Raw genomic sequence first — 288,358 nt, forward strand, 5'->3', positions numbered from 1 at the left:
TTTATTTTTTGTGCAAAAAAAGTCAACCACCGATGAGTCCTACATGTCATATGAGAACATTTACGGTGGTGGACATCGGCTCGTGCCACGCTGGCGACTATGGATGCGTACAATGAGAGTGACTGTATTTGAACGGCATCACAAGTTTAGTGACAACAAACACGTATTTTACTACTTTGTACCAAAGTGACCGTCACATGCAAGTTCTGAGACCTCTCGTGTATTTAGCTCCAAGTATAATTAGTACTTCTAATGACACTTGAAAAACTTCTAACCGGACTACATGACCTGCTATCCAAACTAGCTTGCACTCCTACGACCACCTTCTTATATGCCAAATTCACGATTAATGCTAACATACACTTATCACATGATGGGTAAAAGAGTCTTTTGAAGTGCCATTTAGATTTCAAATGGACAAAAGTGTTACAAAGGGCATAAAATTTAGACTCATTCTTAGATAGGGAAGAAAATGTTTCTGGTGTCAAATAACGAAACTAAATTTAAAACAGTGTTAAACAAGAAATTGTTTTAACTCTCAAACCATACAGCCCCAAAAAATTAGAACTCTCAAACCATAAATGTATTGAATTGTTTCATCCCTAGTTTCGGAATTATACGAGTCATACAGATCCTACAACATCGAGTGAAAAGAACCTCCATATTCATCGTGTGTCTTGTCCTCACCTCATTGGGATGTATGGAAGTCACATGCTGTCACATCCCTGATCCCTATTAGAGTTTAGCAAGTTGTGCTCACATTTTCTTTCTTTGCATTCAAGAAATGGAAATGAACTCAAAGGAAGTGGTGAAATCAAAGCAAAACCCTAGCCACTCCTTATTCAGAAAACAATTCAACTAGTGCTAAATAAATGAACCCAAAATCGCCATTAGAAAAGTTCATCTTTTCTCATAAATGTTGAAAACAAGATATCAGGGATGAAACATATTTTCAAAATGCTTTTGGCATTTTCTTTTAAATTTGAAAGTCACTGAAATCAATTATATATTTGATTTCAAATAATTCAAAATTTCCAAAAATGTTGAAAACTGTATGTGTGGTTGGAAATATTCCAAATAACACTCTAGTATTTTTCAAACTATTTTTGAAATAGTTCTGAGTCAAAATTAAAATAGAAACAAATGTCAGAAGAATAAACAGAAACTGGAAAGAAAGAGAAATGGAAAAAACCCTATCTACTGCTCACCTAAGGCCCAGCCCACCTCTTCTCCTGTCGTCTACCTCGTGGCAGCGAGCAACAGGAGGTGGCCGCCGCTCGTTCCGGCGCGGCCACACACCTGTGCGCCTGCCTGGACCTCCCTGATGCGCTGGAGAGGAGGGATAAGTCCTCCGGGATCCATTCCCGACCTCATCCTCTCCCCATTCGGCCTCTCTCCCCTCTTCCTCTCGGCCGCCATTAGAGCCCGAGCCGAGCTCGAGCTCGCCGTCGCTCCAGCACCTCTCCCTCTCTTCTGAGCCTCGCAAAAGAACCACCAAGGACTCCTGAAGCTCTCCAGCAAGTCACGCAAGCTCTCGGGCCCTGCATCACCTCAACGCCGTCATCTTCTTCCTCGGATCGTCGATGTTCACCACCGCCGTTCTCCCTCCTCAGGCCATCCCCGAGCACGCTTTCGACGTCACTGCACTCCCTGTGAGCTCAGGGTGCTTGCCCCCTTGTTTCCCCTCTCGATTCTGAGCTCTAGGCCTAGTTTCACCGGAGCCCGACGACGACCGCCGCGGTAGCTCATCGCCGGTGACCCTATGATGACTGGTTGGTCCACCCGAGGCCTGCAATGGCTCCAGCTCGTCGCGTAGATGCTCTAGGAGCCCAGCCCCGCGCGAAATGCCCTCTGTTTCGATGACCTCGACGATGGCCGAGCTCCGACAGCACGAAGCTCGTCGCCGGCGTCGATTCCGGTCATCTCAGCCCCTGTGGCTTGTTCATTTATGCTCGCGATCGAGTGGCCGATCGAATGAGCCCTTCTGCCATGCGTTTGGTCGCCGGAATAGGAAACACGAGCCCCTCCGCCGTCTCTGTTGTCGTCGGAGCTCACCGCCGGCGAGTTCCACCTCACCGTCGGTGGATCTGAACCCCTCAGAGTCACTGACATGTGGGGCCACCTTCAAACTAATTAAGTGTAATAAAAATAAAAAATAAAATCATTCATAAACTTAATAAGACACTGATAGGTGGGTCCTACCCTGCTAATTAGCTGATTAAATTAAAACTTAACTAAAAACTGGCCAGATTCACTGACTAGTCGGTCCCACTGGTCACGTTTGACTTTCAACGGCCAGCTGACCTGCTCATGTCATGCTGATGCAATAAATCTAATTCTGCATTTAATATAATTCCAGAGTAATTGCAAAACTTTGGTAATTCATAGAAAATTGAATATAACTCCAAATCACACAAATAATATATGAAAATTGATTATAAAAATTCAATGAACACAATGGTGCTACTTTCATGCATGAAAAATAAAGTTATAAAACAACATCAGGTCAAATCAATTAAATGATTAAGATTAATATGCCATTTCAAATAATATTTGAATTTGGATTTCAAACCAGATGAAAACTAAGGTTTCACTAACCACATTGAAACATATCACCCTTCATTTCATGCCATGTTCATGCATCATTACTGTTGCATATGATTGTTATTGATTGTATGTTGTTATTCGATAGGCCCCACCGCTTCGGATACGACTGATTATCCGACTGACGGATATCACCCCTCTGCTGAGCAACAAGGCAAGCAACCATTTTGATCATCCCGATAAATCCCATGTGCTCGCTCGTGCTCTTACTCATTGCATTAGGTCAAAATGCTTTCAATGCTTTTACCACGTTAGTTGAACCCATTCCTTTGCATGACCTGTCTTTGTCATAGTAAATAGCTAAACCTTGCAACCTAGCATACCTGGTCGATGCTTGAGCCATGATGTGTCTTATCCTTTTATGCATGCTATGCATAGAGTTGTGTAAGGTCTGTCATCTAGGTGATGAACAGGATCGTGAGAATGTGTTTAGTTAATAAAGGTTGTGTGTTGAACCTGATTTGGTAAAGGTACCGGTGAAAGGCTATGTAGGAGTACATGGCGGTTTGTTTCATTGGAACCGTCCTTAGGAACTGAGTTACGTGTATGTAATCCCAGTCTAGATACTACCACACGTTGGGATACTTAATTGACCCTCTCGACTTATTAATCGCCTAGTACTCGGTCCAAGAGTTGCAAGTAGTTTCTGGTGTTTATAGTCATGCTGGAGGCCGTGCATAGTGTTGACCTTAGAGGTGGACTATGATGCGGTAGGCAGTGGCACGGTGTACCAAGTGGCACCCGGATAGTGGGCTTGGGAACCCCGCACACATCGTTTGGGGCCGTGGCAGAAACCTCGGCCGGACTTCCGTGCGGGTTACCCTCAAATAGGTGATAAACCTGGACTAGGTATTAGCGTGGTTAACGGTCGTGGCCGACTCCCTCGCTGGGCTTCCGCTTGAAGGTTGCCAAGGTGCATGACGTGCACATGGCGATAAGTGGCGAGAGCGTGTGTGAAGAAGTACACCCCTGCAGGGTTATGATCTATTCGAATAGCTACGTCCGCGGATATGGACTACTTGGAAACATATGTTGTTCATAGACAACTATAATGGCTACTCATTAAATTGTCAAGATAAGTGTGAGTGTCGAGGATGGCATTTCCGTAGGGAGACGAAATGATTCCATGATGGAGTATTGTTTTGGTGTTAGTGGACTCGTGTGCAAGAAAACAAAGTGGTCAAAGCTATTTGAAAATGTAAGTTTGTCTAGCCAAGAGTCAAATGCTGGCTTTCTGCATGAAACCCCACAACTCCTTGTTGATACATTGCATGAGTAGATAGAATATCCTAAAGTCTTGCTGAGTACCTTTGTACTCACATTTGCTTAATAACTAGTTGCAGAGGTTGTTAATGACCCTAATGGTGGGTTCTCTCTAGACGTTGACGACGATGAGTAGCTGGTGTCCCAGCTACGATCTGGCCCTAGGTTGGGTCTGTAGATAGTCACGTGATTCGTCCATTTTGCGTCATGCTTTCATGTTGATATTTATTGCTTCTTGGGCTGTTATATTACTTGTGGTACCATATTTATTCCTTTTCTCCCTTATTTTGCAAGGTTTATTTGAAGAGGGAGAATTGAGGCAGCTGGAATTCTGCACTGGAAAAGGAGCAAATCCTAGTCCGCTATTCTGCACATCTCCAAATGCCCTGAAAATTTACGTGGATTTTTTCTGGAATATATTAAAAATACTGGGTGAAAGAACTACCGGAGAGGGTCCACCAGGGCCCCACAAGCCCCCACTCCCCCACCACCCCCTGGTGGCGGTGGGCAAGCTTGTGGGCTGCCTGAAGCCCCACTAGCCCCCCTCTTTTGCTATATGAAGCGTCCTGACCTTGAAAAAATCATAAGGGAGCTTTTTCGTGGTTTCTCCGCCGCCACGAGGCGGATCTTGAGTAGATCCAATCTAGAGCTCCGGCAGGACGATCCTGCCGGGGAAATTTCCCTCCCGGAGGGGGGAATCATATTAGCCAAAACTCCCGCACCAAGTAGAGATACTACTTGTGCATCCATAAACCTCCAACCCAGTTTTGCCATCAGAGTCCACCATACCTGCCTATGGATTGAATAAGATCCTTCAAGTAAGTTTTCTCGGTGCAAGCAACAAAAATTGCTCTCTAATATGTATGATCTATTGTGTGTGGAAAATAAGGTTTGTACGAACCTATGATGAGGAAGACATAAAAGCGACAGACTGCATAATAAAGTTCTTTGTCACAGGAGGAAATATAAAATGACGTTCCTCCGTACTAAGAGGACACGCATTCAAACCTGAAAAGCGCATGACAACCTCTGCTTCCCTGTACGAAGGGCCTATCTTGTACCTTTACTTTTTACCCTTGTAAGAGTCATGGTGATCATCATCAATTACCTTTTTGCCTTTGTCTTGGCCACCGTCACATGCCTGGGAAAGATCTATATTCATATATCAACTTGGAGTTGAGTACTCATGCTTTATTCTTGTTGACTTTACCATGAGGTAAACCGTTGGGAGGCAAAACTATAAGCCCCTATCTTCCTCTATGTCCAGCTGAAACTTTGACACCATGAGTACCACGTGAGTTGTAACAATTGTGGAAAACGAAAAATATTATTGAGTATGTGGGTTTGCCTTACAAGCTCTTATTTGACTCTTTCAGATGTTGTGATAAATTGCAATTGCTTCAATGACTATGGAATATTGTTGGTTACTTCTCGGTAAGGTTTTTGCTTCATGCTTTGCTTTGTGAAGGAATTGTTACTTTCCCACAAGAATCTTTATGATATATTGTTGTTCTATGTGTGATCATGATGCCCTCATGTCCGTATTATGTTTTATCGACACCTTCGTCCCCAAACATGTGGACATGGTTATGGAACTTGGTTTTCGCTTGAGGATAAGCGAGGTCTAAGCTTGGGGGAGTTGATACGTCCATTTTGCATCATGATTTAATGTTGATATTTATTGCTTCTTGGGCTGTTATATTACTTGTGGTACCATATTTTTGCCGTTTCTCTCTTATTTTGCAAGGTTTATTTGAAGAGGGAGAATTCAGGTAGCTGGAATTCTGGACTACAAAAGGAGAAAATCCTAGTCCACTATTCTGCACATCTCCAAATGCCCTGAAAATTTACGTGGATTTTTTCTGGAATATATTAAAAATACTGGGCGAAAGAACTACCGGAGGGGGGCCACCAGGGCCCCACAAGCCCCCACTCCGCCACCACCCCCTGGTGGCGGTGGGCAAGCTTGTGGGCTGCCTGAAGGCCCACTAGCCCCCCTCTTTTGCTATATGAAGCATCCTGACCTGGAAAAAATCATAAGGGAGCTTTTCGTGGTTTCGCCGCCGCCACGAGGCGGAACTTGAGCATATCCAATCTAGAGCTCCGGCAGGACGATCTTGCCGAGGAAATTTCCCTACCGGAGGGGGGGGGAATCGTCGCTGTTGGGGATATTGCTTATTAAGTGACCCGCCCAATATGGGCCGGGTTACTAGTAAGGCGGTTCATCCTTTGACTCATTTGGGCCTCATCCTGGGCGGTTTAAGGCCGCAAGATGGTTGTGATTTGTGGAAGGTCTTTGCGTTTTGCAAGACGGCGACTCAGAGGCCGCGGTGGTCACGATTTGTAAAGAGGAAGGGACTCTTGTAAACCCTAAAGCCTCGACCTCTATATAAAGGCGAGTTTGAAGGGGGATAGGCAGGTTAGAAATCATCGAGTGCTAGGTAAGGCGAGTTACGCCTTTCTTGTAATCGAATCCACATCAATACACGCCAAGCAGGACGTAGGCTATTACCTCCACGCGTGGGGCCGAACCTGGGTAACCCGCCGCGTTCCTCCTGTTCAACCCCTTTGAGTCGCCACCAAAGTGCGATGGTTCCCATACTAAGTCCTTTCACGAGGACATCTGCCGTGACAAAACCACGACAGTTGGTGCCCACCGTGGGGCCTGCGCACGGTGGAGTTTAGTTCTCAAAGGGAGCCCTACCAGGGTTTGGGAGTTATGCAACGGCGCTCATGACTTGGAGCCGACACGGCATAGCCTACATCAACAACCAGCGATGGGGACCTGAAGCGAATTCTCTCGAATCAGGCTACAGGGTCCCCTTCGGCAAGATCAACGTCTTCATCGGCATGATCGGGTCATCTGTTCCTGAGCCGGACATCTCCTCTAACATCGTCGAGCCGGCCAGGTACGTTCATCCAGTCCTAACACGGAATCTGACCCACCCTGTCTTTGTGGGTTTCACGCAGGGGTCGGAGGAGCCAGAGCACGCGGCGGCTCAGGAGGTTACCCCCATCAACTCTGACGACGAATCATCCATGGGCGATTCAGATTCCATCCAGTCCCTCCACGGAGACTGTCTCGGAGGCTTGTCATTGGCCATGGATCCGGAAATCCTCGATCGAACCCGCCACCAGATCGCCATCTACATGGCCGGGGCGACTAAACCCGCACAGAACCCCGCTGGAGGCGATGGGACCTGCGGGACATCCAGAAGTGCGTCAGCAGTCCTGGTGGATTTAGCGGCGGAAATCACAAGACTAATGTCAACCCCCCTCATGCCAGAGAACCAAGAAGAGATAAACGCGGAGTTAGCAAAGCTGAGGGAGGCGGTGGCAAAGGCCCATCAGGATGCTGAGACAGAGTCCGCCAGGATGGAAACTCGACAAGCCCAGATTGCGGCCGAAAGGATGCGATTGAACACCGACAGCAGCGCGCGTCCGACACCGTCCATCAGCGGAGACACCAGGGTCGCCTGCCCCATGATCTCAATCCGACTCGCCTGTTCGACACTCCCCAAACACCCGGGATGGGAGCCGCCCCAGCAGGAGGGCTGGGCCGCCCTCCTAACCCGCCGATTCAGCCGACTGAGGGTCAAATTCCTCATTTCTGTACCCCTCGAGGCCACTTCTCTAACCCGGTGGATAACGTGCTTGCCGCAACTCGCCATCTGGAGTCTCTTCCGATCCACGGCAACACCCCAGCTGAGATAGAAGCAAGGAACGCCATCGAGATGTTGAAAACGGCGGTGGTCCAAAACGCGCAGTTCTCACACAGCCTCGAGCGATTGCACTCCACCCCCCAGGCGAGCTATACCAGGAGTAGGCCGGAGGATCAGACAGCCGTAAACAGTGCCCCGCGACACTTCCCGCAGGACAAGCCGCCCGAGCGGAACCCGTCGGGCAGAGGTCCACCCAACATTCAAGAGGCTCAGACTCCTCCCGCGGGGACCGGAGGGCGAGTTGGGGTGCCCTGCTTGTCCCTGGACTTTCGAAACGAAAGAATGCCCAAGGATTTCGAAGGACCAAGAAAGGTGCCTAATTACACACCAGATCTCGAACCAACATCTTGGATCGAGGGCTATGAGATCGCCATGGACATGCTCGACGTAAACGAGGCGGTTTGCGCCAGATATTTCACCATGATGCTCGAGGGATCGGCGCGCACTTGGTTGAAAAACTTACCCCCCAATTCTATCCAGTCCTGGGCCGAGCTGAAGGAGCGTTTCATCAAAAACTTCCGGGGAACCTGTAAACGGCCGATGACGATCGTCGACTTGCAACACTGCGTACAACGCCTGGATGAGTCGGCGCACCATTGGTCGCGGCGAGTCGGATGGCATCACGTTTATCCATTCATCGGATGGCATCACGGCAGCGCAAGCTGTGCTTATCCTCGAGCACAACTGTCACAATGAACCGCTGGTCCAGAAACTGGGGCGACTCAAACGGAAAGTTCAGGATATGGGCGAGCTGATGGATACCCTCACTAGGTACGCCGAGGCCGATGATACCAAGGATCCCGGCGAGGATGGTAAGGGTAACTCGCCCAAGAAGGGCGATTCAACCAAAAACCACACCCGCCTCCAAGGCCGCAATCGTCACAACCAGGGGACCAACGGCAAGCGTAGGCCACAGGAGGAGCCCTCGGATCTGGTTGCCAACACCAACGCCAATGACGGCAAAAAGAAGAATCGAGGCTTCAGTGGGAAAAGGCCGCGTAATTACGAAGAGCTACTCAAAGGCCCTTGCCCGCACCACGCCACGGCCGACGGCCCGGCGGGCCACTCTTGGGAGAACTGTTTCGTGATGCGAGAATTTCGGGCCGAGGCAATCAAGAAGAGCCAAAGCGAAGATCCGAACCGTCGCCAGGACCAACTCGCCGCGCCCAATCAAAGGCACAACCACTTCGGCGGTTTTCCCGAACAAGAGGCACAGGGGGGCCCACAGCCAGGCGGCGGCCAGTACCCGGTGCACCACCAACGGCGGTACAAGCCGCCGGGAGTTTTCCAGCAGCCGCCCCCACAGGGGGCTCCGCAAGACCAGGATGACCATGGGGGCTTCCGCAACAATCCTAAACAGCTAAGTAATGGGCAGTACCATGTTTTCACCACTAATGCTTCTAGGCGTGATAAAAAGGTAAATCACCGGGCGTACAGCGTAATTGAGCCGGCAGTTCCCAGATATCTCCACTGGTCCGAATAGACCATAACATGGAGCAGAGAGGATCACCCGCCGAGAATAGATAACCCGGGCGACCTGGCATTAGTCGTGGCTCCCCAAGTGGGGGGCTACACTCTATCGAAAGTACTAATGGATGGCGGCAGCAGCATTAATATCCTATACTTCGACACCTTCCGGAGGATGAATCTATTAGAGAAAGACTTGATGCCTTCAACCACGGTCTTCCACGGCATCGTCCCGGGCAAATCGGCTTATCCCATAGGCCGGGTCAGGCTCTCAGTAGCGTTTGGAACTGCGCAGAATTACAGGTCGGAGTCTCTGGTCTTTGAGGTGGTCAATTAAAAGCCCGTACCATGCGCTGTTCGGGCGACCGGCTTACGCTCGCTTCATGGCCCGCCCGTGCTACGTCTACCTCAAGCTCAAAATGCCTGGTCCTAAAGGGCCCATCATGATTGACGGAGATAGAAGAATTGCAATGGAGTGTGAGGAAGGAGACGCGGCCTATGCGGAAGTCGCCTGCGCGGCCGAAGAGCTCAAAAACCATCGGGCCAATGTTGACCCGGCAGACATGTCACCGCTCAAGAAGCCGACTACAGATTCCGAGTCGCCCCTCAAGTTCAAACCAACGGATGACACGAAGACAGTCGACTTCGTCCCTGGCGATTCATCCAAGCAGTTTACCATTGGAACGGGTCTGGACCCCAAATAGGAAAGCGCGCTCATCGAATTCATCCGTGAGAATCGGGACATCTTCGCATGGAAGCCCTCTGACATGCCGGGTGTACCGAGAGAATTCGCTGAGCACCATCTTAATATTGACCCAAAATGCAAACTCGTCCAACAATACCTTCGCAGGTTTAACGAGGAGCGACGGAAGGCGATTGGAGAGGAAGTCGCCCGCCTTTTAGCCGCCGGGTTCATCGTGGAAGTCTTTCACCACCGGGTTCATCGCTGATCACCGTGGTCAGTTCCGCGCCCCTCGGTGACGTCATCCAAAACCGCGAGGCAACAGGGCGAATCGCCAAATGGGCAATAGAACTTGGGTCGAATCACATACAATATACCCCCCGCACGGCAACCAAGTCCCAGGCACTAGTTGATTTCGTCAACGATTGGACGGAGCTTCAGGCTCTGGAAGATCGGCCTGACTTTACCTATTGGACTATTTATTTTGATGGATCCAGGCAGTTGGAGGGCTTGGGGGCGGGTGCGGTGTTGATATCCCCTCAAGGAGATAAGTTCTGCTACGTTCTCCGGCTCATGTTCCCTTGCACAAATAATGCGGCAGAATATGAAGCTCTGCTTCACGGTTTGCGCCTGGCAAAAGAGATGAACCTAACCCGAGTCAGATGCTTTGGGGATTCAGATTTGGTGGCGCAACAGGTTTCGGGCACCTGGGACTCTCGAGATCCTATGATGGCGGCTTACAGGCGAGCTGTATCTGACGTGTCGGCCTATTTTCATGGGTACCAGGTTGATCATGTTGATCGGCGACTCAACGAAGCAGCTGATGCCCTCTCGCGACTCGGCTCACAGAGAAAACCGGTCCCCCCTAATGTTTTCTTGGATGTCTTGCATAAACCGTCTGTGACTGTACCCACGGAGGAGGAATTGGCGATACCAGATCCCGAGTCTCAGCTTGTGGCGGCTCTCCATGTCACTCCGGATTGGGCTCTTCCTTATCTGGCTTATCTCGCTCGAGGCGAGTTACCCACTGATGAAGTTTTGGCTCGCCAGATTGTTCGGCGTAGCAAGTCCATGGTCATCATTAATGGCGAGCTATATAAACGAAGTGCTTCAGGGGTCTTTCAGCGGTGCGTCTCTTCCGAGGAAGGATGCATAATCCTAAATGACATCCATTCTGGAGATTGCGGGCATCACGCCGGGTCACGTTCTTTGGTATCAAAAGCCTTTCGACATGGTTTGTTGTGGTTGACGGCTCACGCAGATGCAGAAGATATAGTACGGCGGTGTGAGGGGTGGCAACGATATGGGAGACAGGCTCATGTGCCGGCTCAAGAATTGAGGATGATTCCCATCACTTGGCCTTTCGCGGTCTGGGGGCTGGACATGGTCGGTCCCTTTAAGATGTCCTTCAACAAGAAAACTCACTTTTTGGTGGCGGTTGATAAGTTCACTAAATGGATTGAGGCGGAACCTGTTGGGGCTTGCGATGCGGAGACTGCGGTCAAATTTCTGAAAAAGATGATTTTCCGTTTTGGATATCCACACAGTATTATCACGGACAATGGTACTAACTTGTCCCAAGGAGCGATGCTGGATTTTTGTCGCCGTGAACATATCCGGCTTGATATTTCTGCATTTGCTCACCCGCAGTCAAACGGGCAAGCAGAGCGGGCGAATCAGGAAGTCCTACGAGGGATTAAACCTCGCCTCATGGTTCCCCTGGAAAGAACTCCAGGGTGTTGGGTTGAGGAACTACCTTCGGTATTATGGAGCATCCGGACCACCCCGAATCGATCCACGGGGCTCACGCCTTTCTTTTTGGTCTATGGAGCAGAAGCTGTCCTTCCTACCGACATAAGACATGATTCTCTTAGAGTCGCCGCATATGTGGAGCAAGATAATGAGTTGGCGCGTTAGGATTCCTTGGATGCCTTGGAAGAGGCGCGTGACTTAGCGGCGGCTCGTTCAGCTATCTATCAGCAAGATCTGCGGCGTTATCATAGTCGCCGGGTTAAGAGTTGGGCTTTCCAGGAGGGCGACTTGGTACTTCGTCTGATACAAGATCGGGCAGGCATGCACAAGCTCTCGCCCCCTTGGGAAGGGCCTTTCGTCGTCAGCAAGAACCTCCGCAATGGCTCTTACTACTTGATGGATCTTCGGCCTGATCGACCGACTATGGAGGCTGAGTCAACTCGCCCTTGGAATATTGCCCATTTGCGGCCTTACTACACTTGAGTTCTTAAAAACTCCATGCTTTGTAAGTTTTTCAGTTTCATTATGAAGTAATAAAATGTTCCCCGACTTGGGGGCTTCTTCCTTAAAAAAGAGCAATTTGTGTCATCCTGTTGCGACCTTATGAGCCGATAGAACATGCATTTAGGGTGGGTGCACGAGCTTTTTGACTCGCCTCCCCCTGTCGCGACCGTATGAGCCGACGAAACCTGCATTAAGGGTGGGTGCACGAGCTTTCTGACTCGCCTCCCCCTGTCGCGACCGTATGAGCCGACGAAACCTGCATTAAGGGTGGGTGCACGAGCTTTCTGACTCGCCTCCCCCTGTCGCGACCGTATGAGACGACGAAACCTGTATTAGGGGTGGGTGCACGAGCTTTCTGACTCGCCTCCCCCTGTCGCGACCGTATGAGCCGACGAAACCTGCATTACTGGTGTTAAGGTTTGAACTTGGAGGTTTTTTCTATCATCTGCATGTTTTTTGAAACTACTTGCAGTGTCTTTTATGTTCCCAGATGATATGTTCAGAGGACTGTCCTTGGCGGATTAAGCATTGAAGAAGATTTTTATAAAGGCGGATCAAATATTTCAAACCGCTTCAAAAGCGGTATGAGGTTGTCTTTTTTGGCAGAAGAGGTCATCAAAAGATAGTATTAACTATTACATGGTTCATAGGCCAAATTCGAGAAAGGTCTACTTCCCTAAATCCTGGCGCGAGCTTTGACCGGCTTCGATTTGTAAATCGCCCAAGACCCAATTGCACTTAGACAAAGAAGCAAAATCATCTTCATCGGTCAAGACGGATGCCAGGTCTGTTTCCCAGTCGAAGGGGTTCTTGGGTCGCCGAGGGATTAGGTTGGTCACCACGAAGGTTGGCGGGCTGATTTTCTTATTCTTACCATCGTAAGCCGCCTGATATTTTGTTAAGTCAAGGCTGGCGGCGAGTTGAGTTGCGGCCAGCCGAGAATCTTTGACAACCTTCTCGTAGTCTTCTTCCACGAACTCCGAGCCGTCATCTTTAAGCTGAGGGAAGCCGGCAGCTACTTCTTCCAAATTAATTTCCGGAGCGTACGCCAAGCAGCGACTCAGAGCCGTCAGGACACCCTTCCGGGCGGCTGACCGGGTTAACTCGCCGATCTGGGGAGGAAGTGTGGATAGATATCCAAGCACCTTCTTGATGGAAGTGATGGGCTCTTTTGCACCTATTACGGTTTTGACGGTCAGCACACTGCCTGTGTACAGCTGTTCCGTCAGCGTATAGATCGCCTTCAGCATCAACACGCAGTCGTCTTGCAGATTGGCGACTCTCGACCCTGAGATTTGATAACCGGTAAGTTAACATTAAGGAATTTGCCCAAGGAAGAGGATAAGGTTGGAGAGTTAGGTAAAGCTTACCAAAGATGGCTTGTGTCATGTTGGAGATATGGCGCTTTAAGCCGGATAGCTCCTGTTGGACAGTCGCCAGCTTTGCTTCTGCTTTTTCGGCTCTCTTCAAAGCCGCGCTTTGGTCAGCCTGAGTTCTTTCTAACTCGGCTTTGAGCTTTTCCAGTTCAACCAGAGCCAACTTATATTTGTCTTCCGACTGAGTTCGGGCATCTTGTTGATCAGACAAGTTTCTCCTTAAGTCGCCCAGGGCCAGTTCGGTCTGGGCAAGGCTTTCCTGTTCAAAATTTAAAACAAAGACAAGTCTCATCAATATTGCAAGGCAATACCCCTGACACTTGGGGGCTAATGTATAATTCTCAAGAAAGATTATACAGAAATCAAGACCCGACTCATCCTTTTACTGATGAGTCGGCCCATTGGGGGTTAATGGAGATAGTATAGAGTATAAAAGTTTACCTCATGCTTGTTATTTAACATCTTTAGCAGATTCTTTTCCATCTCATAACTCGCTTCCAGGCGACTTGCGAAGCCAGAACAGAGTTCTTTAAACTCCAGACCTGCATAGTCAGAAAGTTTCGCCTTGGAAGGCCCAGACTCGGGAATTGATGGAGAAGGGGATGCTATATGTTTGGAGAGGATTGTCGCTGCCGGCTTGGAGAAACCGGAACCGGTAATGACTACAGCATCTGGGTCATCAACTGTCGCCATTACGATCGGTGATCTAGGGACATCCGTTGATCCTTTGGGCGACTCCGGAAGGTCCGCTTGAATTGTCGGCTCGTCTTGACTCGGATCTTCTTGAGTCGGAGTAGCTTTCCTTGGAAGCTCAGAAGTCGCGTCAGGGATTGATCCACTGGTCTTCCTCTTTTTGGCTTGTGCCCTAATGAAAGAGATAGGTGTGTTAAAAAATTAAAAAGAGTGCTATTCTCAAGGATCAGGGCAAGAAACTTACCCCGGGACTCGGATCATTGGTGGAAGGGTCGACATCACTGAGTCGCCAGAAGTAGGGGGAGAATCCTGCAGAATTTATACATCGATAATACAGGCGGGTTATGACTGTGACCCAAAAGCAGCACGAACAATGGTTGCTCAAATAAAAAAAGGAGGTACCTCGCTTGGTTTTCTTTTGTTCGTTGTTGGCAAGCCAGGTATTAGATCGCCGGAGTGACTTCGCGTTTTCTGGTTTGAGGCGTGCTGTGTTCTCTTCAATACGAAATTTGGGTCCAAATGGGCATCTGGATGTGAGAAGGGGACTTTCCCACATATTCGTCGGGCCGGCTTAGGCGAGGAAGGAGATGAATCGGAGGAGACAGAAATTACCTCGACGGAGTCCTCTTGGCTTCCGTTATCTTCATTCTGTTACAAGAGGAGTGAGAGATATAAATAAAAGTTAAAAGGTGATAGTAGGCGAGTGAAAAAGAGGACGGATTGGTACCTCTGAGAGTGCGTCGCCAGCTTGAGATTCGTCGACTTCAGATGGCTCGGCCGCAGTAGATTTACCTTTGCCCTTGTTTTTCTTGGAAGGCGGCTTAGCACTCTTCATGGCTTGTTTCTTAGGTCTCCTAGACCAGAACTTGTCGCCTTTCTGGAAAGGAATATGGCATGAAGTCATGATGGCAGTAAAACAGATGGAATAAAAAGTTGAGGGCGAGTTAGCTTTGGTTACCTTGGGTGCCGGGTTAATCTTGCAGAAGGGCTTAAGGCCGATTTGGCCGCATTTTGCTGCAGGTTCGCCGGTCAGCTTCCTGATGATGGCGACGATGTCTTTTTCCGTTAATGCTGTGTGGAAGTAGCATTGGGGATGATCCAGAGTGCCATCAAATTCGCACATCAGACCATCTCGGCGGCTTAGAGGAAGGATCCGCCATTCGACCCAGCAGCGGATCAGGTCAACCCCGGTGAGACCGTTGTTCGTCAAGGATCTCAGTTCGGACAGAATTGGGATGAAGTCCGACTCTTCTTCCTCGGCGAGCTTGTCAGGGAGCTTAAAATTGACCGGAAGGCGGGTTGGCCTGTAGCCCAGAAGTTTGTTCTCGCCGGCAGGGGATGTTTCTTTGCAATAAAACCAAGATTCACCCCAGCCTTTGGGGTGGCTAGGCATAGTGAGTGAAGGAAACGGACTGTCCCTGCGACGCTGGACGTTGACCCCGCCAAGTTCCAAACTGGGGCCATTGTGGAATTCCGTCTTGCGATTCAAGTGGAAAAAGTACCAAAACAGAGGGACGAAAGGCTCGATCCGCAAATAAGCTTCGCAAAGGTCTTGGAATTGACCTAGGTTGCTTATGGAATTGGGTCCCAAATCCTGGAGTCGGACATTCATGAAGTTCAGAGCGTCCCTAAGGAATTTAGATCCGGGCGGCTTAAAACCCCGTTCCAAGTGTTCCACAAAAACTACTATCTCCCCTTCCTTGGGGTTGGGGAGGTCTTCTCCTAACCCGGTGCGCCATCCAATGACGTCTTGAGGATCCAAGCAGCCCGCTTTCACGTAATTCGCCAAAACAGCATCATCGACTTTGGTAGGAAGCCAATCGCTCTTGAAAACGGCACCCATGCTACAAATAGGTAAGAATATGGTATTACATGTCTCGAACATTTACTATGTGAATCGGGATCAGCTCTTGCTTAACCCGCCGGACTAGGAGGCCGGGTTGGGCTGATGTGGCGACTTATCGGAGCAGGGCTATTCTCAGAAGCGATGTTACTGTGGGTGGTGAAATTTATTCTTTCCGAAACACTAAGGGAAGGACGAAGTTTCCAAACAGCTTTTTACAAACAGTGAATGAGGAATGGATCTGTTGAATAGATATAAAAACTTCCGGACATGGCTAAAACATGAACGATGTGTGATCAGGGTGGTGCCTCATGTTTGAAGAAACTAGTGTATTTAGAAAATTTGCAAGAGCACAGATGGATAAGACTATTCAAGGCACTAGGTGCCCTAATGGCGCTCGGACTAATCAGTTCGAGGGTAATAGATGGTTGCGAGCGGAGGGCTTCGGAACTATGGCAATGGCGGAAGCATGAACAAGAAATAAATCTACCCTTAAAGAAGGGGAAACAGTGGCCTAACCTGAAGATCTTGGTCGAAGAAAATCGGCGGTGATGGAGGCTGTTGGAGAAGCGCAGGGGTCCCGGAGAATGAAGGGACCCTCGGCGGCGGCGGAGCCTGGCAACGGCGACGACTTGCGGGCGGCGCCGGAGCTCCTCGAACGGCGACGGCTTGCGGGCAGCACTGGAGTTCTTCAGACGGGGGCGGAGTTTGCGGCCGGCGGCGAGACCCTCGGGAAGCGGTGCGGTTTTCTGTTGCGATAATGGGGGGGGGGACTAACGAGACTGGTAGGTGGCCAGTGTCAGCCCTGTCCCTCCCGCCTATTTATCAGGACGGGCGCTGGAATCGAGGCGCCGTGAGCGGGAACCGCTTGGGAATAAAAGATTCGCCATGATGACGTCCGAAAATTTTGGGATAATGATGCACTAAAAGATCCGTTGGGATTGTGTTAAATTTCCCGAAAATCGAGGGCTAAGGAAAGTGCTGACGGGAAATGCATTGGCGGCTCAAAGAATTTTTCCGGTACCAGTTGGCGAGTTAAAATTTCTGGCGTATGGAGGAACACAAAGGAGTGAATCACCTTCAACTAAAACAGAAGCATTGGCATGAAGATTCAAGTCAATTTGGGGCCTAAGGTTGGGGATATTGCTTATTAAGTGACCCGCCCAATATGGGCCGGGTTACTAGTAAGGCGGTTCATCCTTTGACTCATTTGGGCCTCAGCCTGGGCGGTTTAAGGCCGCAAGATGGTTGTGATTTGTGGAAGGTCTCTGGGATTTGCAAGATGGCGACTCAGAGGCCGCGGTGGTCACGATTTGTAAAGAGGAAGGGACTCTTGTAAACCCTAAAGCCTCGACCTCTATATAAAGGCGAGTTTGAAGGGGGATAGGGAGGTTAGAAATCATCGAGTGCTAGGTAAGGCGAGTTACGCCTTTCTTGTAATCGAATCCACATCAATACACGCCAAGAAGGACATAGGCTATTACCTCCACGCGAGGGGCCGAACCTGGGTAACCCGCCGCGTTCCTCCTGTTCAACCCCTTTGAGTCGCCACCAAAGTGCGATGGTTCCCATACTAAGTCCTTTCACGAGGACATCTGCCGTGACAAAACCACGACAGTCGCCATCGTCATCACCAACACTCCTCTCATCGGAGGGGAGGCATATTCATCAACATCTTCATCAGCACCATCTCCTCTCCAATCCCTAGTTCATCTCTTGAAATCAATCTTCGTCTTGCGACTCCGATTGGTACTTGTAAGGTTGCTAGTAGTGTTGATTACTCTTTGTAGTTGATGCTTGTTGGATTACTTGGTGGAAGAGTTTATGTTCAGATCCTTGATGCTACTCATTACACCTCTGGTCATGATTATGATTATGTCTTGTGAGTAGTTACTTTTGTTCCTGAGGACATGGGATAAGTCATGCTGATAATAGTCATGTGAATTTGATATTCGTTCGGTATTTTGATATGATGTATGTTGTTTTTCCTCTAGTGGTGTTATGTCAACGTCGAGTACATAACACTTCACCATATTTGGGCCTAGAGGAAGGCGTTGGAAGTAGTAAGTAGACGATGGGTTGCTGGAGTGACAGAAGCTTAAACCCCAGTTTATGCGCTGCTTTTTGAGGGGCTGATTTGGATCCACTAGTTTAATGCTATGGTTAGACTTTGTCTTAATTCTTCTTTTGTAGTTGCGGATTCTTGCAAGAGAGGTTAGTCATAATTGGGATGCTTGTCCAAGAAAGGGCAGTACCCAAGCACCGGTCCACCCACATATCAAACTATCAAAGTAACGAACGCGAATCATATGAACATGATGAAACTAGCATGACAGAAATTCCCGTGTGTCCTCGGGTGCGTTTTTCCTCCTATAAGACTTTGTTCAGGCATGTCCCTTGCTACAAAAGGGATTGGTACACTTGCTGCACCGTTGCTACTACTTGTTACTTGTTACTCTTTGCTTGCTACATTTCAGCTCGCTACACAATCACCTGTCACCGCTACTTTCAGTGCTTGCAGTTATTACCTTGGTGAAATCCGTTTATCAGAGCCTTTTGATCCTCGTTGGGTTCGACACTCTTACTTATCGAAAGGACTACGATTGATCCCCTATACTTGTGGGTCATCAAGACTCTTTTCTGGTGCCTTTTCCGGGGAGTGAAGCGCCTTTGCTAAGTGGAAATTGGTAAGGAAACATTTTTATACTGTGCTGAAATTTATTGTCACTTGTCACTATGGAAACTCTTACTTTGAGGAGTTTTTTCGGGGTATCTTCACCATGAACGGAAGCACGAGGAGTTTCTCCTCAACCTGAGGTACCTACTGAAAATATCTTTTATGAAATTCCTTTGGGTATGCTTGAGAAACTGCTTGCTAATCCTTTTACAGGAGATGGATCTTCACATCCAGACTTTCATATAATCTATGTAGATGAAGTTTGTGGTTTATTTAAGCTTGCAGGTTTGCCCGAGGATGAGTTAAAGAAGAAAGTCTTTCCTTTATATTTGAAGGATAAGGTGTTGACATGGTATAGGCTATGTGATGATGCTGGATCATGGGGCTACAATCGGTTGAAATTGGAATTTCATCAAAAGTTCTATCCTATGCATTTAGTACATCGTGATCGGAACTTTATTTATAACTTTTGGCCTCGTGACAAGGAAAGCATAGCTCAATCTTGGGGGGGGGGGGGCTTAAATCAATGCTATATTCATGCCCCAATCATGAGCTCTCGAGAGAAATCATCACTCAAAACTTTTATGCTCGGCTTCCTCATGAAGATCGTACCATGCTTGACACTTCTTGTGCCGGTTCTTTTATGAAGAAGGATATTGATCACAAGTGGAATTTATTTGAGAGAATCAAACGCAACTCTGAAGATTGGGAGCTGGAGGAAGGTAAGGACTCAGGTATGAATTTCTAGTTTGATTGCATTAAATCTTTTGTTGAGACAAACACTTCTAGAGATTTTAGCGCTAAGTATGGACTTGACTCTGAGATAGTAGCTTCTCTATGTGAATCTTTTGCTACTCATGTTGATCTTCCCAAAGAGAAGTGGTTTAAATATCATCCTCCTGTAGAAAGCAACATAGCCAAAACCAATCTAGTTGAGGAGAAAATCATAGCTTTTAGTGATCCTGTTGTTCCTTGTGCTTACACTAAGAAACCACCATACCCTGCTAGAATGAAGGATTATTCTAAAGCTCCAACTGTGATACGTAGGGGGTTACATTAGACCACTTGCACCCCCTGAGGAGATTAGAGTTGAACCTAGTGTTGCTATTATCAAAGATCTCTTAGCCGAAGACATAGACGGGCATGTTATTATATTCTATGAGGACTTTGCTAGAATTGCTAAACCTCACGCAAAAGACAAGCACGGACCTGTAGTTGGCATGCCCATTATTTCTGTTAAGATTGGAGATCACTGTTACCATGGTTTATGTGATATGGGAGCTAGTGTTAGTGCAATACCCTGTTCTCTCTATGATGATATCAAAGATGATATTACACTTGCTGAGATAGAACCCATTGATGTCACTATCACGCTAGGTAATAGAGACACTATATGCCCTCTGGGAATTGGGAGAGACGTAGAAGTCCTGTGTGGTAAGACGAAGGATCCTACTGATTTCCTCGTCCTTGGTACTACACAAGATAGCTTTTGTCCCATCATATTTGGTAGACCCTTTCTCAACACTGTCAATGCTCACATTGATTGCATGAAGCAGACTGTCACAGTAAGTTTCGAGGGTGTGTCTCATGAATTTAACTTCTCCAAGTTTGGGAGACAACCCCATGAAAGAGAGTTGTCTGGTAGGGATGAAATCATCGCTCTTGCCTCTATTGCCGTACCTCCTACGGATCCTTTAGAGCAATATCTGCTTGAGCACGAAAATGATATGCATATGGAGGAGAGAAATGAGATAGATAGAATTGTCTTAGAACAACATCCTATTCTCAAGAATAATCTGCCTGTTGAACTGCTTGGGGATCCTCCCCCACCAAAGGGTGATCCTGTGTTCGAGCTTAAAGAGTTGCCTAATACTCTTAAGTATGCCTATCTTGATGAGAAGGAGATATATCATGTCATTATTATTGCTCTCCTCTCAGAGCGCGAAGAGAAGAAGTTACTAAAAACTCTGAGGAACCACCGCGCTGCTATTGGATATACTCTTGATGATCTTAAGGGTATTAGTCCTACTCTATGTCAGCACAAGATTAAAACCGATCCTGACTTTAAACCAGTTGCTGATCATCAAAGGAGATTAAATCCTAAGATGAAAGAGGTCGTTAGAAAAGAAATATTAAAGCTTCTAGAAGCAGGAATCATTTATCGTGTTGGTCATAGTGATTGGGTAAGTCCAGTACATTGCGTACCCAAGAAGGGAGGTATCACCGTCGTTCCTAATGATAAGGATGAACTAATCCCACAAAGGATTATTACCGGCTATAGAATGGTGATAGACTTCCGGAAAATGAACAAGGCAACGAGGAAAGATCATTATCCTTTGTCGTTCATCCACCAAATGCTAGAAAGGCTATCAAAGCACACACACTTCTGCTTTCTAGACGGATATTCATGTTTCTCGCAGATACCTGTTGCACAATCTGATCAAGAGAAAACCACTTTCACCTGCCCTTTCGGTACCTTTGCCTATAGACGTATGCCTTTTGGCTTATGTAATGCACCTGCCACCTTCCAAAGATGTATGATGGCTATATTCTCTGACTTTTGTGAAAAGATTGTCGAGGTTTTCATGGATGACTTCTCTGTTTATGGGTCTTCCTTTGATGACTGCCTCAGCAACCTTGATCGAGTCTTAGAAAGATGCGAAGAAACCAACCTCGTCTTGAATTGGGAGAAGTGCCACTTTATGGTTAATGAAGGTATCGTCTTAGGACACAAAATCTCTGAAAGAGGCACTGAAGTTGATAAGGCTAAGGTTGATGCAATTGAGAAAATGCCTTGCCCCACAGATATGAGAGGTATACAAAGTTTCTTAGGTCATGCTGGTTTCTATAGAAGGTTCATTAAAGACTTCTCTAAGATTTCCAGGCCTCTTACCAACCTCTTGCAAAAGGATGTTCCTTTTGTTTTTGATGAGGATTGTGAGGAAGCCTTTGAAATACTTAAGAAGGCTTTGATAACCGCACCTATCGTTCAACCACCTGACTGGAACTTGCCCTTTGAAATCATGTGTGATGCTAGTGATTATGCTGTTGGTGCTGTTCTAGGACAAAGAGTTGACAATAAGTTGAATGCCATTCACTACGCTAGTAAAACTCTAGACAGTGCTCAAAGAAACTATGCCACTACAGAGATGGAATTTTTAGCAGTCGTGTTTACATGTGAAAAGTTCATATCTTACATAGTTCATACCAAAGGCACTATTCACTCTGATCATGCTGCTATTAAGTACCTTATCCAGAAGAAGGACACTAAGCCTAGGCTGATCAGATGGGTTCTCCTGCTACAGGAATTTGATTTGCACGTTGTTGACCGAAAGGGTGCTGATAACCCTGTAGCAGATAACTTTTCTAGGCTAGAGAATGTCCTTGATGACCCACTACCAATTGATGACAGCTTTCCTGATAAGCAATTAAATGTCATCCGCACTTCACTTAGTGCACCGTGGTATGCCGATTATGCAAACTATATTGTAGCCAAATACATACCACCCAGTTTCACCTATCAGCAAAAGAGGAGATTCTTCGTTGATTTGAGACACTACTTCTGGGATGATCCTCACCTTTATAAGGAAGGAGTAGATGGTGTTATTAGACGTTGTGTTCCTGAACATGAACAGGGACATATCCTGCAGAAGTGTCATTCCGAAGCCTACGAAGGACACCATGCTGGAGATAGAACTGCCCAAAAGGTATTGCAATCAGGTTTCTATTGGCCCGCTCTCTTCAAGGATGCGTGTAAGTTTGTCTTGTCTTGTGACGAATGCCAAAGGATAGGGAACATCAGTAAACGTCAAGAGATGCCTATGAACTATTCACTTGTCATTGAACCATTTGATGTCTGGGCTTTGATTATATGGGACCCTTCCCGAGTTCCAATGGGTACACTCACATCTTAGTTGCTGTGGATTACGTTACTAAGTGGCTAGAAGCTATCCCTACTAAAAATGCTAATCACCACACCTCTATTAAGATGCTTAAAGAAGTCATATTCCCAAGATTTGGAGTCCCTAGATACTTGATGACTGATGGCGGTTCACACTTCATTCATGGTGTTTTTCACAAGATGCTAGCTAAGTATGATGTGAACCATAGAGTTGCATCTCCTTATCATCCTTAGTCCAGTGGTCAAGTTGAGTTGAGTAATAGGGAGATCAAGTTAATCCTACAAAAGACCGTCAATAAATCTCGAAAGAACTTGTCTAGCAAACTTGATGATGCACTATGGGCTTATAGGACTGCTTATAAGAATCCCATGGGCATGTCACCGTATAAAATGGTTAACGGTAAGGCCTGTCATTTACCTCTTGAGCTGGAACACAAAGCTTATTAGGCAATCAAAGAGCTCAACTTTGATTCAAACCTGCCGGTGAGAAGCGGTTGTTTGATATCAGCTCGTTTGATGAATGGAGCGCCCAGGCATACAAGAATGCCAAGTTGTTCAAGGAAAAGGTTAAGAGATGAGAGTTCAATGTAGGTGATTATGTCTTGCTATCCAATTCTCGTTTGAGATTCTTTGCAGGCAAGCTTCTCTCTAAATGGGAAGGTCCCTATGTTGTCGAGGAAGTATATCATTTTGGTGCCATCAAAATCAATAACACAGAAGGAAATTTTCCTAGAGTGATAAATGGGCAAAGAATCAAGCATTACATCTCTGGTACTCCCATAAATGTTGAGACCAATATCATGAATGTCATAACTCCAGAGGAGTACATTAGGGATGTTTATCAGCCTGTTTCAGACCTTGAAAACGAAGATGTATCTGTTTCGGCAAGAAACTAGACTCCGATACTTTACCAATAGGAATTTTCCTCAGTTTTGGAATTTTTGGAAAATGAGAAAAATAAAAAGCAGTCCGGAGAGCAAACAAGGAAGCCACAAGGGCTCACTCCGCCACCACCCCCTGGTGGCGGTGGGCAAGCTTGTGGGCACCTCGTGTGCCTCCCAGTCTCCGTTTTCTTGCGGAGGACTCCTTCTGGCCCAGAAAAAATCAATATATAGTCGCCCGAAGGTTTTGATCTCCGTATCGTGCAGTTTTCCTCTGTTTTCGTTTCGAGCTTGTTTCTGACGCAGATCTAGGTCAAGATGTCTTCTCAAGATTCAGAGGGAGAGAGCTATGTGGCTGACTACCTTGCTAACCCCAAGGTCTATGGGGACTTGGAACCATATGGCTGGACCACTCATGAGGAAGAGGACTATGAGCCCAAAGGGAAGGAGCAAACAAGTTCCGATGAAGAGGAGGCTCCTCTACCTCAACCTGCAAACACCCATGTGGAGTTCAAGAAGTCAAGCCTCCCTGACCACAGGAAGAAGCCTAAGACTTTGATTATCGCTTCTCGTTTCTTGCAGGAGAGTAAGCAGGAGCTTTGCCATAGAGTTTTGAAACTTGAGGAGGAAAATGAAGATCTACGGGAGCAAAACTTTTTGCTCAAGTGGAAATTAGACAAGCTCAAGACTGCTCCAACAACACCACCATAACCACCAAAGGAAGACAACTAAGCATTGGTATGGGCAATCCCCTTGGCTTCTGCCAAGCTTGGGGGAGTTGCCCTGGTATCGTATCACCTTTATATCTCTGGCTTTTACCTTTGTTTTAGTTCTTTCCTTTTAAGTTTTTATTTCTTCTTTTAGAGGAATAAGTCTTTAGTTTTTAGTTTGAGTCTTTTGCTTTTGTCTCTCCCCTGTTGTATTCGAGCTTACGAGGTATATAATAAAGAGTGTCTTAGTCAAGGGCTTTGCTTTGTGCCATGATCAAAAGTATGAAATGAAAGATAGCATGAAAGATCATGAGATGATCTTATGGAAAGTGATAACTTCACATATGACAGGTATGATGATTGAAACTTGTTGAGAATAAATTAACATAGACCTCAGTCATTGTTGCAATTAATAAGAAGTAATAAGGAAAGAGAGGTTCACATATAAATATATCATCTTAGACACTTTTTACAATTTTGAGCACTCACCAAACTATTACATGCCTAGGAGTAGATGTTGGACAAGGAAGACAACATAATGATTTGTGTTTGCTTGGTTCCAAACAATGTTATATGATTAGAGATCCCTTAGCATGTGACGATTTCTTCCACCTCATATTAGCCAAAACTCCCGCACCAAGTAGAGATACTACTTGTGCATCCATAACCCTCCAACCCAGTTTTGCCATGAGAGTCCACCATACCTACCTATGGATTGAATAAGATCCTTCAAGTAAGTTGTCATCGGTGCAAGCAATAAAAATTGCTCTCTAGTATGTATGATCTATTAGTGTGTGGAAAATAAGCTTTGTACGAACCTGTGATGAGGAAGACATAAAAGCGACAGACTGCATAATAAAGTTCTTTGTCACAGGAGGCAATATAAAGTGACGTTCCTCCGCACTAAGAGGACACGCATTCAAACCTCAAAAGCGCATGACAACCTCTGCTTCCCTCTACGAAGGGCCTATCTTGTACCTTTACTTTTTACCCTTGTAAGAGTCATGGTGATCATCACCAATTACCTTTTTGCCATTGTCTTGGCTACCGTCACATGCTTGGGAAAGATCTATATTCATATATCAACTTGGAGTTGAGTACTCATGCTTTATTGTTGTTGACTTTACCCTTGAGGTAAACTGTTGGGAGGCAAAACTAAAAGCCCCTATCTTCCTCTGTGTCCAGCTGAAATTTGACACCATGAGTACCATGTAAGTTGTCACAATTGTGGAAAACGAAAAAGATGATTGAGTATGTGGGTTTGCCTTACAAGCTCTTATTTGACTCTTTCTGATGTTGTGATAAATTGCAATTGCTTCAATAACTATGGACTATTGTTGGTAACTTCTCGGTAAGGTTTTCTTCATGCTTTGCTTTGTGAAGGAATTGTTACTTTCCCATAAGAATCTTTATGATATATTGCTGTTCTATTTGTGATCATGATGCCCTCATGTCCGTATTATGTTTTATCGACACCTTCGTCCCCAAACATGTGGACATGTTTATGGAACTTGGTTTTCGCTTGAGGACAAGCGAGGTCTAAGCTTGGGGGAGTTGATATGTCCATTTTGCATCATACTTTCATGTTGATATTTATTGCTTCTTGGGCTGTTATATTACTTGTGGTACCATAGTTATGCCTTTTCTCTCTTATTTTGCAAGGTTTATTTGAAGAGGGAGAATTCAGGCAGCTGGAATTCTGGACTTGAAAAGGAGCAAATCCTAGTCCACTATTCTGCACATCTCCAACTGCCGTGAAAATTTACGTGGATTTTTCTGGAATATATTAAAAATACTGTGCGAAAGAACTACCGGTGGGGGGCCACCAGGGCCCCACAAGCCCCCACTCCGCCACCCCCTGGTGGCGGTGGGCAAGCTTGTGGGCTTCCTAAAGGCCCACTAGCCCCCCTCTTTTGCTATATGAAGCGTCCTGACCTGGAAAAAAATCATAAGGGAGCTTTTTCGGGGTTTCGCCGCCGCCACGAGGCGGAACTTGAGCAGATCCAATCTAGAGTTCCGGCAGGACGATCCTGCCGAGGAAATTTCCCTCCCGGAGGGGGGGGGGGAATCATCACCATCGTCATCACAAACACTCCTCTCGTCGGAGCGGAGGCATCTTCATCGACATCTTCATCAGCACCATCTCCTCTCCAATCCTTAGTTCATCTCTTGTAATCAATCTTCGTCTCGCGACTCCGATTGGTACTTGTAAGGTTGCTAGTAGTGTTGATTACTCTTTGTAGTTGATGCTTGTTGGATTACTTGGTGGAAGAGTTTATGTTCAGATCCTTGATGCTATTCATTACACCTCTGGTCATGATTATGATTATGTCTTGTGAGTAGTTACTTTTGTTCCTCAGGACATGGGATAAGTCATGCTGATAATAGTCATGTGAATTTGATATTCGTTCGGTATTTTGATATGATGTATGTTGTTTTTCCTCTAGTGGTGTTATGTGAATGTCGACTACATAACACTTCACCATATTTGGGACTAGAGGAAGGCATTGGGAAGTAGTAAGTAGATGATGGGTTGCTGGAGTGACAGAAGTTTAAACCCCAGTTTATGCGCTGCTTCGTGAGGGGCTGATTTGGATCCACTAGTTTAATGCTATGGTTAGACTTTGTCTTAATTCTTCTTTTGTAGTTGCGGTTGCTTGCGAGAGAGGTTAATCATAACTGGGATGCTTGTCCAAGTAAGGGCAGGACCCAAGCGTCGGTCCACCCACATATCAAACTATCAAAGTAACGAACGCGAATCATATGAACATGATGAAACTAGCATGACAGAAATTCCCGTGTGCCCTCGGGAGCGTTTTTCCTCCTATAAGACTTTGTTCACGCTTGTCCCTTGCTACAAAATGGATTGGGCCACTTGCTGCACCTTTGCTACTAATTGTTACTTGTTACTATTTGCTTGCTACGTTTCACCTTGCTACATAATCACCTGTCACCGCTACTTCCAGTGCTTGCAGTTATTACCTTGCTGAAACCGTTTATCAGAGCCTTCTGCTCCTCGTTGGGTTCGACACTCTTACTTATCGAAAGGACTACGATTGATCCCCTATACTTGTGGGTCATCATGAGGCCATGTGCCTTTATCTTTCCATCTGTCTGTACCTAGACAGTTTTAATATTCCGCTGGCTTGTAAGACTTGTTTGAATGACTTGTGATGATGGGTCGTGAGACCCCTATATGTGTAATATTATGTGTGAGGCTCTTCCGAGCCTCTAAATAAAGTTGTATGATTATGGTTATGTTGTGATGCCATCGATGTATCTATGCATATCGGTATGCCATGCGTACGTGTGTTGTACTTGATATGTATGGGGTTCGAATACCTAGTCGTATGCCTTACTAGCACTCCTTACGGGGAAATGCCCCTTTGTGATTCCACCGAGCCATGGTAGTTCGTTACTGCTCCGGACACATTGGTTGACCGGCACGTGTCCTTCTTAGCTGCTTTGTCTGTCCCTTTGGGGAAATTTCACGCGATGTAATGGATACCTTGTAGCTTGCTACGACTCATCTACACTCGTTGTTGACCGACACCTGCTTTGTTGGGTCATGTATGTATGTCCCTGTACGGAACTGTCACTTGGGTTTATAACTAGACATGTCGATCTGGGTTCTTTGACATCAGAATGCTAGCGACACAATTGCATACGCGAGTCAAAAGGCGCAAACGGTCCCAGCTAAGGTAAGGCTGCAGCCGTGGGGATAACCGTGCGCGAGACCGCAAAGAGATGTGATGTGTTACACGCTGGATTCCTATGGCTTAGGATCGGGGTCCCAACACATGCATTATCGATAAGCATGAGGTAAAAGTTCTGTCTCATCGATTAATTAAAAAGAAGATAATTGTCTAGTTAATTAATGGAAAACCAGACGTAAACGGATACATATCGACCACATGCGGGCTACTTGCTAAGAAAGAAAATCAAAGCACTACAGGAATCAACTTCTTTGCCGTCTGCCATACTAGACGACAAAGGACTAGGTCACGGACAGCAAAGGCCTTTGCCATATGCTGCTGACGGCCCACTTTCGGCACTGAAAGTCACGCTAAAGACATTCTTTGTCGTCTGCTAGGACGCAACGTACGGCAAAGATCTTTGCCGTCGGTCTTCCTACACCAGCAGACGGCAAAGGGCCTAGGAAGCAAAGCATAGTTGTCAGTCCCCTTAGGTGGCTAACGACAACCATTGCCGTCAGCTGCCACGTGTCTACCTTTTTCGTGTACCTACCCTGGTCTTTGTCGTCTGCCATCGGGCCTGCCAACACCAACCCCTTTGCCGTCAACTGCCACGTGCTACCTTTGTCGTCTGCCTGCCCTAGTCTTTGTCGTGTGCCAGACGGCCTACCAAATCCAGCCCCTCTGCCGTCTTCCTGCCCTGGCCTTTCCCGGCTGCCAGCGGATGGCAAAATGACCAAATGGGGCAAACGTGGTGCTCCCAGGTTGCACAGGTTGCAGCTACGTGTCAGGTTTGCCATTAGCTCACAGATGATAAAGGGCTTTGTCATCGAGTGGCACATGGCAAAGTGCCTATATTAAACTGTTCATCCATATATACATACATATATATAGTTCCACATTGTTCATCAACACAAATCAAAACCAAAACTAAAGCACTCCAGCAATGCCAGCTTCCTTGTAGTATACCAAGTCTAGAAAATGGGAATAAGAAAGTTACAAGAAGAAGAAGAAGTAAACTAAAGAAGAAGAAGAACAGTGTATGCATTTTTGAGTTTATTATGTCGACATTTATGAGCTAACAAATGTTATTATGCAATTCTTGACATAACTAAGCTAATTATGTCATTTTGAAGGAAAAAAAGCGAAGTATATGACATTTATGAGGTAACCAAGTTAATTATGCCATTTTTGACCTAACTAAGCTAATTATGTCATTTTGGAGGAAAATAAACTAAGTATATACCCCCCGTCCTGGAATATAAGAGCGTTTTTAACACTATACAAGTGTAAAAATGCTCTTATATTATGGGATGGAGGGAGTAACATTTATGAGCTAACCAAGGTTATTATGCCATTTCTCACCTAACTAAGCTAATTATGTCATAAATGAACTACATAAGCTAGTTATGTCATTTTGGAGTATAATTAGCTAAGAAGAAGAAGAAGAAGATGATGATGATGAAGAAGAAGAAGAATATGACGAGTAGTAGTAGTAGAAGAAGAAGAATAACAACAACAACAACAAGAAGACTAGAAGAACAAGAAAACTAAAATAAAAAGAAAAACAACAAGAAGAACAAGAATAACAACAAGAAGAAGAATAAGACTAGAAGAAGAAGAAAAAAAAAGAAAGAGAAGGAAAGTAATAAGAACTAAGAAAGAAGAAGCATTTTCTTGTCTTCCTTTTTCTTTTCTTTCCTTCTATATTCTTTCTTTTTATTTGTACGCCATTTCGAGCTTATTATGTCATTTGGGTGGAAAATAAGCTAAGTATATGACATGTATGAGCTCAACAAGGTTATTATGCCATTTTTGAGCTAACTAAGCTAATTATGTCATTTTAGAGGAAAACAAGCTAATTATATAACATTTATGAGCTAACCAAGGTTATTATGCCATTTTTGACCTAACTAAGCTAACTATTTCATAAATGAACTAAATAAGCTAATTATGTCATTTTGGATGATAATTAGCTAAGAATAATAAGAAGAAGAAGAAGACTAGAAGAAGAAGAAGAAGTCTAGAAGAAGAAGAAGAAGAAGAGGAAGACTAGAAGAATAAGAAGAATAAGAAGAAGACAAAAGAAGAAGGAAGAGAAGGAAAATAATAATAATAAGAAAGAAGAAGATGATTCTTCTTCTTTTATTCTTTCTTTTTCTTCTCTTTCCTCTTCTATTCTTTCCTTTTCTTTTTATGCCATTTTTAGCTTATTATGTCATTTCGGAGGAAAATAAGCTAAGTATATGCCATTTATGAGCTAACCAAACTTATTATGCCATTTTGACCTAACTAAACTATTATGTCATTGTAGAGGAAAACAAGCTAAGTATATAAGATTAATGAGCTAACCAAGGTTATTATCCCATTTCTGACCTAACTAAGCTAATTACTTCATAAATGAACTAAATAAGCTAATTATGTCATTTTGGAGGATAATTAGAAAAGAAGAAGAAGAGGAGGAAGAAGAAGATGACGATGAAGAAAATGAAGAAGAACAAGAAGAAGACTAGAAGAAGAATAAGACTAGAAGAACAACAACAAGAAGAAGACTAGAAGAAGAAGAACAAGAAGAAAAAAAGATGAAAGAGAAGGAAAATATAATAAGAAAGAAAGAAGAAGCTCATTCTTCTTCTTTTATTCTTTCCTTTTCTTATCTTTCCTTTTATATTCTTTTGTTTTCTTTTATACCATTTTGAGCTTATTATGTCATTTTGGAGGAAAATAAGTAAGTATATGACATTTATCATGTAACCAAGGTTATTATGCCATGTTTGACCTAACTAAGATAATTATGTCATTTTAGAGGAAAACAAGCTAATGATATGCCATTTATGAGATAACCAAGGTTATTATGCCATTTCTGATCTAACTAAGCTAATTATGTCATTTTGGAGGAAAATAATCCATGTATATGACATTTATGAGCTAACCAAGGTTATTATGTCATTTTAACCTAACTAAGCTAATTATGTCATTTTAGAGGAAAACAAGCTAAGTATATAATATTTACGAGCTAACCAAGGTTATTATACCATTTTTGACGTGACTAAGCTAATTATGTCATAAATGAACTAAATAAGCTAATTATGTCAATTTGGAGGATAATGAGCTAAGAAGAAGAAGAAGAAGAAGATGATGATGAAGAAGAAGAATATGAAGAAGTAGTAGTAGTAGTAGTAGTAGTAGTAGAAGAATAAGAAGAAGAAGAAGACTAGAAGAAGAAGAAGAAGAAAAATAAGAACAAAGAGAAGGAAAATAACAGTAGTAAAGAAAGAAGAAGCTCGTTCTTCTTCCTTTCTTCTTTCCTCTTCTTTCCTCTTCTATTCTTTCTTTTTCTTTTTATGTCATTTGTGAGCTTATTATGTCATTTTGGAGGAAAATAATCTAAGTATATGACATTTATGAGCTAACCAAGGTTATTATACCATTTCTGCGCTAACTAAGCTAATTGTGTCATTTTAGAGAAAAAAGCTAAGTATATGCCATTTATGAGCTAGCTCAGGTTAATATGCCATTTTTGACCTAACTAAGCTTATTATGTCATAAATGAACAAAATAAGCTAATTATGTCAGTTTGGAGGATAATTAGCTAAGCATGTCTTTCTGGGGGAAAATAAGCTAAATATGTGGCATAATAGGGCTAACTAGCATGTACGAAGCTAATTATGCATTTTTAAGCACAACACTAGAGAAAACTTAGTATCGTCGTCATAATGGATGCGAATCACCGGGGTTGCTCGGGTTGGTTTCACGTGGAGAAGTGTTCTGTGATGCAGCTCGGGAGTTATTCTGCACGAACGATCATATGCAATGTCTTGTTAGCATGATGACACCCAATTTTTTAGACTAGTAACTAATGATCATTCAAAGGAAACTCGCTATTCCAATCACAGAAATGACTCGCATCTGCGGAGGGGTCTGACCGGTCTTCTTGCACATAGACTGCACATTTGGTTTTGACGAGTTAGTCATATAGTTAGTTATGAAACGGACATTACATGCATGATTTCGCTAATATTAAGAAGAAACTTACCATAAGGAGATCGTACATGGCCCGGTGAGCCACCTCATTACGTGCCCTCTCCTCTGCCAACAACCGAGCCATCTTCTACTCCACGGCCCGAGCCGTCTCCATCGCCACCCGGTCCCTCTCCTGCAAAAGTGCCTCGATTGTCGCTCTCTCTCTCTCTCACTCAGGAGCATCCTCCAATACCACTCGTCGTTGGCATTGTAATCATCGATGGCCACACACACAATATAATGAAGGAAAGTTAATTGAGTTTGTATAACTAACCTCAATGGCGAGATCGACTGGTCGTGGACGAGTCCTTAGCTCTGGAGAGGAGCTCGTTTGGCATGCCTTGATCTCTGGGAGAGTAAGAGGACAACGTATCAGCCCATCTGAAATGGTATCAAGCCATGGGGCCTCCTGCCACCAGGTATCATCACCAGCTCTGGACCCAAAGGTTGTTGGCTCAGATTAAAGTCCTCCCCTTTCCTTGCCTCCCCCTTCTCGTTGTACCTCACGAGCTTGTGGTGGTAGGAGATGTTGATTAACTTCTCTGGATAATCGAGGTCAGACTCAGAGAATGCTTTACCCTTCTTGTACGAGGTAGTATGGTCCATGGCATAGATGGCGTACACCTCTGGCACCTCCGTGTTCTTGAGATGCGCTTAAAAGAGAGGAACACAGTATTAGTAAAGGGCTCCAGATAGATTGAAGAATGAATTGCATGAATCATGAAGAAAACCACATACCCAGTTCCACCCGAACTAAAATAAGTTGGCACTGCCTTGATGGTGTGGCACACCAACCATTTGGGCATATGTCGGTCCTTCGCATTGTCGTGGACGGCTCGCCATTGGCCTCTGCTCCACTCATCCACCAACGCCTCCCAAAAATCCATCTTATCCGACCACCATCTCGGGGGCACCTATAAGTTAGTAAAGAGAAATTTGAGTGCTACGCCTACGAATCAAATCAAGGAAACTAAGGACAATGCCTTAAGAATAGGTAATTACTTTCATCTACTAATCCTTCCTCATAAACGTTTTGTGACACGACGACTTGTCCTTCTTAATATGACGTGTGGTGTAGTAGTCTCAAACAACATGCGACCGAGCCTCGTGGCGTAAGTTTTGTGATAGGCGCTTGCAATCGGTATCAATAACCTTGGTCGCCTCCTCCTCGTATCCCTCATCACACGTGTAGAAGGTATCCTCGTATCCCTCATCCCTGATTAGTACAATAACTAGCTATTGTTAATTCTAGATTGCATAAAAGGAGAAATTACACAAAAGTTGTTGATCATCATCTCCGCCCTAATGTGGCACAATACACCATCGATCATCTTCTCCGGCGGGGCCTCGGCAGCCTTGTAGTGCTCCCAGCTCAATCTATTTGAGGAAGCTAACCCTCACCGGGCAACGTGATAAACCCCGGGAAATTTAGCCAGCAAAGCACACCAAGGACGGTGTTCGGCTTGCTGACTCCACGGGGGTGATGCCAACCCCTACATTATGACAAGGTCAACGCGTTAGATATTTGAAGAAACATGAATAAAAAAGGTACACAAATAGTAAATGCACTTACTTCTCCCCATCAAGCCTAATCACTGGCCTGTGCTCATGGGTTGCCGGGACAAGCAGGATCCATATACCACCACGCTAGTACATAGGGACCCCCTCAACCACCTCACCCTCACTATCAGTATACTAATCCCCACCACCATAAGCATGGCCACCCGACCCCTCGATCGAATCCGGCGAGGTACCCCATCTGAACGTCTCCTAGAACGTAGCCCCTGGATCCCAAGTCTCGTGGGCCAAACCTCTGTGGCCGGAGTCTCCTCGGATGTAGCCCCTTGGATCGAAGTCTCATGGCCCAAAGCTTCTGGAACTGGAGTCTAATTGACAGAAGGCTCGTCGACCCGAGGCTCATGGTCCGGAGTCCCTGTAGACTCCCCACCTCAAGCGGGTCCACCCTAGTAGTCATGTGCTCGGGTCAATGAGCTAGGGTAGGCGACGAGGAAGGCATAGCAGTCTGCCTACCTCTCCTACGGTCATGTCCTGTACCTCTCTGCTTCTTCCGTCCATAACGTCCTCTCCCGGTGGGCAACGACACTGATGAAGAAGCACCCGCGGGTGTCCCTAGACTGTGTACCAACGCTCTCTAGAGGGAAACAGGTGGGATGGAAGTAATCTCCATGCGGGCCGCAGATGAAGAAGTACCCATGGAGCCATCTGCACCCACGCCCACCATCTTTCAACATCCACCATGACAAAGAGTAAAATAAATTAGTACAACATAAATAATTGAATACCTAACAGGAATAATAATATGTACATAATTTAAGTTGGGATGCATACAAACTAATAATAGTCTCGATGGTCTATATATGATCCAGGATCAATAAATGCATCGTCATCATCACTATCACGTGTGACATCATGAATCACGTACTCATCGGGTTCAACGACATCAACATGTGGAAGGCCTTTGTGTAATCCGTCAAGCATTGATAGATCATCTGCACCAGTAACCTCTTATAGTTCCAGCTCAGCTTGTTCTGGCTCAAGGATGAAGTTGGATTCACTGTCGCTGTCTACTACCATGTTCTAGGGTGAAGTGGAGCGATTCTTGAAATGTTTCTTTGAAATGCGTATTTCTTCGAAGAATTCTCCTTCATATGTGTCTGGGTTAATGTGAGGTTCATAATCCTATTCATTAGGGGGAGGTGGTCTAACACGTGGTAACAGTTCATAAACAACGTCCCAACCATTCAGATTCTCATCAGTTTGGCAGTCCCACGGTAGATAGAAAACTTGGGTTGCATTTTGAGGCGTAATATAGACATGGGGAACATCTAAATGGGTGCTTTCTTTGATTTTGATTAGACCTATGTTCATGAGTTCTTCTAGTGTCCTTCGACTAGAACCAATAACATTTGAAGACTACGACATTCGGTCGGTTGTCACCATAGAATTGAAGTTTATAAATTTCTTTAACCCTTCCATAATACTCGATACCTCCTTCGCCGATAGCAGAGACAACACAATTTGGAGATTTTCGGTTGGCCATAGATAGCTCTTTGCCAAAGGTACAAAAGCGATACCCCTTGATGTTGTATTTCTCAAATGAACAAACCATATAGTCTAAACCATTAGCGGCTTGTCTCCATTCGACATGCATAGACTCTGAATTATCCTAGAAGTTTAATATGACAGTATTGTTGCATTAGCCGCAAATTAGACCAAGAAATAAATGGTTAATTAATAATAATTACCGTTTGTTTGAACCAAGAAATGAAACCGAAATAGCCACCTCCATGCTTTGACGGAAGCTCATACTCTTCGACGGAGTCCTTTTGTATCACTGCTCCATCTAAGAATTTGGCGACATATCGACTCTATCAAATATCTGGGAATAATAGCAGTTCCAAGGAATTGGAAGTTCGGAAAAATGTACCGAGAACTTACTTGATGTACGGCCACACTTCTGTTAGGTTGTTGAAGATATACAACGAAATGGTCCGCCATTCTTCGACATCCAACGCTATTGGTTTCGAAGCACCGGCTAGTGTGAGATTCCCTTTAAATAGGCTGAGGTTTGTGTTCGGGAACATTGCATGGCAAGCAAAAAATTTCCTACGCTCACCAAGATCAATATATGGAGATCAACAACTACGAGAGGGAGAGAGCATCTACATATCCTTGTAGATCGCTAGGTGGAAGAGTTGACAAACGCGGTTGATGTAGTCAAACATCTGCACTATCCAATCACGATCCATCCGGTGATCCAATCACGAATGCCCTGATAAAGTGCCGAACGGACGACACCTCCGTGTTCAGCACACCTGCAGCTCGATGTCGCCTTCACCACCTCGATATAGCGAGCGTGGGTGAAGTAGTAGCTAAGTTCTTCGGAGACATGATGGCGTGGTGGCGGTGGTGCTATTCCGGTAGGGCTATGCCGAGCCCTATCGAAATCGCAAACTGAGGAGAAAACTATCTATGGAGAGAGAGAGGGGTGCCAAGGGATTCGTGAGTCCTCTTGGGGCGCCCCTCCCCTCCATATATAGGTGGAGGGGTGTGGGGGAACATACCCTCCAAGCCCTAGGGCACATGCTAGGTGGGAGGACGTGGAATCCTGGTCCTCCTCCTTCCCTTCCATACAAAGGTGGACTTTCGACCTTTCCCAACTGCATGGGCCTTGAGGGAGTTGTGCGCATGGCCCAATATAACTAGGATGCCTCACCTCAGTCCACAAAAACCCTTGGGATGTGATAGAACCCTCGGTAGACTTCTGGGCTCCTCAGGAAGTTTCCGGAAGCTTCTAGAAGCTTCTCGATACAATACCAAAAAAAACTTGAACTTTTCCGCTAACCAAAATATGACTTCCCATTTATAAATTTTACCTCTGGACCATTCCAGACCTCCTAGTGACGTCCGAGATCTCATCCGGGACTTCAAACAATATTATGTCACCAACACAATAACTCAACTATGTCTATATCGTCACGTTAATTGTGCAAACCTATCGGTTTGAGAACTATGCACACATGACCGAGACACCTCTACGGTAAATAAGCAATAATGGGACCTAGATGCCCATATTGGTTTCCAAACATTCTATGAAGATCTATATCGGTCGAACCAACGATGTCAAGGATTCATTTAATCTCGTATGCGGTTCCCTTTGTCCATTGGTATATTACTTGCCCAAGATTTGATCGTCGGTATCTCCATACCGAGTTCAATCTCGTTACTGGCAAGTCTCTTTACTTGTTGTGTAGTACGAGATGCTCTCACTAACTCCTTAGCCACATTGCTTGCAAGATTCTTGTGATGTTGTATTACCGAGTGGGCCTTGAGATAACTCTCCATCGTACGGAGTGACAAATCCTGGTCTTGATCCATGCCAACTCCACAGACACCCTCGGAGATACCCATAGAGCATCTTTATAGTCACTCCGTTACATTGTGACGTTTCATACACACCAGGCATTCCTCCGGTGTTAGTGAGTTTCATGATCTCATGGTCATAGGAACAGATGCATTGACATGCCGAAAGAAATAGCAGTAAAGTGGATACGTTCAAACACTATGCTTAAGGTTTGGGTCTTGTCCATCACATCATTCTCCTAATGATGTGGTCCAGTTTTCCAATGACAAGTCATATCTATTGCTTGGAAACCTTAACCATCTTTGATCAACGAGCTAGTCCAGTTGAGGCTCGCTAGGGACATAGTGTTATCTATGTATCTACACATGTACTTGAGTTTCCAATCGATACAGTTATAACATGGATAATAAACGATTATCATGAACAAGGAAATATGAAAATAACTAATTTATTATTGCCTCTAGGGAATATTTCCAATAGTCTCCCACTTACACTAGAGTCAATAATCTATTTCACATCACCATGTGATTAACACCCAATTAGTTTTGGGGTTTGATTATGTTTTGCGTGTGAGAGATGTTTTAGTCAACGAGTATGCAACATTAAGATCCGTGTGTACTTTACAAATATCTATGTCATACTGTAGATGCTCCTACCATGCTCCACTTGGAACTATTCCAAATGATTTCTCCACTATACAAATCTAGTTTGCTACTCAGAGTCATTTGGATAGGTGTCCAAGCTTGCATCGATGTAACCCTTTACGACAAACTCTTTTATCATCTCCATAATTGAGAATCATTTCCTTAGTCCTCTAGTTACTAAGGATAATTTTGGCCGCTATCCATTCATCCACTCCTGGATCACTCTTGTACCCCTTGACAGACTCATGGCAAGGCACACATCAGGTGCGGTACACAACATGGCATACTATAGAGCATATGGCTAAGGCATAGGGGACGACCTTCGTCCTTTATTTTTCTTCTGTCGTGGTCAGGCTTTGAGGCTTACTCAAACTCACACCTTACAATACTGTCAAAAACTCCTTCTTTGACTCATCCATTTTGAAATCCTTCAAAATCTTGTCAAGCTATGTATTTATTGAAAGTTTTATCAAGTGTCCTGATCTATCTCCATAGATCTTGATGCCCAATATTTTCAATAGCTTTAGCCAGGTTTTCCTTTGAAAAACTCCTTTCAAAAAACCCTTTATGATTTCCACAAATTCTACATCATTTCTGATCAACAATATGTCAACCACATATACTTATTAAAAATTCTATAGTGTTGCCACTCAATTTCTTGTAAATACAAGTTTCTTCATAAACTTTGTATAAATCAAAAGCTTTAATCACTCATCAAAGCACTTATTCCAACTCCGAGCTTGCACTATTCCATAAATGGATCGCTGGAGCTCGCATTCCTTTTAGCATCCTTTGAATCGACACAACCTTATAGTTGTATCACAACCAATCTTTCCTCAAGGAAACCGTTAAGGAAGGAATGTTTTGACATCCATCTGCCAGATTTCATAATAAAAAAATGCAGTAAGTGCTAACATAATTCCAACGGAATTTAGTATCGCTATCGGTGAGAAAGTGTCATCTTACTCAACTCCTTGACCTTGTGGGAAACCTCTTTGGGATAAGTCGATCTTTCTAAATGGTCACTTTGTTTTAATAGCCTTACGACCATCAAGCAGTACTTCCAAAGTCCACACTTCGTTTTAATACCCGGATCATATCTCGGATTTCGTGGCCTCCTGCCATTTGTCACAATCCAGGCCCACCATCGCTTCTCCATAGCTTGTAGGTTCATTTTTGTCCAACAACATGACCTCCAAGACATGACTACCATATCACTGTGGTGTGGTACGTATCCTTGTCGATCCACAAAGTTTGGTAGTATGTTGATCTAAAGATTCATGATCACCATCATTAGCTTCCTCTTCAAATGGTGTAGGCATCATAGGAACATCTTCCTGCGCCCTGTTACTCTCTTGTTGAAGTGACGATTAAAAAGCCTCATCAAGTTCCACCATCCTCCCACTCAATTCTTTCAAGAGAAACTCTTACTCGAGAAATGACCCATTCTTAGCAACAAACACTTTTCCTTCGGATCTGAGATAGGAGGTATAGCCTACTTTTCCTTTGGGTATCCTATGAAGATGCATCTATCCGCTTTGGGTTCGAGCTTATCAGGCTAAAGCATTCTGACATAAGAATCGCGGCCCCAAACTTTATGAAACAAAACTTAGGTTTCTTGCCAAACCATAGTTCAAGCGGTGTCATCTCAACGGAATTATATGGTGCCCTATTTAAAGTGAATGTGGTTGTGTCTAATGCATAAATCCAAACGATAGTGGCAAATAGAAAGAGACATCATAGTACACACCATATCTAATAGAGCATAGCTACGACGTACACGCACACCATCACTCTATGGTGTTCCAAGCGACATGAGTTGTGAATTTTTTTCCACATTGTCTTAAATTCATACCAAACTCGTCACCAAGATATTCACTTGTACGATCAAATCATAGACATTTTATCCTCTTGTCACGATGATCTTCAACTTCACTCTAAAATTGCTTGAACTTTTCAACATTTCACACTTGTGATTCATCAAGTAAATATACTCATATGTACTCAAATCATGTGTGAAGTAAGAAAATAACAATATCAAATGCGTGCTTCAACACTCATTAGACCATATACATCAAAATGTATTATTTCTAGTAAGTCACTTGCCCATTCCATCTTACTGGACCAAGAGGTCTTCAGTCATCTTGTCCATGAGGGATGTGTTGGGTAACGTAGCAAATTCAAAATTTTCCTACGCTATACATGGATCTATCTATGGAGATACCAACAACTAGAGAGGTTGTAGATCATCTTCATACCTTTGAAGATCGCTAAGTGGAAGCATTACTATGAACGCGGTCGATGGAGTCATACTCGCAGCGATTCAGATTGTGGTCGGTTCCGATCTATGTGCCGAATCACGTCACCTCCGCGTTCAACACACGTACAGCCCGGTGACGTCTCCCACACCTTTATCCAGCAAGGAGGAGGGAGAGGTTGAGGGAGAGCTCCTGCATCATGACGGCGTGGTGGCGGTGGAGCTAGGAGGTCTATCGGCAGGGCTTCGCCAAGCACCGTGGGAGAGGAGAAATAGGAGAAGCAGGGCTGCGCCGAGAGATAGATTTTGTGTCTCTCAAATCAGCCAGAAGCTCCACTATATATAGGAGGATAGGGAGGGGGCGCCCCCTTTAGTGTTCCCACCCCCAAAGGGTGCGCCAGCCCCATCTAGGGCTGGTGGTGGCGGCCAGGGCAAGGGAGAGGGGGGTGGCACACCCTAGATGGGCCTTAGGCCCATCTACACTAGGGTTTCCCCCCTCCCCTCTCTTGTGGCGCCTTGGGCGTAGGTGGGAGGCGCACCAGCCCACTCTGGGCTGGTTCCCTTCCACATTTTGGCCCATGCTAGCCTTTGGGGCTGGTGGCCCCTCCCGGTGGATCTCCGAAACCCTTTCGGTGGTCCCGGTACATTACCGGTGTCGCCTGAAACAATTCCGGCGGCCAAATCCTCACTTCCTATATTTAATTCTTTACCTCCGGACTATTCCGGAGCTCCTCGTGATGTCTGGGATCTCATCCGGGACTCCGAACAACCTTTGATAACCTCGTATAACTATTCCCTATAACCCTAGCGTCATCGAACCTTAAGTGTGTAGACCCTACGGGTTCGGGAGGCCTGCAGACATGGCCGAGACACCTCTCCGGCCAATAACAATCAGCGGGGTCTGGATACCCATGGTGGCTCCCGCATGTTCCACGATGATCTCATCGGATGAACCACGATGTCAAGGATTCAATCAATCCCGTATACAATTCCCTTTGTCTATCGTTATAGAACTTGCCCGAGATTCGATCGTCGGTATCCCCATACCTTGTTCAATCTCGTGGCCAGCAAGTCTCTTTACTCGTTCTGTAGCACGTCATCCGGTGACTAACTCCTTAGTCACATTGAGCTCATTATGATGATGTTCTACTGAGTGGGACCAGAGATACCTCTCCGTCACACGGAGTGACAAATCCCGACCTCGATTCGTGCCAACCCAACAGACACTTTCGGAGATACCCGTAGTGCACCTTTATAGTCACCCAGTTACATTGTGACGTTTGATACACCCAAAGCACTCCTACGGTATCCGGGAGTTGCACAATCTCACGGTCGAAGGAAAAGACACTTGACATTAGGAAAGCTTTTGTATACGAACAACACGATCTAGTGTTATGGTTAGGATTGGGTCTTGTCCGTCACATCATTTTCCTAATGATGTGATCCCATTGTAAATGACATCCAATGTCCATGATCAGGAAACCATGATCATCTATTGATCAACGAGCTAGCCAACTAGAGGCTTGCTAGGGACACATTGTGATCTATTTATCCACACATGTATTACCATTTCCTGTTAATACAATTATAGCATGAACAATAGACGATTATCATGAACAAGGAAATATGATAATAACCATTTTATTATTGCCTCTAGGGCATATTTCCAACAGGATGGTCCGCATGTCTCAAGCGATTCAAAATCGAGCCAGTCCAAAGATCCATGAGCATGGAGTTTCTTCATGCATTTTACATGAATAGGCATGGTACGCATGTCTCAAGAGATTCAAAATTGAGTAAGTCAAAGGTCCATGAGCATGGAGTTTCTTCATGCATTTTTACACCAATATGACCTAAGCGGCAGTGCCACAACTAAGTGGTACTATCGTTACTAACTTTACATCTTTTTTCATCAATACTATGAACAAGTGGATCACTACGATCAATATTCAATAAACCATTCATATTGGGTGCATGATCATATAAGAAATTATTCATCTAAACAGAATAACCCATTATTCTCTAACTTACATAAATAATCGTCTCGCAATAAATAAAAGCAATATAATCTTCATGCTCAATGCAGACACCAAATAACAATTATTTAGGTTTATTACTAATCCCAAAGATAGATGGAGCGTTTGATGGTGATCACATAAACCTTGAAAACACTTCCAACACACATCTACACCTCACCCTTAGCTAGTCTCTGTTTTATTCTGCAACTACTGTTTTGAGTTACTTAATATTAGCAACTGAACTGGTACCAAATACCCAGGGCCACAACGAGCACTAGTAAGGCACACGTTAAAAATATGTATATCACATATACTTTTGTTGACATTGCGAGCCTTCTAATCTACCAAGTATCTGGGGCAGTTCCGCTTCGAGTGACCACTCCCCTCATAAGAGAAGCACTCAATCTCGGGTTTGATTTCAAGCTTGGGTTTGTTCACTAGAGCGACAACTCGCTTGTCATCCTTGAATTTTGCCTTCTTGCACCCTTATTGAAACTAGTGGTATTACTAACCATCAACACTTGATGCTCCTTCTTGATTTATACCTTCGCGGTGTCAAACATCGTGAATAGCTTAGGGATCATCTTATCCATCCTTGGTATGCTATAATTCATCACGAAGCTCCAGTAGCTTGGTGGCAGTGACTTTGGAGAACTATGTGAATCACTATGTTATCTAGAAGATCAAATCCCACTTGATTAAAGCCATTGTAGAACCTAGACAATCTGAGCACATTCTAACCGATTGAGACATTCTCGTTCATCTTGTAGGCAAAGAACTCATTGGAGGTCGCATTCCTCTCAAGACGGGCACGAGCATGAAATCCCGATTTTATCTCTTGGAACATCTCATATGGTCCGTGACATTCAAAATGTCTTTGGAGCCTCAATTCTAAGCCTTAAAGATGACACACTAAACTATCAAGTAGTAATCAAAAACGTCTGTCTCACATGTTCACAACACCCTCATACCACACTTGAGGGGTGGCACAACAAGTGGTGCATCAAGGAATAAGCCTTCTATGTAGTAACGAGGACAATCCTCAGTTTACATACTCAGTCCACATAATTGCTACTATGAATGTCAGGAATATGTTCTTTCTTTGCATAATATATCTGGGGGGTATTGATTAGAATGCCAAATAAAGGCTAGCTATTGTATTGGGTTGTTGTTGTACCAAAGGGGTTAAACCCATCCATGGTGACGCAGACTCAAGGATGCCTTAGATCTTTCTATTTATCTCGATGTAATGCATCGAAGTGCTTCCACGCAAAAGCATGTGGTATGTGTACTAACATCTTATTCCCATCTGCTTCTAGTTTCGTTCTTTTGCCCAATTTGTGCCATGTCATCTATCTAGCCATCTTTTTGACCATGAAAATACGTTGAAGTCCTGGTATGATTGGCATATACCAAGAACATTAACGGGGATTTTGGTCTGCCTCTTCTCACCCATACCATTGTATACCACAACATACCTGGAAGACTTGAAAATGGGACAATAGTTCAAGTCTGCATACTAAAGCCTAAATAAGTCACATCCTTTCTCACTGGCATCTATCTACTCATAGGGCTTCTTAAGTACACGGAGTATTTTGTCCAACTGGTACAGGTTTGCACGCATCACATGGCCTTTGGGTAGAAAGCGTCCAAATAGTGCCATCATCGCGTCGTAACATCCTCTTCCCAAGTTGAAATGAGCTTTAAGAGCCATTACTTGTGTGATGGCATCCAACAGACAAAGCTCAGTTTGCTCGTGGAGAGGACGTTTTGAAGACTCCAACATTTCGTCGAAGGCCGTTGAAGATTCGTCCATCTCATTGTCCGAAGACCGAGCATCATCAAAGTCTTGCACCATGTCTTTGATCCCAGTACCATGCTCGTCGGTGCAAGGGCGAACTACCTTAGCTCTGGTACGTTGGGCATAATCACCATGAAATGTCTACACCGTATAATCAGGTGTATAACCCCTCTTCTATAGGTGTTTACCCATTTCATCTTGTGTCATCTTTTTAAAGTTGTCGCACCTAGGACAAGGGCATCAAGTTTCTCTCTCGCCATTTGAAAATGCGGCTTTCAAAAACCCCTTGGTTTTTGCTAACTATTCTTTGGTCATCTCTTTCTGACTAGTGTGACACGTGTACATCCACGCACGATCAGCCATGATAGTACTTGCACTGATAGTAGGTTTTCACCTCCTTGATGCAGATTTCAACAATATTAGAGGACATCATTATCGACACCCTTAAGAAGATTACAATCAACAGCAAGAATAATAAGATTACAAGAAGAAGAGGAAGAAGAAGAAGAAGAAGAAGAAGAAGAAGAAGACTAGAACAAGAAGAAGAACAACAACAACAAGAGGAAGAATATGAACAAAAGGAAGACGAAGACTAGAAGAAGAAGGAAGAAGAAGAACAAGAAGAATAGAAGAAGAATAAGAAAGAGAAGAAAGAGAAGGAAAATAATAAGAAGAAAGAAATAAGAAGCTCATTCTTCTTCTTTTATTCTTTCTTTTCTTCTCTATCCTCTTATATTCTTTCCTTTTCTTTTTATGCCATTTTTGAGCTAATTATGTCATTTTGGAGGAAAATAAGCTAGGTATATGACATTTATCAGCTAGCCAAGGTTATTATGCCATGTTTGACCTAACTAAGCTAATTATGTCATTTTAGAGGAACACAAGCTAAGTGTATGACATTTATGAGCTAACCAAGGTTATTATGCCATTTCTGACAATAATAAGCTAATTATGTCATAAATGAACTAAAAGAAAATCTAATTATGTCATTTTGGAGGATAATTAACTAAGAAGAAGAAGATGAAGAATAAGTAGTAGTAGTAGTAGTAGAAGAAGAAGAAGAAGACTAGAGGAATAAGTAGAAAAAGAAGAAGAAGATTATTTTTGACCTAACTAAGATAATTGTGTGAGTCTAGAACAAGATTCGCTTGAAGGGATGGTATTTGCATATGTTTTTTGCTTATGGTTTCTTGAGAACAGCATGATATTTTTCATGATAGGAAGTATTTTTCTTTCCAAAACTCTCGACTTTGTATAAAATTGAGTCATTTATTTTAAGATTGATGGAGTACTAGAGTAGAACAAGGTAGCAGTAAAACAGTGTCATGCATGTACTCTTTACAAAATAGAGTAAAAATAACCAAACATAGGTTGCATTTACTTGATAGTACTACAAGTGTCACTACGGCGCAGAGCTATAGCACAGCCAAATCATTTAATAATGGATGAATTCATTCAGCGATTGGTCCTCCTCCTGCCTAATTTCATCAATTTGATTGAATGGGCACTGCCCTACTGAGATGTGATTTTGGGTTTGGTATCGTTGGATCGATCATGGGTAATGGTAGGATGGTCACTCACCTCAAGCACTAAAGATGGGGAATTCCCTTAATCGGAAGGATGATATGCTAGCTCTGGTGCTATTCCGATCCTTACTAGGCTGGGCCTGGGGTATAATGTACGAGTTGGGAGCTTAATTAGCATGACATCTTGGTGTGATTTTTGAGCGATGAGCGTGCATCACCATCAGTTAGTACCACACTAGCTAAGCCATCTTATTTTGATTCTTTCTTTGCACGGATGAGGCATGTGCACTAATTGCTACTACTACTCACCTCAACTTAACTCAACTTCCATGCGTGTGCCTGTGTGGGTCATACCATTCCAAGACATACCATACAAAGAGGAAATTCAAACCAAGAACAAGGTTATTATGCCACATGACAACCACTAACTACCAAAACTGCCAAAACTAAAGCTAAAAAAATCTGCCAAAACTAAAAAAATGGACAACCTTGGAGGGTACGTGGCGCCTCAGTGGTGGAGGAGCACTACAAGAAATATGCTAACTTGCGACCTTCAATATTGGTCACCAAATGGTCGTTGGTTTCCATTTGCGACCTTTTTACGACCAAAAACAAACGTTCAAGAGCTGAGGGTCTCTAATGAACTATAACGACCTTTTTGCTGGAATGGTGGAAGTATTTTACGACCAAACAAAAGGTCTTAGGTTTAACGACCAACTAATTTGGTCACTAGTACTCCGCCCACACCACGTCAGATCCATCGTGGTAGGCTGACGTGGCGGAATTACGACCAAATGAAAAGGTCGTAAATTAGATTCAGCCCGGTCCATTCCGGTCGTCTACATGGGCCGGGCCCAATAATTTGGCCTCTTATTTTGTGGGATAGAATCTTTTACTACGCAAGTTTTCTATTAGTCCACTTTTGTTTTGGGCCACATCCTTTTTAGTCCAATTCTTGTATGGGCCTTGGCCTACTCTTTTTTTAGGCAGAAGCCTTTTTAGTCTAATTCTTATTTGAACCTTGGCCTACTCTTTTTTAGGCCCAAGCCTTTTTAATCTAATTCTTGTTTGGGTCTCGGCCTTTTTGCAGTCCAAACTAACTTTAGAGCCTAAACAAAATGGTCCAAACAAAACTCAAATAATTCACAACTTCACACGTGCACAGCTTCACAAAATACTTCACAGGTTCACACGTTCAAAATACTTCACAGGTTCACAGGTTCAAAATACTTCACAGGTTCAACATTACCAGAATGACCCATCAAGTGGGCTAACTTCTCATCCTGTTCTTCAGAACTTAGCCCACTTCACAGGTTCTACGACAGGTTATATGACAGTTTCAACTTCACAGGTTCAAATAGAGCAAGACAAACCAAAAAGAGCCATCACATAAAGCTTCTATGATGCTTTAGCTCCAAAGAGAGCCATAAAGTGGGCTAACTTCTCTTCCTATTCTTGAGACTTCTTGCGCAACAGCTCAAGTTCCTTATTGCGTGCAGCTTCATATTCTTCCACCTGCATCTTGATTGCTGCCATTTCTTCTTGCAACACTTCAGCTTGAAGCTCCGACCTCTCCAACTTCTGCTCAAGATCACGAACGTGAGCACCCATAGTACTCGTTCCTTTGCCATAGTTGTAACTAGATGACTTGAGCCCTATATTCCTGAGGAATGTGCTTTGCTTGACTTCGGTCTTGAGCACTTCTTCAACAATTTCAGCATCAGACTTTGGTTCTTCACCTTGTGGTACCGGCGCATCCTTCCTTTTTTCCATCTCAAGCTAGCATATGGATGAAAATGATAGACATTAGTGACAGATCTATTTCACATTTTGCAAAAGAAACGAAACCAGAATGCAACCAAACCAAACCAGACCACAAAATGGATTATTTGAAGTAACCAAACCAGCACACAATATCTATAGTAGATATTTTACTCAAACAAGCTTTTATGCACAAACAAGCTTTTATGCACAAAAATCCAATTTATATGCAGGTGAATATGTGCCATTAATTATGAACCTTTATTTAGTTTTCACTGCCAAGACCTTTTTTGCCGTGACATGCATTGTATGAACCCAAGTTTTTATTATTGAAATGTCAACTGTATTTTATTAGTCAGTGCAGCTAGGATATCAAATAAAAATAAAATAGCTAAACTGTAAACTGACGTTATCAGCATTGTTTTTCTACTGCTGACACCACTATAACCATTTTATGAGATATAGAGGAGAAAGAAAGCTCAATATTCACCATGTACTGATTGTTACATAACAATCTTGGCATTGACAATGCAATGAAAAGAAGTAATAAAATCCTTTTGCACCTAATGCTTCAGCACAAGCTAGTACGCATAAAAAGATAACAGGTACAAGATACAACAAATAGCAATTGAACAAATACTTCAGCAAATTGTGATATCTGTTTTCATCCTATCATTAAAAATGCAACAAATAGCTACACCAAATTATGGTATCTTTGTTGAGAATTATATAATAAATGCTCTAGTAAACGACATCAAACTGGCTGGAACTTACTATAGCAATCTTGACTGGCTCCGAAAACCCGTGGTTCTTGCTGTTGTGGGTGGCCTTGAACAAGTCAATCGCGGACAGCTCCTCACCCTTACGCTCTTCTTTCTGATTTTTTGTCAACACAAATCAAAATGTTATTCAGGAAGAATAAGAAATGTTGTTCAACGAGGATCAAACGGTAAGGTCTCTAGACAAAAGTACTCACAATGGCAAAAATGTGTGTTGTCTAGTGCCTGAAACCAGTTCTCTGTTGGTACACGACATTTTCTCGATTAATCATGTTCGACACACATGTTTCCTACAAAAAAGCATAATGTTATTTGCGAAGTTGAAAGAAAGTGGCATAGGCAGTAGTATAGTAGGACAATACGAGTCTGAGCATATATGATTTGGGAATATTTCAGTTATCCTGCACTACCACAAGTACATGCACAACTAGTATTATATAAGAGTCAGTGTATTACATATGATGTTGATTTTGAAAGTTGATGCTCTCTATTTTTCTACTCTGATGAGAAACATGGAAGAGGAAGAAGGGGACCATTGCCCACTCCCATCCTGATGTGCAAAACATAAATCAGCAAACAAACCATATACAAACCTTGTGTCTTGGGGTAGACCACATCTCCACCCGAGCTTGCCATTCACCGTCCGTAAGATCTCGCACCGGAGACTTCGTGCTGACTTTGTTTGCTACTACGGTATCAAAATACTTCTTCTTGATCTTATGGCGTCTGTTCTTTGAATTTTTCTGCGGAATATCTTTGCACGCATACTTGATGGTCTCCGAGACCGTGTTCATCTCAAAATTTTCCTACCATGACAACAAACAAGGTAGGAACAACATTAGTGATCATTAACTACAAAACAGAAAATAGAGTAGCACATTAACTACAAAACAAGTAGCTTACATCAACTTTCCCAATGTAGTCCTCCAATAGAGTAGCATTATTTTTGTATTCCTTGAAGTGAGGAAGAACCGATAGATGGCTTCTTGCAATGAGTCCACACTCAGAAGCAAACTTTGCTTCCTGTAAAGGCTTCTCTGGATGCTTCATCCCTTCGGCAATTTGGATAGCCACCTTTGTGCCAAGCGACTTTGTGATTCTCTCTAGCCCTTTGCCCTTTCTAAGTCTATGCTTGTTAGTCATTGCATCTGAAACTGAAATTGAACTCGTAAATTAGAAGAGAAATCGAGAAATGCAAGAATGGTTCTGCTAAACAGGTAAGCATACATGATCACTTCCATTTGCAAAATGCACTAGTAAAAGAGAGCATTGCAAAGGTGAACTTGCCTGGTTGAAGCACAAGCTGTTGTTCTTCTTCACTGATCACAACATTCCTGTCAATAGAAGGTGCAGCGCGCTTGAGGCGTAAGCAGATAGTGCCACTTTCATCCATGCAGAGAGTGGTTTCTACGTCCATGGGTGGAAACTCATCACGCATTTCCACCGAGCTCTCAAAGTCTATGCCGAGCGGACTTTCCTAATGGTCCGCCGCAGCTGCCATAGTTGCTATCTGCCTTGTGAATCTATCAGGGGCAGGTTCATCAGGTTCCAGGATCCTCTTTGTTTGTCCTGGAGGTGGGGCCATCACCCTTCCTGGAGGCATTGCAACAGATGCTTCTGAGCTCTTCCTCTTCTTGCTGGCTGTCTTCTTAACACCAGGCCTCTTCATTCTAGATTCCTTCAGTGCCTCGTGTAAATAGCACAAAAAACATTAGATCACAAGATAAATATGTGAGCACAAGGAAACAGAGAGCATACAAGGAGTCGAACCCTTCAAGCAAGACAGAGTTTCCATCTTAACAGTCTTGTGTACTACAACTTCATCCTCCTTAGAATTGTACTCTGGGTCATCATTGATCACTCCACTACCTTCTTGAACCTCATTAGTTCAACTTTCTTGTACATCATTTGTTTTCCTAATAATTGACGCTATTGCACCAATGCCAAGGGATTGGAACATACGATTTTTCCACATCATATTTCTAGCCCTAACCTTCTCGTACTCGCTGAGAGGAGGCTCATCTTTGCAATGCAAAGGAAACATAATTATTAGGTTAATGGTTGGAATGCATGGACAGACAACCCAAAATATCTTATGATATTTTGTTATCATTTAATCCTACTTATTCAGCTAACGAAGAGTAACAACACACAAGCACAAGTAAGCCAGCTTATTCAAATTACAGCAATACATTTGCATAATAAAATCTGGCAGTATTTTACATCACCAGCCTCCAAGATATAATGAGTGCACAATACATTTCAATTAGCATATTAAGACACATATTTTATAAATGTGACGGTATATCCACAAGGAGCAAGTTGCATACCAATAGTTGGCCTCGGGTTTGATCTTGTCATCCTTGCCATGGATGATCTTGAGGTGGTGCTTGCAAAATAGAATAAACAACAATCAGATACAACAGGGATAAAGTAAAATGATGCACTTATATCAATAAAGGAAATCATTTAGACAAGCATGCACATACATGTAATATTGTATTCCCTAATGGAGGCAAACATATGCATTCATAGAAACTGGTTGCCCAATGTTTGGTAAATAAAGAAGCAAAAGAGCAAGAGAGAGGGTGATAATTATTAGCAACTTTGTTAGAAGGTCCCTGACCTCATTTATCAAGATATGGAATGAATGGATATCAATAGAGAGATACATTTTTTTTATTACTAATCAATATAGTCACAAGAGGGCAGCGGTCTTGAGTGAGATTTGCCGAGAGAAAAGCAAGGCATTCAATGGACGCATAGAGCAATCAATGATGATACCTTTCTCAAAATTCAGTACAAAAAGGGACATGCTTGGTGGCAAAGAAGTTAGGTAGTCGTTAAGCAAACAAAGTGCTTGTATGTCACCATCTTATTAATAACATATATATATATATATATAATATACACTATTTGTTGGAGAAACAAATATTATAAAAAACACTCAAGAGAAAATAGAAAATAAGATAAAATGCGTCATCCATTATCTGTGAGCGTCATACACTTGAACCATAATTTATTGTGTCAGCATGAATTTCATTTTGTATCACATAATGTCCTACCTACCAGCGTTATTTTGTTGACCAAACAGTGGACAAAAACCCTAGATAGAAACCAAACAAGATTGTGGTTGTTTCGTGGACCAAAACAACTGTAACTACAGCAAAAGAAAAGGTACATCTGAATCTGATTACTCCTCAAAAAAAAGTTTGTAAAGAGATCAAGACATCTTCCAAGGGTGAAAGCATTGCATAGACAAGAAACACGTGAAGTGATAACATAAACTACAAGTACACACTGAAAACATTGAATGTTTACTCTACAGGGCATAAAGGAATCATTATGGAAGAACAAACCGAGTCAATACTGACATGGATTGCTGATGCGTCTCTCATTTCAGGCCAACTCTAGGACACATTTAGTTCAACATTAGCTATTTCCAATAGAGCTGGTTCAGTATCACTAACACCCGTAAATTTGCAGCAAGAATTATTTGGACGGGAAATTTTATGCCCCTGATAAGTATAACACAAGTTTGCTGCTTAGTGTATATTCTTTTCCTCTATTGTTAGATACAAAGTGCAAAATCTCTTTGATATACCAAACAAGACTATGCCATGAAAATTCTTTCAGAACATGCAAGTTTAGCTATATACTCCGGATTGAGGGTAATAAGAAGATTGATTAATAGTACGAAAATTTGAAGAGATGAGATAAGAAAATAAATGGAGGTGGATCCCCTTCTCAGGTGACCAATTCCAATTCCAGAACTAAATGTGAATTACGTGTGGCCTTATCAAGCATAATCAAGAACACATAACAACATTCGCAGCAGAGGGAGAGGTAGATGGAGATGGACGTGGTACCTTCTTGTGTCGTGGTGCGTCGAGGCCTCCTCCGAATGCTGCTCAATAACGTGCTGCACAAACAAGGCCATAGGTGAGCTGCCACGCAAAACTTCAAGAACCCATCCCCCATCCATATCCCCATGAGCAACGTGAACCCCATGAATCCATCCCCATTCCCATCGATATATCCCCATGAAGAAGAACCCTAACCACCAGGAGATCCTAACCCTAACCATCAGGAGATCCTAACCCTAGAAGTTGCTAACCCAAGAGATCCACCTATCGACCAGAAGATCCTAACCAGAGGGGGATCTACCGTGGAGATCAAGGGGAGATCGGCCAGTCCTAACCATAACCCTGGAACATCAAGGGGAGATGGACATCAAGGGGAGTACCTGTCATCGTGTTGTAGATGATGGAGTGGGTCGCAGAGGAGGGATTTGTTGCAGTCTCAGTCGTTGCTCGCGCCTACCCTCCCGTTGTTGTCGTCGATGATGGAGCTGTCGGAGAGGAGGGATTCGTCGTCGCGGAGAGGGGAGAGGGGAGAGGGGTGGCGGGGCAGCGTGGAGCAGGGAAGGGGATGCGGGGCGGCATGGAGCAGGGGAGGGGCGGTGGGTTGGGGAGTCGTTGTAGATGGGGCGGCGTGCAGCTAGGGTTAGGAGGGGCGGAGTGGGGAGTGGAATGGAGAGGGGACTGGGATCCCGTGTGATAGTGGGAGAGGGAGTGGTGGGTCCCACGTGGTAGTGGGAGAGGGAGTGGAGGGTCCCGCATGGTAGTGGGAGTGGGAGTGGAGGGAAATTTTGGTGGGGTGAGAGGAAAATTTTGGTGGGGTGGGAGGGACATTTTTATTTTGAGGTTTTTTAGGGTTTAGAGGTAGACTTTTTATTTTTTATTTTTTATAAACATTGTAGAAATAATGGTTAAAATCATACCGAATAGTTCAAGAAGACATCGGTACTCCATTTTAAATATTGTTGCAAGTTGGTAGGTCACATGTGATGACACAATGCAACGGTTTTCCAATTTTCTGATTTTTTTTTAATTTTTCATGCCCGTTTGAAAATGCGGTCAAAACGACGGGTATGACCGTTCCTAGCTGGTGGTTGAATTTTGGAAAACTTTTGGTGTTTTTATGATGAAATAGATACTTTTGTATCTAGAAATGATTTTTGGAAAAATAAAGAACAAACTATAAGGCAGTCGGAGTTCAAATTTGACCCGCTTCCAACTGATTCGACATAGATTTGTCTTTTTCACGAGAGATGGATAAAATCTTTTGACACCCAACCATTTTGTCAATTGTACATTAAATATGGCCTAGTATGTGAGAAAAATGATTTGGTCCAGTTTTGAAACAAATATATGGTAGGCCCTTCATAGAAAAACTAATTTTGGCACTTGAAAAATGAAAAATGAATTTTTCATACAAGGAAGATGAAAACTTCCTTAATCAACATTGTTTGTCATTCGAACATGCACCCTTCTGCAAAATATGAGATCCTTTCAACAAACTATGCCATGAATGTGGCCATGAGATTGAACATTTGGCTTGAAAGCCATGAATCTTCACACATGACAGCTCATTTCTGCGGACATTTTTTAAAAATAATTGTCGTATTACAAGGTTATTATTTTTCCACGTAACTTTATCACATATAATGACACAATGCGAAGGTTTTCCAATTTTTTGATTTTTTTTTGAATTTTTCATGCCATTTGAAAATGCGTGAGAACGACGAGTATGACCGTTCCTAGCTAGTGGTTGAATCTTGGGAAACTTTTGGTGTTTCTATGATGAAATAGATACTTTTGTATCTAGAAATGGTTTTTGGAAAAAATAAAGAGCAAACTATAAGGCAACCACAATTCAAATTTGACCCGCTTCCAACTGATTCGACATAGATTTGTCTTTTTCACGAGAGATGGATAAAAGCTTTTGACACCCAACCATTTTGTCGATTGTACATTAAATATGGCCTAGTATGGTAGAAAAATGATTTGGTCCAATTTTGAAACAAATATATGGTAGGTCCTTCACAAAAAAACTCATTTTGGGCACTTGAAAAATGATAAATGAATTTTTCATACAAGGAAGGTGAAAACTTCCTTAATCAACATTGTTTGTCATTCTAACATGCACCCTTCTGCCAAATATGAGATCATTTCAACAAAATATGCCATGAATGTGGCCATGAGATTGATCATTTGGCTTGAAAGCCATGAATCTTCACACATGACAACTTGTTTGTGTGAACATTTTTTGAAAATAATTGTCGTATTACAAGGTTATTATTTTTCCTGGTAACATTATCACATATAATGACACAATGCGAAGGTTTTCCATTTTTTTTGATTTTTTTTTGAATTTTTCATGCCCATTTGAAAATGCAGTCAAAACTATGGGTATGACCGTTCCTAGCTAGTGGTTGAATCTTGGGAAACTTTTGGTGTTTCTATGATGAAATAGATACGTCTGTACCTATAAATGATTTTTGGAAAAAATAAAGAGCAAACTGTAAGGCAGTCGCAGTTCAAATTTGACCTGCTTCTACCCGATTCGACATAGATTTTTCTTTTTCACGAGAGATGTGGCCATATTTATCATTATTATTTCAAAAAACTATGCCATGAATGTGGCCATAAAGATTGTTATTATTTTACGTGGTAACTTTGTCACATATAAAGACACAATGCGAAGGTTTTCCATTTTTTTTGAATTTTTCATGCCCACTTCAAAATGTGGTCGAAACGGCGGGCATGAGCCCAAAAACATCCATCAGCACAAAAACATCCATGAACAGAAAAACATCCATAAGCACGAAAACTATTCAACCAAGGAGCATCCATGAGCAAGCACAAAAACAAATAATTGTATCTTTCATCCATGAGCATCCATGAGCATGCACAAAATTTCTTCAGGCACACCACCATCATACTTAAAAGTGTAGTAGCAGTTCAACACTATCGTACTTAAAAGGTTTACACTAAAAAGATTAAAGCTCCATCAGGTTCTTAAGATCTTCACTCCTGCTTCTTCCCCTTCTTCTTCATCATCCTAATGCGCTTAGGGTCGCGAATCCCCACGCCAGGCTGTGGGATGTACTCCTCTACCACAATTGGCATGGTCCAATCGCCCAGCTGTGGGATCACCATCGCGAGGGCATCGTTAGGCACCACCACCATCACGAGGTCATCGTCAGGCACCACCACCATCGCAAGGTCATAGTTAGGAACCACCACCATCGCGAGGCCATGTTCATCCCAACCTCATCATCCCTGCTCTGCTCCACTTCTTCCCCACTCCGTTCCTCCTCATCCTCGCTGCTGCTTTTGCTGTAGCCAGAGTCGCTGCTGCTTTTGCTATAGCCAGGGTCGATGCTGCTTTTCCTATAGCACATGTTGCAGTACTCGCTGCTCCTGCTCCCATTGCCTTGCCAAATGCAAAAAAGTTATTTTAACAATGGGTGTGAGACATAGAGTAATGGAGAGGAAGAAGAGACAGAGCGTACTGGAATCGTCATCGTCGTGGTAGCACCTGCGACACATAGTCGTGTCGAACACCTTCACGGTGAACATGGCCTTGTCGTCGTACCTGAAGAGAAGGAAGTACCCGTGCCACAGGTCGTAGGCACGGACGAACTGCTTCCAGCCAGAATCTAGGTACATGCTTCCATCGGTGTCGAACAACACCTCCACGTCCCACAGCCTGTGAAGCCCGTTGCCGGCCTGCCACAACTTCACGTTCTGTGGCCGATGGCCGTCCAGCATCTTCACAAAATTGTCAGGCAGCACCTGCCTGCTGGAGGATTTCTCAAGTATAATCCTGAAGAACTCGATACCTTCCAAGTCAGCCATCTCACATGGCATGGCACAACGCAGCCGGCGGCGTCGGCCTCCCCCCATCTCTGAAAAGTACCAGAAGAGATAAATTACTACCCTTTACAATATTGTCATACAACATTTACAGCAACAGATGTTTTGAGCAAAATAATAATGTATAGCTCAAGCAGTACACAATTTAAACAATTGATCACTGTTTATTAAACCTTAGGTGCTCTGAAAACAATAGCTCTCTGAAAACTTGTGGCAAAACTGAGAATGGACATAGTTGGAACAGAGCCAAGTTGTCAGGTAGCACCTGCCTGCTGGAGCACCCTTGTGGCAAAACTGAGAATGGACATAGTTGGAAAAGATCCAAGTTGATGATGGCAAAACTGACCAAAAAAGCAATGCACTTGTGGACATTTATGATCCCTCAGTTTGGAATACTACTATAAATGGCAATGACCTCAATTTGCTACAACTCTATCTTGGCAAAGGGGCAATGAGTAGAAGAATCCTAACCAAAAACATCAACAACACTCTGTTTTATTCTTCTACTCATTCCATATTTTGGTACTACCAAATCTATCTACATCAAGAGGGCCTCCACAGTAGATAAGGAACCTAATCTATCTACATTACCAAAGCTAACCCTAATTTCCAAACAGCGGCAGCATAAACCCTAACCTCATCTAATCTAATCCAATCCTAATCTATCTACATCACCAATCCTAATCTATCTACATCACCAATCCTAATAAAACCCTAATCTAATCCAATACAGGCGGCGGCAAGAACCCTAATATAAACACTAGAAGAAAACTAAGTTGTAGGAAGGAGTTGGCGGATTCATACCTCAGGAGAGCAGAAGGAGTAGCCGACAGAGAGAGAGGAAGGAGTCGACGGTGGTGGGAGAGGAAGGAGCCGGTGGCGGAGCGGAGGAGTGGGTCGACTGGGGAGGAGGAGCAGGTCAAGTGGAGAGGTGGAGTGGGGAACAGAGTGGGTCGACTTGTCAGCGAGTTATTTGTTTGATACGTGAGTGGTTTGATATATTGAAAAGGGTGGGCATAGAGTAGAAAACCAACAACATGTTCCTAGCCGAGTGGTTGAAACCTAGTGAAATAAGCGTTAGCTCGTAGGTTCGAGCCCCCGCCCGCACATTATTTTTGGCCGAAAACAACGTCTGGAGCTCTGAAAACAACAGCTCTGTGAAAACTTTAGGAACATTAACAGTTCTGGAAACAACATCAGGAGCTCTGAATATAGTTCAGTTCTGAAAACAGCAGTTCTGAAAATAGCTGTGAAAACAACATGTCAATTCAGTTCTGAATACAACATCTCAATTCAGTTGAAAAAAACTTCAGGAACATCATTTTGCAATCTTTTGCATTGCAAGAGAACAGTTTGCCTCCCAGCCATTTCTGAATACAACATTTTTCCTCTCCAACCATCATGATCACCAAAACTACATCATTTTGCCTCTCCAGCCATCATGATATTGACCATCTGCCTCTCCATCACTACAACCATCAGTCTCATGCATTTTGCTACCTGGAGAGAATTGTAGTACAAAAACTACATCAGGATCACAACAACTAAAACTATAGAGAAGGTTGATCACCAATCAAAACAAGGAATATGCTGTAATAGTTTTAGTTCACCAAGGAGACAAAATTTACCTTCATGTCTATTCGCTACTCATCGTCGCCGATACCAAAACCAGGAACTCTATGCCGACTCCTGTTTTCCTCATCGTCACTACAATATTGCAGCATAGTATGATCAATCTTGTTTTCCTCATCCTCGCTCTCATGTCCATCCGCTACCACCTTTGTTGTTTTCGTGATTCCTTCAACTATTGCAGCATCAATGAGCACATGTTCCCCGTCCCTTCACACTCTGCTTTGCACTGGAATTTTCATAGAGTCATCACCAGCTTGCACCGGAACTTCCATAGAGTCATCATCCTGATATGTTAGGCCACTACCACCGGGGCCCTTTTCCACTTTAGTTTCTATTTCAGTCACACTCCACAAGTGTCTGTGCTCAAAGTTTTGCACAACTCGCCATTTACCGTGCAAAAGAGTGTGTGGCAGGTCAACCACCATTGTTGCTTGTGCTGTTACAATAAAGGGATCACTCTTATACCAGCACCTTGAAGTGTTGATGCTTTTGAAGTGGCCATCATATTTGACACAAGTGCGTCTCTTCTTCTTGCTACCAAGATCAAACCAGTCACAGCGAAATAAGTCAACCCAGCGATGGATGCCTCCACTAGAGTTGTACTGCAACTCTATGATGCTTCTCAGCTGACCATAGAAGTCAATGTTCTCACGATCATGTGACCCCTCAATGACGATTCCTCTATTATGTGTCTTCCTTTTTTCCTCACGATCAACGGTTTGGTACCGGACACCATCAGCAATGCATGCTGAATACACTCTCACTCGCTTATCCGGTAAGCATGCCAAAGCAAATAGATCATCAATGACCTTCTTCTCCTCATGCAACTTTCCAATCTGCACAAATAAATCATTTAGAAGCAATGGTATTAAATAATTGGTGAATAACACAGAAAATATAAAACATGTCGCTAAATATCTCACATGATTCTTAAACCATTTAGCAAATCCCTTGGCAACCCTTGTATCATCATTGATCTGGCTTTCTTCCTGATTTAACTCTTCCTTGCATTTCCTCCAATACCAACAAAACATGTGAATTAAAACATTAGGCTGCTGCCAACCCAAGCAAAAATAAAGAAATAATGAGTGCACAAGATATAACGTACTCGATATATGGTAGAACCTCGGCGCAATTGTTGAGCACGTACCAAACCATCTTGTCATACTCATCACCAGCCTCCAAGTATCGCGAGGCTCCATGACAGTTCACACCATGGTTGAAAACCGAGACATCACCACTATGCGAATCGGACCGCTCTCTATTTCTGCCCGGCCGGTTCCATCTTCTTTCCACATCGCCAAAGTATCTAGAGCAAAAAGTCAAGCACTCGTCAACGACATATGCTTCAAGAATCGAACCTTCAGGTCTTGCCGTGTTTTGCACATAACGCTTACAAGTAAGCAGCCTTCTTTCGATTGGGTACATCCAACCGTATTGCACAGGGCCTCTAAGCATTGCCTCTTTTGGTAAGTGCACCAACAAATGGACCATCACGGTGAAGAAAGCTGGAGGGAAAATATTCGTAAGCTTGCAAAGAATAATTGGGATTTATTATTCAAGTTTTTCCAGAACAGTTAACTTGAGTGTTTTGCAGCACAGTTCTCTACAGAAATTTCCCAACTCAGCAACCACTTCATATATATCATTGTCCATGATTCCACGGAAGCCAGCTGGTAAAATCCTTTGGAGGAGGATGTGACAATCATGGGTTTTCAGTACTGAAATCTTGAATCCATCAGAAGTAACACACTTTTCTAGGTTAGAAGCATAACCATCTGGAAATCTCACCGCTCTTATGAATTCACACAATGCTAGCTTTTGTTCTTTACTCATTGTATACCATGCTCGTGGCATTTCAAATGTATCTTCAGCTTCATCATGTTGTAGATGCAAATCTTCTCTTATGCCCATGTTCTCCAAATCAAGCCTAGAACTAACCGTGTCCTTTGTCTTCCCTTCAATGTTCAAAAACGTCCCGGGCAGATTCTCACATATTTTTTCTCAATGTGCATTACATCGAGATTATGCCTTAATTTCATACCAGCCCAGTATGGCAGGTCCCACAAACAAGACCTTCGGTCCCAACATTGACCTTCCGCACGCTTTCTTTTCTTTGCAAGCTTTCCTGGTCTCACATCCTTCACCTTTTTCAAGTTCCTGCTCAAGATCTTCCATAGTGAATTTAGCTCGCTTGTCACGAGTTTCATTCTCACCATTAAATTCTTTGCTTTTTCGCCAGCGATGGTTTCGTGGAAGAAAGCGGCGGTGCCCAATATAGAAGATCTTGCTCCGTATTATCTTTGGGCAAGGGTCTTTGTCACAATGGACACATGCTTGATAACCCACTGTGATCCTCCCAGACAGAGTGCGCCGTGCCGGGAAATCATGGATGGACCATATGACTGCAGCACGTGGATTGAAATTTTCTTCCGGACTAGAGGCATCCTATGTAGGTACACCAGTCCAGAGCTACGAGGGGCTCCATAAAGACATCAAAATACTTTCCTGGAGACTCTGGACCCGGGATTAGCAGTGACATCAGGAAGTTGGACTGATCCATGCATGCCAATGGTGGCAGGTTGTACAGCACCACAAAAACGGGCCACATGCTATAAGACGTGTTCATGTTCCCAAACGAATTAAAGCCATCTGTGGCGATGCCCGGTTTTATATTCCTTGGATCTGTAGCAAAATCTACAAGTTCACTGTCAAATTCATTCCATGCCTCTCCGTCGACTGGATGACTCAGCATCTTTCCATCAGTACCTTCTCTGGTATTGACTTCTTCCCATCAGCATCTTTCCACCTAGAGGCATTGCATTTTGGACAGTTGTCATGCTTCGCAAAATCCTTCCGAAAGAACACAAAGTTATTTGGGCACACATGTATTGAAACATAACCTAGCCCCAGCCTACGGATTATGCTCAATGCTTCATCATAAGACCTAGGAACCCAACTATCAGGGAATTGCATGGTCAAAAGGCGGAGTATTGCATTGAATGCAACATTGCTAATCCGGTAGAAAGACTTGATGTGGAGTAACTTCCCGGTGAAGGTAAATCTTGAAAAATTACCCTCTTCATGAGCTGCGCGCTTAGCCTCCTCCAACACCTCAGCAAACATCGACTTCTGCCCATCAGCACGATCTTCAGCATCATACGGATCCTTCAATAGGTCAGGAATCCTATCATATTCATGCCCATCCTCTTCATCTAAACCAGCATCCTCTCGCAAATTATTTTCAATACAATTAATGCCAGCATCACCACCACCCATCATATGAGGGGCATGTGTATCATCTTCAATATGTTGAGGTTGTCCGGTTAAAGGTTCTCCATGATATATCCATCTATCATGTGTGCTCGCCATCCCATTAAAAAGCAGATGATCTTCCACTACTCCTTGAGCTTTTCTTGAACGGTTGAGGCAATTACAACATGTGCAAACAATGACAACATCCTTGGAAAAATTTGCCAGAACAAATTGCATGAATTCGTCAACTCCTTTCATATGTTCTTTCGAAAACCTTCTAGCTCCTTTTCTAATCCAACTTCTGTCCATCTGCCAAAGAAAGCAATGGTTGCAAGTTAGCAAATCTATCTAAGTGCATCAACATTAATTAATGAGAATGGATGGCAGTAATGGCAGTTAAAAATCCATAAAATAAGGTAGGCACCCAACTTTATATGCTAACTCCCTAACCAAAACATTCAACTATTTCCAATTTCTCACTACTTTAGTCCACTTCATATGGTTTACTTATTTCACATTGGGTGCAATAAAAAGCAGTTCAAATGGGAATACAGATTTCACATGGGAGAAAAGAAAAGCTAACAAAAACATGCCGCTTCAAAAAGATAGAGGTGTCTTACAAACAACTACTATGGTTAAACCACAAACAATAACAGCACGACAAATTTACATGAATGACATTTCCAAGAATGCATCAATGCAGTTTCATCTATGAAGTTTCTACCAAATACAATGCAAGTATTCTGTTCTTGAGCTCTATTCTATTGACTGCTACATTACTTAACCCCTAACAATTGACTGAATTCCAAAACAACTGTTGACAATTTCATCAACAACAATTATCCTAACAATTTCAACTGTGTAGTTTCTACCTAATTCAACAAATCTACATCAGTGAGATTTTTCCAAGTTTCCAAGTTTGCAACAGCGTGGGTCTGCTTGCTTTGGCATGTGTCTGCTTGCGGAGGTGAGAGGAGAGGGGGAAGAGGAGATGGGTGCATACCGACAGTGGCGATGAGTCCCACATTCTTGGCGGCGACGAGTCTCCCATGTATGGGTCGTCGTGGCTGAGGCGAGCGGCACCACCATCGCTACCTCCACTCGGCGAGGTCTAGGCGAGCTTGTCATGGCCTAGGCGAGCGGCACCACCACCGCTACCTCCACTGGTCGGGCGAGGTCGTCGTGGACGAGGCGTGGGTAAGGTGGCCGTGGCATCGGCACCACCACCACTGCCAATGGGTGAGGTGGTCGTGGCGTCACCACCACCACCGCTGGTCACCGCCCCCGTCCCCGCCGGTCGCCGCGCCGCCAGATCTGATTTGTCGGAAGCTCGCCCCGTCCCCATCGGTCCCACTTGTCAATGATACGAGAGAACTGCGATTTTATATAATATACAAAATCATTCTAGTACACAACCAATAGCTTGTCTCTAGCCCAATGGTAGCGAACAAGCGCGCTATCCCAGTGGTTGTGGGTTCGAGTCCCCCATGCGCATCTTTTTGCCTGTGGGTGTGAATTAAGCAGGCTATGGTTCCCGCCGGTCAGTGTGGGTCCCGCCGGTGAGTGTGTGTGCTATAAGGCATGAGAAGTGAATAAAAATGCCAGGTAAGCTAAGGTTACTGAGGTGGCTGTGTAACCATTCATATTGCATTCGAACTAATTAGTAATGACCATTCATATTGGTCATTACCAGCTAGAAATAAGGAAGTGGCCGGTATTGTCAGCTTTACGGCCATTCCAAATAAGGAAGTTGTGACCTTTCCGACGAAATTGGTCATTAGTTTTTGGGGCTAGGACCCCTTCAGACAGCTTACGACCATTTGGGCTCAAATGGTCATTTATGAGAGTGTCGCTGCCATAAAGTCATTAGTTGACATATTTCTTGTAGTGGAGGGCCACGGGGACGGGGCACCATGGGCCTGGCTTCGGCGAGGGGGGGGGGGGGTGGCGACGTGTTGGTGGAGGAGGGCCGCAGGAGGGGGCGCCATGACTTGGCACCGATGATGGGGCATGGGAGGAGGGGGGCGCCGCGGCCTGCTCCACGGAGGTGATCGGGCCGGGAGGGTGGCGCCGACGGTGGGGGAGGGAGGGGTGGCATCACGGTGGTGGATGAGGTGGTGCTTCCAGTGGCAAGGTGGGGGGAGAGAGACACAGGTGGTCGGGGCCGGGGGTGGCGCCGAATGTGGGGGAGAAGGGGGGAGGCACGGCGGTGGTGGAGGACGTGGCGCCGACGGTTGCAGGGTGGGGAGAGGGACAGAGGGGGAGAGATAGGAGGTTGGGGCAAACAGCCTTTAGATAGTGAAGGGGTTTGCCGTCAGCCAGCAAGTGGCAAAGAGCCTAGAGGCAGACGACAAAGCACATGTGGACAACATATGTTGACCTCGCCATCCCCACGGTCCTGTGGGTCCCAACTGGGCTCTTTGCTTCTTCCTTTAGACTCTTTTGTCATATGCTCACAGATGATACATCTCCAACGTATCTATAATTTTTGATTGTTCTATGCTGCTATAGTATCATTCTTGAATGTTTTATGATCATTTTGTAGCAGTTTTATATCATTTTTTGGGACTAACCTATTGACATGGTGCCTAGTGCGAGTTGTTGTTTTTTTGCTGTTTTTTTATTCGCATGAAATCCATATAAAATCATGTCCAATTGGCATGAAACTTGACAGAGATTTTGTTTTGGACCAGAAGGAAACTTGGGAGCCAAGATTGAGCAGCAGCCATGGCCCACGGGTCCCATTAAACACCACAGCGCGCTAGAGGCCTCTAGCGCGCCCTGATATTTAGTGGGGCCCTCTTGAAGATTATCCACCTCATCTGAGCTCTATAAATACCCCAGTATTCCAGAAACCTTAGAGGAGTAGACGATAAATTGTTTCAGCATCCTAAAGTTCTAGAGCCAAGACAACCAATCTACAACCTTTTCCACAGAAGAACACGATCTTGGAGGGGTTCACCATCTCCATTGGTGTTCCTCCCATGATGCGTGAGTAATTCATATCGGACCTGTGGGTCCATAGGCAGTAGCTAGATGTCTTTCTCTCTTGTTTTGTTTCTCAATACAATGGTCTCTTGGAGATCCATATGATGTAACTCTTTCTTTTGCGGTGTGTTTGTTGGGATATGATGAATTTTGAGTTTATGATCAGATCTATGAAAACATACTCATGCTTCATTATTATAGCCTCGTATTTCTTTCCATATATTTTGTTTTTGTCTAGCGAACTTGATCTTTTATCTTGCAATGGGAAGAGGTGCTTTGTGACGGGTTCGATCTTGCGGTGCTCAATCTCAGTGACAAACAGAGACATGACACGCATGTATCGTTGCCATTAAGGATAAAAAGATGGGATCTATTCGTACATGAATATATCTTGTCTACATCATGTCATCGTTCTTAAGGCATTACTCTGTTTCTCCATGAAGTGAATAGACTACATGCATGTTGGATAGTGGTCCATGTGTGGAGCAATAGAAATAGATGTAGGCAGAAGTCGGTCTACTTATTTTGGACGTGATGCCTATATACATGATCATTGTCATGAATATCGTCATAACTATTTGCTTTTATAACAATTTCCCAATAGTAATTTTTCTACCCACCACTTGCTATGTTCTCAAGAGAAGCCACTAGTAACACCTACGGCCCCCGGGTCTACTTCACATCATCTATTTGCAATCTCTACTTTACACTTTGCTTTTCTAATTTGTTTGTGCTTTCATTTTCAGATCTATTTTATAAAAAAATCCAAAAATACCTTGTTGCATTCTATTTTCTATCACTCTTATTTGCATCTATCAATTTATCCTTACTTTACCCACGAGCGATTAACAACCCCTCTACGCGTTGGGTTGCGAGGATTTGTTATTTGTGTGCAGGGGCTGCTTACGTAGTCTTATGGATCTTCCTATTGGATTGATACTTTGGTTTCTTAACTAAGGGAAATACTTGTCATTGTTGTGCTACATCACCCTTTAAGCTTGGAGGGAGACCAACGCACCCGTGAGGTACGTCAAGATTTCTCGCACTGTTGTGGGGGAAGATCAAGTCAAGATCTATCACGTTCCTACATACAAATCTCATGTCCTTACAATTATATTATTTTCTATTTGCCTCTCATTTTCCTCTCCCCAATTTCAAAAAATATTGCCTTTTTATTTTCCATCTTTCCTTTGTCTTTTTCTTGTCAGATCCCTTGTGTGCTCGTTTACTATGTCTTGCATTACTAGTCCTCCGTTGTCACCAGATTTTGAATTCTTCTACTTCAAACAGGAACAAGCAGAAAATCTGAAAGATGCTTGGTATAGGCTGATGGAATCTTAGCATGTTTGCAATTTAAAAGGAGGTGCAAAAAATTTTCTCCATAATTTTTATATAGGATTCAACATGCATCACATAACACTTCTAGATTTTGTCAATAAAGGAATTTTTGTTGAGATTGATATTAATGTTGCTAATGAAATAATAGAGGGGGTATTGGGGGTTCCACCATTCAAAAAGGGTTTTACTTTTACACAAGAATAATCTCAAATATTAGACAAATTGAGAGATCTACAAGAACATTTTGTTGAATTGCAAAAATCTTATGAACCTCTCAACCATATTAGTGGAAATATCAATCGCATGAATACTTTGATTACCTTGTTCTATAACCGTTTGCATATTTTGGATCTTAAAATGGCTTCTTTCCGTGAGAATATTGGAAAACATAAGGTGCCACATGGTTTTGACAAAGCCCTTATGCAAGTACAATCATACCTTTAATTATGTTTTCATGTTGTTGACAACATACACATTGGGAACTAATCTCCTATGTCAAGTGCGTTTCAGGTTTAGTTCTCATGAGATTATCGGTGTGGATCATAACTGGCATATTCATGATATTCAAGTATGGAGAAACAAGACAAAATTGCTCTATATCTTTTTGTTTACTCTTGAGTATAGGGATCCCACACTATTAAGAGGGGATCACTAGTTCTCGCGATAGACTTGCTCAAAAATCAAAAACCCATGGTTGAATTCCTATATTGATTAGACTTCCTTGAGCTGTGATGGCTCCGGCGGCTGACGTCTCCGGACGACTGACGCTTCACAGCTCTCGGCTGTCCGACGCCTCAGGAGGTCCGGAGCTACCTCACCCACATCAAATCGTCGGATTTCTGGTCGTTCCGGTCGACCGGCCTTCGGACGTCCGTGTGTGGTCTAAATTATGACAAAGTCTCAATCGAACGAAACTGACGAGGCATCCGACCCTTCCGGACAACCGTGCGCCGGACGGCCGATGATCTTTGGGCGTCCGAACCCTGTTCAAATCTTCCCTCTACTAAGCTGGGTTGATGTCCTCAGTTCCGACCCCTGTCAAATGTTTGGCCCTTCCCTTGTGTTCGGACGACCGTAACTTGTCGGACGTCTCGCAAGTACACAGCATAACTGGCCTCCAATGGTTATTTTCCAACACTACTATATATACCTCCTTCCCTGATCGGGTGGGGTCTATCAGACACACCACAAAAGATTTCGAGAACACTTCTCTCTCCCACTCACTTCACTCCTCACCAAATCCTAGAACCCAAGAGCATTTGCGTGGATTCTTGAATGTTGTTCCAATCAAAAGATAGATCGTCCCTCCCTCCTCATCTCAACCAAAGCAATTCGTGATTTGAGCAAGTTTTGAGCGGTTCCCTTGATATTGTTGCTATTGGAGGTTGAATGCTCTTAGGGGGTAGGAGTTCTTCGGAGAGGAATCAAACCTTTGTGAGTTCCCCCAGAAAGTTTGTGATGGTTTGGAGGCCACCTAAAGGCCTACCAATAGTGGTGGAGAAACGCCTTTGTGGTGTTGTCTCAAGGAGAGAATAGGGTGAGCCTTCGTGGCATTGGTGTGCCTTCGTGGTAATGTCCACCTCCTTAAACGGTGATGTAGCTTCCCTCCAAGAAAGTGAACATCAGGATACATCCTCGTCTCTCCGAGTTGCGGTTATTCCTAACCCTAGCTCCTTACTTGTAGTTACTTGTCTCCTTACGTGTATAATCTGTTTTCATATTAAGGTTGTTCATATACTTAAGTGCTTAAGTTGTGTATCATTCTTGCCACATTATCTCCGGTGCAATTATTAGGCTAAAGTTCATATTCCACATTATTGCCTAAAATTGCTAAGTAACAATTAAAAAATTATAATTGTACCTATTCACCCCCCTCTAGGTCCAAATCAATCCTTCTCCATTAGTATGAGAGCCTCGTGCTCTAATCGTGTGGCTTAACCACCATAGAGCGAGATGGATAAGAATGGGAACCCTCTGACTACTCCTCCCCTTGAGGGAGGAGCTTCATCCACGGATGAAAGGAGATCCTTCACTTCTGAGGATCTTGAACATCCCCTTTCTAAGAAGAAAGAGGAGCATGATGCTTCCACTCAGGCTTTGGTCGAAATGAGGTTGGATGCATTAGGTGCAAAAATTACACCACCAGATAACCCAATTGGTGTGATAAAACAATCAAATGCACCTCTCCCTAATTTGGGCCAACAACCTCAAACTGGTAACAACACCGGTGTTCCATGGCCATATGCAATACCTAGAGTGGAGAAACCTAAGTATAATGCTGGTGGAAACCCTCCTTTACTTGATGGCACTCCGATTTTTCTTTGTGGACAGTTGGTATGTAGGATCAAGTTAGGTTTGCCAATTATGAGATGCTGGAGATATTGGAGAAAGGTTACAACCCCGTGAACCCCAACAATCTCACACCGGGTGAAGCATATGATAAACACCTCAATGACACCGTGATCATGCTCATACAAAAGGGCATGTCTGACAAGCAGAAAAGGCCTTACATTCACCTATCAAATGCAAAAAAAACTTTGGGATAGCATTGTGATGACCAAGACGGGAACGTCCTCTCTTCGTGTTCCAAAATATGAGATTGCAAAAGGGCATTATAATATTTTTGCATGGAGAAAGGAGAGAACCCTAAGCATCTACTTGAGAGATTGATGACACTTGGTGCTGACATAGAATCATATGATTGTGACAACAGTCAAGATGGATTCAACTTGACCAAATGGTTTCTTGTGGATAAACTCCTAAATGCTCTTGCTCCATACCACCATCAAATGGTATGGGACATAAGGAGAGAACATGGGTTTAAGGACATGTCTCCTGATGATGTCATCTCAACCTTCCAATTATTCGAGGAATAAAAGGACAATGCTACAAGGCCTCTTTCCATGCATGGCTCCTCATCACCCAAGACAAATCTTGCCTTGAACACTAAACATGTGAAGGATCATGATGTTAGTGAAGAGGAAGAGGAAGATGAATAAGAAGGATATGAAGATGAATTAGATGATGGGCTCTCATATGAAGACATGGCTCCCTTTGTCAAGAAGTTTAGTGCAGGAAAATTCGAGGGAAGATTCCAAAAGAAGAAATAAGGACTTGCTAGAATTGTTGTTGGGGAACGTCGCATGGGAAACAAAAAATTTCCTACGCGCACGAAGACCTATCATGGTGATGTCCATCTATGAGAGGGGGTATTCGATCTACGTACCCTTGTAGACCGCACAGCAGAAGCGTTAGTGAACGCGGTTGATGTAGTGGAACGTCCTCACATCCCTCGATCCGCCCCGCGAACCATCCCGCGATCAGTCCCCCGATCTAGTGCCGAACGGACGACACCTCCGCGTTCAGCACACGTACAGCTCGATGATGATCTCAGCCTTCTTGATCCAGCAAGAGAGACGGAGAGGTAGATGAGTTCTCCGGCAGCGTGATGGCGCTCCGGAGGTTGGTGGTGATCTAATCTCAGCAGGGCTCCGCCCGAGCTCCGCAGAAACACGATCTAGAGGTAAAACCGTGGAGATATGTGGTCGGGCTGCCGTGGCAAAGTTGTCTCAAATCAGCCCTAAAACCTCCGTATATATAGGGGGAAGAGGGGGATCCTTGCCTTGGGGTCCAAGGACCCCCAAGGGGTTCGGCCGAGCCATGGGGGGCAACCCTCCCCTTCCAAACCGAGTCCAACTAGGTTTGGAAGGAGGAGTCCTTCCCCCTTTTCCCACCTCCTCCTTTTTTTTCTCTTTGATTTTCTTCCTGTGGTGCGTAGGGCCTTCTTGGGCTGTCCCACCATCCCACTAAGGGCTGGTGCGCCACCCCCAAGGCCTATGGGCTTCCCCGGGGTGGGTTGCCCCCCCCCCCCCCGGTGAACACCCGGAACCCATTCGTCATTCCCGGTACATTCCCGGTAACTCCGAAAACCTTCCGGTAATCAAATGAGGTCATCCTATATATCAATCTTCGTTTCCGGACCATTCCGGAAACACTCGTGACGTCCGTGATCTCATCCGGGACTCCGAACAACATTCGGTAACCAACCATATAACTCAAATACGCATAAAACAACGTCGAACCTTAAGTGTGCAGACCCTGCGGGTTCGAGAACTATGTAGACATGACCCGAGAGACTCCTCGGTCAATATCCAATAGCGGGACCTGGATGCCCATATTGGATCCTACATATTCTACGAAGATCTTATCGTTTGAACCTCAGTGCCAAGGATTCATATAATCCCGTATGTCATTCCCTTTGTCCTTCGGTATGTTACTTGCCCGAGATTCGATCGTCAGTATCCGCATACCTATTTCAATCTCGTTTACCGGCAAGTCTATTTACTCGTTCCGTAATAAAAGATCCCGCGACTTACAGTAAGTCACATTGCTTGCAAGGCTTGTGTGTGATGTTGTATTACCGAGTGGGCCCCGAGATACCTCTCCGTCACATGGAGTGACAAATCCCAGTCTTGATCCATACTAACTCAACGAACACCTTTGGAGATACCTGTAGAGCATCTTTATAGTCACCGAGTTACGTTGCGACGTTTGATACACACAAAGCATTCCTCCTGTGTCAGTGAGTTATATGATCTCATGGTCATAGGAACAAATACTTGACACGCAGAAAACAGTAGCAACAAAATGACACGATCAACATGCTACGTCTATTAGTTTGGGTCTAGCCCATCACGTGATTCTCCTAATGACGTGATCCAGTTATCAAGCAACAACACCTTGTTCATAATCAGAAGACCCTGACTATCTTTGATCAACTGGCTAGCCAACTAGAGGCTTGCTAGGGACAGTGTTTTGTCTATGTATCCACACATGTATACAAGTCTTTATTCAATACAATTAGAGCATGGATAATAAACGATTATCTTGATACAGGAATTATAATAATAACTATATTTATTATTGCCTCTAGGGCATAATTCCAACAGTCTCCCACTTGCACTAGAGTCAATAATCTAGCCTTCACATCATCATGCGAATTACATTGTAATAAATCTAACACCCATACAGCTCTGGTGTTGATCATGCTTTGCCCGTGGAAGAGGTTTAGTCAGTGGGTCTGCTACATTCAGATCCGTGTGCACTTTGCATATATTTACGTCCTCCCCTTCGACGTAGTCGCGGATGAGGTTGAAGCGTCGTTTGATGTGTCTGGACTTCTTCTGAAACCGTGGTTCCTTTGCTAGGGCAATGGCACCCGTGTTGTCACAGAACAAGGTTATTGGATTCAGTGTGCTTGGCACTACTCCAAGATCCGTCATGAACTGCTTCATCCAGACACCCTCCTTAGCCGCCTCCGAGGCAGCCATGTACTCCGCTTCACATGTAGAATCTGCTACGATGCTTTGCTTGGAACTGCACCAGCTTACCGCACCCCCATTAAGAATAAATACGTATCCGGTCTGCGACTTAGAGTCGTCCGGATCTGTGTCAAAGCTTGCATCGACGTAACCCTTTACGGCGAGCTCTTCGTCACCTCCATACACAAGAAACATCTCCTTAGTCCTTTTCAGGTACTTCAGGATATTCTTGACCGCCGTCCAGTGATCCACTCGTGGATTACTCTGGAACCTGCCTGCCATACTTATGGCCAAGCTAACGTTCGGTCTAGTGCACAACATTGCATACATGATAGAACCTATGGCTGAAGCATAGGGGACGGTGCTCATATGCTCTCTATCCTCATCAGTTGCTGGGCACTGAGTCTTACTCAATCTCGTACCTTGTAAAACTGGCAAGAACCCTTTCTTGGACTGTTCCATTTTGAACCTCTTCAAAACTTTATCAAGGTATGTGCTTTGTGAAAGTCCTATCAGGCGTTTTGATCTATCCCTGTAGATCTTAATGCCTAGAATGTAAGCAGCTTCTCCTAGGTCCTTCATAGAGAAACTTTTATTCAAGTAATCCTTTATGCTCTCCAAAAACTGTACGTTGTTTCCAATCAGCAATATGTCATCCACATATAATATTAGAAACGCCACAGAGCTCCCACTCACTTTCTTGTAAATACAAGATTCTCCAACCACTTGTATAAACCCAAATGCTTTGATCACCTCATCAAAGCGTTTGTTCCAACTCCGAGATGCTTGCACCAGTCCATAAATGGATCGCTGGAGCTTGCACACCTTGTTAGCATTCTTAGGATCGGCAAAACCTTCGTGCTGCATCATATACAACTCTTCCTTAAGGAAACCGTTCATCCATCTGCCAGATTTCATAATCGAAAAATGCAGCTATTGCTAACATGATTCTGACGGACTTAAGCATCGCTACGGGTGAGAATGTCTCATCATAGTCAACTCCTTGAACTTGTGAAAAACCCTTTGCCACAAGTCGAGCTTTATAAACGGTCACATTGCCGTCAGCGTCTGTCTTCCTCTTAGAGCTCCATTTGTTCTGAATAGCCTTGCGGCCCTCAGGTAGTACTCCCAAAGTCCATACTTTGTTCTCATACATGGATCCTATCTCGGACTTCATGGCTTCTAGCCATTTGTTGGAATCTGGGCCCACCATTGCTTCTTCATAACTTGCAGGTTCATTGTTGTCTAACAACATGATTGACAAAACGGGATTACCGTACCACTCTGGAGCAGCACGTGGTCTCGTCGACCTGCGTGGTTCGACAGGAACTTGAACCGGAGTTTCATGATCATCATCATTAACTTCTTCCTCAACCGGCGTTGCAATGACAGAGGTTTCCCCTTGCCCTGCGCCACCATCTAGAGGGATGAGAGGTTCAACAACCTCATCAAGTTCTATCTTCCTCCCACTCAATTCTCTCGAGAGAAACTCCTTCTCGGGAAAAGCTCCGTTTTTAGCAACAAACACTTTGCGCTCGGATTTGAGATAGAAGGTGTACCCAACTGTCTCTTTTGGGTAACCTATGAAGATGCACTTTTCCTCTTTGGGTTCCAGCTTTTCAGGCTGAAGCTTTTTGACATAAGCATCACATCCCCAAACTTTAAGAAACGACAACTTTGGCCTTTTGCCATACCACAGTTCGTATGGTGTCGTCTCAACGGATTTTGATGGTGCCCTATTTAAAGTGAATGCAGCTCTTTCTAATGCATAACCCGAAAACGATAACGGCAAGTCGGTAAGAGACATCATAGATCGCACCATCTCTAATAAAGTACGATTACAACGTTAGGACACACCATTACGCTGTGGTGTTCCAGGCGGTGTCAACTGTGAAACAATTCCACATTGTCTTAAGTGAGCACCAAACTCGAAACTCAGATATTCACCCCCACGATCAGACCGTAGGAACTTGATCTTCTTGTTACGATGATTTTCAACTTCATTGTGAAATTGCTTGAACTTTTCAAATGTTTTAGACTTGTGCTTCATTAAATATACATAACCATATCTACTCAAATCATGAGTGAAGGTGAGAAAATAACGATATCCGCCGCGTGCCTCTACGCTCATCGGACCGCACACATCGGTATGTATGATTTCCAACAAGTCACTTGCACGCTCCATTGTTCCGGAGAACGGAGTTTTAGTCATCTTCCCCATGAGGCATGGTTCGCACGTGTCAAGTGAATCAAAGTCAAGTCACTCGAAAAGTCCATCGGCATGGAGTTTCTTTATGCGCTTTACACCAATATGACCTAAGCGGCAGTGCCATAAAAATATGGCGCTATCATTGTTAACTCTAACTCTTTTGGTATCAATGTTATGTATGTGTGTATCACTATCAAGATTCAATATGAACAATCCTCTCACATTGGGTGCATGACCATAAAAGATGTTACTCATAGAAATAGAACAACCATTATTCTCTGACTTAAAAGAGTAACCGTCTCGCAATAAACAAGATCCAGATATAATGTTCATGCTCAACGCAGGCACTAAATAACAATAATTCAAGTTCATAACTAATCCTGATGGTAACTGAAGTGAAACTGTGCCGACGGTGATTGCATCAACCTTGGAACCATTTCCTACGCGCATCGTCACTTCATCTTTCGCCAGCCTTCGTCTATTCCGCAGTTCCTGTTTCGAGTTGCAAATATGAGCAACAGAACCGGTATCGAATACCCAGGCACTACTACGAGAGCCGGTTAAGTACACATCAATAACATGTATATCAAATATACCTGATTTTTCTTTGGCCGCCTTCTTATCAGCCAGATACTTGGGGCAGTTGCGCTTCTAGTGACCCATACCCTTGCAATAGTAACACTTTGTTTCAGGCTTAGGTCCAGCTTTGGGTTTCTTCGTTGGATTGGCAACAGGCTTGCCGCTCTTCTTTGAATTACCCTTCTTGCCTTTGTCGTTTCTCTTGAAACTAGTGGTCTAATTCACCATCAACACTTGATGCTCTTTACGGAGTTTAGACTCTGCGACTTTCAGCATCGCAAACAACTCGCTGGGTGACTTGTTCATCCCTTGCATGTTGTAGTTCAACACAAAGCCTTTATAGCTTGGCTGCACTGATTAGAGGATTCTGTCAGTGATAGCCTCTTGCGGAAGTTCAATCCCCAGCTCAGGAAGACGGTTTGAGTACCCAGACATTTTGAGCATATGTTCACTGACAGACGAGTTCTCCTCCATCTTGCAAGCATAGAATTTATCGGAGGTCTCATACCTCTCGATCCATGCATTCTTCTGAAAGATGAACTTCAACTCCTAGAACATCTCAAATGCTCCATGACGCTCAAAGCGACGTTGAAGTCCCGGTTCTAAGCCATACAAGGCTGCACATTGAACTACTGAGTAGTCCTCCTTACGTGTTAACCAAGCGTTCTTAACATCCTCGTCAGCCGTAGCGGGTGGTTCATCTCCTAGCGCAGCATTAAGGACATAATCCTTCTTCCCAGCTTGTAAGATTAGCTTAAGATTACGAGCCTAGTCTACAAAGTTGCTTCCATCATCTTTCAACTTAGCTTTCCCTAGGAACGTATTAAAATTCAGGGTGACTGTCGCGTGAGCCATGATCTACAACACAAATATATTCAAAGTGGACTTAGACTATGTTCAAGATAATTAGAGTTTAACTTAATCAAATTACTCGCTAAACTCCCACTCAAAAAGTACATCTCTCTAGTCATTTGAGTGGTTCATGATCCACTTACACTAGCTCAAGTCCGATCATCACATGAGTTGAGTATAGTTTCAGTGGTAAGCATCCCTATGCTAATCATATCATCTATATGATTCATGATCGACCTTTCGGTCTCATGTGTTCCGAGGCCATGTCTGCACATGCTAGGCTCGTCAAGCTTAACCCGAGTGTTCCGCGTGTGCAACTGTTTTGCACCCGTTGTATGTGAACGTTGAGTCTATCACACCCGATCATCACGTGGTGTCTCGAAACGACGAACTGTAGCAATGGTGCACAGTCGGGGAGAACACAATTTCGTCTGGAAATTTTAGTGAGAGATCACCTTATAATGCTACCGTCATTCTCAGCAAAATAAGGTGCATAAAAGGATTAACATCACATGCAATTCATAAGTGACATGATATGGCCATATTCACGTGCTCCTTGATCTCCATCACCAAAGCACCGGCACGATCTTCTTGTCACCGGCGCCACACCCTGATCTCCATCAACGTGTCGCGATCGGGGTTGTTGTGCTACTCATTCTATTACTACTAAATCTACATCCTAGCAAAATAGTAAACGCATCTGCAAGCACAAACGTTAGTTTAAAGACAACCCTATGGCTCCTGCCGGTTGCCGTACCATCGACGTGCAAGTCGATATTATCTATTACAACATGATCATCTCATACATCCAATACATCACATCACATCATTGGCCATATCACATCACAAGCATACCCTGCAAAAACAAGTTAGACGTCCTCTAATTTTGTTGTTGCATGTTTTACGTGGTGACCATGGGTATCTAGTAGGATCGCATCTTACTTACGCAAACACCACAACGGAGATATATGAATTGCTATTTAACATTATACAAGGACCTCCTCGGTAAAATCCGATTCAACTAAAGTTGGAGAAACTGACACTTGCCAGTCATCTTTGAGCAACGGGGTTACTCGTAGCGATGAAACCAGTCTCTCGTAAGCGTACGAGTAATGTCGGTCCAAGCCGCTTCAATCCAACAATACCGCGGAATCAAGAAAAGACTAAGGAGGGCAGCAAAACGCACATCACCGCCCACAAAAACTTTTGTGTTCTACTCGAGAAGACATCTACGCATGAACGTAGCTCATGATGCCATTGTTGGGGAACGTCGCATGGGAAACAAAAAAATTCCTACGCGCACGAAGACCTATCATGGTGATGTCCATCTACGAGAGGGGGTATTCGATCTACGTACCCTAGTAGACCGCACAGCAGAAGAGTTAGTGAACGCGGTTGATGTAGTGGAACGTCCTCACGTCCCTCGATCCGCCCCTCGAACCGTCCCGCGATCAGTCCCACGATCTAGTGCCGAACGAACGGCACCTCCGCGTTCAGCACACGTACAGCTCAACGATGATCTCGGCCTTCTTGATCCAGCAAGAGAGACGGAGAGGTAGATGAGTTCTCCGGCAGCGTGACGGCGCTCCGGAGGTTGGTGGTGATCTAATCTCAGCAGGGCTCCGCCCGAACTCCGCAGAAACGCGATCTAGAGGTAAAACCGTGGAGATATCTGGTCGGGCTGCCGTGGCAAAGTTGTCTCAAATCAGCCCTAAAACCTCCGTATATATAGGGGGAAGAGGGGGAGCCTTGCCTTGGGGTCCAAGGACCCCCAAGGGGTTCGGCCGAGCCAAGGGAGGCAACCCTCCCCTTCCAAACCGAGTCCAACTAGGTTTGGAAGGAGGAGTCCTTCCCCCTTTTCCCACCTCCTCTTTTTTTTCTTTTTTCTTTTATTTTCTTCCTATGGCGCATAGGGCCTTCTTGGGCTGTACCACCAGCCCACTAAGGGCTCGTGCGCCACCCCCAAGGCATATGATCTTCCCGGGGGTGGGTTGCCCCCCCCCGGTGAACACCCGTAACCCATTCGTCATTCCCGGTACATTCCCGGTAACTCCGAAAACCTTCCGGTAATCAAATGAGGTCATCCTATATATCAATCTTCGTATCTGGACCATTCCGGAAACCCTCGTGATATCCGTGATCTCATCCGGGACTCCGAACAACATTCGGTAACCAACCATATAACTCAAATACGCATAAAACAACGTCGAACCTTAAGTGTGCAGACCCTGCGGGTTCGAGAACTATGTAGACATGACCCGAGAGACTCCTCGGTCAATATCCAATAGCGGGACCTGGATGCCCATAATGGAACCTACATATTCTACGAAGATCTTATCGTTTGAACCTCAGTGCCAAGGATTCATATAATCCCGTATGTCATTCCCTTTGTCCTTCGGTATGTTACTTGCCCGAGATTCAATCGTCAGTATCCCATACCTATTTCAATCTCGTTTACCAGCAAGTCTCTTTACTCGTTCCGTAATACAAGATCCTGCAACTTACACTAAGTCACATTGCTTGCAAGGCTTGTGTGTGATGTTGTATTACCGAGTGGGCCCCGAGATACCTCTCCGTCACACGGAGTGACAAATCCCAGTCTCAATCCGTACTAACTCAACGAACACCTTTGGAGATACCTGTAGAGCATCTTTATAGTCACCCAGTTACGTTGCGTCGCTTGATACACACAAAGCATTCCTCTGGTGTCAGTGAGTTATATGATCTCATGGTCATAGGAACAAATACTTGACACGCAGAAAACAGTAGCAACAAAATGACACGATCAACATGCTACGTCTATTAGTTTGGGTCTAGCGCATCACGTGATTCTCCTAATGACGTAATCCAGTTATCAAGCAACAACACCTTGTTCATAATCAGAAGACCCTGACTATCTTTGATCAACTGGCTAGCCAACTAGAGGCTTGCTAGGGACAATGTTTTGTCTATGTATCCACACATGTATACAAGTCTTTATTCAATACAATTATAGCATGGATAATAAACGATTATCTTGATACCGGAATTATAATAATAACTATATTTATTATTTCCTCTAGGGAGTAATTCCAACAATTGTGACAAAACCAACCACTTATAAAATGAGTGTCCCTATGAGACGAGAGAAGACAAACCAAGATTTCCGAAGACTTCAGTAAAGAAGAAGTTGGCCAGCCCATTAAATTCCGAGTCCAAGAAGAGAGATGGGAAGGCAATGGTTGCTCAAGATTAATCAGACCCCGATGATGTTGGGGGTGTCGCAGGCATAGCCCAAGATACACAAACCACATGAAGACTGGTCAACAAAGGTTGGGATGTTGTCACATACAAAAAAATGAAAGACTACAAGGGTAATGCACACAAATGCTCATGGCAAAAGGTGTGGTGGAAGATGATGAGGCATAGACATCTTGAGACAAAGTAAAGGTAACTCCACGACCTAACCCTCCTCTATTTTCATCTACCAAATCTAGTGGTGAATATCTTCAAGCTGAGGATCATGCTCATGAATCTAAAATAAGTGATGCTATATTTTCTAAAATGAAGAAAGTCATGTGCTCTCTCAAAGGAAAGAAACTCATTATGTTTCGAACGCTTATGGAGATGGTGAGTAAGAACACCACCTCCATTAAGGAACACAAAACCCTCATTACCAAGGAAAAGGAGAAATGTCAAATCCTTGAGCAGAAAGTCCTATATGAGGAAGCACACAATGACGAACTGTGCTTAAAAATAGGTGCAAACATTGATAAGCACACTAAAGAACTTGTCTCTTTGACAGAGGCTGGAAACACTTATGAAGTGTTAAAAAGTGACAAGTGTAAGCTTGATGAGTCTCATTCCACTCTTTCTAAGGATTGTGAGCTCTTACATTTGTCTCTCAAGACAAAGAAAGAGGATCTCGACACTCATGCAAAGAAGTTTGACGAACTCAAGCTTACATATATTTACATTCAAGGACAATTTTACTCCTCTCCTATTATAAATATTGATGCTTGTGCTACTAACCCGAGTGGTGACCTAGCTAGTGTTCTTGAGGAGAACCGGTTCCTAAAGGCTCAAACTGAAAAGGGGCTCATGTGATGTGCCCAAGGACAACAAAACCTCAATGAGGTGTTGAGTCAACACAAGGAGGTAGTGGCTAAGGAAGGGCTTGGATTTAATACAAGCATAAGCAGGAATAGAATAACGACACATAAGTCAACAACTCCTCTCAAGGGGATAATTGTGCAACAAGGGCACATGGAAAACAGATTGGGAGATGTTGGGAAGGTTGAGAGTAGGAAGGCCACAAGGGGCCAACCTACTCTCAACAAACCATAAAAATGTATGCCTCCATAATATGTCCTCTGTAAGGAAAAAGATGGAGATGTCTATGCTCAATTTATTGGTCCGCGAAATGCTTTTTGGTTCTATGCAATTTGGGCGCCTAAGACTCTTGTTACTAAAATGAGAGGTCCCATTGTAAAATGGGTTCCTCTAACCAAGGCTTCAAATGTGTGAAGGTTCCCTTCTCCGGTGGAGTTAAATCGGTGATTGATAGAGGATGCACCAATCATATGAGCAAAGATGGCACATTGCTCATGCACTTCATGGAAGCAATTCGACCATTTATGAGCATTGCAATTGACGGTGGGTCTAAAGGACAGGTACTTGGTTTGGGCAAGATAGCCATCACAAATGAAATGTCACTTGCAAATGACATGCTTGTCCAATCCCTTAAATATCACTTACTCTTTGTTCGTCAACTGGCATCTATTGGCTATGATACACTTTTTGGACTAACGGATGTGAAAGTCTTTATGAGAGATACTCTTGAAGTTACCATTGTGGGGGAGTTGGATGGCAACCTTTACACAGTTGATTTCTCAAAAGAGAGCACATTCCCTGCAACTTTCCTCATGGCCAAGGCCGACAAGGGATGGCTATGGAATTGCCGGCTAGCCCATGTCGGATGAGAAATGTTCAAGATCTCTTAAAGGTTGAACACATCCTTGGACTAACCAATGTATCGTTTGGGAAAGATCGTGCGTGCAGTACATGCATCGCCGGGAAGCAACATCAATCAAAGCACCCCCCAACAATATTGTATCAACCTCAAGACCTTTGGAGCTCCTTCATGTGGATCTCTTTGGGCCTCCTTCATGGGATAGTCTTGGTGGGAAGAAGTATGGGTTCATCATTGTTGATGATTACTCGAGATATACATGGGTGTTATTTCTTAAATCAAAGGAGGGGAAAAAGATCAGCTTCGTTGATTTTTCCAAGCAAGCTCAACGCAAGTTTGACAAAGAAATCTTGGCAATAAGAACTAACAATGGATCTGAATTCTAGAACTACACCCTGTTAGAGTTTCTCAGTGATGAAGGAATTGAGCATCAAAACTCCGCACCATATACCCCAAAATAAAAAGGAGTAGCTAAAAGGAAGAACCGACTCTTGTGGAGATGGCAAGATCCATGTTGGATGAGTACAAGTCTCCCCACAACTATTGGGCTGAAGTCGTGAACAACGCATGCCATGATTCAAATCGTCTCTTCCTCCGCAAGATCTTCGAGAAGATCCCATATTACCTCATTACAGGAAACAAGCCAAATGTCAAGTATTTATGTGTATTTTGCTGCAAATGTTTCATTCTCAACAAGAGAGAGCGGTTAGGAAAATTTCAATCTAAAAAAACTGATGGAATATTTGCTGGACATGGATCAAACTGTCATGTGTACAGGATCTACAACAAATCCACCGGATGCATTGTGGACACTTGTGACGTGGTGTTTGATGAATTTAATGGATCCCATGGGGACCAAGTTGATGTAAGTGATGCAGGTGAAGAAGATCCTTCGCAAGACATTTTGACCATGGGTGTAGGTGCTCTCCTTCCAATGGAACATGTTCCTTATGCAAGTGAAGATGAGGGCACAAGCACCACTCATACCCAACCAACTAATACGCCTTTGCCACGACAAGATCTCATCCCTCAAGAGGATCCCATAATTCAAGAACAAGAAGATATTGACCGTCAAGTAGAAAAACAAGAAAAAGTCCATCATCACGTACAAGACCAAGAACATGCACATGTCGATGTTGAAGAAACTGTTGATGATGATGAACATCAAAAAATGATGCATGAAGATATTCCTCCACACATTTTACATCCTTATGTTGAGGATGCTGATGATGGGAACAAAGTTGAACCTCGTGAAACCATAACCTACATCATGCCTCGTGTGGCTGGTCCTGTTGATATTGACCAAATTCTCCCCAAGATATCGGAAGGTAGAGTCACTCGTTTACAATTGACAAACTTTTGTGCTCACTTATATTTTCTATATATTGTTTTGCCTCTCAAGGTACAAGATGCGTTGATGGACCATGACTGTTGGTGCACTAGCAATGGGGTACCCAGTTCCCGTGACTTATGCATATGCGTTAAGAGCATAACCCCTCGAAGGAAACTGCCAACCCAAGCAAGTATCCATAACCAGATGCCAGCAAGACTTACACAACAGCCCAGGACGGGCCGAAGACGCACCAAGAACCACCGACATCTACCGGGGACCAAGGAATAGGCATCCTCATGAAGACCCAGCAAGTCACGCCTCCGGCAAGCGCGAGCCAACTTACCACCGCTCCACATCATCGGCACACTAGTCACTTATCGATGAGGTGTCGAGCTCCCAGATGGCTAAGTGTCTCTTTTTGAGCATGTGTTGACATGCTGGAAGACATATTATACCCCCTTGACACCCGTCCATAGGCGTGTCAAGCCATGATGTAATAGTTAGCTACATCGGTGGAAGGAGCTTGCCGGGGACGCACCCCCACATGCCACCTAAGTCCTCTTTTATGGTATTTTTTCTTGAGTGCCAGAGTTAGGTATGGTAACACTGTAGCTATCTAATCATGTCTATTTTCCACTGTGTATGCCCCTTGAGCTATAAAAGGAGGCCCAAGGCAACCTAGCATAGGATTTGGACCCTAAAACATTTGTACGCACATAGTATCTCTCCACGACAACCCTTGTCGGGGCAGAACATTGTGCGAGCTTCGTCTTCCCCAAATCAATCCACAAAAGCAGTAGTAGGGTTTTATGATTCTCCATGGCCCAAACCTGGGTGAATGCCTCGAGTCCCATCGTCATGCTATCTCGTGGTTTCTGCTCTTTTTGCAACGCAGTCTCCGGCCGAACAACGAAGGGGCCAATGGCCCCATAGGTGATCGAGTGCAACCTGCCCCGGCATCTTTGGCGCGCCAGGCAGGGGCAATCGTTCGTGCAAACCTGAGATTAGGAGCAGTGTGCTTTGTTTCTCATTATTCTTTTTCCTCAGGGCTCCTAAGAAGAAGACTGGCGCAGCCGCCCATCCTTCTACTTCGAAGGCCATGATGCTTGCAGTTGCGGACAGTGCTGGCACCGCGGCGGCGTCACACAATGCGGGCACCGTGGGCGACGCGATCGGCGCATGAGGTGTCACCATCGTTACTCCCACGACCGAAGCCGGAACAAAGAGTGCCCGAGGCGAGCATCATCAACATCCTGGGGAGCTTGGCCCTGGTGTTGCGGGCAGAAGGGACATCCAGACTCCACCCTTCCGCCGCACCAGTGGTCACAGTGACAACAGTGACGCCCAATTCGAACATTGTCATGATCCATTGGTTGCGCCTTTCACGGGCGCGGCTACTGGGCACGTGCCTCGTCCAGTGCAAGATAGAGTGCTGAGCAGAGCCGCAGATCCACGAGCTCGTCCTCTCCCACATCAAACCAAAATGGTGACTGGTGCACGATGACAAGGACATGAAGACACTCCTCTTGATTCAACCAGGAGTCGAGCAACGTCGCGGTCCGCCTATGTTCCCATGCCGAACACAGCCGCGAAAGCAATGTCGCGAGCTCAGCTACACATAATTTATCCACCAGCGGCTGACAAAATGGACGAATTGAAGGCAACCATCGAGTGTTTGGTTGGCTTCGCTGAAGCCAGCAAATCATAAAATGCAGGGCCGTCCCGTCATCCACAGACGACGACGGTGACCTAGACTAATGGTCGTGTTGAGGGGGCTTCACCAACGGTGCAGTATCCTCCTCGACAGCAAACCCAAGGGCAGCCGCAACAAGCTCGACGCCCTTGTGAACCCGACAAGGCATGCATGGCCTTGTCCAGCCCACGCAACCAGGAAGACCAGCGGCATGTCCTGGAAGACCAGCGGAAGGAGGACTCGTATATCACCATTGAACGATGCAGGATAGCACACCGTCAATCTGACAGGCGCAGTGGCATAGAAACTGACAATCCCGCGCCCAATGCTAGCAGATACCTGCCTTACGAGTTCGCATGTCCCCCCTTCACTCGCGAGCCGCGACAGGTCCGCGAGCCCTCGAGCCGAGCTTTCAAGCCTGAACAAATGGAAAAGTATGACTGGAAGCTCAACCCGGCATAATTCCTGGGCATCTGGACGATAGCCGTCCAAGCTGCCACAAGAAGAGATGCGAAGGTGCTCGCCAACTATTTCCCTTTGGCACTCAAGCCAAATCTGAGGTCGTGGGCGATGCACCTGCCGGAGAATTCCATTTCGTCATGGGTAGGCTTGTGGAATGAGTTTGTTGGCGCCTTCACATGTGGCCACCAGGAGCCAGGACAACCCAGCAACTTGCAGGACCTGCAGAAGGAAGGGGGAAGCCCTGCGGAAATACATCCACATGTTAAGTAGAGTGCACTACAACATTCCTGAGGTACACCCCGTAGCCATGATTGTTGTGTTCCATTCAAACATGCGCAACGGAAGGATGCGGGCCAAAATGAATGCCAAACTCCCCAAGACCATCAACAAGCTATACACGTTGGCAGACAAGTGTGCTCGAGATGATGAAGGAAGGCGGCTCCCACAAGAGGAGGCGGGTGTTGAAGTAGACTCTAATGATAACACTTTGACGGATTGCAAATAGAACATGTGCGACATGTACAGAACAGCGTTGTCGACCACCTATCAAAATGTGCCGCAAAGAAACTTCCGGTGGAACCAGGAAATTTTGTCCTTCACCTCACCCAACCATCTGTATCCCCTTCAACGATGACCATGAAGAGAAGAAAGCTGAACACCGGTAAACATTTCCCGATAGAGCTTCCTGAAACCTCCCGTAGAGAAGTTGTCGGAGGTAGTTCCATTTCGCCTCGTGAGCCGCTCCCTCTCATGGAACCTCTGGTTCTCCGGTAGAGGTAAGCGGTACCACGAACTAGGAGATGCCTTTAGTGCTCGCTGTCGAGCGACATGCTCCAGCTTGGGTACATCATGCTGTCTGATTCCTTCAGAGAGGAGAAATTCCCGAGGAGCAAGAAGAGGCCGAAAAAGTAGCCCGCCGGTCTAGTGTGTACCGGTTTGTTGATGACACTCTGTACAAAAGGAGACCTAGTGGCGTGAAATTAAGGTGCATCTGCAGGGAGGAAGGACTAAAGTTGTTGGCAGAAATTCATGGAGGCGTATGTGGGTCACATATAGGATCAAGGGCCCTTGCCGAAAAAGCCTTCCAGCAGGGTTTATATTGGCCCACAACCCTGCAAGATGCAACTGATCTAGTCAACAAGTGTGAGGCCTGCCAGTACCATTCCACGAATATTCATCAACCAACAGAAGCCCTCCAGACGATCCCTTTATCCTGACCATTTTCGGTCTGTGGGCTCGATATTTTGAGCCCCTTTCCCGGCACTGCTGGGGGTTTCAAGTTCTTGTACGCAGCAATCAACAAGTTCTTGAAATGGCCTGAGGTGGAACCAATGAGAAAGGTGACCACAAAGTCAGCTATCAAGTTCATGAAAGGACTGGTGTGCCACTTTTGAGTAACCAACAGAATAATCACTGATAACGAGACACAGTTCACGAGCCGCATATTCATGCAATACATCCAAAACCTTGGAAGCAAGGTCTCGTTCGCCTCTGTTGCCCACCCACGAAGCAATGGGCAAGTCAAGACGATAAATGCTGAAGTGTTGGGAGTACTGAGAACAAGAACTTCCGATAGACTACAAAGATGCGGCAAGCGATGGGTTGATGAGTTGCCGGTGGTTCTTTGGTCCCTCGGAATGACACCAAATCGAGCTACCGGTCTAACAACCTTCTCCCTAGTATATGCAGCGGAAGCAATTCTCCCTGGAACTCATATATGGGTCACCTCAAGTTCATGCCTACAATGAAGTAGAGCAATAGCAGCTACGGCATGACGAAGGTATCCTCCTCAAGTAAGATCATATCTAGGCCGTTGAGTGTGTCGCATGCTATGAAGAGGCTTTGCGCCGCTATCATACCCGTAAGGTCCATGCCCGGAGCTTTGAGAAAAGGCGACCTTGTCCTTAGGAACGTTCAACCCGCCAAAGATTCTAACAAGTTGATGTTGAAGTGGGAAGACCCTTACCGGGTAGTACAAGTGACCAAACCTAGCGCAGTCCGTCTGGAGACCGAAGATGGCATCAAAATGTTTAACTGGTGGAACATTGAGCATCTTCGTAAGTTCTACCCGTAAGGCGCGGTCAGCGGGCCTAGTCCCCGGCAACCACCTTCTCTACAAACTTTGTCGTAGTGCATGTAACCCTTTGTACAAAGCCAGGCGTAGACCCTATGCATAAATAAAGCTAGGCATTGCATCATATCATCATTTGCATGTTCATTATACATTTACTTTTGTTATGATGTCACTACTGCCCTAGTTTATAAGTTATAAAGAGTGCTTGATGGACTTATGATCCTTGTTATCGCATCTTCCCTCTCTCCAGAGAACGGAGCCTCTTTTTGCTCTGTATGTCTGATATCTAGGTAAATAAGAGGTAGCGGAGAAGCAAGGACGATGGACCATCACACCTTCAAGGGTACCTCCCCTAAAGAGATAAGTTTAAACCACCTTATCTTAAGATCGGTTATGTTCCTTTCCTTAAGGAAATCCATGCCGCTCCTTTCTGGTTGTGTACAATGGAATTCGTTGCACGGCAGGAACCCTTGTCGGGATGATCCTTCCTTCATCTCTTGTCACTTATTATCCTTGGGAGGGACCGCGCCGATACCTACAAGGGCCTTGCCGGGGGACGGTGCCCGTCTGGTGTCAGGGGGCTCGCTCCCCCTTCGACACTCACGTCCTGCACCAACCCGGCTAGGGTCCTGTACCGCAAGAACGTAGATACAACACAATACGAGTAGAAGGACAAAAGGACAGTACTCAAGAGATATGAATGGCACTTACTTTATCCATTCTTCTATACAAAGTTGATAAAGATTACCCGCGGGGACATGTCTTAAACAACCCTTTATTGGACTTCCTCCCTTAGGAACAAGTTACTAAAGGGAGGAAGAAAAGGAGGGAGGCCCAAACAGAAGACGAGCCTGGGCCCGTCAGGACCAGAAGGATGCAGCTGGAAAATGAGTCAGCGTGTGGGCCAAGGACCCATGGCAAGATCGCCTTGCCGAGACGGGGAGGGGCGTTAGATGATGGTGATGATGCCACTCGCGGTCAGCTGGAGCGCGAGCCGCCGTACTCCAACTTGATGGCTGGGGGCTCGCGGTCACCCTCTTCGTCAACACTGTCCTCCTCGTCGCTGTCACTTGAGGAGGAACTTTCGGCGTCACTCGAGCTTTCTTCGCAACAACCAAGACGAGCTCCCGAATGCCCGTAGATCTTCACAGAGAGCCTGGAGGCCTCCACCAACTTGAAGAGGAGAACGTGCCCCTCCATGAAGTTGTGTCCATGCGTAAAGGTCTTCCACCCACGCCTCAAGAAAACAACACGAGGCATTGGATACTCAACGTCAGCATGCATGGCGCCATTACAACAATCGTGCACACACAACCACATTACCTGCGGTTTGTGAACCTCCATCACCCTAGCAAAAGGGCGAGGGAGGCGCAAAGGACTGCGGGGAGGACCGCACAACCTGACGATAAACTCCAGTGTCGTACCTTCGGTATGGCCCGACGATGGCAAAGGGGGCATCACCGGATAAGGGTCAGGCACGACAACCCGTCTCCTTCAACCACAAGCTCATCGGTGACCCCGGGCCCTTCCGGCAACCCCACATCGAGTACTGGTACTTGTAAGTGCATCTAGTGCCCCTTAGTGATTTTGGTGATTTCAAGAGATATAGGTTAAGTATCTAATGTGTTCATGAGTGTACACAGGATCTATAAGTCGCTGAGGAGTTTGAAATATTCAATGAACATCGACCCCTAAAAATGTATATCTTCGGCTGAAGAAATTAGTGTGAAGCTGAAGAATTGAATCGCGAAGAAATTACGATGAAAGTGATATTCCTCATGAAGATATTGAAGATGAGGAATTCGGTGTGCTCTGAAGAAAATCAATCTGAAGACTTTGAAGCATGAAGATTTATTCTGTTTGTTTTATTTTCTTCACTTTTGAGTCATAGGAACACCGTACTGTTAAAGGGGGTCAAAGTAACACATCGGAATGAATTTCCTCATGATGCTCAACCCAATCCTAATCCTACCAAAAGCGTCAAGTGAGGAATATGAGAGACATGTGGACTCTCACAGTTGTGGGTCCCGACCGTTATCGCAATTCACGCCACATCATTGATCTTATCCACACCAACGGTCATATTATTTAAGGGCATTAATGTCAAATCATGTCGGGATGCTCCCAGGCTATAAATAGCTGCCCCCACAACCATTTATCGGTTGGCTGCTCCGTTAGAAACTGACACTTGTCATAAGAGCAACCCAAATTCCTCAAAGTCTTCGAGAGTAATTCATCAGTGAGGAACTACCCATAACACCATACCACAAACCAAAACCAAGTGATTGAGCATCACTGGAGAAGTTGTTCCTGTGTGGGACTGAAGCCTTTTACCTTTGAGGACTGTGCATCCTCCAGACAGTTAGGCGTCATGGTCTAGGGCAATCCAGCAGTCGATTGTGGATCGCCAGGTGACCAAGTTTGTGAGGGTTTGGAAGTATGCCCTAAAGACTTACCACGAGTGTTGGGCAAGGACTGTGTGTTCTTAACCCAAGGAGAATACTGCAGGGACTGTGTGTCCCGGGACTGTGTGTCTTTTGGTTTCAATACCAAGTCGCTCCAAACTAGATGTACAACTGTCACAGCAGTTGGAATTGGGTCATCAACAATTGTCTTCACTGTGAAACGAGTTCTATTTCTTCAACTCTTTCAATTCCTCATATTGAATGTTGAAGATTTTCATTGTCACTGTTTGAAGAATTTGCTGAAGACTTTCTCTGAAATTCCTCAACCCCAAATTCTTCATGTGAGTTATTCTTCACCTCTTTTCTCTGTGCCTGCATATTGTGCAAACTACTTTTCATATTCGTCACCTTGAAAACTGTTGTAGTGAAACTTTGCACTCCTGATCCTTTGCTGTTTCCGCTGCAAGTTAGTCATCAGTGAGGAATTTCCTCAAAATGAATTTCCTCAGTGATGAAATTCTAAAAATCTCCTATTCACCCCCCTCTAGTCGATATAACGCACTTTCAATTGGTATCAGAGCAAGGTACTCCCTTGTTCTATGTGATTTTGGTTTAACCACCTGGAGTTTTAGTTATGTCGACTACAAGCATGATCATGGTTACTGTAGGATGTACTACTTTCGAAGGAAAGGACTTTCCCTTCTGGAAGACAAGATGTAGATGCATCTACAAGCTATTGACAATGATCTATGGTATATTGTGGAACATGGTGTCCCTATCTTCACTGCTACTGTCTTTGCCGCTGATGTGAAGAAATTCAAGCAACTTGATTCTCAAGCGAAGAATGTCATCTGGGTCCATCTGAGCAAAGGTTAGTATGGCAGAGTGAGTGAGTTGGGTTCAACAAAACTTATCTGGGAAAGGCTGTCCAAAGTTAATGAAGGAGTATCAACCCAGCGTGTTTCTCGTGTTGATGTTGTTCACAATCTCTTCAATCGCTTCAAGAGGCTTGACAATGAAAGCTGCCAAGAGACTTTTGATCGCCTCACTCACATATCAAATGAACTGGAAGCACTGGGAGCTCGAGACATTACTGATCATGAAGTTGTGAAGAAACTGCTAAGATCTTTGGATTCTTCATTTGATACTTTAGTTCTGATGATTCAAGAAAGACCAGACTACAAGATGCTTGATTCTGCTGATATACTCGAAAGACTCAATACTCATGAATTCCGACAAGAAGAAAAGAGAGATCTATATGGTCCAAGCCATTCTAGACCTCGTGCACTGAAGGCCAAAGAAACTTCCTCATTCGAAGAAGAAGAATCGAATGGAAGCATTGGTGATCCTGAAGAATTTGGTCAGGAGCTTGCAATGCTCGTGAGGAAATTCCAGAAGTTTACGAGACTTGGCCAGTTTGGTAAATCTTCAAGAAGAGATATGAGGAAATTAGAATCTTCATCTGAGGACTACAAGAAAAGAACCTGCCAGAAATGTAAGAAATCTGGCCACTACATTGCTGATTGTCCTCGTTGGGGAATGGAATCAAAGAAGAATAAATACAAGGATTAAAGTTCTGATGACTCGAAGAAAAATAAGAAATCTTCAAAATCCTCATCCTCAAAGTCCTCATCACACAAAAAGACTAGTTTCAGAAAGGCTCGGACACTTATTGGCAAGGAAATGGATTCTGAGGCAGAATCCGAGGAATGTAATGAAGAGGAGGGTTCTGATGAAGACTAGAATCTGGATAGGCTAGCCTTGCACTTGCAACCACATTCCTCAGCAAGTCAATCTTCAACCTTGAAGAAAATGACAACACCATCCACACAAATAACCATGCTGATGACTTCGCTCCAACCTATTGCTTCATGGCAAAAGGTTCAAAGGATGACAAAACCAAGAGTACTGAGTGGGTTCTTGATAGTGGCTGGACACATCACATGAATGGTGACAAAATCTTGCTGATGAATATGCCACTAACTCCATCACCCCTAAAGCAAATCACATATGTTGACAAAGGTAAAAGCAAGGTATTGGGACTTGGCAAAGTGGCTATTTCCAAGGATAGGCACATGGACAAAGTGATGCTTGTTGAATCCCTTGGGTTTAACCTCATGCCAGTCTCAATGCTTTGTGATCTTGATATGATTGTTATGTTTGGAAGATATAGATGTGTTTTCATCATGGAACCTGACAGATCCAAAGTCTTCGAAGGTGTTAGAAGAGGGGATTTGTACATTGTTGATTTCTCTACAGGTCCTCAACCAACCACTTGCTTACTAGCAAAGACCTCAGAAGGGTGGATGTGCCATCGAAGACTTGGTCATGCAGGCATGAGGAATTGGCACACGCTCGCGAAGAAGAAGCATGTCATCGGCATCGAATCAGTCAAATTCCTCAAGGACCACCTCTGCGGTGCTTGTGAGTCTGGAAAAATGACCAGACCCAAGCACCCCTCGAAGACTATCATGACCACTACTCGTCGATTTGAATTGCTTCACATGGATTTATTTGGACCTACTCATTATGCCACTCTAACAAATGCAGCATCTTTATATGGCTTTGTCATAGTTGATGATTATTCCAGATACACTTGGGTGCATACAATTTTGTATAAAACTGAAGTGCAGGAAGTCTTCAAACGATTTTCCTCAAGGGCCTCGACAAACTTCGATGTCAAGATCAAACACATCAAGAGTGATAATGGAACAGAGTTCAAAAACACTAGTATTAATAATTATCTTGATGAACTTGGTATTACTCACGAATTTTTTGATCCTTATACTCCTCAACAGAATGGTGTCGTCGAAAGAAAGAACGGGACTCTAGTTGAGATGGCATGAACCATGCTTGAAGAATATCAGACTCCTCGTCGCTTCTGGCCTGAAGCAATCAACACTACCTGCCATATCATCAACATGGTATATCTTCACAAATTCCTCAAGAAAACCTCATATGAACTCCTCACTGACAAGAAACCCAATGTAAGTTATTTCAAAGTCTTCGGTGCAAGATGCTGGATTAGAGATCCTCACCATAGCTCAAAGTTTGCACCTAAGGCACATGAGGGTTTTATGCTCGGTTATGGAAAGGACTCGCACACCTACAGAGTCTTCAACACCTATCACAACAAGGTTGTTGGAACTGTAGATGTGCGGTTCGATGAAACTAATGGCTCGCAAAGAGAGCAATTGCCTCCTAATCCAGATAAGCTCTCTCCTGAGGAAGCAATAAAGCTGAAAGCAACTGAAGACATTGTTCCCACTGAGGAAATTGATGAAGAAATCATTCCCAACACTGATGAAAATCAAGAAGATGCTCCTAAGGAAATTGCACCAGAACAAATTCCTCAGCCCAGACGAGATCCTCAACCAGCTCATCCGAGGATTGCAAATGAAGTAGAACTTGACAAAATCCTCGATGACATCAATGCGCTAGGTCCTCTCACTCGCTTAAAAGCTTCACACTTAGTTAACTTTTGTGGGCATTTCTCCTTTGTGTCTATCACAGAACCTTCAAAAGTTGCTGAGGCTTTCATGGAACCGGAGTGGATCCAAGCCATGCAAGACGAACCTCTTCAATTCAAGCTGAATGATGTATGAGAGCTCGTCAAACGACCAGATCCTTGCAAACACAATATCATCGGCACCAAGTGGATTTTCCAAAACAAGCAAGACGAGGATGGTCAAGTGGTGAGGAATAAGGCACGACTTGTAGCCCAAGGCTACACACAAGTTGAAGGAATTGATTTCGATGAAACTTTTGCACCTATAGATAGACTTGAAGCCATTCGAATACTACTTGCTTATGCCAATCATCATAACATTATCTTATATCAAATGGATGTGAAAAGTGCATTCCTCAATGGTAAGCTTGACGAAGAAGTATATGTTGCTCAGCCCCCCGGTTACGAGGATCCAAAGAATCCAGACAAACTCTTCAGACTCAAAAAGGAGCTTTATGGTCTCAAGCATGCCCCTCGGGCGTGGTACGATACTTTGAAGGAATTCCTCATGAAGAAAGGCTTCAAACCTGCTTCACTCGATCCAACTCTTTTCATAAAATCCTATGATAATGAACTATTTGTGTGCTAGATATATGTCGATGACATCATATTTGGCTGTACTGACAAACGTTACAGTGATGAATTTGCTTACATGATGAGTGAAGAATATCAGATGTCTATGATGGAGGAGCTGAAATTTTTCTTAGGTCTTCAAATTCGTCAACAACGCAATGGGATCTTCATATCACAGGAGAAATACCTCAAGGATGTTCTGAGGAAATTTGACATGCATGAATGCAAAGGTGCCAAGACTCCAATGCCTACCAACAGCCACTTCTGCAGTGAAAAAAATGGTAAAGAATTCGATCAGCAGGTATATCGTTCCATGATTGGCTCTTTACTGTACTTATGTGCATCTAGGCCAGATATAATGCTTAGTGTTTGCATGTGTGCACGTTTTCAAGCAAAACCAAAGGAATCACTCCATAAGGCTGTGAAGCATATTCTTCAATACTTAGCTCACACACCAACACTAGGATTATGGTACCCCAAGGGCTCAAATCTTCATCTTTTTGGATATTCTAGTTATGTCGTGGTTTTTTCACGGCAGATGTCCTCGTGAAAGGACTTACTACTCGAGCCATTGCACCTTGGTGGTGACTCAAAGGGGTTTAAGCGGGAGAGACACGGCGATTTACCCAGGTTCGGCCCCTCTGAGGAGGTAATAGCCTACGTCCTGCTTTGGCGTGTATTGATATGGATTCGATTACAAGGAAGGCGTAACTCGCCTAACCCTAGCACTCGGTGATTTCTAACCTACCCTCTGTCCCCCAGGACTCGCCTTTATATACAGGTCGATCCCCTAGGGTTTACAAGGACTCTTTTCTCTCTACAACTCGTGACCCCTGTGGTTTCTAAGTCGCCATCTTCCGAAGCTTGGAGACCTTCCAAGAGCCACAACCGTCATACGACCTTGATTCGGCCACAACGAGGCCCAACTAAATGTTTGGATGAATCGCCCAATGGATGACCCGGCCCAACTAGGGCGGGTCATCCACAGGTAATATCCCCAACATTAGGCCCCAAATTGACTTGAACTTTTTCTTTTTCATGCCAACACCTATGCTCCATTGAAGGCGATTCATCCCTCATTTTTCTTCATATGTCAAAAATCGTATACCCGCCATTGGGCACTGAAAATCCCTTAAGTCGCCAAACCATTACTAATTGGCCTCTTCTTACTCCTCGACTTTCGGAAAGATAGCCACAACTCCAACGGATCTTTTAGCGCATCATTTATCCCGAAATTTTCGGCGCACATTTATAGCGAATCTTTTATCTCCCAGCGGTTCCCGCTCATGGCGCCTCGATTCTTGCACCTGCCTCGATAAATAGGCCGAGGGGGGGGGGACAGAACTGTTGCTTCTCACCTACCAGTCCCGTCACCTTCCTCCCCACCGGCACAGCGAGAAAACCGCATCGCCCCGAGGAATCCGCCGCCGACCGTGCCTTCGGCCTTCGCACGAGGAGCTCCGGTGCCGCCTGTGAGCTTTCGCCGTCGTCCAGCCTCGCGCCACAATCAACATATCCGCCATCGGCATCGTCCACTACATCGCCGTCGGCCACCTCGCCGTTCACTTCGAACCTTGCCGCCGCCGGAAACTTCTCTGCCCGACGGGACGCCCGCGCTTCTCCAGCGGACCCCATCTCCGTCGACTCTTCTTTCCCGACAACATCAGGTTAGGCTTCCGCATATCTTTAAGAGTAGATTTACTTTCTGTTCGAGCTTCTGCCATTGCCGTGTTCTTGAAGCTCGTTGCATACAGATGCTATCTGCTTCGAATCAATTAACACGAGTGTCGGTAGAATAGCTTAATACCCCGAATACCTTCACTTATCCGCTGTACTTGTGAATCCTTGAAAACAACATCTTCACCAAGCGATGGGCATCATCTGATAATAAACTGTCGCGACCAGACATTTTCTCTAGGTTTTCGCGTCTGTCTGATAGATCCACTCCTTTTTTACCGTTCGCAAAAAGTTTTTTATAGTCTTCATCTCCTGGTACTTCAAACGAATTCCTTCACCATCCCCAGAATGCAACCCTTGGGGATAGCCACCCTTCCATAAGTCGCCATAGTGATCCAACCCGCCCCTTTGATCTGGCGGGTCAAAAACCCTTTTTTAACCAAAGCACCCGGCGGGTTAAATGAGCTGATTTTATCCCATACAATAAGCGTCCAAGACATGTAATATCATACTTTACTTATTTGTAGCATGGGCGTCGTCTTCAAGACTGACTGGCTTCCTACCAAGGTTGACGACTCCATTTTAGCTGATTATGTGAAAACGGGCAGCTTGGATCCTCATGACGTTATTGGCTGGCGCACCGGGTTCGGAGAAGACCTCCCTAACCCCAAGGAAGGGGAGATAGTCGTTTTTGTTGAACACCTGGAGCGAGGTTTTAAGCCGCCCGGATCAAAGTTTCTTAGAGACGCGTTATCTTTCATGAACGTCTGCCTCCAGGATCTGGGACCCAACTCTATAAGTAATTTGTGTCAATTCCAAGTTCTCTGTGAGGCTTATCTGCGGATCGAGCCTTCTGTCCCCTTATTCTGGCATTTTTTCCATCTGAATCGCCAAACGGAATTCCACAACGGCCCCAGCTTGGAACTTGGTGGTATCAACGTCCAGTGCCGCAGGGATAGCCCATTCCCCTCACTTATCATGCCTAGCCATCCCAAAGGCTGGGGCGAGACTTGGTTTTACTGTCAAGAGACATCTCCTGCTGGTGAGAACAATCTTCTGGGCTACAGGCCAACTCGCCTTCCAAGCAATTTCAAACTCCCAGACAAGCTCACCGAGGGGAAAGAATCGGAGTTCATCCCAATATTGTCCGAGTTAAGATCCTTGACGAACAACGGGCTTACCGGGATCGACCTATTCCGCTGTTGGGTCGAATGGCGCATCCTTCCTCTGAGCCATCGGGACGGGCTGATGTGTGAATTTGATGGTACCCTGGATCATCCTCAATGGTACTTCCATACGTCTTTAACGGAGAACGACATTGTTACCATTATCAAAAAGCTGACTCGCGAGCCTGCGGGAAAATGTGGCCAAATCGGCCTCAAGCCTTTCTGCAAAACTAACCCGGCACCCAAGGTAAACAAACCTAAACCGCCCTTGGTTTTTATGCTTTATGCTTCATTTGTGTTTGTAGTTTTGTAACATATGACATTTTAGAAAGGTGATAAGTTCTGGTCCAGGAAGCCCAAAAAACAAGCCATGAAAAGTGCTAAGCCGCCCTCAAAGAAAACCAAGGGTAAGGGCAAATCTGCCGCAGCTGAGCCATCCGAAGTTGACGAATCTCAAGTCGGCGATGCACTTTCAGAGGTAAAAATTCATCCTCCTTTCACTCGCCATTCATTGCTATAAACCTTCGTATTTATATCTCTCCCTCTCCATGTAATAGAATGAAGATGACGAAAGCCAAGAAGACTCTGTTGAGGTAATTTCTGTTTCCTCCGATTCATCTCCTTCTCCACCTAAGCCGGCCCGGCGAATATGTGGGAAAGTTCCCTTCTCACATCCAAATGCTTATTTGGACCCAAATTTCCTACTGAAGAAAGCACAGCACGCCTCCAACCGGAAAACACGAAGTCACTCTAGCGATCTGGTATCTGGCTTAGCAGCAACAAACAAAAGAAAGCCAAGCGAGGTACTTTTATGAGTAACCATTATTCACGCTTCTTTGGATCACATTTGTTACCCACCTGTATTATTGATGTATAACTCTTGCAGAACTCTCCTCCCACTTCAGGTGACTCAGTGATGTCAACACTTCCACCAATGATTCGAGTTCCGGGGTATGTCTTTTGATAACCTTGCCTCGACTTTTGAGAATAACGATCTTTTCAATTCCTTAACGTGCTTATTCCCTTTTGTCAGGGAACAAGCCAAGAAAAGAAAAACCAGTGGATCAACTCCTGATGCAACTTCAGAACCTCCGAAGAAATCAACTCCGACTCAAGACAATCCGGATCAGGCTGAGCCTGCGATTCAAGTGGATCTTCCTGAGTCGCCGAAGGAAACAATGGATGCCTTTAAATCGCCGAACCCATTGATGACAACAGAAGACCCAGATGCTATAGTTATTACTGGCTCTGGCTTTTCTAAGCCGGCGGCGACAGTTTTATCCAAACATGTAGCATCCTCCTCTCAGGCCATTCCCGAGTCTGGGCTCTCCAAGGCGAAACTTTCCGACTATGCAAATTTGGAGTTTAAGGAACTCTGTTCTGGCTTTGCAACTCGCCTGGAGGCGAGCTATGAGATGGAGAAAAACCTGCTGAAGATGTTAAACAACAAACATGAGGTAAATTTTGTTATACTTATATTATTCCCATTAACCCCCAAGGTCCGGGTCATCAGTAAAAAGATGAGCCGGGTCTTCGAAAATTTAGAAAAACCTTCGTGACCAGTAACCCCCAAGGGCCGGGTCATCAGTAAAAAGATGAGCCGGGCTTTGAAAATTTAGGAAAAGCTTCGCGACCAGTAACCCCCAAGGGCCGGGTCATCAGTAAAAAGATGAGCCGGGTCTTGATTTTTGTATAATTTCACCTGAAAAAATTATACATTAGCCCCCAAGTGTCAGGGATATTGCTTTGTAGTAATTCTGAGACTTGCCCTTATTTTAAACTTTCAATAGGAACACCTTGCTCAGACCGAATCGGCGCTGGGCGATTTAAGGAAAAACTTAGCTGTACAACAAGACGCCCGAGCTAAGTCGGAGGAAAAATGCCAATTGGCCTTGACCGAACTGCTAAAACTCAAGGCCGAGTTGAAAGAAGCTCAGGCTGAACAAAATGCCGCCTTGAAGAGGGCAGAGAAGGCTGAAGCTAGGCTGGCCACCGTACAACAAGAATTGTCCGGCTTAAAGCGTCATATCTCCAACATGAAGCAAGCCGTCTTTGGTAAGCTTTACCTAAACCTTTGCTCTCCTCCTTTCTTTTTTGTTTTACTTATGATAAGTCGCTAATCATCATGATTGAGGTCCAAGAGACGCAAACCTTCAAGAAGACCGTGTGTTGATGCTGAAGGTGATTTACACGCTGACAGAACAATTATACACAGGCTTTGTCTTGACAGTTAAAGCTGTGATGGGTGCCAAAGAACCTATCACTTCCATCAAGAAGGTGCTTGGCTGCTTGTCCACACTTCCCCCTCAGATTGGCGAATTAACTCGGTCAGCCGCCCGGAGAGGTATTCTGACTGCCCTAAGTCGCTGTTTGGCATATGCCCCAGAAATCAACGTAGAAGAAGTAGCCGCAGGCTTTCCTCAGCTCAAGGACGATGGGTCCGAATTTGTTGAAGAGGACTATCAGCGAGTCGTCAAGAACTCTCGGCTGGCCGCGACTCAACTTGCCGCAAGCCTTGACTTAACAAAATACCAGGCGGCTTATGATAGCAGAAACAAGAAGGTCAGCCCGCCAACCTTCGTGACGACCAGCCTAACTCCTCGGCGACCCAAGAATCCTTTCGACTTGGAGGCAGACCTGGCATCAATTCTTACTGATGAAGATGACTTTGCTGCTTTGGCCAAGTACAATTGGGTACTGGGCGAATTGCAAATCGAAGTTGGCAGAGCTCACATCAGGATGATCCCGAGGCGCCAGCAAAGTAAATTTTATTGAGTCTGGCCTGAGAGCCATGTAACAGGTCCCTTTTCCATAAGTCAGTACTGTTTTTGATGATACCTCTTGCAAGAACCTTTATATCGCCCTTAAGGCGACTTGAAATATTTGACCCGCCTTTTTATAAGAGTCTTTTATAGCGCTTAATTCACCATGGATGAAACAATTCTTATCACCCTCCTGTCTTAAGCTTTGAGAATAGCATACGTGAAAACAAACAAACTATAGATATTTTCAACAAGCATCAGAAAGAAAAAGCTTAAAATCATCAGGGCTATGGCACAACGAAAAATAGCAATAGTAATTTCGTCGGCTCATAAGGTCGCGACAGGGGGAGGCGAGTCAGAAAGCTCGTGCACCCACCCCTAAATACAGGTTTCGTCGGCTCATAAGGTCGCGACAGGGGGAGGCGAGTCAGAAAGCTCGTGCACCCACCCTAAATGCAGGTTTCGTCGGCTCGTAAGGTCGCGACAGGGGGAGGCGAGTCAGAAAGCTCGTGCACCCACCCTAAATGCAGGTTTCGTCGGCTCATAAGGTCGCGACAGGGGGAGGCGAGTCAGAAAGCTTGTGCACCCCACCCTAAATGCAGGTTTCTTCGGCTCATAAGGTCGCGACAGGGGGAGGCGAGTCAGAAAGCTCCTGCACCCACCCTAAATGCAGGTTTCGTCGGCTCATAAGGTCGCGACAGAGGGAGGCGAGTCAGAAAGCTCGTGCACCCACCCTAAATGCAGGTTTCGTCGGCTCATAAGGTCGCGACAGGGGGAGGCGAGTCAGAAAGCTCGTGCACCCACCCTAAATGCAGGTTTCGTCGGCTCATAAGGTCGCGACAGGGGGAGGCGAGTCAGAAAGCTCGTGCACCCACCCTAAATGCAGGTTTCGTCGGCTCATAAGGTCGCGACAGGGGGGAGGCGAGTCAAAAAGCTCGTGCACCCACCCTTAATGCCGGTCTTCTTCGGCTCATAAGGTCGCGACAGGGGGAGGCGAGTCAGAAAGCTCGTGCACCCACCCTAAATGCAGGTTTCGTCGGCTCATAAGGTCGCGACAGGGGGAGGCGAGTCAGAAAGCTCGTGCACCCACCCTAAATGCAGGTTTCGTCGGCTCATAAGGTCGCGACAGGGGGAGGCGAGTCAGAAAGCTCGTGCACCCACCCTAAATGCAGGTTTCGTCGGCTCATAAGGTCGCGACAGGGGGAGGCGAGTCAGAAAGCTCGTGCACCCACCCTAAATGCAGGTTTCGTCGGCTCATAAGGTCGCGACAGAGGGAGGCGAGTCAGAAAGCTCGTGCACCCACCCTAAATGCAGGTTTCGTCGGCTCATAAGGTCGCGACAGGGGGAGGCGAGTCAGAAAGCTCGTGCACCCACCCTAAATGCAGGTTTCGTAGGCTCATAAGGTCGCGACAGGGGGAGGCGAGTCAGAAAGCTCGTGGACCCACCCTAAATGCAGGTTTCGTCGGCTCATAAGGTCGCGACAGGGGGAGGCGAGTCAGAAAGCTCGTGCACCCACCCTAAATGCAGGTTTCGTCGGCTCATAAGGTCGCGACAGGGGGAGGCGAGTCACAAAGCTCGTGCACCCACCCTAAATGCAGATTCTGTCGACTCATATGGTCGCAACAGGATGACACAATTTGCTTTTTAATAGAAGAAGCCCCCAAGTCGGGGAAAAATTTATTACTTCATAATGAAACTGAAAAACTTACAAAGTGTCAAGCTTAAGAGCTTAAGTGTAGTAAGGCCGCAAATGGGCAATATTCCACGGGCGAGTTGACTCAGCCTCCGTGGTCGGTCGATTAGGCCGAAGATCCACCAAATAGTAAGAGCCATTGCGGAGGTTCTTGCTGACGATGAACGGCCCTTCCCAAGGGGCTGACAACTTGTGCATGCCCGCTCGATCTTGTATTAGACGAAGCACTAAGTCGCCTTCCTGAAAGGTGCAACTCTTAACCCGGCGACTATGATAACGCCGCAGATCTTGCTGGTAGATAGCCAAACGGGCCGCAGCCAGGTCACGTGCCTCCTCCAAGGCATCCAAAGAATCTTGACGCGCGAGCTCATTATCTTGCTCCACATATGCGGCGACTCTAAGGGAGTCAAGCCTTATGTCCGTAGGAAGAACAACCTCTGCTCCATAGACCAAAAAGAAAGGGGTGAATCCCGTGGACCGGTTCGGGGTAGACCGAATACTCCACAGTACCGAAGGTAACTCTTCAACCCAACACCGTGGAGTCCTTTCAAGGGGAATCATGAGTCGGGGCTTGATGCCTCGCAAGACCTCCTGATTCGCCCGTTCTGCTTGCCCGTTAGATTGCGGGTGAGCAACCGCAGAAATATCAAGTTGGATATGTTCTCGACGACAAAAATCCTGCATCGCCCCTTGGGACAAGTTAGTACCATTATCAGTAATAATACTCTGCGGATATCCAAACCGGAAAACCAGCTTCTTCAAAAATTTGACCGCTGTCTCCACATCGCAAGCTCCAACAGGTTCCGCCTCAACCCACTTGGTGAATTTATCAACCGCCACCAATAGGTGGGTCTTCTTGTTGGAGGACATTTTAAAGGGACAGACCATGTCCACCCCCAGACTGCGAAAGGCCAAGTAATGGGAATCATTCTCAATTCTTGAGCCGGCACATGAGCCTGCCTCCCATAACGTTGGCACCCTTCGCACCGACGAACTATGTCTTCTGCATCTGCGTGAGCCGTCAGCCAAAAGAAACCATGACGAAAAGCCTTTGATAGCAAAGAACCTGACCCGTCGTGATGTCCACAGTCTCCGGAATGAATGTCATTTAGGATCGCGCAACCTTCTTCGGGGGAGACACATCGCTGAAAAACCCCAGAAGCGCTCCGTTTATACAACTCGCCATTAATGATGACCATGGATTTGCTGCGCCGAACGATCTGGCGAGCCAAAACTTCGTCGGTGGGTAACCCGCCACGAGTGAGATAAGCCAGATAAGGGAGAACCCAATCCGGAATGACATGGAGAGCTGCCACGAGCTGAGACTCGGGATCGGGTATCGCCAATTCCACCTCTGAGGGTAAGACCACTGATGGCTTATGCAAGATATCCAGAAAAACATTAGGGGGAACCAGTTTTCTCTGCGAGCCGAGTCGCGAGAGGGCGTCAGCTGCCTCATTGAGTCGCCGGTCAATATGGTCCACCTGATAGCCAAGAAAATAACCCGCTACGTCAGACACAGCTCGTCTGTAAGCCGCCATCATGGGATCCCGAGAGTCCGAGGTACCCGAAACTTGTTGCGCCACCAAATCGGAATCGCCAAAACACCTGACTCGTGTTAGGTTCATCTCTTTCGCGAGTCGCAAGCCATGAAGCAAAGCTTCATATTCCACCGCATTATTAGTGCAGGGAAACATGAGTCGGAGAACGTAACAGAACTTATCTCCTTCAGGGGATACTAACACCACACCAGCCCCCGAGCCTTCCAACTGCCTAGATCCATCAAAGTAAATTGTCCAGTAGGTAAGGTTAGGTCGGCCTTCCGGAACCTGTAGCTCGGTCCAGTCGTTCACGAAATCAACCAGTGCCTGGGATTTGATAGCTGTGCGGGGAGTATACTGTATGTGATGAGACCCAAGCTCTATCGCCCATTTGGCGATTCGCCCTGTTGCCTCCCGATTCTGGATAATGTCACCAAGGGGAGCAGAACTTACCACTGTGATCGGGTGCTCCTGGAAGTAATGCTTAAGTTTTCGACTCGCCATAAACACCCCATAGACCAGTTTTTGCCAATGCGGGTATCGCTGTTTGGAAAGGGTTAACACCTCCCTGATAAAATATACTGGGCGTTGTACTAGGTATTCCTTCCCTTCTTCCTTTCTTTCAACGACCACAGCCACACTTACTCCCTTGGAATTCGCCGCGATATACAGAAGCATAGGCTCCTTTTCAGTCGGGGCTGCCAGGATTGGCGGGTTAACCAATTGGCGTTTTAGGGCCTCAAGCGTCTCGTCTGCCTCATTTGTCCACACGAATCGATCAGACTTCCTTAATAATTGATAAAGAGGAATCGCCTTTTCCCCTAGGCGACTCACAAAACGACTTAAAGCCGCAATGCGACCTGCCAGCCGTTGAACTTGATTAACATTCGCCGGCTTTCCGAGAGAGGTAACTGCTTCGATGTTGTCTGGGTTAGCCTCGATACCACGCTCCGATACCAAGAAACCCAGCAATTTTCCTCCAGTTACACCAAAAACACACTTGGTAGGATTTAACTTCATCTGATATACCCGTAAATTATCAAAAGTCTCCTTAAGGTCTTCCAATAGTGTCTCCCCCTCGCGGGTCTTGATCACAATATCGTCGACATAGGCATGGACGTTGCGACCAATTTGGTTACGAAGACAATTCTGGATACAACGTTGATAAGTCGCCCCCGCGCTTTTGAGTCCGAAAGGCATGGACACATAGCAAAAGGCCCCGAAGGGGGTTATGAAGGACGTCTTCTCCTGATCTTCCACGGCCATCTTGATCTGGTGATATCCTGAATAGGCGTCCGGAAAACACAATCGTTCGCATCCCACCACCGACTCAATGATTTGATCGATGCGGGGAAGAGCGAAAGGATCTTTGGGACAAGCCCTGTTGAGGTCTGTATAGTCAATGCACATACGGAAAGTGCCATTCTTCTTGAGTACCAACACCGGGTTAGCCAGCCATTTGGGGTGAAAAACTTCCACGATGAACCCAGCGGCTAAAAGGCGGGCGACTTCTTCTCCAATCACCTTGTGTCGTTCCTCGTTGAATCTGTGAAGGTACTGCTAGATAGGTTTGCATTTTGGGTCAACGTTAAGATGGTGCTCAGCGAATTCTCTCGGTACACCAGGCATGTCAGAAGGTTTCCATAAGAAGATGTCCCGATTCTCACAGATTAATTCGATGAGCGCGCTTTCCTATTTGGGGTCCAGACCCGTCCCAATGGTGAACTGCTTGGATGAATCGCTAGGCACGAAATCGATTGTCTTGGTGTTATCCGTCGATTTGAACTTGAGGGACGATTCAGAATCTGTAGTCGGCTTCTTGAGTGGTGGCATGTCAGCCGGGTCAACATTGGCCCGATGGTGCTTGAGCGCTTCCGCCGCACAGGCGACTTCCGCATAAGCCGCATCCCCTTCTTCACATTCCTTTGCGATCCTTCTATCTCCATCAACCGTGATGGGTCCTTTAGGACCAGGCATTTTGAGCTTGAGGTAGACGTAGCACGGGTGGGCCATGAAGCGGGCGTAAGCCGGTTGCCCGAACAGCGCATGGTATGGGCTTTGCAGCTTGACCACCTGGAAGATTAGAGACTCCAACCTGTAATTCTGCGCAGTTCCAAACGCTACTGAGAGCCTGACCCGGCCTATGGGATAAGCCGATTTGCCCGGGACAATTCCGTGGAAAACCGTGGTCGAAGGCATCCTCCGGAAGGTGTCGAAGTATAGGATATTGATGCTGCTGCCACCATCCATTAATACCTTTGATAGGGTGTAACCCCCCACTTGGGGAGCCACGACTAATGCCAGGTCGCCCGGGTTATCTATTCTTGGCGGGTGATCCTCCCTGCTCCATGTTATGGTCTGCTCGGACCAGTGGAGATATCTGGGAATCGCTGGCTCAGTTACACTGTACGCCCGGTGATTTACCTTTTTATCACGCCTGGAAGCATTAGTGGTGAAAACGTGGTACTGCCCATTACTTAGCTGTTTAGGATTGCTGCGGAAGCCCCCATTGTCATCCTGGTCCTATGGAGCCCCCTGCGGGGGCGGCTGTTGGAAAACTCCTGGCGGGTTGTACCGCCGCTGGTGGTGCACCGGGTATTGGCCGCCGCCTGGTTGCGGGCCTCCCTGAGCCCCCTGTTCGGGAAAGCCGCCGAAGGGGTTCTGCCTTTGGTTGGACGCGGCGAGTTGGTCCTGGCGCCGGTTTGGATCTTTGTTTTGGCTCTTCTTGATTGCCTCCGCCCGAAATTCTCGCATCACGAAACAGTTTTCCCAAAACTGACTCGCCGGGCCGTCAGCCGTGGCGTGGTGCGGGCAAGGGCCCTTGAGTAACTCTTCATAGTTACGCGGCCTTTTCCCACTGAAGCCTCGTTTCTTCTTTTTGCCATCATTAGCATTGGTGTTGGCGACCAAGTCCGAGGGCTCCTCCTGCGGTCTACGCTTGCCATTGGTCCCTTGATTGTGACGGTTGCGCCCCTGGAAACGGGTATGATTTTTGGACGACTCGCCCTTTTTGGGCGAGTTAACCTTGCCATCCTCGCCAGGATCCTTAGTATCATCGGCCTCGGCATACCTAGTGAGGGTGTCCATTAGTTCGCCCATGTCTTGGACCTTCCGTTTGAGTCGCCCCAACTTCTGTACTAAGGGCTCGTAATGACAATTGTGCTCGAGGATGAGCACAGCTTGAGCCGCCGTAATACCATCTGAAGAATGAATAATTTCTGCCACCCGCCGCGACCAATGGTGGGCCGATTCGTCCGGGCGCTGAACACAGTGTTGTAGACCGACAATCATCATTGGACGTTTGCAGGTTCCCCGGAAGTTTTTGATGAAACGCTCTTTTAACTCGGCCCAGGACTGGATGGAATTGGGAGGCAAATTTTTCAACCAGGTGCGCGCCGACCCCTCGAGCATCATCGTGAAGTATTGGGCGCAAACCGCCTCGTTTTCGTCGAGCATGTCCATGGCAATCTCGTAACCCTCAATCCATGACGTTGGTTCGAGGTCTGGTGTATAATTAGGCACTTTCCTTGGTCCCTTAAAGTCTTTGGGCATCCTTTTGTTCCGAAGGGTCGGGTATAAGCATGGTACCCCAACTCGCCCTCCGCCCCCTACGAGGGTGCACGGGGCGTCTTGGATATTTGGGAGATCTCGTCCCGGCGGGTTCCGCTTAGGCGGGTTTTCCTGTGGGAAGTGTTGCGGCCCGCTGTTTACGGCAGGCTGGTCCTCCGGCCTGCTCCTGGTATTGCTTGCCTGAGGGGTGGCGTGCAACCTCTCGAGGCTATGCGAGAACTGGGCATTTTGAACCACTTCTGTTTTCAACATCTCGATGGCGTTCCTCGCTTCAATCTCAGCTGGGGTGTTGCCGTGAATCGGAAGGGACTCCAGGTGGCGAGTTGCGGCAAGCACGTTATCCACCGGGTTGGAGAAGTGGCCTTGAGGGGTCCGGAAACGAGGAATTTGACCCTCAATCGGCTGAACCGGCGGGTTAGGTGGGCGGCCCGGTCCTCCTGCCGGGACGGCTTGCATCCCGGGGGTTCGGGGAGTGTCAAACAGACGGGTCAGGTTGAGGTCATGGGGCAGGCGACCCTGGTGTCTCCGCTGATGGACGGCGTCGGACGCGCGCTGCTGTCTTTCGAGCCGCCAGTTGTCAGTGTTTAATCGCATCCTTTCGGCTGTGATTTGGGCTTGTCGAGTCTCGATCCTGGCGGACTCCATCTCAGCATCCTGGTGGGCCTTTGCCACCGCCTCTATGAGTTTTACTAACTCTGCGTTTATCTCCTCTTGGTTCTCTGGCGTGAGGGGAGTCTCCATTAGTCTCGTGATTTCCGCCGCTAAATCCACCAGGACTACGGATGCGCTTCTAGATGTCCCGCCGGTCCCATCACCTCCGGTAGGGTTTTGTGCGGGTTGAGATGCCCCAGCCATGTAGATGGCAATCTGGCGGCGGGTTCGATCAAGGATTTCCGGATCCATGGCAAGCGACAAGCCTCCGAGACCGTCCCCATGGAGAGACCGGATGGAATCTGAATCGCCCATGGATGACTCGTCGTCAGAGTTGACCGGGGTAACTTCCTGAGTCGCCAAGTGTTCTGGTTCCTCCGATCCCTGCGTGAACTCCACAAAGACCGGGCGAGTTAAATTCTGTGTTATGACTGGGCGGACGTACCTGGCCGGCTCGACGATGTCGGTGGAGATGTCCGGCTCAGGAACGGATGATCCGATCATGCCGATGAAGATGTTGATCTTGCCGAAGGGGACCCTGTAGCCGGATTCGATCGAACTCGCTTCAGGTCCCCATCGCTGGTTGTCGATGTAGGTTATCCCGCGGCGGCTCCGAGTCATGAGCGCCGTCGCGAAACTCCCAAACCCTGGTAGGGCTCCCTTTGAGAACTCAACTCCACCGTGCGTAGGCCCCACGGTGGGCGCCAACTGTCGTGGTTTTTTCACGGCTGATGTCCTCGTGAAAAGAATTAGTATTGGAGCCATTGCACCTTGGTGGCGACTCAAAGGGGTTTAAGTGGGAGAGACACGGCGATTTACCCAGTTTCGGCCCCTCTGAGGAGGTAATAGCCTACGTCCTACTTTGGCGTGTATTGATATGGATTCGATTACAAGGAAGGCGTAACTCGCCTAACCCTAGCACTCGATGATTTCTAACCTACCCTCTGTCCCCCGAGACTCGCCTTTATATACAGGTCGATCCCCTACGGTTTACAAGGATTCTTTTCTCTCAACAACTCGTGACCCCTGTGGTTTCTAAGTTGCCATCTTCCGAAGCTTGGAGACCTTCCAAGAGCCACAACCGTCATACGACCTTGATTCGGCCACAACGAGGCCCAACTAAATGTTTGGGTGAATCGCCCAATGGATGACCCGGCCCAACTTGGGCGGGTCATCCACAGGTAATATCCCCAACAAGTTCTGACTATGTTGGTGACCGTGTGGATCGCAAGTCAACTTCTAGCACATGTCATTTCCTCGGAAGATCACTACTCTCCTAGTCCTCAAAGAAGCAGAAATGTGTTTCACTCTCCACTGCCGAAGCTGAGTACATTGCTGCTGGTTCATGCTGTGCTCAATTACCATCGATGAAGCAAACCATCAACGACTATGGCATCAACATGAAGAATGTGCATCTCTACGGCGACCATGAGAGTGCAATCAAAATTGCGTACAACCCATTACAACACTCGAAGACTAAGCACATCCAGATTCGTCATCATTTTCTTCAGGACCATGTCCTCAAGGGAAATATCCTCATCGATCATGTGAAGACTGACGATCAACTAGAAGATATCTTCACTGAGCCCTTGGCTGAGAAAAGGTTTTGCAAGTTGCGGTGTGAGCTAAATATCTTAGAATCTTCAAATGTTTTGTAAAAACATGCACACATCCTAACACTTATGCAAAATTGATGACTTCGATGTGCAACACACGAAGAATCGATTTTCTTCAACCAATGAAGAATCTCACTCTTAGTGTGAGGAAATCAACGAGGAAATTGATTCTCATGGCCCTACGACAATTGTACGCGGCGTTTGAAATCAACATTCTTATATGGTGGGTCACGCAACCACCCAACTTGAAATTCCTGAAGTTGAATTACTTCAAAGCTGAATTTCTTCAAAGTTGTTGTTCTTCAAACTTGTTTTTCTTCAAAGCTGAAATTCATCAACATGATGCTTTGTCACAAAATCCTCAAGTTAATCAAAATCTTCAAAAACACTTGGTGTTTTTAATTTGCCTAGATATATATATATATATATATATATATAGACTGTGATTTGAAAGTCCTCAACAACATTCACTTATAGCTATTTCTTCAATTTGATATTTCATCTAAGTGAATGTGATCAGAACCTACTTCCCATCTATGCTATACTCACCCAGTCTATTCATTTCTTCATATGCGTTCTACTTGAAACTTTGTTCAAAATATTCACTTCATCCTTGTCAGCTGATGATTTTGTAACAAAATCCTCAAATACTCAAAAATGTTTTTTATATTGTTACACAGTAACTGACCCAGTTCCCACGATTAGATAAGCATGATCTCCACCGTTTTAAACGATTGCTACATGTGTCCTACGGAGACGAAAGGGCAGGGGTAGTTCAGTCCGAAAGAATCAGCCGGTAGTTTTCACCTGGACTATAAATATGTCCTTTCCCCCTCCGGTCAAAACTCTTCATTCTCACTCGATGTCCTCTCCGCTATAGCAAAGGCCTAGCGCCATCGCTATAAGTTTCGTCGCCGGCGAGGAAAAGCTTTACTGCCTCGACCTCTCCGTCGTGGAAATCACGTCGGAACCGGAACGTCTTCATCCGCCACCGCCGTAGCTGTCCTGTGTTGCCAAGTTAGGGCGCAGTGGACTCGCACCGCAGAGCATCTACTACTCCTTCTTCCTCTGTTCTTTGTGCGCGCTATATAGGGTAAATAAAACCCTATTTTTACAGTCCCTTTCAATGTACTATCTTACCTTAGATTCGTGAAATCTGTTTTTCCTCAAGTGTCTATCAGTCTCTATTCCTGAAACACTTCTTATTCCTCAATTGTTGATGAATTTCATTAAGCATCTAAAAGTCTTCACGAGATTCCTCAATTGTGCAGATTTTTGAATCTGTACAACTCTGGAACCCAAGATCAGAGTGCTTAGATAAATTCCTCAACCCACTGGTCAAATTCCTCAACTTTAAAATTTTCAATTTCTTCAAATCTGAGAACGCATATGACCTCTCCAAATTCCTCGCAACTGTACTCTGTTCACAGGTACAAAATGTTAGTTGATGAATCTCTAGGTTCTCATCAACTAAACTCATTTGCAGCGTTTCTTGAAGAAAATCTGCAAGTGTCATCAGAATCCTCAAGAGTTCAATTTCCTCAACAAAAGCGTCAGCTGAAGAAAATGGAAGATGAAAGGAAGCAAAAGGGTGGCAAGAAGCTCGAACAGAACACTGCCATTTATATCCCTGATGATATATACCAGGCATACTGCACACCAGATGAGCAAGAAACAATGCCCAAGAGGAAGATAAGGCTTCAAAAGATAGAATGCCGGTGGGCTAAGGAGTGGAAAGAATATAGATTTCTCACTCCAAAGTACGCGAAGAAATTCGCTCTTAAGCCACCTGACAAACGGCCTCCTCTCAAGGATTATCAGGATGCCCATCCTTCAAGCCTCAAGACGATTGATGACTATCCTGAGGAAAAGACAAAACACTTGTCAAAGCTTCTGAAGCAAGCAGAAGCTGTTGTGAGGAAATTTAATGAAGAATCTGCTGCTGCTGGTACCGCAGCCACCTCCTCTGCCGGTGAAACTTCTGGCACGACCATTCCTCAAGTGAAGCATGTGCCACAGAAACCAAAGTCTTCAAAGCCTCAGGAGAAATTGCTTCAGAAGGCTGCACCTCCATCTGCACCAAAACCCTCATCAACACCAAAGGCTTCAAAGCCAGAACCCAAGTAGATTGTGAAGCAACTGCCTACTGTCTCTAGTTCCTCTGTTCCTTCTACAACAAGCTAAGGGACAAAGTCTTCATCAACACCAATGAAGACTAAGGTGACTGCTGGAAGAGAAACCAGACCAAGCCCAGGCAAAATCATCAAAGTCCTTTCTGCATCAGAAGGCAGTGATGAATATGATGATGAGACTCTACAGGCAATCATCAGAAATAAGAAGGAGAGGGTTGGTCAAGCTTCAGGCAGTGCCATTCCTCTGACCATGGACCCAAAAGTCCTTTTGGACTACATCAATGTTTGGTATGATGACCCCAACACACCTATTGATGACTTGAAGCTTCCCCCAGGCATCAGCCACATGGTGGCCACATTCATCAACGAGGCCAAGTGGAAGGAGACGCAAGCCAAAGAAACAAAGGCTGTGAAGCTGAAAAGGAGAAATTCCTCAGACAAAATCTCCTCAGCCTGACGCCTTATGCTCTTGTGTCAACCTAGGCAGAATTGAAGACTTTGACAGACAAGTACACCAAGTTATCTGATCGTCAAAGTCTCAAGAACAATTTCATCAAGTTTGCTACCAATGCAGTTGATGATTACAACAAGAAGGCTGCCCCTCCAGCAACAACACAACAACCTGAGATAGAGGAAGAACAACCCACCCCTGCTGAGGAAATGCCTCAAGAAAGCCGTGCTGATGCACTGGCTACTGAGGAAATAGCCAAGGAAATTCCAGCTGATGCATCTATGCCAGCTGATGAATCTGCTCCAGTTGATGCATCTGAGCCAGCTGATGAATCTGCTCTAGCTGATGCGTCTAAGCGAGCTGATGAATCTGCACCAGCTGAAGAAAATGCTTCAGCTGAGGAAACTGTCAGGACGGATACGACTGCGACTCCTAAAGAGAAAATACCTTCACCAAAATATTCAAAGGTGAAGGAAATGACTCCGTCTGCATCAGACATGAGGAAGACTAGGGTTGCAGAAAAGGAAGCTAAGAAAAGAAAAGCTTGCTCAACAGAAGAATCAACTGAGGCCAAGCGCCTCAAATCTCTTGACGGAAATGCTCCATTGGATCCTGTGCCTCTCAAGATTTCTCCATCCTATGAAATGATTCCCTTCGAAAGCGAAGAAAAGGAGCCTATGACCGATGAGGAAATGAAGAATGCTGAGTCTGAGGAACACACTGATGAAGAAATTCGAATTGATGACAATCCTCAGACATTCATTCCTCCTGAAGAACTTGCTCAAGGATCAGCTGCACCAGCTGAAGAATTTGTCTCCTCCACCAAGCAAGAATTTGTCTCCTCCACCAAGCAAACTCCTCAAGCTGAGGAAACCCAAGGAGAAGATCCTGAGCCTGAAGAAAATCCAAGTCCAGAGCAAAACCCTCAACCTGAGGCTCAGGATGAAGAGATTCCTCCTCGTGAGCAAAACCCTCAACCAGAGGCTCAGGCTGAAGAAAATCCTCACCAAGAGCAAGATCCTCAACTTGAGGCACAGGCAGATGAAATTCCTCATCCCGAGGAACATGCTGAAGATAATGCCCCTGCGCCAAATACAGAGATTTCTCTTGTAGTTGTCAATCCGGAGACTGCAATGATTGTCTCTCCTCAAGGGAAGAAGCAAATCCTTTAGCCCATGCAACGTCAGCCCTTCTCCATGCGGCCAAAGTTTCAGAAGGAAGTGTTCTATGAAGAACCCATGTATTTCTTCGGAGAAAATCCTTATGACAAGCCTCGCATCAGTCACATGAAGTTTTGGACCAAGATTCAGCTCAACTATTATGCATCTGTGCTTTGTGGAAGAAACAAAAAAATTCAGCACAGCCATATTCCTCATGTTGAGCTTGAATAAATTCCTTGCTTTGCCCCAGTCATCAACGTCCTTCATGCAGCAGGACTGCTCCCCCTATGCTCTGATATCTGCGATTAGAACAGTGACATTGTTCTTCAATTCTATGTCACTCTGCATATCTTAGGAGACCAACAGATATCAACACTTGGGTGCTGGATTGGATGATGCAACACACACACTTCAAGGCCCATGCAAATGGGCTGCTGCGGGAACTTCCTGTGTCAATTCCTTCAGAATAGGCCGTGAAGATGTATGATGAACATGAGCTTCCCAATAAGCTGATGGAAGTCCTCATGAAGCCTTTGGTCAATGACCAACCACCAAGAACAACTTTTCTGGTCCATGAACTGAAGTATGAACGCAGGACTGTTTACAGAATCCTCTGAACTGTTCTTGCGCCAATCAAGGGACATGATGATGAAGAAGATGGTGTAGGCATCATGAAGAATATCCTCTTCAACATCATCCATGGTGTTCCCATAAACATTCACGATTTCTTCTTGAGGACTCTAGAGGAAAATGCTATGTCACCTTTTGACCTAAAGATTTACGCTCCATGGATCATGAGATTCATCACACGCAGGTCTGGCATCAACTATCATGCTGATTTCAATAATCACATTGGATATATGCCACCGATCAGGGTCAACAAGAAGAATTTCGAGCCAGTTGAAGGAAAAGGCAAGTCGGTGATCGATGAAGGCAGTCGGCCCCTTGATGGCCAGTTTCATGAGCCATATGCATATTCTTCGTGGGATGATACTGAAACCCATCCACCAAGTCCTGTTGCTCCAAGGGTGATGAATACCAGAGAGCTTCTCCTCAGTCTTCATCAAAAGGTAGATCGAAATCACAAGTGGGTCAAACGCCAGTTCGGCGCCATTGTAAAAACCCTCAATGAGACTCAGAATGCAGTGAAGCTTAATCATCATTATCTTAATGATGTTTTTGATCGCACCTGGGCCACACTGGCTCATTTGAAGACTCTAGCAGAACTTGGAGAATTGGAGTTTACACAGGACTTCGACTGGTCATGGCCACCAAAGAAGAAATTCAGGCCAATTCCAGTTCCAGACCTTGAGGACAGTCCTTTTTCTTCATTCCGCACTACAGAATCAGATGAAGCCAACAAGACATTGCCACTGGTCCAAGGAGGAAGCCTGCTCCCAAGAATCCTCACGCATCTTCATCAACTGCCAAGAAGTGAAAGTCTTCACGGGGGCGTTAGTCCTCAGTTTTGTCCCGTTTCGTCACTTGATGAAAAAGGGGGAGAAATCTGAGAGTTAGTCTTCACGCGGGATATATTTTGGGGCTTATGAACTTTATTTAAGTTACAAACTCTTGGCTCTTCTGAAGTGTTTTATGTAATGAGTTGTAACTGAAGTCCGATGGTACTCTAACGCTTTTGAACGTTTTTCTTCGCATGCTTATTCCTCAAAATATTAATGCACGCATGCTGGAATTCGTCAAATACCATTTCTCATCATGCATTCTCAATTTCTTCATATTTATATGTTATATGTATGTATGATTTACAAGACTCAAGGGGAGATCTCCATGATATAAATCATCAATGTGCATTTGGTGTGAAAAGCAAAATCCTCAAGATATGCACATCTTCAGGGGGAGTCTCTCTGAATCTTGATTTCAAATTCCTCAAATGAGTATTTACACTTCATATTTTTATCCCCGTTGAAGACTTAACCTAATTGTCATCAACCACCAAAAAGGGCGAGATTATAAGTGCATCTAGTGCCCCTTAGTGATTTTGGTGGTTTGAAGACTTATAGGTTAAGTATCTAATGTGTTCATGAGTGTACACAGGATCTATAAGTAGCTGAGGAGTTTGAAATATTCGATGAATATCAAACCCTAAAAATGTATATCTTCGGCTGAAGAAATTCTTCTGAAGATGAAGAATTGAATCGCGCAGAAATTGCGATGAAAGTGATATTCCTCATGAAGATATTGAATATGAGGAATTTGGTGTGTTCTGAAGAAAATCAATCTGAATACTTTGAAGCATGAAGATTTATTCTGTTTGTTTTATCTTCTTCACTTTTGAGTCATAGGAACACCGTACTGTTAAAGGGGGTCAAAGTAACAGGTCAGAATGAATTTCCTCATGATGCTCAGCCCAACCCTAATCCTACCAAAAGCCTCAAGTGAAGAATATGAGAGACATGAGGACTCTCACAGTTGAGGGTCCCGGCAGTTACCGCAATTCGCGCCACATCATTGATCTTATCCACACCAATGGTCATATTATTTAAGGGCATTAATGTCAAATTATTTCGGGATGCTCCCAGGCTATAAATAGCCGCCCAAAATCATTTGCCGGTTGGCTGCTCTGTTAGAAACTAACACTTGTCATAAGAGCAACCCAAATTCCTCAGAGTCTTCTAGAATAATTCATAAGTGAGGAAATACCCATAACACCAAACCACAAACCAAAACCAAGTGATTGAGCATCACTGAAGAAGTTGTTGCTGTGTGGGACTGAAGCCTTTTACCTTTGAGGACTGTGCATCCTCCAGACGGTTAGGCGTCATTGTCTAGAGCAATCCAGCAGTCGATTGTGGATCACCATGTGACCAAGTTTGTGAGGGTTTGGAAGTCTGCCCTGAAGAGTTACAACGAGTGTTGGGCGAGGAATGTGTGTTCTTAACCCAAGTATAATACGGCAGGGACTGTGTGTCCCGGGACTGTGTGTCTTTTGGTTTCAATACCAAGCCGCTCCAAACCAGATGTAAACCTGTCACAGCAGTTGGAATTGGGTCATCAACCACTGTCTTCACTGTGAAACGAGTTCTATTTCTTTAACTCTTTCAAATCCTCATATTCTATGTTCAAGATTTTCATAGTCACTGTTTGAAGAATTTGCCGAAGACTTTCTCTGAAATTCCTCGACCCTAAATTCTTCACGCGAGTTATTCTTCACCTGTTTTCTCAGTGCCTGCATACTCTGCAAACTGCTTTTCATATTCCTCACCTTGAAAACTGTTTTCTGAAACTTTGCACTTCTGATCCTTTGCTGTTTCCGCTGCAAGTTAGTCATAAGTGAGGAATTTTCTCAAGAGGAATTTCCTCAAAAGGAATTTCCTCAGTGATGAAACTCTAAAAATCTCCTGTTCACCCCCCCCCCCTCTAGTCGATTTAACACACTTTCAGTACTGCCCTCCACCGCCATGACTGAAGCGGCTGCATGATCTCGAGGGAGGCTCTCACTGCCTCCATAGGAGATGAAGGACGTCCTCGCCCCCTCGTCATATCAAAAACCGAAGCGACCTCAAGGGACAAGAAGAGAAGAGCAAGTCGGGCAACCCTAGGTTGGAGGAGAGGAGAAGGATGGATGAGGATCTCCTATCGCACCCATCCCCATTTTATGGGGAGGATGCGGGGGGCTAGCTCTCCTATGCTCCAAGGGTCACCGCCCATCTCTACCTATGCCATTGTCCACCATCACGGGCGAACTGGTAACCGCTCCATCAATCCAATCCATGGCGATGCGGCTCCTACCACGACCAGGCCATCAAGTCACGCACACTCACCACAAGATTCTTTCAACACATGCTGCGCGCATGGCGGGAAAGGCCTGAAGTGGTGGGATAGTGCAGAATGGCGGGTTGGCAATTACCCCTTTACAATTTCACGCTTGTGCATGAACTTTGGGCCTGACCCAACAGCGTTGGGCAAGCGCATATGGGCCATGTCCGGGGGCTCCTGTCAATGCACTAGTAATGGGGTACCCAGTGCCCCTGACTTATGCTCACGCGTTAGGAGCATAACCCCTCAAAGGCAACCGCAAACCCAAGAAAGTATCCAGAAACAAACGTGGGCAAGACTTACACAGTAGCACAGGACAGGCCCACAATGTGCCAAGAACCCCCAACACCTGCCGGGGACCAAGGCACATGCATCCTCAAGAAGACCCAACAAGTCACACCTCCGGCAAGCACGAGCCAATCTACCACCGCTCCACCTCATCGCCACACTAGTCACTTATCGATGAGGTTTCGAGCTCCCAGATAGCTAGGTGCCTCTCGCTGAGCATGTGTTGACATGCAGGAAGACAGATTGTACCCCCTTGACACCCTTCCATAGGCATGTCAAGATGTGGTGCAATAGTTAGCTAGAGCGGTGGAAGGACCTTGCAGGGGACGCACCCCCGCACGCCACCTAAGGAGGCATTTATGGCATTTTGTCTTCCGTGCTACAGTTAGGTATGATAGCATTGTTAGCTATCTAATCATGTATGTTGGCCATTCTGGAAGTCCCTTGAGCTATAAAAGGATGCCCAAGGCAAACTAGCACATGATTCGGACCCTAGAGCATTTGTACACACATAGTAGCTCTCCACGGAAACCCTTCACTACAGGAATCAGCTTCTTTGCCGTCTGCCATCACAGACGGCAAAGACGAAATCCCAGACGGCAAGGAGAATACCACAAACGGCAAAGAATCTCACGGCCGGCAAAATTTCTGCGTCAGCGTACGACGACATCGTACCTTCTTTGTCGTCTGTCCCCACAAAGCGGACGGCAAAGCTCTTTGCCGTCAGTTTTCCATAGGAGCAGTCGGCAAAGTGCTCGAGACGGCAGCCGACATGCGTTGCCTCCGTTAGGGGTTAACGGAGGCTTTGTCGTCTGCCTCCCCCTTATTCTTTGTCGTCTGCCTCCCCCTTATTCTTTGCCGTCTACGTCCTCCTTATTCTTTGCCGTCTGCCTCCTCCTCCACCCCCCTCCACTCTTTGTCGTCTGCCTCCTCCTCCCCCCTCCTCTGTGCCCTCTTCTTTGTCGTCTGCCCACCCTGGAGGCAGACGGCAAAGAGCCTATATAGACACCCGAGGATGCACAGCTGGGTGCCATGTGGCACCTTTGCCAAGTGCCAGCTGATGGCACAGGTCTTTGCCATCAGCTCGCAGACGGCAAAGAGCCCATATAGTACCTTTTTTGTTTTATATTATTTCACAGCACACATATATATATATATTTGGCAGCACATTTATATAATTCACCACACATATATGATATATAGTTCACCACACATATACTTGCCAACACATATATATAATTCACCACACATATATGATATACATATAAATCAATGTGCATCCCCATATATCGAAAGAACCAACATACAAAGTATTGCACTGTTTATCCATATATACATATACATATAGTTCGACATTGTTCATCAACTCAAATGAAAACTTGATGATATACATATAAAGTTCATCCATCGACATTGTTCAACTCCATGAATGCCAGCTTCCATGCATGTAGTATATCCAATGTGCAAAAAAGTGAATAAGAAAGTCAGAAGAAGAACAAAATATGATGTTCTTGAGCTAATTATGTCATTTTACCAGAAAACAAGCTAAGAATATAATATTCATGAGCTAACCAAGGTTCTTATGGCATTTTTAGCTTATTATGGCATTTTGGAGCTAAATGGGTTAATTATGTCATTGTTGGGGAAATTAAAGCAAGGATAATATGAAAGAGGAGAACAAAGAGGAGGAGGAGGATAAGAAGAAGAAATCAAGAAGGAGGAGAAGGAGGAGAAGGAGGAGAAGGAGGAGGAGGAGAAGGACTAGAAGGTCCTTGGCCTTCTCCTCCTCCTCCTCCTCCTTCTCCTTCTTCTCTTCTTCTTCTTCTTCTTCTTTCTTTTCATTTTTCCTATTTATTCTCCCCTTCTCCTCTTGTTGGAGCTAAATTACCTAATTATGTCTTTTTGGAGCTATATGGGCTAATTATCCCGTTGAAAACAAGCTAAGAGTATATATTCATGAGCTAACCAAGGTTCTTATGCCATTTTGAGCTTATTATGACATTTTGGAGCTAAATGGGCTAATTATGTCATTGTTGGGGAAATTAAAGCAAGGATAATATGAAAGAGGAGAAGAAAGGGGAGGAGGATGAGGAGAAGAAGAAGAAATCAAGAAGAAGGAGGAGAAGGAGGTGAAGGAGGAGGAGGAGAAGGACTAGAAGGTCCTTGGCCTTCTCCTCCTCCTCCTCCTCCTCCTCCTTCTCCTTCTTCTCTTCTTCTTCTTCTTCTTCTTTCTTTTCATTTTTCCTATTTCTTCTCCTCATCTCCTCTTGTTGGAGCTAAATTACCTAATTATCTCTTTTCGGAGCTAAATGGGCTAATTATCCCATTTATAGAAAAACAAGTTAAGTATATAATATTCACGAGCTAACCAAGGTTCTTATGACATTTTGAGGTTATTATGGCATTTTGGAGCTAAATGGGCTAATTATGTCATTGTTGGGGAAATTAAAGCAAGAATAATATGAAAGAGGAGAAGAAAGAGGAGGAGGAGGAGAAGAAGAAGAAATCAAGAAGAAGGAGGAGAAGGAGGAGAAGGAGGAGGAGGAGAAGGACTAGAAGGTCCTTGGCCTTCTACTCCTCCTCGTTCTCCTTCTTCTCTTCTTCTTCTTCTTCTTCTTCTTTCTTTTCATTTTTAATATTTCTTCTCCTCTTCTCCTCTTGTTGGAGCTAAATTACCTAATTAGGTGTTTTTGGAGCTAAATGGGCTAATTATCCCATTTAGAGGAAAACAAGCTAAGTATATAATATTCATGAGCTAACCAAGGTTCTTATGCCATTTTGAGCTTATTATGGCATTTTGGAGCTAAATGGGCTAATTATGTCATTGTTGGGGAAATTAAACCAAGGATAATATGAAATAGGAGAACAAAGAGGAGGAGGAGGAGAAGAAGAAGAAATCAAGAAGAAGGAGGAGAAGGAGGAGGAGGAGGAGGAGGAGAAGGACTAGAAGGTCCTTGGCCTTCTCCACCTCCTCCTCCTTCTCCTTCTTCTCTTCTTCTTCTTCTTCTTCTTGTTTCTTTTCATTTTTCCTATTTCTTCTCCTGTTCTCCTCTTGTTGGAGCTAAATTACCTCATTATGTCTTTTTGGAGCTAAATGGGCTAATTATCCCATTTTAGAGGAAAACAAGCTAGGTATATAATAGTCATGAGCTAACCAAGGTTCTTATGCCATTTTGAGCTTATTATAGCATTTTGGAGCTAAATGGGCTAATTATGTCATTGTTGGGGAAATTAAATCAAGGATAATATGAAAGAGGAGAAGAAAGAGGAGGAGGAGGAGGAGAAGAAGAAATCAAGAAGAAGGAGGAGAAGGAGGAGAAGGAGGAGGAGGAGAAGGACTAGAAGTTCCTTGGCCTTCTCCTCCTCCTCCTTCTCCTTCTTCTCTTCTTCTTCTTCTTCTTCTTCTTTCTTTTTATTTTTCCTATTTCTTCTCCTCTTCTCCTTTTGTTGGAGATAAATTACCTAATTATGTCTTTTTGGAGCTAAATGGGCTAATTATCCCGTTGAAAACAAGCTAAGAGTATATATTCATGAGCTAACCAAGGTTCTTATGCCATTTTGAGCTTATTATGACATTTTGGAGCTAAATGGGCTAATTATGTCATTGTTGGGGAAATTAAAGCAAGGATAATATGAAAGAGGACAATAAAGAGGAGGAGGATGAGGAGAAGAAGAAGAAATCAAGAAGAAGGAGGAGAAGGAGGTGAAGGAGGAGGAGGAGAAGGACTAGAAGGTCCTTGGCCTTCTCCTCCTCCTCCTCCTCCTCCTCCTTCTCCTTCTTCTCTTCTTCTTCTTCTTCTTCTTTCTTTTCATTTTTCCTATTTCTTCTCCTCATCTCCTCTTGTTGGAGCTAAATTACCTAATTATGTCTTTTCGGAGCTAAATGGGCTAATTATCCCATTTTAGAGAAAAACAAGTTAAGTATATAATATTCACGAGCTAACCAAGGTTCTTATGACATTTTCAGGTTATTATGGCATTTTGGAGCTAAATGGGCTAATTATGTCATTGTTGGGGAAATTAAAGCAAGAATAATATGAAAGAGGAGAAGAAAGAGGAGGAGGAGGAGAAGAAGAAGAAATCAAGAAGAAGGAGGAGAAGGAGGAGGAGGAGAAGGACTAGAAGGTCCTTGGCCTTCTCCTCCTCCTCGTTCTCCTTCTTCTCTTCTTCTTCTTCTTCTTCTTTCTTTTCATTTTTAATATTTCTTCTCCTCTTCTCCTCTTGTTGGAGATAAATTACCTAATTAGGTCTTTTTGGAGCTAAATGGGCTAATTATCCCATTTAGAGGAAAACAAGCTAAGTATATAATATTCATGAGCTAACCAAGGTTCTTATGCCATTTTGAGCTTATTATGGCATTTTGGAGCTAAATGGGCTAATTATGTCATTGTTGGGGAAATTAAACCAAGGATAATATGAAATAGGAGAACAAAGAGGAGGAGGAGGAGAAGAAGAAGAAATCAAGAATAAGGAGGAGAAGGAGGAGGAGGAGGAGGAGGAGAAGGACTAGAAGGTCCTCTGCCTTCTCCACCTCCTCCTCCTTCTCCTTCTTCTCTTCTTCTTCTTCTTCTTCTTCTTGTTTCTTTTCATTTTTCTTATTTCTTCTCCTGTTCTCCTCTTGTTGGAGCTAAATTACCTAATTATGTCTTTTTGGAGCTAAATGGGCTAATTATCCCATTTTAGAGGAAAACAAGCTAAGTATATAATAGTCATGAGCTAACCAAGGTTCTTATGCCATTTTGAGCTTATTATGGCATTTTGGAGCTAAATGGGCTAATTATGTCATTGTTGGGGAAATTAAATCAAGGATAATATGAAAGAGGAGAAGAAAGAGGAGGAGGAGGATAAGAAGAAGAAATCAAGAAGAAGGAGGAGAAGGAGGAGAAGGAGGAGGAGGAGAAGGACTAGAAGGTCCTTGGCCTTCTCCTCCTCCTCCTTCTCCTTCTTCTCTTCTTCTTCTTCTTCTTCTTCTTCTTCTTTCTTTTTATTTTTCCTATTTCTTCTCCTCTTCTCCTTTTGTTGGAGATAAATTACCTAATTATGTCTTTTGGGAGCTAAATGGGCTAATTATCCCATTTTAGAGGAAAACAAGCTAAGTATATAATATTCATGAGCTAACCAAGGTTCTTATGCCATTTTAAGCTTATTATGGCATTTCGGAGCTAAATGGGCTAATTATGTCATTGTTGGGGAAATTAAAGCAAGGATAATACGAAAGAGGAGAAGAAAGAGGAGTAGGAGGAGAAGAAGAAGAAATCAAGAATAAGGAGGAGAAGGAGGAGGAGGAGAAGGACTAGAAGATCCTTGGCCTTCTCCTCCTTCTCCTCCTCCTCCTCCCCCTTCTCCTTCTTCTCTTCTTCTTCTACTTCTTCTTTCTTTTCATTTTTCCTATTTCTTCTCCTCTTTTTGGAGCTAACTTACCTAATTATGTCTTTCTGGAGCTAAATGGGCTAATTATCCCATTTTAGAGGAAAACAAGCTAAGTATGTAATATTCATGAGCTAACCAAGGTTCTTATGCCATTTGAGCTTATTATGGCATTTTGGAGCTAAACGGGCTAATTATGTCATTATTGGGGAAATTAAAGCAAGGACAATATGAAAGAGGAGAAGAAATAGGAGGAGGAGGAGAAGAAGAAGAAATAAAGAAGAAGGAGGAGAAGGAGGAGAAGTAGGAGGAGGAGAAGGACTAGAAGGTCCTTGGCCTTCTCCTCCATCTCATCCTCTTGCTCCTGCTCCTCCTCCTTCTCCGTCTTCTCTTCTTCTTCTTCTTATTTCTTTTCATTTTTCCTATTTCTTCTCCTCTTCTCGGAGCTAAATTACCTAATTATGTCTTTTTGGAGCTAAATGGGCTAATTATCTCATTTTAGAGGAAAACAAGCTAATTATATAATATTCATGAGCTAACCAATGTTCTTATGCCATTTTGAGGTTATTATGGCATTTTGGAGCTAAATGGGCTAATTATGTCTTTTTGGAGAAATTAAAGCAAGGATAATATGAAAGAGGAGAAGAAAGAGGAGGAGGAGGATAAGAAGAAGAAATCAAAAAGAAGGACGAGAAGGAGGAGGAGGAGAAGGACTAGAAGGTCCTTGGCCTTCTCCTCCTCCTCCTCCTCCTCCTTCTCCTTCTTCTCTTCTTCTTCTTCTTCTTTCTTTTCATTTGCCTATTTCTTCTCGTCTTCTTGGAGCTAAATTAGCTAAGTATGTCTTTTTGGAGCTAAATGGGCTAATTATCTCATTTTAGAGGAAAACAAGCTAAGTATATAATATTCATGAGATAACCAAGGTTCTTATGACATTTTGAGGTTATTATGGCATTTTGGAGCTAAATGGGCTAATTATGTCTTTTTGGGGAAAATAAAGCAAGGATAATATGAAAGAGAAGAAAAATAGGAGGAGGAGGAGAAGAAGAAGAAATCAAGAATAAGGAGGAGAAGGAGGAGAAGGAGGAGGAGGAGAAGGACTAGAAGGTCCTTGGCCGTCTCCTCCTCCTCCTCATCCTTCTCCTTCTTCTCTTCTTCTTCTTCTTCTTTCTTTTCATTTTTCCTATTTCCTCTCCTCTTCTTGGAGCTAAATTAGCTAACTATGTGTTTTTGGAGCTAAATGGGCTAATTATCTCATTTTAGAGGAAAACAAGCTAAGTATATAATATTAATGAGCTAACCAAGGTTCTTATGCCATTTTGAAGTTATTATGGCATTTTGACCTAAATGGGCTAATTATGTATTTTTGGAGCTAAATGGGCTAACTATGTCATTGTTAGGGAAATTAAGGCAAGGAGAATATGAAAGAGGAGAAGAGAAACTTACCGTAGTGATCATCAAGGAGGAGAAACACCTGGAGAAGGGTCGTGCGATGCCGCTCGGGAGTTATTCTGCAGAATAGATATTTTGCAGTGTCTCAGTTAGCATGATGACACTCAATTATCAATACTAGTTTATAATGAAACTCACCCTGCCAATCGAAGAGAAGACGGGCATCGGGGGAGGGACTTGTCCGCTCTTCTCGCACAGACCATGAAGAGTGGGTCGTGTTAGTTAGTAATGAAACAAACATTACACTCATGATTTGGCTAATGTGAAAAAAAACTTACCACAAAAAGCTCATATAGGGCTCGTTGACCCGCCTCATTCCGAGACCTCCCCTCCTCAATCAATCATGCCGTGGTCTCGTCCCTCTCATCAAGAGCAGCCTGACTTGCCAATCTCTCTTTCTCAAGAGAAGCCTGGCTGTCGGGACCCCGATCGTAAGCCATACAACTCCAGCATGTACACATCATATCAATTTGTGGCCTCACGCACGGTAATCACCCCGGTTGCCACCTTACCTTGGCCGGGACCGTTTGCGTCTTTAGGCTCACGTATATGACTATGTTGCCAGCAATCATATGTCAAAGAACCTGGGTCGACATGGCTAGTTATGAACCCAAGTGGCACATCCATACAGGGACAGGCATACATAACCCAGCAAGGCAGGTGTCGGTCATCAGTGAGTGTAGACGAGTCGTAGCAAGCTACAGGGACTCCATTACACCGCGTGACATTTCCCCGTGGGGACAGACACAGAAACCAATAAGGATACATGCCGGTCAATCAATGTGTCCGGAGCAGTAGCAAGCTACCAAGGCTCGGTGGAAGCACAAAGAGGCATTTCCCAGTATGGAGTACTACTCAAGGCACACAACTAGGTGTCGAATCCCACACATACAATTGCATTGCAAACCTACACACAATATGCACGATATGTGTAGATACAACATGGCATCACAACATAACTCTACAACACATCATTTATTTAATAGACTCCGAAGAGCCAACATAGTTTAATGTTACAAACCAAAGGGGTCACATGACCCAACATTCAGAGCATACAAGCATCAAGCGGAAGTTACGTGTCTGGGTACAGACATCTACTAAAAGCGGCTGGAAGAGCCTAAAAGCTACAACGACCCTACCATAGGAGCTAGATCACTGTCTGGGTTCCCAAACTAAACCATCGATGTTAACGTCAAGAGATAACGTAGAGAGAGCGGCATGTATTCTGCAAAAATGTGAATAAGCAACAGTGAGTACGAAGGTACTCAGCAAGTCTTACATCAGTGCTAACTACATATGCATCAAGTATCAATGAACGGACTTTGTGGGGTTTATTGCAGAGGAGCCAGCTTTGACCTTTGGCTAACCTATTCTACAACAAAGTTTTATTATCTCTCTCATCTCCTTACGAGAGAGCGCACATGAGTCCACATAACCACCACATCAGTACACCACCATGAATCCTCTCTCGTCGTCCTACGAGAAAGCCATCCATAGCACTCACACTTATCTGGACCATTTTAGAGTAACCATTAAAGTTATCTATGAACCATGTAAGTATCCAAGCAGTCCATAACTGAGGACGCGACTATTCGAATAGATAGATACCCTGCAGGGGTGTACTTCGTCACACATGCTTCCGCCACTTATCGCCAAGTGCACATAAAAACCAGCAGCTCGGCAACCTTCAAGCGGAAGCCCAGCGAGGGAGTTGGCCACGGATGTTAACCTACTAAGACTCACGCCCAAGACAGTCGCCTATCTGAGTGGGAACCAATAATGGAAGTCCGGTCGAGGTTTCCAACATGGCCTCAAATGATGTGAGCAGGGCCCCAAGCCGGTCCCGACTGGGCCGTTCATCCACTTAGCAGGCCGTGCCACAACCTATGAACGTTTCGAACTACTACGACTTCTGGACTGAGAACAGAGTAGTTAATAGGCCGAGAGGGGTCAAGTTACCGGAACCCAATGTGCGGTAGTAGCTAGTCTTGGAACACCAACACAAGATCTCGGGTCCTAAATGCGGGGGTAATGAGACAACCCACCATGTACTCCTACATGGCCTCTCATCGCTACCTTTACCAGAACAGTTTCACATCTTTAACTCTCATCAATACGACATGATCATTCCATTACATCATTCTGATGCTCGGACCAAACTCAACCTAAGCATAGCAAGCGTAACAGGGTAAAGCACATATGGCTCAAGCATCTACCAGATATGCTAGGTTGCATTGGTTTAGCTATTTACAGTGATCAAAATCAGGTCATGCAAAGGAATAGGTAAAGCTATCATAATACAACTATCAATTGAATCATTTTGTCCTAATGCATAGAAATGAGAGCAGGAGCGAGAGAATATGATTTTGTCGGAATGTTCAAAGGGGTTTTGCTTGCCTGTTGATCGGAAGCTCAGCTATTCTTCGATGCCGGTGATAACTACATATCGCAAGGTCTATGGACAAATCAAACCAAAGAAATTAATCACGGCAAATGCTTCACAATGATGCATGAGCATGGCAAGTTATCATGATGCTGATTTCATCTAATGCAAGTGATCATAGGTTGAAAGAAGTTTATTTGATCTATATAAGTCATTTTCAAAATCCAATTATATCATTTATAAGCCTATTGTGAATTTGTCATATTCAGCAAGGTTAAGATGTGTATAAATGCCACCAATGGATTCCTTGCATTTTTTGATACTTTTTCATATATAAATTATTTCCATTAGAGTTATATTTTAATTTCTATGATTTTTACAAGTTTCAGCAATTTTCTGGAATTAAATTAAATCAGAAACTATTACTGCGTCAGGCTGATGTCATCCCTGCGTCAGTAGGTCAACCAGCCGGGTCCAGGTCAACCTGACCAGTGGGGTCCACTCGTCAGTGACCTAGAGGCTAACCCCGGGCTGACCCAAACTAAGTGAGGTTTGACTCACTAGTGGGGCCCTCTGTCAGCGTCTGTGGGGGGTTAATTAGCGTGTTAATGGTCAGCCACGTTGACGCCCACCGGAGGGTGGTCGCCGGCGACCAGACCCGCGGCGAAGGCTCGCCAGAGATGGCCTAACCGAGGCTACAGGGCCCTATTTGGCATGCGGTTTGCGGCTACGGGACGCTGGTGAAACGGCCGATCGAGCAGGGGTAGCAGGAGGGGCTGGAATCGCCGGAGAAAGAGCCGGCGACAAGCTCTAGCGGCGGCCCGAAGTGGAGCTCGACGGGGAGGTAGATCTGGAGGTTCATTCGCGCACGAGAAAGAGGGGAAAGACTCGAGGGCTCACAGTGATTCCGTTTCCGGCATCGGCGGCGAAAAAGGGGCGACGGTCCGATCGAATCGACGGCGGCGGCTTCCGGTTGCCGGAGAAGGAGGAAGACGTCGATGCGAGGCTACAGGGGCTCTGGTGCTCGGGCTTGTTGACGGTGAGGAGCTTCTTGCCGAGGCGGAGCTAACGAGATGGTCGGGGTGGCGAGAGGTGGCCGGAGACGAGCTAGAGACGAGCTTGAGCAGATCGGCAATGGCGGCGCGAGAGAGAGATAGAGAGTGAGAGGAGAGAAAGAGAGCAGGGTAAGGAGAAGATAAAGGAGAGACGGCCTCGTGCTAGCGCGGTGGAGGCAGGAGGAGACTCCACGCGAGCAGGAGGTGGCGAGGGCGTCGTGCCTTCCTTTTCCTCTGCCTCCTGGCACGAGGAGGAAGACGACAGGGAGACCCCCCCCTCTGGTGGGCTGGGCCAGGAGGGTGGCAACAGGTAAGTTTTTCTGTTTTTTTTCATTTCTCTTTTATTTCTTTCTGGCATTTACTTATAGGATTTCAAATATATAGTTTGACCAAGTATAAAACCCAAAAATGTTATTAGGTGACAGAGACAATAATGTCTAATGCCACATAAAAGTTTCAACATTTTTGAAACTTTAAAATAGAAGGAACTAAAATAATTCCATTCCAAATAGCTACTTAGTCAACTCAGAAATCCTTTTTAAAAAGTTCCTGTGACCTAGAATTTTGGTTTAACAATTTTACCTTATGTCACAATTTTGCCAAGTTTTTGGAACATTTTTCTGGTTCCATTTAAGGTATTAAATTTTATTGCCTTCTTGTCAATTGATCAAAACATTTGTGGCTTTGATCACTTCCTATTTAAACATCAAAGTTTTTATAATGCATGCATGAATGCTTGGAAAACAAATGAAAGCTAGGGCTGTGACAACTCACCCCCACTAAACAAGAATCTCGTCCCGAGATTTAGGCGTTTTCGGGAAGAGTTCGGGGTAGTCAAGCCGAAGGCGATCTTCGAGCTCCCAGGTTGCTTCATTCTCGGAATGATGAGACCACTGAATCTTGAGAAACTTGATGTTGCGATGTGGGGTGCTGCGCTCGGTTTTGTCAAGAATACGAACAGGATATTCTCAATATGATAGGTCATCTTGGAGATCAAGCGTTTCGTGGTCTACTTCACAGACAGGGTCCTTGAAGCAGCGCCTGAGTTGAGAAATGTGGAACACATCATGAACTTTGGAAAGCTGAGGAGGCAGCTCTAACTGGCAGGCAACCTCTCCTCGTTTAGCGAGAATACGGAAAGGACTAATGTAACGAGGAGCCAATTTGCCTTTGATACCGAAACGATGGGTACCTTTGAGAGGTGAAACCCGAAGGTAAGCCTTCTCGTCAACTTCATAACTTACTTCCTTATGACGGCGGTCATATTGACTCTTTTGACGAGATTGGGCAGTTTTTAAATTCTCACGAATAATGCGAACTTGCTCTTCTGCATCCTGGATCATATCCTGTCCAAAGAACTGTCTTTCACCTGTTTCTGACCAGTTTAATGGTGTTCGACATCTTCGTCCATACAGAACTTCGAAAGGAGCTTTGCCCAGACTATACTAGAAACTATTGTTATAAGTGAATTCGGCGAATGGAAGACACTTCTCCCAATTCATTCCGAATGAGATAACAGAGGCTCTGAGCATATCTTCATGAATTTGGTTGACTCTTTCTACTTGACCACTTGACTGAGGGTGATAAGCAGTGCTAAACGAAAGATGAGTTCCCATAGCCTTTTGGAAACTTTCCCAAAATCGAGAAGTAAAAATACTTCCACGATCTGAATTGATTTCTAGAGGAACACCATGAAGAGAAACTATTCGAGAAATATATAGGTTTGCTAGCTGGCTAGCAGTTATACTTTCTCGGACTGGAAGGAAGTGAGCAACTTTCGAAAGGCGATCAATGACGACAAAGATGGCATCATTCCCTTTCTTGGTCTTTGGAAAACCAGTGATAAAATCAATAGTAACCTTGTCCCACTTCCACTCGGGAATAGCCAGGGGTTGAAGGGTGCCAGCAGGCCTTTGATGCTCTGCCTTAACGCGACGACAAACGTCATAGTTTGCAATGAATTGAGCGATTTCTCTCTTCTTCCGGGTCCACCAGAACCTCTGGCGTAGGTCCTGATACATTTTAGTGCTACCGGGATGAATCATGAGAGGCGATTCATGAGCTTCCTTAAGAATCAAATCACTAAGTTGTTGCTTCTTAGGAACCACCAAACGATTATCAAAGAATACAACACCTTTTTCATTTACCAAGAAACAACCAGCAACTCCTTTGGCGATGTTGCTCTTGATCCGGGAAATTCCTGTATCATGTTTCTGGGCTGCTATGATCTGATCCTCAAGAGTCGGTTTCGACACCAAGGTAGAAAGGAATCCTTGAGGAACAAGGTGAAGATTAATCTTACGAAATTCCTCATGGAGAAGTGGTTGATTTTGTAGCAACATGAGGTCATGACATTGGCTTTGCCTGGGGTGTAAGAGATTCCTAAATCGTAATCCGTAATCAACTCAACCCACCGTCTTTGCGTGAGATTCAAATCCGGTTGGGTCAATATATACTTGAGACTCTGGTGATCAGTGTATATTTCGCAACGATTACCCAGGAGGTAATGTCGCCAGGTTAACAGTGCATAGACTACAGCGGCAAGTTCCAGATCATGTGTTGGATAATTCTCCTCATGTGTACGCAACTGTCGAGATGCGTATGCAATCACATGACGATCGTGCATAATAATGCATCCAAGTCCTTGTCGTGAGGCATCACATTAGATAATAAAGTCCTTTGAGAAATCTGGGGGCACAAGTACCGGGGCAGTAGTCAGTAACCTTTTCAACTCCTAAAAACTTTCCTGCCACCGTGGGGTCCATTCGAACTTCTTATCTTTCTTGAGAAGTTCAGTTAGAGGTTTGGCAATTTTGGAGAAATTCTCGACGAAGCAACAACAATAGCTTGCTAAGCCAAGGAAACTCCTAACTTGCTTCACCGATTGAGGTGGAGTCCAATCAAGAACGGCCTGAACTCTCTCGGGATTGACAGCAATACCTTTTGTCGAGATTACGTGACCTAGATAGGTCACTTCTGGTAACCAGAATTCACACTTGGAGAATTTGGCGTAAAGGTGGTGCTCTCGAAGTTTCATCAATACCAGCCTAAGATGCTCAACATGTTCTTCTTCGTTCTTCGAGTAAATCAGAACATCATCGAGGTAAACCACGACGAATTTATCCAAGTACTCCATGAAGATCGAATTCATTAAGCGCGAGAAAGTGGCTGGGGCATTGGTTAGACCGAAGGACATGACGGTGTACTCGTATTGGCCATAACGAGTGACAAAGGCCGTCTTAGGAATGTCCCCGTTCCTAATTTTGATTTGATGATAACCTAATCTCAAATCCATCTTTGAAAAGACTGCAGATCCAGCGAGCTGATCATACAGATCGTTAATCCTGGGGAGCGGATATTTGTTCTTTATCGTGACCAGATTAACCGGTCGGTAATCTACAACCATCCGTTCTGTACCATCCTTCTTCTTGACGAAGAGGACAGGGCAAGCCCAAGGGGAAGAGCTAGGACGGATGAAACCTTTCTTCAAGGATTCATCAAGTTGGGTTTCAAGCTCAGCTAATTCTTGAGGAGACATCTTATAGGGTCTTCTAGCAATTGGAGTAGTTCCTGGGACAAGTTCTATGACAAACTCTACTTCTCTGTCAGGTGGGACACCTGGCAGTTCCTCTGGAAAGACATCCGGAAAATCACGGACTACTGGGATGTTTTCAAGGTCTGGAAGAGGATTAGCATTGAGGGCATATATCTGGCGTTTTGTAACCCCATATGAGACATTTACTAACTGGCCAGAGGTATGGGTGAGCTGAACAGATCTAGAGAAACAATCAATTTTGGCATGATGAGTTGTCAACCAGTCCATCCCCAAAATGATATTGATGTCTGAAGTCTTGAGAGGTATCAAGGAAGCAAGGAATACAAGACCATCAATAAGGATTTGGTTCCCATGACTTACTGCATTAGTTTGCCATTTGGAACCTGGAGCCTGAATTACTAATGGGGTGGGCATATCTACGAAAGCAATGTTATGCAAGGAGGAATAACGTTCGGAGATGAAGGAATGAGATGCTCCAGAGTCAAAAAGATCTAAAGCTGGATGAGAATTAACAAGGAGCGTCTTAAGCACGACATCATCATCATCTTGAGCTTCTTCTGCAGATACATGGTGCACACATACACCAGTCAGAGCAACTGACCTTTCCTTGAACTTCTTGGTTGGTGGCTTGCAACGAACAACACCCATTCCTGAAGGAGGTGGAACAAAACCACGCAGAGGACAATCCCTTGAATTGTGTCCTGGCTTCCTACACTTGAAGCACGATCCAAAAATAGGACGGGGGTCTAGGTTGAACGCTTGATTGATGAGATTATCCTGGGGGACACTTGGCATCGGCAGACGAGGCACCACATAGGTTGACATTGGTACATATCTCGGAGTGATAACAACATTCGGGATCCATATCCTACGCTTCTGGGAAATAGAAGTTGAAGATGATCCAACATCACGGTTGTGCTTGCGAGATTCCTCGTAGGTCATTCTGCTTGTTTCTCCTTGGATCGCTTTGTTCACAAGGACCTCAAAACTGATGAACTGATGCAAACTGAGATCATGACGAAGCTTTGGGTCAAGACCTTTCCTAAACCTAGCTTGCTTCTTGGCATCCGTGGATACCTTTTTTGGTGCATAACGCGCAAGGCGTCCAAACTCACGACTATAAGCATTTACATCGAACTTGTCTTGAGTCAAACTACAAAACTCTTCTTCCTTACGATCTATCAGGGCTTGCGGAATATGATGTTCACGAAAAGCTTCACAGAACTCCTGCCATGAAGTAACTTGGCCCGAAGGACGCATAGCCTCAAAATTCTCCCACCATAGACTAGCAGATCCTTCGAGGTGATACGTGGCATAGGTAACCTTGTCTCCTTCAGCCACGTTTGCATAACGCAGCTTGTTATTGATACTTCAGAGCCAATCATCTGCATCTAGTGGCTCAATGGAATGATGGAAGGTTGGTGGGTTCAATTTGATGAAGTCTCTGATGGATACTAGCTCATTGCACGGATAGGCTGTATTCCGCTCTATGTGCCCCAATAGACGGTTAGTGGCATGCTTATTCCTCTCAATTTCTAGGATAACCTCTGTCAACAAAGGCGGATTAAGAGAATCTTCTCCATCTGTACCATCTCCATGGTTCTGATCATAGCCAGCAGAACTCCGTGTTACTCGCGACATCCTGTTGAAACAATCCAGGGTTCAGAGACAAATAACACTAAACACCACAATCCTAGAGAACATCGGACATCATAACGGCTGTATAGGCATGAAATATGAGGCATCCTTCAAGAGATCTGGGAAACATAACTACTCAACATTATGGATTCGAGGTGCAGCAAGAACACAGAAACCATCCTATAAGTCCATGGTTTAGTAACTCGTCCTCCTAGTAGACAGATAAGAAAACCTAGTCCTTAATCCCCGTAGAAAAGAAAAGGTGACTCAGAATAGAGTGACTCGAGGAAAAGAGTAAAAAGAGCCTTATGTTCCCTTCCACAATCAATTCCCTTATATAACTATAGATTTTCTAGACTCAACATCGACCATTTTGGCTTCGTAATCCTACAGGCACTCAGGCTCGGAAACCAACGCTGTCGGGACACCAATCCTAAGCCATACAACTCCAACATGTACACATCATATCACTTCGTGGCCTCACGTACGGTAATCACCCCGGTTGCCACCTTACCTTGGCCGGGACCGTTTGCGTCTTTTGGCTCACGTATATGACTCTTTTGCCAGCAATCATATGTCAAAGAACCTGGGTCGACATGGCTAGTTATGAACCCAAGTGGCACATCCGTACATGGACAGGCATCCATAACCCACCAAGGCAGGTGTCGGTCATCAGCGAGTGTAGACGAGTCGTAGCAAGCTACAGGGACTCCATTACACCGTGTGACATTTCCCCGTCGGGACAGACACAGCAACCAAGAAGGATACATGCCGGTCAATCAATGTGTCCGGAGCAGTAGCAAGCTACCAAGGCTCGGTGGAAGCACAAAGAGGCATTTCCCGATATGGAGTACTACTCAAGGCACACAACTATGTGTCGAATCCCACACATACCAATGCATTGCAAACATACACACAATATGCACGATATGTGTAGATACAACATGGCATCACAACATAACTCTACAACACATCATTTATTTAATAGACTCCGAGGAGCCAACATAGTTTAATGTTACAAACCAAAGGGGTCACATGACCCAACATTCAGAGGATACAAGCATCAAGAGGAAGTTACATGTCTGGGTAAAGACATCTACTAAAAGCGGCTGGAAGATCCTAAAAGCTACAACGAGCCTACCATAGGAGCCAGATCACTGTCTGGGTTCCCAAACTAAACCATCGATGTTAACGTCAAGAGATAACGTAGAGAGAGCGGCGTCTATTCTGCAAAAATGTGAATAAGCAACAGTGAATACGAAGGTACTTAGCAAGTCTTACATCAGTGCTAACTACATATGCATCAAGTATCAATGAACGGAATTTGTTGGGTTTATTGCAGAGAAGCCAGCTTTGACCTTTGGCTAACCTATTCTACAACAAAGTTTTATTATCTCTCTCGTCTCCTTACGAGAGAGTGCACACGAGTCCACATAACCACCACATCAATACACCACCATGAATCCTCTCACGTCATCCTACGAGAAAGCCATCCATAGCACTCACACTTATCTGGACCATTTTAGAGTAACCATTAAAGTTATCTATGAACCATGTAAGTATCCAAGAAGTCCACAACCGAGGACGCGGCTATTCGAATAGATAGATACCCTGCAGGGGTGTACTTCGTCACACATGCTTCCGCCACTTATCGCCAAGTGCACATAAAAACCAGCACCTCGGCAACCTTCAAGTGGAAGCCCAGCGAGGGAGTTGGCCACGGACGTTAACCTACTAAGACTCACGCCCAAGACAGTCGCCTATCTGAGTTGGAACCCATAAGGGAAGTCCGGCCGAGGTTTCCAACATGGCCTCAAACGATGTGAGCAGGGCCCCAAGCCGGTCCCGACTGGGCCGTTCATCCACTTAGCAGGCCGTGCCACAACCTATGAACGTTTCGAACTACTGCAACTTCTGGACTGAGAACAGAGTAGTTAATAGGCCGAGAGGGGTCGAGTTACCGGAACCCAATGTGCGGTAGAAGCTAGTCTTGGAACACCAACACAAGATCTCAGGTCCTAAATGCGGCGGTAATGAGACAACCCACCATGTACGCCTACATGGCCTCTCATCGCTACCTTTACCAGAACAGTTTCACATCTTTAACTCTCATCAATAGGACATGATCATTCCATTACATCATTGCGATGCTCGGACCAAACTCAACCTAAGCATATCAAGCGTAACTGGGTAAAGCACATATGGCTCAAGCATCTACCACATATCCTAGGTTGCATTGGTTTAGCTATATACTGTGATCATAATCAGGTCATGCAAAGGAATAGGTGCAGCTATCGTAATACAACTATCAATTGAATCATTTTGTCCTAATGCATAGAAATGAGAGCAGGAGCGAGGGAATAGGATTTTGTCGGAATGTTCAAAGGGGTTTTGCTTGCCTGTTTATCGGAAGAACTCAGCTATTCTTCGATGCCGGTGATAACTACATCTCGCAAGGTCTATGGACAGATCAAACCCAAGAAATTAATCACGGCAAATGCTTCACAATGATGCATGAGCATGGCAAGTTATCATGATGCTGATTTCATCTAATGCAAGTGATCATAGGTTGAAAGAAGTTTATTTGATCTATATAAGTCATTTTCAAAATCCAATTATATCATTTATCAGCCTATTGTGCATTTGTCATATTCAGCAAGGTTAAGATGTCCAAACATGTGTATAAATGCCACCAATGGATTCCTTGCATTTTTCTGATACTTTTTCATATATAAATTATTTCCATCAGAGTTATATTTTGATTTCTATGATTTTTACAAGTTTCATCAATTTTCTGGAATTAAATTAAATCAGAAACTATTACTGCGTCAGGCTGATGTGATCCCTGCATCAGTAGGTCAACCAGCCGGGTCCAGGTCAACCTAACTAGTGGGGTCCACTGGTCAGTGACCTAGAGGTTAACCCTGCGATGACCCGCACTAAGTGAGGTTTGACTCACTAGTGGGGCCCTCTGTCAGCGTCTGTGGGGGTTTAATTAGCGTTTTAATGGTCGGCCACGTTGACGCCCACCGGAGGGTGGTCGCCGGCGACCAGACCCGCGGCGGAGGCTTGCCGGAGATGGTCTAACCGAGGCTACAGGGCCCTATTTGGCATGCGGTTTGCGGCTACGGGACGCTGGTGAAACGGCCGGTCGAGTAGGGGTAGCAGGAGGGCTGGAATCGCCGGAGAAAGAGCCGACGACGAGCTCTAGCGGCGGCTGGAAGTGGAGCTCGACGGGGAGGTAGCTCTGGAGGTTCATTCGCGCGCGAGAAAGACGGGAAAGACTCGAGGGCTCACAGTGATTCTGTTTCTAGCATCGGCGGCGAAGAAGGGGCGACGGTCCAGCCGAATCGATGGCGGCGGCTTCCGGTTGTTGGAGAAGGAGGAAGACGTCGATGCGAGGCTACAGGGGCTCTGGTGCTCGGGCTTGTTGACGGTGAGGAGCTTCTTGCCGAGGCGGAGCTAACGAGACGGTCGGGGTGGCGAGAGGTGGCCAGAGACGAGCTAGAGACGAGCTTGAGCAGATCGGCAATGGCGGCGCGAGAGAGAGACAGAGAGCGAGAGGAGAGAAAGAGAGCAGGGTAAGGAGAAGATAAAGGAGAGACGGCCTCGTGCTAGCGCGGTGGAGGCAGGAGGAGACTCCACGCGAGCAGGAGGTGGCGAGGGCGCCGTGCCTTCCTTCTCCTCTGCCTTCTGGCACGAGGAGGAAGACGACACGGAGACCCCCCCCCCTCTGGTGGGCTGGGCCAGGAGGGTGGCGACAGGTAAGTTTTTTTTTTCATTTCTCTTTTATTTCTTTCTGGCATTTACTTTTAGGATTTAAAATATATAGTTTGACCAAATATAAAACCCAAAAATGTTATTAGGTGACAGAGACAATAATGTCCAATGCCACATAAAAGTTTCAACATTTTTGAAACTTTAAAATAGAAGGAACCAAAATAATTCCATTCCAAATAGCTATTTAGTCAACTCCGAAATCCTTTTTAAAAAGTTCCTGTGACCTAGAATTTTGGTTTGACAATGTTACCTTATGTTAGAATTTTGCCAAGTTTTTGGAACATTTTTCTGGTTCCATTTAAGGTATTAAATTTTATTGCCTTCTTGTCAATTGATCAAAACATTTGGGGCTTTGATCACTTCCTCTTTAAACATCAAAGTTTTTATAATGCATGCATGAATGCTTGGCAAACAAATGAAAGCTAGGGCTGTGACACTGGCTTTCCAATCTCTCTTGCTCAAGAGCTGCCTGGTTTGCCAATCTCTGTTTCTGAAGAGCAGCCTGAAACACCATTCCTCGTTACCACAGTAATGATCTATGGTGACACACATAATGAAATGGATAAAAGTGTTCTTAGTCCGTACAACTAACCTTGATGGGAAGTTCGACTGGCCGTGGACGACGCATTATCTCAGGATAGTTGCTCGACTGGCGCGCCTTGATCTCCGGCCGATCCTTCACATTCTCGTGGACGGCTCGCCAGCTGCGTGTGCACCACTCATCAACCAACGCATCCCAACAATCCATCTTATCCGCACACCATCTCGGTGGCACCTGTAAGTTATTAGAAAGAATTTTCAGCGCTACGCCTATGAATGAAATCAAGAAAACTACGTAGAAGGACTTAAGAATAGGTAATTACCTTCATGTATTGCTCCTTCTTCAGAAACTTTCCGCGGCAATCCTTCTTCTGCTTCTTAATACGACGCGTGGCGTAGTAATCTCGAATGGCCTACGGCCGAGCCTCATGGCGCAAGTTCTGTAATAACCGCCTACACTCGGCCTCGAGAACCGTGGCCGCCTCCTCCTCATATCCACCCTCACACCTATAGAAGGTCTGCAATCAAACGTGAAAACACCGATTAGTACAATAATTAGCAATATTGTTAATTTTAGATTCCGTAAAAGGATAATTTACCCAAAAGCTGTAGATCACCATCTCGGCCCTCGTGTGGCACAAGACACCATCTATAATCTCCTCCGGCGGGGCCTACGCAGCCTGGTAGTGCTCCCAGGAAAATCCTAGTGTAGGAACCTGACCCTCACCAGGCAACGTGACAAACCCCGGGAAATTTGTTCGGCAAAGCACACCAAGGACGGAGTTCGGCCTGTGGACTCCAAGAGGGTATACCCATCCCCTACAGTATGATAAGGCCAACGCATTATATATTTGAACAAACTTGAAGGAAAAAGCTAAAAAAAGAGTAAATGTACTTACCTATCTCCTTCATGTTTAATCACCGGCCTCTGCTCGCGGGTAGCCGGCTTGACCGGGAGACGTGTAGTACCACGCTTGTACACGGTGGCCCCGTCCACCTGCACATCGCCCTCACTATCCGTAAGCTCATCCCCGCCCCCTGAGCCACACGGACCCTCGGTCCAATCCGGCAACTCGGTACGATCCGGCCAGGTTTCCCATCCGGGCCTCTCCATGTCGGGTGAAGCCTCTGGAACCGTAGTCTCATCCGGCTGCTCCTAGGCCGAATGCACCACGACCCGAGGCTGCTCCTGTACCGGAGTCTCATGGGACGAATGCCCGTCAACAACAGGCTCCTGGAACGGAGTCCCCGTAGCCTCCTCCGCAAACGGGTCGACCATAGTAGTCCTATGCTCGGGTGAATGACTGGTGGTGGTGGCGAGGACGGCTCAACAGTCCTCCTGGATCTTTCGTGGCCACCACCTCTCCCTGTACCCTTCCCCTTCTTCCCTACCCGATCAGCACCTCTCCCAGTGGGCAATGCCGCCGACGAAGAAGAACCCACGGGTGGTGTCGATAGACTGTCTGCCAAGGCTCTACGGAGAGATAGGGGTGGAAGGGAAGTACCACCCCTCGTGCGGGGCGCCTGGGAAGAACCCGTCGAGCGATCTGGACCAGCCCCCACCATCTTTCCACACCTAGTGACTTGCCATGATAAAGATTAAAAGAAATTAGTTCAACATAAAAAAATTGAATAACTAACATGAATAATAATATGTACATGAATAATAAAGATTAAAATATATATTATTTAAGTTGTGAATCTTACAAAGTAATAATCATCATCAATAAATGCATCATCATCATCACTATCACGCATGTCTTCATGAATGACGTGCTCGTCGGGTTCAACGGCGTGAAGTTGTGAAAGGCCTTCCTTTAATCGCTGAAGCATTGTTAGGTCATCCGCATCAGTAACCTCTACGAGTTCCAGGTCTTCTGGTTCCGGCTCAGGGCTCGAGTCGTATTCATTGTCGTTGTCTACTTCCATGTTCTTGGGTGAAGCACGGTGGTTCTTGAAACATTTCTTGGCAAGACGTGTTTCTTGGAAGAATTCTCCATCATATGTGTCTGGGTTAATGTGAGGTTCATAATCCTGTTCATTTGGGAGAGGTGGTCTAACATGTGGCGGCACTTCATAAACAACATACCAACCTTCCAGATTTTTATCCGTTTGGCATGCCCACGGTAGATAGAAAACTTGGGTCGCCTGTTGAGCCGTAATATAAACATCGGGAACATCTAAATGGGTGTTTGGATTGATTTCGACTAGTCCTATATGTTCATGAGTCCTTCTAGTCTTCTTCGGCTGGAACCAATAACATTTGAAGACTACGACGTTCGGTGGGTTTTCACCATAGAATTGAAGTTCATAAATTGCTTCAACTCTTCCATAATACTCGATAACACCTTTGCCGATAGCAGAGACACCACAATTTGTAGATTTCCGGTCGGGCATAGATAGCTCTTTGCCAAAGGTACGTAAGAGATACCCGTTGATGTTTTATTTCTCAAATGAACGGACCTTATAGTAAAAACCATTAGCGACTTGTCTCAATTTGGCGTCCATAGACTCTGAATTATCCTACAAGTTTAATACGAAAACGATTGTTGTATTAGCCGCAAGTTAGACCAAGAATGAAATGGTCCATTATTGATAATTACCGTTTGTTTGAACCAAGATATGAAACCGGGATAGCCGCCTCCTGTCTTTGACAAAAGCTCATACTCTTCGACGGAATCATTTTCGATCACCGCTCCATCCAAGAATTTTGCGACGTAACGGCTGTTTGAAATATCCGGGAATAAGAGCAGTTCAAATGAATTAGAAGTTACGGGAAAATGTGCCGAGAACTCAGTAGATGTACGGCCGCACTTCTGTAAGGTTGTTGAAGATATACAACGAAATGTTCCGCCATTCTTCGACATCCAACGTTATTGGTTTCGAAGCACCGGCTAGTGCGAGCTTCACTTTGAATAGGCTGAGGTTGGACCCACCTTTTTTAGGGTCTGCATCATTGTGACGAGGCTTCGGATTATGCAAATGATTATTTTTGGCTTCATAGTGTGCTGTCACAAAGTTTGCCACCTCCTCAGTAATGAATGCCTCAGCAATCGATGCTTCAATTCTACGCTTATTTTTACATTTAGCTCGAAGGGTCTTCTGCATCCTCTGAGTTGCATAGCACCAACGATCTTGCACGGGCCCACCCAATCTTGCCTTGGTCGGTAGATGTACAATCAAATGCTGCATTGGATTAAAGAAGCCCGGTGGAAAGTTCTTCTCTAACTTGCACAACAACTCCGGTGCAAACTCCTCCATGTCGTCTACCACGCCAGGCGACAATTATTTCGCACAAAGAACACAGAAGAAATAACTCAGCTCCGCGAGTACTAGCCATTAATTCTCAGGAATAAAGCCACGTAACATCACCGACATTACCCGCTCTAGCCATATGTACCAATCATGACACTTGAGACCAAAGATTTTTAATTTTTCAAGACTCGCTCCCCTCTTTAGATCCGCTGCATACCCATCGGGGAACATCAAGTTCATTTTGACCCACAAGATAATTTCCCTCATAGCTGGCCTTCCATGATTGAACCAGGCCTTTGGCTTCGACCACTTCTGCTTTCCTTTTCCTTCTCGCATGTTTTGTAACGGCCTATGACATAGTGTCTCTTGATCGACTCTAGCCTTAATATTATCCTTTGTCTTGCCATCTATGTCGAACAATGTACCAAAAATAGCCTCTCTGATATTCTTTTCAGTGTGCATCATGTCGATATTGTGTGGAAGAAGGAGGTCTTTGAAGTAAGGCAGATCCCAGAAGCATGGCTTGTGAGTCCAGGCGTGTTTTGAATTATACCCCTTGAAATACCCTGGACGCTCTGGATCAGGCTCGAGGGCGTTTAACTCATCCGGGATCTGTTGGCCTGTGAACGCAGGTGGTGCCAAGTTTTTGTCAACTTTACCTTTGGTAAAGTTCTTTCTTGTCTTTTCTGAACTAATGGTCAGGATCCGGGAACTGTCTATGCAAGTCAAAGCAAGAATACTTCCGACCCTCCTGCAACCAATGAAACTGAAGAGTTGCCTTGCATTGGGGGCACGAGAACCTTCCATGCACACACCATCCAGAGAATAGCGCATACGCTGGCAAGTCATGCATAGAGTACATGTACCACACATGCATTTTAAAGTTTTCTTTTCTAGAGGCATCGTATGTCTTGACCCCATTATCCCAAGCTTCTTCCAATTCATCCTTAAGCGGTTGTAGGTACACATTCATAATCTTCCCCGGATAATTGGGCCCTGGAATTATCAACGTCAGAAATATGTTCTTTCTTTGCATAATCTGCCCCGGGGGGGGGGGGGGATTGAGTGGAATGACAAATACAGCCAACAACTGTATCAGGTTGCTGTCATGCCGAAGGGATTAAAACCATCCATGGCAGCGCAGACTCGAGGATTCCTTGGATCTGCCGCTTTATCCTGATGCAATCCATTGAAATGTTTCCATGCTTCCCCATCTGCTGTGTGTGCCATCATATTATTCCCATCCGCATCTAGTTCGGTTCTTTTGCCCAATTTGTGCCATGTCATCTGTCTGGTTGTCTCTTCGACCATGAAAAGACGTTGAAGTCTTGGTACGATTGGCATATACCAAAGAACATTAACTGCGATTTTGGTCAGCCTGGTCTCACCCATACCGTAGTCCACCACAAGATACCTACAAGACTCACAATTCGGACAATAGTCGAAGTGTGCATACTCCTTCCTAAATAAGACACATCCTTTCTCACCTGCATCTATCTTCTCATAGGGCATCTTAAGTACATGAAGTATTTTGTCTGACTGGTACAGGTTTGCAGGCATGACATGGCCTTTGGGTCGGAAGCGTCCAAATAGTGTCATCATCGCGTCGTAGCATTCTCTTCCCATGTTGAACTGAGCCTTCAGAGCGATTACTAGTGCATTTGCATCCAGCTGACAGAGCTCAGTGTGCTCATGGAGAGGATGTTTTGAAGACTCCAACATTTCATAAAAGGCCTTTGCAGATTCCTCCATCTCATCTTCCGAATCCCGAGCATCATCAAAGTCTTGCACCATGTCTTCGATCCCGGCACCATGCTCGTCCGTGCGACGACGGACCACCTGAGCACTTGTGCGTTGTATAGACTCACCATGAAATGTCCACACCGTATAATTAGTCTTAAAACCCCTCCTCTACATGTGTTTAATCATTACAACCGCTGTCGTCTTTTTATAGTTGTCGCATCCAGGACAGGGGCAATAGTTTCTTTCCTGTTGATTTGCGAATGCGGCTTTCACAAATTCCTTTGTTTTTACAAACCATTCTTTCGTCATCTCTTTCTAACTAGGGTGACCGGTATACATCCACGGACGATCACTCATCTTGCATAGCTACTAAAGACAGAAGAAATACATTTATATATAATTTAGAATTTTATTCATCGGTTAATCAGGTTCGCTATTTTTATTACGTCCAGGCAACCTACACGCTAATAGGTAAAGATAGGTCCTAATCCCACCCGAGTATGTGTAGATTGGGTTCGTTTTCCCATGCTCTGCTCCGGATCCAACGCAAAATTTCGGCAGCACCTCCCCGCTGTTCTCCTGATACACGCCTCCGCAACAAACAGAGAGGATGTGCATCCGGAGAACAACAGGAAGGCACTGACGAAATTCCGCATCGGATCTAGAGCACAGCATACGGGAAAACGAACCCAATCTACACATACTCGGGCTGTCCATGGATAATGTTGGACAATTCGAAAGGATGGCGGTTATAAATATGCAAAGACATGCATATTTATAGATCTCGCCCTTTCGAACAGGAGACGCATACTGGTCACGCATACTTAGGATTGACGAGACCTATATATAGCTGGCAAGTTTCATCGGCACGAACACCGGGAGAGAGCAAATTAAGGGGGTAGGAGGAGAAGTCATTTGTGCTCACTAACAAACATAGGGGCGGAGCTCGTCCAACGCACGTGGAGGTCGTCGAATAACTGCACATTGAAATTCACCCAATCAATAGAAATATGATGTTTTATAAGATAATCAAGAAATATGTGACCTAACTCTTATTTTCTTTTTTGTTTTTTCCTATTCTTCTTTTTCTTCTTCTTCTTCTTCTTCTTCTTCTTCTTATTTTATTTTTTCTTTTTCCTCTTATTCTTCTTCTCCTTCTTCTTCTTTTCTTCTCTTCTTCTTCTTCTTCTTCTTCTTATTCTTATTCTTATTCTTATTCTTATTTTCTTTTTCTTTTTTCCTCTTGTTCTTCTTCTCCTTCTTCTTCTTTTCTTCTTCTCTTCTTCTTCTTCTTCTTCTTCTTCTTCTTCTTATTCTTCTTCTTCTTATTATTCTTATTTTCTTTTTTCTTTTTTCCTCTTATTCTTCTTCTCCTTCTTCTTGTTTTCTTCTTCTTCTCTTCTTCTTCTTATTATTATTATTATTTTCTTTTTCCTCTTATTCTTCTCTTCCTCTCCTATTTTTCTTCTTCTTCTTCTTCTTCTTTCTTCTCCTTCCCTTCCTTTTCCTTCTTCTTCTTATTTTTTTCTTCTCCTTTTTATTCTTCTCCTTTCTCCTTCTTCTTATTCTCCTTTCTCCTTCTTCTTCTTCTCCTTTTCACCTTTACTAAACAGGAAACTAACCTAACTAAACCTAAACTAAAACTGAACCTAAACTAAACTAAAACTAAGCCAAAACCTCACTAAAACATATAACTAATTAAACAAAAACTATTTAAAAAAAGAAGAAAAAACAAACCGGAAGGGGGAGGAGGGCCGTAGGGGGAGGAGAGGCCGCATGGGGAGGAGGGCAGCAGGGGGAGGAGGGGCACGGTGAGGGGCGCGAGGAGGGCGGCGGCGGTGGGGTGGGGCGCTGGGGTGGGGGTGGCGGCGGCAGCGGCGGTGGGGCAGGGAGGCCGGAGGAGGGCGCGGCGGCGGTGGTGGTGTCGGGGGTAAGAGAGGGGGGTGTCGGGGTGGAGGAGGGGGCGCAGGGTGGCGGTGGAGGAGGGTGCAGGGCGGCCGGGAAGGAGGAGGGGGCGCAGGGCGGCGGTGGAGGAGGGTGCAGGGCGGCCGGGGTGGAGGAGGGTGCGTAGGGCGGCGGTGGAGCAGGGTGTAGGGCGGCCGGGGAGGAGGAGGGCATAGGGCGGCCGAGGAGGAGGAGCGCGCAGGGCGGCGCAGGTAGGCCGGAGGAGGGCGCGGCGGCGGTGGTGGTGTCGGGTGGCCGTTAGGGGGAGAGAGAGGCGCGTGGGGGTGGGGCTAACGGCCGTTAGGGGGGGCACTCTCTTTGCCGTCCGCCTCCTGACGACACATAGTAGAAAAGTGGACGGCAAAGAATGTGGTCGTTAGGGGGGAGAGAGGGGCTGCGGGGTGGACCGCCCATGCTCTTTGCCGTCTACCTGCATGCTCTTTGCCGTGAGCTGGCAGACGGCAAAGAGCGGGCTAATGGCAAATAGCACCTTTGGGATCAACCTGCTCTTTGCCGTTTGGTTTCTGGTAGCTGATGGCAAAGAGGGTCTTTGCCATCAGCCAGCAAACGACAAAGAAGCAGCACATGGCAAATAACTGTTTTCCAGTAGTGCTTACTGGGGTAGAACACTGTCTGAGCTTCGTCTTCCCCAAATCTATCCACGAAAGAAGGAGTAGGGTTTTACGCTTCTCAGTGGCCCAGACTTGGGTAATCGCCTCCGGTCCCATCGTCGTGTTGCCTCATAGATTCTGCTCTTTGTGCAACGCGATCTCCCCGTCGAGCCACGAAGGGGCCAATGGCACCATAGGTGATCGAGTGCAACCTGCCCCGACAACTTTTGGCTTGTTGCTATGCAAGAAGAGGTGAGCAGCTTCAAGCACAACCAAGTGTGGTCTTTAGTCGAAAGGCCAACCAAGGAGCACAATGTCATTGGAACAAAGTGCATCTTCAAGAATAAACAACATGGAAATGGTGTAATCATCACAAACAAGGCAAGGTAAGTGGGACAAGGGTTCTCACAAGTTGAAGGTTTTGACTTTGATGAGACCTTTTCCCCCGTTGCCCGTCTTGAATCAATTTACATTTTACTTCCTTATGTTGCCTTCAATGGTTTTACTTTACACCAAATGGACGTTAAGAGTGCTTTTCTTAACGATCCTCTACAAGAAGTATATGTAGCACAACCACCTAGTTTCATTGACCCCCATCACAAATACTATGCGTACAAACTTCACACGGCCTTATATGGCCTCAAACAAGCATCTCGTGCTTGGTATGATCCTCTTAAGAAGTTTCTACTCGACGATTGTTTTGTGAGAGGGGTGATTTACCCTACTCTCTTCACTAAGAGGGAAAAGGTGATTTGATCTTGTGTCAAATTTACGTAGATGATATCACTTTTGGTTCCCCTAACATCCATTTATGCAAGAAGTTTGCGTAATCCATGACAAAGAACTTTGAGATGTCACTTAATACAAATATGGAGTTCTTTCTCGGTTTTCAAATTAAAAAATTTCAAGAAGCAATTTTATTGTCTCAAACTAAGTATAGAAAGGATATGCTTGGAAAGTTCGGCATGACAAACGCAAACCCATGCAAGGTACCTATGCCAACCAGAACTGCTCTTAAGAAAGACACAAACGGTATTCCATTTGACCCATCTATTTACCGCTCTATGATTGGTTCATTGCTTTATCATTGTGCATTTAGACCAGACATCATGGTTAAGCATATTCTCCTAGGGAAAGAATTTGACCTCTCTATTTACCGCTCTAAGTGTAGGCATTTTTGCAAGATTTCAAGCTTCCCCTAGGGAAGGGCATCATAAAGTAGTTAAGCATATTCTCAGATACCTTGTTCACACCCCAAGGTTGGGTCTATGGTACTGTAATGCCCCAAATGTGTAACCTTCCCTATTTGGAAACCTTCCCTTGTGGGTTCACTTTGTCTATGACATGAGAGGTCTATGCTTGTATGATTTCATGTGTGTCACTTGTATTTCTTCCTTGCATGCATGCATAACATATCTTATCATTTCCTTGTCTTTGCGATGTTGCATTGTGATCTTATGAGTTGATGTGTTGCCATGAGATGTAGTGGTGTGTGTTACGTGTGGTGTGGTGCAACTCTAGTGGGTTGCATGTCATATAGGGATAGCTATTGTGGTGGCCTAAGGGTTCAAACTATCTCCATCCTACTTATTTCTGTCCCACATTTTTCCTTGCCTCCTTCCTGATTTTAAAAGCTCTTATGTTAACAGAATTGTGGTGATTTTGAAATGTGGAATTGCTGTTTTAAAAGGGGTTTTCAAAAGGTGCAAAATAGTTACAAAACAGCCCATATAATGCTGTTTTGTAAATATTCATTTGCCCCTAACATTCATTTTATATTTTATTCAAATAGGTCATATTTTTCCATGACCAGGGGATATTTTTGTTTGAATCTATCCCCAGCATTTTCTTCTGTGCTTTAATTTCTTCTTTGTTTATTTCTGTAAATAGGAGGTCAGGGAATTCTTTACCCTCTATCTGTCGCCACGTGTGGGCTTACTCCCATAGGCCGGCCCACTTCTCTTTCTCTCGCAGCCCAGCTTCGTTTGCCCCTGTAGACGGCGTCCTGTTCACCCCCCTTCCTCCGTCAGCTTCTTCAGTCTTGCGGGTTCAGAGCAACGGCGACAGACACCGTCACGGACGCCGAGGAGTGTCCCTCGCCCCTTTCCTCCATAAAAGGAGCCCCCCTTGGGATTCGTGCAGATATGGTTTCCCCTCTCATGCCGCCACCACCATTTCCTTGCCATCTCTCTCTCAGTCGTTGCGCTTCAGGTAAGGGGAGGAGTCCTTCCACCATGGCCGAGAGTTGAGGAGCTCCCCGCCGTCGCGCCCATGCCTCTTCTTCCCCTCCGACGACTCGGCGAGCACGCGGGAACATCCATGGATCCATCCCCGCGGCTAGGACGTCGAGATCGCCCTGCTTCCTCTTCTCCATGACGGCGGCTTCCTTCCCCGACAAGCTTCTCCGACGCGGCTCCTTCCTCGCCGTCCTATGCTTCCTCTCCGGTCGGCTCGCTACCTTTGGCTGTGGGGTGAGCAGATCATCCATTCCCCCTTCCCTGTCTTCGATCTAGCATAGGGAACGTGTAGTTGGTCACCGAGATGCTCCCTGTCGCCGGCGCCGCCGCGCACCGTAGATAGGTAGCTATGGTTCTTCTCGGGCATACCTAGCGTAGGGAATGGAATAGTGGGTGCATGGACGTCCTTCCATCAACGAGTTGATGCTCGATTTAGCCCGTGTCGCCGGCGGGATAGCTCCCCTGTTCCGGCTGTCGTGGTTCAGATGTGGATCCCGAAGGGGGTGCTCAAAAGAGCTGATCCCCCTTCTCTGTCAGACTCCTGTCCGTAGTGTAGTGGTAGTGGTGTTGTGTTGCCTGTTGAGAGGGTGTGGGTTCGAATCCCCCTTGTCACTGTAGAGTAGCAGCTGCAATGCAATCAACCCTTGTAGCACACCCTCACTGGTCAAACCAGTGGCGTAGCAGAGTGGTGTGGCTACTTTGTGTTGTGTGTGTTGGGTCAGCACGTCTGGGGATCGACCCCAGAACCCCCCCCCTTTTATTTTTTTTCCATTGTTTCCTTTTATTTTTTTCCCTTTGCTATTTTGAAATACATGCAGATCCTGTTCTTGTAGCTTTGTAGTGATTTGTACTTGTGGGTTTATTTTTTTCCCTTCTCTTAGTCCAGCAAGGGTGTGTAGTAGTTGTTGCTAGATTTGTGAGCACATGAGGTGCACTTGTGTGCGTGTGTAGTCTATTTGGAACGGTTTCATATGAATGTTGTTTGTCTTATTGTAAATTTGCAAGCTTAGTCTTGATTATGTGTGCTGCACTAGTATTTCTTGTGTAATGCATCTTATAAGATTTAGTGGAGTGTGTGTATGTGTGTGGATGGTTTCCCCCTCACCACATATTTGGGTGTGTTGTGTTGCACTAGTGGTGCATGCCATGGTTAGCATGGATGTCGGTGGTGTTGTATGCATGCTTGTGTAGATCCATGCGTGGGGATGCACCTTATGGGTGTCATGGCACTAAGGTGGTGACCCCTTGTTGTGCTTATGTGAGGTGTATGTCCTCCTTATCATGTGTAGTTGATTCCTTCTTTATGTGCTTGTTGCTTGTGATGAAGTGGTGATGTGCTAATGCACATAGTCATGAGGTCTACCTCTCATGTACTCCCATTGATATTGTGGTCATGTGTATATGCTTATGTAGGTTTGATATAGTCACTAGCACATGTGATGATGCACTATTCACTATATAAGATTCCATGTGGATTTCCTTTCCTAGTTTGTGCTCATTTGTTCCAAGCAAGTGCATAGGTATTTTATATGCTTTTGGGGTAGAAAGATCCCAAGAATCTATTGGTGAAATCATTTTTGCCTCTGGGACATTTTCTGGTGATGACATATTTCAGTTTTCTTCTATGTTTAGAGCTTGGTTCCATGACTTGTGGTGAGCACATGTGTTTGTTTCTTGGTTGTGGTAGTAGAGGGTGACCCCCCTACCACATGTTGGTTTCATTTCATGTCTAGGAATCCATATGTGCAAGTTGTGCCCAATCAAAGTAGGCATGTGGCTGAAATTCCAGATTAGTGAAAATCTGAGATTTTCACCAAGTCTGAGAATCTGTTTATATTTTCTTCTCCTGTTGATGAGGTTGTGTAGGTCAATGTGGTGTGATCTGGCCTTAGCTTTCAACTGGAAAGTTGAAGCTGATATGTTTTTCTAGCTCCCCGAAAAATTTCATTCTATTTGGAGTCCTGTAGATATTGTTTTGGCTGTTGTCAAAATGCTTCAGAGCATAGACAGAAAGTGAGAATCTAGAATTTTCACTAAGTACCTGAAATCTGATATTTTTGGGCAAGTTTGCCGCATTGTAACTTTTTGTGTTTAACTCCTTTGTGTGTGATTTTTGCTTTTTCTTGTAGGACTCTTTGATAGCTACAGCCACATATCTTATTTGGCATGTTTAGGTGGTTGTAGGTGCTTTGCATGTAGCTCACAAAGTGCTATGATGTAGTTTATGGCAGATTGTGTAGTTTTGTTGTTTTGTTAATTGTGAGTACTTAGTTGATGATGTAGTGTTCTTATTTGTTCCACCCCATCCATGTTGGTTTGTTTTATGTCTTGGCTAAGTGGAAATACCAGAATTGAGCCATTGGAGTGTGTGGTGATGAATTTGACACGTAGGGCGTCATATCTTGTTTTGTTGATTCCCGTGGATCCGTAGCTCCAATTGTAACGTTCTTTATATGGTTTTGCATCGTTTTCTCGAGACGCATCTGATAATGTCATTCTCATGCATGTCAAGATAGCTTAGGATGCATTTCTGTCCAGGAACATGAATTTACTTCTCGTGCTTGTGCTAGTGATAGAAATAGTAATGCATGCTCATATTCATCAAATGCATCATGTGCTTGTTGCATCTTGAGGTGCTGTTGTTCATTGGATGTTATTATTATGTTGGGTAGCTCCGGGATCGGAGAACGCGTACGTGGATTCGGGAGAGTACGTGCAGGACGATCAAGAACCCTTCCAAGCACAGGATATCACACGCAAGATGATATGACCTTGATTCCATCTCTAGACTTGTTATGCTAGATTACGTTTCTTCCATAATATGCTCGCTGCCTACCACTGAAATATTTGCCTCGTGATATGCCATGAAACCCAAACACTTATCCCTTCCTAGCAAAACTTGAATGCCTAAGTAGGCATTGCTCAACTACTAATGTTAGCATTGCTAGATGCAGGTGCTTTATCTCATGTGATAATATGAGCTTGATATCGTTATCTTAACTCTGTTATTTAATTAATGCACCTATATACTTGGTAAATAACGGAAGGCCTAGCCTTTTTCCGGGTACTTTGTTCCGTTATTGCCGCCATAGTTATTCGCTACCGGTGTTAGATTCCATATTGATCGCTCCTAATATGTTCGGGGTTGTTACGGGGACCCCCTCGATAAATCGCGTAGTGTTAAGACTTGTCCGGCAGCACCCAACATTGGTGTTAATTTGCTAATCACTTAATAATAATCTGCATAGGGAATAGCTACCCCGAGGAATTTAATCACCAACCCCGGCCAGTGCTCCTCATGAGTGTTGGTCCAACCCAGAGAAGCTTATTACGCTCCCCGAGGCAACTCGGTGTTTTGGCGTGGTAATCATCGCTCATCCGGCATGTCCTGAGACTGAGATACGCGGCTCTTATCTGGGTCGTCGACACGTCGAGAGCTCCTGCTAGTCTTGTCTTACCTTGACGATATATCTTGCGTATAGGAATCCTGGTGAAGCTTTGGTTCTCCCCAGAGTTGAGGTTTTCCTCTAAGGAATCCGACGAGATCACGAGATTCGTGATAGAGAATTACTTTGGGGCCCGTGTACGTTTGTGATGAACTAGTTGGAGCACCCCTGCAGGGTTTAATCTTTCGGAAAGCCGTGCCCGCGGTTATGTGGAAACTTGGAATATTTTGTTAACATCCGGTAATAGATAACTTAAACATAAGCTAATAAAATTGCCAACTATGTGCGTAACCATGACAGTCCCCTCGAAGATCTATCTTCGATTGGGAACACGGTGGGGTTATGATTGACGTAGGTAGGTGTTCAGGATCACTTAGTGATCATCTGTTATCGACCGCTAGTCTAGGCCAGCTTCATATATTTTCTACGCAAGTTAGCCACCATATTAAGCTTAGGATGCTGCAACCTAAATACTCGACCTATCCAACTTAATAACTTGACTAGTTCTGGCACCGAGGTCATGGATTGCTAAGTCCCTGTGGCGCACAGATTCCTTCACAACACCGACAGGTTCAGGTACCCCCGAGACAGGTGATCCTGACGGCACACAGCTGGCGTGGCAGTATGACGAGGAGAACGATCGCCTGTACGTGAACTATCCAGAGGATTGAGGCGTGGTCGTGATCATGGGCCAGCAAGCAGTGTAGCATAGTCATTTCCCATGTTTTGTAGTCCGTAGCAGAACTACCCTGATTGTATGCGTGATGTACTCTGATATATTTATGAGATGGCAATTGAATCCCTTATTGTCATTCTGTTGATATTATGTATGTGCTATGTTACCATGTTTGCGAAAAGCTTAGATGCGCTCCTTTCCAATTCGCGGCCTCAATCCCCAGATCGAAAAGGACCGCATCTTAGTCGTTACAAGTTGGTAATCAGAGCCTTACAACCATAGGAGCCTTTGTGTGATCGTACTTGGCCGAGTCCAGTCTAGTAAAATGTTTTGAGTCTTAGTTATATCAGAGAGTAGGATTGTTTTTTCTCCTCTTCTATGCTCTGGTGAGGTTCCCGACTTAGGAAATCTTAATTGTACTCGTCTTCTTGCTCTAAAAAAATTTAGGATCACGCGGATATTTGTGAAATCTATATGATTTGGATATGATGGAGTTCTGTCTTGGTGCCTCCTGTCTGCCTTGATTTCTTTCGGGGAGTTGAGGTCTAGGGGATTCTTGCGCACATCGCCATCATTCAGATTTCTGAGTATCTAAGAAGGATGGATGTTCGTAATTGCTTCAATACTAGTAGTGGTGAGATAACCCCGATGTCCTCAGTACTGGTGCAGATTGTTCGGGAGTACTGCCATACTTTGTATCATTGTGATCACGAGGGTCTGTTGTAGATGAAGGTCCGAGATGCTGGTTTTGTGTTGACGGATGTGATACAGGTGACGGGTTAGTATAGGAGTTGTGTGATATTACTCCTTGTATCTGTGTACCAGATTGCATGACCAGTTATTTCGGGAATTCATAGGTGGGATATCAAGTAGTATCTTATAGGTCTATCTTCCTACAGATGCATGATGGAGGTTGGGATTCGATGTTCAGTGGGTGCGTTTGTTGACGGTCGTCGTACATCGGTTCTCGTTGTGTCTTAAAGAGTCCTTGTAGCTCGCTACGACTCGGGGATACTTTGTATGTCGTGTGCACTACCATGCACAGGATGTCTACTGTAAATTCGAGCCCGTGCGATCTTATCCACGAAGAGATCGGATGAAATCTCGATCATATGTTTGTTCCGAGCAGTTCTAGCTCATACTTGTTTGAAGTGGTCTTAATCAGAATGTTGTCGACCGTCACTTTGAGGAAGCATTCTTACTATTTTGTTCGAACGCAATTGCTTATTCCTGTTCAGATATTCCTGTCATTTTAATTCAGCTATATCTTCAATTTATTCTATGGGCTAATGTGATGTCCGTCTTCAGGATGGCTCCACCAACGAGTCAGAACCCAGGGCGTGAGGATGTGCCGCCACCACCTCCTCCTCCGGAGAATCCTCCGCCGCCGCCGCCTCCTCCTGCAGAGGCCTGGCATGCGGTGATGGCTGCTACTAATGCAAACACCCAGATGCTCCTACAGTTGTTGCAAGAGAGAGCTAATCAGCAGCAAGGCAATTTCCAGCATGGTGGCAATCTGTTTGCTAGTCTGAGTCAGTTCCTGTCAAATCAGCCAAAGACTTTCACTACCTATGACCAGCCATTTGATGCAGAGGATTGGATCTGTGATATGACCAAGCATTTCGAGTGTAGCAATGTGCGTCCTGAGGATTTCGTCAAATTTGCAACATTCCATTTAAAGGGGTAGGCTTCTATCTGGTGGCAACAGCTGAAGGATTCCAGAGGTGCTAGAGTGGTCTCTTGGGATGAGTTCTGCCATGACCTCAGGTCCCACTACATTCCTTCCAGCTTTGTGGAGGAGATGCATGAGAAGTTCAGGCGTTTGAAGTAGGGTGGCAATTTTGTGTACAAGTACGACGTTGAGTTCCACAAGCTAGCCCGTTACGCGTTGCAGGATATCCCTGATCGGAAGAGCAAGATTTATCAGTTCAGAGGTGGCTTGAAAGAAGATTTGCTGTTAGCTCTTGCTTTGCACGATCCTGAGGAGTTCGACAAGTTCTACAACTTAGCTCTCAGAGAAGAGGCAGCCTTGTTCAGGGTGGAGAATTCTAAGAAGCGCTTCAAAGATTCCAGCTCTTCCTCGAATCACGTGGTTCAGAAGCAACAGAAGTTTTGGGTGTCTCCTCCTCCTCCTCGACACTCGCAGCAGCTCAAGCACTCTGGTGGTCGTGGTTCTTCCCACCCACCCAACCCTGTCTTCCAGCAGAGATTCCAGCATCAGAAGCAAGGGCCTCCTCAGACTCAGTACCGGCAGCCAACAGAGGTTACTTGTCACAAGTGTGGGCAGAAGGGTCATTATGCCAACAAGTGTACTTCTCAGCTCCGACTGCCCCTCCTCCTCCAGGCAAACCTTCAAGCAATGCTCTTGTCAAGTTCAACCCCAGATCAGCTCGAGTCAACATGGTGAATGCAACTGAGGCAGAAAACTCGTCAGATGTGATAATGTGTAACCTCCTCGTCAATGATATTCCTGCTAAAGTGTTATTTGATTCTGGTGCATCGCATTGATTCATCTCCAAGCCTTTCATAGCTAAGCATGATATTCCTGCAATTCATTTGGATAGTCCCTTCCGTGTGGTTTCTCCGGGCATGCGTATGAGTTCGCACATGAGGGTTCCGGATGCTTCTGTCAAGATAGGCAGTTATTCCTTTCTGGCGTCTCCTATTGTCTTCGGCAATTCCGACATTGATTTGATCCTTGGTATGGACTGGTTAGCCATGAACAAGGCGTCAATTGATTGTGAAGCTAAAGAAGTGAAGCTTACCCACTCTTCGGAGGACGTGATTATATTCACGGCGCGCGATGATGCAATCCTTGTGTTCTCTTTGAATGAAAAGGGTGAGATCAATCCTATTTCGCAAGTCCGAATGGTCTGCGAATATGAAGATGTGTTTCCTGAAGAGCTGCGAGGAATGCCTCCGCACGGAGAAGTTGAGTTTGTGATTGAGCTTGAGCCAGGCACCGAGCCAGTGTGCAAACGGCCGTACAAATTCGGTCCAGAAGAGTTGAAGGAACTTAAGAGGCAACTCGATCAGCAAGAGCGTTTGGGTTTGATCATACCAAGCTCGTCTTCGTGGGGCTGTGGAGTTCTGTTTGTCAAGAAGAAGGATGGCACGGACCGTCTGTGTGTCGATTACCGTCCATTGAACAAGAAGACAATCAGGAACAAATATCCACTTCCGAACATAACTGAGATGTTCGAACAGTTGAAAGCTGCTAAGGTCTTCTCCAAGATTGATCTCAGAATGGGCTATCATCAAATTCGCATTCGCGAGGAAGATATTTCGTAGACTGCCTTCAGGACTAGTTTTGGCTCGTATGAGTATACGGTCATGTCTTTTGGTCTGGCAAATACTCCTCTGACATTCTCTCGATTGATGAACTACATATTCTCTCCGTTCAAGAATGACTTTGTCTTGCTCTATCTCGATGACATTCTGGTCTTTTCTGAAACTGAGGAAGAACATGAAGAACATATCAGATTGGTGCTTGATAAGCTGAGAGAGTACAAGTTGTATGCCAAGTTTTCCAAGTGTGAGTTCTGGCTGAAAGAAGTTGTCTATCTTGGTCACATTATCTCTGCCGAGGGCATCAAAGTTGATCCGTCCAAGGTGCACGCCATTGTTGAATGGGAGCCTCCGCAGAATGTGAAGCAGCTTTGAAGCTTTCTCGGGCATGCTGGCTATTGCAGAAGGTTCGTTGAGAACTTCTCCAAGATCGCCAAGCCGCTCTCAAGTCTTCTTCCGAAAGGTGTGAAATATGCTTGGTCTCCAGAGTGTCAGTTGGCCTCCGACACACTCAAAGAGAAGCTTACCTCCACTCCAGTCTTGGTTCATCCGGATGATTCCAAGCCTTACCAGGTCTTCTGAGAGGCTTCTCTCTAGGGTCTTGATGTAGTCCTGATGCAAGACAAGAAGGTGGTTGCTTATACCTCCTGGCAGTTGAAGCCAGCGGAGAAGAACTATCCTGTACATGATCTTGAGCTAGCAACTGTGGTACACGCTCTGATGACTTGGAGACACCTATTGTCGGAACGTAAGGTTGAAGTTTTCACCGATCACAAGAGTCTCAAGTATTCACTCAACCTAACCTGAATCTTCAGCAAACACGTTGGGTGGAAATGCTCCAGGATTTTAATCCGAGTGTTGAGTACACGCCAGGCAAAGCTAATGTCATGGCGGATGCCTTGAGCAGAAAGGCGTACTGCAATAGTCTGATTCTACAACCTCTCCAGCCTGGTATTTGTGAGTCTTTCAGGAAACTCAACCTTCAGCTAATACCGTAGGGATTTCTTGCAAACCTTCAGATCTCTCCTACCTTGGAAGATCAGGTCCGACCAGAACAGCTTCTTGACGCTATGGTGAAGAAAGTCAAGATTGGCGTGGCAAAGAGTCTTCCCAAGTATAAGTGCTTCACTGTTGATGCCAGAGACACGTTGTTCTTCGAGGATCGTCTCGTCATCCCGAAAGGTGATCTCAGAAAGGCAATCATGGAGGAAGCTCATAAATATCTGCTCTCTATTCATCGTGGAAGCTCCAAGATGTACCACGACTTGAAACAGACCTTCTGGTGGACTCGTATGAAGCAGGAGATTGCTCAGTTCGTAAATGAATGTGATGTATGTCGCAGGATGAAAGCAGAGCATCAACGTCCAGCAGGTCTTTTGCATCCATTGCCCATTCCCGAGTGGAAGTTCGATCACATTGAGATGGATTTCGTCACCGGGTTTCCGAAGTCCAAGAAGGGTAATGATGCCATATTCGTCGTCATCGACAAGTTGAGTAAAGTGGCTCATTTTTTTCCAGTCAAGGAATCCATTTGAGCAGCTCAGCTTGCACAGTTGTACACCTCCAGGATTGTGTCCTTGCACGATGTGCCTATGATGATCTCTTCGGATCACGGAAGTATCTTCACTTCCAATTTCTGGGACTCTTTTCACTCTGCTATGGGCACGAAGATCCGCTTCAGCATAGCGTTCCATCCTCAGACTAGTGGTCAAGTGGAGCGAGTCAATGAAGTTCTTGAGGATATGCTAAGAGCCTGTGTTATCTCTTTTGGCATGAAGTGGGAGGATTGTGTGCCTTTTGCGGAGTTCTCGTATAACAACAGTTATCAAGCTAGTTCTGGCAAGGCTCTATTTGAAATTCTCTATGGCAGGAACTGTCGTACCCCGCTCAACTAGTCCGAGACCGGCAAGCGTCAGATCCTTGGGAATGATTTGATAGAAGAAGCTGAGGAGATGTGCTGGGTCATTCGCGACAACCTCAGAGCAGCTCAGTCCCGTCAGAGGAGCTATTATGATATCAAGCACCGTGACATGTCTTATGAGCTTGATGAGTTCGTCTATCTCAAGGTGTCGCCTATGAAGGGTATGCAGCGCGTTGGCATCAAAGGCAAGCTTTCTCCTCGTTTTGTTGGTCCGTTCAGAGTGGTTGGCAAGAGAGGCGACCTTGCGTACCAGCTCGAGCTTCCGTCAAACTTTGCAAATGTCCATGATGTGTTCCATGTTTCTCAGCTCCGGAGGTGTTTCAAGACCCCCGAGCGCAATGTTCATCTTCAAGATATTGACCTTCAGCCTGACCTTTCTTATCGTGAGCATCCAGTTGCGGTTCTCGAGGCGACTGAGCGCAAGACCCGCAACAAGACCATAAAATTTCTCAAAATGCAATGGTCACACCATTCCGATAAAGAGGCTACTTGGGAACGCGAGGATCACCTCCGTTCTGAAATTCCGGAGTTCTTTAAGGCGTAGATCTCGGGGCGAGATCTTTTTGTAGTGTGAGAGAGTTTGTCATGCCCCAAATGTGTAACATTCCCTATTTGGAAACCTTCCCTTGTGGGTCCACTTTGTGTATGACATGAGAGCTCTATGCTTGTATGATTTCATGTGTGTCACTTGTATTTCTTCCTTGCATGCATGCATAACATATCATATCATTTCCTTGTCTTTGTGATGTTGCATTGTGATCTTATGAGTTGATGTGTTGCCATGAGATGTAGTGGTGTGTGTTAGGTGTCGTGTGGTGCAACTCTAGTGGGTTGCATGTGATATAGGGATAGCTATTGTGGTGGCCTAAGGGTTCAAACTATTTCCCTCCTACTTATTTCTATCCCACATTTTTCCTTGCCTCCTTCCTGATTTTAAAAGCTCTTGTGTTAACAGAATTGTGGTGATTTTGAAATGTGGAGTTGCTATTTTAAAAGGGGTTTTCAAAAGGTGCAAAATAGTTACAAAACAGCCCATATAATGATGTTTTGTAAATATTCATTTGCCCCTAATATTCATTTTATATTCTATTCAAATAGGTCATATTTTTCCATGACCAGGGGATATTTTTGTTTGAATTTATCTGCAACATTTTCTTCTGTGCTTTAATTTCTTCTCTGTTTATTTCTGTAAGTAGGAAGTGAAGGAATTCTTTACCCTCTATCTGTCGCCACCTGTGGGCTTACTCCCACAGGCCATCCCACTTATCTTTCTCTCGCAGCCCAGCTTCGTTTGCCCCTGTAGACGGCGTCCTGTTCACCCCCCTTCCTCCATCAGCTTCTTCAGTCTTGCGGGTTCAGAGCAACAGCGACAGACGCCAACAAGGACGTCGAGGAGCGTCCCTCGCCCCTCTCCTCCATAAAAGGAGCCCCCTTCGCGTTTGTGCAGATAGGGTTTCCCCTCTCGCGCCGCCACCACCATTTCCTTGCAATCTCTCTCTTTGTCCTCGCTCTTCAGGTAAGGGGAGGAGTCCTTCCTCCATGGCCGAGAGTTGAGGAGCTCCCGCCGTCGCGCCCGTGCCTCTTCTTCCCCTCCGACGACTCGGCGAGCATGCGGGAACATCCAGGGATCCATCCCCGCGGCTAGGACATCGAGATCGGCCCTGCTTCCTCTTCTCCATGACGGCGGCTTCCTTCCCCGACAAGCTTCTCCGACGCGGCTCCTTCCTCGCTGTCCTCTGCTTCCTCTCCGGTCGGCTTGCTTCCTTCGGCTGTGAGGTGAGCAGATCATCCATTCCCCCTTCCCTGTCTTCGATCTAGCATAGGGAACAAGTAGTTGGTCGCCGAGATACTCCCTGTCGCCGGCGCCGCCGCGCACCGTAGATAGGTAGCTGTGGTTCTTCTCGGGCAGACCAAGCGTAGGGAATGGAACCGTGGACGCATGGACGTCCTTCCATCAACGAGCCTATGCTCGATTTAGCCTGTGTCGCCGGCGGGATAGCTCGCCTTTTCCGGCCGCCGTGGTTCAGATGTGGATCCCGAAGGGGTTCTCAAAAGAGGTGATCCCCCTTCTCTGTCAGACTCATGTCTGTAGCATAGTCGTAGTGGTGTTGTGTTGCCTGTTGAGAAGGCGTGGGTTCGAATCCCCCCTCGGCAACCCTTTTGCTTATTTCCTCGGCACTGTAGAGTAGCAGCTGCAGTGCAATCAACCCTTGTAGCACACCCTCTCTGGTCAAACCAGTGGCCGTAGCACAGTGGTGTGGCTACTTTGTGTTGTGTGTGTTGGGTCAGCAGGTCTGGGCTTCGACCCATCACCCCCCTTTTATTTTTTCCCTTCGTTTACTTTTATTTTTCCCCTTTGCTGTTTTGAAATACATGCAGCTCCAGTTCTTGTAGCTTTGTAGTGATTTGTACTTATGGTTTTATTTTTTCCCCTTCTCTCAGTCCAGCAAGGGTGTGTAGTCTTGATTATGTGTGCTGCACTAGTATTTCTGGTGTAATGCACCTTATAAGATTTTGTGGAGTGTGTGTATGTGTGTGGATGGTTTCCCCCTCACCACATTTGGGTGTGTGTGTGTTGCACTAGTGGTGCATGCCATGGTTAGCATGGATGTAGATGGTGTTGTATGCATGCTTGTGTAGATCCATGTGTGGGGATGCACCTTTTGGGTGTCATGGCACTAAGGTGGTGACCCCTTGTAGTGATTATGTGAGGTGTGTTTCCTCCTTATCATGTGTAGTTGATTCCTTCTTTATGTGCTTGTTGCTTGTGATGGAGTGGTGATGTGCTAATGCACATAGTCAAGAGATCTACCTCTCATGTACCCCCATTGATATTGTGGTAATGTGTATATGCTTATGTAGGTTTCATATAGTGACTAGCACATGTGATGATGCACTATTCACTATATATGATTCCTAGTTTGTGCTCATTTGTTCCAAGCAAGTGCATAGGTATTTTATATGCTTTTGGGCTAGAAAGATTCCAGGAATCCATTGGTGAAATCATTTTTTCCTTTGGGACATTTTCTGGAGATGACATATTTCAGTTTTCTTCTATGTTTAGAGCTTGGTTCCATGAGTTGTGGTGAGCACATGTGTTTGTTTCTTGGTTGTGGTAGTAGAGGGTGACCCCCTCTACCACATGTTGGTTTCATTTCATGTTTAGGAATATATATGTGCAAGTTGTGCCCAATCAAAGTAGGCATGTGGCTGAAATTCCAGATTAGTGAAAATCTGAGATTTTCACTAAGTCTGAGAATCTGTTTATATTTTCTTCTCCTGTTTATGAGGTTGTGCAGGTCAATGTGTTGTGATCTCGCCTTAGCTTTCAACTGGAAATTGAAGCTGATATGTTTGTCTAGCTCCCTCAAAAATTTCATTCCATTTGAAGTCCTGTAGATATTGTTTTGGCTGTTATCAAAATGCTTCAGAGCATAGACAGAAAGTGAGAATCTAGAATTTTCAAAGTCCCTGAAATCTGATATTTTTGGGCAAGTTTGCAGTCTTGTAACTTTCTGTGTTTAACTCCTTTGTGTGTGATTCTTGCTTGTCCTTGTAGTAATCTTGGATAGCTACAGCCACATATCTTATTTGGCATGTTTAGGTGGCTGTAGGTGCTTTGCATGTAGCTCACAAAGTGCTATGATGCAGTTTATGGCAGATTGTGTAGTTTTGTTGTTTTGTTGATTCTGAGTGCTTAGTTGATGATGTGGTGTTCTTATTTGCTCCACCCCATCCATGTTGGTTTGTTTTATGTCCTGGCTACCTGGAAATACCAGAATTGAGCCATTGGAGTGTGTGGTGATGAATTTGACACGTAGGGCGTCATATGTTGTTTTGTTGATTCCCGTTGATCCGTAGCTCCGATTGTAATGTTGTTTATATAGTTTTGCATCATTTTCTCGAGACACATCTGATCATGTCATTCTCATGCATGTCAATGTAGCTTAGGATGCATTTCTGTCCAGGAACATGAATTTACTTCTCATGCTTGTGCTAGTGATAGAAATAGTGATGCATGCTGATATTCATCTCATGCATCATGTGCTTGTTGCATCTTGAGGTGCTGTTGTTCATTGGATGTTATTCTTATGTTGGGTAGCATCGGGATCGGAGAACGAGTACGTGGATTCGGGAGAGTACGTGCAGGACGATCAAGAACCCTTCCAAGCTTAGGATATCACACGCAAGATGATATGACCTTGATTCCATCTCTAGACTTGTTATGCTAGATTACGTTTATTCCATCATATGATCGCTGCCTACCAGTGAAATATTTGCATCCTGATATGCCATGAAACCTAAACACTTATCCCTTCCAAGAAAAACTTGAATGACTAAGTAGGCTTTGCTCAGCTACTAATGTTAGCGTTGCTAGATGCAGGTGCTTTGTCTCATGTGATAACATGAGCTTGATATCATTATCTTAAGTCTGTTATTTAATTAATGCACCTATATACTTGGTAAATAACGGAAGGCCTAGCCTTTTGCCGGGTGCTTTGTTCCGTTATTGCCGCCATATTTACCGGCTACCGGTGTTTGATTCCATATTGATCGCTCCTAACATGTTCAGGGTTGTTATGGGGACCCCCTCGATAAATCGCGTAGTGTTAAGACTTGTCCGGCAGGACCCAACATTGGTGTTAATTTTCCAATCACTTAATAATAATCCGCATAGGGAATAGCTACCCCGAGGAATTAAATCAACAACCCGGGCCAGTGCTCCTCATGAGTGTTGGTCCAACCCAGAGCAGCTTATTACGCTCCCCGGGGCAACTCGGTGTTTTGGCGTGGTACCATCGCTTATCCGTCGTGTCCTGAGACTGAGATACGCGGCTCTTATCTGGGTCGTCGACACGTCGGGAGGTCCTGCTAGTCTTGTCTTACTTTAATGATATATCTTGCGTATAGGAATCCCGGTGAAGCTTTGGTTCTCCCCAGAGCTGAGGTTTTCCTCTAAGGAATCCGACGAGATCACGAGATTCGTGATAGAGGATTAGTTTGCAGCCCATGTACGTTTGTGATGTACTAGTTGGAGTACCCCTGCAGGGTTTAATCTTTCGGAAAGCCGTGCCCGCGGTTATGTGGCAACTTGGAATATTTTGTTAACATCCGGTAATAGATAACTTAAACATAAGCTAATAAAATAGCCAACTGTGTGCGTAACCGTGACTGTCCCCTCGAAGATCTCTCTTCTATCAGGAACACGATGGGGTTATGATTGACGTAGGTAGGTGTTCAGGATCACTTAGTGATCATCTATTATCGACCGCTAGTCTAGACCACCATAATATATGTTCTACGTAAGTTAGCCACCATATCAAGCTTAGGATGCTCCAACCTAAATACTCCACCTATCCAACCTAATAACTTGACTAGTTCTGGGACTGAGGTCATGGATTGCCGAGTCCCTGTGGCTCACAAATTTCTTCATAACACCAACAGGTTCAGGTACCCCCGAGACAGGTGATCCCGACGGCACGCAACTGGCGTGGCAGTACGACGAGGCGAACGACTGCTTGTACGTGAACTATGCAGAAGATTGAGGCGTGGTCGTGATCGTGGGCCAGCAGGCAGGGTAGCATAGTCATTTCCCATGTTTTGTAGTCTGTAGCGGAACTACCTTGATTGTATGCGTGATATACTCTGATATATTTATGAGATGGCAATTGAATCCCTTGTTGTCATTCTGTAGATATTATGTATGTGCTATGTTACCATGTTCGCGAAACGCTTAGATGCGCTCCTTTCCAATTCGGGGCCTCGATCCCCAGATAGGAAAGGACCGCATCTTAGTTGGTACAAGTACCCTAAGGATGCCTAGTTTGATCTCATTGGGTACACACATACGGATAGGGCCGGAGACAAGGTGGGAAGACAGTCCACCTTCGGGGCATAACAGTTTCTTGGACGCTCCTTGGTAAGTTGGTCCTCGAAGAAGCAAAACTGTGTCTCCCTATCCATAGTTGAAGCCGTATATATTACAACCGCAAGCTGTGCCACACAATTGCTATGGATGAGGCAGACTTTGAAGTACTACGGTATAACTTATAGACATGTGCCTCTACTATGCGACAATGAAATGTTGGAAATATGCCCTAGAGGCAATAATAAATTCATGCTATAATTGTATTGATTGGAAACTCAAATACATGTGTGGATACATAGACAACCCGCTGTCCCTAGTGAGCCTCTAGTTGACTAGCTCGTTGATCAAAGATGGTCAAGGTTTCCTAGCCATAGAAAAGTGTTGTCACTTGATAACAGGATCACATCATTGGGAGAATAATGTGATGGACAAGACCCAAACTATAAACGTAGCATATGATCGTGTTATTTTGTTGCTATTGTTTTCAACATGTCAAGTATTCATTCCTATGACCACGAGATCCTGTAACTCACTGACACCGGAGGAATGCCTTGTGTGTATCAAACGTAGCAACGTTACTGGGTGTTTATAAAGGTGCTCTACAGGTATCTCCGAAGGTGTCCGTTGAGTTAGCATGGATCAATACTGGGATTTGATACTCCGTGTGACGGATAGGTATCTCACGGCCCACTCGGTAATACAAAATCACAAACAAGCCTTGCAAGCGATGTTACTAAAGAGTTACTCACGGGATCTTGTATTATGGAACGAGTAAAGAGACTTGCCGGTAACAAGATTGAAATAGGTATGTCGATACCGACGATCGAATATCGGGCAAGTAATATACCGAAGGACAAAGCAAATGATATACGGGATTGTGTGAATTCTTGACATAGAGGTTCAACCGAAAGATCTTCGTAGAATATGTAGGATCCAATATGGACGTCCAGGTCCTGCTATTGGATATTGACCAGAGATTGTCTTGGTCATGTCTACATAGTTCTCGAACCCGTAGGGTCTGCACACTTAAGGTTCGATGACGTTTCGGTATAGTTGAGTTATAGGTGTTGGTGACCGAAGGTTGTTAGGAGTTCTGGATGAGATCCTGGACATCACGGGGACCTCCGGAATGGTTCGGAGGTAAAGATTGATATATAGGAACTCCTGTTTTGGTCACCGGAAAAGTTTCGGTCTCATCGATAGTGTATTGGAAGTGACGGGAGGGTACCGGGGGACCACCGGGAGGGGTGTGACGACCCAAGAACCTTGTTGGTTGTGAGAAGAGGTGGACCATCCCCTGGTGGGCTTGTCCAAGCCTCTCTCAAAGGCCCGTGCGGCTATGATAAGAGATAAAAGGTAAAAGACCGTTAAAAGGAAGGGAAGGAAGAGTCCTCCCAAAGTAGTCCACCTTCCCACAAGGGAAGGTGGACTCTTCCTTGGTTCGGCCTCAACCTTCTCCTTGCAGTAGGGGCCAAGGCTGCCTCCTCTCCTCCCCTCCTATATATACTAGAGTTTTTTTAGGGTTTCGAACATAACAATCAGCCACGTGCTGCCCTCTCTAGATCCGTTTCTCCTCTAGTCTAGTTTCAGCGGTGCTAGGCGAAGCCCTGTTGTACTAGCTCCACCACCATCGTCGTCATGTCGTCGCGCTACCGGAGAACTCATGTACCTCTTTGTCCCCTCTTGCTGGATCAAGAAGGCGGAGATCATCCTCGAGTTGTACGTGTGCTGAACGCGGAGGTGTCGTCCGTTCGGCGCTAGATCTGGACGGATCGTGGAACGGCGGTGATTTGGATTGTGAAGGCATTCTACTACATCAACAGCGTTTCTTATCGCTTCCCGCTTAGTGATCTACAAGGGTATGTGGATCCGATCTCCCTCTCATAGCTCATCATCACCATGATAGGTGTTCGTGTGCGTAGGAAATTTGTTGTTTCCCATGCAACGATCCTCAACAGTGGCATCATGAGCTAGGTTCATGCGTAGATGATATCTCGAGTAGAACACAAAAGAATTTGTGGGCGTTGATGTTCAATTTTCTGCCCTCCTTAGTTTTTATTGATTCAATGACATTGTTGGATTGAAGCGGCCCAGACCAAATTTACTCGTACGCTTACGAGAGACCGAGTTCATCGACTGACATGCAACTTGTTGCATAAACATGACTGGCGGGTGTCTGTTTCTTCAACATTAATTGAATCGGATTTGACCGAGGCGGTCCTTGCAGAAGGTTAAATAGCAATTTGTATATCACTGTTGTGGCTTTGCATAAGTAAGATGCGATCATACTAGATACCCATAACAGCCACGTAAAACATGCAACAACAAATTAGAGGATGACTAACTTGTTTTTGCTGGGTATGCTTGTGATGTGATATGGCGAATGACATAGTACGATAATTGGATGTATGAGATGATCATGTTGTAATAGTTAAATATCGAGTTGCACGTCGATGCTATGGCAACCGGCAGGAGCCATTGGGTTGTCTTTAAATTTATTTTGCACTTGCAGATGCCCTTGCTATATCTCTAGGCAGTAGCTTTAGTAGTAACAACATAGATAGCGTGACAATCTCGATGGCAGCACGATGATGGAGATCATGGTGTGTCGCCGGTGATGATGGAGATCATGCCGGTGCTTTGCTAATGGAGATCAAGAAGCACAAGTTCATGGCCATATCATGTCACTTTTGATTTGCATGTGATGTTAACCCTTTTATGCACCGTATTTTTCCTAGGATGACGGTAGCATTATAAGGTGATCCCTCACTAAAATTTCAAGATGAAATTGTGTTCTCCCCGACTGTGCACCGTTGCAACAGTTCGTCATTTCAAGACACCACATGATGATCGGGTGTGATAGACTCAATGTTCACATACAACGGGTGCAAAACAGTTGCACACGCGGAACACTCGGGTTAAACTTAACGAGCCTAGCATGTACACAGATGGCCTCGAAACACAAGAGACCGAAAGGTCGAGCATGGATCATATAGTTGATATGATCAACATGGAGATGTTCACCATTGAAACTAATCTCAACTCACGTGATGATCGGACTTGAGTTAGTGTATTTGGATCATGTGCCACATGAATGACTAGAGGGATGTCTATTTGAGTGGGAGTTCTTAAGTAATATTATTAATTGAACTCATCATCATGAACATAGTCAAAAGGTCTTTCAAATTATGTTGTAGCTTGCGCTGTAGCTCTACTATTTTATATATGTTCCTAGAGAAAATTTAGTTGAAAGTTGATAGTAGGAATTATGCAGACTAGGTCCGTAAAGTGAGGAATGTCCTAATTGCTGCGCACAAGGCTTATGTCCTTAATGCACCGCTCGGTGTGCTGAACCTCGAGAGTCGTCTGTGGATGTTGCGAAAATCTGACATACATGTTTTGATGACTACATGATAGTTCAGTGTATAATGCATAACGTCTTAGAATTGAGGCGCTGAAGATGTTTTGAACGTCATGGAACTTAGGAGATGTTCCAAGAGATGAAATTGGGATTTCATCCTCGTGCCCTTGTTGATAGGTATGAGACCTCCGACAAGATTCTTTGTCTACCAATTAAGGGAGAAAAGCTCAATCGTTGATCTTGTGCTCATATTGACTGAGTGCTACAATCGCTTGAATCGAGTGGGAGTTAATCTTCCAGATGAGATAGTGATGGTTCTCCAAAGTCACTGCCACCAAACTACTAGAGCTTCATGATGAACTATAACATATCAGGGACACATATGATGATCATTGAGCTATTCGTGATGTTTGACACCGTGAAAGTAGAAATCAAAAGGGAGCATCAATTGTTGATGGTTAGTAGAACCACTAGTTTCAAGAAAGGCAGGGGCAAGAAGGGATACTTAATGAAACATTGATGTGGGAAACAATCACTTAAGAGGAACTACCCTAGATACTTGGTAGATGAGAAGACTGGCAAAGTCCACAAATGTATATTGGATATACATGAAATTGATGTGTACTTTACTAGTACTCCTGGTAGCACCAGGGCATTAGATACCGGTTCGGTTGCTAAGTTTTAGTAACTCGTAATAAAAGCTACGGAATAAACAGACACTAGCTAAAGGCGTGGTGATGATATGTGTTGGAAGTGTTTCAAACATTGATGTGATCAAACATCGCACGCTCCCTCTACCATCTTCATTAGTATTAAAGCTAAATAATTGTTATTTGGTGTTTGCGTTGAGCATAGACATGATTAGATTGTGTTTATCACAACACAGTTATTCATTTGAAGAGAATAACAGTTACTCTATTTGTTTGAATAATACCTTCAAAGGTCTTGCACCTAAAATGAATGGTTTATTGAATCTCGTGTAGTGATACACATGTTCATAATATTGTTGCCAAAAGATACAAAGTAGTAATGATAGTACCACTTACTTGTGGCACTGCCGCTTGAGTCATATTGGTGTAAAATGCATGAAGAAGCTCCATACTTATGGATCTTTGGACTCACTCGTTTTTGAATCATTTGAGGCATGCGAACCATGCCTATTGGTGTAAACGCGTGAACAAACTCCATGCAGATGGATTGTTTAGACTCACTTGATTTCGAATCACTTGAGACATGCAAATCATGCCACTCGGGCAAGATGACTGAAGGCCTCGTTTTCACTGAGATGGAAAAAGAAAGTAACTTATTGGAAGTAATACATTTTGATGTATGCAGTCCAATGAGTACTGAGGCACGTAGTGGATATCGCCATGTTCTAACTTCAGAGATGATTTGAGTAGATACTACTGTATTTGCTTGATAAAACGCATGTCTGAATTATTGAAAGTTTCATGTAATTTGAGAGTGAATTTAAACATCGTCGTGACAAGAGGGTAAAACGTGTATGATATGATCATAGAGATGAATATCTGAGTTGCGAGTTTGGTACACAATTAAGACAATGTGAAAATTGTCTCACAACTCATGCCGCCTGGAACACCATAGTGTGATGGTGTGTCCGAACGTCATAGCCGCACCCTATTAGATATGGTGCATGCTATGATGGCTCTTATCGAATTATCACTATCGTTTTTGGGTTAGGCAATAGAGACAACCACATTCACTTTAAATAGGGCACCACGTAATTCCATTGAGATGACACTATATGAACTATGGTTTGGAAAACCTAAGTTGTCGTTTCTTAAAAGTTTCGCTGCGACGCTTATGTGAAAATATTTCGGCCTGATAAGCTCGAACCCAAAGCAGATAAATGCCTCTTCATAGGATACCCAAAACAGTTGGGTATACCTCCTATCTTAGATCCAAAAATAAAAGTGTTTGTTTTAGGAAACGGGTCCTTTCTCGAGAAATTGTTTCTCCTGAAATAATTGAGTGGGAGGATGGTGGAAACTTGATGAGGTTATTGAACCATCACTTCAACCAGTGTGTTGCAGGGCGCATAAAGTTGTTCATGTGGCACCTACGCCAATTGAAGTGGAAGCTGATAATAGTGATCATGAAGCTTTGGATCAAGTTACTACCAACCTTGTAGGTCGACAAGGTCACGTACTACTCCAGAGTGGTACGGTAACCCTGTCTTCAAGGTCATGTTGTTGGACAATAATGAACCTACGAGCTATGGAGAAGCGATGGTGGGCCTGGATTCCGACGAATGGTTGGATGCCATGAGATCAGAGGTAGGATCCATGTATGAAAACAAAGTGTAGACATTGGAAGAACTACTTGATGGTCGTAATGTTGTTAGGTACAGATTGATCTTTAAGAGGAAGACAGACGATGATGGTGAAAAATCACCATTAAGAAAGCTTGACTTGTCACAAAGATGTTTCCGACAAGTTCAAGGAGTTGACTACGATGAGACTTTGTCACTCGTAGAGAGGCTAAGAGTCTGTTGGAATTATGCCAGCAGTTCCTGCATTATTTGTGAAATCTTGCAGATAGGATGTCAAAACATTGTTTCCTCGATGGTTTCCTTGAGGAAAGGTTGTATGTGATACAATCAGAAGGTTTTTTCGATCGTAAAGGATGCTAACAAGTATGCAAGCACCAGCGATCCTTCTATGGACTAGAGCAAGCATCTTGGAGTTGGAATATACGCTTTGATGAGATGACCAAAGCTTTTGGGTTTGTACAAGGGTTATCAGAAACTTGCATTTCAAAAGAAGAGAGTGGGAGCACTATAGAATTTCTCATAAGTATATGTGGTTGACATATTGTTGATCGGAAATAATGTAGAATTTCTAGAAAGCATAAAGGTTTGTTTGAAAGGATTTTTTCAAAGGAAAACCTGGATTGAGCTACTTGAACATTGAGCATCAAGATCTATGGAGATAGATCAAAACCCTTAAGAGAACTTTCAACGAAACACATGCCTTAACAAGTTTTTGAAGCAGTTCAAAATAGATCGGCAAAGAAGGAGTTCTTGGCTGTGTTGTAAGGTGTGAATTTGAGTAAGATTCAAAGCCCGACTACGACAGAAGAAAGAGAAAGTACGAAGGTCGTCCCCTATGCATTAGCCATATGTTGTATAGTATGTCATGTTCTGTACCGCACCTCATGTGTGCCTTGCCATGAGTTTGTCAAGGGGTACAAAGAGTGACCCCTGATTGAATCACTGAACGGCGGTCAAAGTTACCCCTACTAACTAGTGGACTAAGGAAATTTTCTCGATTATGGAGGTGATTAAAGAGTTGGTCATAAAGGGTGGTCATAAAGGGTTACGTCGATGTAAGCTTTGACACTAATCCGAATAACTCTCAGTAGTAAACCGAATTCATATAGTGGATCGGTCATCTGGAATAGTTCCAAATGGTGCGTGGTAGCAACATCTATAGGATGACATAGAGATTTGTAAAGCACACACGTATCTGAAAGGTTCACACCCGTTGACTAAAAACCTCTCTCACAGGCAAGACATGATCGAACCCTAAACCATATGGGTGTTAGATTCATTGCAATCACATAGTGATGTGAACTAGATTATTGACTCTAGTGCAAGTGGGAGACTGTTGGAAATATTCCCTAGAGGCAATAATAAATTGGTTATTATTATATTTCTTGTTCATGATAGTCGTTTCTTATCCATGCTAGAATTGTATTGATTGGAAACTCAAATACATGAACATACACAACACACTGTCCCTAGTGAGGCTCTGGTTGACTAGCTCATTGATCAAAGATGGTCAAGGTTTCCTGGCCATAGACAAGTGTTGTCACTTGATAATTGGATCACATCATTAGAAAAATGATCTGATGGACAAGACCCAAACTATAAACGTAGCATATGATCATGTTATTTTGTTGCTATTGTATTCTGCATGTCAAGTATACATTCCTATGACCATAAGATCATATAACTCACTGACACCGGAGGAATGCCTTGTGTGTATCAAACATCACAACAATTGACTATAAAGGTGCTCTACGGGTATCTCCGAAGGTGTCCATTGAGTTAGCATGGATCAAGACTGGGATTTGTCACTGTTTGTGACGGAGAAGTATCTCTGGGCCCACTCGGTAATACAACATCACAAACAAGCCCTGCAAGCAATGTGACTAAAGAGTTAGTTACGGGATCTTGTATTATAGAACGAGTAATGGGACTTAACGGTAACGAGATTCGAATAGGTATGTCGATACCGACGAACGAATCTCGGGCAAGTAACAAACCGAAGGACAAAGGGAATGATATACGGGATTGTGTGAATCCTTGACATAAAGGTTCAACCGAAAGATCTTCATAGAATATGTAGGATCCAATATGGATGTCGAGCTCCCGCTATTGGATATTGACCGGAGAGTGTCTCGGTGATATCTACATAATTCTGGAACCCGCAGGGTCTGCACACTTAAGGTTCGGTGACGTTTCGGTATAGTTGAGTTATAGGTGTTGGTGACCGAATGTTTTTCAGAGTCCCGGATGATATCCTCGACATCACGGGGAGCTCTGGAATGGTCCAGAGGTAAAGATTTATATATAGGAAGTCATGTTTTGGTCACCAGAAAAGTTTCAGGCTCATCGGTAGTGTATCGGGAGTGCCGGGAGGGTACGAGGGGACCACCGGAAGGGGTGTGACGACCCAAGAGCCTTGTCAGCTGTGAGAAGAGGTGTACCAAACCCTGTTGGGCTGGTCGAAGCCTCTCTCAAAGGCCCATGCAGCTAGGAGAAAAGGTAAAAGGTAAAAGACCTTTAAAAGGAAGGGAAGGAGGAGTCCTCCCAAAGTAGTCCGGGAAGGTGGAGTCTTCCTTGGTTTGGCCGACCCCTTCTCCTTGGAGTAGGGGCCAAGACTGCCTCCTCTCCTCTCCTATATATACTAGAGGTTTTTGAGGGTTTTGGACACAGCAATCAGCCACGTGCTGCCCTCTCTCTAGATTCGTTTCTCCTCTAGTCTAGTTTCAGCAGTGCTTAGGCGAAGCCCTACTGGACTAGCCCACCACTATCGTCGTCGCGCTGCCGGAGAACTCATCTACCTCTCCACCCCCTGTCTAGATCAAGAAGGCGGAGATCATCATTGAGTTGTACGTGTGTTGAACGCGGAGGTGCCGTCCGTTCAGCGCTAGATCAGGATGGATCGTGGGCCGGCGGTGATTTGGATTGCGAAGACGTTCCACTAAATCAACCGCATTTCTTAACGGTCCCCTCTTAGCGATCTACAAGGGTATGTGGATCTGATCTCCCTCTCATACATGATCATCACCATGATAGGTCTTCGTGTGCGTAGGAAATTTTTTGTTTCCCATGCAACCTTCCTCAACATGAAAGTGCAATCAAGATTGTTGTAACCCTAGTGATTACTCTCGCACCAAGCACATAGACATTCCGTATCATTTATTAAGAGACCATGTGCAAAAGGGTGACATTGACATTGCTCATGTTGGTACGGATATGCAGCTTGCTGACATTTTCACCAAACCACCGTATGAACGTAGGTTCTACCAATTTAGGCATGAACTTGGTATTTTGGAGCTTGATAGCATTATGTGAAAGATTGCACACATGCTTACATTTACCTTATGTATTGTATAGATGTAGGCATTTATCTAGGGGGTTACACTGAATTCCTGAGTTCCCTCACCCTATGTGATGCATAAATATGCCAAACACTCTCAAAGTTACAATGATAAGTCTTGTGACCAGGTACTTTAAATGATGGAGTTGTGTCTATGAGCACGAGGTTCATACCTCTGCGTCTAATGCCATGTTGACTCAAACATGGTGGCAATACCATATAATTAGAGCATCTCTATCATCACACGTAAAGTCATTATTGCTTGGTATGGTTGTACTCACCGTGTCTATATATCAAGGTTCATCATCACATTGTTGGCAATATCTGGTTCTCTAAAACTGCCTTTAGATTATCCTCTCGGTCGTCCGGCCACCCCTGGTCGACTGACAGTCCTCGGACGTCCGACTGCCCCAGTCCTCCGTCTCTCCTCGATCGTCCGACACTCTGGCCGGTCCTATATAAAACTGGGGGGCGTTGATACGTCGCCATCGTATCTACTTTTCCAAACTCTTTTGCCCTTGTTTTGGACTCTAATTTGCGTGATTTGAATGGAACTAACCTGGACTGACGTTGTTTTCAGCTGAATTGCCTTGGTGTTATTTTTGTGCAGAAATCAAAGTTCTCCAAACGTCCTGAAAATTTACGGGGAGCAATTTTGGAAAATAAGAAAAATATCTGCGCCAAGTTCCACCTCAGGGGGTGGGCCAGTGGGCCACAAGCCCTTGCTCCGCCACCACCCCCCTTGGTGGCGGTGGGCAGGCTTATGGGGCCCACACGGCTCTGCCGCCCCCAATCTCAGGTCTATAAGATCCGTTTCGTCCCAAAAAAATAAAAAAGAGAAGTTTTCGTCGCGTTTTCAGTACGGAGGCGCCGCAACCACCTGTTCTTCATCTGGAGGGTAGATCTGGAGTCCGTCTTGGGCTCCGGACAGGGGAAATCGTCGCCATCGTCATCATCAACCTTCTTCCCTCTCCAATTCCATGAAGCTCTTCGTCGTTCGTGAGTAATCTATTCGTAGTCTCACTGGGCGGTGATGAGTAGGATGAGATCTATCATGTAATCGAGTTAGTTTTGATGGGGATTGATCTCTAGTATCCACTATGTTCTGACATTGATGTTGCTACTACTTTGCCATGCTTAATGCTTGTCACTAGGGACCAAGTGCCATGATTTCATATCTGAAATTATTATGTTGTCACCAATATATATCCGTTTTAGATCCGATCTTGCAAGTTGTAGTTACCTACTATGTGTTATGATCCCGCAACCCCGGAGTGACAATAACCGGAACCACTCCCGGTGATGACCATAGTTTGAGGAGTTCATGTGTTCACCAAGTGCTAATGCATTGGTCCGGTTCTTTATTAAAAGGAGAACCTTAATATCCCGTAGTTTCCTTTTGGACCCCGCTGCCACGAGAGGGATGGACAATAGATGTCATGCAAGTTCTTTTCCCTAAGCACGTATGAAGACACATGGAATGCATGCCTACATCACATTGACGAACAGGAGCTAGCCACATATCTCTCCGTGTTATAACTGTTGCATGATGAATATCATCCAAACAAATCACCGACCATTGCCTACGAGTTTGTCCTACTGTTGCTACTGCTGTTACTTGTCTTGCTCTGCTGCTGCTACTACTGTTGCTACTTCTGTTACTTGTTTTGCTCTGCTACTGCTACTATTGCTATTACTGTTACTACTTGCTACTGCTATCACTACTGCTGTTCCTTGCCACTGCTATTGCTCGTTACACTGCTGCTACCTGCTACAATCTTGGTTCACTGGACTTTGACGGGAACTGACAACTTCCGTCAACGCGGCAACTGAGGCGCCATTGATACAATCGTTAGGAATAGTCTGCCGTCACCACATCGTTTCTGACACCGGTGTTATCATATTACTTTGCTATTACTACTGTGCTTGCAGATACTAATCTTTCAGGTGTGGTTGCATCTCGAAAATTCAGCTGCTAATACTCGAGAGTATTCTCTCACCTCCTATAGGCGATCAACAAATTTGGGTCGAATACTCCACCCTCAAAAACTGCTGCGAACCCACGCGCTGGTGGGCCGTCAACAACATTCTTCTAGTTTCATTACTGGGGAGTGCTAGCAGCATTCTTCTGGTGCCGTTGCAGGAGAAGGTTTGTTTTCATTAGCATTCGTCTAGCCATCGTGAGAGATTGCAATCAGCATTTTTCTGGCACCGTTGCCGGGGAGGTATTGCTATATTCTCTGAGGTACTTGGGATTTATATCTGTTGTTCACTATGAAGAATCTGAAGGATCCGAAGACCAAAGTCTTGCCCTCAACTACGACGGGAAGTAGGGAATTGCCATCTAGCTCTGCACTTGATTCACCTTCAGTTATGAGGAAGTTTGCGACATCACCTCCTGCTAGAAATCTTGATATGTCGCTTGTGCTTGATGATGCTTGTGATACTAGTGCTAGAGATGCTATGCTTGATACTATGCCTGATGATACTATGCTTGATACTATGCCTGATACTGCTAGAGATGCTATGCTTGATACTGCTTTGCCTGATGATGCTAGAGATGAAATTTTGTCTGATGATGCTATGCTTGATACTGCTAGAGATACTCATTTGCCTGATGTTCCACTAGGAGTGTTCCTTGATGCTCATATTTCTAGAGTTACTGCAAATGCTCGTGATGCTTCTGATACTGCCGATACTATTGAGATAGAACCTTCTTTTGCTCCTGCTAGATCTAGCTCTCCTAGATATGAATTGCATGATATACCTGAGGGTTACGTTATGGAGGGAGAGATAGCTGAGGATTTTCTTGCGTGTAAGGATGCCTATGACGCTGAGAAATTACTTCTCAAGTGGAAGGAAATAATCTCGGGAAGCTAGGATGAAAAATGACCCGAAGTTTACCACTTCGCCTATCTTTGTCACCGATAAGGATTATGAATTCTCTGTCGACCCTGAGATAATCTCTCTAGTTAAATCTGATCCTTTTCACGGTTATGAGTCTGAGACGGTCATTGCCCATCTTGCCAAACTATCCGAAATAGCCAACCTCTTCACTAATGAGGAGAAGATCCGCCACTACTATATCCTTAAGCTGTTTCCTTTCTTTCTAAAGGATGATGCTAAACCCTGGTTCACCTATCTTGCTCCTGGATGTGTGCGTAGTCCCCAGGAGATGGTCTATTACTTCTGTGAGATATATTTCCCTGCCCATAAGAAGCAAGCTGCCTTGCAGGAAATATACAACTTTGCTCAACTCCAAGAAGAGAGTCTTCCACAAGCTTGGGGGAGGCTCGTCCAGCTAGAGAATGCTTTGCCTGATCACCCTCTTAAGAAGAACGAGATACTTGATATCCTCTATAACGGACTTACCGGTGCCTCTAGAGACTACCAAGATAGCTGTGTCGGTTGTGTTTTTAGGGAACGAACTGTAGAACAAGCTGAGACCCTATTGAATAACATCTTGATCAACGATAATGCTTGGATTATTCCCGAACCACCTCCTAAGCCAACCCCTAAGAAAAGAGGTATTCTATTCCTCAGTCCCGAATATATGCAATAAGCCAAGAAATCTATGCAAGAGAAAGGCATTAGATCCGAAGATGTCCAAAATCTACCACCTATCGAAGAGATACATGGTCTCGATAGCCCGATACAGGTAGTGGAAGTGAATTCTCTGCGTAGGTTTGATGAGAGTGATATTCCTTTTGATAAACGTGCTAGCCTATGCTTTGATGAATTTGACAACTTTGTTGCCAAACAACAGAGTTTCAATGATTATGTTAGCATACATTTGGAACAAAGTGGTCGTATGCTTAGCCATTTAAGTGCTTGTGTAGACAGAAATGTCAATGCTCTGAAGCTTCTGAGTAAACATGCCTCTATGATTACTACTTAGGTAGAACAAATACTTAAAGCTCAGAATGACTTGCTCAATGAATTAAATGAAAACTCTGTCAGAGTCATTACCAGAGGAAGCAAAATGACTCAGGAACCTTTGTATCGTGAAGGTCATCCTAAGAGAGTTGATCAAGATTCTCAAGGAATCAATGCAGATACACCTAGTCATCCTAAGGAGAAGAAGAAGGATGATAGAAACCTGCACGCGAGTTCACCAAATATTGTCGCACCTGAAGAACCTAATGATATTTCTATGTATGAAGCAGAAACACAATCTGGTGATGAACATGAACCTGGTGACAATATGGACATTGATGTTCATAATAATGCTCAACCTAGCAATGATGAGGATGTGGAGATTGAACCTATGGTTAATCCTGATAATCCACAACCTAAGAGATACGACAAGAATGACTTCACTGCTAGGAAGCATGGTAAAGAAGGGAGCCATGGGTTCAGAGACCTATGCCCTTCTCTCCTAAGCCATCCAAGAAAAAGGATGATGAGGATTTTGAGCGCTTCGTTGAGATGATAAGACCCGTCTTTCTGCAGATGCGGTTAACATGTATGCTCAAGATGTCTCCGTATGCCAAGTACATGAAAGATATCGTGACTAATAAATGGAAGATACCAGATCTTGATATCTCCACCATGCTTGCCAACTACACTTTTAAAGGTGGAGCTCCTAAGAAACTTGGTGATCCCGGAGTGCCCACTATACCTTGCTCTATTAAAGGAAACTATGTAAGAACTGCCTTATGTGACCTTGGAGCCGGCGTTAGTGTTATGCCACTCTCTCTTTATCGTAGACTTGAGTTGGATAAGTTGACACCCACTGAAATTTCTCTGCAAATGGCCGACAAATCATCTGCTTTCCCTATCGGCGTTTGCGAGGATGTCCCTGTTGTGGTTGCTGATACCACTATCTTAACAGACTTTGTTATCTTGGATATTCCCGAGGACGATGCCATGGCTATCATCCTCCTAAGACCCTTTTTAAACACGGCAGGGGCTGTTATAGATTGCAACAAAGGCAATGTCACTTTCCATGTCAACGGTAATGAGCACACAGTGCACTTTCCGAAGAAACGATATCAAGTACATTGCATCAATGCTATCAAAAAGACTTCATCGATTCTCATTGGGAGCTTTGAATGCCCTATTCCTCGTGTCAAGATGAAGTATGACTTGCTTGTTGGGGAGATACATATCCCCAATGAGGTGACTTAGTGGCTATTCGAAAATTCTCCGTTCTCTCTTGCGATTCGAGAAGGTTTTGTCATAAGGACTTGATCAATCCCATTGACGGATTTCTTTCGATGACCATGAAACGGATGAACCATGGAGTCACATACCTCTGTTTTGAGTTTTCCTTTCTCTTGCTTAGAAGAAAAATGATAGAATTAGTTTAGTTTTTCCTGTTTTCTGTTTTAGCGTCCCGAAGAAAATACCTCGAAAATAAAAGTTCTCCGATGGTCCTGAAAAATTAGTATGATTTTTTGTAGAACTTTTCAAAATTTTTGGGCCTGAGAGCTGGCCTGGGGGCCTGACCAGTGGGCCACAAGCCAAGCCACCGCCACCTACCCCCCTGGTGGCGGGGTGCAAGCTTGTGGGGCCCACAGGCACCCCCTCCACTCATTCCAGCTCCCAGCCTCTTCTTCCACCTCCAGAAAAAATTGTTTCGTAGCTCAAACCCGTGTTCTTGCACATTTGGTTGTGATTTTCGATCTCCTTGCTCAAAGCACCATTCTCCGAACCATTTTGGGGAAATTACTCCTTGGTAAGTGACTCCTCCATTGGTCCAATTAGTTTTTGCTCTAGTGCTTTATCCTTCGCGAATTCTTGCTACCTTGGTGACCCTGTTCTTGAGTTAGAAATGTTGATTTTAGTTGGTCCCAAGTAGTTTTAGCACGTGATACGGTCTCTAGGCACTAGTAGGAGTAGTTGCTACAAGTTGGGTTAATCCTTATTCACTTTTCTTTTGAAGTCTCTAAAGATTTCAGAATTTTTCAGAGCTAGAAAAAGGAAAAGATGAGGAGGTTCTTGAGAGGCTCTTCAAGCCGTAACCCCAAGGAGGATGAGAAGAATCACCCCAAGTACGTAGTCCCTCGAGTCACAGAAGTTCAAGCGTGCGAGTGGCCAAGTAATGAATTTTTCCGCGCCACCGGACTTTATGAAGACTTTTATTACTTGGTCAAGAACGCAGGTCTTACTACGTTCGTTGAAGATAAGTGCCCACAATATCTCCTCCTCACCAATATTTTCGTTCAAAGCTTCAACTTTTATCCGAGGAAGAATCCACCCATGGTTGAGTTCATGATTTACGATGTCCCCCAGTTCATGACGCTGTAGGACTTTTGCAATGTATGCAAATTACCTTATGTTGGGGATATCCGTGACCCTCGTCCACGGTACTTGGAGGATTTCATTGGTTGTATTGTTGTTGGAGAGGAGAGAGGAGTGTCTCGCGCTAGAATTGCTGGCATACATTTTCCTGTGCTTCGGTACTTCTCACTATTTGTGGGAAAATGTTTGATTGGCCGTGGGGAGGCTGGATCACTTAGTTCTCCAGACCTTGCAGTTTTGCGCGAAGGCCTTTATAACGATAAAACTTATAGCTTGGGCGCTATAGTAGCTCAACGGTTGAACCTGAACCGTTCTAAAGGTATCTATGCTACCCGTCTTCCCCAACACTTTGAGATACCGATTAGACTGGGAGAGGAAGGAGAGATGCTTCTCCCTGAGAGATATCTGGATTATGACAGCATGTTTCACCATGATTTTCTGGATAGAGATGCTAGTAGATGGATGATTTATAACCTGGTGTTTAGTCAGGGTACTCGAGAGACTATTACTTTGTGTGCTCCTTCTTTATTTGATCTTCATGCAGGCACGTACACTATTATGCCCGCGGACATCTACGCATATTGGGGCTTGGCCCAACCACAGGCGCCCGTGCCCGAGCCGCTAGTCGAGTACCAGACGCCAGTTTATCAGTGGGAGCCAGAGGAGCTCACACAGCAGTGGCATACAGAGTCTGCTCCGGAGTACCCTGGAGCATGTTATTTCCCACATTGGGAGTAGACCAAGCTAGGCCAAAAGCCTAAGTTTGGGGGAGTACGTGTTCTCACCGACTTTACATTCATGCTTATGCTTTCACTTTGTTAGCCGGTGTTTACACTTTGCCACTGTATTATCCATGCTAGTTTATTTTCGTTTTCTAGTTTTCTTCTTTTCTGTCCTTTTGAGAAAACCCAAAAAGATTTTTCTTTCTTCTTTTTGCTTGTTGGGAGCTTTCCCGTGTAAATAGCTTTCTTTTTCTTTTTGTCAAGGTAGAAGATATTGGTTACAATGCTTATTGGTTCTCGTATGCTTACATGTTTAGCTTTCAAAGAGCCATATTATTTTGTCTGCTCCTTTGTGTTCGCCTGCAGATTCAGCTTAGTCCAATGCGCTTATTATCGTTTTCATCGTTCGATTGTGGAAATGAAAGGCAACAATGATGATATATGATGAAGTGAATGAGACTGAAAAGCTGGTATGAACTCTATCTATATTGTTTTTGTAAATATGACTAGCTTGTCGACCCAGATTTAGCTTTGTTGTAAGAGAACCATGTTTGCAATGACAACTTAGAGATCATAGTTTCTGATGACATGCTTATTTAGCTGAGAGCTTATAATGGTTTGTCTTGAGTGCCAACATAGATTTTGAGATGACTATGATGTAGTATGATAGGATGGTATTCTCCTTTGAATGTTTCAAGTGGCTTGACTTGGCGCATGTTCATGCATGTAGTTGAAACAAAATCAACATAGCCTCTATGATGTTCGTGTTCATGGTGATTTATATCATGTTCATGCTTGCATTCAATGTTAGTCAAACTCATTGCATCTTGTTGACTCTTGTCGCTCTCTAGTTGGTCGCTTCCTAGTCTTTTGCTAGCCTTCACCTGTACTAAGCGGAATACTGCTTGTGCATCCACTTCCATAAACCCAAAAGTTTTTCCATGAGAGTCCACCATACCTACCTATTTGCGGTATCTACCTGCCGTTCCAAGTAAATTTGCATGTGCCATTCTCTAAACCTTCAAGAAATAATCTGTTTTGCATGCCCGAACCGCTCATGTGGTGACAGAGGGCTATTGACATCTTCCATGCTAGGAGTGTTATCCTCGATATGTGTTTATTCACAGTCATTCACGAGAATGGGGCCGGTATTTGGAATTCCCAGTTTGTCGTGGTTTTGTTATGGCAGATGTCCTCGTGAAAGGACTTAGTACGGGAGCCATCGCACCTTGGTGGCGACTCAAAGGGGTTAAACGGGAGGAACACGGCGGGTTACCCAGGTTCGGCCCCTCGAGTGGAGGTAATAGCCTACGTCCTGCTTTGCATGTATTGATGTGGATTCGATTACAAGGGAGGCGTAACTCGCCTAACCTAGCAGTCGATGATTTCTAACCCGCCCTCCTCCTTCAGACTCGCCTTTATATATAGGTCGACGCTTTAGGGTTTAGAAGAGTCCCTTCCTTCTTACAAATCGTGACCACCGTGGTCTCTAAGTCGCCGTCCGGCAAAACCCAAAGACCTTCCATAAATCATAACCGTCCCGTGGCCTTGAACCGCCCAGGCTGAAGCCCAAGTAGCCCAAAGGATGAATCGCCTTACTAGTAACCCGGCCCATCTTGGGCGGGTCACTTGATAAGCAATATCCCCAACATTAGGCCCCAAATTGACTTGAATTTTCATGCCAATGCTTCCGCTTTAGTTGAAGGTGATTCACTCCTTCGTCTTCCTCCATACGTCAGGAATTTTAACTCGCCATCCGGCACCTCAAAAAAATCTTTGAGTCGCCAAACCATTTCCTGTTGGCATCTTCCTTCTCCCTCGATCTTCGGGAAATTTAATATAATCCCAACGGATCTTTAGTGCATCATTATCCCAAAATTTTCGGACGTCATCATGGCGAATCTTTTTATTCCCCAACGGTTCCCGCTCACGGCGCCTCGATCCCAGCGCCCGTCCTGATAAATAGGCGGAAGGGACAGGGCTGGCGCTGGCCACCTACCAGTCTCGTCAGTCCCCCCCCATTATCGCAGCAAAAGACCTCATCGCTTCCCGAGGGCTCTGCCGCGGGTCGCAACTTCCGCCCCCGTTTCGAGAAGTTTCAGCGCCGCCCGCAAGCCGTTGCCGTCGTCAAGCTTCGCACCTCGGACGATCCGTCCGCCGCCATTGTCGATCGCATACTCACCGACCACCTCGTTGTTCACCTCGAGCTCCGCCGCCACCGAAGATCTCTTCGTTCGTCGGGACCCCCGCGCTTCTCCGACGATCTCCGTCAGCGCCGGTCTTCTTTGATCAAGAGCATCAGGTTAGGCCTTCGTTAACCTTCTTAGGAGTAGGTTTATTCCTTGCTTGTATTTCCGCCATTGCCGTAGCTTCGAAGCTTTTCACTCACAGCTATTCATCTCCCTCGAATCGATTAGTCCAAGCCCCGATAGGGTAGCCAATGCCCTGAATAATTTTAATCATCCGCCGTGCTCGCGAACTTTTGAACATAATGTCTTCTCCAAACGAGGAGCGTCACCTGATAATAAATTGTTCGTGCTCAGTCATATTCGTAGGTTTCACATCTGTTCGGCACATCTATTCCTCATTTACCGTTTGTGAGAAATCTGTTTGTAGCCTTCATCCCCCCTTAGTGCTTTGGAACGAATAGATTTTACCATTCACAGAAATATAGCCTTCGGGAATAACCCTACTTTTATAAGTCGCCATAGCAACCCAACCCGGCCTCTTGGTCCGGCGGGTTAACATGAACCGATTCCGATTCATATAGTAGATGTCCAAGACATGTAATATCATACTTTTACCTACTTGTAGCATGGGTGCCGTTTTCAAGAGCGATTGGCTTCCTACCAAAGTTGATGACGCTGTCTTAGCTAATTATGTGAAAGCGGGCTGTTTGGATCCTCAAGATGTCATTGGATGGCGCACCGGGTTGGGAGAAGATCTCCCTAACCCCAAAGAAGGGGAAATAGTAGTTTTTGTGGAACACTTGGAACGGGGTTTTAAGCCGCCCGGATCCAAATTTCTTAGGGACGCTTTGACCTTCATGAACGTCCGACTCCAGGATCTGGGACCCAATTCCATAAGCAACTTGAGCCAATTCCAAGTCCTTTGTGAAGCTTATCTGCGGATTGAGCCTTCCGTCCCTGTATTCTGGCATTTTTTTCATCTGAATCGCCAGAGGGAATTCCACAATGGCCCCAGTTTGGAACTCGGCGGCGTCAACGTCCAGCGCCGTAGGGATAGTCCGTTCCCTTCACTCATCATGCCTAGCCATCCCAAGGGCTGGGGCGAATCTTGGTTTTAGTGTCAAGAAACGTCCCCTGCTGGTGAGAATAAGCTTCTGGGCTACAGGCCAACCCGCCTTCCGGTCAACTTCAAGCTCCCCGACAAGCTCACCGAGGAAGAAGAGTCGGAGTTCATCCCAATATTGTCTGAACTGAGATCCCTGACGAACAATGGTCTTACCGGAGTTGCCCTGATCCGCTGCTGGGTCGAATGGCGGATTCTTCCTCTGAGCCGCCGAGATGGTCTGATGTGTGAATTTGACGGCACACTGGATCATCCCCAATGCTACTTTCACACAGCACTAACAGAGAAAGACATTGTTGCCATCATCAAAAAGCTGACCGGTGAGCCCGCAGGAAAGTGCAGCCAAATCGGCCTTAAGCCCTTTTGCAAGATTAACCCGGCGCCCAAGGTAACCAAAGCTGACCCGCCCTTGGTTTTTATCCCCTCTGTTTTATTACCATCATGATTTCATAACATATACCTTTCCAGAAAGGCGATAAGTTCTGGTCCAGGAGACCTAAAAAGCAAGCCATGAAAACTGCTAAGCCGCCCTCTAAGAAAAACAAGGGCAAAGGTAAATCTGCTGCGGCTGAGCCATCTGAAGTCGACGAATCTCAAGTCGGTGATGCACTTTCAGAGGTACCAATCCGTCCTCTTTTGACTCGCCACCTGTTACTTTTGACCTTTTATTTATATCTCTCACTCTTCTAGTAATAGACTGAAAATAACGAAAGCCAAGAAGACTCTGTTGAGGTAATTTCTGTTTCCTCCGATTCATCTCCTTCTCCACCTAAGCCAGCCCGGCGAATATGTGGGAAAGGCCCTTTCTCACATCCAAATGCCCATTTGGACCCAAATTTCTTACTGAAGAAAACACAGCATGCCTCAAACCGGATGACACGAAGTCACTCTGGCGATCTGATATCTGGCTTACCAACAACAAACAAAAGAAAGCCAAGCGAGGTACCTTTTTTATGAGTAACCATTATTCGTGCTTCTTTGGATAACATTTGTAATCCGCCTATATTATTGATATACAATTCTTGTAGAATTCTCCTCCCACTTCCGCGACTCAGTGATGTCAACACTTCCACCGATGATTCGAGTTCTGGGGTAAGTCTCTTGCCTTGACTTTTGGGAACAACGACCTTTTCAAATCCTTAACATGCTTATTCCCTTTTGTTAGGGCACAAGCCAAGAAAAGGAAAACCAGTGGATCAATTCCTGATGCAACTTCCGAACCTCCAAAGATATCAACTCCGACTCAAGACGATCCGGATCATGCTGAGCCGGCAACTCAGGTGGACCTTCCTGAGTCGCCGAAAGAAACAACGGATGCCTCTAAATCGCCGAACCATTGATGACAACAGAAGACCCAGATGATGTAGTCATTACTGGTTCTGGCTTTTCCAAGCCGGCAGCGACAGTTCTGTCCAAACACGTAGCATCCTCCTCTCAGGCCATTCCCGAGTCTGGGCTCTCCAAGGAGAAGCTTTCCGACTATACAAATCTGGAGTTTAACGAGCTCTGTTCTGGCTTTGCAAGTCGCCTGGAGGCGAGCTATGAGATGGAGAGAAATCTGCTAAAGATGTTAAACAACAAACATGAGGTAAACTTTGTTATACTTTATACTATTCCCAGTAACCCCCAAGGGCCGGGTCATCAGTAAAAAGATGAGCCGGGTCTTTGAAAATTTTAAAAAAAACTTCGCGACCAGTAACCCCCAAGGGCGGGGTCATCAGTAACAAAGATGAGCCGGGTCTTGATATCCATATAATTTCTCCTGAAAAATTATACATTAGCCCCCAAGTGTCAGGGATATTGCTTTGCAATAATTCTGAGACTTGTCTTTATTTTAAACTTTCGATAGGAAAACCTTGCTCAGACCGAACTGGCGCTGGGCGATTTAAGGAAAAACTTAGCTCAACAACAAGACGCCCGAACTCAGTCGGAAGATAAGTATAGATTGGCTCTGGTCGAACTGGAGAAACTCAAAGCCGAGTTAGAAAAAACTCAAGCTGACCAAAACGCCGCTTTGAAGAGAGCAGAGAAGGCTGAAGCGAAGCTGGCGACTGTTCAACAGGAGTTATCCGGCTTAAAACGTCATATCTCTAACATGACGCAAGCCATCTTTGGTGAGTCTTACCTAAATCTCCAACCTTATCCCCTCCTGTTGGCCAAATTTCTGATGTTAAATTACTAATTATCAAATTCCAGGTCCAAGAGTCGCCAACCTGCAAGAAGACTGTGTGTTGATGCTGAAGGCGATTTATACGCTGACAGAACAACTGTACACAGGCAGTGTGTTCACCGTCAAAGCTGTAATGGGTGCCAAAGAGCCTATTACTTCCATCAAGAAGGTACTTGGATGTCTGTCCACGCTTCCTCCACAGATTGGCGAGTTAACTCGGTCAGCCGCCCGGAAAGGTGTCCTGACTGCCCTGAGTCGCTACTTAGCGTACGCCCCGGAGATCAATTTGGAAGAAGTAGCCGCTGGCTTCCCTCAGCTTAAAGATGATGGATCGGAGTTCGTCGAAGAGGATTACCAGAAAGGTGTCAAGGATTCTCGGTTGGCTGCAACTCGACTCGCCGCAAGTCTTGATTTAACGAAGTATCGGGCGGCTTATGACAGTAAGAATAAGAAAGTCAGCCCGCCAACCTTCGTGGTGACCAACCTAATTCCTCGGCGACCCAAGAATCCTTTCGACTGGGAGGCAAACTTGGCATCCATTTTGACCGACGAGGACGACTTTGCTGCTTTGGCCAGGTGCAATTGGGTCTTGGGCGATTTACAAATCGAAGTTGGTTAGAGCTCACGCCAGGATCTAGCGAAGTAGAATTTCCTGAATTTGGCCCGCGAGCCATGTAATAGTCAGTACTATTCTTTGATGATATCTTCTGCAAGAAAAAACCTTTATATCGCTTTTTGAGGCGATTTGAAATATTTGTTCCGCCTTTATAAGAATCTTCTACAATGCTTAATCCGCCAAGGATGAAACAAATCTTAGCACCCTTCTGTCTTAAAACTTTGAACACATCATCTGTGAAAACACATGAACTACGAATAATTTCAATAGATATGCAGAAAGGGTAAAAACCTTCAAGATCAAATCATAATAAGAGTAATTTTGTCGGCTCATACGGTCGCGACAGGGGGAGGCGAGTCAGAAAGCTCGTGCACCCACCCCAAATGTAGGTTTCGTCGGCTCATACGGTCGCGACAGGGGGAGGCGAGTCAGAAAGCTCGTGCACCCACCCTAAAAGCAGGTTTCGTCGGCTCATACGGTCGCGACAGGGGGAGGCGAGTCAGAAAGCTCGTGCACCCACCCTAAATGCAGGTTTCGTCGGCTCATACGGTCGCGACAGGGGGAGGCGAGTCAGAAAACTCGTGCACCCACCCTAAATGCAGGTTTCGTCGGCTCATACAGTCGCGACAGGGGGAGGCGAGTCAGAAAGCTCGTGCACCCACCCTAAATGCAGGTTTCGTCGGCTCATACGGTTGCGACAGGGGGAGGCGAGTCAGAAAGCTCGTGCACCCACCCTAAATGCAGGTTTCTTCGGCTCATACGGTCGCGACAGGGGGAGGCGAGTCAGAAAGCTCGTGCAGCCACCCTAAATGCAGGTTTCGTCGGCTCATACGGTCGAGACAGGGGGAGGCGAGTCAAAAAGCTCGTGCACCCACCCTAAATGCAGGTTTCGTCGGCTCATACGGTCGCGACAGGGGGAGGCGAGTCAGAAAGCTCGTGCACCCACCCTAAAATGCAGTTTTCGTCGGATCATACGGTCGCGACAGGGGGAGGCGAGTCAAAAAGCTCGTGCACCCACCCTAGATGCAGGTTTCGTCGGCTCATACGGTCGCGACAGGGGGAGGCGAGTGAAAAAGCTCGTGCACCTACCCTAAAATGCAGTTTTCGTCGGATCATACGGTCGCGACAGGGGGAGGCGAGTCAGAAAGCTCGTGCACCCACCCGAAATGCTGGTTCTGTCGGCTCATAAAGTCGCAACAGGATGACACAAATTGCATTTTTTAATGAAGAATCCCCCAAGTCGGAGAGTATTTTATTACTTCGTAATGAAACTGAAAAACTTACAAAGTGTGGAGCTTTAAGAGCTCAAGTGTAGTAAGGTGCAAATGAGCAATATTCCAGGGGCGAGTTGACTCAGCCTCTGTAGTCGGTCGGTTAGGCCGAAGATCCATCAAATAATAAGAGCCATTGCGGAGGTTCTTGCTGACGATGACGGCCCTTCCCAAGGGGGTGATAGCTTGTGCATGCCTGCCCGATCTTGTATCAGACGAAGTACCAAGTCGCCCTCCTGGAAAGTCCGACTCTTGACCCGGCGACTATGATAGCGCCGCAGATCTTGCTGATAGATAGCCGAACGAGCCGTAGCTAGGTCACGCGCCTCTTCTAAGGCATCCAAGGAATCCTGACACGCCAACTCATTATCTTGCTCCACATATGCGGCGACTCTAAGAGAATCATGTCTTATGTCAGTAGAAAGGACAACTTCTGCTCCATAGACCAGAAAGAAAGGAGTGAACCCCGTGGATCGATTCGGGGTGGTCCGGATGCTCCACAATACCGAAGGTAATTCCTCAACCCAACACCCTGGAGTCCTTTCCAGGGGAACCATGAGCCGAGGTTTAATCCCTCGCAAGACTTCTTGATTCGCCCGCTCTGCCTGCCCGTTGGACTGCGGGTGAGCAACTGCAGAAACATCAAGCCGGAATCGCTCCTTGGGATAAGTTAGTACCATTGTCCGTGATAATACTGTGCAGATATCCAAAACGGAAAATCAGCTTTTTCAGAAATTTGACCGCGGTCTCCGCATCGCAAGCTCCAACAGGACATTTTAAAGGGACCGACCATGTCCAGCCCCCAGACCGCGAAAGGCCAAGTAATGGGAATCATCCTCAATTCTTAAGCCGGCACATGAGCCTGTCTCCCATATCGTTGGCACCCCTCGCACCGCCGTACTATATCTTCTGCATCTGCATGAGCCGTCAACTAGAAGAAACCTTGTCGAAAAGCTTTTGATACCAAAGAACGTGACCCGGCGTGATGCCCGCAGTCTCCAGAATGAATGTCATTTAGGATTACGCATCCTTCCTCGGAAGAAACACACCGCTGAAAGTCCCCTGAAGCACTTCGTTTATATAACTCGCCATTAATGATGACTAGGGATTTGCTACGTCGAACGATCTAGCGAGCCAAAACTTCGTCGGTGGGTAACTCGCCACGAGTGAGATAAGTCAAATAAGGAGGAGCCCAATCCGGAGTGACATGGAGAGCCGCCACAAGTTGAGACTCGGGATCCGGTATCGCCAATTCCTCCTCCGTGGGTATAGTCACAGACGGTTTATGCAAGATATCCAAAAAAACATTAAGGGGGACCGGTTTTCTCTGTGAGCCGAGTCGCGAGAGGGAATCAGCTGCTTCGTTGAGTCGCCGATCAACATGATCAACCTGGTACCCATGAAAATAGCCTGCCACATCAGATACAGCGCGCCTGTAAGCCGCCATCATAGGATCCCGAGAGTCCCAGGTACCCGAAACCTGTTGCGCCACCAAATCTGAATCCCCAAAGCATCTGACTGGGGTTAGGTTCATCTCTTTTGCCAGTCGCAAACCGTGAAGCAGAGCTTCATATTCCGCCGCATTATTTGTGCAGGGAAACATGAGCCGGAGAACATAGCAGAACTTATCTCCTTGAGGGGATATCAACACCACACCAACCCCTGAGCCTTCCAACTGCCTGGATCCATCAAAGTAAATAGTCCAATAGGTAAGGTCAGGCCGATCTTCCGGAGCCTGAAGTTCTATCCAATCGTTAACAAAATCAACTAGTGCCTGGGACTTGATGGCCGTGCGGGGGGTATATTGTATGTGATGAGACCCAAGCTCTATTGCCCATTTGGCGATTCGCCCTGTTGCCTCACGATTTTGGATGACGTCACCTAGGGGGGCGGAACTGACCGCAGTGATGGGGTGCTCCTGGAAATAATGTTTAAGCTTTCGACTCGCCATGAACACCCCACAGACCAGTTTCTGCCAATGTGGGTATCGCTGTTTGGAAAGAGTTAACACCTCACTGATAAACTATATCGGGCGTTGCACCAGGTATTCCTTTCCTTCCTCCTTTCTTTCGACGACCACAGCCACGCTGACCGCCTTGGAATTTGCCGCGATATACAGGAGCATAGGCTCCTTTTCGGTTGGGGCTGCCAGGACCGGCGGGTTAACCAATTGGTGCTTCAAGGCCTGAAGCGCCTCGTCTGCCTCCTCTGTCCATACGAGTCGGTCGGATTTTCTCAACAATTGATAAAGAGGAATCGCCTTTTCCCCAAGGCGGCTCACGAAACGACTTAGAGCCGCAATGCGACCTGCCAGTCGCTAAACTTGATTAACATTCGTCGGCTTGCCGAGGGAGGTAACCGCTTCAATTTTGTCCGGGTTAGCCTCGATGCCGCGCTCTGATACCAAGAAACCCAATAGTTTTGCCGCAGGTACGCCAAAAACGCACTTGGTAGGATTTAGCTTCATCTGATATACCCGTAAATTATCAAAGGTTTCCTTAAGGTCTTCCAAAAGTGTCTCCCCCCGGCGGGCTTGATCACAATGTCGTCAACGTAAGCATGGACGTTGCGGCCAATTTGGTTATGAAGACAATTCTGGATGCAGCGTTGATAAGTCGCCCCTGCGCTCTTGAGCCCGAATGGCATGGACACATAGCAAAAGGCCCCGAAGGGGGTTATGAAGGCCGTCTTCTCCTGATCTTCCACGGCCATTTTGATCTGATGATAACCTGAATAGGCGTCCAAAAAGCACAATCGTTCGCATCCCGCCACCGAGTCAATGATTTGGTCGATGCGGGGAAGAGCGAAAGGATCTTTGGGACAAGCTCTGTTGAGGTCCGTATAGTCAATACACATACGGAAAGTGCCATTCTTCTTGAGTACTAACACCGGGTTAGCCAGCCATTTGGGGTGAAAGACTTCCACGATGAACCCGGCGGCTAAAAGACGGGCGACTTCTTCTCCAATCGCCTTCCGTCGCTCCTCGTTAAATCTGCGAAGGTACTGCTGGACCGGTTTGCATTTTGGGTCAATATTAAGATGGTGCTCAGCGAATTCTCTCGGTACACCCGGCATGTCAGAGGGCTTCCATGCGAAGATGTCCCGATTCTCACGGATGAATTCGATGAGCGCGCTTTCCTATTTGGGATCCAGACCCGTCCCAATGGTGAACTGCTTGGATGAATCGCCAGGAACGAAATTGATTGTCTTAGTATCATTCGTCGGTTTGAATTTTAGGGCGACTCAGAATCTGTAGTCGGCTTCTTGAGTGGTGACATGTCCGCTGGGTCAACATTGGCCCGATGATGTTTGAGCTCTTCCGCCGCACAGGTGACCTCCGCATAAGCCGCGTCCCCTTCCACGCACTCCTTTGCGGTTCTTCTATCTCCATCAATCGTGATGGGACCTTTGGGACCTGGCATTTTTAGTTTGAGGTAGACGTAGCACGGGCGGGCCATGAAGCGGGCGTAAGCCGGTCGTCCGAACAGCGCGTGGTACGGGCTTTTCAGTTTGACCACCTCGAAGATTAGGGACTCCGACCTGTAATTCTGCGCAGTTCCAAACGCTACTGAGAGCCTGACCCGGCCTATGGGATAAGCCGACTTTCCCGGGACAATGTCGTGGAAAACCGTGGTTGAAGGCATCAAGTCTTTTTCCGATAGATTCATCCTCCAAAAGGTGTTGAAGTATAGGATATTGATGCTGCTTCCACCATCCATTAATACCTTTGACAAGGTGTAACCCCCCACTTGGGGAGCCACGACTAGTGCCAGGTCGCCCGGGTTATCTATTCTTGGCGAGTGATCCTCTCTACTCCATGTTATGATCTGCTCGGACCAGTGGAGATATCTGGGAATCACCGGCTCAGTTACGCTGTACGCCCGGTGATTTACCTTTTTATCGCGCCTGCAAGCATTAGTGGTGAAAACGTGGTACTGCCCATTACTTAGCTGTTTGGGATTGTTGCGGAAGCCCCCGTTGTCATCCTGGTCCTGTGGAGCCCCCTGTGGGGGTGGCCGTTGGAAAACTCCCGGCGGGTTGTACCGCCGCTGGTGGTGCACCGGGTACTGGCCGCCGTCTGGTTGTGGGCCTCCCTGAGCCTCCTGTTTGGGAAACCCGCCGAAAGGGTTCTGCCTTTGGTTGGGCGCGGGGAGTTGGTCCTGGCGACGGTTCGGATCTTCGTTTTCGCTCTTCTTGATTGCCTCAGCCCAAAATTCTCGCATCACGAAACAGTTCTCCCAAGAGTGGCCCGCCGGGCCGTCGGCCGTGGCGTGGTGCGGGCAAGGGCCTTTGAGTAGCTCTTCATAATTACACGGCCTTTTCCCACTGAAACCTCGATTCTTCTTTTTGCCGTCATTGGCATTGGTGTTGGCAACCAAATCCGCGGGCTCCTCCTGTGGCCTACGCTTGCCGTTGGTCCCCTGGTTGTGACGGTTGCGACCTTGGAAACGGGTGTGGTTTTTGGTCGAATCGCCCTTTTTGGGCGAGTTACCCTTACCATCCTCGCCGGGATCCTTGGTATCATCGGCCTCGACATATCTAGTGAGGGTGTCCATCAGTTCGCCCAAGTCCTGAACTTTCCGTTTGAGTCGCCCCAATTTCTGGACCAGCGGTTCCGTGATGCCATCTGATGAATGGATAATTTCTGCAACCCGCCGTGACCAATGGTGCGCCGACTCATCCGGGCGTTGTACGCAGTGTTGTAAGTCGACGATCGTCATCGGTCGTTTACAGGTTCCTTGGAAGTTTTTGATGAAACGCTCCTTCAGCTCGGCCCAGGACTGGGTAGAATTAGGAGGTAAGTTTTTCAACCAAGTGCGCGCCGATCCTTCGAGCATCATGGTGAAATATCTGGCGCAAACTGCCTCATTTACGTCGAGCATGTCCAAGGCGATCTCATAGCCCTCGATCCATGATGTTGGTTCGAGATCTGGTGTGTAATTAGGCACCTTTCTTGGTCCTTTGAAATCCTTGGGCATTCTTTCGTTCCGAAGTGCTAGGGACAAGCAGGGTACCCCAACTCGCCCTCCGGTCCCCGCGAGGGGGGCCTGGGCATCTTGAATGTTGGGGAAATCTCTGCCCGGCGGGTTCCGTTCGGGCGGGTTGTCCTGCGAGAAGTGTCGCGGGGCACTGTATACGGCTGGCTGATCCTCCGGCCTACTCCTGGTGTAGCTCGCCTGAGGGGTGGATTGCAATCTCTCAAGGCTGTGTGAGAACTGTGCATTTTGAACCACCGCCGTTTTCAACATCTCGATGGCGTTCCTTGCTTCAATCTCAGCTGGGGTGTTGCCGTGAATCGGAAGAGACTCCAGATGGCGAGTTGCGGCAAGCACGTTATCCACCGGGTTGGAGAAGTGGCCACGAGGGGTCCGGAAACGAGGAATTTGACCCTCAGTCGGCGGAATCGGCGGGTTAGGCGAGCGGCCCGGCCCTCCTGCTGGGGCGGCTCCCATCCCAGGTGTTTGAGGAGTGTCGAACAAGCGAGTCGGGTTGAGGTCATGGCGTAGGCGACCCTGGTGTCTCCGCTGATGGACGGCGGCAGACGCGCGCTGCTGTCTTTCGAGCCGCCAGTTGTCGATGTTCAATCGCATCCTTTCGGCCGTGATTTCGGCTAGTCGAGTCTCAATCCTGGCGGACTCCATCTCAGCATCCTGATGGGCTTTCGCCATCGCCTCCCTCAGCTTTGCTAACTCTGCGTTTATCTCCCCTTGGTTCTCTGGCGTGAGGGGAGTTGACATTAGTCTCGTGATTTCCGCCGCTAAGTCCACCAGGACTGCAGACGCACTTCTGGACGTCCCGCGGGTCCCATCGCCTCCGGTGTGGTTCTGTGCGGGTTGGGTTGCCCCAGCCATGTAGATGGCGATCTGGCGGCGGGTTCGATCAAACACTTCCAGATCCATGGCCAGCGACAAGCCTCCGAGACCGTCTGCGTGGAGGGACTGGATGGAATCTGAATCGCCCATGGATGACTCATCGTCGGAGTTGACCCGGGTGACCTACTGAGCCGCCACGTGTTCTGGCTCCTCCGACCCCTGCGTGAACCCCACAAAGACCGGGCGAGTCAGATGCTGTGTTATGACTGGGCGGACGTACCTGGCCGGTTCGACGATGTCGGTGGAGATGTCCGGCTCAGGAATGGATGATCCGATCATGCCGATGAAGACGTTGATCTTGCCGAAGGGGACCTTGCAGCCTGATTCGAGAGAATTCGCTTCAGGTCCCCATCGTTGGTTGCCGATGTAGGTTATCCCCCGGCGGCTCCGAGTCATGAGTGCCGTCGCATAGCTCCCAAACCCTGGTAGGGCTCCCTTTGAGAACTCAACTCCACCGTGCGTAGGCCCCACGGTGGGCGCCAACTGTCGTGGTTTTGTCACGGCAGATGTCCTCGTGAAAGGACTTAGTACGGGAGCCATCGCACCTTGGTGGCGACTCAAAGGGGTTAAACGGGAGGAACACGGCGGGTTACCCAGGTTCGGCCCCTCGAGTGGAGGTAATAGCCTACGTCCTGCTTTGCGTGTATTGATGTGGATTCGATTACAAGGGAGGCGTAACTCGCCTAACCTAGCACTCGATGATTTCTAACCCGCCCTCCTCCTTCAGACTCGCCTTTATATATAGGTCGAGGCTTTAGGGTTTACAAGAGTCCCTTCCTTCTTACAAATCGTGACCACCGTGGTCTCTAAGTCGCCGTCCCGCAAAACCCAAAGACCTTCCATAAATCATAACCGTTCCGTGGCCTTGAACCGCCCAGGCTGAAGCCCAAGTAGCCCAAAGGATGAATCGCCTTACTAGTAACTCGGCCCATCTTGGGCGGGTCACTTGATAAGCAATATCCCCAACACAGTTCCACGCTTAAATCGAAAACATAACTGTAAAACAAGACTCCCCCCGGATTGATGTTAGTATGGATGGTACCTGAGGATTCGGCTAGCCGTGGAGTGTGATTGATTGGTGGTGGGGGAGTTAAAACTATACTTTTCTATTTGGGAACCGCCTATAGCATGAGTAGCATGGAAGATATTGAGAACTCTTGGTCATTGCGTTGACAATGAAAGCATGCCACCCAAAATTATTATCTCTATTTTCAAAGCTTGAGCTCTAGCACCTCTGCAAATCAATGCTTCCCTCTGCGAAGGGCCTGTCTATTTATTTTCCTGTTGAGTCATCCTCCTCTTATATAAGCACCAATTAGAGAGCACCTCTGTCATTTTTATTCTTTGCTTTTGATTGATATTGAGTATGACTATGACTGGATCTTCGTTGCTATGAATTACAATGTTTAGTCAGCCCTTGATATTTGAAAGTGCTCTGCATTTATGTTTTGCAGTCTCAGAAAGAGCTAGCGAGATACCACCTATTCATGTTGCTTCATGCTTGTTTTGATTGAAGTGTTGGTATTTGAAACTCATTATTATTTGCTCGTTAGCTGATTATGCCATTGATATTAGTTTACCGTGAGACCTTTGTGTCATTTGCTTATGTGGTTAACTTGTGATCTTGCTGAAATTCTGGTTATGAGTTAGACATAGTTGCAAGAACAAGATCAAACAGAGTTTCTCAAAGTTTTTCTTTCTCTCTTAGTTTGTCAACTGAGTTCCTTGAGGACAAGAAAGGTTTTAAGCTTGGGGGAGTTGATATGTCTCCATCGTATCTACTTTTCCAAACTCTTTTGCCCTTGTTCTGGACTCTAATTTGCATGATTTGAATGGAACTAACCTAGACTGACATTGTTTTCAGCAGAATTGCCTTGGTGTTATTTTTGTGCAGAAATCAAAGTTCTCCAAACGTCCTGAAAATTTACGGGGAGCAGTTTTGGAAAATAACAAAAATATCTGCGCCAAGTTCCACCTCAGGGGGTGGGCCAGTAGGCCACAAGTCCTTGCTCCGCCACCACCCCCTGGTGGCGGTTGGCAGGCTTTTGGGGCCCACACGGCTCTGCTGCCCGCAATCTCAGGTCTATAAGATCCCTTTCGTCCCAGAAAAAATAAAAAAGAGAAGTTTTCGTCATGTTTTCGATACGGAGGCGCCGCCACCACCTGTTCTTCATATCGAGGGCAGATCTGGAGTCCGTCTTGGGCTCCAGAGAGGGGAAATCGTCGCCATCGTCATCATCAACCTTCTTCCCTCTCCAATTCCATGAAGCTCTTAGTCGTTCGTTAGTAATCTATTCGTAGGATCGCTGGGGGATGATGAGTAGGATGAGGTCTATCATGTAATCGAGTTAGTTTTGATGGGGATTGATCCCTAGTATCCACTATGTTCAGAGATTGATGTTGCTACTACTTTGCCATGCTTAATGCTTGTCAGTAGGGCCCGAGTGCCCTGATTTCAGATCTGAAATTATTATGTTGTCACCAATATATGTGTGTTTTAGATCCGATCTTGCAAGTTGTAGTTACCTACTATGTGTTATGATCCGGAAAACTCGGAGTGACAATAACCGGAACCACTCCCAGTGATGACCATAGTTTGAGGAGTTCATGTGTTCACCAAGTGCTAATGCATTGGTTTGGTTCTTTATTAGAAAGAGAACCTTAATATCCCGTAGTTTCCTTTTGGACCCCAGTGCCACGGGAGGGATGGACAATAGATGGCATGCAAGTTCTTTTCCCTCAGCACGTATGACAACACACGGAATGCATGCCTACATCACATTGACGAACGGGAGCTAGCCACATATCTCTCCGTGTTATAACTATTGCATGATGAATATCATCCAAACAAATCACCGACCCATTGCCTACGAGTTTGTCCTACTATTGCTACTGTTGTTACTTGTCTTGCTCTGCTGCTGCTGCTACTGTTGCTACTGCTGTTACTTGTTTTGCTCTGTTGCTGCTACTGTTGCTATTACTGTCGCTTGCTACTGTTGCTACTTTCTACTGCTGTCACTAATGTTGTTCCTTGCCACTGCTATTGCTCGTTACACTGCTGCTACCTGCTACAATTTTGGTTCACTGGACGTTGACGGAAACTGACAACTTCCGTCAACGCGGCAACGGAGGCGCCATTGATACAATCGTTAGGAATAGTCTGCCCTCAACAGATCGTTTCTGACACCATTTTTATCATATTACTTTGCTGTTACTATTGTGCTTGCAGATACTAATCTTTCAGGTGTGGTTGAATCTGACAAATTCAACTGCTAATACTCGAGAGTATTCTCTCACCTCCTATAGGCGATCAACAAATTTGGGTCGATGACTCTACCCTTGAAAACTGCTGCGAACCCATGCGCTGGAGGGCCGTCAACAACATTCTTCTAGTTTCATTACTGGGGAGTGTTAGCAACATTCTTCTGGTGCCGTTGCAGGAGAAGGTTTGTTGTCATTAGCATTCGTCTAGCCATCGCCAGAGATTGCAATCAGCCGTCCCAGTGTACATAACCTAACTTCCCCCGTTGCCCCATCCATTTCATTTTTCCCTGCATCATTGGGCCACCACCAGGCCTCCACCAGTCGTACTTCGGCTGCTCTGTCGGCCTTCTCCCTCCAAATCTTTGGCCTAAGGCAGTATCCCTCTTCCCCTTCCTCTTCCACTGATTTTCACTCCAAAAATCTCTACGAGTTTCTGCGGTCTGAGAGTCTCTTAGCTCATTGGTTATTCATCGTGTCTACCAGCACCACTCCATGCCGAGGATTAAGCACACCAGGCACAAGACCCCCGCGGGTTTGTCTACCTGTGTCTCTCATCGTTATGGGTCAAAGGACTCCCAAGACCGGGATCCTCCCTGGAAGTGCCTTGCCAAGCGTCCCATTAGTGAGGTTGTTTCTTCTTCAGAGGGCTCTAAATATGAAGAGGTCATGGAGTATGAAGAACGGTCCAAATATGTCGGTGTTCGCATCAATACCATAAATCAAGGCACTAGGAGGACCTCGTACATGCCTCCTCCTCCTCCGGATCAGCCACAAGGTGATGCTCATCGCATATCTCTTGAACCCCCTCCCTCTCCCGGTCGCGAAATAAAGGATTTCACACTAGTTTCCAAGCCAACCAATCTTTAGTTTCGTCACGATCTTGACCGGTTCACTATTGAGCATGACTTTTTGGACTCCTGTTTCTATACAAATTTTCAGGCTGGCATTTTCTCCAGTATCATTGTCCCCAAGGGTCTGTCTGTTCATCACTACATTGATCTAGAGAACATTCGCGCTCACCCTGAAAAATATCCCGATGGTATTGCGCTCATCGAATCTTCTAGTCTTGCTGCCCCGTCTTCTTTTAAACATGATTTCAATCATGTTGCCATCCATCACTTCTATGCCACTTGTTTCTTTGGTCCTAACAGAACTATAGCTTGGATGATGTATGACATTGAGCTCTCTACAACATATTCTCATTTTGTCGATGCTCTTGGTTTTCCTGACTCTAGTTTCAAAATCCACAAGGATGATCCTCATGATGCACCCAAAGATATTGAGGCTTGTGGATATCTTTTAAAATCCCGAGATGAACTTGATGACGATGAAAAGGGAAAGGATCTAAATCAAGTCTCTATTTGGAGGTCCCCCTTCTTTATTATTTTTATTGTGTCATTCGTAACATCTATCCCAAAATGGGTAACAAAGGGACCTGCAGTGGGTACTGTATTGATCTTATGTCTCGTCTTAACTCACACCCGAAAGATAAAATCAATTTTCCTCACTTCCTATGGCATGAGTGTTGGGGAACGTTGGATGGGAAACAAAAAATTCCTATGCACACGCAAGACCTATCCATGGTAATGATCATGTACGAGAGGGGAGATCGGATACATAATACCTTGTAGATCGCTAAGCGGGAAGCATTAAGAAACGAGGTTGATGCAGTCGAATGTCTTCGCGATCCGAATCGCAAGCGTCCCACGAACTCTATCCCGATATAGCACCGAACGGACGGCACCTCCGCGTTCAGCACACATGCAGCTCGATGAGGATCTCCGCCTTCTTGATCCAGCAAGAGAGGCAAAGAGGTAGCTAAATTCTTCGGTAGCACGACGGTGTGTCAGTGATGATGGTGGAGTTACTCCGGCAAGGCTTCGCCGTACCATACCGAACTAGCTACGGGGTGTCATGAAGTGGTGGAGGGAGAGAGGGTTGCGCCTTGGCTTGAGTACCAAAAGCCTCTCTCACCTCCACTATATATAGTAGGGAGGGGAGGGGTGGATCCCTAGGGACAAGCCCTAGGGTTCGTCCGACGCAAGAGAGGAGCAGGAGTCCTCCTCCAATACAACTTTGAAGGAGGAGTCCTCCTTCCCCAATTCGATTGGGCCCCACCCTCCTTTACTTTCTCCCTTCAGCTGAATAGGCCTCTTTGGGCTGGCCACCAACCCACCAAGGGATGGTCGCCACCCTTGGGCCTTTTTGGTTCTCTCCCGGGTGGGTGGTCCCTCCCGGTGGAACTACGGAACCCATTCTTCACTCCTGATACTTTATCGGTAATGCCCGAAAACCTTCTAGAAACCAAATGGATACTTCTTATATATTAATGTTCGTCTCCGGACCATTCTGGAAACCGCCATGACGTCCGGGATCTCATCCAGGACTCCTAACAACATTCGGTTACCAACATCATTAATTCAACTATACCGAAAACGTCACCGAACCTTAAGTGTGTAGACCCTGCGGGTTCGAGAACTATGTAGACATGACCGAGACACTCTCGAGACAATATCCAATAGCGGGACCTAGATGTCCATATTGGATCCTACATATTCTACGAAGATATTTATCGGTTGAACCTCTATGTCTAGGATTCTATTAATCATGTATAACATTCCCTTTGTCCTTGCCCGAGATTCGATCTTCCGTATGCCTATACCTATTTCAATCTCGTTACCGGCAAGTCTCTTTACTTGTTCCGTAATACAAAATCCCATGGCTAACTCTTTAGTAACACTACTTGCAAGCCTTGTTTGTGATGTTTTATTACCGAGTGGGCCCCGAGATACCTCTCCGTCGTACGAAGTGACAAATCCTAGTCTTGATCCATGCAAACTTAACGGACACGTTTGTATACACGTGTAGAGCACCTTTATAGTCACCCAGTTAGGTTGCGACATTTGATACACACAAGGAATTCCTCCGATGTCAGTGAGTTACATGATCTCATGGTCATAGGAATGTATGCTTGACATGCAGAAAACAGTAGCAATAAAGTAACACGATCACATGCTACGTTTATAGTTTGGGTCTTGTCCATCACATCATTCTCCTAATGATGTGATCTCGTTATCAAGTGACAACACTTTTCTATGGCTAGGAAACCTTAACAATCTTTGGTCAATGAGCTAGTCAACTAGAGGCTTACTAGGGACAGTGTTTTGTCTATGTATCCACACATGTATTTTTGTTTCCATTCTATACAATTTTAGCATGGATAATAATGATTATCTTGAAACAGGTAATATAATAATAACTATTTTATTATTTCCCACTTCGGTCGCATTGCTTGCTTTCTAGGAAAGCCCACTCTACCACGATGAAGTCTATCTCTTTGTAGTGCTCACAAAACCATGATGTCGTCTCTCGCATGATCTTATCCAAGAATTCCTTGAAGACTCATGTGAGAGACTCAGGTGCAACTGATGTGAGTGAGGATGAACGTCCCCCTGAGGCTCCTCCTTCTGACTTTGGCTAACCATCTGGCCCTGAATGGGTTGACTTCTTTGACGAGGCTGGAGGCAGTGGGATCCATGGTTTTGATGATGAAACTCATGATGCTCTCTTATAACGTGTGTACTGCATTTTTCTCTTCCCTTTTTGGTACTTGATGCCAAGGGGGAGAAGATTATCATAGTATATGCTTATTTGCTTAGTATGGCACTGTGTAATGATATTTATGAATGTTGAACTATTATGAATTAATGATATTTATGAATGTTGAACTATTATGAATGTTGAACTACTATGTAATGCTATGAATGTTGAACCATTATTTTTTTGTGCTGTTGTGATTGTTGAGGTACCATGATCTATCCTTCTATGACATGTTTGATGCACTCATTATGAAGTAAAGGGGAGCTCCTGTCCAATTAGCTCACTATGCATACAATAAGGGGGAGCTCCACTAAGCGTCATAAGTACAATTCATTTACTTTGAGTGCTATATGTATGTTGTCATCAACTATCAAAAAGGGGAGATTGGAAGTACAAGCATACCTTTAATTATATTTTGATGTTGTTGAAAACATACACATTGGGAACTAATCTCCTGTGTCAAGTGTATTTCATGTTTAGTTCTCATGATATTATCAGTGTGGATCATAACTGATATATTCATGATATTCAAGTACGAAGAAACAAGACAAAATAGCTCTATATATTTTTGTTTACTCTTGAGTATAGGGACCCTGCACTATAAAGAGGGGATCACTCGTTCTTGCAATAAACTTGCTCAAAAATCCAAGAAAACACATGGTTGAATTCTTATCTTCAAAAGACTGCCTTTACCTCTGATGGTTCGGACGTCCGACGTCTTCGGACGACTGGCGCTTCACATATCTCGGTTGTCCGACGTCTACGGAGGTCCGGAGCTAACTCACCCACATCACATTGTCGGATTTCTGGCCATTCTGGTCAAGGAGCCTCCTGACGACCGTCTATTACCGAAAATCCAACAATGTCTCAACCGAGACAAACTGATCGGACGTTCGGCCCTTCCGAATAAGCGTGCACCGGACGTCCTACAATCTTCGGGCGTCTGAACCCCTGTCGCAAGTCCGGCCCTTCCCTTGTAGCCGGACGACCGAAACCAAATGGACGTCCAACAAGTATGCAGAATAAGTGACCTCCAATGGTAATTTTCCACCACTACTATATATACCCCCTTCCCTGGTCGGGTGTGGTGTGTCCAACACACCACCAAAGATTCCAAGAACACTTCTCTCTCCCACTCACTTCACTCCTCACCAAATCCTAGATCCCAAGAGCGTTTGTGAGGATTCTTGAGTGTTGTTCCAATAAAAAGCTAGTTTGTCCCTCCCTCCTCATATCAACCAAAGGAATTTGTGATTTGAGCAAGTTTTTAGCGGTTCCCTTGATCTTGTTACTCTTGGAGGTTGGAGACTCCTGGGCGGTAGGAGCTCTTCGGAGAGGAATCAAACCTTTGTGATTTCCCCTAGAAATTTTGTGAGGGTTTGGAGGCCACCTGAAGGCCTACCACTAGTGGTTGAGAAACGCCTTCGTGGTGTTGTCTCAAGGAGAGAATAGGGTGAACCTTCATGGCATTCATGTGCCTTCATGGTAACATCCACCTCTTTAAACAGCGATGTAGCTTCCCTCCAAGGAAGTGAATATCGGGATACATCCTTGTCCTTCAGTGTTGCGATTATTCCTAACCCTAGCTCCTTACTTGTGGGTACTTGTATCCTTACCTGTATAATCTGTTTTCATATTAAGGTTATTTATCTAGTTAAGTTCTTAACTTGTGCATCATACTTGCCACCTTATCTTCGATGCAATTGTTAGGCTAAAGTTCATATTCCTCAGTATTGCCTAAAATTGCTAAGTAACAATGAAAAAATTGTAATTGTACCTATTCACCACCCCCTCTAGGTCCATGTCGATCCTTTTCACTTTACAATGATAGCCAAAACTAAACATGATAATACTTGAAATCTATCCTATATGCCTAGCTAGGGGCGTAAAACTATAACACTAGTTGGGAGGCAACCCAATGAACAAAATTTATTTTTGTGTTTGTTTTCTGTTATTGAGTGTTTGCACAATTATGCTTCTGTTATCATTGTGTTTTTATGTTTTATTTAGTGTTTGTACCAAGCAAAGCCTTTAGGATCATGTGGGGTATTAGTTGTTGTAATCCTGCTGTAAAATAGAAAATTTTGTGTCCTCTAGAAAAAATCCTAAATATCACATAAACGTCGAAAGTATCTAAATTTTCTACACAAGATTAATATACAAATTCCCTCCATTTTCTAAGTTTTAAGAATTTTTGGAGTTACAAAGTATTAGTAAATTTTTAATCTTTACACACTATTCTGTTTTTAACTGATTCTGGTTTGTTTGTGTTATGTCTTATTTTAATGATTATATGGTTTATATCGGGGGGCATAAGCCATGTAAAGTTAGAATACAGTAGATATAATAAAAACAAAACTGGAATAGGTTTTCAACACTACCTATACTAGAGTTTGGTTTTCTTATACTAACGGATCTCACGATTTTTTTTGAGTTTTGTGTGATTGAATTTTTTATGTTTTGAGTGAGATCGCGATGGATGATGGAATAATGAGTGACAAAAGACTAAGCTTGGGGATGCCCCATGGAACCCCAAGGTAATATCTAAGTAGTACCATGCAGCTAAGATTGAGGATGCCCCGAAAGGCATCCCCTCTTTCTTCTAGGAACACCCGGTAATTTTACTTGGAGCTATATTTTTTTTCAGAAATTTGTCGTCTGCCATGGCAGACGGCAAGGGCCTTTGTCGTCCGTCTCCAGACGGGAAACAAAAATCCGGTGAAGGGCCTCTTTGTCGTCTGCATTGGGGCAGCTGACGGCAAAGGATCTTTGCCGTGAGAGGGCAGACGACAAAGAATATGGGACGACACACCTACGGGCACCTCCATCAAGTGCTAACGGCGGCCTGGTGGGCCCACACTTCCTTTGCCGTCTGCCATTGACCCCTTTGCCGTCAGCCATGCTAGTGGGCTGACGACAAAGGTGCCACCAAAGCCCCTCTAGTTTGACCCTTTGCCATCTTCTATAACCCCTTTGTCGTCGGTGGGCAAAGGGCAAAGGGTCCAAACTGCCACTTTTATTTTATTTATAATAATATCCAACAATTTTCACACAAATCAGGAATATATATATATATATATATATATATAAATATATATATATATATATATATATATATATATGACAGTTTCATCCATAATACATAATATATATTTGACAGTTTCATCCATAATCCATAATACATAATATATTTCACACAAAGTGCCCCATACTCATAACCATATGAAAATAAGTTTCATCCGTAATACATACATATTATGCAAGTTTCATCCGTACCAGACCATATATTACACTAGTTTCATCCATAAATACAAAGTTTCATATCCATTTACTACAATAGTTTCAATCCAAGCTTCCATGAAACCATTTTAGAAGAAACCATATTGAAGCACTCCATCAATATAATTAAAGCTTCCGTGAAGTGAATGTAATCTGCAAAATGGGAAATAAGTAAGTTAGAAGAAGAAGACTAGATGACGAGGAGAAGAAATAAGTAAGTTTCATATCCATTTACCTCCAAAAAGACATACTTAGCTAATTTAGCTCCAAGAAGAGGAGAAGAGGAGAAATTAAAAGAAGGAAAAAGAAGAAGAAGAGAAGAAGAAGAGAAGAGAAGGAGAAGAATAGGGAGATCTTCTTCTTCTTCTTCCTTCTTTTCATTTCTCCTCTTCTCCTCTTCTTGGAGCTAAGTTAGATAAGTATGTCTTTTTGGAGCTAAAAGGGCTAATTATGTCATTTTAGAGGAAAACAGGCTAAGTATATAATATTCATGAGCTAACCAAGGTTCTTATGCCATTTTGAGCTTATTATGTCATTTTTGAGCTAAATTACTCATTTTTATGAGCTAACAAAGATTCTAACGATGATCTTTTTCTAACTAAGCTAATTATGTCATTTTGGAGGATAATTAGCTAAGTATGTCTTTGTTGGGTAAAATAAGCTACATAGAAGAAGAAAGAGAAGAAGCAAGAAGAGAAGAAGAAGGAGAAGAAAAAGAAGAAGGAGGAGGAGGAGGAGAAGGAGAAGGAGAAGGACGAGGAGAAGAAGAAGAAAAGAAGAAGAGAAGAAGAAGGAGATGAAGAAGGAGAATAAGGAGGAGAGAAGAAGAAGGAGAAGAAGAAGGAGAAGAACGAGGGCTCCTTCTCCTTCTTCCTCTCTTCTTCTTCTTATTCCTTCTTTTTATTTTTCCTCTTTCTTCTCCTCTTGTCCTCTTCTTTCAGCTAAATTAGATAATTATGTCTTTTTGGAGCTAATTATGTCATTTTGGAGCATAATTAGCTAAGTATAGGTCATTTTTTATTAAATAGACCATTCTGGAGCTAACTAAGCTAATTATGTCATTTTGGAGGATAATTAGCTAAGTATGTCTTTGTTGGGGAAAATAAGCTACGTAGAAGAAGAGAGAGAAGAAGCAAGGAGAAATAAAAATAAGGAGGAGGACGAGGAGCAGAAGGAGAAGGAGAAGGAGGAGCAGAAGAAGAAGAAACAAAGAAGAGAAGAAGAAGGAGAAGAAGAAGTAGAAGAAGGAGGAGAAGAAGGAGGAGAGAGGAAGGAGGAGAGAAGAAGGAGAAGAAAGAGGACTCCTTCTCCTTCTTCTCCTCCTTCTCCTTCTCCTTCTTCTTCTCTTCTTCTTCTCTTCTACTTCTTCCTCCTTTTCATTTTTCCTCTTTCTTCTCCTCTTGTCCTCTTCTTCAAGCTAAATTAGCTAATTATGTCTTTTTGGACCTAATTATGTCTTTTGGTAGGTAATTATGTCATTTTGGAGCTTAATTAGCTAAGTATATGTCATTTTTTATTAAATAGACCATTTTGGAGCTAACTAAGCTAATTATGTCATTTTGGAGGATAATTAGCTAAGTATGTATTTGTTAGTGAAAATAAGCTACGTAGAAGAAGAAAGAGAAGAAGCAAGAAGAGAAGAAGAAGAAGGAGAAATAAAAATAAGAAGGAGGAAGAGGAGGAGGAGAAGGAGAAGGAGGAGGAGAAGAAGAAGAAAATAAGAAGAGAAGAAGAAGGACAAGAAGAAGGAGAAGAAGGAGGGCTCCTTCTCCTTCTTCTCCTCCTTCTCCTCCTTCTCCTTCTTCTCTTCTTCTTCTCTTCTTCTTCTCTTCTTCTTCTTCTTCCATCTTTTCATTTTTCCTCCTTATTCTCCTCTTGTCCTATTCTTCGAGCTAAATTAGCTAATTATGTCTTTTTGGAGCTAATTATGTCATTTTGGAGCATAATTAGCTAAGTATAGGTCATTTTTTATTAAATAGACCATTTTGGAGCTAACTAAGCTAATTATGTCATTTTGGAGGATAATTAGCTAAGTATGTCTTTGTTGGGGAAAATAAGCTACGTAGAAGAAGCAAGAAGAGAAGAAGAAGGAGAAAGAAAGAGAAGAAGGAGGAGGAGTGATGTCTACTACGCAACCTTCTCCTTGTAGACGTTGTTGGGCCTCCAAGTGCAGAGGTTTGTAGGAAAGTAGCAATTTTCCCTCAATTGGGTGACCTAAGGTTTATCAATCCGTGGGAGGCATAGGATGAATATGGTCTCCCTCAAGCAACCCTACAACCAAATAACAAAGAGTCTCTTGTGTCCCCAACACACCCAATACAATGGTGAATTGTATAGGCGCACTAGTTCGGCAAAGACATGGTGATACAAGTGCAATATGGATAGTAGATATAGGTTTTTGTAATCTAAAATTATAAAAACAGTAAGGTAATTAATAATAAAAGTGAGCACGAACAGTATTGCAATGCGTGGAAACAAGGCCTAGGGTTCATACTTTCACTAGTGAAGTTCTATTAACAATGATAACATAATTGGATCATATAGCTAACCCTCAACATGCAACAAAGAGTCACCCCAAAGTCACTAATAGAGGAGAACACACGAAGAGATTATTGTCGGGTATGAAACCACCACAAAGTTATTCTTTCTGATCGATCTATTCAAGAGTCTGTAGTAAAATAACACGAAGCTATTCTTTCCGTTAAATCTATCCTAGAGTTCGTACTAGAATAACACCTTAAGACACACATCAACCAAGACCCTTATGTCACCTAGATACTCCATTGTCACCTCAAGTATCCGTGGGAATGATTATACGCTATGCATCACACAATCTTATAATCATCTATTCAACCAAGACATAGAACTTCAAAGAGTGCTCCAAAGTTTCTACCGAAGATTCAAAACATGTACCAACCCATATGCATAGGTTCCCGATGTCACGAAACCCACAAGTTGATCACCAAAACATACATCAAGTTCTCACATGAATATCCCATTGTCACCACAGATAGACACGGGCAAGACATACATCAAGTGTTCTTAAAGACTCAATCCAATAAGATAACTTCAAAGGGAAAACTCAATTCATTACAAGAAGGGAGAGAGGGAAGAACATCATAAGATCGAACTATAGTAGCAACGTCTGTGGTACATCGAGATCAATACATCTCAAGAACACGAGAGAGAGAGAGACAGATCAAACACATAGCTACTGGTACATACCCTCAGCCCCGAGGGAGAACTACTCCCTCCTCGTCATGGAGATTGTCGGGATGAAGAAGGTGGCCACCGGAGATGGGTTTCCCCTCCAGCAGGGTGCCGGAACGGGCTCCCTATTGCTTTTTGGTGGCTACAGAGGCTTGCGGCGGCGGAACTCCCGATCTAGGTTTATTTCTGGAGGTTTCTGTATTTACAAGACCAGATGGCATCGAGAACAAGTCATGGGAACCCACGAGGGAGTCACGAGCCCCCCAGGCGTGCCCAGGGGGGTGGGCGTGCCTCCCTGGCTCATGGCTTCCTCGGGACTCCTCTCTGGTATATTTTTCTTCTGGTATTTTTGATATTTTCCATAAAAAATCATGGCGAAATTTTTATTCCATTTGGATATTCCTATTTGAAAAAGGTCAAAAACAAGGAAAAAACAAAAACTGGCACTAGGCTCTAGGTCAATAGGTTAGTCCCAAAAATAATATAAAATAGCATATTTAGGCATATAAAACATCCAAAGTTGATAATATAATAGCATGGAAAGATCAAAAATAATAGATACGTTGGAGACGTATCAAGCATCGCCAAGCTTAATTCCTGCTCGTACTCGAGTAGGTAAATGATAAAAACAGAATTTTTTATGTGGAATGCTACCTAACATATATTGTGGCATGAATATTCACATCCATATGATTCAAGACAAAAAGTTTAATATTGACATAAGAACAATAATACTTCAAGCATACTAACAAAGCAATCATGTCTTCTCGAAATAACATGGCTAAAGAGAGTTATCCCTACAATATCACATAGTCTCGCTATGTTGCATCTTCCCCACACAACGTATTTAAATCATGCACAACCCCGTATTAGTCAAGCAATTGTTTTCACACTTTTATTTTCTCAAGCCTTTTCAACTCTCATGCAATACATGAGCATGAGCCATGGACATAACACTATAGGTGGAATAGAATATGGTGGTGGTTGTTAGGAAAAAAGGAGGAGATGGTCACATCAACTAGGCGTATCAACGGGCTATGGAGATGCCCATCAATAGATATCAATGTGAGTGAGTAGGGATTTCCATGCAAGAGATGCACAAGAGCTATAAGTTTATGAAAGCTCAAAAAGAAACTAAGTGGGTGTGCATCCAACTCGCTTGCTCACGAAGACCTAGGGCAATTGAGGATGCCCATCATTGGAATATACAAGCCAAGTTCTATAACAAAAATTCCCACTAGTATATGAAAGTGACAATATATGAGACTCTCTATCATGAAGACCATGGTGCTAGTTTGAAGCACAAGTGTGGTAAAGGATAGTAGCATTGTCCCTTCTCTCTTTTTCTCTATTTTTTTTGTTTGGGCTCTTTGGCCTCTTTTTTCAAAAAAAAAACATTCATTTTTTTTGGTGGGCTCTTTGGCCTCTTTTATTTTCTTTTTATTTTAAGTCCGGAGTCTCATCCCAACTTGTGCGGGAATCATAGCTTATGTCCTTTCCTCACATGGGACAATGCTCTAATAATGATGATCATCACACTTTTATTTACTTACAACTCGATACTTAGAACAAAGATATGACTCTATATGAATGCCTCCGGGAGTGTACCGGGATGTGCAATGACTCATGAGTGACATGTATGAAATGTAACGGTGGCTTTGCCACAAATACGATGTCAACTACATGATCATGCAAAGCAATATGACAATGATGATGCGTGTCATAATAAACAGAACGGTGGAAGTTGCATGGCAATATATCTCGGAATGGATATGGAAATGCCATGATGGGTAGGTATGGTGGCCGTTTTGAGGAAGGTATATGGTGGGTTTATGCACTGGCAAAAATTGTGCGGCACTAGAGAGGCTAGCAATGGTGGAAGGGTGAGAGTGCGTATATACCATGGACTCACATTAGACAGAGAGAACTCACATACTTGTTGCGAAAGTTTTATTAGTAATCAAAACAAAGTGCTAGACGCATGCTCCTAGGGGAAGGGTTGGTAGGAGTTAACCATCGCGCGATCTCGACAGCCACACAAAGGATGATAATCAATAAAAACATCATGCTCCGACTTCCTAGAATAGCAGTTCACCATACGTGCATGCTACGGGAATCACAAACTCTAACACAAGTATTCCTACCAATCCATAATTACTAACTAGCATGACTCTAATATCACCATCCTTATATCTCAAAACTACGTGCAAAGAATCAAACTTCTCATAATATTCGATGCACTCTATATGAAAGTTTTTATTATATCCCTCTTGGATGCCCATCATATTAGGACTAGATTCATAACCTAAGCAAATTACCATGCTGTTTAAGACTCTCAAAATAATATAAGTGAAGCATGAGAGTTCAACTATTTCTATAAAATAGAATCATCGCAATGCTCTACAAAGATATAAGTGAAGTACTAGAGAAAAAGGCAAACTACTCCAAAATATATAAGTGAAGCTCAATGAGTAGTTGAATAATTATTTGGCTATGTGGAGACTCTCCCATTTAAGAATTTTAGATCTTAAGTACCTTATTCAAACAAAATAAATTGACACTCCAAGGATAGCACAAATCGTGTGAAGAAGCAAAAATTTAGGTTCAACCGATACTAACCGATAATTGTCGAAGAAGAAAGGTGGGATGCCAACCGGGGCATCCCCAAGCTTGAGCTTTTGTGTCTCCTTAATTCCTCTCATATGATGGTTTCCTAAATCTTAAAAACTTCATCCACACAAAACTCAACAAGAACTCGTGAGATAGGTTAGTATAAATCAATGCAAAACTTTATCATCCTCTACTATAGCAAATCACTAAGATTATTATTTGACATTGCATACTGAATTCCTCTGCATATTTAAAACTCCCATCCTCAAATGGAATCATTAAACAAGCAAACATATGCAAACAATGCAAACCAAACAGCAATCTCCCTAAACAGAATAGTCTATAAAGAATCCAGCAAGATCCATCCTTAATTAACTCCAAAAAATCTGAAACGAAATTCCATTCTGTAGAAAATTTATAAGATCATACTGTGTCCAAATTTCAAGCTATTCTGACGTACAGAAAATTCTAGGGAATTTTTGCACTACAAGCAAACTTTTTGTTTTGGAACAACAACTCCTATACTTGCAAATTAAGCATGGTAAAGGCTATCCTTGACATTTTTATTGAATTAAATGATGCAAAATATTAATATAAATAACAGCAAGCAAGTATTAATAAAATAAAATGACGCTCCAAGCGAAACACATATCATGTGGTGAATAAAAATATAGCCCCAAGTAAAGTTACCGATGGATTGAAGACGAAAAAGGGGATGCCTTCCCGGGGTATCCCCAAGCTTAGGCTCTTTGGTGCCCTTGAATATGGCTTTGGGGTGCCTTGGGCATACCCAAGCTTAGTCTCTTGCCACTCTTGTTCGATACTCCATCGAAACTCTACCCAAAACTTGAAAACTTCACAACACAAAACTTAACGGAACTTTGTGAGATGGGTTAGTATGATAACGAGCAAATCAATCACTTGGATACTGTCAAAACAAGACTCATAATTACTTTCACACAATTCCTACTGTATCTTACTATTTCCACAATTTATATTACTCAATATAATCTATGGAAACACCAAAACAAGCAAACTATGCATTGAAAACAGATTCTGTCAAAAACAGAGCAGTTTGTAATGATCTGAATGATAACCATACTTCTGCACTTCCAAAAATCCTGAAACAATTATGAAAATTAAGGAAATTTTTATATAAATCAGAAGCAAAAATAATCAACCTAAAAGCACTCTCTGGATAGAAATTAGAAATGATTTTGCGAGCACAAAGTTTCTATCTTTTTCAGCATGATCAAACAACTATCACCCAAACTAATCATAAAGGCTTTACTTGGCACTTTATTGAAACTAAGGCAATAAAACGTGATTAATATAGTAGCTTAATCATGTGAACACACAAAAACAGTAAGGATGCATATTGGGTTGTCTCCCAACAAGCAATTTTCTTTAATGCCTTTCAAGCTAGGCATGATGATTTCAATGATGCTCACATAAAAGTTAAGGATTGAAAAATAATGGAAGCATCACGGAGCATATGACTAGAACATGTAAGTCTAACCCACTTCCCATGCATAGGGATTTTGTGATCAAACAATTTATTAGAGCAAGAATCAACTAGCATAGGAAGATGAAACAAGCATGACTTCAAAAGTTTCAACACATGGAGAGGAAGCTTGATATTATTGCTATATGTAGAAGCATATGATCCTCTCTCATAATAATTTTCAGTAGCATCATGAATGAATTCAACAATATAACCAGCACCTAAAGCATTCTTTTCATGATTTACAAACATAGAAATTTTACTACTCTGCACATAAGGAAATTTATTCTCATCAATAGTACTCGGAGTATCGTAAAAGACTTGAACACTACGAATTGTTTCCACATTAAAAGAGTAATGTTCAGTAAGAGGGTACTCATAATTGTGACAAGTTTTATTATCATTCTTATTTATAGCATAAGTATCATCACAATAATCATCATAGATAGGGGGCATGCTTTCATCATAATAATTTTGATCATTCAAAGTGGGGGAACTAAAAAGATCATCTTCATCAAACATAGCATCCCCAAGCTTGTGGCTTTGCATATCATTAGCATAATGGGTATTCAAAGAATTCATACTAACAACATTGCAATCATGCTCATCATTCACATATTATATGCCAAGCATTCTATCTAATTCTTCTTTTAGCACTTGAGCACAATTTTCATTTCCATCATTTTCACGAAAGACATTAAAAAGATGAAGCATATGAGGCAACCTTAATTGCATTTTTTTAGTTTTTAGTTATCTTTTAATAAACTAAACTATAAAACAAGAAACTACAAGATTCGATTGCAAGATCTAAAGATATACCCTCAAGCACTAACCTCCCCGGCAATGGCACCAGAAAAGAGCTTGATGTCTACTACGCAACCTTCTCCTTGTAGACGTTGTTATTCCTCCAAGTGCAGAGGTTTGTAGGACACTAGCAATTTTCCCTCAAGTGGGTGACCTAAGGTTTATCAATCCATGGGAGGCGTAGGATGAAGATGGTCTCTCTCAAGCAACCCTGCAACCAAATAACAAAGAGTCTCTTGTGTCCCCAACACACCCAATACAATGGTAAATTGTATAGGTGCACTAGTTCGGCAAAGAGATGGTGATACAAGTGCAATATGGATAGTAGATATAGGTTTTTGTAATCTGAAATTATCAAGAAAGCAAGGTAATTAATAATAAAAGTGAGCACGAACGGTATTGCAATGCGTGGAAACAAGGCCTAGGTTTCATACTTTCACTAGTGAAGTTCTCTCAACAATGATAACATAATTGGATCATATAACTAGCCCTCAATATGCAACAAAGAGTCACCCCAAAGTCACTAATAGCGGAGAACAAACGAAGAGATTATTGTCGTGTATGAAACCACCACAAAGTTATTCTTTCTGATCGATCTATTCAAGAGTTTGTAGTAAAATAACACGAAGCTATTCTTTCCGTTCAATCTATCCTAGAGTTCGTACTATCCTTGTTGATTTCTTATTTGCATGATTTCATATCCTTGTCAGTCTCTCCGAGTCTTGGGTTTTGTTTGGCCAACTAGATCTATGATTCTTGCAATGGGAGAAGTGCTTGGTTTTGGGTTCATACCGTGCGGTGACCTTTCCCAGTGACAGAAGGGGCAGCAAGGCATGCATCGTGTTGTTTCCATCAAGGGTAACAAGATGGGCTTTCATCATAGCTTTGAGATTGTCCATCTACATCATGTCATCTTGCTTAAGGCGTTACTCTATTCTTATGAACTAAATACACTAGATGCATGCTGGATAGCGGTCGATGTGTGGAGTAATAGTAGTAGATGCAGAAAGTATCGGTCTACTTGTTTTGGACGTGATGCTTATAGATATGATCGTTGCCATTGATAACGTCATGACTTTGCGCGGTTCTATCAATTGCTCGACAGTAATTCGTTCACCCACCGTCTACTTGCTTTCATGAGAGAAGCCACTAGTGAACACTACGGGCCCCGGGTCTATTCACAACTATCATCTCCACTTTCACTTTTACTTTGCTTTGTTTACTTTTTTCTTTCAGTTCTCACTTTGCAAACAAGCTATAAGGGATTGACAACCCCTTCATAGCGTTGGGTGCAAGCTCTTTGTGTTTGTGCAGGTACTTGTGACCTGACGCGATCCTCCTACTGGATCGATACCTTGGTTCTCAAACTAAGGGAAATACTTACTGCTTCTGTGCTACATCACCCTTTCCTCTTCAAGGGAACACCAACGCAAGGCTCCAAGTCCGCGGGGGAATCCTTTGCATATTTGCCAAGGAAGTCCCTGTAGGCGTAGCCAGGAGCAGAAGGGCTTTTGACGCCATTCCCGGGGAAGGTCTTTTGTTGCCGTAGCAGGAATCCTCTCGAGTATCTTTTTCTTCTTGTATTTTTGATATTGTCCATAAAAAATCATAGCGATAGTTTATTCCGTTTGGACTCCGTTTGATATTCCTATCTTAAAAAGGTCAAAAACAAGGAAAAAACAGAAACTGGCACTGGGCTCTAGGTCAATAGGTTAGTCCCAAAAATAATATAAAATAGCATATTCATGCATATAAAACATCCAAAGTTGATAATATAATAGCATGGAACGATCAAAAATTATAGATACGTTGGAGACGTATCAAGGAGGAGGAGTGGAAGGAGAAGGAGGAGGAGAAGAAGAAGAAAAGAAGAAGAGAAGGAGAAGGAGAAGAAGAAGGCGCAGAAGGAGGAGAGAAGAAGAAGGAGAAGAAGAAGGAGAAGAAGGAGGGCTCTTTCTTCTTCTCTTCTTCTTCTTCTTCCTTCTTTTCATTTTTCCTCTTTCTTCTCCTCTTGTCTTCTTCTTCAAGCTAAATTAGCTAAGTATGCCTTTTTGGAGCTAATTATGTCATTTCGAGGATAATTAGCTAAGTATATGTCATTTTTTATTAAATATACCATTTTGGAGCTAACTAAGCTAATTATTCACTTAGGTAGAAGCCTAGCTAACTATAGGTCATTTCGGAGCTAACTTGTGTAAAATAGGTCATTTCGAAGCAAACTATGCTTATTAAGCCATTTTGGAGCTAGCTAATCTAATTATAGGCCATTTAATACCTAAGTTAGGGGGAATAGGTCATCTTGGAGCTACGTAAGCCTTATTATGTCATTTAGGAGAGAACTTAGGTAAGTATAGGTCAGTTTTTACTAAATAGGTCATTTTGGAGCTAACTAAGCTAATTATGTCATTTAGGTGGCAGCCAAGCTAACTATATGTCGTTTTCGAGCTAACTTGGGTTAAATATGTCATTTTGGAGCTAACTATGCTTATTAAGCCATATTGGACCATTATGCGGTTGTTAAGCAAAACACTAGAAATAACATACCATTATCGTTATCACGGCGGTGAAGCATGGTCGCTCTGGCTTGTTTCACCTGGAGAAGGCTCCACTTTAGAAGGGTCGTGAGATGCGTTTCGGGAGATATTCTGCACCAAACATCGTTTGCAATGTGTCATTAGCATGATGACACTCTTGAGATCACTTCATTGAAATAAAACTCACCGTCCCCGCCATGTTAATGACTGGCATCGTTGGAGGGGCGTGGCCGGTCTTCTTGCACATAGACTGTACATTTGGTTTCGACAAGTTAAACTTTTTAGTTATTCATGAAGCAGACATTAAAATGCAATATTTGAAATAATATGAAGAAGAAACTTACCACGAAGAGCTCGTACATGGACCTGTTGGACGCATCATTCCATGCCCTCTCCGCCTCCACCAACGCAGCCGTTCTCTCCTCCAGCTCCTTCATCTCCTTATCCTTCTCCGCCAAAAGCGCCTGCATTGCCTCTCTCTCTTTCAGAATAGCATCCTGCAAAAGAACTCATTGTTAGCATTGTAATCATATTGGTTTCCACGCACAACATAATGCAGAAAGATAGTTGAGTCCATTAAACTAACCTCGATGGCGAGATCGACTGGCCGTGGACAAGGTGTTAGCTTAGGACAAGAGCTCGTTTGACATGCCTTTATCTGCCGGAGAGTTCTAGGACAACGTATAAGGCCGTCTCCAATGGCGATCCAGCCATGGGGTCTCCCGTTTCCACCTATCATCACCAGCTCTGGATCAATAGGCCCCTCGCTCGGGTTAAAGTCCTCCCCTTTCCTCGTCTTCCCGTGATCTCTGTACTTCACGAGCTTGTGGTGGGAGGAGATGTTGGTGATGTTTCCTAGACGCTCGAGGTCACACTCAGAGAATTCCTTGACCTTCTTGTACGAGGCAGTATGGGCCATAGCATACAGGTCGTACATTTGTGGCACCTCCGTATTATTGTGACGCGCCTAAAAGAGAGAGAGAGGAAAAATGTATTACCAAAGGGCTCAAGATAGCATTAAGAATGAATTGCATGAGGCATCAAGAAAACCACATACCCAGTTCTCGCCAAATTGGATTAAGTTGACACTCCCTTGATGGTGTGGTATACCAACCATTTTTCCACGCCTCTCCTTGGCGTTGTTGTGGCTGGACTCCCACGTTTGGGAGCACCACTTATCCACCAAGGCCTCCCAACAATCCATCTTATCCACACACCATCTCGGGGGCACCTAAGTTAATAAAGAGAAATTTGAGCGCAACGTGTAAGAGTCAAATCAAGGAAACTGACTACAAGTCCTTAATAAAATGTAATTACCTTCATGTAATGCTCCTTATCCATCTTAGAATCGCGGCACTCCGCCTTGTCCTTCCTAATACCCCGAGAGGCATAGTAGTCTCGAACAGCCTGCACCCGAGCCTCGGGACGAAAGTTTTGAAGTAGGCGGTGACATTCGGTTTCGATAACCTTTGTTGTGTCCTCCTCGTATCCCTCCTCGCACCTGTAGTAGGTCTGCAACCGAGACAACACCGATTAGTACAATAACTAGCTATGGTTGATTTATAATTGTGTAAAGGAGAAATTACCTAGAACTGTCAGATCACCATGCCAGCCCTCGTGTGGCACAAAACACCGACGATCTCCACCTCCGGCGGGGCCGGGGCACCCAAGTAGTGCTCCGAGGTCATTCCTACCTCTCGCTCCAGACCGGGCAACGTAACAAACCCTGGGAAGTTTTGACGACAAAGCACACCAAGGACGTTGTTGGGCTTGCAGACACCCTTGACAACAATCCAACCCCTGCATTATGACAAATTAAAGCCAAAACATTAGATATTTGAGAAAACGTGAAGGCAAAAGGTTAAATAAGAGTAAATTAGCCTACTTGTCCCCATTTGGCTTAATTGGCCACCTCTGATTGCGGGTCGCCTGCACGAGTGGGAACCCCGAACTACCATGCTGGTAGATGGTGACCCCCTCACCTAGATCCTCGTCGCTATCAGCATGGCCACTTGGCTCAGACTGACCCAGATCAGCGTAGGTATCCCAATGGGTCTTTTGGGACATACCCTCATCCCTGCTTTGCTCCGGAGTCGCTGACGTCAGCTGTGCTTCCCTGACAATGGATCCAGAAAAGGGTTGATCCTGCAATCTCTGGCGTTAGCTAGACGAATGTTTATAACAACTAACCTTCTCCTGTAATGGCACCAGAAGAATGTTGATAGCACTACCCAGTAATGAGACTAGAAGAATGTTGTTGATGGCCCACCAGCGCGTGGGTTCGCAATAGTTTTCGAGGGTAGAGTATTCGACCCAATTTGTAGAAAAGCCTTAGGAGGTGAGAGTATACTCTCGAGTATTAGCAGCTGAATTTGTCGAATTCAACCACACCTCAAAGATTAGTATCAGCGAGCACAATAGTAACAGCAAAGTAATATGATAACAACGGTGTCAGAAACGATCTGTTGACAACAGACTATTCCTAATGATTGTATCAATGGTGCCTCCGTTGCCGCATCGACGGAAGTTGTCAATTCCCGTCAACGGTAGGTGATCAACAGTGTAACAAGTAGTAGCAGTGTAACGAGCAATAGCAGTGGCAAGGAACAACAGTAGTGATAGCAGTAGCAAGTAGCAACAGTATCAAGCGACAGTAGTAGCAACAGTAGTAGCAGAGCAAAGCAAGTAACAGCAGTAGCAACAGTAGTAGTAGCAGCAGCAGCAGAGCAAGACAAGTAACAGCAGTAGCAATAGTAGTAGCAGCAGAGCAAGACAAGTAACGGCAGTAGCAACAGTAGTACAAACTCATAGGCATTGGGTCGGTGATTTGTTTGGATGATATTCATCATGCAACAGCTATAACACGAAGAGATAAGTGGCTAGCTCCCGTTCGTCAATGTGATGTCGCAATGCATTCCGTGTGTCATCATACTTGCTTAGGGAAAAGAACTTGCATGACATCTATTGTCCATCCCTCCCGTGGCAGCGGGGTCCAAAATGAAACTACGGGATATTAAGGTTCTCCTTTTAATAAAGAACCGGACCAACGCATTAGCACTTGGTGAACACATGAACTCCTCAAACTATGGTCATCACCGGGAGTGGTTCCGGTTAATGTCACTCCGGGGTTGCCGGATCATAACACATAGTAGGTAACTACAACTTGCAAGATCGGATCTAAAACACACATATATTGGTGACAACATAATAATTTCAGATCTGAAATCATGGCACTCGGGCCCTAGTGAGAAGCATTAAGCATGGCAAAGTAGTAGCAACATCAAATCTCAGAACATAGTCGATACTAGGGATCAATCCCCATCAAAACTAACTCGATTACATGATAGATCTCATCCTACTCGTCACCGCCCAGCGAGCCTACGAATAGATTACTCACGAACGACGAAGAGCTTCATGGAATTGGAGAGGGAAGAAGGTTGATGATGACGATGGCGACGATTTCCCCTCTCCTGAGCCCAAGACGGACTCGAGATCTGCCCTCCAGATGAAGAACAGGAGGTGGCGGCACCTCCGTATCGAAAACGTGACGAAAAATTCTCTTTTTATTTTTTTTGGGACGAAAGACAACTTATAGACCAGGGGGTGGTGGCGGAGCAGGGGCTTGTGGCCCACTGGCCCACTGGCAGGTATTTTTGTTATTTTCCAAAACTGCTCCCCGTAAACCTGAGGGGGTGGGCCAGCGGGCCACAAGCCCCTCCTCCGCCACCACCCCCCTGGTCTATAAGTTGTCTTTCGTCCCAGAAAAAATAAAAAGAGAAGTTTTCGTCGCGTTTTCCATACGGAGACGCCGCCACCACCTATTCTTCATCTATAGGGCAGATCTGGAGTTCGTCTTGGGCTCCGGAGAGGGAAAATCTTGGCCATCGTCATCATCAACCTTCTTCCCTCTCCAATTCCATGAAGCTCTTCGTCGTTCGTGAGTAATCTATTCATAGGCTCGCTGGACGGTGATGAGTAGGATGAGATCTATCATGTAATCGAGTTAGTTTTGATGGGGATTGATCCCCAGTATCCACTATGTTCTGAGATTTGATGTTGCTACTACTTTGCCATGCTTAATGCTTGTCACTAGGACACGAGTGCCATGATTTCAGATCTGAAATTATTATGTTTTCACCAATATATGTGTGTTTTAGATCCGATCTTGCAAGTTGTAGTTACCTACTATGTGTTATGATCCGGCAACCCCGGAGTGACAATAACCAGAACTACTCCCGGTGATGACCATAGTTTGAGGAGTTCATGTGTTCACCAAGTGCTAATGCGTTGGTCCGGTTCTTTATTAAAAGGAGAACCTTAATATCCCGTAGTTTCCTTTTGGACCCCGCTGCCACGGGAGGGATGGACAATAGATGTCATGCTAGTTGTTTTCCCTAAGCACGTATGATGACACACGGAATGCATGCCTACAACACATTGACGAACGGGAGCTAGTCACTTATCTCTCCGTCTTATAGCTATTGCATGATGAATATCATCCAAACAAATCACCGACCCAATGCCTACGAGTTTGTCCTACTGTTGCTACTGTCGTTACTTGTCTTGCTCTGCTGCTACTACTATTGTTGCTACTGCCCTTACTTGTCTTGCTCTGCTGCTACTACTGTTGCTACTGCCATTACTTGTCTTGCTCTGCTGATGCTACTACTGTTGCTACTATTGTTACTTGTCTTGCTCTGCTGCTGCTACTACTGTTGCTACTGTTGTTACTTGCTTTGCTCTGCTGCTACTGTTGGTACTACTGTCGCTTTCTACTATTGCTACTTGCTACTGCTGTCACTACTGTTGTTCCTTGCCACTGCTATTGCTCGTTACACTGCCGATACCCGCTACTTCGCTGTTACTACTTCGCTGTTACTATTGTGCTTGCAGATACTAATCTTTCAGGTGTGGTTGAATCTGACAAATTCAGCTGCTAATACTTGAGAGTATCCTCTCACCTCCTCACTGGCGTACCTACAAATTGGTCGAATACTCTACCCTCGAAAACTGCTGCGAACCCACCGCTGGTGGGCCATCAACAACATTCTTCCAGTTTCTTTGTCGGGGAGTGCTATCAGCATTCTTCTGGTGCCTTTGCAGGAGAAGTTTAGTTGTTATATGCATTTGTCTAGCTAACACTAGAGATTGCAGGATCAGCCCTTTTCTGGAGCTATTGCCAGGGAAGCACAGCTGACGTCTGCACTTTTCTGGCGCCATTGCCGGGGAGGTATTGTTATATTCTCTGAGTCACTTGGGATTTATCTCTGCTGATCACTATGAAGAATATGAAGGATCCGAAGACCAAAGTCTTGCCCTCAACTACGAGTGGAGGTAAGGAATTTCCATCTAGCTCTGCACTTGATTCACCTTCAGTTATGAGTAAGTTTGCGACGTAACCTCCTGCTAGAACTCTTGATATGTCGCATGTTCTTGATGATGCTTGTGATACTACTGCTAGAGATGCTATGCTTGATACTATGCCTGACAATGTTATGCCTGATACTATGCTTGATACTATGCCTGATGATGCTATGCTTGATACTATGCCTGATACTATGCTTGATACTGCTAGAGATGCTAGGCCTGATACTGCTAGAGATGCTATGCTTGATACTGCTTTGCCTGATGATGCTAGGGATGCTATTTTGCCTGATGATACTATGCTTGATACTGTTAGAGATACTTCTTTGTCTGATGTTCCACTGGGAGCGTTCCTTGATGCTCATATTGATAGAGTTACTGCCAATGCTAGAGATGCTTCTGATACTGCTGATACTATTGAGATAGAACCTGTTTTTGCTCCTCTTAGACCTAGCTCTCCTAGATATGAATTGCATGTTATACCTGAGGGTTATGTTATGGAGGGAGAGATAGCTGAGGATTTTCTTGCGTGTAAGGATGCCTATGACGCTGAGAAATTAGTTCTCAAGTGGAAATAAAAATCTCGGGAAGTTAGGATGAGAAATGATCTGAAGTTTGCCACTTCGCCTATCTTTGTCACCGATAAGGATTATGAATTCTCTGTCGACCCTGAGATAATCTCTCTAGTCGAATTTGATCCTTTTCACGGTTATGAGTCTGAGACGGTCATAGCCCATCTTGCCAAACTATCCGAAATAGCCAACCTTTTCACTAATGAGGAGAAGATCCGCCACTACTATGTTTCCTTTCTCTCTAAAGGATGATGCTAAAGCCTGGTTGACCTCTCTTGCTCCTGGATGTGTGCGTAGTCCCCATGAGATGGTCTATTACTTCTATGAGAAATATTTCCCTGCTGATAAGAAGCAAGCTTCCTTGTAGGAAATATACAACATTGCCCAACTCCAAGAAGAGAGTCTTCCACAAGCTTGGGGGAGGCTCGTCCAGCTACAGAATGCTTTGCTTGATCACCCTCTTAAGAAGAACGAGATAATTGATATCCTCTATAACGGACTTACCGATGCCTCTAGAGACTACCTAGATAGTTGTGACGGTTGTGTTTTTAGGGAACGAACTATAGAACAAGCTAAGACCCTACTAATAATCTCTTGATCAATGATAATGCTTGGACTATTCCCGAACCACCTCCTAAGACAACTCCTAAGAAAAGAGGTATTTTATTCCTCAGTCCCGAAGATATGCAAGAAGCCAAGAAATCTATGCAAGAGAAAGGCATTAGATCTGAAGATGTCAAAAATCTACCACCTATGAAAGAGATCCACGGTCTCGATAACCCGATACAGATAGTAGAAGTGAATTCTCTGTGTAGGTTTGATGAGAGTGATATTCCTTTTGATAAACCTGCTAGCCTATGCTTTGATGAATTTGGCAACTTTGTTGCCAAACAACAGAGTTCCAATGATAATGTTAGCAGACATTTGGAACAAAGTACTCGTATGCTTAGCCAGTTAAGAGCTTCTGTAGACAGAAATGTCAATGCTCTGAAGCTTCTAAGTAAACATGCCTCTATGATTACTACTCGGGTAGAACAAGTACCTAAAGCTCAGAATGACCTACTCAATGAATTAAATGACAACTCTGTCAGAGTCATTACTAGAGGAGGCAAAATGACTCAGGAACCTTTGTATCCTGAAGGTCATCCTAAGGGAATTGATCAAGATTCTCAAGGAATCAATGCCGATACACCTAGTCATCCTAAAGAGAAGAAGAAGGATGACAGAAACCTGCACGCCATTTCACCAAATACTATCACACCTGAAGAACCTAATGATATTTCTACGTCTGATGCAGAAACACAATCAGGTGATGAAGATGAACCTGGTGACAATATGGACAGTGATGTTCATAATAATGCTCAACCTAGCAATGATGAGGATGTGGAGATTGAACCTACGGTTAATCCTGATAATCCACAACCTAAGAGATACGACAAGAATGACTTCACCGCTAGGAAGCATGGTGAAGAAAGAGATCCATGGGTTCAGAGACCTGTGCCCTTTCCTCCTAAGCCATCCAAGAAAAAGGATGATGAGGATTTTGAGTGCTTCATTGAGATGATTAGACCCGTCTTCGTATGCCAAGTACATGAAAGATATCGTGACTAATAAATGGAAGATACCAGATCTTGAGATCTCCACCATGCTTGCCAATTACACTTTCAAAGGTGGAACTCCTAAGAAACTTGGTGATCCCGGAGTGCCCACTATACCTTGCTCCATTAATGGAAACTACGTAAGAACTGCCTTATGTGACCTTGGAGCCGGTGTTAGTGTTATGCCGCTCTCCCTTTATCGTTGACTTGAGTTGGATAAGTTGACACCCACTGAAATTTCTCTGCAAATGGCCGACAAATCAACTGCTTTCCCTATCAGCATTTGCGAGGATGTGCCTGTTGTGGTTGCTAACACCACTATCTTAACACACTTTGGTATCTTGGATATCCTCGAGGATGATGTCATGGCTATCATCCTCGGAAGACCCTTTTTAAACAATGATGGGGCTGTTATAGATTGCAACAAAGGCAATGTCACTTTCCATGTCAACGGTAATGAGCACACAGTGCACTTTCCGAAGAAACGATATCTAGTACATTGCATCAATGCTATCGAAAAGACTTCATCGATTCTCATTGGGAGCTTTGAATGCCCTATTCCTCGTGTCAAGATGAAGTATGATTTGCTTGTTGGGGAGATTCATATCCCCATTGAGGTGACTTAGTGGCTATTCAAAAATTCGCCGTTCTCTCTTGCGATTCGAGAAGGTTTTGTCATAAGGACTTGATCAATCCCATTGATGGATTTCTTTCAATGACCATGAAACGGATGAATCAGAGAGTCACATACATCTGTTTTGAGTCTTCATTTTTTGCTGCTTAGAAGAAAAATGATAGAATTAGTTTAGCTTTTCCTATTTTCTGTTTTAGCGTCCCGGAGAAAAATACCTCGAAAATAAAAGTTCTCTGATGGTCCTTTAAATTTAGTATGATTTTTTCTGGAATTTCTGTAAATTTCTCGGCCTGAGAGCTGGCCTCGGGGCCAGACCAGTGGGCCACAAGCCCTCCCACCGCCACCTACCCCCTGGTGGCGGGGTGCAAGCTTGTGGGGCTCACAAGCATCCCGTCCACTCATTCCAGCTCTCAGCCTCTTCTTCCACCTCTAGAAAAAAAATTGTTTCACAACTCAAACCCGTGTTCTTGCTCATTTGGCTGTGATTTTCGATCTCCTTGCTCAAAGCACCATTCTCCGAACTGTTTTGGGGAAATTGCTCCTTGGTAAGTGACTCCTCCATTGGTCCAATTAGTTTTTGCTCTAGTGCTTTATCCTTCGTGAATTCTTGCTACCTTGGTGACCCTGTTCTTGAGCTATAAAAGTTGATTTTAATTGGTCCCAAGTAGTTTTAGCGCGTGATACGGTCTCTGGGCACTAGTAGGAGAAGTTGCTACAAGGTGTGGTGGGTCTTTATTCACTTTTCTCTTGAACTTCAAAAATTTCAGCAAAAGGAAATTATGTCCAGGAGGAAGTTTCATGGTGGTTCCTCAAGTAAGAAGGGTCCCCGTCTCTCTTTTCGGGAGCCCGAACCTTTTCAACTAAGGGACGCACCGGTGCAACCATGTGAATGGCCTTCCAATGAGTTTATGATCGAAGCAGGTTTCAAGGATCAGTTTGATACACTTGTCTGCAATGCCGGGTTAGAAGAATTCCTCTGAGATAAATGTGAACAGTATGCTATGCTCAGTGCCTCTTTCGTGCGTAGATTTAAAATTTTAGCTGGGCATGAATCATCCATACTTTTTGATTTGTACGATAAATCCTATACCATGGGTCTGGAGGATTTCAATAGGATTTGCAAGATACCCGATGGAGGTAGTGTTATTGATCCTCCTAAGTCTTCTATCAGAGACTTTGTCTCCAGTATAACTGTTGGAGAAACCAGAGATATCACGCAAGCCACCATAGGAAGCATCCATTTCCCTGCCTTGCACTACCTTGCCCTCCTCATAGGTAGGTGCATTAACGGCAAGGGTGCACATTGTCACCTATGCACTTCCGACCTTAGTATCCTTAAGACAGCAGTAACAGGTGACAGGAGCTTTAATATGGGAGCTATTATAGCAAGGAGGTTGAATAAAAATGCCAGTGAGGGGGATTTCTTTGGTGGAGTTTATGCTACACGCTTAGCAAATTTTCTTGGGGTATCCATCCGTCCAGAAGACCCTCCTCTCCGTACAACCTACCTTGATCGTGTCGCTCTAACACGCTACCAGTTCCTTGAGAGAGATCATGGATCCCTTCTATACCGCTTGATATTTAACCGACATCGTGTTTTCCATATTACCCTTCCTGCTCCTGCTTTCTTTGACTTTCAGGTTAAACGAAGATACTACATAACCATAGGAGAGGTAGAGGAGTATGAGAGGGAGGCGACTGCTGCTCGACTTCGTGAGGCAGCTATTCAGGCAGTGGCTGCAGCACTCCCGTATAACACCCATTATGACTTTGGGTTTCGCCAGGATCATCCATGGGAGTAGACCAATCTAGGCCAAAAGCCTAAGCTTGGGCGAGTACATGTTCTCACCGACTTTACATTCATGCTTATGCTTTCACTCTGTTAGCCGGTGTTTACACTTTGCCACTGTATTATCCATGCTAGTTAATTTTTGTTTTCTTGTTTTCTTGTTTTGTGTCCTTTTCAGAAAGCCCAAAAATATTTTTCTTTCTTCTTTTTCTTGTTGGGAGCTTTCCCGTGTAAATAGTTTTCTTTTTCTTTGTGTCAAGGTAGAAGATATTGGTTACAATGCTTATTGGTTCTTACATGCTTACTTGTTTAAATTTCAAAGAACCATATTATTTTGTCCTCTCCTTTGTGTTTGCCTGCAGATTCAGCTTAGTCCAATGCGCTTATTATCGTTTTCATCGTTCGATCGTGCAAATGAAAGGCAACAATGATGATATATGATGAAGTGACTGAGACTGAAAAGCTGGTATAAACTCTATCTATTTTGTTTTTGTAAATATGACTAGCTTGTCGACCCAGATTTAGCTTTGTTGTGAGAGAACCATGTTTGCAATAACAACTTAGAGATCACAGTTTCTGATGCCATGCTTATTTAGTTGGGAGCTTATAATGGTTTGTCTTGATTGTCAACATAGATTTTGAGATGACTATGATGTAGTATGATAGGATGGTATTCTCCTTTGAATGTTTCAAGTGGCTTGACTTGGCGCATGTTCATGCATGTAGTTGAAACAAAATCAACATAGCCTCTATGATGTTCGTGTTCATGGTGATTTATATCTTGTTCATGCTTGCGTTCAATGTTAGTCAAACTCATTGCATCTTGATGACTTTTGGTCGCTTCCCAGTCTTTTGCTAGCCTTCACTTGTACTAAGCGGGAATACTGCTTGTGCATCCACCTCCATAAACCCAAAACTTTTCTATGAGAGTCCACCATACCTACCTATTTGCGGTACCTACCTCCTGTTCCAAGCAAATTTGCACGTGCCGTTCTCTAAACCTTCAAGAAATAATCTATTTTGCATGTCCGAACCGCTCATGTGGTGACAGAGGGCTATTGGTATCTTCCATGCTTGGAGTGTTATCCTCCACATGTGTTTATTCACAGTCATTCACGAGAAAGGGGGCGGTATTTGGGATGCCCAATTCCACGCTTAAATCGAAAACATAACTGTAAAACAAGACTCCCCCCGGATTGATGTTAGTATGGACGGTACCCGAGGATTCGGCTAGCCATGGAGTGTGATTGATTGGTGGTGGGGGAGTTAAAACATTACTTTTCTGTTTGGGAACCGCCTATAGCATGAGTAGCATGGAAGATATTGAGAACTCTTGGTCATTGCGTTGACAATGAAAGCATGCCACCCAAAGTTATTATCTTTGTTTTCAAAGCTTGAGCTCTGGCACCTCTTCAAATCAATGCTTTCCTCTGCGAAGGGCCTGTCTATTTATTTTCCTGTCGAGTCATCCTCCTCTTATATAAGCACCAATTAGAGAGCACCTCTGTCATTTTTATGCTTTGCTTTTGATTGATATTGAGTATGACTATGACTGGATCTTTGTTGCTATGAATTACAATGTTTAGTCAGCCATTAATCTTTGAAAGTGCCCTGCATTTATGTTTTGCGGTCTCAGAAAGAGCTAGCGAGATACCACCTATTCATATTGCTTCAAGCTTGTTTTTATTGAAGTGTTGGTATATGAAACTCATTATTATTTGCTAGTTAGCTGATTATGCAATTGATATTAGTTTACCATGAGACCTTCGTGCCATTTGCTTATGTGGTTAACTTGTGATCTTGCTGAAATTCTGGTTATGAGTTAGACATAGTTGCAACAACAAGATCAAACCGAGTTTGTCAAAGTTTTTCTTTCTCTCTCAGTTTGTCAACTGAGTTGCTTGAGGACAAGCAAGGTTTTAAGCTTGGGGAAGTTGATACGTATCCAACGTATCTACTTTTCCAAACTCTTTTGCCCTTGTTTTGGACTATAATTTGCATGATTTGAATGGGACTAACCTGGACTGACGCTGTTTTCAGCAGAATTGCCTTGGTGTTATTTTTGTGCAGAAATCAAAGTTCTCCAAACGTCCTGAAAATTTACGGGGAGCAGTTTTGGAAAATATCAAAAATACCTAAGCCAGAATCCACCTGTGGGGGTGGGCCACAAGGCCCTGCTCCGCCACCACCCCCTGGTGGCGGTGGGCAGGCTTATGGGGCCCACAGGCACCTGCCGCCCCCAATTCAAGCTCTATAAGTTGTCTTTCGTCCCAGAAAAAATAAAAAGAGAATTTTTTGTCGCGTTTTCGATACGGAGGCGCCGCCACCACCTGTTCTTCATCTGGAGGGCAGATCTGGAGTCCGTCTTGGGCTCCGGAGAGGGGAAATCGTCGCCATCGTCATCATCAACCTACTTCCCTCTCCAATTCCATGAAGCTCTTCGTCGTTTGTGAGTAATCTATTCGTAGGCTCGTTGGACGGTGATGAGTAGGATGAGATCTATCATGTAATCGAGTTAGTTTTGTTAGGGATTGATCCCTAGTATCCACTATGTTCTGAGATTTGATGTTGCTACTACTTTGCCATGCTTAATGCTTGTCACTAGGGCCCGAGTGCCATGATTTCAGATCTGAAATTATTATGTTGTCACCAATATATGTGTGTTTTAGAGCCGATCTTGCAAGTTGTAGTTACCTCCTGTGTGTTATGATCCGGCAACCACGGAGTGACAATAACCGGAACCACTCCCGGTGATGACCATAGTTTGAGGAGTTCATGTGTTCACCAAGTGCTAATGCGTTGGTCCGGTTCTTTATTAAAAGGAGAACCTTAATATCCCGTAGTTTCCTTTTGGACCCCGCTGCCACGGGAGGGATGGACAATAGATGTCATGCAAGTTCTTTTCCCTAAGCACGTATGACGACACACGAAATGCATGCCTACATCACATTGACGAACGGGAGCTAGTCACTTATCTCTCTGTGTTATAGCTGTTGCATGATGAATATCATCCAAACAAATCACCGACCCAATGCCTACAAGTTTGTCCTACTGTTGCTACTGCCGTTACTTGTCTTGCTCTGCTACTGCTACTACTGTTGCTACTTTTGTTACTTGTCTTGCTCTGCTGCTACTACTGTTGCTACTGTCATTACTTGTCTTGCTCTGCTTCTGCTGCTGCCGTTACTTGTCTTGCTCTGCTGCTACTACTACTGTTGCTACTGCTGTTACTTGCTTGGCTCTGCTGCTACTGTTGGTACTACTGTCGCTTGCTACTGTTGCTACTTGATACTGTTGTCACTACTTTTATTCCTTGCCACTGCTATTGCTCGTTACACTGCCGATACCCGCTTCTTCGTTGTTACTACTTCGCTATTACTATTGTGCTTGCAGATACTAATCTTTCAGGTGTGGTTGAATCTGACAAATTCAACTGTTAATACTTGAGATTATCCTCTCATCTCCTGACTGGTGTACCTACAAATGGATCGAATACTCTACCCTCGAAAACTGCTGCGAACCCACGCGCTGGTGGGCCATCAACAACATTCTTCCAGTTTCATTGTCGGGGAGTGCTATCAGCATTCTTCTGGTGCCGTTGCAGGAGAAGGTTAGTTGTTATAAGCATTCGTCTAGCTAACACTAGAGATTGCAGGATCAGCCCTTTTCTGGAGCTATTGTCAGGGAAGCACAGCTGATGTCAGTGTGCAGGTTTCTATCATCCTTCTTCTTCTCCTTAGGATGACTAGGTGTATCAGCATTGATTCCTTGAGAATCTTGACCAATTCTCGTAGGATGACCTTCAGGATATAAGGGTTCCTAACTCATTTTGCCTCCTCTAGTAATGACTCTCACAGAGTTATCATTTAATTCATTGAGCAAGTCATTCTGAGCTTTAAGTACTTGTTCTACCTGAGTAGTAATCATAGAGGCATGTTTACTCAGAAGCTTTAGAGCATTGACATTTCTGTCTACACAAGCACTTAAATGGCTAAGCATATGAGCACTTTGTTCCAAATGTCTGCTAACATAATCATTGAAACTCTGTTGTTTGGAAACAAAGTTGTCAAATTCATCAAAGCATAGGCTAGCAAGTTTATCAAAAGGAATATCACTCTCATCAAACCTACGCGGAGAATTCACTTCTACTACCTGTATCGGGTTATCAAGACCCTCGATCTCTTCGATAGGTGGTAGATTTTTGACATCTTCAGCTCTAATTCCTTTCTCTTGCATATATTTCTTGGCTTCTTGCATATCTTCGGGACTAAGGAACAAAATACCTCTTTTCTTAGGAGTTGGATTAGGAGGTGGTTCGGGAATAGTCGAAGCATTATCGTTGATCAAGAGGTTATTCAGTACAGTCTCAGCTTGTTCTATAGCTTGTTCCCTAAAAACACAACCGACACAACTATCTAGGTAGTCACTAGAGGCATCGGTAAGTCCGTTATAGAGGATATCAAGTATCTCGTTCTTCTTAAGAGGGTGATCAGGCAAAGCATTCTGTAGCTGGGCGAGCCTCCCCCAAGCTTATGGAAGACTCTCTTCTTGGAGTTGGGCAAAGTTGTATATTTCCTGCAAGGTAGCTTGCTTCTTATGGGCAGGGTAATATTTCTCACACAAGTAATAGACCATCTCCTGGGGACTACGCACACACCCAGGAGCAAGAGAGGTGTACCAAGCTTTAGCATCATCCTTTAGAGAGAAAGGAAACATCTTAAGGATATAGTAGTGGCGAATCTTCTCCTCATTAGTGAAAAGGTTGGCTATTTCGGATAGTTTGGCAAGATGGGCTATGACCGTCTCAGACTCATAACCGTGAAAAGGATCAGATTCAACTAGAGAGATTATCCCAGGGTCAATAGAGAATTCATAATCCTTTTCGGTGACAAAGATAGGCGAAGTGGGAAACTTCGGATCATTTTTCATCCTAACTTCCCGAGATTTTTCCTTCCACTTGAGAACTAATTTCTCAGCGTCATAGGCATCCTTACACGCAAGAAAATCCTCAGCTATCTCTCCCTCCATAACGTAACCCTTAGGTATAACAGGCAATTCATATCTAGGAGAGCTAGATCTAGCAGGAGCAAAAGCAGGTTCTATCTCAATAGCATCGGCTGTATCAGAAGCATCACGAGCATTGGCAGTAACTCTAGCAATATGAGCATCAAGGAATGCTCCCAGTGGAACATCAGGAAAAGGAGTATCTCTAGCAGTATCAAGCATAGCATCATCAGGCATAGTAGCATCTCTAACATCATCAGGCAAAGCAGTATCAAGCATAGCATCTCTAGCAGTATCAAGCATAGTATCAAGCATAGTATCATCAGTCATAGTATCAAGCATAGCATCTCTAGGAGTATCAAGCATAACATCTCTAGCAAATATCAGGCATAGTATCAGGCATAGCATCATCAGGCATAGTATCAAGCATAGTATCAGGCATAGCATCATCAAGCACAGGCGACATATCAAGATTTCTAGCAGGAGGTGATGTTGCAAACTTACTCATAGCTGAAGGTGAATCAAGTGCAGAGCTAGATGGCAATTCCTTACCACCCCTCATAGTTGAGGGCAAGACTTTGGTTTTTGTAACCTTCAGATTCTTCATAGTGATCAGCAGATATAAATCCCAAGTTACTCAGAGCATATAGAAATACCTCCCCGGCAACGGCGCCAGAAAAATGCTGACATCAGCTGTGCTTCCCTGGCAATGGCTCCAGAAAAGGTTGATCCTGCAATCTCTGGCGTTAGCTACACGAATGCTTATAACAACTAACCTTCTCCTGCAACGGCACCAGAAGAATGCTGATAGCACTCCCCAGTAATGAGACTAGAAGAATGTTGTTGATGGCCCACCAGCGCGTGGGTTCGCAGTAGTTTTCGAGGGTAGAGTATTCGACCCAATTTGTAGATAAGCCTTAGGAGGTGAGAGTATACTCTCGATTATTAGCAGCTCAATTTGTCGGATTCAACCACACCTAAAAGATTAGTATCTGCGAGCACAATAGTAACATAAAAGTAGTATGATAACAACTGTGTCAGAAATGATGTGTTGACAGCAGACTCTTCCTAACGATTGTATCAATGGCGCCTCCATTGCCGTGTCGACGGAAGTCGTCAATTCCCGTCAACGGTAGGTGATCAACAGTGTAACTGGTAGTAGCAGTGTAACGAGCAATAGCAGTGGCAAGGAACAGCAGTAGTGATAGCAGTAGGAAGTAGCAACACTATCAAGCGACAGTAGTAGCAACAGTAGCAGCAGAGCAAACCAAGTAACAGCAGTAGCAACAGTAGTAGCAGCAGCAGCAGAGCAAGACAACTAACAGCAGTAGCAACAGTAGTAGCAGCAGAGCAAGACAAGTAACGGCAGTAGCAACAGTAGTACAAACTCATAGGCATTGGGTCGGTGATTTGTTTGGATGATATTCATCATGCAACAACTATAACATGGAGAGATACGTGTCTAGCTCCCGTTCGTCAATGTGATGTAGGCATGCATTCCGTGTGTCGTCATACGTGCTTAGAGAAAACAACTTGCATGACATCTATGGTCCATCCCTCCCGTGGCAGCGGGGTCCAAAAGGAAACTACGGGATATTAAGGTTCTCCTTTTAATAAAGAACCGGACCAACGCATTAGCACTTGGTTAACACATGAAGTCCTCAAACTATGGTCATCACCAGGAGTGGTTCCGGTTACTGTCACTCCGGGGTTGCCGCATCATAACACATAGTAGGTAACTACAACTTGCAAGATCGGATCTAAAACACACATATATTGGTGACAACATAATAATTTCAGATGTGAAATCATGGCACTTGGGCCCTAGTGACAAGCATTAAGCATGGCAAAGTAGTAGGAACATCAAATCTCAGAACATAGTGGATACTAGGGATGAATCCCCATGAAAACTAACTCGATTACATGATAGATCTCATCCTACTCATCACCGCCCAGCGATCCTACGAATAGATTACTCACGAACGACGAAGAGCTTCATGGAATTGGAGAGGGAAGAAGGTTGATGATGACGATGGCGACGATTTCCCCTCTACGGAGCCCAAGACAGACTCCAGATCTGCCCTCTAGATGAAGAACAGAAGGTGGTGGCGCCTCTGTATCGAAAACGCGACGAAAACTTCTCTTTTTATGAAGAATAGAAGTTCATAAATTGCTTCAACTCTTCCATAATACTCGGTGCCTCCTTCGCCGATAGCAAAGACACAACAATTTCTAGTCTTTTGGTTGGGCATAGATAGCTCTTTGCCAAAGGTACAAAAGTGATACCCATTGATGTTGTATTTGTCAAATGAACGGACCTTATAGTCAAAACCATTAGCGACTTATCTCAACTCGGCGTCTGCATCAGCTTACAAGTTTAATACGAAAGAATGGATGCATTAGCCGCAAATTAGACCAAGAAATCAAATGTCCCATTAATGGTAATTAATTACCCTTTGTTTGAACCGAGAGATAAAACCGGGATAGTCGCCTCCATGCTTTGCGAGAAGCTCATACTATTTGACGAAATCCTTTTCGATGACCGCTCCATCCAAGAATTCGGCGACGTATCCACTATATCAAATATCTGGGAATAAGAGTAGTTCAAAGGAATTAGAAGTTGCGGAACAATAATTTACCGAGAACTTACTCGATGTACGACCGCACATCTGTTAGGTTCGTGAAGATATACAATGAAATGGTCCGCCATTCTTCAACATCCAACGATTTCCCTTTCAAAGCACCGGATGGTGCGAGCTTCCCTTTGAATAAGATGAGGTTGGATCGACCTTTTTTAGGATTGCCATCATTGTACCGAGGCTTCGGGTTATGCAAATGATGATTTTTGGCTTCGTAGTGTGCTGTCACGAAGTTTGCCGCCTCCTCAGTAATGAATGCCTCGGCCATCGATGCTTCAATTCTACGTTTATTTTCACATTTAGCTCGAAGCGTCTTCTGCATCCTCTCAGTTGAGTAGCACCATCGATTTTGAGCGCCCCGCCCCCCCAATCTTGCCTCGATCGGGAGATGCAAAATCAAATACTGCATTGGATTAAAGAAGCCTGGTGGAAAGATCTTTTCTAATTTGCAGATCAACTTCGTCGCCAACTCTTTCATTTCATCTAGCACGCCACGCGATAGTTCTTTCGCACAAAGAGAATGGAAGAAATACCTCAGCTATGCCAGTACTAGCCATTCATCCTCAGGGATAAAGCCACGCAACATCACCGGCATTACCCGCTCAATCCATATGTGCCAATCATGACTCTTGAGACCAACTATTTTCAATTTCTCAATACTTGCTCCCCTCTTTAGATTCGCGGCATACCCATCGGGGAACATCAACCGCATTTTCACCCACAATAGCATTTCCCTCATAACTGGCCTTTCAAGATTGAACCATGCCTTCGGCTTTGCTATGCTTTGCTTGCCTTTTTCTTTTTGCAATATTGTAACGGTCTATCAGATAGAGCCTCTAGGTCGATTCTAGCCTTAGGATTATCTTTTGACTTCCCCTCTATGCCGAACAATGTACCAAAAATGGCCTCCGCAATATTCTTTTCAGTGTGCATCACGTCGATGTTGTGTGGGCAAAGGAGGTCTTTGAAGTAAGGCAGATCCCATAATCATGACTTTTGAGTCCAGGCGTCTTCCGTATTGTACCCTTTGAAGTACCCTAGACGCAAAGGATCAGGCTCGAGAGCGTTTAACTGATCAAGGGTCTGTTGGCCTGTCAATGCAGCTGTTGCAGTCTTTTTGACAACTCTACCTTTAATGAAATTCTTCTTGTCTTTTCTGAACTTATGGTCAGGATCCAGGAACTGTCTATGCATGTCGAAGCAAGAAAACTTGCGACCAACCTGCAACCAACGGAACTGAAGAACTGCCTTGCATGTGGTGCACGGGAACCTTCCATGCACACACCAGCCAGCGAATAGCGCAAACACCGGATAATCATGCGTCGAGTACATGTACCACACATGCATTTTGAAGTTTGTTTTGGTAGCAGCGTCGTAGGTCTTGATCGCATTATCCCAGGCTTCTTGTAACTCATCCTTAAGAGGCTGCATGTACACATTCAAATTCTTCCCCGGATAGTTAGGCCCTGGAATTATCACCGTTAGGAAAATGTTCTTTCTTTTCATAACCTCTCCGGGTGGGAGATTGAGTGGAATGACAAATATAGGCCAACAACTGTATTGTGATGCCATCATACCATACACATTGAACCCATCTGTGTTGATGGCAACTCTAGGATGCCTTGGATCTTCTGATTTATCATTATGTAATGCATCGAAGTGCTTCCACGCAAAACCATCTGACGTGTGTACCGGCATCTTGTTCCCATTTGCATCTAGTTCTGTTCTTTTGCCCAATTTGTGCCATGTCATCTGTCTGGCCGTCTCTTTGACCATGAAAAGACGTTGAAGTCTTGGTAAGATTGGCAGATACCGAAGAACACTAATGGGGATTTTGGTCTGATTCTTCTCACCCACACCGTTGTCTACCACAATATACCTGGAAGAATTGCCAATGGGGCAATAGTTCAAGGCCGCATACTCAAGCCTAAATAAGGCACATCCATTCTCACAGGCATGTATCTTCTCATAGGACATCTTAAGTACAAGGAGGATTTTCTCTGACTGGTACAGGTTTGCAGGCAGTACATGGCCTTTGGGTAGAAAGCGTCCAAATATCATCATCATCGCGTCGTAGCATTCTCTACCTCGGTTGAATTGAGCCTTCACAGCCATTACTTGTGCGATGGCATTCAGCTGACAAAGCTCAGTCTGCTCGTGGAGAGGACGTTTTGAAGAATCCAACATTTCAAAGAAGGCCTTTGCAGATTCCTCCATCTCATCGTCTGAATCCCGAGCATCATCAAAGTCTTGCACCATGTCTTCGATCCCAGTACCAGCCTCATCGGTGCGACGACGAATTACCTCAGCTCTGACACGTTGGTCAGACTCACCATGAAAAGTTCACACCGTATAATTAGGCGTAAAACCCCACTTCTACAGGTGTTTACCCATTTCAAACTATGTGTGCTTTTTCCAGTTGGGACAGGGGCACCATGTTTTTTGCTGGCCATTTGCAAATGCGGATCTCACAAACCCCCTGGTTTTTGTTAACCATTCATGGGTCATGTCTTTCTAACTAGGGTGAACAGTGTACGTTCAAGCACGATCACTCATCTTTCCTAGCTACCTATGGGCACACAAGAATTAAATATATAATTCATCATCTATATTCATCCGCTAATTAAGTTTGTTAGTTTTATTACGTCCATGCAACCTACACACTAATAGGTAAAGACAGGTCCTAATCCCACCTGAGTATGTGTAGATTGAGTTTGTTTTCCCATGCTCTGCTCCAGATTCAATGCAGAATTTCGGCAGCACCTCCCCGATGTTCTCCTGATACACGTCCCGGCAATAAGCATAGAGGATGTGTACCCGGAGAACAACAGGGAGCCACTGTAGAAATTCTGCATCGGATCCGGAGCACAGCATACGGGAAAACGAACCCAATCTACACATACTCGGGTTGTCCATGGGTAACGTTGGACAATTCGAAAGGATGGCGGTTATAAATATGCAAAGACATCATATTTATAGATGTCGCCCTTTTTAATTGGAGATGCATACTGGTCACGCATACTCATGATTGAAGAAACCTATAGCTAGCAAGTTTCATCAGCACAAAGACTCGAACAGAGCAAATTAAGGGGGTAGGGGGAGAAGTCATTTGTGCTCACCAACAAACGCATGGGCGGAGCTCGTCCAACGCACGTGGAGGTCGTCGAACAACTGAACATTGAAAATCATCCGATTAACACAAATATGTTGTTTTAATAATTAACATAATCGGAAAATATGTGACCTAACTCATAAGTTACAAAACTATGACCCCGTCGGTCTATAGAAGGCCAAAAAGTACCTTATGGTTCAACAGTAGGCAGAAGAGGTTTCGGGGGTCGGGGCTTCGTGGCGTCGAGAGTCGGTGGTGTCGGGTGTCATTGGCGTCGGGGGTCGGGGGTTAGTTGCGTCGGTGGTCGGGGGTCAGTGTCGTCAGGGGTCGAGGGTCACTAGCGTCGGGGGTCGGGGTATTTTCGGTCAACAAGAGCCCGAAAAGGTGTCAGGGGTCGGGGGTTGGGGGTTAGTGGCATCAGGGGTCGGGGGTCGGGGGTCGAGGGTTAGTGGCGTCGGGGGTCGGGGGTCGGGGGTTGAGGGTCAGTGGCGTCAGGAGTTGAGGGTCACTAGCGTTGGGCATCGGGGGTCGGGGGTCGAGGGTCAGTGGTGTCGGCGGTCGAGGGTAAGTGGCGTCGGGCGTCGGGGCTCGGGGGTTAGTGGAGTCAGGGGTCGGGACTCTGGGGTCGGGGGTCGTGGGTCAGTGGTGTCGGGCGTCGGGGATCGGGGGTCGGGTGTTAGTGGCATCGGGGTCGGGGTTCGAGGGTCGGGGGTTGGTGGCGTCGGGCGACGGGGGTCGTGGGCCGGGGGTCGGGGGTCGTGGTCCTCTTCTTTCTTCTTCTCCTCTCTCCTCTTTTTCTTCTTCTTCTTCTTCTTCTTCTTCTTCTTCTTGATCATCTTATTATTATTATTATTATTATTTCTCCTCCTGCTCCTCCTCTTCTTCTTCTTTCTTTTCTCTTTCTCTTCCTCTCCTCTTTCTTCTTCTTCTTCTTCTTCTTCTTTTTTCTTCTAGTTTTTTTGTTCTCTTATTTTCTTCTAAGTTTTTTATTTTCTATCTACTTTTTTTACCTACTAAACTAACTATCTAATTTAACAGAAAAAATAGAAAAAAACTAACTATCTCATTTAAAAGAAAAACAGAAAATAAACTAACTATCTAAATTAACTATCTAATTTAAAAGAAAAAACAGGAAATAAAGCAAAAAAGGAAAAAAAACTCACCTGCAGGGGCGTTGGGCGGGGGTAGGGTGCCGGCAGGGGCGTCGGGCGGGTGCAGGGCGCCGGCTGCGGTGGAGTGGGGGCCGACGGAGGGCGTAGAGGAGGAGGTGGTGCGCGGGGAGGGGCGGCACGGTGGTGGAGGAGGGGCAACGTGGTGGTGGATGAGAGGGGGGCCGGGCGGCGCAGGAGTGGCCAGCGGCGGGGTGGTGGTGGATCCGGGGGTGGGTGAGGGGTGGGGCGGCGCGGTGAGGGGAGGGGCGGTGTAGGCGGCGGTGAGGGGAGGGGGCGGCGCCGGGGGCAGGTGAGCGGAGGAGGCGGTGCAGGAGTGAACGGCGGCGGGGGAGTGGCCGACGCAGGAGTGGCAGGCATGCGGGGGCAGAGAGAGTGGGTGAGAGAGTGGGGGCATTGGGGGAAACTAGCCGTTATAGGCACATCCCCTTTGTCGTCTGCCCCTGGACGGCAAAGAGCCCCACGGCAGACGACAAAGGCCAGGCTGACGGCAAAGAGCCCGTCCGTTGGACCTGGCCAGGCCCAAGGTCTAGTGGGACCCATCTTGCCCCATTCCCGTCTATCCTAGGGCTCTTTGTCGTCCGCTGGCAGACGATAAAGGTCTAGCCGATGGCAAATAGTCTGTTTGCCATCAGTAAGCCCTTTACCATCTGCTTTAGGTCAGCTGACGGCAAAGAGTTTCTTTGCCATCAACCAGCAGACGACAAAGAACTGGCTGATGGCAAAGAACTGGATTCCAGTAGTGATTTGTGTCTTTGCTTTAGTTGGTGGTTAGTTTTTCATAACAAACCTTGTTGGGCACACCCATTTTATAGAGCTAAATTTTGCTATGATTTGTTAGAATACCTCCTTATGCTTCACTTAATTGTTTTTGAGCCATGGAATTGCTCAAGTACTTGACTTATATCTTTTTGAGCACTGTGGTGCGGTTATTTTGAAGAAGTTTTCTCTCATGCTTCACTTGGATTATTTTTAGAGTTGCTGAATTTTTTAAGAAATCCTCTCTTGCCTCACTTATATAATTTTGAGAGTTGAAAATTTGAATGAAACTTGTGCTCTCATGCTTCACTTATACTTGTTTGAGAGCGTGTTATTTGCATTGGCAACTTGCTTTAAATGAAAAGTGGTGCTAAAGTAATGAATGTTCAGGAAAGATATAATATAAACTTTCATGAAGATCATTTGATATGAACCTTGATTCTTTGCAACCATTTTGCGATATGAATATAGTAATATGCGAGTTATGTTGATGAGTAATTTTGCTCTAGTAAGAATATTGACGTTAAGGTTTGTGATTCCCTATGCATGCACATTAAGTAAATAATTTTGGTATAAAATTACATCCTACATTTTTTGCATTATTTTATGTTAGTTATGTTTAATATTCACCTATGATGATTTTTCTTCCTTGGTTGGGCGCTTGTCAATCTATTTGCTAGCCTTCACTTGTACTAAGCGGGAATGTTGCTTGTGCAACCAAATCCTAAACCCAAAGTTGTGCCAATGAGTCCACCATACCTACCTATATGCGGTATTTCAATGTCGTTCCTATTAAAGTTGAAAGTGTCGACTATAATTTTCAAAATAAAATTCTGTTTTGTGTGCGTGTACCGCTCATGAAGCGGCGAGGGGTGATCGGTATCTTTCATGTTAAATAGGTTATTCTCAAGATGAGTGTTTATTCACTTGTTATTGCACGAGAGTATGGCTCTAATAGGGATGCACAGTCCCAAAAAGAAAAAAATATTTTATGTTGTCAAATAATAAATTCCTGGGAAGTGTTGGTCTGGACGGCACCCATGGATACACCTAGCCTTGGAATGTAAAAGAATGGTGGAAAAGGAATAAACTTTATTTTCAGTTTGGGAACCGCGTATAATTTGTTTAGCATGGAGGATATTGGAAATTCTTAGTTGTTCTCGTTGACAGGAAAAGCATGTCACCCTAAAAACAATTTATCTCTAAGTTTTTCACTTTGAGCAATGGCACCTCTACAAATCCCTAGTTCCCTCTACGAAGGGCCTATCTATTTACTTTATGAAATTTTTATTTTTCTAATTTGAGTGTCAAACTTCTCTTATAACGCCCGAACTAAGGAACACCATTATCACACTTGAACATTTGATGTAGTTAATATTTGAGTGTGTTACATGAATGGATCAATGATAGAGCATGATGCACTAGGGATAACGTTCTTTAGCGTTGATATTTTGAGAGACTTAGTTTCTTGTTGATATGCTTGAGTATTGAAATCTTCATGTCAAATTATAGACTATTGTTTTGCATCATCTACAAGTCCATATGCCCATGTTGAAAGAAAAATAATTTGATGAACATGAGAGACAACATTCCACAATATTTTTTTTGTTTTTATCATTTACCTACTAGAGGATGAGCAGGAATCAGGCTTGGGGATACTCATATGTATCCAACGTATCTCTAATTTTTGACTGACCTATGGTGTCATGTTATCAGTCTTGTATGTTTTATAATCATTTTATAGCAGTTTTATATCATTTTTTGGGACTAACCTATTGACATAGTGGCTAGTGCTAGTTGTTGTTTTTTTGCTGTTTTTTCCATCACAGAAAATCCTTATCAAATGAGGTCCAATTTCCACGAAACTTTACAAAGATTTTTTTGGACCTGAATGAAACTTGGGAGCCAAGATTAACAGTAGGCAAGTCCCAGGTGGGCACTAGACACCATGGTGCGCCAGAGGCCCCTGGCGTGGCCTGGTGTCTAGTGGAGCCCTCTCAAAAAATCATTTCAGCCACCGCAAGTTCCAGAGCCACGAAAACCAATCTGGAGCCTTTTCCAGAGAAGAACATGATCATGGAGGGGTTCACCACCTCCATTGGTGTTCCTCCCATGATGCGTGAGTAGTTCATATCAGACGTACAGGTCTGTAAGCAGTAGCTAGATGGATTTCTCTCTCATTTTGTTTCTCAATACAATGGTCTCTTGGAGATCCATATGATGTAACTCTTTCTTTAGAAGTGAGTTTGTTAGGATCCGATGAATTGTGAGTTTATGATTAGATCTATAAAAACATATTTATTCTTGATTATTATAGCCTCTTATTTCTTCTCTAATATTTAGTTTTTTCTAGCCAACTTGATATTTTATCTTGCAATGGGAAGAGGTGCTTTGTGATGGCTTCGATCTTGCGGTGCTCAATCGGAGTGACAAAAAGAGACATGACACGCATGTATCGTTGCCATTAAGGATAAAAAGATGGCGTCTATTCCTACATGAATAGATCTTGTCTACATCATGTCATCGTTCTTAAGGCATTACTCCGTTTCTCCATGAACTGAATACACTAGATGCATGTTGCATAGCGGTTGATGTCTGGAGTAATAGAAGTAGATTCAGGCAGAAGTCGGTCTACTTATTTTGAACGTGATGCATATATACATGATCATTGTGATGAATATCATCATAATTATTTGCTTTTCTATCAATTGCCCAATAGTAATTTTTCTACCCACCGCTTTCTATGTTCTCGAGAGAAGCCACTAGTGAAACCTACGGCCCCCGGGACTACTTCACATCATATATTTGCAATATCTCCTTTGTTATTTTCTTGTCTACTTTATTTGCTTTCTTGTTTTGAGACCTATATTATAAAAAAAAACCAAAAATACCTTGCTGCATTCTATTTTCCATCACTCTTATTTGCATCTATCAATTTATCCTTACTTTACCCACACGGGATTGATAACCCCTCTACGCGCTGGGTTGCGAGGGCTCACTATTTGTATGTAGGGGCTACTTACGTAGTCTTGTGGATCTTCCTACTGGATTGATACCTTGGTTTCTTAACTAAGGGAAATACTTGTTGTCACTGCGCTACATCACCCTTTAACCTTGGATAGATACCAAGGCACCAGTGAGGGACGTTAGCAAATGAAAAAGAATGGTCTGATGGGATATATTATATTTTCCATCAGTCCATTCTTTGCCGTCTATTTTGTGGAAGCACGCAGCAAAGAACTTCTTTGCCGTCAGCAAGAAGACGACAAACAATGACCTGATGGCAAAGAAGCTAATTCCAGTAGTGATGACGCCACGGTCAACCTGACAAACATACATAACACACAACAACCACACAACCCTCGCAGTTCGATGTTGCAAAGAAACCCTCAAAAAAACCAAGGTTAATTACACCATACGCCATAAAATCCACAAGTGTGAGGTAATCAGAGATGGATGCTGAAGAGACTGAGTATCCCCCCACTAAGCTGGTGCAGACACCTTAGCAATAACACCACTCTTCTTTCCTATGCTCGTGGGAGCCTTCTTCATCTTCTTGATTTTGCCCATAGAAACCTCCTTCGCTAGGAGGCATGCAACCGTCTTGGCAGACCCACGAGAAGCTGCATCCAAACTGGCGAGCAAGTAGCAAAGCTTTTTCACGAATACCGCCTTGTCAATACGTGCCAACATATTGTCACAATAAAAGATGGATGTCAAATCACCTACCACATCAACCTCGACACCCACAAACGCCACCTGACCAACAACCTCGGGTGGCAGAGCAATAGTAGCGGCCAAACCTCCATGGTCCACAAAGGTGAGCGGCTGACTCTGCTCCGGCGAAGACGATGAGGTCGCTGTTGGCATTGCCAAATCGCCTCCAAGCGGCCATCTCCTGAGGAAGCACCATCGAAATAGGAGGGGTAGGCTCCCCACAGAACTTCTACAGCTTCGGCTTAATCTGCAGCACCAGAGCCACGACCTCGAGAATGGCTTCACTCCAAGAAGCAATCGGCGTGATATGCACCCGCAACCGACATGATGTTGCACGAGGGAAGAGATCTCCATAAATTCCAGCTTCCTCATTGACAAAACGAACCTGGATCTCGAGCAGCAGGGACACATCGGACACTACCCTAATCTAAATCTCTCGCAGCAACGACACATTTGGCACCACCTCTAATTTGGCAAGAGCGGCCTCCGCCCTCCCCAAAACAGTCCCGACTCACACAAGACAGTTGCAAAGCTCAATGCGAAGCATCTTGGTCTCCTCCACCAACCCGACTTGTTGAGCCGAGACAGACTGGAGCTGCACATCTAACATGGAGATATCAACGATGCATGCAGGCGATTGAGCATGGCATTGAAGCGGCAAAGTTGGGTGGACAAGCTTCTTAGGATGATAGAAGCGGGCGATGTGTCCAGATTGAAGGCAGTCTATGCATCTGATTGGATCCCTGTAGGAGTGTGCACGATGACCTCGACAAAGGCATCGGAAACACCTATGTCTCAACCACACCGGAGGGGAACGCTGGCATTAAGGAAAGAGCGACACAAAGTTGTAGGAGGCGGCGAGCAAAGACCCTTAAGACGGTGTGACATACCCCAAGCACAGACTCGAGAAGTACCTCATCATGATGGAAGCATCCACACCAATCCCCCCAACCCGGGCGCACGGGCGGGACAAATCGATCGCCTCGAGCGACATCAGGCAGCGGAGGAGGAGCAGTGTAGGATATTGGTCAGTGGGTAGGCAGGGACGTGTTGCATGCAGCAAAGCAAATGGATCGCTCACCTAGGAACAAGCCCTCCGCCCTCCTATGGCCAGATCAGACCTGCGGCAAGCATGGGCGGCCGCAAGGAGTGCAGCAGCAGTACGCATCAATGCTACAGGGTCCACGACCATGGGCTCGGGGGGAGCAAGCGCGGTGGCGACAGATGTGAGTTCCTTGTTTCAGTCGGTTGGAGGAGGAATGAAGCCGTCGCGGGGACGAGAGTGTCGATAGCAGCAATCGATGTCGCCAGCGCGGGGCAGCCACCCACTCTTGTGGCCATGAGGAGCATTTTCCCCGCAGAGGTCGGCGCTGGAGCTGGGCAGCTGCTCGCTGTCGCGGGCATGGGGAGCTTCGGCATAGCAGCGGCCGACATCGGAGTTGGGTAGTCGTTGGTTGTCTCGGGTGTCGGGACCCCGATCCTGAGCCATAGGAATCCAGCCTGTAACACATCGCATCCCTTTGCGGTCTCACGCACGGTTAACCCCACGGCTGCAGCCTTACCTTAGCCGGGACCGTTTGCGCCTTTTGACTCACGTATGCATTTCTATCGCTAGCATTCCAATGACAAAGAACCCGGATCGACATGTCTAGTCATAAACCAAAGTGGCAGTTCCGCACAGGGACAGGCATACATGACCCAGCAAAGCAGGTGTCGGTCACAGGCGAATGTAGACGAGTCGTAGCAAGCTACAAGGACTCCATTACATCGCGTGACATTTCCCCAAAGAGGGCAGACACAGCAGCTAAGAAGGACACATGTCGGTCAATCAATGTGTCCGGAGCAGTAGCGAGCTACCATGGCTCGTTGGATCACCAAGGGGCATTTCCCTGTAAGGAGTGCTACTAAAGTTTACAGCTAGGTAATCGAACCCCATACATATCAAATACGACACATGTACGCATGGCATACCGATATGTATAGATACATCGATGGCATCACAACATAACCAAAACATACAAGCTTTATTTAAGAGGCTCGGAAGAGCCACACACATAATATTACACAGTAAGGGCCTCACGACCCATCATAGCAGTCATTCAGTTACAAGCCAGCGGAAGTGTTTAAAACTGTCTGAGTACAGACAGTTGAAACTAGAAGGCACAAGGCCTGACTATACTACACACCCAACCTAGGGCCAGATCGTAGCTGGGACACCAGCTACTCGTCGTCGTCGATGTCTAGGAAGAACCCTCCATTAGGGTCATTAGCAACCTCTGCAACAATTATTAATCAAACATGAGTACGGAGGTACTCAGCAAGACTTTAGGATAACTAACTACTCATGCAATGTATCAATAAGGTATTGTGGGGTTTCATGCGGAAAGCCAGCATTTGACTCGTGGCTAGACAACTTGCATTTTTAAATAATTTTGACAACTTGGATTTCTCGAACACGAGTCCTCTAACACCACAACAATACTCCATCGTGGAATCATTCCGTCTCCATACGGAAATGCCGTCCACGACACTCACGCTTATCTTGACAATTTTATGAGTAGCCATTGAAATTATCTATGAACAACATATGTCTCCAAGTAGTCCATATCCGCGGACGCGGCTATTCGAATAGATCATAACCCTGCAGGGGTGTACTTCGTCACACACGCTCTCGCCACTTATCGCCATGTGCACGTCATGCACCTCGGCAACCTTCAAGCGGAAGCCCAGCGAGGGAGTCGACCACGACCGTTAACCACACTAGTACCTAGTCCAGGTCTATCGCCTATCTGAGGGTAACCCGCACGGAAGTCCGGCCGAGGTTTCCGCCACGGCCCCAAACGATGTGCGCAGGGTTGCCAAGCCCACCATCCGGGTGCCACTTGTTACACCGTGACACTGCCTACCACATCACAGCCCACCTCTCAGGTCAGCACTATGCACGGCCTCCAGCATGACTATAAACACCAGAAACTACTTGCAACTCCTGGACCGAGTACTAAGCGATTAATAAGTCGAGCGGGGTCATATTTCAGGGCCCAGCATGTGGTAGTATCTCGTCTTGGATTACATACACGGAACTCAGTTCCTAAGGACGGTTCCAATGAAACAACCCGCCATGTACTCCTACACAGCCTTTCACCGGTACCTTTACCAAATCAGGTTCAACACACAACCTTTGCTTACCGAACACATTCTCACAATTCTGTTCATCTCCCAAATGACAGACCATAGACAACTCTAAGCATAGCATGCATAGCAGGATAAGGCACATCATGGCTCAAGCAACTACTAGGTATGCTAGGTTGCAAGGTTCAGCTATTTACTGTGACAAGGATAGGTCATGCAAAGGAAGTGGGTTCAACTAACGTGGCAAAAGCATTTGAAGCATTTGATCCTAATGCAATAAGTAAGTGCAGGAGCGAGAACATGGGATTTATCAGGATGATCAAAATGGTTGCTTGCCTTGTTGCTCAGAGGAGGGACAATATCTGTCAGTCGGATATTCGGTGGAATCCGAAGGAGCGGAGCCTACCGAAAGGAATGACAACAATCAATAACAAACATATGCAACAAGATGATGCATGAGCATGGTATGAGGATGCAAGGTGGTATATGATTATAGTTAACATTTAGTAGGTTTGAAGTTGATTTGAATCAAACTCAAATATCACTTCAAACGAGGTATTCTCGAATACCATTTTAATTGATTCGACCTGATGCTCAGATCAACTTATTTTTAACATGCATGGAAAAGACATATTAGTTTGCTGGTTTGTGATTGAACAATGTTTGATCATATCATTTGAAGTGGAATTCAAATGATTTCCAAATTCCATCTCCAAAGTATTTATAATATTTAACTTATTCATTATTCTATATGTTTGGGTCTAGTAACATTTTCAAATATGTTTGAAAATGACATATTCAGATTCCTTGGATTTTTCTGATACTTTTTCATATATAAATTATTTTCATTGGAGTTACAGATTAATTTCTATGATTTTTAGAAGTTTTGGCATTTTTCTGGAATTCTTTTAAATCAGAAAACTCTTTACCGCATCAGCATGACATCAGCAGGTCCAACTAGCTGTTGAAAGTCAAACCTGACAAGTGGGACCAAGTGGTCAGTGACTCTGGTCAGTTTTAGATTAGTTTTAATATTAATTAGCTAATTAACCTCACTGGACCCACATGTCAGTGACTTATTAGTTTATTTAATTTTATTTTTATTAGTCCAAATTATCCAGAGGCTGGCCCCACACGTCAGTGGCTCAGGCCAGCTGAGATCCATCGGCGGCGAGGTCGTCCCTGCCGACGGGGAGCCTCCGGCGACCACCAGTACGGCGGAGGGCATCGGAAACTCGCCTCCGATGACCAAACGCACGGTGGAGACCACGGGGGGAACGGCCATTCGACGGCGCGCACGATGGGGCAAACCCCAGGGGCTGGGGTGGCCGGAATCGACGCCGGCGACGAGCTCGGCAGTGACCAAGTTCGGCCATCGTTGAAGTCATCGAACACAGGGTCAAATCGCGTGGGGCTGGGCTCCTAAAGCATCTACGTGACGTCCTGAGGCTGCTGGTGGCCTTAGACGGACCAACCCTTCACCGGAGGGCTACCGGCGACGAGCTGCAGCGGCGGTCCTCGTCGGGCTCTAGTGGAACTAGGCCTAGAGGAGGAGATCGATGGGGAAAACTTAGGGGAAAGTTGCGCAAGCTCACGAGGACTGCAGAGGAGGGCTTAGACGGCTCGGGGAAGCGCCGAGGGCGACGAGTCGAGCAGAGCTCGCCGGCGGCCGAAGGTTGAAGACGACGGTGCCATGGGCATTGCAGGGCTCGGAGAGGCTTCGGCTTCTGCAGGGAGGACCAGCTCGTCGAGGCGGAGCTAATGGCACACTCGGGAGGAAGATCCTGTGGCTAGGGGCACGGGCAGCTCGAGCTCGAGCTCCTGTCAATGGCGGTAGGGGGATCGGAAGAACCGAGATGAGAGGGGGGAGATGGAGCACGGGAATGGATAGATACGTGCTCGGGGAGGTTATCCACATGCTTGCCAGCGCGAAGCGGCGGCCAGGCAGGCAGAGAGCTGCGTGGAGGCACGCGGCGTCGCGGCGGCCACCTCCTGCTCCTACTGGCGAGGAGGAAGACGACAGCGCGACTGGGCCTGGGCTGAGGTGAGCGACAGGTAATTCTTTCCTCCTTTTTTTCTGTTTTGTTTCTGTTTTGCTAACTATTTGATTTGCTATTAATTTCAGCTCCAAAATAGTTTGTAAAAAGTATTTTCAACGCACCCGAATATTTGTTGGAATATATCCAACCATTCGTGGAGTTTTCAACATTTTTGAAAACTTAAAGTTTTGATTTCAAATTTTAAACTTGAAACGAGTAGCTTTTTGCATTTATTTAAAATGCCAAAAGTGTAATGAAAATGGTTTTCTTCATTGCTTATTTGCTTCCATGATTTATCAGAAAGTTGAACTTTTCTTGAGGCCATTTTGAGTTCATTGATTTGAACAAGTTTATAATTCCTTTGAATTTGAGAAGTGGCTACGGTTTTTGAGTGTTCCTTCACCACTTGCTTGTTCTTGTTGCAATTCTCTTGGATGCAATGCAAAGAAGATATGAGCACAATGCTAAACCTTTTTTAGGGTTCCAGGGATGTGACAACGCGGCAAGGAGTGCTTTCACGGTAGAGCTGGGCAGTTGCATGGAGGCATCACAAGCACAGCTATGGGCACGACACAAGCCTGGGTAGGTAGGTCTAAAGTCTTCGACAACGTTAGAAGCAGGAGGTCCCGATCCTGATCTGGTTGGGAAGACGACATGGATGACGATGGGACGACGGCTGGCTTGACACCCACGGGCGGCGAGGGGGGAGGATGCAGCAGCATAGTGGTTGGGCTGTGGGCCAGCGATGGGGTGGCCGACGGGGCCAGAGTGGCCACCGCTGGTGCGCACTAGCAGGAGAGCTCGAGGTCGGGGTCGAGCCAGGATATGTTTAGTGCACAACCCTTTTCTGAAATTCTCGAGTCGTTCTCATGGAAATTGTTTCGAGTAAAGAATGAGAGACAAGACCAAGAGATGTAAAGTGAATCGTTTTCTTTGTTGATGATTGAGTACAAGTATATATAGCCCCGATGGGACTCATCCAACAAATGCGATGATCCGGTTAGGGATAGTGGAGATTCTCCTTAGTTAACACATGGGTTAACTAAATCTCAACACTCCCCCTAATCTATGTCATCCTTGTAGGCATTATCATCTTAAAAGCTCCTCCAAAATCCTGTGGGAAAAATGTGAGGAGTATGATATTTGATATGTTGCCAAAACTTCTTCAAACCTAGTGGGAAAAATAAGGACAAATGATGCAACATATAATAGTTGTTTTCTCCCTTAACTCAATATGTGATAACCATAGAGTTTAGAGGACAATAAATATGTCGTATATACTTTCCTGAAAACCCTGGTGCCGAAAACACAAAGTAGGACATATGATCTTGTGTTGATATTACCTCATTAAAAACCTTTATGAGAACCTTTATAGTAAATCATGAAGGGAAAAGGAGTATAATATGATGCATTGAACATGAATAATTCAGGAAGATACTCCCCGTGATTCTTGCAAATTTTAAAGCTTACACATACCAATTGCATGAACATATTTTTGAAATGTAAAAGTTGGTAGAGACTTCGTGAGAAAATCAGTCACATGATTGGATTTGCAAGATATGCATATAGCGATGTTGCTTATTGCATAACCTGTTTGCATCCGAGAAAAGAAGGAGACATTATCGTTGAGATAATGATTGGTGGATGTAGCCATAAGGTCTGTTTCGAAGACTCTTGATGAAAGGGCTATCACACCTAGTAGGGACACTAAGCTTGTCTATGATCTAACATAATGTATCCAATGTTATTGGTATTTAGATTTTTTTAAAACTTGAAAAATCAGGACAAGATGTTTGATGTCTTTGGAGATATCAATAGACATTCTTGAGTCCCAACCAATTGTGTGTGGTGGATCCAATGGAATTATGGAACGTTGAGACCCAATATCTTATTTCCATCATCTCTTGGTCTAAATAGATCCTTCATTTTAAACTCCGTCATTTAGATGATTGCATGTGTTATCATTGCAGACACACAAATATGGATAATCATCATTGTAGGAGTAATCCTTGTATATAAGGAACTCACTAGATAGGTTGTACCATATGTACCGACAACAATAAGTCGTATGGGGACTTACTGATTTTTTTATACAATGTATGTTGCATTTTGCATTTCGATTCACAAGCGTGATTCCAACGGGAATCACCTATGTCGGAACCTTGTGATCCACATGGATATGTCATCACTACATCTATCCACTTTACAGATAGATGATTTTGTACTACCAATGATATAAGTTATGAGAAGGAGATTCCACCTCTGGAGAATAGCTGGGTATCTGCGTGAACCCTTGTGCTACAATACTTGTTCTTTTTTCACCACCTTGTTGTTCTCAGTTCTGTTTCCAGAAGAAAACTAGTGTAGGTATTGCTTATGAATACCTTCCCATTATTGAGCAAGATAATTTCTACCTAGATTATACCCTTTGCTTGAGCTTAGTCCGAGTGTTGTTCACACTTTGCCATGGCCATGGTCTCTCGATCTGAATCATTTGAAAGGTTTTTACAATCTAGTTGAGAAATGTATGTCGACAATTGTAGACTTCCGGTTATATGTTTCTCCAAAATCCATATATGAATATAGAGTTGATAGAAATATCCTTACCCATGGTGACTACTCTAGATTTCTAGTTGAGTCGGTTATTCTGATGTCTCGATCATTGCGTGCACTATGACCTTGGTTGGTGAAGGTTACCCATCCATTGGGTGTATACTACCCATTAGGTGTGTAACAACGTGAAGTTGATTTGCATTTACCAACTCAGAGGCTTTGATATCCTTGCCTCCAAGAAGCTGAATCCTGATCTACTTTTTCCATGGATCTCCCCCTGTTGCTTTGAATGAGGAGTGGAGTGTATTTTGTTGGTAACTACACTCTTTCAAGGTTACTTTTGCAAGATTGTAGGATTCTTTAACACCTTTATATTCAGTAAATGAATCTGGCAGGTTATTCACAATGTGTTGCAAATCTACTAAACGCAAGGTTCAGATCTTTGAGTACGCTGATTTGAGATAGAAATGTGTTGAACATTCCACTAATTTCCTGGCATTCTTTATCATACTTGAACTCTCCCCCTAATGCCTCGAAATGGTCCTCATTGAATCAACATACTGGCCTTGAATAACTCCCCATGTGAGGGGCTTGAGGTGTTGATAGAAATACAGTTATTCCTCACATAGATTCCAATTATATGTTGAGGGGCCAATGATGTATAATGGGTGGTCATATCGGTATACAACAAAATTACCGCAGATGAGAAATACTTGGTAAAATTCCACGTATCAAAGATAGAGGGGAATACTATTATGTAGTTTGGTAAGTTGGTACGTTGCAATTCCAAAGTAAAGATAATGCAATGAGCTCAACTCTTGGCATAATGGATTCTACCAAACAATTTGAGTCTAGACATTAGGATAAATTGCTAAACTTCAATCCAAGCTCCATTAACAAGGCACTCTAGGAAAATTTTGCAGTGTTATCCATCTGATTTACTTGAAATCAATGTCAGGATATTGATCCAATGGTTTCGTGTGAATAAAGCACAGTCTCAAGACTATCATGTAGATATGTCTTTTAGAACCATCAAATACCTGAATAGTCTAGTCAATGGATGGGAAGGGCCACTTACCACAACTTGATGCATTCAAGGAGTCTGAGTGATTCAGCGTAGACTTTAAGGTGGGCAAGCCTTAAAATTAGCTTCCCTGTATTACTTGTAGTGCACATGAAATCCAAATGTTGTTAGAATTTAGCATCATAATAATCATAAACTATTGGAATTGCTGATAGTTTCGGTTTCAACCCAGTGTCTCGATGGCCAAGGCGAGTATGCCAAGTTTGTCATGTACAAGACCCTCTGGAAAACTATCTCGTACGCAACATGTGCTACACGTTGTGTCGTATGTGTAGTACAATCCAGATGGTACATAGAGAATGTGGTTGCCATATCCGTTGGATATGGTAAAGAGAACTTATTTCTCTTTGTTGTCATCATAAGTTTGGAAACTATTTTGAGGGATACCTCTATAGTTTAGTAGAGTACGAGTTAGACCTGGGAAGTAGTAAAGCATCCCGACGTTACTCGAGTACTCACAGGGATAGTAAATACGACTTGAGTTGAGCCAAGAAATACCTCATCTCGTCTACCGATTTTAAAATATCTCATTTATCTCAAAGAGAGTGGAAATATTGCACTTCCCTGAGTTTATAGTTTGTGGTGCATATGTCCACAAGGCACATATCATCTTTCATTGGATTGACTGCCATAGAAATCTATATAGAGACATGAAGATTCCCAATATGAAAATCACTCACATATATAGAATACATACAAATGTATTTGTACCAAAGTGCCGATACAATATATTATGATATACAATATATGATGACAACAATACTTATGTGGTTAATCCAACATCATAAATGGACATAAATGAATATTGACCACTCAATAGATTGAGAGACTATTCATAGTCTCCAAACATGTCGGGTGAGGCATATTCAGCCACACGTTCTCCGTGTCCATAGGATTCCGTCATCACTTGTGATGTGGGGTTGAAGCTTGAAGTGAGCTTCAAACCTTTGCCCTTGAGTTCATTGTATCCCTGGGATTGCTGATACAGCCGAACCACATGCTGAGATCTGAATCTAATGCCTTATAATGTATAAAGACAACATTTTTTTCTTAGCGGTGTGATCCCGACCAGAAGTGAATCCTGGATTGCACACATTGTCCCACGAGTCACAAGAGCGATCATGATGTCCATGACCCAGACAGGGCAGTGGTGGCCATTGAGGGAGAATGCCTCAAATTCTATAGTCATATGTTACCTTTATGGGTAAACGAGAGATAATTAATTTGCAATCAGTAAATTAAAGACCATCATGGTTGATGCTGTAATGAACTTAGCAAAATTAATGGGTATTTTAAGAACTTACCTTAAAACCATTAATGTGAATCCTAAATTGTTAAGTATGACACCTTGAAGAAAATCTCTAAAATGGAGCAGTTCATGTATTTTTTTAAAAGTTCATAAATCTCAAAAAAGTTCATCAATTTTGATAAAAAATCATCCATTTTCAAAAATATGTTCATCAAATTTCAAAAAAGTTCGTCCATATTCAAAAAAATCATATAATTTTAATATTTTTAAAAATGTTGATCGGTTTTCGGTGGAAATATATGTTAAAATTTAAAAAAAGGTCATCAAAATTTAAAATAGTTCATAAAAGTTTTATAAAATCATCAACCGACATCTAGATGGGTCGGCCTATTGATAAACATCACATGCGTGAGTTCAAAAAATACACGTTAACTAACGCGTGTCAGGAAATGCCAAGAAGAACGACCAGGAGTAGAAAACCCCAAGTAGCTTCCATCCCTTTCACACACGACCGACACGCGGATAGCACCATCGGCGCCATGCCGTGCTAGAGGTACCGGCGGTATCGTGCGCCAGGGGGTGCTTCGGGTCGGAGCCGGCCGCCATCGCTCGCTCGCGCTGGTGTGCTGGAGAGCGGCACCACTCCATCGCGATGGGTCGTCGTCTTGAACTCCGGATCGGCAAGAACCAAGACGAGTATACGCAATGGGTTCATCCGTTGGAAACTAGTACGGTCATAACCAATCAATTATGGCATTAATTTAGTGAGTGGATATGCAAACCGGATAACCATCAATCCATTTCCACATCAGTGTCAGGAGATCGGTTGTGCTCTCGCGAATGTTATCGTGAACGTTGATGAAACCGTCGTTGTGGTCGCCCTCGGAAACGACTTTATTGCCGCCATCACCGATGCACAGATCTAGTTCTTCTCTTTGTGGCGTTGTGTCTAACTGCCGCCTCACCCTTTTTTCTCTCGCTGTAGCGAGGAACATCACGCCGATAGAATAGCTCTGCCCAGAGCATGCTAATAACGTGTTTTGAGTAAAGAATGAGAGACAAAACTGAGAGACGTAAAGTGAATCGTTGTCTTTATTGATAAATGAGTACAAATACATATACCTCTGAAGGATGTATTCAACAGACGCGATGGTTCGAAGAAACACGAGCAAACAATCGCATCCCTCGTGTATGACGGTTAGGGATAATGAAGGTTCTTCTTAATTAACACATGGATTAATTAAATCTCAACGACAATAAGGTTGCTTTTTTAGGGTGTGTGCTCTATGAATTTTGGTTATATACATTTTTGCGTGTTTTCTGATTTTAGATGTTTTTTGGCTTTTAAGATGATTTTCCAAGGTCTTGAAGATTTTTTAAGCAAAGCACATGTGTGTAATCGATGCTTTCATAAGAAACATAAATTTGTTTCATGTTAAAATAACTAGATGATACCCCGCGCGCGTTGATGCGGGAATCACTTCAATATTTGATGTTTAAAAAATGAGATTTTTATGAAAGCATATTATATAGTGATGATATAATTTTGTTCAAGAGGAATATTATATAAAGCATCTAGAGAAAATGTGGTGAAAACCAAAATAACGTGTGTGTGTGTGTGTGTGTGCCATTTTCCTTTAATTCCTTATCTTAATAGCTTATCATCAAGGTAATCAGCAAAAAAAAGTAAAGTAGAGACAATAGAGACATCTCGTGCATTTGCAAAACCTAAATCAAATCAACGGTAGCAACTATTGTGTGCATTCCATAAAAAAAAACATGGTGCACTAGAAGATAATATGTGAGTTCAATCATTATCTGATTTAGTATAAAAAATAGGTCATGTATAAACCATGTGACTCACTCTTGAGTCTTCTCCCACCAGAACAACTTATGCAGCAAACTGCTATTTCTTTTAGACGCCACTACTTTTTTTTTGCCTTCTCTTTTCTGATGCACAACTATGCATGCTTCTGAGTCATATAAATCTTAGGCTACAAAATGATAGTGAGAGGGAGAACCACCAAACATCATAATATCGGAGAGCCACTATAAGATGGACATGAAGGGATACCTCAACATCAACATGGACCCAGCATCTGGCAAGGTTGATTTATTCACCAACTACCAACTGACATATTCAAAAATAAACAGAAAAATAAATAAATAAGGGGCCATTTGAATTTAAAGTATAACCAAACTAACTGGCAGATGTTAATGCGTGAGTCTATGTGTGACTGCTGCAATGAATCCAATATAATTTGTTGCACATATAATTTGTTGCGCAAAAGGGTCAACCATAACTGAGAACGTGTACATTTGAAGGTGAGGTAGCAATTATGAGAAAATGAAATTCAGATATAAAATATAGCAATTGAGGAAGGTCAGGAAGAGAGATTTTCTCTGTCGAAAGCGTTATGAGAGAGTGTGTGGAGGCTGTACTTTGAAGCATGGACCTCGATCGAGGAGGCGTTGACCCCATGCTGTGTAGTCCCATAGAAACACACATAAGCATGCGTTGTAAAATTGGGTTTTGCACAAACACACAGTATAGGAGGTGGGCTCAAAAGAACCTGGGTGTATGGCCCAGCGAGGGTTCCACGTTCCTACGTTTCGCCCTGAGCCACGTATTGATAGCCATGCTGGGCCTGATTGCAACGTGTGCCAGGAAATATCGATCAGCGAGACGAAACTGATTGATAAACTTTCTAGGGTTCGCCCAGGATACGCAGTTCCTGGTTTTCCAAAACGGTTGGGACGTGCGCGGCGAGTATCGGGAGCAGACGACGCCTTGGACATGGCGGGGCGTGGTGCTCCACAGCCACCGGGCCATAACAACGCTGGCGAGCCGCAGCGAGGCAACGATGTTGGGGTTCGCGGGGCTCTAGGACAGCCTCGTGGTGCTGCTGCCGGCCGCGACAAAGATGAGTTCTTTAACCACAGGGCTGGAGGGAACAGGAGGTTCGACAACGATAGTTTTGAATTTGGGTCATCAAGTAATGCATGACGTGGCTATGAGGGAAATCAATGGCATAGCGGAGACGAGCAAAGCTTCAATCTGCCAGTCGGAAAAAAAATTCAAGGCGCCACGGGACCGTAGTTTCTATATCGTCCTGTGGCTGATCGTGGAGGAGGAGGAAGGAACTTCGGCCAGAACTATCCTCCTAGGAAAACAACTGCTGACACACCTGCTAACACGGCTAACACAACCTCAGGAATTGGGAGTGACTTAGCCAATATAGAAACACAGCTTGCTGCATTACCAGAGGCAGCTGCGGCGGCCGTGAAGGCACTAGCTGCGGTGACTGTACCTACAGCTGACATCTCGGAGGCTGGTAGTGAAAAAGGAAGTGATACAATATTGCCTGCACGTGCAAACAAAACCGCAACGAAGAAAGAAAAAATGTGTTTCTTCAGATGTGGAGAACCAGGAAATTTTTCAACTAATCGCATGGTGACATTGTGTGACATATGCTTGAAACCAGGACATAAGGCCGAAGAATGCACTTTGTTGTTGGCTAATAAGCCTATTATGACGATCTATGGTTGCAGCGACAATAGGCTTATGTTTTTCGAGACGCCACATTTAAAAGACCACGATGACGCCTAGGGGGGGTAAATAGACTATTTTTAAAACTTCTTCGGATTTGGCTTAAACCTAATGCGAAAATAAACTAAGAGGATACTTTTCAAGAACAAATCCTAAATACAATAGGCACCGCAACGTGCACCAACAACATGATCTATCAAGATGGACACAACACGGTTACTAACAAGCACAAGTAAGTTACACAAACTTACATGAGCTATATCATGCGACGAGTAGGTGAACGACACAAGATACTAGACCACACTATAGCACACGATATATCAAAAGCTGCAAGTGTGAACGTGTGGATATAGAGGGTATGCTTGAACGATTAATCTTGTATAAAGAAATAGCCAACACAATATAATGAGCACAAACAATATGCAATGTATGTATGCTCAAGTAACACAAGTAAACCACAAGTAAGGAGTTAGGGTTAGGGATAACCAAGGTTACTGAGACAAAGATGTATCCCGATGTTCACTTCCTTGGAGGAAAGCTAGTCACCGTTACAGAGGTGGATGTTACCACCAAGGCACATCAACGCCACGAAGGCTCACCCTATTCTCCCTTTGAGATAACACCACGAAGGCGTTTCTCAACCACTAGTGGTAAGCCTTTGAGGTGGCTTCCAAACCCTCACAAACTTTTCCAGGGGTAATCACACGGATTGATTCCTCTCCGAAGAACTCCTACCGCCTAGGAATCTCCAACCTCCAAGAGTAACAAGATCACGGGGAATGCTCAAAACTTGCTCAAATCTCAAATAGCTTGGGTTGAGAGGAGGAGAGGGAGGGATCTATCTTTTGATTGGAACAAATCTCAAAGGGGCTCACAAATGCTCTTGGGATCTAAGATTTGGTGTGAGCAAATGTGTGTGAGGTAGAAATGTGTTCTTATGAAGATATGGCTGTCTTGGACCCCCTCTCACGGAGTGGGAGGGGGGGGGGTATTTATAGTGGAGAGGGGAAAGTGACCGTTGGGATCACTTAAGTCTGACAGTGGTCGGACGTTCGGCAGTTCTCGGATGTCCGGACGCCCACAAGGAGTCGGACGTCTGACAGGGGTCGGTCGTCCAAGGGATGTATACATATCAGGAACCACTGTATAGATATCAGGAATCACTGTATAGATGAACAGGGACCGGACGTCTGGAGGGAGCCGGAGGTCCGAGACTTTGGCTCTGTTCAAGGGCACCGGATTTCCGAAAGTGGTCGGACGTCCGGCCCTCGGACGACAGGGGGAGGCCGGAAGTCCGAGTTATTTGACTCTGGATTTCTCTGGTGCAAGGTTCCGGTTTTCCGAAGTGGTCGGGCGTCCGGTCCCCGGACGTCCGGAGGTAGCCGGATGTCCGAGACTTTGGCTCTGGTATAAGGTTTCGGATTTCTGAAGTGGTCAGGCATCCGGCCCTCGGACGTCCGGAGGAAGCCGGATGTCCGAGGCATTGGTTCTGTTTTTGAGATCAAAGCAGAGCAGTGGAGATGTGGTATGGACAGAAAAGCAGAGATGTAGTTTGAGCAAATTTATCGCAATACCCAGTGATCCCCTCTTAATTGTGCGGGATCCCTAAAGACTCAAGAATCATAAAAATGGTACTGATGATCCATACTTGAGTGTATACTTTTATTCGCTGATCATCACTCCGCACCACTAACGTCAAAGGAACTGATACCTTTGAGTTAGCCCTTTCACTTGAGCTTGATGTTGTTGTTCCTTCTTGGCTCAAGTTGAAAGCAAGACATGATGAAGTCTTCAAGAAGCTCTCCCATACACAATGTGGAAGGCCTAGTTTGTGTATTCATCTTCATCTGTCCACCATGTGAGCATCCACAAGATTCAAGCATGAAGTACTGAGGAATGCTTATCTTGATCTTGTCCTTGTTAGCACATGAGCTTGTTCTTATCAACACATGATCATTAACAATAGCTTAAAAGGGGATTAGTGATTAGTTATCTATATGTGTGTTGTCAGGAACACCAAAACACGATTAAGGGCATGACTGCACTTTCACAGATGCTATCTCTCAGAGATGGGTATCGGGAGTTTCAACCAATGGTTTGGTCAAGGTTTCACAAGGAAGTTTGACAACACAGGAGGTAGCTCAGCAACTCAAACGACTTGTGTCAGAATACTTTCATTGGGCTCCTATCAGAATCGAAGAAGAGATATACCGGGTTGAGTTCCCGAGAAGAGAGGATGTGGACAGATTGCCTAAGTTTGGTTTCAGTAAGGTACCCGGAAGAAAATGCATTCTGGAAATGGCACCGAAGGGGAGGAAAATGAGCCAAATATGGGTCAGATTTTTGGGGGTACCAGAGGAACCTCTCAATGATTTTCTTATGGTATGGAGCTTGGGATCTTTAATTGGGAAGATAGTGCAGGTTGACATGGCGTTCACATATTCACATGGCATTGCAAGACTGTGGGTGCAAGTGCTTCATGTCAAGTATGTGCCTGATGAGGTCCCATGGACATATGAGGGGACCGTATACAACCTGCCGGTAGATCTGGAAGAGGAGTGTGGGAAGGATCTGGATGAGAAGAAAATGGATATTGATAGAATGGAGGATGGAGAAGGGGACGGGAAAAAGGAGCTTCAAAAATCTCAGGGACCGGATGATAAAACACCGCAACCAAAAGCGAACAACAATCAAAAGTCCATGATACAGACACCTAGAGGACCGGGGATTAATTATGTCGCATTGAACTCATTGCGCTTTGGATCCTTTCAGGCGAGGTCAGCGCCGAGTCGCTTATGGGGTGACAGAGTTGAGAATGAGGAGGGGGGTTCGATATCTAACAGTGCAATCTTACATAATACTTCTCATGTGCTACCAAGCGAGCATACTCAAAACATTAATGCACAGTCTCCCCATGCTGATATGTTTGCGTTGGCGTCGGAGGGGCTGATATATAAGGCGAACCAGCAACATTCAGATGAAACGCTGCATACATTTGCAGTGGTACAGATTGTTGATGTTGGTTTATTGTGTGAGGGGACTGAGGTTAACCAAGAGGGTAAAACATTAGCCAGCTAGCCACATGAAATACCATTGCATGCGGCAAAAGGTCAACATGCATTGCAGAAGGCGCTGCTCCACATGCGCCTACATTCCACGGGCGGACAACCTCACCCAATATCCACAATCGTCGCAAGAATACAACCTCTTCAGACCCACACGCAGTCTAGGGGACCGGACTCAATTCATGTGCTGCATACTTGAGTGATGCACTGATGATACAGGATCACACACACACCATGGAGTTAACAATGAAGCTGGTCGGAGAATGGCAGGAGGTCAAGCTCCGATTACTGTCACCACCGAGGAGGTGATGACTTTCTGTGGGATTCCGGACCCTAACATGGGCGAGAGGCGTGTCAGTCACCGGATTCAAGGACAGGATGATGCGGATGACTTGCAGTTGGGGCGGACTATGAGGGCGCCAAGCTTCAAGATGTCGAAGTAACTACATGTATGTCCATGGACACTAGCAATTCTATTTTGCACTTCGCTGAGCATGAGATTATAGACAAAGCATATAACCTAGGGATATCTCTTGGTAGTACAGGAAGACAAATTGCGAATTCTATAAGTGCACTTCTAGATCTGGAAACCGATAGAGCTATAGATATAATTTGCAATGTGACAGCTTTAAAACCTATGAATGATTCGGATATTAACAACCTAGGAATATCGAATCTACAAAGTATGTGTGAGGACCTTATCCCTGGGTCATTGGACGCTGGGGATGAGGAGGATGAGGACATGATTTCACTGGGGTATACGGCACCTTTGGAATCATCAAATTCTCTGGCTTCAACACAAACTATTGAGACCGAAGAGGCAATGAATGATAAGCCTAGGCGACCCTGGAAGAGGAAAACATATCATGTGCCGGCAATACGCAGAAGTGCACGAGTTAAAAAAAATAAAAAAATTATGATGAAAAATGAAAGGAATATTTTGAAATAGCAGAGGTCTTGCGGACTTGGCTAAGAGGAGGTTCTTGGCGGAAACATCGATAGAGCATAAGCTGGATTTTAGAGCCTTACTAGAAATGGGTAGGGATAATTTCAGTCCACAATTTCTAAACAATATTTCAGGGGTATAGATTTTGGTTGGCACTGCTTACCACCGAGGGGGCGATCCGGGGGGATTCTCCTAGGGGTCAAATGTGAAACTTAGAAGTCCTTAATGTGTTGTATGGTGAGTTTACCGTCAAATTTCGGTTAAGGTCGAAAATTGATGGTTTTCGTTGGGCTCTTGTCGCAGTATATGGTGCTGCCCAGCAGGAGCTTAAAACATAATTTCTATCAGATCTGGTGAGGATCTGTGGAAATGAGGTCCTACCCATTTTAGTTGGGGGGATTTCAATATAATCAGAAGGAGGGAGGAGAAAAATACTGATAACTTTGATGCTAGATGGTCATACATGTTTAACATGATTATTGAAAGTCATAACCTCAGGGAAATTGATCTAACCGGGAGACAATATACATGGGCAAACAATTTACCCAATCCAACATATGAGAAGTTGGATAGGGTTCTGACCAGTGTAGAGTGGGAACACAAGTTCCCGCTTGTAACGGTCCAAGCATTACAGCGAGCTATTTCTGATCACACACCACTTTTGGTTCACTCGGGGGAGGCGACACATGTGGGAAACAATAATATCTTCTCTTTTGAACTAGGTTGGTTTGAGAGAGAAGGATTTCTGGATCTTATAGCTGCTGAATGGGATAAAGGAGCCGGTGGGAATTCTAGTGTGGATAGATGGCAAAGAAAAATCAAACATTTGCATGAGTTCTTAAGAGGCTAGGCTAAGAATCAAAGTGGGTTTTATAAACTTCAAAAAGAAAAACTGATTCAGCTAATTAATGATTTTAAGTTGAAAGTTGAAATTTCACCGCTAAGTAATGCAGATGGGAGTAGTAAATATGAGGTTGAGGAGAAGCTTCGGACTTCACTTCTAGAGGAAGAGATTAAGTGGGAACTAAGAGCTAAAGTGCCTAAGATCGTTCACGGAGATGACAATACACAATTCTTTCACATGATAGCCAATGGCACACGCAGAAAGAAAAAAATATTGCAGCTTGAACAGGATGAGGCTACAACTATTGGGCATGAGAACCTCAAATTGTATATCTCATACTACTATAAAAAATTATTTGGAGCTCCCGAAATTAACTGTGTATCGTTAGATGAAAGCTTTACAGAGGATATACCTCAGCTCAATGATGATGAGAATGAGGTGCTTTCGACTGCGTTTACCAAGAAATAGGTGTTTGAGGCAATCATGCAAATGAAACAAAATAAGGCTTTTGAACCAAATGGGTTTCCAGTTGAGTTTTATAAACGGTGTTGGCATGTTATCAAGGCTGACCTTATGTCCATGTTTCAGGATCTATTTAATGGGCAGCTACAGTTATTTCACTTAAACTTTGGCAGAATCACATTATTACCAAAGAAGGAAGGGGCCATTCGCATTGAACAATTTAGATCGATATGTTTGCTCAATGTGTTTCAAAAAAATTATAAAGGTTGCAACAAATAGGCTGGCACAGATAGCACATTCCGTTGTACAAGATACTCAAACAGCTTTCATGCCCGGTAGACACATCCTAAAACGGGTTGTGGTACTACATGAGACGCTCCACGAAATACACTCTCAGAAATTATATGGAGTAATTTTTAAAGTGGATTTCGAGAAAGCATATGACAAAGTTAAATGGCCTTTTCTACAACAAGCCCTGCGAATGAAAGGGTTCAATGAAGCCTGGAGGACACAGGTAGATACCTTTATTCAGAAGGGTGGTGTGGGGATAATGATTAATGATGACATGAGTCAATACTTCCAAACCTACAAAGGCTTAAGACAGGGAGATTCCATGTCCCCAATTTTATTCAACGTAATTGCTGATATGTTGACTGTTATCATAGGTCAAGCTAAGGAGAATGCTTTTATTGGGGGACTGGTTCCACATTTGGTGGATGGAGGGGTGTCCATCTTACAATATGCGGACGATACAATTATTTTTATGGAACATGACATCACCAAAGCTAGAAATATGAAGTTAATATTGTGCTTGTTTGAACAACTCTTGGGACTAAAGATTAACTTTAAGAAAAGCAAATTGTTCTGCTTTGCGAAAGCTAAGGAAGAACAACAAGCGTACAAGCAATTATTCGGCTGTGAGATGGGATATTTACCATTTTCTTACTTGGGTTTCCCTATCCATCATAGAAAGCTAACAAATAAATAATGGAAAAGCATTGAGGATCGGTTTGAAAAAAGATTAAGTTGCTGGAAGAGCAAACTTATGTCATATGGGGCCCGGTTAGTGCTTATCAACTCAGTGTTGACAAGCCTACCGATGTTTCTCCTCTCCTTTTTCAAGATACCAGTAGGGGTACGGAAAATACTTGACTTTTACCGATCTCGATTTTTTTGGCAAAGTGATGAGAGTAAGAAGAAATACGCACTTGCCAAATGGGACATGATGTGCAGACCAAAAGATCAGGGTGGATTAGTGATAGAAAATTTACATATTAAAAACATTTGCCTGTTAAGGAAATGGATTTATAGACTCTCGGTGGACACGGAAGGAATGTGGGTACAAATTTTGCGTAATAAGTACCTACAAACCAAAACTCTGGCTCAAGTTACAGTGAAACGCTCGGATTCACCTTTCTAGGAAGGCTTAATGAAGAAAAAGAAACCTTCTTCCATATGGTGAAGTTTCACATAGGCAATGGTAACACGACCAGATTTTGGGAGGATACGTGGTTAGGAGAGACACCACTATCTATACAATATCCGGTATTATATAATATTGTGCGACGTAAACAGGCTTATGTCGCTACAATTTTGCAGACAAATCCTCTTAACATTCAATTTAGGAGGTCACTGATGGGAGAACGATGGAATTCGTGGCTCCACTTGGTACGTAAGTTGATGGTGGTACAACTATCTGACCAACCAGACACTATCCACTGAAAATTAACTACAAGTGGTAGTTTTTCAGTGAAATTAAAGTATGCACACCTTATTAATACCGGAACAATTCCTACTTCTTCACACAATTGGAATATTAAAGTACCGCTCAAAATCAAGATTTTCATGTGGTTTCTTCATAAAGGGGTAATACTCACGAAAGATAACTTGATTAAAAGAAGATGGGTGGGTAATCCTAGATGTTGTTTTTGTGACAACAAAGAATCAATCAAACACCTCTTTCTCGAATGTCCTTTGGCTAGACTTTTATGGCGTACTATTCATATAGCTTTCAATATAAGCACTCTATTAAGTATGAACATGTTATTTGGGACGTGGCTTAATGGGGTGAAAGCCAACACAACTAAGCACATTCCGATAGAAGCATGTGCATTGTTATGGGTTATTTGGAATAGCAGGAATGATATTATTTTTAACAACAATAGATTCAACAATTTCTTACAGGTCATATACAGAGCAACCTCTTTGATCCGTACGTGGTCGTTACTCACGCCTGCGGACTCCAGGGAGCGTTTGGTTATTAGGTGCAACCGGTGGAAGACGGCAGCGCGGGTTATCTTCAACCGATTTGGATGGCGGCAAACTAACAGGCTAGGTGTATAGGCATCATAGTCTGAGATCGATATGGCCAACGACGGCATGTAATTTTCTTGTTTTTTCGAGCCTTTGTGCTCCTGCTGAACCTTGCACTTTGTTTCAACGTATTTGCTTAAATAAAATGGTTGCATGCATCGTCATGATACAGAGGCCGAGGGCTTTCCTCCTTTTCAAAAAAAATATTATATCAATCGATAGACCTTCATTATCTCCGGTGTGTACCTAGATAGGTGTAGCTCACATATATTTGAGATACTTTCAGTAAGCTTGTGACACCAAAAACTCTTCAGTGTGGCTAAGCAATTAATATGGGCAAAAGGTGGCACGAGAATGCTCAACAAAGATAAATCCTTCTCTTAAGAGACTATAGATTTGTGTCCCGAAAAAAAGTAAATAATTTCTGTAGCACTATTCAGTTTGAGTGATCCCCCAACGACCAAATGAAAGGAACTCCAAAAATAATCTACGTATCCATCCATAGTATATGATCTTTACCAAAAATTTACATGGAACAATTATACTTTGAGAAGTGTAGAGGCACTATTGTGCAACTTCAACAAAAAAAGGAAGCAAGCCATCATGATTTGCAGTAAAACATGTATATTTGCATATACCTTCAGATTGGAGCGTGTGTTGGTCTGTCAGAGGTAATCTAAGTAAGAAAATGTAAATTAGAAAAAGTTCCAATCTGAAACAGAAATTTCCGTATAGTCAAATATTGAATAGTAATCCTCCCACAAACACTCAGAAACTGACATAGAGTATAAATTTGCATATAGTCACACACTAAATAGTAACCTTCCCACAAATGCTCAAAAACGCTTAGAGTTACAAAATGAATAGTTATCTTCACACAATCTGGAACGAGCAATGTGTATATCTTCTAATAAAAATTACTCAGGAAGATAAATTTTCATATACCTTTAGATTAGACGTGAGGGTCAGTAAGAAAACAATAACTCGATCCCAAGGCAGCCAAGAAGAAACCTGAAGAATTAAAATGAAAGGCTACATATTTCAAGCGAAATTATATTCAGATTTAGATTAGGAAAGATTAAATTGCAAGTCAATGTATTCAATCAAGCAAAACAAAATTTACATATCAAGCAAAATTCAGAATAGAGAAAGAATTAAAATTGAAGGCTATGTATTCATCAAGCAAAATTAAATCTACATATGAACCAAAGGTACACCATTCAGAATTAGTTCATATGTCGATAGATGGGAACGTTATGTACCAACAGGAGGTGTAAACCTGAGGTGGTTGGGTATGCGGAGAGTGAAGAACAATCAAAACGAGTAATTGGGCATCCAAGTCGTCCTAAACGTAAGGAGGGCCAAATTGGTTAGTCAATTAACAATATGCCTTAGGGCGGCCAGGAGGGAGGATGTTTGTTTTCACCTGTCGCAATAGAATGAGTGCGCTATGGCAGAGACCAACCTGTACTGGAGGATGATGGGAGGAGAGGCATCGAATTTAATATGGAATTGATCATTTTTTGTGGAGATCGTGGGGACAAAATGGAGAGTCAAGCGTCAATTACATGCAGAAGAAAAGTTTCTTTGTTTGTCTTAGGAGAAGCATTTTTTGCAGTGATGGCAATGGAGAAGATAAACATTGTGAGCAATTGGACCAATTGGCTGCACACAGGATGAAGCAGTGCGCTGTGCATGATTGATGTGAGGAAAGGAAAGAGAAAATACTGAAGAACAAAGACCAGGAGCACATCAGACATGACCACTACATGAATCTGCTTCTTTGTTGTCTGTCATAGCAAATGGCAAAGGACCATTCCACGGATGGCAAAGATCTTTGTTGCCTGCTGGTTGATGGTAAAATTTTCGACACTGAAAGTCACGGCAAAGGCCTTCTTTGTCGTCTTCCGGGAGGCAGCGGACAGCAAAGATCTTTGCCGTCGGTCTATCTAGACCAACAAACGGCAAAGGTGCTAGACGGCACAGGATAGCTGTCAGCCCCGTCTGGTAGCTAACGTCAGCCTTTGCTATCCGCCAGGTGATGGCAGCCTTTGCCGTCTACCAGCTGACGTGACCCCTAGCTCCGCCAGTCAGCTGCATGGCATGTCCTTTGGCATCGGCCTGAGTGATCCTTTGTCGTTTGCCTCAGAGGCCCTTTGCGGTCTACCTGACTCTAGCTGACGGGAAACTGACCATATGGGTCGGACCTGCTGATCCCAGGTTACACAGGTAGCTGCCACGTGGCGCCTTTGCCATCTGCTTGCCAAAGGCCTTTGTCATCGGCTTGTAGACGCCAAAATGCCTGTATTGCCACTTTTTTGTTTGTTTTCACTTATTTCCATGTATTTTCAGAATACATCTATGATATATATAATTTCAAACATCATATATAGTTTCAAACATCCTATAAGAAGCATAGGCCATGTATCCAACATCATCATGAAAATATTGAGCAAGACAAGAAATAGGCTAGCTTCACATTGTTCATCCATATATACACATAGTTTCAAACATCGCACTAGTCATCCATACAAATCGAAACAAAAAGAAAAGTGAAGCAGTCTATCAATGCCAGCTTCCATGAAGTAAATCAAATCTGCAAAATGGGAATAAGAAAGTTAGAAGAAGAAGAAGAAGACTAGAAGAAGAAGAAGAAGAAGAAGAAGAAGAAAGAGAAGGAAAATAATAAGAAGAAAGAAAGAAGAAGCACACTATTCTTCTTATATTCTTTCTTTTTATTTTCTTTCCTCTTCTTTTCTTTTCTTTTTATGTCATTTTTGAGCTTATTATGTTATTTTGGAGGAAAATAAGCTAAGTATATGACATTTATGGGATAACCAAGGTTCTTAAGCCATTTTTGACCTAACTAAGCTAATTATGTTATAAATGAACTAAATAAGCTAATTATGTCATTTTGAAGGATAATTATCTAAGTATGTCTTTCTTGGGGAAAATAAGCTAAGATGTGGCAATAGGGCTATCTAGCATGTACGAAGCTATGTACTCATTTGTGAAGCAGAACACTAGGGAAAACATATCATCGTCGTCATAGCGGATGTGAAGCATCCGAGTTACTCGGGGCGGTTTCATGTGGAGAAGGTTGCCCTGGAAAAGGGTCGTGCGATGTGGCTCGGGAGTTATTCTACACCAAAGATCATTTGCAATATCTCGTTAGCATGATGGCACTAAAATGTTAATACTAGTAACTAATGACCATTCGAATGAAACTCACTGTTCCAACCATAGAAATGACTCGCATCGACGGAGAGGTCTCACCGGTCTTCTCGCACATAGACTACACATTTTGTTTTGATGAGTAAGTCGTATTACTTAGTAATGAAACGGACATTACATGCATGATTTGGATAATATGAAAAAGAAACTTACCACAAGGACCCCGTACATGGCCCGGCTAGTCGCCTCATTTCTTGCCCTCTCCTCCTCCAACAACCGAGTCGTCTTCTCCTCCGCGGCGTGAGGCGACTCCGTCGGCACCCGGCCCCTCTCTCGCAGAAGCTCCTGAAGATTAGCCAGGGTTGTCTCTCTCTCTCTCTCTCTCTCTCTCTCTCTGAAGTGCAACCTGCAACACCACTCCTCATTAGCATTGTAATCATCAATGGCCACACATACAATGTAATGGAGGAAAGTTTTCTGGGGCAATATAACTAACCTCGATGGCGAGATCGACTAACCGTGGACGTAGCCTTATCTCAGGAAAGGAGCTCATTTGGCATGCCTTGATCTTTGTGAGAGTGAGAGGACAACGTATTAGCCCATCTCCAATGGCTATCGATCCATGGGGCCTCCCGCCACTAGATATCATCACCAGCTCTTCATCCAAAGGTTGTTGGCTTAGGTTAAAGTCCTCCCCTTTCCTCGCCTTCCCCACCTCCTTGTAACTCACGAGCTTGTGGTGGGAGGAGATCGTTGGTGAACTTCTCTAGACGATCAAGGTGAGACTCAAAGAATGCATTGGCCTTCTTGTAGGAGGCGGTTTGGGTCATGGCACCGAGTTTCTACACCTCTAGCACCTCCGTGCTATTGTGACGTGCCTAAAAGAGATGAACAAAGTATTAGTAAAGGGCTCAAGCTAGCATGAAGAATGAATTGCATGAATGATGAGGCAACCCACATACCCAGTTGCGCCCGATCTGAAATAAGTTGGCGCTGCCTTGATGGTGTTGGCACACCAACCTTTTGGGCATGCTGGTCCTTCGCATTGTCGTAAACGACTCGCCATTGTCCTATACACCACTCATCCACCAACGCCTCCCAACAATCCATCTTATCCGCACACCATCTCGGGGCACCTATAAGTTACTAAAGAGAAATTTGAGTGCTATGCCTACAAAACAAATCAAGGAAACAAAGTACAAGGACTTAAGAATAGGTAATTACCTTCATGTACTGCTCCTTCCTCAGAAATTTTTTGCGGCACGACGACTTGTCCTTTTTAATACTATGCGATGCGTAGTACTCTCGAACAACCTACAGCCGAGCCTCGTGGCTTAAGTTCTTTAATAGGCGCTTGCACTCGGTATTGATAACCTTGGTCGCCGCCTCCTCGTCTCCCTCCTCACACCTGTAGAAGGTCTGCAAATAAATGAGACAACACTGATTAGTACAATAACTAGCTATATTGTTAATTTTACATTGTGTAAAAGGAGAAATTACCCAAAAGCTGTTGAGCACCATCTCGACGCCCGTGTGCACAAGACACCATCGATCATCTCCTCCGGTGGGGCCTGGTTAGCCTTGTAGTGCTCCCAGCTAAATCCTAGTTCAGGAAGCTGACCCTCACCACGCAGCGTGACAAACCTTGGGAAATTTTGCTGGCAAAGCACACTAAGGCGGTGTTCGGCTTGCGGACTCCACGTGGGTGATCCCAATCCATGTAGTATGAAAAATTCAACGCATTAGATATTTAAAGAAACGTGAAGGCAAAAGGTACAAGAAGATTAAATGCACTTACTTCTCCCCATCAGGCCTAATCACTGGCCTCTGCTCGTGGGTCGCCGGCACGGGCGAGAGACGTGTACCACCATGCTGATACACGGTGACCCCCTCAACCACCTCGCCCTCGCTATAATTAGAATCATCCCCGCCACCATCAGCAAGGCCACCCGAACCCTCAGTCTAATCCGGCCAGGTACCCCATCCGGACATCTCCTGGGACGTAGCCCCTGGATCCCGAGTCTCCTTGGCCGAAGTGTTGGAAATATGCCCTAGAGGCAATAATAAAATGGTTATTATCATATTTCCTTGTTCATGATAATCATCTATTGTTCATGCTATAATTGTATTAACAGGAAACAATAATACATGTGTGAATAAATAGATCATAATGTGTCCCTAGCAAGCCTCTAATTAGCTAGCTCGTTGATCAATAGATGATCATGGTCTCCTGATCATGGACATTACATGTCATTGACAATGGGATCACATCATTGGGAGAATGATGTGATGGACAAGACCCAATCCTAAGCATAGCACTAGATCGTGTTGTTTGTATGCTAAAGCTTTTCTAATGTCAAGTGTCTTTTCCTTCGACCGTGAGATTGTGCAACTCCCGGATACCGTAGGAGTGCTTTGGGTGTATCAATTGCCACAACGTAACTGGGTGACTATAAAGGTGCACTACGGGTATCTCCGAAAGTGTTTGTTGGGTTGGTACAAATCGAGATCGGGATTTGTCACTCCGTGTGACGGAGAGGTATCTCTGGGCCCACTCGGTAGAACATCATCATGAGCTCAATGTGACTAAGGAGTTAGTCACAGGATGACGTGCTACGGAACGAATAAAGAAACTTACCGTAACGAGATTGAACAAGGTATGGGTATACCGATGATCGAATATCGGGCAAGTTCTATACCGACAGACAAAGGGAATTGTATACGGGGTTGATTGAATCCTTGACATCGTGGTTCATCCGATGAGATCATCGTGGAACATGTGGGAGCCACCATGGGTATCCATATCCCGCTGATGGTTATTGGCTGGAGAGTGTCTCGGTCATGTCTACATGCCTCCCGAACCCGTAGGGTCTACACACTTAAGGTTCGATGATGCTAGGGTTATAGGGAATTGCTATACGAGGTTACCGAAGGTTGTTCGGAGTCCCGGATGAGATCCTGGACATCACGAGCAACTCCAGAATGGTCCGGAGGTAAAGATTGATATATAGGATGGATAGGTTTGGACACCAGAAATGTTTCGGGCACTACCGGCAAAGTGACGGGACCACCTGAAGGGTTCTGGAGGCCCACCGGTAGGGGCCACCAGCCCCAGGAGGCTACATGGGCTATGTGTGAGAGGGAACCAGCCCCTGGGTGGGCTGGTGCGCCCCCCACACCCAGCCCAAGGCGCCAAGAGAAGGAAAGGGGGGAAACCCTAAGTATGGTGGGCCTAAGGCCCACCAGGGGTGCGCCACCCCCTCTCCCCCTCCTGGCCGCCACCCCCTCTCCCATCTAGGGCTGTCGCCCCCCTTTAGGTTGGGAAACCCTAAAGGGGGCGCCAGCCTCCCTTCCGCCTATATATAGCGGGGGTTTTGGTCTTTGAGGATACGGTTTTTCCATCTCTCTCGGCGCAGCCCTGTCTCTCTTCTTCCTCCTCTCCCACGGTGCTTAAGCCCTGGCGGGAGACCTCGTCTCTCCATCGACACCACGCCGTCGTGCTGCCAAAGATCTTCCCCAACCTCTCCCTCCTCCTTGCTGGATCAAGGTGCAGGAGACGTCACCGGGCTGCACGTGTGTTGAACGCGGAGGTGCCGTGATTCGGCACTAGATCGGAATCACACTGCGATCTGAATCGCCGTGAGTACGACTCCATCATCCGCGTTCTAGCAACACTTCTGCTTAGCAATCTTCAAAGGTATGAAGATCCACTCTCCCCTCTCTCGTTGCTGGTCTCTCCATAGGAAGATCTGAATATGGCGTAGGAAAATTTTGAATTTATGCTACATTACCCAACAGTGGCATCCGAGCGAGGTTTTCTATGCGTAGGTTCCATGCACGAGTAGAACACAAAAGGTTGTGGGCGTTGATTTGTCAATTTCTTGACGCTACTAGTCTTATTTTTTCCCGGTGGTATTGTGGGATGATGCGGCCCGGACCGACCTTACACGTACGCTTACGTGTGAGAGGTTCCACCGGTCGACATGCACACCGTGCATAAAGGTGGCTAGCGGGTGTCTGTCTCTCCCACTCTAGTCAGATTGGATTTGATGAAAAGGGTCCTTATGAAGGGTAAATAGCTTTGGCATATCATTGTTGTGGCTGTCACGTAGGTAAGAAGGCGTTCTTGCTAGAATCCCAAATCAGCCACGTAAAACTTGCAACAACGATCAGAGGACGTCTATCTTGTTTTTGCAGGGTTTGACATGTGATGTGATATGGCCAAAGTTGTGATTTTACATGTGTGATGTATAAGATGATCAAGTTATTGTAATAGGAATCACGACTTGCATGTCGTTGAGTATGAAAACCGGCAGGAGCCATAGGAGTTGTCTTAATTTATTGTATGAGATGCAACGTCATGTGTTTACTACTTTTACTTCATTGCTAACGGTTAGCTATAGTAGTAGTAGTAGTAGTTGGCGTGACGACTTCACGGAGACACGATGATGGAGATCATAGTGTCATGCCAGTGACAATGATGATCATGCGATGCCCGAAGATGGAGATTGAAAGAGCAAAGATGATAATGGCCATATCATGTCACCATATGATTGCATGTGATGTTTATCATGTTTTTCATCTTATTGCTTAGAACGACGATAGCATAATAAGATGATCCCTCATAAAAATTTCAAGAACGTATTCCCCTAAGTGTGCACCGTTGCGAAGGATCGTTGTCTCGAAGCACCACGTGATTATCGGGTGTGATAGATTCTAACGTTCGCATACAACGGGTGTAAGCCAGATTTACACGCGCGAAACACTTAGGTTGACTCGACGAGCTTAGCATGTACATACATGACCTCGAATACAAGAGACCGAAAGGTCGAACATGAGTCGTATGGTTGAATACAATCAGCATGAAGTTGCTCACCATGACGACTAGTCTGTCTCACGTGATGATCGGACACGGGTTAGTCGACATGGATCATGTATCACTTAAATGACTAGAGGGATGTCGATTTAAGTGGGAGTTCATGAGATGAACTTAATTATCATGAACATAGTCAAATAGGTCATTCCAAATTCTGTAACTTGCGCCATAGCTCTACGGTATTTGATATGTTCCTAGAGAAATCTTAGTTGAATGATAGAAGTAGCAATTGTGCGGACTGGGTCCGTTAACTGAGGATTGTCCTCATTGCTACGCACAAGGCTTATGTCTTTAATACACCACTCAGTGTGCTAAACCCCAAGCATGGTCTATAGATGTTGTGAACATCCGACATATATGTTTTTGATAACTACATGATAGTTCAGTGCGTGTTGCTTGAACAACTTAGAATTAAGGCATTAATGACGTTTCGAACGTCACGGGACATACGTGATGATCCAAGAGATGAAATTGGGATTTCATGCTCGTGCCCTTGTTGAGAGGTATGAGACCTCCGACGAGATTGTTTGTTTGCAAAGTAAAGGAGAAGAGCTCAATCGTAGAGCATGGGCTCAAATTATCTGAGTACTACAATCGCTTGAATCGAGTGGGAGTTGAACTTCCACATGGGACAGTGATACTTCTCCAAGGTCACTGACACCAAGCTACTAGAGCTTGGTGATGAACTATAACATATCAAGGCTGGATATGATGATCCTTGAGCAATTCGTGATGTTTGACACCACGAAACTAGAAGTCAAAAGGGAACATCAATTGTTGATGGTTTGTAAAACCACTAGTTTCAAGAAGGGAAAGGGCTTGAAGGGATACTACATTAAACAGCAAACCAGTTGCTGCTCTATGAAGACATCCAACCCAAACCCGAGACTATGTGCTGATGAAATAAGGGGAACAGTCACTGAAGAGGAACTACCCTAGGCACTTGGTAGATGAGAAGGCTGGCAAAGTCGACAGAAGTATATTGGATATACATGATATTCATGTGAACTTTACTAGCACTCCTAGTAGTATGAGGGTATAAGATACCGGTTCGGTTGCTAAGTGTTAGTAACTCGAAATAAAAGCTACAGAATAAACAGAGACTAGTTAAAGGCAAGGTGACAATGTGTGTGTTTCCAAGGTTGATATGATCACACATCGCACGCTCCCTCTACCATCGAGATTAGTGTAAAATCTAAGTAATTGTTATTTGGTGTTTGCGTTGAGCATAGACATGATTGGATTATGTTAATGGCAAATACGATTATTCATCTAAAGAGAATAATGGTTATTCTGTTTAGTTTTATGATACCTTAAATGGTCTTGCACCTAGAATGAATGGTTTATTGAATCTCGATCGTAGTAATACACATGTTCATAATATTGTTACCAAAAGATACAAAGTAGTAATGATAGTACCACTTACTTGTGGCACTACTACTTGAGTCATATTGATATAAAATGCATGAAGAAGCTCCATGCTGATGGATCTTTGTACTCACTCATTTTTTAAACGTTTGAAACATGCAAACCATGCCTGTTGGTATAAACGCATGAAGAAACTCCATGCGGATGGATTGTTTGACTCACTTGATTTTGAATCACTTGAGACATGCAAATCAAACCACATGGGCAAGATGACTGAAGACCTCTTTTTCCAGTGAGATGGAACAAGAATGTAACTTGTTGGAAGTAATACATTTTGATGTGTGCAGTCCGATGAGTATTGAGGCACACTGTGGATATCATTGTGTTCATGCTTCACAAATGATTTGAGTAGAAACTAGTGTATTTACTTGATAAAACAGAAATCTGAATTATTGAAATGTTCAAGTAATTTCAGAGTGAAGCTGAAGATCATCGCGACAAAAGGATAATATGTCTACGATGTGATCGTGGAGGTAAACATATATATGCGTTACGAATTTGGTAAACATTTAAGACAATGTGAAAATAGTTTCACGTGAAAAATGTTTCACAACTCATGCCACCTGGAACACCATAGTCTGATGGTGTGTCCGTATGTCATATTCGTGCCCTATTAGATATAGTGCATACTATGATATTTATGATCGAATTACCAATATCGTTTATGGGTTAGGCATTAGAAACAACCGCATTCACTTTAAATAGGGCACCACGTAATTCCGTTGGAGATGACACCATATGAACTATGGTTTAGAGAAACCTAAAGCTGTCATTTCTTAAAAGTTTGGGGCTGCGATGCTTATGTGAAAGAGTTTTCAGCCTGATAAGCTCGAACCCAAAGCGGATAAATGCATCTTCATAGGACACCCAAACAGTTGGGCATACCCAAACGAATGTCATCCCCTATGCATCAGCCCTAGACTCTACAAGTATGCTATGTTGTGTACCGCACCTAAAGCGTGCCTTGCCATGAGTCAATCATGGGGTACGAGAGTGATCCACGAATGGATCACTGGACAACGGTCAAAGTTATCCTTAGTAACTAATGAACTAAGGAAGTTTTCTCAATTATGGAAGTGATTAAAGAGTTCGTCGTAAAGGAGTTATCTCGATACAAGCTTTGTCACTGATCCGGAGGACTATGAGTAGTAAACCGGATTCGTACTGTGGAGCAATCATTTGGAATGGTTTCAGATGGGGTGTAGTAGCATCTATAAGATATAGTAGATATTTATAAAGCACACACACATCGGAAAGGTTCAGAGCCGTTGACTATAAACCTCTCTCACAAGAAAGACATGATCAAACACCAAAACTATATGGGTGTTGAATTCATTACAATCACATAGTGATGTGAACTAGATTATTGACTCTAGTGCAAGTGGGAGACTGTTGGAAATATTCCCTAGAGGCAATAATAAAATGGTTATTATCATATTTCCTTGTTCATGATAATCGCCTATTGTTCATGCTATAATTAGATTAACAGGAAACGGTAATACATGTGTGAATAAATAGATCATAATGTGTCCCTAGCAAGCCTCTAGTTGGCTAGCTCGTTGATCAATAGATGATCATGGTTTCCTGATCATGGACATTAGATATCATTGATAACGGGATCATATCATTGGGAGAATGATGTGATGGACAAGACCCAATCCTAAGCATACCACTAGATCGTGTTGTTCGTATGCTAAAGCTTTTCTAATATCAATTGTCTTTTCCTTCGACCGTGAGATTGTGCAACTCCCGGATACCGTAGGAGTGCTTTGGGTATATCAAACGTCACAACGTAACTGGGTGACTATAAAGGTGCACTATGGGTATCTCTGAAAGTGTCTATTGGGTTGGTATGAATCGAGATCGGGATTTGTCACTCCGTGTGACGGAGAGGTATCTCTGGGCCCACTCGGTAGAATATCATCATGAGCTCAATGTGACTAAGGAGTTAGTCACATGATGACGTGCTACGGAATGAGTAAAGAGACTTACAGGTAACGAGATTGAACAAGGCATGGGTATACCGACGATCGAATCTCGGTCAAGTTCTATACCGACAAACAAAGGGAATTGTATATGGGATTGATTGAATCCTTGACATCGTGGTTCATCCGATGAGATCATCGTGGAACATGTGGGAGCCACCATCCGTATCCAGATCCTGCTGATGGTTATTGTCAGAGAGTGTCTCGGTCATGTGTGCATGCCTCCCGAACCAGTAGGGGGTCTACACACTTAAGATTCGATGATTCTAGGGTTATAGGGAATTGCTATACGAGGTTACCGAAGGTTGTTCGGAGTTGGATGAGATCCCAAATGTCACGAGGAGCTCCGAAATGGTCCCGAGGTAAATATTGATATATAGGATGGATGGGTTTGGACGCCGAAAATGTTTCGGGCACCACCGGCAAAGTGTCGGGACCGCCAGAAGGGTTCCGGAGGCCCACCAGGAGGGGCCACCACCCCCAGGAGGCTACATGGGCCAAGTGTGAGAGAGAACCAGCCCCTGGGTGGGCTGGTGCACCCCCCACACCCAGCCCAAGGCGCCTAGAGAAGGAAAGGGGGGAAACCCTAAGTTTGGTGGGCCTAAGGCCCACCAGGGGTGCGCCACCCCCTCTCCCCCTCCTAGCCGCCACCCCCCTCTCCCATCTAGGGCTGCTGCCCCCTTTAGGGTGGGAAACCCTAAAGGGGGTGCCACCCTCCCTTCCCCCTATATATAGCGGGTTTTTTTGCCCTTTAAGGATACGGTTTTTCCATCTCTCTCGGCGCAGCCCTGTCTCTCTTCTTCGTCCTCTCCCACGGTGCTTGGCGAAGCCCTGCCGGGAGACCTCGTCACTCCATTGACACCATGCCGTCGTGCTGCCGGAGATCTTCCCCAACCTCTCCCTCCTCCTTGCTGGAATAAGGTGCGGGAGACGTCACCAGGCTGCACGTGTGTTGAACGCGGAGGTTTCGTGATTCGGCACTAGATCGGAATCACACCGCGATCTGAATCGCCGCGAGTACGACTCCATCAACCACGTTCTTGCAACGCTTCTGCTTAGCGATCTTCAAAGGTATGAAGATCCACTCTCCCCTCTCTCGTTGCTGGTCTCTCCATAGGAAGATCTGAATATGGCGTAGGAAAATTTTGAATTTATGCTACATTACCCAACACGAAGCCTCTGGGACTTGAGTCTCGTGGGATGTAGCCCCTGGTACAAGAGTCTCGTGGGTCGAAGGCTCTAGGACCGAAGTCTCATGGGCCGAAGGCCCGTCGACCCGAGGCTCATGGTCCGGAGTCCACGTAACCTCCACCTCAAACGTGTCCACCCTAGTAGTCGTGTGCTCGGATGAATGAGCTCGGGGTGGCGGCGAGGATGGCGTAGCAGTACGCATACATATCTCACAGCCACGTCATGTACCTTTAGCCTCCTTTCCTATCCGACCTCCTCTCCCGGTGGGCAATGACGCCGATGAATAAGCACCCGCGGGTGTCCCCAGATTGTCTATGAACACTCTACGGAGAGATTGGGGTGGAATGGAAGTACCCCTCCCGTGGGCCGCTGACGTAGAAAAGCCCGCGGACCGATCTGGACCCGTGCCCACCATCTTTCAACACCTGCCATGACAAAGAGTAAAAGAAATTAGTACAACATAAAAAAAAATATTACATGACATGAATAATAATAGGTACATAATTTTAGTTGGGATGCATACAAACCAATAATACTCTGGATCGTCTATATATGCTCCGGGATCAATAAATGCATCATCATCATCACTATCACATGTGTTGACATGAATGACCTGCTCATTGGGTCCAGCGGCATCAACATGTGGAAGGTCTTTGTGTAATTTGTCAAGCATTGACAGTTCATCCGCATCAGTAACCTCTTTCTAACGCCCAAGATGCGGTCCTATCCATATTTTGGCGCGAGGGCCTCGACAGGGATAGAAACTCATCTCATCGTTTTACAAGAATGGATATCCTTACAAGTACATCTACTGAAAAGTTGAGTATAAGGAGTTGGCTTACACTCTCCACAAGATACATCAGAGTCACATCAGTACAATACATACAATCATCATAAAGAAGAGCAGTGTCCATTTACGGACGAAAACAAACAATAAAAGAACGACGTCCATCCTTGCTATCCCAGGCTACCAGTCTGGAACCCTTCCTAGATCGATGATGAAGAAGAAGAAGAAGCTCCAAATAGCACAATCATCGCGCTCATGTCAAAGTAACTTTTACCTGTACCTGCAACTGGTGTTGTAGTAATCTGGGAGCCATAGGGGACTCAGCAATGTCATTTCAAAAGGTATCAAGACTAGCAAAGCTCAATGGGTGAGGTATGGTTAAGTAGTGAGGCTGCAGAAAGCGACTATGCATTTATTTGGTGGCTAACTTACGAGTACAAGAATAAGAGGGGGTGACCTATGCAATCCGCACGTGAACTAGTAATGATCAACTGAATGATCGTGAACACCTACTTATGTCATACATAACCCCACCGTGTCCTCGATCGGAGAAGGAGCTCACGAAAGAGATAGTCACGGTTACGGACTCAGTTGGCATGTTTTAGTTAAGATTACTTCGAGTTATCTAGAACCGGATGTTAAACAAAGCTTCCACATTGCCACATAACCCTGCAGGGCATGGCTTTCCGAAAGATTTAACCCTGCAGGGGTGCTCCAACTAGTCCATAACAAACTACCACACGCTGCGACGGAATGACCTCGATCAGGGAAACCCGTGATCTCCTCGGGTTCCTATTGGAAAACCTCAACCTCGAGATAACCCAAAGCATCCTTGGAATCCCTCGCACAAGACGCTCGAGAAAGGTAAAACAAGTCCAGCAAGGCCGCCCGACGTGTCGACGATCCCGATATAAGCCGTGTATCTCGTTCTCAGAACATGACGGGTGAGCTATGGTTACCACGCCAAACACCGAGTTGCCCCGGGTAACGTTAATAAGCTGCTCTGTTTTGGACCAGCACCATTAGCACTGGCCCTCCCTGTATTATGTTGAATTAATCCTCGGGTTCATGACGCCCTATGTTTTTCAGTATTAACAGAATTACTATGTTGGTCAAATATAGTACCAATGTTGGGCATTGCCAGACGAGCTTTATCCCAAAACGAGAATCTAGGGGGTCCCCATAACAACCCCAAGCATGTTAGGAGCGCTCATTTATGGAACATAACACCGGTAGCCGAAACTAAGGCGGCAAAGGTGGAACAAAACACTAGGCTAGAAAGGCCGAGCCTTCCACCTTTTACCAAGTATATAGGTGCATTAAATTAATTAGCATTAATAGTTGATATAACAAGGAACCCATGTTTGCACATGGAAGGAACTACACCTGCAACTAGCAACGCTATCGAATGGTTAAACAAGCGGTAACATAGCCAATCAATGGTTTGCTAGGTTGTGAACAGGTTGAAGGTTTTCATGGCAATGTTGGTAGTCTTATTAAACAAGTGGTAGGCATCGAGACATAACGAAAGAAACGAGACAACTAGCATCGCGCTGATAGTAATGGTATCTAGGGAAATTGTCATCTTGCCTAAGATCCCGCTGGAAGAAGAATGACTCCGTGAAGCAGATGAACAAACGTAGTTGAACGGGTCCTCACATTCCGACACGCTTGCGGAACTCTATCGAGACGAAGCGTACCGGAAACAAGAATCAACACACGATATTCACCACACACATGCATGTCATGATGCAATTCACATATGATGCATGATCACTTTCAAATATGCAAGGCATGGCATGGCAATTCACGCAATCAAACACTACACATTAAGTGAAGCTCAATATCCAACGAGTTGCATATTGAAGAAACTCCACGTCAAAGTAAATTTTACATGTACCTGCAAATGGTGTTGTAGTAATCTGGGAGCCACAAGGGACTTAGCTATCTCATTTCCAGAGGTATCAAGACTAGCAAAGCTCAATGGGTGAGGTATGGTTAAGTAGTGAGGCTGCAGCAAGCGACTAAGCATTTATTTGGTGGCTAACTTACGAGTACAAGAATAAGAGGGGTGACCTACGCATAATGGACGTGATCTAGTAATGATCAAATGAATGATCCTCAACACCTACTTATGTCATACATAACCCCGCCGTGTCCTCGATCGGAGAAGGAGCTCACGAAATAGACAATCACGGTTACACACTCAGTTGGCAAGTTTTAATTAAGATTACTTCGAGTTATCTAGAACCGGATGTTAAACCTAGTATTTGAAACCCAGATGCCTCGCTTAGAAGATAGACTTCTCTACCAACTCGGCTACTAACATTCTCGTGCTAAAACGTAGCAACGAATCTTGATGACCTCCCCATGCCTGTACAAACTGAATTCAGTTTCACACGAACCTGTTCACATCACGGAAGCAGAGAGGCTGCATCCATGGCGAGAAAAAAACGCAGAGGACGCCCTAGGTGAGCTCAGGGAGGCGCGAATCTGGCCGTGGGACTTGGTTTGATGGTGTTCTTGGTCGGATCCGGCAGGGGGAGGCGGAGCTGCTTGAACGGCGATGCGGAAGAGCTCCGAGGTCAACCATGGCGGGGTTGTAGCAGGAGACCTGTTGGTCGATGGCGCAGGTGGAGCTTGGCGGCGCCCATGGCTCCTTTGCACAGAACAAGAAAGGAAGAGGTGAGCATGAGCAGAAGAAGAAATGGGGAAGGAGAGTAAGGGATCCTCGGGCGTGAGGCAGGGCTTAGGCCTAGACATGGCTGCAGGGAGTTGTCTTGGCTGGTTCAGATTCAGGCGAGAGCAGTCGGCGGCGTGCTCCGGCGCAGGTGCAGGTGGCTGGGGCGAGCTGTTTCTCGGGGCTGCTCATCGGAGTTGCGATCGGCGAGCTGGTGGTGATGCTCGAGAACGAGCTCGAGCGAGGCTCCGGCTGCACGGCTTGGGAGGCCGAGGAGCACTCTCCTGCTGCCATGGGCTGCAAAGAGGAGAAGGGCGCGAAGCATGGAGGAGGTACGGCTCGCGTGCGGGGTCGACGAAGACAGGAGCTACGGCTCGCGCTCGGGATTGAGGAGGGAATGTAGAGGACGGCGGTGCGACAGGAGGATTGGGACAAGCTGCCTAAAATTTAGGGTTGGAATCTATTTATAGCATGTGGGATTAGGGTAGGGGGTTTTGCACCGTTTTCGGGACATCGGTTCCCGATCGGACGGTCCGAAACGGAGTGGTTGGCTAGGTGTGTAGCATTGGGCTGTGTAGAATAGGCTAGGTGGGAAGAGAGGGAATCTTAGTGGCTCGTGAGATTGTTTTTCAAACACCAAACGTCCGACAATTAAACCGGCTATAGTGCCGCTATATAATAAATGATACCGGCATCAAAAGAGCTCCGATTGTGACGGAAATTGGCAGGTGGCCTACCCACACTATATTAAGACCGCACACCAAGTTGCAACCCAATCTGAGAATATTTTCTAGAAACTTTTAAAAACAATATTTATCGATGTTGCGGGCGCGGGCGTGTGTGGTCGGGCTCAAAACGGACAACGACGAGCACGAAGAGAACCGGCAACTAATAACGGATGCAGGTTTTGAAACTGGCGGCAATAGAGTGCCGATGCAATGCGGATGATGCGGATGATGGGAATGATGCTATGATGAGTGCGACAAACAAATCATAACACGACGACAACAAAATAAAAGGGGAATCTTCTAGAGCGTCGGTCTCGAGCTGTCACAACTATCCTACACTAACAAGAGATCTCGCCCCGGGATCTAAGAATGAAAGGGGAAGAGGAAGAGAAAGCAAGAGGTAAAACTTAGTCGCTTCTTTGACAAACGAGTGAAACTAACGATCCTTGAAGCTTGTAAAGAGATGAAGAATGATATGAGAAACAAGCAAGAATTCAGTCGAAATTTCAGGAGCACTTCGGTAGGAAATTGAGGACAAAAATTTGATAAGATGGAAAGATAGAGATTCACAACATACCAACAAAATTGATAAGAAAGGACAAAACATGAAAGAAGACACAATACTCCGGTTAAAGGGACACGCAAGGGAAGAACATGATCTTGATAGAACAAGATGATAGATTGAAGGGAGCAGCATCACAACAACTCCTGAACAAGAGAATAGAAACTAGATCTTTTAGAAGAATAGAATGAAGAAGAAAATGAAAATTTCCATAACAATTGAATTTGGCAAGCAGCCTTGCAAGAAGAATTGGACGAAGTTGTTGGCAAAACAACTGTAAGTGCATCTAGTGACCCATAGTGATTTTGGTGGTTTGAAGACTTATAGGTTAAGTATCTAATGTGTTCATGAGTGTACACAGGATCTATAAGTCACTGAGGAGTGTGAGATATTTGATGAATATCGATCCCTAAAAATGTATATCTTCGGTTGAAGAAATTGGTCTCAAGCTGATGAATTGAATCGCGAAGAATCTGCGATGAAATTGATATTCCTCGTGAAGATATTGAATTAGAGGAATTCGGTGTGTCGTGAAGAAAATCATTGTGAAGACTTTGAAGCATGAAGATTTACTCTTTCTATTTTGTTTTCTTCACACTTGAGTAATTGGAAGACCGTACTGTTAAAGGGGGTCGAAGTTACACTTTGGAATGAATTTCCTCATGATGCTCAACCCAAGCCTAATTCTACCAAAAGCCTCAAGTGAGGAATACGAGTGACATGAGGACTCTCACAGTTGAGGGTTCCGACCGTTTCGATAGCCACACCACATCATTGGTCTTATCCACACCAACGGTCATATTATTTAAGGGCATTAGTGTGAAATCATGTCAGGATGCTCCCAGGCTATAAATAGCCGCCCCCACAACCATTAGCGGGCTGGCTGCTCCGTTAGAAACTGACACTTGTCATAAGAGCAACCCAATTCCTCAGAGTCTTGAGAGTAATTCATCAGTGAGGAAATACCCCAAACACCAAACCACAAACCTAGAACCAAGTGATTGAGCATCATTGAAGAATTTGTTCCTGTGTGGTACTGAAGCCTTTTACCTTTGAGGACTGTGCATCCTCCAGACGGTTAGGCATCATGGTCTAGAGCAATCCAGCAGTCAATTGTGGATCGCCGGGTGACCAAGTTTGTGAGGGTTTGGAAGTCTGCCCTGAAGACATACCACGAGTGTTGGGCGAGGACTGTGTGTTCTTAGCCCAAGGAGAATACGGTAGGGACTGTGTGTCTTTTGGTTTCAAAACCAAGCCGCTCCAAACCAGATGTACAACTGTCACAGCAGTTGGAACTGGGTCATCAACTACTGTCTTCGCCGTGTAACGGGTTCTAATTCCTCAACTCTTTACATTCCTCAGATTATGTGTTGATGACTTTCACTGCCACTATTTGAAGAACTTGCTGAAGACTTTCTCTGAAATTCCTCAACCCCAAATTCTTCACACTAGTTTAATCCTCATCTGTTTTCTGCGTGCCTGCTCACTGTGCAATCTGTTTTCACATCCTTCACATTGAAAAACTGCTGTTGTGAAACTTTGCACTCCTGATCCATTACTGTTTCCACTCTAAGTTAGTCATAAGTGAGGAATTTCCTCAAAAGAAATGTCCTCAGTGATGAAATTCTAAAAATCTCCTATTCACCCCCCTCTAGTCGATATAACGCACTTTCAATTGGTATCAAAGCAAGGTACTCCCTTGTGCTGTGTGATTTTGGTTTAACCACCTGGAGTTTTAGTTATGTCGACTGCGGGCATGATTAAGGTCACTGCAGCATGTCCTACTTTCGAAGGAAAGAACTTTCCCTTCTGGAAGACCAAGATGCAGATGCATCTACAAGCTATTGACAATGATCTCTGGTATATTGTGGAACATGGTGTCCCCATCATCTCTGCTAGTGTCTGTGCTGCGGATGTGAAGAAATTCAAGCAACTTGATTCTCAAGCGAAGAATATCATTTGTGGCCATCTGAGCCCAGGCCAGTTTGGAAGAGTGAGTGCTTTGGGCTCTGCAACACTTATCTGGGAGAGACTGTGCAAAGTAAATGAAGGAGTATCAACCCAGCGTGACTCTCGTGTTGATGTTCTTCGCAATCTCTTCAATCGCTTCAAGAGGCATGACAATGAAAGCTGCCAAGATACCTTTGATAGCCTCACTGACATATCAAACGAATTGCAAGCACTGGGAGCTCGAGACATCACTGATCATGAAGTTGTGAAGAAACTGCTAAGATCTTTGGATTCCTCATTTGATACTTTAGTCCTAATGATTCAAAAAAGACCAGACTACAAGATGCTTGATCCAGCTGATATACTTGAAAGGCTCAATACTCATGAATTTTAGCAAGAAGAAAAGAAAGATCTATATGGACCAAGCTATTCTAGACCACGTGCACTGAAGGCTAGAGCAATTTCCTCATCTGAAGAAGAAGACTTGGATGACAGCATTGGTGACCCTGAAGTATTTGGACATGAGCTTGCAATGCTCGTGAGGAAATTCCACAGGTTTACACGACGTGGCCAGTTCGGTAAATCTTCAAGAAGAGACATGAGGAAATCAGAATCTTCATCTGAGGACTATAAGAAAAGAACCTGCCACAAATGCAAGAAATCAAGTCATTACATTGCTGATTGTCCCCGTTGGGGAAAGGAATCAAAGAATAAGAAACACAAGGATGACAGTTCTGATGACTCGAAGAAGAAGAAGAAATCGTCAAAATCCTCATCTTCAAAGCCCTCATCGCACAAGAAGACTAGTTTCAAAAAGGCTCGGGCACTTATTGGCAAGGAAATGGATTCCGAGCCAGAATCAGAGGAATGTGATAAAGAGGAGGGTTCGGATGAAGACTCAGAATCCGGAGAGGCCAGTCTTGCACTTGCAACCTCTTTCGTCAGCAAGTCAATCTTCAACCTTGAAGAAGATGATAGCACCATCCACACTGATGACTATGCTGATGACTTCGCTCCAACCTATTGCTTCATGGCAAAAGGTTCAAAGGTACCGAATGATGCTTCCTCCTCTGATTCAAGTGACTGTGAACCTGATGATTATAAAAAACCCAGTTACAGTAAACTTGCTATCATTGCCACTAAACAACAAACTGCCCTGGAAAATCTTCAGAAACTGCTAGATAGAAGTGATGATCTGTTGAATGATGAAATGAATCTTACCCAAATCCTCACTGAAGATGTGAAAAGTCTTCCGTCTAGATTTGATAATCTTCAAGATCGTTATGATACACTCCTCGCTGATCATGAGAAACTTTCCTATGAATTTCTTCAAAAGAAGATTGATCTAGAGAAGCTGAGGATTTCTCATGACGATCTTCGTATGGAAAATGATTCATTACTAGCTTAACAGATCAGTGCTGCTCAAGCTGAATTCATTCCTCCATGTCTTAAATGCATTGAACGTGAAACTGCTAATTCTTCACCAGAATCATCAAATGCTTCTATTGCTACAAATTCTTCAACTGCACCTGTAGTGTCTATTTCCTCACTTGAGGAGAACACAAATGTTACTGATGAAAATGCAGGGTTGAAGGAATTGTATGTGACAGGCATATACAAAAGCCTCAAAGGACATCAAAGCCTTTGTGATTTGCTCAAAAATCAGATCTTGAATAGGAACCCGAGGAAAGAAGGAATTGCTTTTGAGAGGAAATTGAATGCTGACGGATCTTATTGCAAACCTGAGCAGTATCCCAAAACCTCATGGGTTGCTGCTACTCGGCCTCCTTTTGATCCATCCAATCTAACTCGCTTTTCATGTGAATTATCCTATTCCTCAGTTGAGTCATTTGACTCCAACTATAAACTGTTCAAAAATCAATCTGGTGAAGTATTTGCTCGATATGTTGGAACTAACTGCAGGAATGGCCCTCCTTTGAGGAAAATCTGGGTTCCCAAAAGTTGTCTTGAAAATCTTCAGGTGAATGTCCTCATGACACCACCAATGAAGAATATGAACCCTAGATCAAAATCCTAAGGAGGACCAAAGTCTTCAAGAGGATCAAAATCCTCAACTGGTCAAAATTATGCTCGTTCCCGTGCTAATACTTCTAACATGCAGGGAAACTACAAGGAATATGAATATGAGCGTTACTCTTCAAATCATTATGTTCATAAATTCTCAAACCACTTCTCTACATATTCATATGAGTACTTTAACCCCCCTACTGTTAAGAAAAGTGCATTAGCTTCAATGCCACCTTTCTCATATGGTGCTCGCAGGATGATGAATGGTTTACCACCCCTTCAGATGTGGGTGGTGAAGAAATCAAACTAATCACTTCTGCAGGCCAGGTCTCCAGATGAAAATCATCATCTACAAAATTTTCTGGAGACCTGAGGAAATGCTTGATAGCACGCAAGCCAATATTGATGAAATAGAAATATTTCACAGGTCCTTATAATTCTGTTGTGATGAAATTCTTATCTGATGAAATTGGGATGGTAAGCTGCACTAATTCATCTGCTGGATGACAAACCCAAGAATACTGAGTGGGTTCTTGATAGTGGCTGCACACATCACATGACTGGTGATAAAAGCTGGCTGATGAATATGCCACTAACTCCATCACCTATGAAGCAAATCACATATGCTGACAAAGGTAAAATCAAGGTATTGGGACTTGGCAAAGTGGCTATTTCCAAGGATATGCATATGGACAAAGTGATGCTTGTTGAGTCCCTTGGTTTTAACCTCATGTCAGTCTTGATGCTTTGTGATCTTGATATGATTGTTATCTTTGGTAGATATAGATGTGTAGTCATCATGGAATCTGACAGATCCAAAGTCTTCGAAGGTGTAAGAAGAGGGAATTTGTACATTGTTGATTTCTCTACAGGTCCTCAACCAGCCACTTGCTTACTAGCAAAAACCTCAGAAGGATAGTTGTGGCACCGAAGACTAGGTCATGCAGGCATGAGGATTTGGACACGCTCGCGAAGAAAAAGCATGTCATCGGCATCGAATCAATCAAATTCCTCAAGGATCATCTCTGCGGTGCATGTGAATCTGGGAAAATGACCAGATCCAAGCATCCCTCGAAGACTATCATGAACACTACACGTCCCTTCAAATTTCTTCATATGGATCTATTTGGACCTACTCACTATGCCACACTAACCAATGCAGCATCTCTATATGGCTTCGTCATAGTTGATGATTATTCCAGATATACATGGGTGCATATCATCGTATATAAATCTGAAGCGCAGGAAATCTTCAAACGATTTTCTTCAAGGGCCTCGACGAACTTTGGCATCAAGATGAAACATATCAGGAGCGATAATGGAACAGAGTTCAAGAACATTGGTCTTGATGATTATCTTGATGAACTTGGTATTACTCACGAATTATCTGCTCCTTATACTCCTCAGCAGAACGGTGTCGTCAAAAGGAAGAACATGACTCTGGTTGAGATGGCAAGACCTATGCTTGAAGAATATCAGACTCCTCGTCGCTTTTGGCCTGAAGCACTCAATACTGAATGCCATATCATCAACAGGGTATATCTTCACCAATTCCTCAAGAAAACTTCATATGAACTCCTCATTGATAGGAAACCCATTGTAAGTTATTTCAAAGTCTTCAGTGCAAAATGTTGGATTAGAGATCCTCACCATAGCTCAAAATTTGCACCTAAGGCACATGGGGGTTTTATGCTCGGTTATGGAAAGGACTCGCACACCTACAGAGTCTTCAACAACTATCACAACAAAGTTGTTGAGATTGTAGATGTGCGATTCGATGAAACTAATGGCTCGCAAAGAGATCAATTGCCTTCTGATCCAGATAAGTTGTCTCCTGAGGAAGCCATAAAACTCAAACCTACTGAAGACATTGTTCCCACTGAGGAAATTGATGAAGAAACCATCCCCATCACTGATGAAAATCAAGAAGATTCTCCTTAGGAAATTGCTCCAGAACCACTTCCTCAGCCCAGACGAAATCCTCAACCAGCTCATCCGAGGATTGCAAATGAAGTAGAACTTGACAAAATCCTCAATGACATCAACGCGGCAGGTCCTCTCACTCGCTCAAAAGCTTCACACTTAGTTAACTTTTGTGGGAATTTTTCCTTTGTATCTATCACAGAACCCTCAAAAGTTGCTGATCCTTTCTTGGAACCGGAATGGATCCAAGCTATGCAAGACGAACTTCTTCAATTCAAGCTGAATGACGTATGGGAGCTAGTCAAACGACCAGATCCTCGCAAGCACTACATCATTGGAACCAATTGGATTTTCCGAAACAAGCAAGATGAGGATGGTCAAGTGGTGAGGAATAAGGCACGACTCGTAGCCCAAGGCTACACCCAGGTTGAAGGAATAGACTTCGATGAAACTTTTGCACCTGTTGCTAGACTTGAAGCTATTCGAATAATACTTGCTTATGCTAATCATCATAACATCATCTTATATCAAATGGATGTGAAAAGTGCATTCCCCAATGGTAAGCTTGAGGAAGAAGTATATGTTGCTCAGCCCCCAGGTTTTGAGGATCCAAAGAATCCACACAAAGTCTTCAGACTCAAAACGGCGCTCTATGGTCTCAAGCAAGCCCCTCGGGCATGGTATGACACATTGAAGGAATTCCTCATGAAGAAAGACTTCAAACCTGGTTCACTCGATCCAACTCTTTTCACTAAATCCTATGATAATGAGCTGTTTGTGTGCCAAATATATGTCGATGATATCACATTTGGCTGTACTGACAAACGATACAGTGATGAATTTTCTTACATGATGAGTGAAGAATATCAGATGTCTATGATGGGGGAGCTGAAATTCTTCTTAGGTCTTCAAATTCATCAACAACGCAATGGAATCTTCATATCACAGGAGAAATACCTCAAGGATGTTCTGAGGAAATTCGACATGCATGAATGCAAAGGTGCCAAGACTCCAATGCCTACCAACGGCCACCTCGGCACTGATGAAAATTGTAAAGAATTCGATCAGTAGGTATATCGCTCTATGATTGGCTCTTTATTGTATCTGTGTGCATCTACGACAGATATAATGCTTATTGTCTGCATGTGTGCACGTTTTCAAGCAAAACCGAAGGAATCACACCATAAAGCTGTGAAGCATATTCTTCGATACTTAGCTCACACACCAACACTAGGATTATGGTATCCCAAGGGCTCAAATCTTCATCTGGTAGGATATTATGATTCTGACTATGCTGGTGATCGTGTGGATTGCAAGTCAACTTCTGGTACATGCCATTTCCTCGGAAGATCACTAGTTTACTGGTCCTCAAAGAAGCAGAACTGCGTATCACTCTCCACTGCTGAAGCTGAGTACATTGCTGCTGGTTCATGCTGTGCTCAACTACTATGGATGAAGCAAAACCTCAAGGACTACGGCATCAACATGAAGAATGTGCCTCTCTACTGCGACAATGAGAGTGCAATCAAGATTGCATACAACCCAGTACAGCACTCGAAGACTAAGCACATCCAGATTCGTCATCATTTTCTTCGGGACCATGTTCTCAAGGGCAATATCCTCATCGACCATGTGAAGACTGATGATCAACTGGTAGATATCTTCACTAATCCTTTGGATGAGAAAAGGTTTTGCAAGTTGCCGTGTGAGCTCAACATCTTAGAATCTTCAACTGTTTTGTAAAAACATGCACACATCCTAGCACTTATGCAAAACTGATGACTTAGATGTGCAACACATGATGAATTGATTTTCTTCAACTGATGAAGAATATCACTCTGAATGTGAAGAAATCAACGAAGAAATTTATTCTCAGGGCCCTACGACAATTGTACGCGGCGTCTGTAATCAACATTATTATATGGTGGGTCACGCCACCGCCCAACATTTCCTCAAAATGTGTTTTTCTTCAAGTTGATTTTCTTCAATGTTCCATTTCCTCAAGTTGATTTTATTCAATGTTCCATTTCCTCAAAATGTGTTTTTCTTCAAAACAGTTGTTCTTGATTATGATGAGTTATCACAAAATCCTCAAGTTAGTAAAATATTCAAAAACACTTGATGACTTTCGTTTAACTAGATAGACTGTGATTTCAAGTCCTCAACAGCGTTCACTTATAGCTATTTCTTCAAGTTGATATTTCATCTAACTGAATGTGATCGGACCCTACTTTCCCTCTATGCTATTCTCATCCAGTCTATTCAATTCTTCATATGTGTTCTACTTGAAACTCTGTTCAAAATCCTCACTGCGTCCTTGTCAGTTGATGATTTTGTAACAAAATCCTCAAATCTTCAAAAATGTTTCTTTAATGCACAATAACTGAACCCCACTTCCCTCGTTCGGATAACCACGATCTCCACGATCTCCACGATCTCCACCGCTTTGCTCGGGAGCTACACGTGTCCTGCGGAGACGTAGAGGCATGGGCTATTTGATCCGATTTCTTCGCGCCAACAGTAACTGCCTGGCTATAAATATGTCCTTATCCCCCTCGGCAAACACTTCTTCGCTCCATCGCTCTCCTGTTATTGCAAAAGCCCCGAACCCTAGCGCCACCACTGGAAGTCTCGTCGCCGGCGAAGAAGAGCTTCACTGCCTCGACTTTTCCGTCGCCGAAACCACGTCGGAGTCGGACCATCTTCGTCCGTCGCCGCCGTAGACGTCCTCTGCTGTCGGGTTAGGGTGCATTGGACACGCACCGAAGAGCTTCTCCAGACAACTCTTCTCTGTTCTACGTGTGCGCCATTTATGGTAAATAAAAACCCTATTTTTACAGCAAGTTAGATCTACTATTTTACATGTGAGATGTGAAATCTGTTTTTCCTCAAGAATCCATATGCATCTGATTCCTCGAACACTGCCTATCACCACACTATTGATGAACTTCACTAAGCATCTAATATTTTCACGATATTCCTCAATTCTGCGAATTTTCGGATCTGTACAACTCTGGAACCCAAGAACAGTATGCTTAGGCAAATTCCTCAACCACTGGTTAAATTCCTCAACTGTCAAACTTTTTCATTTTCTTCAAATCTGAGAACGCATATGACCTCTCCAAATTCCTCGCAACTATACTCTGTTCACAGGTACACACATGCCAGCTGATGAATCTCTTGGTTCTCATCACATTAACTCATTTGCATCGTTTCTTGAAGAAAATCTTCAAGTCTCATCAGAATCTTCAAGAGTTAAATCTCATCAGAAAAATCCTCAGCTGAAGAAAATGGAGGATGACAGGAAACAGAAGGGAGGCAAGGAACTTGAGCAGAATACAGCTTTGGATATCCCTGAGGATATTTACTTGGAATATTGCACACCTGATGAAAATGAAACAATGTCAAGAGAAAGATTCGGCTTTAGAAGATAGTACGCCAATGGGCTAAGGAGTGGAAGGAATACAGATTTGTCACTCCCAAGTATGCGAAGAAATTCGCTCTGAAGCGTCCCGGCAAACGGGTTCCACTTGAGGATCATCAAGTAGCACATCCCTCAAGCCTCAAGACCCTTGATGACTATCCTGATGAAAAGGACAAGCACTTGGCTAAGCTTAAGAAGCAGGTAGATGCTGCGGTGAGGAAATTCAATGAATCATCTGCTGCAGCTTCAACTGCAGCTACTTCCTCTGCCGCTGAGACCTCTGGTTCAGCAATTCCTCAACAAAAGTTTGTGCCGTCAAAACCAAAGGCTCCAAAGACTCAAGAGAAACCAGCTCTGGCATCAGTTACAAAACCATCAGCGCCAAAATCCTCAGCACCACCGCTGGTTTCAAAACCAGAACAGAAGCCAGTCATGAAGCCACTGCCCGCTACGTCCAGCTCCTCACTCCCAGCTGCAACCAGCTCGGAGACAAAGTCTTCACCACCTCCTATGAAGACTAAGGAGTCTGCTGGAAGAGGAACAAAACCAAGCCCTAGCAAAATCATCATAGTCCCTTCTGCATCAGAGGGTAGTGATGAATATGATGATGAAACCTTGCAAGCTATGACCAGAAACAAGCAGGAGAGGGTAGCTCAAGCTTCTGGTAGCGCCATTCCTCTGGCCATGGACCCCAAAGTCCTCCTAGACTACATAAACATCTGGTATGAGGACCCCAACACTCCGCTTGATGATTTGAAGCTTCCCCCTGGCATCAGCCACATGGTGGCCACATTCATCAACGAGGCCAAGTGGAAGGAGCGGCAAGCCAAACAGGCCAAAGTTGCTAAGCTGAAGAAGGAGAAATTCCTCAAGAAGAATCTCCTCAACCTAACGCCTGATGCACTCGTGTCAACACAGGCTGAGTTGAAGACTTTGACAGATAAGTACTCCAAGCTATCTGATCGTCAAAGTCTCAAAAGCAATTTCATCAAACTTGCAACTGAAGCTGTTAACAACTACAACAAGAAGGCTGCCCCTCCAGTACCAACTCCTCAGCCTCTGATTGAAGAGCCAGCCGATGAATCTCCTCAAGCTGATGAAACTCCTCAAGCTGGGGAAATACCACAAGAAAGCCGTGTGGATGTACCGGCAATTGAAGAAATCACCACGGAAAATCCAGCTGATGAATCTGCTACAGTTGGTGAGACTGCCCCTGATCCAGCTGCTGCTTCAAAGAAAGCTCATGACTCTGTTCCAGCTGGTTCCTCAAAGCCAGCTGATGAATCTGCTAAGAAAACACCTTCACCAAAAGCTTCAAAGGTGAAGAAGATGACTCCGTCTGCATCAGACGTGAAGAAGACAAAGGCTGCTGAGGAGGAAGCCAAAAAGAGAAAGGCCTCCTCAGCAGAAGAAAACACTGAGGCCAAGCGCCTCAAAGCGCTTGAAGAAAATGCTCCACTGGACCCTGTGCCCCTCAATGTCACTCCATCTTATGAAGTGGTCACCTTTGAAGACCAGGAGAAAGGGCCAGATGAGGAAATGAAGGATGCTGCATCTGAGGAACACACTGACGAAGAAATTCGCATTGACGACAGCCCTCAGCCCTCCATTCCTCAGGTAACAACTGCACAAGGATCAGCTGCACCAGCTGATGATTCTGGCTCGGTCACCAAGCAAGCTGAGGAAGAGCAAAGTGAAAATCCTCAAGCTGATGAAATTCAGAGTCGTGAGAAAACTCCTCAAGTTGCGGATCAGGCTGACCCAACTCCTCCTCCTGAGCAAGATCTTCACACTAAGGCTCAGAATGACCATATTCCTCCTCCTGAGCAGAACCCTCAACAGGATGCTCCAGTTGATGACATTCCTCAGCCTGAGGCACAGCCAGATCCCGTTCCTCAACCAGAAGCACAACACGAGCATGCTCCTCAGCCTGACGCCCAAGCTGATGAAATTCCTCACCCTGAGGACAATGCTGAGGAAAATGCACCAGACCAAGACAATGCTTTCGTCGTTCTCAATCCAGAGACTGCAATTGTTGTCTCCCCTCCAGTTCCGCAGCAAAATCTTCAGCCAATGCAGCGTCAGCCATTCTCTAAGCGACCACAGTTTCAAAAGGAGAACTTCTTTGAAGAACGCATGTACTTCATTGGAGAAAATCCCTATGACAAGCCTCAAATCAGGCATCTGAAGTTTTGGACGAGGATACAGCTGAATTACTATGCCTCTGTGCTGTGTGAAAGAAATAAGATATTCCAGCACAGGCATATTCCTCATGTTGAACTTGAAGCAATACCATGCCTGGCTCCAGTCCTTAACGTCCTTCATGAAGCTGGACTGCTACCAATGTGCTCACATATCTCTGGTTGGAACAGCAAGCTCATTCTTCAATTTTATGCCACTCTTCACATCTCTGGCGATCCTGAAGATATTAACACCTGGGTGTTTGACTGGATGACGCAAAACACTCACGACAAGGCTCCTACTACTGAGCTACTGCGTGAATTGCCAGTATCAATTCCCTTAGAGGAGGCCGTGAAGCTTTATGGTGAGCGTGAGCTGCCCAACGGGATGATGGAAGTCCTCATGAAGCCTTTGGCTAAAGGGCAACCACCGAGAAAAACCTTCCTCGTCCACGAGCTCAAATATGCACCAAGGTCTGTATACAGAATCCTCTGCAGTGTTCTTGCGCCGATCAAAGGCCATGATGATGAAGAAGATGTCGTAGGCATCATAAATAATATCCTCTTCAACATCATCCATGGTATTCCTATCAACATACATGATTTCTTCTTGAGGACTTTGGCCGACAATGCCATGTGTCCATTTGATCACAAGATATATGCCCCATGGATCATGAGATTCATCAGGAAAAGGACATGCATCAACTTCCACGCTGATTTCAATAACCATGTTGGTTATATGCCTCCTATCAGGGTCAACAAGAAGACTTTCGAGCCAATTGAAGGAAACGACAAGTCAGTTATTGATGAAGGCCGTAGGCCCCTTGATGGCCATTTCAGAGAGCTGGAAGCATATTCTTCATGGGATGATACTGAGACTCACCCTCCAAGCCCTGTTGATCCTCGCGTGATGAAGACAAGAGAGCTTCTCCTCAGTCTTCACCGGAAGGTGGATCACAATCACAAGTGGGTCAAATGCCAGTTCAGCGCCATTGTGAAAACCCTCACTGAAACACATAACTCCGTGAAGCTTAACCATCACTATATGCCTGAGGTTTTTGATCGCACCTGGGCCACACTTGCTCATCTGAAGACTCAGACAAAACTTGAAGAATTGGAGTTTGACCGAGACTTTGACTGGTCGTGGCCTCCCAAGAAGAAGTTCAGGCCAATTCCAGTTCCAGACCTTGAAGACAGTTCCTTTTCTTCATTCCGCACTGCTGAATCTGATGAAGAATAGCACGACACTGCCACCGGTCCAAGGAAGAAGACTACTCCCAAGAAGCACCATGCATCTTCATCAACCGCCAAGGAGTGAAGTCTTCACAGGCGTTAGTCCTCAGTTTGTCCCTTTTTTGTCACTTGATGACAAAGGGGGAGAAACTTGAGATTTAGTCTTCAAGCGGGATATTTTGTAGCTTATGAACTATATTTAAGTTACAAACTCTTGGCTCTTCTGAAGTTTTTATGTAATGAGTTGTAACTTAAGCCCGATGGTACTCTGACGCTTTTGAACATTTTTCTTCGCATGCTTACTCCTCAAGTTTTTAATGCACACATGCTGAAATTCGTCAGATACCATTTGTCATCATGCATATTCACTTTCTTCATACTATATGTTATATGTATGCATGATTTACAAGACTCAGGGGGAGATATCCATGATATAAATCATCAATGTGCATTTGCTGTGAAAAGCAAAATCCTCAAGATATGCACATCTTCAGGGGGAGTCTCTCTGAATCTTGATTTCAAATTCCTCAAATGAGTATTTACACTTCATAATTTTATCCTTGTTGAAGACTTAACCTAATTGTCATCAACCACCAAAAAGGGGGAGATTGTAAGTGCATCTAGTGCCCCTTAGTGATTTTGGTGGTTTGAAGACTTATAGGTTAAGTATCTAATGTGTTCATGAGTGTACACATGATCTATAAGTCACTGAGGAGTGTGAGATATTTGATGAATATCGACCCCTAAAAATGTATATCTTCGGTTGAAGAAATTGGTCTGAAGCTGAAGAATTGAATCACGAAGAATGTGCGATGAAATTGATATTCCTCATGAAGATATTGAATTTGAGGAATTCGATGTGGCCTGAAGAAAATCATTCTGAAGAATTTCAAGCATGAAGATTTACTCTTTCTGTTTTGTTTTCTTCACACTTGAGTAATAGGAACACCGTACTGTTAAAGGGTTTCGAAGTTACACTTTGGAATGAATTTCCTCATGATGCTCAACCCAAGCCTAATCCTACCAAAAGCCTCAAGTGAGGAATACGAGTGACATGAGGACTCTCACAGTTGAGGGTTCCGACCGTTTTGATAGCCACGCCACATCATTAGTCTTATCCACACCAACGGTCATATTATTTAAGGGCATTAGTGTGAAATCATGTCGGGATGCTCCCAGGCTATAAATAGTCGGGTCATATTATTTAAGGGCATTAGTGTGAAATCATGTCGGGATGCTCCCAGGCTATAAATAGCCGCCCCCACAACCATTAGCGGGTTGGCTGCTCCATTAGAAACTGACACTTGTCATAAGACCAACCCAATTCCTCAAAGTCTTCGAGAGTAATTCATCAGTGAGGAAATACCCCAAACACCAAACCACAAACCTAGACCCAAGTGATTGAGCATCACTGAAGAATTTGTTCCTGTGTGGGACTGAAGCCTTTTACCTTTGAGGACTGTGCATCCTCCAGACGATTAGGCATCATGGTCTAGAGCAATCCAGCAGTCAATTGTGGATTGTCGGGTGACCATGGTTGTGAGAGTTTGGAAGTCTGCCCTGAAGACTTACCACAAGTGTTGGACGAGGACTGTGTGTTCTTAGCCCAAGGAGAACACGGTAGGGACTGTGTGTCCCGGGACTGTATGTCTTGTGGTTTCAATACCAAGCCGCTCCAAACCAGATGTACAACTGTCACAATAGTTGGAACTGGGTCATCAACTACTGTCTTCGCTGTGAAACGGGTTCTAATTCCACAACTCTTTACATTCCTCAAATTATATGTTGATGACTTTCACTGTCACTGTTTGAAGAATTTGCTGAAGACTTTCTCTGAAATTCCTCAACCCCAAATTCTTCACACTAGTTTAATCCTCATCTTTTCTCTGCGTACCTGCTCACTGTGCAATCTGTTTTCACATTCTTCACACTGAAAAACTGCTGTTGTGAAACTTTGCACTCCTGATCCTTTACTGTTTCCGCTGTAAGTTAGTCATAAGTGAGGAATTTCCTCAAAAGGAATGTCCTCAGTGATGAAATTCTAAAAATCTCCTATTAACCCCCTTCTAGTCGATATAGCGCACTTTCAACAACAACGAAAGAACAAGCTTGTAGTGGACTTATGAAATCCATCCCAAAATAATGAGGTGTCAACCAACCACTAACAGAAATAAGGATAGATTGGATGTGATATGGAGAACTTGAAACAATGATGATCACCATAATAGCAACAATCTTTAGGAAACACTTTAGGTGAAATCCAAACCAAGATAACTCAATGAAGAAACCATGGGTTAGAATATCTCATGATCAAAGGATTTGGTGGGTTTACATATATCATTCTTGAAACAACTTTTCCTCGAGACTCCTCCACTAACAAGAACGCTATAACACCACCTCAAAGGATAAAGGAGGAATAATTCCTCTTTGAAATGCAGAGAAAGAATACTTGAGCTCCCAACAAGAATCTTGAAGAACACATTGAGAGTGAATTGAATCCTTGATGAACCACCATGAAGGACCTCCAGAATAGAAGGATGATAGGGGAAAAATGAAGCTTGAAAAAGAATAAGATTGAGGCCTTGCAAAGATTTATATGAAGCTTCACGAAGTGATACTTGAGATAACTAGGAGCTCCGAAAAAGAAAAGATGACACATGCGAAAGAATTGATATCATGAGCCACTCCGAAAGAAGAATTGAAATCACTTGAAACAAGAATAAGAATTATCTTATGCTTATCCTTCATCAAATTAAATTGATGAAAAGCATCGGATTTAGCATACCACTTATTATTCTTCAAAAGGATTGGGGAGAGAGAGATGGAGCACAAACTGAAGAAGTCTTGAAAGAAACATCGGTAAGAATTTCGAACGATATGGATACCAACAATGAATGGAGATAGAAGAGAATGCAGAGATCATGATCCACCTGAGAGAAAAACTAAACAAGGCACCGGAATAAACGAGAGACGAACGAAGAGACAACTATTGAGAAGAATTTGAGAATG

The sequence above is a fragment of the Hordeum vulgare genome, chromosome 2H (genome assembly GCF_904849725.1).
Source record: "Hordeum vulgare subsp. vulgare chromosome 2H, MorexV3_pseudomolecules_assembly, whole genome shotgun sequence".
Lineage (NCBI taxonomy): Eukaryota > Viridiplantae > Streptophyta > Magnoliopsida > Poales > Poaceae > Hordeum > Hordeum vulgare.